At 33.0% G+C, this 260,691-nt stretch overlaps 9 protein-coding genes and 1 non-coding gene across 14 annotated transcripts; 4 read left to right on the plus strand and 6 right to left on the minus strand.

Annotated features, from left to right (window-relative positions):
* The first annotated feature begins 12,784 nt into the window (after window positions 1-12,784).
* On the plus strand, window positions 12,785-18,322 carry LOC124537297 (putative phosphatidate phosphatase). Its single transcript, XM_047114092.1, has 6 exons — window positions 12,785-13,174; window positions 14,919-15,073; window positions 15,697-15,887; window positions 16,417-16,531; window positions 17,140-17,307; window positions 18,035-18,322. Exons 1-6 carry the CDS (start codon window positions 13,123-13,125, stop codon window positions 18,143-18,145), a joined length of 792 nt encoding a protein of 263 aa, XP_046970048.1. The 5' UTR covers window positions 12,785-13,122; the 3' UTR covers window positions 18,146-18,322.
* Window positions 18,323-21,620: 3,298 nt separating this feature from the next.
* Window positions 21,621-34,036, minus strand: LOC124537271 (threonine--tRNA ligase 1, cytoplasmic). Of its 2 annotated transcripts, none has more exons than XM_047114051.1 (14): window positions 33,947-34,036; window positions 33,075-33,319; window positions 31,560-31,731; window positions 31,053-31,130; window positions 30,415-30,672; window positions 29,094-29,240; window positions 28,680-28,789; window positions 27,944-28,099; window positions 26,429-26,606; window positions 25,372-25,494; window positions 24,501-24,679; window positions 23,674-23,848; window positions 23,038-23,152; window positions 21,621-22,223 (listed from the first exon to the last, which is right to left on the minus strand). In XM_047114051.1, the coding sequence occupies exons 1-14, from the start codon at window positions 33,995-33,997 to the stop codon at window positions 22,069-22,071; spliced, it is 2,142 nt and encodes a 713-aa protein (XP_046970007.1). In that variant the 5' UTR covers window positions 33,998-34,036; the 3' UTR covers window positions 21,621-22,068. The 2 variants fall into 2 exon arrangements, with proteins under 2 accessions (XP_046970007.1, XP_046970005.1); XM_047114049.1 differs by having other exon boundaries at window positions 33,822-33,981.
* A 2,406-nt stretch (window positions 34,037-36,442) lies between these two features.
* Window positions 36,443-42,340, minus strand: LOC124537539 (probable glutamate receptor). Its single transcript, XM_047114414.1, has 12 exons — window positions 42,329-42,340; window positions 42,034-42,196; window positions 41,395-41,537; window positions 41,096-41,255; window positions 40,653-40,845; window positions 39,650-39,819; window positions 38,970-39,199; window positions 38,360-38,459; window positions 37,851-38,029; window positions 37,676-37,780; window positions 37,133-37,299; window positions 36,443-36,669 (listed from the first exon to the last, which is right to left on the minus strand). Exons 1-12 carry the CDS (start codon window positions 42,338-42,340, stop codon window positions 36,468-36,470), a joined length of 1,824 nt encoding a protein of 607 aa, XP_046970370.1. The 3' UTR covers window positions 36,443-36,467.
* Window positions 42,341-42,956: 616 nt separating this feature from the next.
* LOC124537416 (glutamate receptor U1-like) lies at window positions 42,957-55,467 on the minus strand. Its single transcript, XM_047114252.1, has 12 exons — window positions 55,324-55,467; window positions 52,600-52,762; window positions 51,091-51,263; window positions 49,591-49,733; window positions 46,955-47,127; window positions 46,209-46,435; window positions 45,676-45,775; window positions 44,635-44,813; window positions 44,459-44,566; window positions 44,162-44,328; window positions 43,344-43,541; window positions 42,957-43,084 (listed from the first exon to the last, which is right to left on the minus strand). Exons 1-12 carry the CDS (start codon window positions 55,465-55,467, stop codon window positions 43,036-43,038), a joined length of 1,824 nt encoding a protein of 607 aa, XP_046970208.1. The 3' UTR covers window positions 42,957-43,035.
* A 29,111-nt stretch (window positions 55,468-84,578) lies between these two features.
* On the plus strand, window positions 84,579-103,664 carry LOC124537223 (hemocyte protein-glutamine gamma-glutamyltransferase-like). The gene is made up of 15 exons (XM_047113987.1): window positions 84,579-84,737; window positions 90,633-90,717; window positions 91,120-91,250; window positions 92,178-92,296; window positions 96,089-96,221; window positions 96,581-96,764; window positions 97,305-97,522; window positions 99,115-99,321; window positions 99,671-99,890; window positions 100,438-100,596; window positions 101,093-101,213; window positions 101,333-101,441; window positions 101,807-101,967; window positions 102,577-102,768; window positions 103,211-103,664. Exons 2-15 carry the CDS (start codon window positions 90,647-90,649, stop codon window positions 103,301-103,303), a joined length of 2,118 nt encoding a protein of 705 aa, XP_046969943.1. The 5' UTR covers window positions 84,579-84,737; window positions 90,633-90,646; the 3' UTR covers window positions 103,304-103,664.
* Window positions 103,665-105,314: 1,650 nt separating this feature from the next.
* LOC124537444 (nicalin-1) lies at window positions 105,315-113,806 on the minus strand. The gene is made up of 10 exons (XM_047114283.1): window positions 113,513-113,806; window positions 112,735-112,922; window positions 111,300-111,486; window positions 110,852-110,982; window positions 110,225-110,437; window positions 109,730-109,951; window positions 108,606-108,773; window positions 107,859-107,949; window positions 106,613-106,742; window positions 105,315-105,968 (listed from the first exon to the last, which is right to left on the minus strand). The coding sequence occupies exons 1-10, from the start codon at window positions 113,685-113,687 to the stop codon at window positions 105,827-105,829; spliced, it is 1,647 nt and encodes a 548-aa protein (XP_046970239.1). The 5' UTR covers window positions 113,688-113,806; the 3' UTR covers window positions 105,315-105,826.
* A 5,081-nt stretch (window positions 113,807-118,887) lies between these two features.
* LOC124537451 (sodium/potassium/calcium exchanger Nckx30C) lies at window positions 118,888-227,770 on the plus strand. 4 transcript variants are annotated; one of them, XM_047114299.1, is made up of 7 exons: window positions 118,888-119,619; window positions 144,328-144,351; window positions 186,168-186,333; window positions 202,926-203,122; window positions 205,559-205,697; window positions 206,223-206,475; window positions 222,957-227,770. In XM_047114299.1, the coding sequence occupies exons 1-7, from the start codon at window positions 118,912-118,914 to the stop codon at window positions 223,198-223,200; spliced, it is 1,731 nt and encodes a 576-aa protein (XP_046970255.1). In that variant the 5' UTR covers window positions 118,888-118,911; the 3' UTR covers window positions 223,201-227,770. The 4 variants fall into 4 exon arrangements, with proteins under 4 accessions (XP_046970255.1, XP_046970256.1, XP_046970257.1 ...); XM_047114300.1 differs by having other exon boundaries at window positions 186,168-186,324; XM_047114301.1 differs by lacking the exon at window positions 144,328-144,351.
* Window positions 170,037-170,143, minus strand: LOC124537693. The gene has a single exon (XR_006966935.1). It is a non-coding gene; the product is annotated as a U6 spliceosomal RNA (small nuclear RNA).
* A 3,920-nt stretch (window positions 227,771-231,690) lies between the features above and the next one.
* Window positions 231,691-234,354, minus strand: LOC124537405. Its single transcript, XM_047114240.1, has 5 exons — window positions 234,251-234,354; window positions 233,652-233,889; window positions 233,105-233,267; window positions 232,511-232,672; window positions 231,691-231,984 (listed from the first exon to the last, which is right to left on the minus strand). Exons 1-5 carry the CDS (start codon window positions 234,279-234,281, stop codon window positions 231,859-231,861), a joined length of 720 nt encoding a protein of 239 aa, XP_046970196.1. The 5' UTR covers window positions 234,282-234,354; the 3' UTR covers window positions 231,691-231,858.
* Window positions 234,355-235,742: 1,388 nt separating this feature from the next.
* On the plus strand, window positions 235,743-250,095 carry LOC124537635. Its single transcript, XM_047114531.1, has 17 exons — window positions 235,743-236,209; window positions 236,554-236,730; window positions 240,225-240,402; window positions 240,627-240,806; window positions 240,920-241,096; window positions 242,252-242,370; window positions 243,032-243,173; window positions 243,565-243,635; window positions 244,548-244,767; window positions 244,978-245,166; window positions 245,655-245,752; window positions 245,892-246,011; window positions 246,982-247,140; window positions 247,533-247,610; window positions 248,024-248,095; window positions 248,545-248,721; window positions 249,954-250,095. The coding sequence occupies exons 1-17, from the start codon at window positions 235,937-235,939 to the stop codon at window positions 250,023-250,025; spliced, it is 2,502 nt and encodes an 833-aa protein (XP_046970487.1). The 5' UTR covers window positions 235,743-235,936; the 3' UTR covers window positions 250,026-250,095.
* The last annotated feature ends 10,596 nt before the right edge of the window (window positions 250,096-260,691 follow it).

Genomic DNA, 260,691 nt, shown 5'->3' on the forward strand with positions numbered 1-260,691 from the left:
AAAAAAGTAGCCTATGCTCTTTCATGGAGTTCAAGTTTGCTTCATACCAATTTTTGTTTAAATTTGTTTCAGCGGTTTGGTCGTGAAAGAGCGACAAACGAACAGACAGAGTTACTTACTCAATTAATATAGATTCACTTTTTACACAGAAGTCATCAGCCAAAAAAAAATGTTTTTACGTCAGGCAACACTAAGAGAGCCTTCTTTCTATTATTGCTAAAAATTTCGTCAAGTATTTTCATTGATTAACTATATAGTTAATCAATAAAAATACATGTATATATAAAAATATAAAGTTAATCTATAGTTTTAAATGTTTTTAATAAGCGTTCGTTTTAATGTATCCGGTGTTTTAAAAATACTTACAATTAATTGCCAGTTCGTATTCAAGTTTGTTTTAGATGGGACACGTAAATTAAAAATGAGACTGTCTCATTCAAAGCATGACGTGTGGCCACATTAGTCATATGCCATATTTTGCATCGCCAATCAGGACCAGTCTTGGAATCACGTGCATGCTTACTCATCTTTTAAAATTGACACAGTAGTTCTGTGATAGTACAACGTACGAGCAGAATTCTATATCGTAAAGGAAAAATAAAAAAAGTAACATTATCGTATGATATGCACTACAAATAGTTCCTGATTAAAATATATTAATTTGTATTATTATTTTTTCTGTGTAAAAGGCTATTTGACTGGTTTTAAAATACATTTTATATTATTTAGTAGAAGTTAAGGAACCCACTAAAAGTTGATTTTTTTATTTCTAGTACATATTTGCCTTAAAAATTTCATATTAAAAATTCCATATTTAAATAACGCGCGAAAACGCTACTTGGACAATATGGCGCTGCAATGGGGTCGGTACGTCACTTTCCTTTTTTTTAATCTGTGGTACATATAGTACAAAAGCAAGGTTTACAAGAAAGTGACTTCATCATAAGCCCGGCCAATCAGGAGCGTTTTTTGGTCACGTGACAAACGTTCGAAAAAATGCATTTTTATTTATGGATTTTTGAATAAATTAAGTATTATTTTCAACTTTCGTTAGTAAATAACCATTTTTAAACTCATAATATACACTGATTACAATAATTCACAATTTATTTTTCGCATTGTCAAATAGCCTATTACAGGAGATTTAAGTATCTCCTATATTAAGTGAAACGGAATACAGCGAAGAATTGTTCTTTGGTTATAAACAGTATTTATTAAGAAAATAGTGTAACAACTCAACTCAAGTTCTACCATTAATAGGTATAATTGTTCAGTGAAAATACACAGCTATTTTTACTAGCGGCCCGTCCCGACTTTACACGCATGCACTTAACTTTTTTAAATTTATTATTATATTATATACCTTCATTATAAATCCCTATGTCTATTAGTGAAAACCGCATGAAAATCCGTTCAGTAGTTTTGGAGTTTATAGCGAACACACAGACAGACAGATGCGGATGCTGATTGTTTTATAATATTGTAGTGATTTAAATAGTATTTAAGTAAGTACCTTCTTGGTTGGAGGTAGATGTAAAAATTATATCACGAAATTAAATAACATTGTAACTAAATTTTTTGCGATTCAACGGGGATATGCTGCTAGCATTCTTGCCACCATTCCACGTGGTCAAGATTTATACAGTAACTAGTTTTAGTTTATATTTGTATATATTTAAGCATTTAATGTTGTTAAATCTTATGTTAATAAAGTTACACTTTAGAAATGCAAAAAAATTTTAATCAACTTAAATATTAGGTTCTGAATTACATATGAGTTTGTCGAAGCGATGAGTCTAACATATCCTTTAATCGTATAGTACGACACAAATTAGATGCAGCATCGGAAAATGCAATGGAATGAAAAAAAATCCGATTACTGCCGATTTACACAACCAATAGAAATAGCTCCCTAACGCGCCATTCGACGCTATTTGTCGCTATAGATTCACGCGTCAGAGAAAGCAAGTGCATGTAAATCGACGCGTCAAATTGACGAATATATTAGGTCATATGATATTACAAGTAATTACCTTTGTGTAAGATCTTTACATATTCGCATCAGAAATAAATTTTGATAACGTACTCAATTCGGATGTGATCGGTTTTACGAATTTTGCCGATGCGACATCTAAGTTGTGTCGTACTATACTTTCAAACTTCCAACAAAAACTACACCGACACATAAGCCCTATTATTTTCAAAAATTCATAATGAGTCCTATGCTTTACATTCAAGATTTCGACCAATGGCGACACGTCAAATAATTGTCAAAGTTTTTTTAACCAATGAAATTCAATTCCGTAATCCAATGATATGTTGCTTTACCAATTATAAATTACTAATATTTAAAATCAATGATAGCATATTAAAGATGTCAGCTTTTGACTTTTATTGTAATATATTTGACGGTTAAGAAAATGACACGGATAATGTCGGCGATATAATTTAAGTATCGGAGATTCTGTCGCAATCATAATATGCTAATAAGTGTATTGGACTATTTGAGTGGAAATTGAGAAATTGAATATAAAGTACAGTTAAGAACAGAAATCGTTTGAATAAAAAACAAATCTAATAGATGACTCATTCGTTTGACATTTTTTTTCAAATTAATTTAAACTAGTCCAATAGACAGTAGAGTATATAAATCTTTACTGATTATCGCTTACCTTAGTGGTAGGGCTTTGTGCAAGCCCGTCTGGATAGGTACCACCCACTCATCAGTTATTCTTCCGCCAAATAACAGTATTGTTGTGTTCCGATTTGAAGGGTGAGAGAGCCTGTGTAACTACAGGCACAAGGGACATAGCATCTTAGTTCCCAAGGTTGGTAGCACATTGACGATGTAAGGAATAGTTAATATTTCTTAAAGCGTTATTGTCTATGGGTGATGGTGACCACTTTCCATCAGGTGGCCTATATGCTCGTCCCTATACCATAAAAATAAATATTTACTTATGTGTTAAATATTTAGTTGTACGTCCCAGTAATAATAATATAGATATCTCAGTGGGATAAGCTATCGGTTTATCTTTAGGACAAGTCAATTGTACTGCAGTCAAATTGTACTGCATTAGTGATATAAGCGCACGCGATCGGGATGACCGAAGGAATATCAGGTACACAATCAACAGTAATACATACTTTTTATAGCATGGCAGTACAACAATAGCTGCCTGTAAGTTTCCCACTGTTGGGCTAAGGCCTCCTCTCCCTTTGAGAAGTTGCAAATGTCCAAGGGCGGTGGTGATCGCTTTCCATCAGGTGAGCCTCTTGTTCGTTTGCCCCCTATAACATAAAAAATGCATAAATTAGTTAACTAACGTATAAATTATTTATTTACTAATTTATACTATTTAACATTAAAAATATATATAAGCGTTTCATCATTTGGCGCCAACTGTATACGAGTGACTTGCAGTTTACAATGATTAATTAAATAACTTTTGAAATTTCTTAAACATCTTTGGAATAAACGCCAAGTTTAGTAAACTATTAGACAATAATTACTACAAATAAGAATCCCTTAAAACCAATACTAAATATATTTTTAAACTAATTTTGTTGTCAACAGTACATATCTCAATGGAAGCGTCTTGTAAAAACGGTCGGTAGAGATATATTCTATAGTTGTAATAATGATAACGCGCCTAATAGAATATACACAAACGAGTATCAGCTTAAATTACGACCAGATTCTTAACCGTTGCGATAACACAACTATCGTAATACATCATATTATCATATATGCCTTTATTTTGTACGGAACCATCGAAATGGCAGAACTATGTACAGATAAATCGGTCGTTTTCCTTCCATAGTATTCACGCTTGATCTGTGTCAAATTTCATCAAAATCGATTCGATTTATATCAACAAATTCTAATTCAACAATGTGTCAAATTAAACACAAAGTTGTAATAGCATTTGGTGCATTAAGACTCACTTAGCAACGATTTGTTGACACAATATGCCTGTTCTCCTAAGTGGGATTTTGAACAAGTAATGACAGTCATTATATGATTGTAATATGATAGTATGTCTGTTCATCTTTCTGTTGCATTACGGCCAAATCACTCAATTTAATTTATAAAATTTGTTATGATTGATTAGAGAGTCCAGATGGCCCAGTGGTTAGAACGCGTGCATCTTAACCGATGATTGCGGGTTCAAATCCAGGCAAGCACCGCTGATTCATGTGCTTAATTCTTTATAATTCATCTCGTGCTCGGCGGTGAAGGAAAACATCGTGAGGAAACCTGCATGTGACAAATTTCATAGAAATTCTGCCACATGTGTATTCCACCAACCCGCATTGGAACAGCGTGGTGGAATATGTTCCAAACCTTCTTCTCAAAGGGAGAGGAGGCCTTTAGCCCAGCAGTGGGAATTTACAGGCTGTTGTTGTCGTTATGATTGATTGAAACTCAAGTACAGACATAGGCTGTTTTATCCCTAACACATAACAACCTTATAAAAGGCGTTTACAATTACATATGTAGGTAACATATCCTGCCTAGAAGTCAACAATAACATAAGACAACATCAATATATGTTCAATTGTTTTCTTATTCTTAAAACGTATTCATCATTTTTCCATTCATAGTTATTATGTACTATTAATAAAATGAATGGTCAGTTGAAAAAATAGGACAAATAACAAACAAACTTTCTCATTTATAATAGGAATAGGGCAAAGGGAGACACGTTATTGCTTTGAATGAATGTGTTGCCAACACACCGGTTTCTTATTCAACTTCTGTAAAGTTCACTTGTTTTGTAGAACAAAGGTAAAGAAAGTTATGGTCAAATATTTGATAGGTGTTTTAACAAGTGCCAAGGCATGTGCGCATGCGCATACATGGACGGACAAACAGAGCATTTTCACCGCTAATCTCGACCTTTGTTTGAATAGTTTACTATTTACTACTTCGTGTTACGGTGATTATGTTGAATGGAGTCAGGTCTATAAAGGTCTGGGTCAGTCATTATTAATATACATTGATAAATAAATCGTAGAAATGCTTTGACAATATACTGATATAATGTTTTTTTGTTGTAAAGTGTAATAAAATAAAGAAAACACCAGCTAATTATGTTTGTGCTTAAAAATTAGAAACGATTGGATATATATTAATTTATCCATAGATACATATACCTACCTATTTGTCTATAATTAAAAAAATATTTGAAGGTCATTTTATTTATGATTATTTTTGAAGAATATAATATATATTTAGATGAAATATCGTAATTTTTGCTATTTTTGACAGACAAACAGGAGACGCACCTGGTGGAAAGATTACCAGCTCCCATTAACATCTATATAAAATCATAATATACAAAATTACATAATTGTATCAGCTAAGTTTCTGGGAATGGATGTAATATGTCCGTAACCATATCTAGATCCAAAATTACATATTAATAACCACCCTGGTTTCTATGCTTCCAATAAAATATAAACAATCTAATTTGAATCAAAAAATTTCCTTAATATTTGAACTGCAACGCACACATAATATTTGGGTATACATTCGGATACGAATACGTAATTGTAAACAACTGTGTTTTAATCGTTTAGCTTCGAAAACAGTTACACAAACATATCAATGATATGTTTACTGTTTATCTACTGAAAATGTTTCGAAAACATACAATTCAAATGCCTTTATGCGAAATGGTAACATTTAACTTACTTATTAAAAAAGATAAAAACAAATATCCATGTTCTTTATTTCAATTTCACTAACCGATTTTAATTGTCACTATTTATTGGATTACATGGACCACGATTCTAGGACCTAGAATAAATATTATTTTATTTATTTTGTGTGTAAGCGAACAGACCGATAACTTTTTTTTACCTTATTTTTATATATTTATACCAATATTATAAATCTCTGTGTGTTTGTCTGTTGTATGAAGCATGTTTGAACTCAAAGGTAGACCATAGACTATTTTTTTATTCCTAATATCTGACGGTCAAGTCCCATAACGCGAGTGAAGCCATAGGCGACATATATTATCTTTATATAATTATCATCAACTTAAAATTTGTAAAATTGCAAGAATCTGCTATTTTTTTTATATTCTAATTACTTAATATATTATTGTATGTAAATGCATCTACATAAAGTTGCAAGAATCCACAATTTTTCTTTATATTCTTATTACACATAAAAACTTTTTAGTGATATGCATTCGAATGCATCTACAATAAAAATAAATTAATCGCAGCGCAAAACTAACAGTAAAGTTTATCATAAAACTATAGTTAAAAATAATCCTTTAAAGCTGGTGCGCGCCAACACTCGGCGTTATAAATTAACGGCGATAGTAAACTGTTAGGACTCGGTTCACGTGACCACACATGATGAAAAAATGTGTGGTCTGTGGTCGCATGAGGTGGCTTTGTTTTATAAGTTCGTGGGTAAATCTATGACATTAAAAAAATTAAAAATCGTGATGCGGGCTGTTTGTATTTTTTTTCTGGACCCACGGCAGTGTTGCCATGTTAGCTAAGTTCGACATGGCCATTTAGTTTGACAACAACCTTTTCTGATAATTATGTATAGTACGACACAAATTAGATGTAGCATCGGAAAATGCAATGGAATGAAATTAAAACCGATTACTGCCGATTTATACAACCAATAGAAATAACTCCCTATCGCGCTATTCGTCGCTATAGATTCACGCGTCAGAGAAAGCAAGTGCATGTAAATCGACGCGTCAAATTGACGAATATATTAGGTCATATGATATTACAAGTTATTACGTTTGGGTAAAGATCATATTCGCATGAGAAATAAATTTTGATTATTTGGGATAGCGTACTCAATTCGGATGTATCGGTTTTACGAATTTTGCCGATGATACATCTAAGTTGTGTCGTACTATACGTATATGTACTTACTTTAGGGCCCGACTTTGGGAATAAAACAATTAATTAAGAACAGTTGAAATAGATCCCGATATATAGATTGACATCCACGAGCAAACTCGATGCGTTTGATTAGATATTTTTTATTATTTGACAGCACGGCTGAAGGCTGTGTATATAGCGACGTCCCCGGGGAACAAAATGATAACTTCCATTATCATCGTTTTAGTGTTTTGTCATTTTTGAGATCTTTGGATACTAATACATCTGCTCAATTTTTTTCATAAATATTGTAGTGATACTTACGAAGTTACAAAATATTACACTACTATTCTATGATTATACTCATGCCTGATATTTCAAGAACAAAAATATATTGAACTATTATCTAAATGTCTTTATATCTTACTGTAGGACAAACAGCCAAACAATTATTTTCTTGTGAAAAATTCTCGACTAGCTTGTGATAAAAGCAGTTATCATTTTATTCTTGTGCAAAACAGTCTTTGCGTTTCGTATAAGGTGTGTTTGTAATACTACTTTTGATGAAGTAGTTATAACTCATACCATGTTATATGTTAAAAGAGCCCAAAAGAAGGAATTTATTACGAGGAAAATGATATAGCTGAAGATTTCTCGGCAGACGAATCAGACTATTAGTCGAGTCTACATAGAACATCTAAAATATTGCAACTCAATTGTCTGTCAAGTACTGCAACAGCAACTAAAAAATTGTAAAAAATATCCAAAAAATTTTTTTTTTTCTTAACCCAAGAAATATCATAGCATCGCTATGAGTTATATACGAAGCTCGTGGAATTTCAGATAATCCTAAAACAAAGACAGAATGTGTTCTTGACTTCACACCAACTAAGATTTATAAAAAAAATAATTATCAAGGAATTAAAAAAAAATTATCAACGAGGTGCCAATGAATGGTTTCAAAATCAAAATGAACCATCAAAAGGAAAGATTGGAATTAATGAACATGGCATACGAGAGCAACGAGATTTTGAATGTATTCATCATCAACAGCCCATGTTCGTCCACTGCCGGACATAGGCCAATTGCACGCATTGTAATCGTTCTTCGGCTACTCGCATCCAGCTCGTCACTTCACCGCGCCCGAGAACATTCTACACTACGATTGCCGAAACGCGGTCTGTACTCTAGAACACTTTTTCCCCAACGGTTATCGGTTCTGTGATGACGTTTGTTCTAATGTGATTCCGCAGAGAAACTCTGAGCTGGTTTAAAGTCTTAAACTGGTGAACCAGCTTTGTCGTGACTGACTACGTTTTGGCTCTGTATGTCATGACGGGTAGGAGGCACTGGTTGAAGACTTTCGTCTTAAGGCACAGTGGGATCGACGATGTAAAGATTCGACGTAACTTCCCAAACGCTGCCCAACCCAGCTGAATTCTTCTATTCACCTCGTCCTCAAAGTTGTTCTACCAAACCAGTCCGAAACCCGGCCTGTCCAGGGGTCTTGGAATTTGTCGAGTCTTCGCGCAAGATTGCCTTCAATTGATAGATGTCTTCAATTTTCGAAACGGTTTTGAGCATCTCATAGTCTGAAGTTGGTACCTTTTACTATAAAAGAAAGTATCCTATTCACAACTTCACTGTATATGATGATATTAATTGTAAAGGCTTGTTAGGTATTGCTATGTTTGGCATGCTCAGATTGCGAAAAGAGATGCTAATGAAATAGGTACTTGCTTGAGGCAATTGCTACGCCATGAGAAGAATAGAGGCGTCAATAACATGTTATTTTATTCCGATGTGTGTTACGGTCAAAATAAAGACAGAACAGATTTATTTTAGTTTGATATATGTATATTTGCCTCACAAAAGCTTGGATTTAATACAACGGACAGATGTTTTGACATCCGCCACGACCAAAGTGTGGAAGATTCGATGCATTTCAATATTGAAGGATAACTAAAACGTAGAATAGAATACACTCCCGATTAAATTTACTCAATTGTTATGAACACATGTATTAATGGTGACAGATATAACGTCAAGGAAATGGTGAAATCAGTCTTACAACCTAAGGAGCAGCCTAAAAAACTGGTAAGATGGTAAGAGAATATTGTGGACTCAAATTATGGAAGAGAGTGTTACCCATTCACAGCAATCAGTATTAAAATACAGACATGATTTAAACATAGAACTTGTGAAGAATCAGTATGAAACGAGATACCCGACAGATAGTGAGTCCAAACCCCAGCGATGTGGCGGAGTTGCCAGTGCTATACATATGTATACTGAACTTTTTCCAGTAAGCAAGTAAGTAGTAAGTAAGTAAGCAAGTAAGTAAGCAAGTATGGTTTTATGTGCGTTTCCAAGTCATGACGAGGAAGATATTGATTAATATTTCAGTTGTTGATTAAAACTGATTTATTTGATTAGGTAGTTGAGTATTGCAGTTGAGTATTTTGTTTTTTAATTAATAATATGGAACTATGGACTATTTATTTACTCGATTTAAAGAAGGATTAAAATAAAACAGATGAACAGATGATAAATATCGGACGTTTTGTTGTATTTCCTTGGTTTGATTTTGTTTTAATAAAAAGGTATCATGAGAAAAGCAAACTAAAGGTGATAACCATATCAAAATTTTACAAGAAAAATCGATTAAACATAAAATGGTAAATGAATATTTACGAGAACAACATGATATTATTGTAGTATCATTTGCATTGGGACTCTTGAAACCCTAAGAATAAAATGATATAGCTGTTGTACAATATTTGACTTTGGATAGGAAATACTGTGAATAAAATGATAACGGGCGTTAGGCAACACAGGTGATGATTGATTTTGGTTAACTTCTTATTTTTTAAATATCTTCGTTTCAACATAAGTTACAGGTTCTACTCGTTATTAACTTAAAACTTTTAAAAATCTATTTTTCTAAAAACTTTAAATCACGCTTCTATGTCCAGTATTTAAGAAGTTATTGACGAAAACATGTTTTTTAATTCTCCTGAAAATTTACGTTTTGTTAGTTATCTTTTTATTCCCCGGGGACGGCGATAGGTTTTATGCCTAACAGTGATAAATACATAAAAACTAAATACTGATTGTAATTAAAGTACATATATTTGTTTGATGCTTTATTGATTACATCTAACATTATCAAATATAATTTCGTTTATAAATCTAATTTCAGAAAATAGATAAATATATATAAGTGCCTATATCATAGATTTTATTTTTTAATATTTAATTTATATAAAATAGCGAGGATAGTGTGCACTACTTAATTATTAAAACATGTTACACGGTATAGACAGCAACTTAGGCTTGATTTGCAATTACGCATATCATGTTCGATTAAAATTACGAACATAGTCGATTATCCTAATTTTGTATAATTATACATACACCAAGATCTCAACTATAGAGCCAATGTGATCTCCAGCAATTTTGACTGAGCGTTCTAAATTTAAAAATATGTTTTTCAAATATATTCCACAGCGTAAAAATTATCCGTTCGATTTTTTTATTCATTTATATTGTTATGGGCAATGTTATTTGATATTTTCCTTCCAATTAAATAATTATACGTTATTCACTGCACTTTCATGTAATAGGTCCATACAATTACTAGTGTTACATTATAATAGGTGCAAGGAACAATTGCTCATTGTTTCAAAATACGATTTGATTCGAGGCTTTTATTATGTAAACTGGTCGTAATTTAATGTAAGCGTGCGAAATAGGGATTTTAAATATTGTTACGATATTCTACACTTAACGATTATATTACAGAAACGATGTTTTGTTTCAAATTTCAAGTTTGTATTGATCAGGAACAACGCCAAGCAATAATATGAATATTTCCTTTAGTGTATTAACCGGCTAAATGGGGAGGTGGTATTTTTAATATTTGAGATATGACGGACGATCTATTGTGTGAAATTCTGCCACATGTGTATTCCACTAACCCGCATTGGGACAGCATGGCGGAATATTTTTCAAACCTTCTCCTCAAAGAGAGAAGAGGCCTTAGCCCAGCTCTGGGAAATTTACAGTCTTACCTATTATAAGTGATTATCTTCACTACAACAATTTATATTCTAAATATCAGATAAGAACAATATTTGGCATAGATGTTTGGCGGGGAAAAAAAATGAGTACCTAAGTAGTATCGTCACGAAAATGTGGGCACGTAATACCTCAAGGAAAGATTTGATTTATAAGTCCTATATCTGTATATAATCTTATGTTCTAACAATTATTCAACTATTAAATTAAAATTAATTCCATTCGCACATTAACAGAAAAATAAGACCACGTGACAAATATCATTTTAATAAAAACCGTTAAGCATTTGAAACAACAATCCATTAAAAATGCGATAGCAACCTATTACCTCTTTACGCTTAAACCACTGAACCGATTCAGATGAAATCGGGTATGGAGATAGTTTAAGACACATTCGGGGCTTTTGTAAATTTCGCTCGACTAAAGGACAAAAAAAAATTACGGAAAACAAATTTAAGAGAGAAAGGCAATTTTGTATCTTACATCAAAGACAGCCTACACATAAAGTTACAAGCATTAAATACTTAAAACCACAGACCATAAATATTAATATATTTATCTGATCTTACGCAAAATTAAGTAAACGTATAATGAGTTGTCTGACATTTTCTAAGTGGGTTGTTTTGTAATGTTTTAACAGTCCCGTTACTTCTATTGTGTTGTATTTTACCTAACTGCAATATATTCGCTGACATTCAAAAACACATTTTATGATTATAGCTCAGGATCTAGACTAATAATATCGTGTAAAGTTAATATCCACCATTGTCGGAACTAGTTCTGAACCAATTCATCGTTTAACACGCACTGCGCTTTTTTAAAGTGTTCCCAGAATGCAAAGTGTAATAAAATTTATACAATAATAATAATTGTTTCATATCAATAATATCCTAATAAACAGATATGTTATATCCATACTAAACAACAGAAAAAAGAGTGCCGCGCCAGGGACCGTTTATTTTAGTTTATTTTTACATTTCGTTAAAAGTAAAAAGGATAGCTTGATAAAAACAATAAATAAAAGGGATAACTAGATGTTTTAATTACGCAAAACGTATTACTACGTAATTATGATGTATTATAACGTATTACTACGTAAAACAACTAAAGGCAAACGTCTCAATTAGGACGTTTTCTCGACGACGACGTATCTGTTTACTACAACATCATTGTTTTATATATAAAAGATGATATAATATACTTTCTTTACTCATTTTTGATACCTATAGTCATACATAATTACATATTATACTTAATATATGTTTCATATATGTAAAGTTTTCAAGCGTGTTTTTAAAATACCTGGACCGACAAATAATCTTATAAATATACTTAATAAATATAACATTTAGTTCTTTCTGATTCTATAAAAATAAAATAATACCGAAGTTAATATAAAATTAAAGGATTTTAATATTTTTTTTTATATTGTAAATTACGTATTTCATGCTGTTGTCGCGTGAATAATGAAACGTCCCTATGGGACGCCTATTGTTCTTTACATCTCTTAGATCGACCTAGCTTCTTATCTTGTTGAGTTAATAATAAAAAAAAACGTCTAGTAAAAATATATTATTAGGTTTTTATTCTCAAACAGATTGAAGACCATATTTCCGATGAATTTCATTGGTTTTGGGTTTATATAATATTTATAAAAATAATAGATATGTATCTACGAAGCTATATGTTGGCTAAATAAAAGATACGAATGTATAGTAACTGTTTGAATAAATGATCGTTGAAGAATGTAGCATACATCAAAAATTTATTTTGAGTAAAATATTTTTAAGATGTGGCAACAAGCATGTAAATGATAAATATAAGATGACTTTTGACAGCTAGTGAATTACAAATTTCCAGCTGTAGTTTATCACTTTATCCCTTTAATCGGCAGCTGGCTAGTAGCTAGACATTAGATAAGTTTCTGATATAATAGATTTTTATAGACATCTTGACATATGTAATAGATTGTAAAAATAAATCAAAGTATGTACACAAGCTTTATCATGCTGTGACAATAATTATTACGCTCTTATGACATCAGTAAAGCCGTAGTTAAAACAATAATTGTCGTAATACGCAGAATGAAATTCGTCTGAATCACAGTGACAAGTGTTTTCCCAAATAATAATTTAATTTAAGTTGAAAATTGTGTGAAAGTTTCTCGTGAAAATGACGAACAAACTTAAATTATTATGGTCGAAAACAAACCGGTGGCATCGAGGTTAGTTTTTTTTTATAAATATAAAACTTAATATGTGTTACTATAATATAATAGTAATAATAACTTAAAACTATGAAAGAACTTTACAGAGAAACTGTAAAATTATGCAAAGTTTCTTTATACAAGAATAGTTGAAACTTGCTAACTAACATTTTTTATGCCATTAAAATATATTTTAAACAAATTTTATAATTGAAATAAATGGTTAATTTGATAAAATGATATGCTTATAACTACTTTAGTTATGTACAATAGATGTATTCAGAAAACTTATTTTTAGTCATAGATTATAATACCGATGACTTTATGGCGTGTATACCAGGTTTTTTTTGTGTATATTAATAAGTAAAAGACGTATCACTATGGATTGATATAGTGCATTATATAGACTTATTATAGTGTATTAATATTTGGGTTGAGGTGACCATAAAGTGGAACATTGACTCTCTCACAATAGCTATCACAAGACACATCACATCAGCCCAAAGAGGTCCTCTGCTGGACATAGGCCTCCCCCAAATCTCCACAATGACCAGTCTAGTGCAGCCCGCAACCAGCATACAATAGTTATATATTTAAAAAAAAATGACATCTGCATAATCATGCACTTGAGAAAAGTTTTTGGGATAATTCTGCATTACTAGTTTTAATATCGCATATTTAATACTTTTCATTGGATTGTTGCAAAAAACCAGAATTTTTGTTTTAACAATGAGCAATTCAACATTTATATGTGTCATAATTGTTCGACATTTATTTTCCTAGTAACATTCAAACAAATATATTTATTTGTATTAAAAATATAAATACATTTTTACTACGAATAAATATTGCAATAAACAGTTAGAAACTGTGTTATGTTTAAATGATAGTGTATATATTTTATTTGAATAATATTACTGCAATATTTATATAACTAATGGAAGAATACATTGAAACAAAAATAAATATTGTCTATTCCAATAGGAGGATGAGTTAAATAAACTTGTTTGACCTTTATTTGACATAATATAAGATTAACTATTATAGAGAAAAGTACTGAATAAATACTTTGATGAATATTTATTAAATAAGAGTAATTTGATTCATAGGTTTATGTACAAAAAAAAATCTATTTAATTTCAAAATGTGATAACTCCATTTAATATAGATGTTAAATGACGATTCAAAAGTGCTTGTAAAAGTCTACTTGAATAAAGTATGTTTTGATTTAAATCTTAGTTCAGTTAAAGAAAATTGATGGTTCCAAAAAGCTTCATTCTAAAGTTTACTTAAAAGAAATACATTTTATTTAAACAAATATTTTTTCCTTTTAGTTTATTTCATTAATCAAACTTTTAAGTCCATTTGAACTAAAATAAGAAATTGTAAAAACATATGCTTTAACATTTCTAATAACTAAAAGAGCTTTTACTTTGTGGTAGAGCTTTGTGCAAGCCCCCTGAGTAGGTACAACCCTCTCATCAGATATTCTACCGCTAAACAACATTACGCAGTATTGTTGTGTTCCGATTTGAAGGGTGAGTGAGCCAGTGTAACTACAGGCACAAGGGACATAGCATCTTAGTACCCAAGGTTGGTGGCACATTGACGATGTTAGGAATAGTTGATATTTCTTACAGCGTCATTGTCTATGGGTGATGGTGACTAAATACCATCAGGGCCCATATGCCCATATTCCATAAAAAATGAGCTTATAGATTAGCGAATGTATATAATAATTAAGTCATTGGTTTTGTTACAGTTATTTTCATATTTCTCTTATTGGAGTCGAAGCTCTTTCCGGGTGGTAAGGTTGGTTTCCAATGCAAAGATCCAGCGCTGTCACATCCATACACCGGCGACACTGTTAATTGGAAGTGGTTGATTGGGATCACGGTGTTCCTACCCCTAGTTGTGGTAATTATTATTCATACATTAATTTATTAATAATAAATTCATACATTACTTTAATCAATAAAATAAAATCAACGAAGTCCGCTGTTTGTCCCTATGTATCCTTAGGTTTTTCAAATTAGGCAACGGATTATGATGCGGTTTTTTTTAATAGATAGAGTGATTCGAGAAGATGGTTTTTGTATATAATACATTGACAATATAGTTAAGTAACACTGATAATTTTAGAAGTTTCTAATGCGATGTCGTAAATAAATAAATTCTGTAGTATATTTAGTATCAGCATTGCACCCGTGCGAAGCTGGGTCGGGTCGCTAGTTCGTAATAAATTGCATGTTCCGGTTTAGAATTTGATGTTGTTGTATTTTTGTAAACCATTAAATCATGTTACTTTACAACGTTATTTTACGTTAGCATAAAACTCTGATTATATTTCCGATAGCCGATAAACTAGCAACTCGATCGGCCCATGTCATTGAAATAACCTCGCAAATCTTTATATATGGCAACACCAATGTAGAAGGATGCGTTCAAATGTAACAGTTACATCATTATCATTAAAGTTTAAACCAATCTAAATATAGATTACATGGGTATGTATCAGAAGTATTTTTTTTCTATTACAGATGCTTATAGTAGAGAAACAGAAGGATAAGACAGACATAGCTAAGCAAAAAGCGTTGTTATGGTACAAGGAGTATCTATATGGTTTCCTGATAAATTTAACATTTGTTCAGTGTCTTAAATTTATAGTCGGCTCCCCGAGACCGCACTTCTTTGATACTTGCAGCCCCAAAGAGGAAATCACTTGTGAGGCGTAAGTATGAGTTTTGAGCTAAGTATTATTATTAGTATACATTAAGTCGGATGTTTGAATTTAGATGTAAACAATAATATATATTAATATTATAAATGTGAAAGTAACTCTGTCTGTGTGTCGCTCTTTCAATCAAACCGTTGAAACGATTTTGATGAAATTTGGTATATAAAAGCAAACTTGAACGAGAATTGACGAATATATCAGGTCATATGATATTATAAGTACGTTTGTGTAAAGATCATATTCACATAAGAAATAAATATTGATATTTTGGGGTAGTGTAGTCAATTCGAATGTGTTCGGTTTTACGAATTTTGCCGATGCTACATCTAAGTTGTGTCGTACTATAACCTTTTCTGTGTATCTATCAGTCGCTCTTTGACATGAAACAAACTTGAACTCTGAGAAAGGTTACTTATATATATAATTATATAGGCTACTTTTTTTGCCTTATTAATGAACACGATAGCCCTAAAACGCAAGCAAAGTCGTGGGTGACTACTAGCTTTTAATAAATTAATTACAGATCTGAGTATGTGTCGAGCTACACGTGCACAAAAGCGCATTGGCTGAATCAGTCGGACAAGAGTTTTCCGTCCGGACACACGTCTCTTGCTTTTCATGCTGGTATTTTTATAATCGTAAGTTAAAATTCATATTTTAATAGAAAAAGTCGCAGTTAGCAATACATTTTTGGTAGCTTATATGAATAACACGACTGGACTATTTGATTCAATATTTGCACTCAAGTATATAAACTTTATTAATATAGCCTTTTTATAAACACTTGAATCATTATTTTATCTATATTAAGTGAAATCGAGATTCTGTGAAAAAGAACCGGCAATAAACTCAGTATTTTTTCAAATTTTTTGGAAATACGTCACATATATCCTCCTTGAAAGTCAACAAGTATTGGCTCCACGCTTTTATCATCAACTCAATAATCTTGTTGAATAATATGATTTTAATTTATTTATTATTTAATAATTAATTAATGTAATATTATTAAACAAACTATTTTGAATTTATGAATAAAAAAATATAAATAGTGTCTACATATAAATTTTAAAATGTTCGGTAATTGAAAAATTTTACAAAGTGAAATTAATGTGATATTTTTAAACTATAGGTTTTTATTTATGAATAAAAAAAGATAAATAGTGTCTACATATAAATTTAAAAATGTCCGATAGTTGAAAAATTTTACAAAGTGAAAAAAACATGGCTGTAATTGTTGTGCGGACAGTACTACTTGCAACAGCGAGCGGGCAGTACGCGTGCGGCGCGCGCGACGCAGCTGTCGTGCGCGGCGGCGGCGCTGTTCTGCGCCGCGTCGCGCGTGAGCGACCGCCGCCACCACTGGTGGGACGTGCTCGCCGGCGTCGTCATCTCCATACCGATACTCCTCTACACTGTGAGTTACACACTCCTATGATAGTCACTAACAGCGCTTTAATTCAGTAAATTTTATATCTTATAGGTTAGGTCATTTAATTATTTTTAAGAGTTTTTTAGTTTAGTGAATAATTTTATATTTTTTAGGTTAGATTTTTGACATCGTCATAGCCTTGTCAAGTACACAAATGTGCGACCTTTAATATTATAAATTTTAGGGTAACTATAAAAAGAAAACAGTTAATTTTAGTTTTTAATTTAGTATATGTTTTTTTTTTGTTGTTTTTGTCACTTTTCTCTTTTTGTATGATTTTGCCTGTCTACCTTTTAACTTTTCTGTCTGTTTTTTTTCTCGGGTATACTGGAAGAAATCTCTTCTAGGGATAAGTATACCTTTTAAACTTATTTTTCCTGTGTACACATTTTCCTTTTCAATGTATCTGGCAAGTTTAATAAATGGTTAAATAAATAAAGAAAACTGTTGTTCTGTATTTAATATTTTATTTATTAGTAATATATTATGAGTTCGTTAATAGCGACATGATGTAAAAATTCGTAGGATCCGATCCTAACCCCCTGGGCTATTATCACCTCCGCTCCTAACACATGTGATGATTAAAAGAAGTAAATAGAAACATAATTCCTTAATTAATTTTGGGAATTGCTACTATTCTTTAATGGATATTTATAAAAGAAAATAATAATCGAATTAGTAAAAGTAAATTAAATGATGGTGTTTGTTTCAGATATTTCGTCTTTGTAAGAATTTCGAATGTTTGATACCAAAGGATAACGTTGAAAATGAGAATCTACAAGATTCTGTTGAAAAAAGTGAGATTATGGAAAATGTATCGTAAATTTAGGAAAAATATAAGTTTAAGTATTTATTTATTTATTCTGAGTGTATTGTGATTGTAGATTCATAGATATTAGAAAAAAAATCCATTCCAAGGTTAGCTTATGTTTTAAATATTGTAATGAAATTACAATGAAAGATATTTTTATAATCTGTACACGGAGTTAACTGTAAGACGTTCGATTTTTAAAAATGTTGATTTCAAGTGTGTTTGAATGTTTTGTTTTTAACTTTATGACGTAAACATTTTTGATAACCAGTGTCATTTTCAATGAATAGTAAATACATATATGTAAACGTCGTAGGGTAAGGTTTAAATGGTAGTACCGCAAATATTATGCCGCTTGGTTTCTATTAAGATATACTTTTTTCGAACAAACCTGAAAAGAGTTAAGTCGACATCATTTACAATATTATATCCACTGTGAAAATACAATATTGAAATGACATCAATTAAACGTCTGTTTAAAATATTCTACAACTCGACTAAAACCTCTTTTGACCTTCATTGGTCAACACGCAGTTGAGATTTAGATGTACGCTAATAACTGGTTTGAACCGGTAATATTCGGTTTAAATTCAATAATCGAAATATTATTTCGACCACTGACATTTTTGAACGGTCACGTGATGAAAGATTTACGAAAGAAGAGCGATATTATCGATTCGATTCGAGATGTATTTATTTAAGACTAGTTAATAAATAATAATGTACTCTGAAACGAGATTGATAGAACAAAATATTCAATTAAAGATGATTATTTTCTTCAGGTGGGCAGTGATATTATGTCTGCCTGTATGATGAGACGTTTACAGTAGATTGCAATTTATCATTATCTCATATATTAATAGTGTAAGCCTATTTTGTCCCAGTGATCGTGGGAATAAGTAGCACAGAAAATTGGTTATGGTCTAATTTTGAAGACCATATGTGCAAGAAAATAAAGAGGATTCTTGATTGCAATTTACTAAATTGTTACGATTTAACAAGTGAAATATTTTAGAGAGAGAACAAAGCTACTAGCCAGTTAAAGAAAAAAGATATAAAAAAATAATAAATTAAGTAAATTGTTGTCAACAATTTTAACTGAACTAATACTATTTGATATTAAAATTTTAATTTGAAAAAAAGGGTTTCCTAATTTTGGCGCCAAATATGAAATGAAAACTAAACCTGTCATAGTTTTCTTAATTCCTAAAAAATATTTTGCAAATATAGGCGAAGATTCGTGTACTCACTAGTATTATTAATTGGTCGAAACTGGTTTAGATATTGTTATATTATACTCGTTATTTATATTTCTTAGTCGCATGGGAGGTTTTGAGACCATGGCCGTCTATTGGGAAATTTGACGTTTTCTCACTATGGAATTTTCGTCGCGAAAAACAGTATCAATCCTAACTCCCGTTTATGTTATTGGCTTTATCCTAGTCAGTCTGTGATTTTCTTTTGTATTTATTTATACCTAATATTGTTATATAAGTTCTTTATTATACATCATTGTAATTTTTAAACATGTCGGAATTTTCACTGACTTTATAAATAGGTGATCATCAATGAGGTTTTATTAATTTTATTCTTATTTTCACAAAACTCGTCAATTATGAAAGGAATTGAATTTTTTTTTGTTTGGACGAATACGGTTTCCTGTATTTAAATACCACCTACCGTTTTAAATTGAAGTCTGTTATTTTATTGTTAAAATTTTATATTATTCGCTACTAGTGACGAAATTCTAGCTTTATTAATAGTTTTGTTTTTTTACATTATTGTTTCTATTTTTTTCTGTAATTGTGACCTATAAAATAGAGGGTATTTTGTCTATGGATCACAAGAACTAGGTTTGTATTGTATATCAAAATGAATATTTTCCGTATATAGTATTATATTATTATACGATTTAATAAAGTAAAATTAAACACGCAAAGAATTTGATACTTGAAATTTTTGTACAAAATTATTGATATTATAAAACGATTTAATTACGAAACGATATTTTATACATTGGTAAATAATGAAATTAAAATAAATAACTCAGTGTGTTTAATTAATGTTAATCTGGGAGACCCCATTATATACTCGATTAAGCACTTAGAATCTAAATAATTTATAATAATAGAATATTTTTCTATTAATTTATTTATCGTTTTAATTTACAATAACTGTGCATGAAATTAAATTCAATCAATGTTCATAAAACTTTTATATGATGACATAGGCAACTTATATAGCATATTTTTTTTAAAGTGTTGCTGCTATTAAAATTAAGGATACCTTTTTATATTTTTTTATTCAATTTTTGCTTTTGTCTGTCACCACATATAAAAATCTCTTTTAATATATTAAACGTAGCATAATAATTATACAACTGCACTTTAAGTGTATACTTGCAATAAAGATATACTCTGTAACACCATATAAAAAAATAGGAGAAAATGTATTGCTTTCACTCTTTGTAATAAATGAAAGTTCTTTTTATTCAAATAAAAATGACAAATGTATTTTTTATAGTTTTATTTATCCACCATTACTTAAGAGAAATAAATTAAAATACAAACCTAAATGCATGAGCAAAATTATTAAGTTGAAAAATTACATCCGGCTAAGTCTACGGTACAAAATTGTAATGATAAAAACAACACTGGTAGATTATTAATAAGCTATGATTCTATAATAAGAGAGAAATGAAACTGAAAACATTCTTAAGTCGCAGTCACACATTCGCGTGAGTGAGCGCGGATATGTAAACGCAGTGTTAGTCATTCGAATCATGTGTGACGTCATCGCTACCGTTAACATTTGGTCTCGAGAAAAATTTAAAAGAGAGAAGAGGCGAGCTTCATCTGTTTTTAAAACACTCATGTCAGTCTAAAGAGACATATCTTTTTAAACAATTCATTCAGTAGCGAAGTTAATCACAACCACGAATGTGTAATCCTGGCATTATAGATACATGAAATGAAAACGCAAATAATTGTAAGTGATACATTACTTTAAAAACGTTTCAATTATGTATAGTACGATATAACTTAGATGTAGTATCGGCAAATTCAATAAAACCGATTACTGCCGAACAGAACCAATAGAAATAGCTCCCTATCGCGCCGTTTGACGCTATTCGTCGCTATAGATTCCCGCGTCAGAGAAAGCAAGTGCATGTACATCGACGTGTCAAATTGACGAATATATTAGGTCATATGATATTACAAGTTATGTTTGTGTAGATTATATTCACATAAGAAATAAATATTGATAATTTGGGATAGCGTACTTAATTCGGATGTGATCGGTTTTACGAATTTTGCCGATGCCACATCTAAGTTGTGTCGTACTATACCTTATTCTATACTTTGTTCTCAAAAACCTTTTAATTTTCTCTGCAGTTCATGAAAATCTAATCCTTTAGACTAAAACATATGTAATACACTAAAGTTTTTAAAACTTTACATCGATCCAATGTTTTCAAAGTCTTTGTTTATATTTTAAAATGTTAACATTTAATATTCTAGCCATCAAAAATAGTAAGTATTGGTAGAACGGAATATTATGAACTTCATTACTGGTGTTTCAAAGCAGTCTTACATTTGAAAATATTTTTTATTAATACATCACAATTTAAGCAATTTTTGGTAACAAAATTTTGGATTTAATCTGTATTAATATTATGAGTGTGAAAGTAAATCTTTTTATCTGTTGCTGAACCGAATTTGATGAAGTTTGAAACGAAGCAAGCTTAAACTTTAAGAAAGGGCATAGGTTTTTAAATGCCTTGTCTTTAATATAACATTCAAGACCATAAAATTCATTCAAATAGTACACTTACTCATTTATCAATATAGATAAACAAAAAGAATTAATATTCCAAATTCAAATTATTTATTCAACTGAATGAAACACCAGTTAGAGTTAAATGTAAGTTAAACTTATTTTAGTAATTCACTGTCTTCTGCGAGTGTCTTCTCATTGACGAGCTTGGTGAAGTGCTCGATGAGGCCTTCGATGGACATCTCTCCGTGGACCTTGTTGTCTCGAGTACGGACGTTGACTGTTCCCGAGTTCTTCTCTCGTTCACCGACCACTGTGAATGATATTGAACGAATGTATTAATGAAAGGTTTTTGTTTTTTATGGTATAGGTTGGCGGACGAGCATATGGGCCACCTGATGTTAAGTGGTCACCAAAACCCATAGACAATGACGCTGTAAGAAAAATTAACTATTCTTTATCGTCGATATGCCACAAACCTTGGGAACTAAGATGTTATGTCCCTTGTGGCTGTAGTTACACTGGCTCACTCACCCTTCAAACCGGAACACAATAATACTGAGTACTATCATTTGGCGGTAGAATAACTGATGAATGATTGATATGAATTATAAACACTAATTAAGCACTTGAAAAATCAGCGGTGCTTGGTTTGAACCCGCAATCATGTGTTAAGATGCACGTGTACCACTTAGCCATCTAGGCTCTTAGCTCGGCTGTTAATAATTAATAAATACTGCTTCTAAACTGAGAAAGTTTAAATATTATATATAGTTTAATATTCAGTGCATAATATAGTTTAATATTTGGTGGTAGGGCTTTGTGCAAGCCCGTCTGGGTAGGTACCACCCACTTACCTGTTATTCCACCCCCAAATAACAGTACTCAGTATTGTTTTGTTCCGGTTTGAAGGGTGAGTGAGTCAGTGTAACTACAGGCACGAGGGGCATAGCATCTTAGTTCTCAAGGTTGGTGGCGCATTGACGATGTAAGGAATAGTTAATATTTCTTACAGCGTCATTGTCTATGGGTGATAGTGACCACTTACCATCAGGTGGCCTATATGCTCGTCCGCCAACCTATACCATAAAAAAAAAGATACAATGCTGGAAATAATGTCTAATTACCTAATATGTAGTTGAACTGCGCCAACTGAGCATTCCGGACCTTCTTGTTGAGCGTGTCGCCGGCGTCCGTGTCCACTTCCGACATGAAGCCGCTCGCGAAAAGCTTTTCATTCACCTTCATATACAAAAAAATAGAAATTACTGTTTGTGTGTATACTTATAAAATCCTGACTGACTATCAATGCAAGTACAGTCAAGGCCACTATGTCTAAAAAGCAGATATAGAAGGGAGGGTTGATAGTAATGAGGGGAATTTAAACTAAGAGAGTCTGAATTTAAATGCACTTATTTCATTTATTAGGAGGCCAATCAAAATATTGTATAGGCTATAATAATGTTAAACGATATGGATTATTATATGGAAGGCCTGTTAATGCATTTTATATGGTTTAATTTTGCGCAATAATTCAGATGTTTGAAGGCAAGCAACTAAGGAATGTAAAAACCTACTTCAATTTTAAAATATTACAATTATGAATAATATTATCAAGAATCTTTCTATCTTAGAAAGCCCGTCCCTTCCCCTCTTAAAGATAGAAGCCCAAGGGCAGTTTGCCTGGATACCCGAACTAAAATCGTGTCTTGATTGAATTAGTTAAAAAAAAAAACATTAACAATAATAGTATTTTAAGTTACCTGTATAGCATAGTCATCGAACGCTGGTCCAACGGGCACAACTCGCGCCTGCCGAGGACTGAGCCAGAAGGGCCACTTGCCGGCGTATGACTCACTCAGGATCGCAATCATTCGCTCCACTGAACCCAGAATGGCTCGGTGAATGATTACAGGTCGCTTCTTATCACCGGATTCACTGAAAAATAATTGAAATCCAATTTAATTAATTAAGAATTTTTACTTACTTCAGTATGCCTATATAAATAACAAAGAAAGATTGTGTTATACCATATTGTACTGATTATAAAAATTATGAGAGTAAAAAACCTAGCATTGAAAAAAACTTCATCAAAATCGGTTCAGTAGTTTAACCATAATATAAGAGCAAGCATCAGAGTTAGTTTCGCATACAGGCAGTTACATATATAGAACAAGACACATTCTGATAGTCAAAATCAAAATAAACTTTATTCAAGTGGCCTTTTACAAGCACTTTTGGATCGTCATTTAACAATTAAGTGAAGCTACCACCGGTTCGGAAAGTAGTTTCAACCGAGAAGAACCGGCGAGAAACTCAGTAGTTACTCTTTTTCAACATTTAAAATATACCATCATATTAGTTATATACAATTATATACGTATGTAATGTACTCTGCCTGAAAGTCAACAGGTAATAATTCCAAGCTTTTTTATCATTTAGAAAATCTTATATTGAAGTAAAGCAACTACCAGAATTAATGATTAAAGTTTAAAGAATTTAAAGCTAGAATATGGCAATACAAGATATTATAGTTTGATTGTAGAAAATATGCATAGTAATTCTCATAGGTAAAATTAATAATCCCTACCTGACATAGGTCAGGTTGAATCTCTCCGGCAGCTGGAAGTCCAGCTGTATGGTGGCGCACTGGTGCGAGCGTCGCAGCGCATCCTGGATTGTGATGTCTATCTTGGGCCCGTAGAACGCTCCGTCCCCTGGATTCAGCTGCCACGGTCTACCGAACTTGTTGAGGGAATCCGCCAAAGCCTGGAATTATTAATTAAGCATTTATGCTCATATTTTACGACCTCCGTAGTCGAGTAGTGTGTACACTGGTACGCCACTCTGAAGTCCCGGATCCGGACCGGCCGATACGATGTAGATTACCATTAGTGTTCCATGTTGTCTTGGGTCTGGGTGTTTGTGGTACCGTCTTTACTTCTGATTTTCCATAAGTCCTTTAACTACTTACATTAGGATCCGAGTAATGTATGTATTGTTGTCCAATATTTATTATTTATTATATTTTATACCACAATAGATATTGTTTGACCTTGAACCTTGGAAGCTAAGATGTTATGTTCGTTGTTCTTGAAGTTACACTGGCTCACTCACCGTTCAAATCTGAACACAACAATACTAAGTATACTGTGTGGCGGTAGAACATCTGATGAGTGGTATCTACCCAGACGGGCTTGCACAAAGCTCTACCACCAATAAATTATACTTTCTCGATTTTTTTGGTTTTTTGTTCTAAGATTACTCAATCAGAATGGTCTGAAAATGACAGTTCATACAAATGTGTCGCCGCCTATCAGAAATTGTAAAGCTTTAATATTAATTTGGAGAAGTATCTCTAAAACCGGATATAGATTGAAGTAACAACGTTGGGCTATTGTATCTAATCAGATGGGCTCGTACCAACAGGTATAGATGTAAAAAAAAAAAGTGATGCTGACCTTCTCAGCTTGCTCCCATGTGGCGATGTCCCCGAGGTACTTCTCAGGTCTCGTGGACAGCTTCAGTTGGAACGTAAACCCGAAGGTGGAGTACACGCAGTCCAGGAATTCGAGGCAGCCGATCTACAATCCAATGATGAGCATGTCACATCAATAATAAGTAATAATGACAAGCAAGTAGTGGTAGCAGATTTTTTTTTAAGTTATTTTTTTATGACCTGATGGTAAGTGGCCACCATCACCCATAGACAATGACGCTGTAAGAAATATTAAGAATTGCTTACATCGCCAATGTTCCACCAACCTTGGGAACTAAGATGTTATGTCCCTTGTGCCTGTAGTTACACTGGCTCACTCACCCTTCAAACGGGAACACAACAATACTGAGTACTGTTATTTGGGGGTAGAATAACTGATGAGTGGGACCTACCGAGACGAGCTTGCACAAAGCCCTACCACCAAGAAATTATACTTTTCTTTTCGTTTCCTTTACTCTACTTTCATTAAAATTTTAGCATGAGTTTGTGTTCTAATATTACTCAATCAGAATGTTCTTAAAATGACAGTTCATACAATATGTCGCTGCCTTTTGGAAATTTTAAAGCTTTAATATTAATTTCGAGAAGAATTTAAAAAAATTATTAAGGAACGCTTGTGTGTAAAAGGTTATAATACAATTAATGAGTTTATGATCGATAGCCCACCTTGGGAATGATACGATCGCCTCCTGGCTATTTCATCTCATATTAAATTGTTTATTTATATACTACATAAGACAAACAAAAAAAAAAAAAACCCGCTGAGTTTCTTTCGCCGGTTCTTCTCAGATCAGGGTATTTTCTTTCCGAACCGGTGGTAGTGTTTCAATTGACCATCAATAAGAAAGTGTAATGCTTCTATATTGAATAAAGTTATTTGAGTTTGAGTTTGAAATGTCAGTTGATACAATATGTCGCGGCCTATCAGAAATTGTATAGTTTTAATATTAATTTGGAGAAGTATCTCTGAAACCGGATATAGATTGAAGTAACAGTCCATAGGCCTACGGAGTGCTCACCATTTCGTGCTCGATGTGCGCGGGCGCGCAGAAGATGTGCGCGTCGTCCTGCTGGAAGCGGCGCACGCGCGTGAGGCCCGTGAGCGCGCCGCTCAGCTCGTTGCGGTGCAGCACGCCGAAGTCCGCCAGCCGCAGCGGCAGCTCGCGCCACGACCGCGTGCGGTTGTCGAACATCAGGCTGAGGGGGGGGGGCATTACCCACATCATATATATAACTCTAGAAGTCGGCCAGCCGCAGCGGCAGGTCATGGGGGGGGGGGGGGCATTACCCATATCATATATATGTATAGCTCCATAGCACACGGGAAAATATCAGTAACAGCGGGGAGGGGGGGGGGCGCATCATATATACAGCTCTATAGCACACACGAAAATATATGTAGCAGGGGATCACTGTATCTGAAGCCTGTTCCCTACATACAAACAATGCGGCTGTCGAACATCAGGCTAGGGGGGGGGGCATAGCCATATCATATATATGTATAGCTCCATAGCACACGGGAAAATATCAGTAACAGCGGGGAGGGGGGGGGGCGTCACATATACAGCTCTATAGCACACACGAAAATATATGTAGAAGGGGATCACTGTATCTGAAGCCTGTTCCCTACATACAAACAATGCGGTTGTCGAACATAAGGCTAAGGGGGGCGGGGGGGGGGCATCGATATCATATATATAGCTCCATACACACACACGTAAATATACCCCACCGATTTCGTTCTGAGCCGAGGTGCGATCTCATAGGAGACACCCTCAGGACGAACTTTAGTTTTAATTTAGTTTTAATTTAGAGCCCCGCGCTCAACCTCAGGGCAGGGGACATTAGTTCTCGCCCGAAAGTCAGGTGACGCTGTGAAGGCCAGTAGGGCCAACAGCAATACACAACACACAAAAAAAAAAAAAACACGAAAATATCAGTAACAGTGGATCACTGTATCTGAAGCCTGTTCCCTACATACAAACAATGCGTTGTCGAACATCAGGCTAAGGGGGGGGGGGGGGCAATCATATATATAACTCTATAGCACACACGAAAATATATGTAGAAGGGGATCACTGTATCTGGAGCCTATGTATGTAGGGGACATGCAAACAAATTTCAATTCTTAAAAATAATGTCCACAATTTCAAAATATAACAACATGCAAAATTTCAAAATTATTTCTACATATATACAATAATCTGATCCCAATGTAAGTAGCTAAAGCACTTGTGTTATGGAGAATCAGAAGTAAATACGGTATCACAAAACACATAAACTCAAGACTACATAGCAAAACTAATGGAATTTTTCTACATCGACTCATCCGGGAATCGAACCCGGAACCTCGGAATGGCATACTCATGAAACCGGCAACACACTACTCGACAACAGAGGTTCTAAGTGATATTCTAGTCTCAATCATAAGTTACAGAACACTTACCTAACCTAACCATTACCTAACCCCACCTCCCCTCTTCACTTACGGGCAAAGCCACGGGCCTAACCTACATTAAATCAATGTTCCTTACCAATGTCCCGGACAGTTCATAGGTTTCAACGCGAATGTTTCCTTCTCTACGTCGAATGAGAACATGTTTTCTGCGTAGTGAGCCCAGTGACCCGACGTCTGCCACAGCTTTGCGTTGTACATGTTTGGAGTGACCACTTCTTGGAAACCTCTCTTCCTGCGTTACAATAAATAAATAGTTTATTATGTATCATCATATAATCAATCTATACATTAATATTATAAATGTGAAAGTCAGTCTGTATTTTATTCTGCCTATATGTTGCTCTATCACAAACTGAACAGAGCTTGATGAAATTTGATATAGTAAACTTTTTTGCCTACTACATGACAACCAATGCCTCAAAACGCAATGTTAATTATCTCAATAAACAACTATTCATCATTTTTAGTTACCCTTGGAACTTTATGGATTATTTAAATTAGTAGTATCTAAATTTATTAGTATGTTCAAATATTTTAAAAATGGGGACATTAAGATTTAAATTAGACTTTTTTTGAGTTCATAAAATATAATATTATATTAAAGATGAAATTACAGCGAGTACTATGAAAACTGATGAAATAAAAGTAAAGGCGATTATTTAACTATTTATTTTATGTGTAAGTAATGACAGTGCACAATATATATATACGTCAGACGAGAGAACATTTTTGACAAGTATTCAAAACTTAAAAAGGTTTATTATTTAATTTGTGTATGCATCCTCCATACTCCTTACAAAAACGATTATTACCTGTATTGTTCCCGGATGAAGCTAACAAGGTTGTTGTATATATGGGCTCCGCGGGGCTGGAAGAAGCAAGAACCGGGTGACAGCTCGTGGAAGAAATATAGCTCTTGTTCCTGAAACAATAAGGTGCAAATTAAGTTTTCATGATACATACATTAAAATGGATGCAAGACACGAAAAAAACTACTAAAAAGTCCTTTGAAATCCTGACCAGATTAATAATAGAGATGATATTTATCTATGTAGAAATAATTTGTCTCAATAGCAGCCTAAAATTAGTAGTAAATAGAGAGTGACAGCTCTGTTTGCGCTTATATCTGTAACATAATACCGAAAATGGTCAGAAGGATCATTATCACATTTCACCTTCTTGTGAATCAAAGAATATCAAAACTAAGGGCACAACAATCTACTTACCCTGCCGATCTTCCTGTGGTCCCTCTTCGCAGCTTCTTCTTGTATAATCTCCCATTCCTTCAGCTGTTTCGGTTCTGGGAACGATACACCATAGACACGCTGTAAGCTTTCCGCATCGGCTTTACCTTCCCAGTATGTGGCGGAGTTCTGTGAAAATTTACCCTTTGATTACTGATAATCTTCATGAGGTAAATTTCAACCAACGCCCGGCCTGAGTCTCCATATCCGGGTCTTCTAGATTTTGCAATAGCATAAGCATAGGTTACTCAAATTAGTGCTTTCTTTGCTGTCACACAGAGTTGATAATTTATAGAGGATTCAATTTAAATATTTTATGTATAACTAAAATCTATATAACAAACAAAATATGGTTTTGGTTATGGTGTGAGTTATTTTTCCGTGAGGTTATTCGTGTTGTATGAACAATGCTTCATATACGTCACCGTAAGATTAAAATTTATCTCGTTAGATTGTAAACTGTCGTAATATTATGAACTATTACATATGATTTCAATTTAGATAGTAATCTAACGAAGATTGTAGTTTTATGGATACATATACATTACAATTTATTGTTCAGCAATGGAAATAAATAAAATATGAAGAAATAAAATCTACAGCCTTGCTAATACTACACTAATCTCTTCAGGATGATGAAAAGGACACAGTCTAACGGGAATATATGTACATGTAATATATAAAGTATACATTTACTATATAAATGTATATATTAACTATATAAATGTATATAGTTAATATATTATATACATTTTTTTGCAGTATTAAATAAATATGGACATGAGTGTTCTTAGTCCTATAAATGAGTTAAATGAGATTATACAAAATATAATTCCACTAAATATATTCATAATAGGGATGATGCGATATTTTTCTTTTTGAGTTTATTTTAAAGAACTAAATATAGGATAGACCACAAGTATATTAAAAATCCAAAACACTCTAATTTACTGTAAAAAAATGCGGTTTTAAAATGACTATTTAAATTTTCGCGCGAAAACGAGTCTACATATATTTCGTATGACGTCACTCCTGTCTGTCACTGGCCCATTGATCGTACTTGTCCTCACTGGCTTTCATACTGATGCATTTTTTCTCGACTTCTGAGATATTTTTTTGTAAACATTTAAAACGGACTACTTGATGCTCCGAAATAAACCATATTGACGTATGATTTCTGTCTACGTGTTCGGCTATTTCAACAAAATTTTCAAATAAATGGTTTTTAAGTGGATCTTCAGACACAAAACTAAGAAAAAAGTGGTTTCAAGAAGAAAAGAGAAATCTGACAATTAGAACTTACCTTAGTAACTTTTAAAGCTTTAACCTTCCCCGTATGCCGTACATGCGGTCCTCTGCAGAGATCAATGAGCGGACCACATCTGTATACCGTAGTCGTGGCTGTGTCCACCTTCTCTTTGAGGATGCGTATCTTGAAGGGATTGTAGTCAAACATTTCCATCAGCTGTTCCTTTGTTAGTTCCAGACGTTCAAAAGGCTGCTTTTCCTTGGCTATCTTCTTAATAAGACCTTCAAGTACGTGGAAATCTGATGATGATATCTGAAAAGAGAGTTACAGTGTGTGATCACTACCTCTTAAATCGTATGCACGGGGATTCAGTAAAATTTCAAAATAATGTATGTATCAAAATACATTATTTTAATTGTGTTGGATAATGTGAGGAAAAATGGATGGATGGATTACCTTAAATACAATGTTTTGGATAACTTTTGTAAACATTATGCGCTAAATATAAATTTTCTTTAATCAAATATCGAAGAGAATTATAAATAAGTAACATTTAGAGGGTTCAAAATAAGTAACACTTTCAACTTTTTAAGGTCGTATCGTTAAAAATACGCCCAAATATTACACTAGAAAGCATAATCTGATAAATCAAGAATAAGTAAGACTTAATATAATATCGATCATCAACTTACGCCTTTCTCTGGGTAATGCATGTCATAGTAAAATCCTTCTTCAATTGGTGGACCGTAGCACAAGTGACCACCATATACCTAAAACGAATAAAAGAACATTTAAAACGGAAAATTAAAATAACAAAATAAACGGAAAATATCTTGTGGCGTCCGTACACGGTACACACCATTTACAACTTTATTTTAAACAACGTAAAATTTGTACATATTTTTTTAAGGGTTTTATCTCTATATTCCAATTGAGATGAGAGATGAGAGAGACCAGTGAAATTGTTACTGCATGAACTTAGGGCAGGTGTAGCTGTGCATGCAGCAGTGGTACTTGAACTTTATCAAAGTATCTTCTACCTAAAAGTTATGTTAAAAATAACTCGAGTCTATATATGGTATTGGTAAAGTGGTAATACCTAAACTTTTAAATAAGTTCAAATCACTCTACTCTCTAGGGTTTTACGTAGAACCAAATATGACACTATAATTAACTATTCCATTCTATGAAACACTTACCCTTTCCATCGCCTCTCCGAGCATGTGTGCTGAGGAGTGCCAGAATACTGCCTGTGCGTCTGTATTATCCCATCGTAGGAGTTCCAGTTTACAGTCCCCTTCCAACGGTCTGTCTAGATCCCAAAGCACGTTGTTGACACGAGCAATAATCGTGGAGTCCGCTAAGCCTTGGCTGTAAGTCCAATTACAGTTGTTAACCTCATAAGTCAACCAATCAAATTTACAGAAACACCACTTACAACAACCATTGTATAAAACAAAATGTACAGTCAGAGTAAGAAAACCTTCGTCAGTTTTCAAATTAATTCCTTTATCAAATCTTAAACTCTTAGTACCTTTTGTATCTAAACATCAAATTATTGCAACGCAATATGTCATTCTCGATCGGTAAAGCAGATTATCGCTCACACGAAAATAGATCTTAATGTAACAAACCTTTTCTTACCCCAATGGTACTTAATTACATAACAAAATTTTTATAATGAGAATTTGTCAATATGTAATTTACAATGGATTATATTCTGTTTATTGGTAACAATGTAACAGTCAAATAAATAAATATCTTTCTTCAGTATGGAAGTGTTATATTTGCTTATTCATAGTCAAAAATCTACCACTGGTTCTGAAATTAACACCTCCTTGACTTGAGAACCGGTGAAAGAAACTCAGTAGGATTTTTTTAAACAGTACGACATGTCAATATTTTTAAAATTAGTAAAATTGACCACTGAATAAATACTTACTATTCACTCCAAAACTCGCTTGTGAGCAAATAAATAAGGTTTTAAATTATTCGAAATTGCCAATAAACAAACAGTGGATTAGCTATTGTGGCAGCGTAACATTAATAAATAATAAAAGCATAGCATTACTCAATGTGGATCTATGTTAAAATAAAGCAGACATATAGATAGATATATTCAGACCAAACTTGCGGTAAATTAGTAAGTATTAATATTTATCTATTACATACATAAATTACTAATATAATATAAAAAGCATGTGTAGGTATGTGTGAAATTAAATTATTAACTCTAGAACTGTCATAAGATCCAAATTAATTTTCATTCGTTAAAATTATAATTATTTTTTACTTGAATCATTATGAAACTAATAAAGTTGTAAGCAGAACACTCACAGTTCTAAAAATCACATCTAAGTCCTTTTTTTATTTTATCCGGGTAGGCATATGACTCCACTCCACCGGACGCTAAGTGGAAATGGAATCCAAATGGAAGACAACTAGTACGCACAGCAAGAATGAGCTGTCGCCCTTTATTTTATTAGCTTGTTTATAGCAGACTTTATAATTGTGATGAAGGTTGCAGATGTACTATTATATGTTCAAATAGCTATATGGTTTAATGAGTGTAAGTGGTATATTATATGCCTATTTAAATTAACTAAATAAATTAAAAAAAATATTGACACAAACATGCATCTATGAAAATAATTGTTAAAAAATCTAGCTTGAGCTATGTAGCAAGTACAAAAACAATATCATTATGATCTTACCTGATACCCTTAGCAACATCATACGGTGTAGTCCTCCACGCTTTTGCCTCAACTGTCTTTCCATCAGGTAACGTCACCACTATACTGAGATCCGGTTTGGATGCTAACTCCTCCTCATATTGAGCTTTGAACTTATCCCACAAATCTATACGCTTTTGAATGAATTCCGGCCATGGTTTTAATTCCGCGACACTTCCCGGTGAATCTTCTTTCTTTTTCTTTTCCTTCATCGCTTTTTTTTGAGACTGTAAGAAAATTTTTGTATGTTTTACATTTTGATTGTTGAAAAAATAATTGTATTGTATGTATATTATTAGTATGCATCTCGTAATAAACTTGAATTTAAGTAAGATTGTAACTATAATGATTATATTTAATAGTTAATTGTATGAAGGGGTCCTATAATGTTTATGTATCATTTTTTGTTAAAATGATTTGATAAGTTAGAAGTATAGAATAGTGATTTTTAGTAAATAGATTTTTTTTAACATACTTCAGCAATGGAGTATATTTAGAAATAATACGTTGATAATCTGTGATAAAATAATAACAGGTTATATACAAACAAAAAAATAGATATAAATTCAATAATTATTTAATACTCATATAAAATATAAAATTGAAAAACTTTACGATCATAGGATCTAAATTTCAAAAGAGAAGGAAATGGTATTAAAATAAATATATTATGATTTCTAGGACGTGTGATATCATTCCAGTTGGCATTTCTGATGAAATCCTACAAACCCATGTGGCATAGCCCTCTTTGATGCGAACCACGGAGAATCTATGCAATTTGAACAATTTTAACATCGCTTACTCAACGAACGTATTGACGGTTAAAAAATAAAATATTGTGCTCAAAATCCTGCCTTTTCGTTTATGTTTAGATTCTGAATTTCTGCTGCAGCCGTGTCGCCCATGGTGTCGTCGGCTCACTTGACAGATGACATATGACAACTGAAAACAGATGCTCAATTCTTGACATTGACGTAGGCAATTGCTATTGTTTTTGCAGCATAAAAAAAAAAAATTTTACTCAAATTAATATGTTTAAATTAATCTCACTTTATTATTATTCTGATCTGAGAACTATAAATGACTTACCATATTTTAATTGTTTGTTATAAAAACTGGAAATAAACGCAAACGTCATAAATGTTGTGTCATAATGATTTTTCTTTATTATTTGTCTTGTTACTAAATTGATACGTTAAAAAAAGAAATTTATAAAAATATTAAAATTAATAGTTTATTAAAATGTCTATGTATATCCAAAGATCGCGTCCAGATACATTACAAAGTATAGTATCATCGTTTAAACAATTTGAAAAGAAATTAGATAAACTTCAAGATGATGTAAATTACCACGGGCAAACGCTCTCCGAACTTCATATAATGTTGGCTAATATATCGACTGGGAATGTTTTAAGTGGTATCCATAACGAAAAAATTGAAGATGTCAAGAAACTTGTAAATAAAACTACAGCTATGCGCCATGATAGTAATTTTTATCATGAAAAACCAATTAAAACAAAACGTAGAAATACAATACAACCTTTACCTTCTAAGTTGACTTCAAAAAGTTTTCAAGGCCCAAGGAATGCAATAAAGGCAAATGAACTACAGTCATATAATGTAACGAAAATGTCAAGTAGTCCAAGTAATGCTTTAAGTGGAAAGCGTGGTAGGCAAAGAAAATGTGAAAATCCGAGAAAGATTTCGAAAATGAGAAAAGAAGATAAAAAGCAAACTTGCAGCCCACAATTAATTTTTTAAAGAATATTTTTCCATGTTCTACGTATGTAATTATATACAGACAGTCTATTTGATAAATAACATGCTTTACTTATCATTATTGTGAATAATAAGTGTACCTAAATTAAAATGTTTATAGTTTTAAAGAACGTATGAAATTAAAAAAACTTTAAAAACAAAAATAATTATTTTATCTATTCCGTCCTACAAGTTACTGGTGTATAATGGTAATAAACAGCATAGGTGGAAGGGTTCTGTACCCTCTCATTTGGGTAGGTATTGCCCACTCATCATGTATTCTATCGCCAATCACGAATACATAGTATTGTAATGTTCCAGTTTGTAGGGTGACAACGCCAATGTAACAGGCGCATACGAATTTATAAGGTTGTTGGTGCATTGGTGATGATAAAAATGATTAAAATTTTGCGCCAATTTTTTCCCAACCAGCGCTCACATATCTGTGAGCAGTGGTGACCACTTATAAAAAAAGTAGGAACCAAATGAGTAAAGAAAGGATTTTGGAGATGAAAAAAGAAGGGCTTTATTTTTGATAAGAAAAAAAATTAAGCGATTTTTAAATGGTCTTCTCCATCAACGAACACAAATTAATTACCTATGTACCTACTATTGCTAACAATCACAAGGCACTTTTTTGTCGTCTGTCTCAGCAATGGATTATTGAAACAGCAATATATGCGCGGTAAATAATAATAGGTTTAGACGTAATTGTTATCCTATAACCTTCACGCTTAAATTGTAATAATTCGTTGTTTTGTTAATTTACATTCACTCGTACTACCTGCGTACCAGCTATTTGAACTTCCTTATATATTTAAATATATTTATTAAAATTAGATATATTTTCGTATCAAAACAACATTCCTCTATTTAATTAGTATTTTAGTTGCTTAAAGTAGGTACATAATGTCAATCCTAATGTTACCAAGATAAGCAGTGTACTTTAAATTTAATAAGCTTCCTCGTTCGATGCATTTATAATTAGTAATTTATTAATTTGATATTTCAAATGAAACGAAAACACATTGATTTTTATAGATACGTGAAATACGCTTTATACCTATAAATTTTATACTTATTTTTATTTCTGGTAATTTATTATACAGACTTTTACCAAACCGTGAATGGTCGTTGTACTCACTCATACAATTGATTTAAATAAAAAAAATAATAAACCTTTTTGAAGCATAAGTAAAATAAAAAAAAAAACATTTAAAAATACGAACACTTGAATGACCAAATTTAAGAGATAAGATCCTTATATATGTGCTGGAAAGAATATCGAAAAAGCGCTACACAAACAAAAACTATTTCATTATGAGAATCATTACTTCTTCTTCTTCGTATGGTCTATTTTAGTACTTTTTTTTCCTATAGTGCATCAATTATTTTAGGTATAAGCACTTAGATTTAAACAATTAATCTAATATATACACATACAATTCAAAAACAAAACAAAATTAACATTAAGGTCCTGGTACCAAATAAATAGAACGCATCTTTCTTTAATTCTTTATTTTCATAGAATTTTAATACCTCAAATTAGCAATAGGTAAAAGCAATATTGTGTAGAGCTCTAAATTATTTTTCTACTAAATGTAATAAGATTATATGTTAGATTTTATGTATTAAGATTTCGATCGCTAGTATTAGAACTGAAGCAGTTATCCCATACAGCATGAAAATCAGTACCGGTCGTAAGTTGGGTAGACCGACGCTGCTGAATGCCGACATTTTCTCCGTGCAACGCGGCTTAGGGACATCAATGCGTTTTTGGAGCGCCATTTGAATACCAGACTCGTGTATGCGTTTGAAACTGAAGACGAACATAAATACTATTTATCGATTTGCTAGAACGCTTATGAAAAACTGATTTAATACTTGTAAATTTACATTATCTGGACGGTACATAGTTGGGGTCTATCGATGGTATTATAGGCGACTAACGATCGTACACTCAACAGTTTATTAATAAAAAATCAATTATTATTATTAATGTAAACTAGGTAATTTTAAAGTTATCTGCACTATTTTGCACGGTATTTAAAGAACAGATGACATAATAGGAACAGAAAAAATTTAGAAACTAAAAAGTCCTTCAAAGACAATCTTCTGTGAAAGAAGTAAGAGAACATTTAAAATGAAGAGAGAGAAAATTAGTATTGAATAAACTCATTTCTTCGGACAAATATTTTTAAAACAATACATAAGCTAGTGGCTAACAAGTGATTCTTTTCTAAACGTAAGATATATCTGATTATAATTATTATTTTCCTTACGCAACTCTCAGCAACTCTATGTACGGTGAGTGTTTGTATATCGGTACAAATGGATCCAAAGCGTTCATGAAATCCACTTCCATCAAGTCACATTTCTCTGTCTCCAAGAAGGTTTCCTCAATGCGTCGGTATACGGATTCCATAAGCGAATGAAAGGCAAATAAACCCTGAAAATTAACGCAATTTTAAAGCTCACTGAGTCATAAAACGATCAATACCTTTCTCTTCAAAAGATTCCTTTACCTTTGGTTAACCGTGGATAACATAAAAGGGAAATTATCAAACAAGTACTGCCTACTCATTCCTCTTAAGCCTTTAAAACGTATTTAAAAAATATTCCTTTTAAAACTTAACATTTTATTTTCAAATATAATTGTTTTCCGGATATAATAATACAATACACTCGACAAGATATGGATCATAACAATATAAATTCAACACAGTGTAATTTATATTGTTTGAAAATAAAAAATAACATTTCATATAAATACGCAATAATTTCATTAAAACGTTGGTAAAAAAGTAAAAATATGTCTTTATTACCTGCCTCACACGTTCGACACCTTCATTTAAATTATAAAAATGACCTTTCCCTTTTTCTGATTTTATTCTTTTATAAATAAGACGCCTCAGATCGTCTTTTTGTGCCTAATAAAAAAAAAGCATTAAACGAACTGTATATAAAAAAAAAACTTGTCAAATTCAAAAATGGAATTACCTTAAGTACAAAATGATTGTAATCAACGTCTAAAGCGGCAATTGTCATTTTAGAATGGGCGAGTTGTTCCAACGTCTTTATTGAATTGGAAGGTGCTTGTAATAACACAACAATATTAGCCGAATACGCTGCATAAAGAGCCATTAGAGCGGTGAATATTACGAATAACATTATTCGACCTGCGATTGTAAATTACAATTAAATGTAAGCCTTAGGTTTATTTTACTCTCTCCAAAAACATGTATGAAAGAAAGACTTTGAAATAATTGTAATATTATTATATAAGACTGATCATAAAGTTAGTATCCAAGCTGATTGTGTTTCCATTGGGTATGAAAAAAATAATAAGAAGAATACTGATAATTATCAGTTTTTTGTAAAAAGTTTCAGAATCATTTACTGGATTACGAACGTATACATGTATTCCTTTCAAAGAAGTTTTCCCTCAATAATTTAATTTAGTTACCATTACCCATGTACCGTTATTACAAATTTAGAGTGAATCTTGCCTGAAAGCTTTTTCGGTTCCTTAGAACAACCCTGCTGGCTCAAAGCACACATTGTCAAAAGCATTGCGTCTCCAATACTTCCATCGAGCTGTGTTTGTGTCTAGAAATGTATAATTTATTTAAATACTAATTTCACGATACCAAAAGCAATACAGAAAAATGAGGGTTCAAAGACTTATAAAACCTAATAATAATTAGCTCGACATTTATTACAGAGACTCCGTGGTGTTGAAAAATGTCTTGAGTAAATAAACTCTTTTCTTTGGATGAATATTTTCCTCTCATACTTCCGTAAACAAGAATGTCTTCGGTGATTTTGAAAAATATCTTGATTAAGCTCTTTGTTTCGAATGGAAATTGACCTCTTATATTTCGATCAATAAGCATAGAAGTAGCGTGATAGAATAAAATGGGTTACGCTCGGCATGCCATAGCATATTAGCCATTGGGACTTTTCCCGAAAATGTTGCTTTACTATATATTTTTTTAGATATCAGATAATTAGGAATAAGACCTTTTTAGTATTAGTGCAACTTTTGCTCACATTAATAGTAAAGACTTTCCACAAGTTACTACTTGTGTGAAACTACTAACTATGAAAATACCATACCTTGCCCATGCTCAGGGTTTCCAATTTAGTAGCAAAAAAAATAGTTACACATGATATGATAAAAGTGAGAATAGTCGCGATCCACACATTAAAAGAGAAAGGTAGCGTAAATATGTTTGAGACGTAGGAGAGGGGTGGTTGTCTGAAGATAAATTTAACTTTAAACTTAGATATTGAATCTGTAAAGACGACAACACTTAGTCGATCAGAACTAGCGACACAATTTGTACCTAAAACACAAGAAAGAAATAATAAATTAACTTATGCTGCTGATGTAGCTTTGCTGATATGATGATATTTCAAGTCTTGAGTTAACGCCATTAACTAATCGATAATGATTTTATTGGTAGAAAATCTGTATTTATCATAAATGCTATTCTACAATATGTTTTTCTAAGCCATATTGCTTCATTGTCCAATAAACTAGGGACTTCCGTTCATTATCTTCAATTTCTTCTATAACAGTAGAACTATTAAGTCACTATCCAGTAGTAGGATGAGAGACATCAGTTTACTCAATACTCTCCCCAGTTACAAACACGGTAAGAAATAGTGCTCCGTCGTCTTGACGACAATCTTTGAAATCGGTTTGATGACCTTGAAATAAGCGAGTGCTAACGAACTGTAGAGATTGATATATAGATAAAATTATTTTCAAATAATTAATTTAAAATGTGTACCTAAATCAGCTCTACCAGTGTTAAGATCATTGATCATGCCAGACCACTGTCCATTGCGCTTGTAACCCCATCTGTGACTGAAAATGTATCTCGGAGTTGCGTTCAGCATTTGGAATGCGATATGTACGTTCATCCAGGATCTCTTAGCTATGGGATCGTGATAAAGTTCCCTGGCAAATACATTTAGATTTTTAATAATGGCAATACTTGTATTATATCTGAATATGTATAATCTTAGTAGTTACAATACCACAATAATGCATTATGTATATAAATTATGCCTAGTCTTAGTTTTTTCGGATTATTAAAATGGTTTTGACATTTTTTGTCACTAAATTCAATTTAAACGCCTGAGGTTATAACCCATCGAAATATGAGAGGCGTTTATATCTGTGTTTATTATAGATATTAGTCTTAGTAAGACTTCAGGAGAGTATTTATATGAATGGTTGGAAGAAAGGTGTGTTTTGTAAATCCACAGGCGCCGAATACCACATCGTGGAAGCCATAGTTTGTACATGGACGGAGAGAAATAAGAATGTGACCACTCAATATCAGGTTGAATATTTGCCTTATTGTCAAAATGAATAACAGAACGAGAGTCGAGATGGCCCAGTGGTTAGAACGTGTGCATCTTAACCGATGATTGCGGGTTCAAACCCAGGCAAGCACCGTTGTTTCATGTGCTTAATTTGACTTTATAATTCATCTCGTGCTCAGCGGTGAAGGAAAACATCGTGAGGAAACCTGCATGTGCCAAATTTCATAGAAATTCTGCCACATGTGTATTCCACCAACCCGCATTGGAACAGCGTGGTGGAATATGTTCCAAACCTTCTCCTCAGAGGGAGAGGAGGCCTTTAGCCCAGCAGTGGGAATTTACAGGCTGTTGTTGTTGTTGTTGTTGAATAACAGAACTACCAGTCCACTTTTGACTTTCAAAGCTTTGGATTACAAGTTATGCGATGTAATTGAAATCGAAGATATTAATACTGTGCCGTACAGTCTATTTTCCCTTGGCAAGTGATATATAGATGAGTTGCTGTCTTGTATAACATTAGCCATAGTTAAAGTATGACCCATAATGTCTTTCCTTCTTCTGAACATCTCTCGATTGGTTCTAGTGTCAACTAATACATGATTGTAGTATCCACGAGGACTTGAATGCGTAGGACCATTTGAAGATGGCTTGTGTACTGTAACATATTTTTTTTACAATATTATCATCAAAATTTTATTGATGCTTTTGGATTGGAACTTTAGCTTCTATTAATCACAACGTATTGTTAGATGAAGAATTTTTTTAAAGATCGATTAGATCAAATCTATAAATTTTATTAATTTTTTGAATGTTTTTTTAATGACTAAATAAAACAACATCGCTAAAATATATCCAATAAAAGAGAGATGTTGAATGGATTATTATAGATTAAGACATTTTCTTACATTCTGATAGCGTTATTTTGTCTCCGTTTCGTATAGCTAAGACGAATTCGCTGTCAGCCAACAACGGTAGATTCCAAAGATTTTTAACATCATAATTGTTATGATTAATTTTGTGGTGTAAGACCAGCCAACGGTAAGGAGATCGAAGATGTCCTGAAATCTTAAGAAATAAAATTTACAAGATATGACTATATTTACTATTTTCTCCTGCCATTAAGCGACAAGCTTATTCTTATAGTGGGGATGAAAATCCCATCTAAGTGGTCTATGAATGGTGCAAATTTAAAAATAAAACTAACATTCAAAGCAACATCTGCAAGAGGACAACTTAAATCGACAAAAAATAGTAAGGCATGATCTTGAAGAGAAGAACGTTCTGTGAAAACAGATGAAGATCGTATTCCCGCATCAGATAATTCTTTAAAGAATGCAATTTTTTCATCTGAAACAATTAATTACATTTAAAACAAAACATCAATAACTTAGAATGTACTTTTCTTAAATTTTCCAAATCTTAACAATTCTTCAATTTATAAGAATTTCTCAGATCATTAAATACAACCTCATGAATGGTTGGAAAGTTTGAATAGCTAGAATTTAAGTAAAAGTTGAAATAATATTCTATAACTTGTATAACTTTGTCATCATAAGTTTTTATTTAGCGATATGATTCTTTAAATATAAAACTACACTTAATATTATAATATAACCGTATAGAAGACAATATCTATTAAAACGTGGAAGTTAAGAAATACATATTATCAAATAATTATCGAACGCCCGAATCGCAGGACTGGCAACAAACTTAAGATTTTTTTTTTTACTTTTATTTATTCTTAAAAGTATTAAAATTTAATTGACGCCATACTTAGGACATAGCTAGTCCACATATTCATAATTGAATTTAAAATGCAATTGTGTTTTATAAAGATACTAACTTTTTCTCCAGCATAAATTGTTGCAGATAAGAAAAGTTGGTTTATTCTCATTTGCAATATAACTCTTAATGAAATTGACAGTGACTTCATCTTTAGCAAGAACTAAATAATATAAAGAAAATGAAAGCAAAATTACTTTAAACATTTTCAAAATATTAAAGACCTATTTAATTTTGTGTGTTGTCACGTCCAAGACTTTTCAACGACTTTGTATTGTACTAAAAAGTGTTTCATCGAAAAATTATTGGTTATTCGTGAACTATTCATGTTATGAAGGTTTTTCTCTATAGAGAACTTGTCTACCCATCCATATATTAATTTTATATTAAGAATTCAGTGGTACGTATGTTAAAGGCTTTGTTACAACATGTTTCTGTCTTTCTATTCAGTGGTAAGTAGTAAGAGTAGTTGACTAATAACCAAATGAAGATGGTGATTTTAATGTTACTGGACATAGGATACCATTCCTTCTTCTTAATTTGACATCATATATATGTAATATAAACAAGCGAAGAGGATATAGAATTAGCAGTATGTTGACATTCAAAGAACTTACAAAATTCCTAATCTATTTTGCTCTGTGATTACCGTACACCTTTACGTCCGGAGTATAAGATCAAATATTGCAGAAAATATATCAATACTCATAATCAGGAGTCAAATGGATGGCTTAGTTATAAGGACCGTAATTGGTCGTACAAGAGCTTTATAAATTCTTCTATATCGTTTTACATATACGCTCTTACATTTTATTTTCTTTATATTGTATTAAGTAAATATCGATTTCAAATAGACAATTTCAGGGTAAAGAACATAGTCAAATTTAAGTAGACGTTTTCGTGCCAAATTACCGTTAATTACAGAGTCGGTAAGCTTCGTAAATGTTAGTTTAGGAAATTAAACACAATTATAGGGCTTGGGGTGAATTTATTTTCTAATTCGGTGTTCTAAAGCTACATTACAGTTGAATAAATGTGATTATAAGTTTTCATTGTTCTTTATTCAAATTGTCAATTTTCTTAGTAACCTCCTCTTTTCTCTTAAGTGTAATCTGAAAAAAAAGAAATTAAAATTTCTCAGATACTGATACTGCCTCTAGTTTGAGATTGATTCTAAATTTGTGCTGTAGCAACATATTACTTAAGACTATGTATTTACATATATTTTTATATCGGCCATTTTTTCAAGAGATTTCGATGGAAATTTTATTGTAATATTTGTAATGACCAAATTTTATTCGACTGTTATGAACTCTTCCTGAGCAATTTGTACACTTCTCACACTACGTATTTTGATGACTATATACTTACAGCCTCTTATAAGTGATCTCCAGTAAAAGTACGACGAGAGAAATCAGCATGCCATACAAGGTAGCGATAAGAGCTGGATACATGTCAGTAATCCCTACGCTGCTGAAGGTGGAAATACTTCCTGAACATTTCGGTTTGCCGACGTGGAGACGACGATGGATGTTTGATTGGATTCCCGTTTCGCGAATCTTGATGAAGCTGATGAAGATATTGTGGATATCATTACATTATTTTTGATTGCCTTTTCTGGAAAGCTTAACTCTTCAATTTATTTTGATTGGGAATAAGAAGCCAGTGTAATCATTTCCTAAGTCTTAAATTTGAATATTTACATACATATATATGTATTACAGAGATATAGACATATACAACAGTGGAGTACTATTTTCTTCTCTGTATTATACTTGTTTTTTTTACTCCAAGTAAAGTAAAAAAAGTTGTGGGCCAAGGAAGCCAGTAAAACGTTTATGTCATTTATAAATAAAAAACCGTTTGAAACCTCTCATATATCAATAGCGTAAGTTGATTTTTGACCCAGTGATTATGGGACGATGGCTGCATATAAAAAATGGGCTATAATCTCATTTTAAAGAGCACCAGTTAATGTGTTCGGGCCATATTAAAAAAAAAAAACATATAAAAGAGGTTTCATAATTTTGACGCTAAATGTAATATAATAAAAAAAATTGTCGTAAGCTTCGATATTCCTAAAAAATCTTAATAATATCAGCGAAGTTTTGCAGGTGACCCAAATTTTCTATAAAGAGCACGATCAGATGTCGAGGACTGGTCGAAAACCATTGAAACTTGAAACCGACCTGATTTTAAATAAATCTTTATAAGGCGAACGCTTCTGTCCCGGTAGCCAAGGATCGATTTCGTTGATGTAATCAATTTCCACAAGGTCGCATTTCTCCTCTTCCTGGTATGTTTCTTGTATCAACCTGTACCCTGGATTTAATTCCATGTGGAAAGCGAATAGACCCTAAAAATAACATTGTAAAAATCACGTTTGTCAAATTAACATATCTCCAAGTTCAGATAATTCGACATTCATCCTTAAACCCAGAAAATTAAGACTTATAATTCCTTAAATTTTTAATGGTGCTTCATACCTTTCTTATTTTTTCGACGCCCTCTTTCATCGTGTAAAAATTAGGCTTCTTGCCTTTAGGTGCGATTTTCTTATTATAGATTGCTTTCCTGATAGGCTCATTTAGTTTCTGAAATAAAACGCAAATTATAATACAAATGTAATATATGGCTTGCTTATGATATTTGCAATTTGTACCTTAAAGAAATAGCGATTGTATTCAAAGTCGCTTGCACCGAGTTTCAAAGGTGAATTCAAAAGGTCTGGCAATGATCTTACTGATGAGCTCGGAGCTCGGAGTAGGACCACGATGTTTGCAGAATATGCCGCGTATAAAATCGTCAGCGCCACGAACAGCAGCAGGGTAACACATCTACCTGTGGAATTAATTAAGTCAGTGAGTCAGTCAGTCATTACTTGGTGGTAGGGCTTTGTGCAAGCCCGTCTGGGTAGGTACCACCCACTCATCAGTTATTCTACCGCCAAAGAACAGTACTCAGTATTGTTGTGTTCCGGTCTGAAGGGTGAGTGAGCCAGTGTAACTACAGGCACAAGGGACATAACATCTTAGTTCCCAAGGTTGGTGGCACATTGACGATGTAAGGAATAGTTAATAATTCTTACAGCGTTAATGTCTATGGGCGATGGTGACCACTTACCATCAGGTGGCCCATATGCTCGTCCGCCAACCTATACCATAAAAAAAAAAAAAAAAAAGTGATGAATCTTATTTAACTGACGTAATGTAAAAAGGCTGACTCGCTATTTAAGTATGTACCACTTACTGCCCTTTTAGAATTAAATAACAATGATTATGCACTTTTAAAATGAATGCTGATTGAATCGTATATTACAAATACCTTTGACGATATTATATTACAATGCATACATACTATTTCATCAGCTACCCATATAATAAGATTGGAGTGACTGTTTGTAATATTCAAATAGAGAAGTTTTATTCAATGCATACGTATGTAAGTACTCAGTACATATACTGAAATAATATTTTGTCTATCTGTTTGTTCCGGCTAATTTCTGGAACGGCTGGACCGATTTTGACGGGACTTTCAATGGCAGGTAACTGATATAATAAGGAGTAACTTAGGCTACAATATTTATTTATTTTGTTAAATTCAAACGCGTACAACGTCGTGGGCATAGTATATTTTTACAATAAGATGAATAAAGTGACTTTAATAAAACGATTAATTTTATTCGTTGATAAAACTTAATAACCTGCTGCGTATCTGGGTTCGAGCGTACACCCCTGCTGCAAAACGGCACCGATGATCAAAATCAGCACATCTGCCCATGATCCATTTAGTTGCAACGGGTGCTGAAAGCAGATCAGATTACCCATGTTCTAAGAAACCCTTGTGACAATTATGATACTTTATTCCATCCATTTAATGTAAAGTAAAAAAAGTAATGTAAATTTCTAAAAATTTCCCACTGCTGGGCTAAGGCCTCCCATTAAGGAGAGGGTTTGGAACACATTCCACCACGCTGTTCCAATGGGGGTTGGTGGAATGTACATGTAGCAGAATTTCGATGAAATTAGACACATGCAGGTTTCCTCACGAGGTTTTTCTTCAACGCCGAGCACGAGATGAATTATAAACACAAATTAAGCACACATATATATAGTGGTGCTTGCCTGAGTTTGAACTTGTAATCATCGGTTATGATGCACGCGTTCTAACCACTGGGCCATCTCAGCCTCATTTTAATGAGTTTGACAAAAACATAAATATTGAATTAGGACTCACCATACCAACAGAAGCCTCCCATTTCGAGGTAATGTATAAAAACAAGGCGCATCCCATGACACAGATGAATATGGCGACCCATACAGCTGTGGTGAAGGGCAAAGCGAAGATGTTCTCCAGCAAAGCCAAGGGTGGTTCCCTAAACACGAACCGCACAGCTGTCGACCCAACCATGGCTATGTAATCTATGACCTTCATTCGCTCCTGTGTGAATATTGTAAGCGTACCTGAAAATCGTGAAATTCTAAGTCATCTATCACCTTTGAAAATTATTTTATTAAATTTAGGATAATCCACAATTTTATTCGCTGAATTTGAATGAATTCAAATGAATAATGCCTTTGACTTTTCCAACTTTTTCTAAAGCGATATTGATTACTTTCGATAATAGATTGCAATTGAATTGCTTGAATCGATCAAGATAAAGTGTTAAATCTGGTTATTCAAATAAGTAATTGATTATTAATTAAGAGATGATGACCTCTGTGGTCGAGTAGTGTGTACACCGGTTTTCATGTACGCCACTCCGAGGTCCGGGGTTCGATTATCAGCCGAATCGATGTAGAACAAAAAATCATTAGTTTTCTATGATGTCTTGGGTGTTTGTGATACCATCGTTAGTTCTGATTTTCCATGACACAAGTGCTTTAGCAAATGTAAGTAACATTGGAATCAGAGTAATGTATGTAATGTCCAATATTTATATTTATATTATTCCAAAAATGAACTTAAGTACAATTAATTACCCAGATCAGCCTCCTTCTTCAGTAGATGATCAATTATTCCCTGCCAATTGCCGTTCTTGTCCTTATAACCCCAAGTGTGAGTAAAAATACGTTTCTCTGTCGCATTCAACATTTCGAAGCATATCTTGACGACCATATAAGACATTTTAGTTATGGAATCTTGGTGGAGATTTCTGTAACAAAGTTATTTATAACCAATTCCAGACACAGTAGCGTAAAGACAAATTAAACAATTTTGATTAGTATTGTCGTAATATAATTGGTCGATATCTTAAATAATAATCAACAGAGTTTCTTGTGGAGTCAAAGAAAAGGCCATTGAATGTGGGAGAAATTTGGATGTAGAATGAAATAAGAGATTAAGTGGAAAAGTGTTGTATTATAAATAATCATTGTTTGTAGTGCATAACGAAAGAGCATTGAAAGCCAATGTGAATAGCGATGGCCTAATGATGATTATTAAAAGGTTACATATTTGTTTATTAACATATAAGCCCCCTCGCACGACAGAAAAATCTATGAATAGGCGTATTTTAGACCTCGCTTAGCATTGAACGTGTTAAGACATAATATACCTATCTTACCTTATATTAATTCCTATCTTATTTATATTGAGAATCAGAACACTTTCGTTATTAAAAGACGAGTCTAGTCTAGTCCAAGTTTATTTTAACACAAAATAATATAATTGATTATTCTAAACCAGCGGTGGGCAAGACGTGGCCCGTGGAACATCTTCCTTGCGGCCCGTGAATATTTTGAAAAAAAAAGTTGTAATATATGACACGTCACATGCAAGTAGCGTCTCAAATGTAACCTGAGACATAACTTTTTTTTTTGTGGCTTTTATTTGTGAACTGAGACATAACACTAAAATTTGTGTAAAATCAATTTCCTGTTTGGGTCATTTGTAGTTTTCATTTCATTATTTTTCTAGGCATAAAACCAAAACATATAAACATATTGAAAGTATTATGCGTACGATTAAAAATCTGTATATTTAACAATTTAAATCAATTTTTTATAACAATTTTATTTTTTCTATGAAATATGACGACGAATTAACACTAATAATGGGTAGGTATATTGGGCTTTTAAAGTTAATATAATGACTGCGGCCCACCTATAGTTTATTTTGCTACCTTGTACCTAGCCCTTGCCAATGCCTACCAAGAGGTTGCCGACAGCTGTTATAAACCGACACCGATTCGAATAGAATCTAAATACATACTATTAATACTACTAAGATCAATAATAAGATAATCAATTAAATTTTATTTTATCCTGAATCACGCTTTCGATGTTTTGTATAACAATTGCTATAAATCAATTGCAACATTCGCAATGTAGTTGTTCTCCTGACTTCAAAATTGATATAATCTTCACGACATCATTATAATTAGCTATTATAGTAGCTAATTATAATGATGTCGTACATACATATGTTAATGGTAAGTTATATGTATCGTTATATCGTTTATAAGTCATTGTTATAATAATTGGAGATTATTTAATTAAATTATTATATATAAAAACTAGTTGTGCCCCTTACTTTGTTCGCTATTGAATTTAACAGAAAAGTCATTGTTGTAGCCTAAGTTACTCCTTATGAGATTTTTGTCAGTGAAATTTCCGTGAAAATTGGTCCAGCCGTTCAAGAGATTAGCCGGAATAAACAGACGAAAATTAATAACAAAAAATTGTAAGAAATGTTATTTTGGTATATGTACCGTGTATACATATAAATTTAGCAAAAATCGGTTATTTTAAAGTTAAAAAAAGACAATCCCAATTTTATTATATGTATAGTATTCTAAAGTATTTGTTTTAGGCGAGAGTTTAACGCCACCATCGTAGACATAAGTAATAAGAAATACCCCTTAATAAAAGAAAAGTGTCGTTTAATTTCTTTCTCCGGTTCTTCTAGCGTCTGAAGTGTTTCTTGTCGAACTGGTGAAAGATTGTTTGATCAATAAGTAAGTGTAGCTATTAAATATGTATATATTTTTAACTTTCACTTTGATATACATTGGCAATGCAATACGGAGCTACAATAAGATGTAATGACGATACGATATGTCTAATATTGTGTTAATTTGTATTTAATTAGCCGAGAATGAGCCGAGATGGCGCAGTGGTTAGAACACGTGCATCTTAACCGATGATTGCGGGTTCAATCCCAGGCAAGCACCATTGAATATTCATGTGCTTAATTTGTGTTTCAAACTCAAATAACATTATTCAATATAGAAGCATTACACTTTCTTATTGATGGTCAATTGAAACACTACCACCGGTTTGGAAAAGAAAATACTCTGACCTGAGAAGAACCGGCGAAAGTAACTCAGCGGGTTTTTTTTTTGTTTGTCTCATATATTATATAAACACTTTTATAATTCATCTCGTGCTCGGTGGTTAAGGAAAACATCGTGAGGAAACCTACGTGTGTCTAATTTCGTTGAAATTCTGCCACATGTGCATTCCACTAACCCGCATTGGAAAAGCGTGTTGGAATATGTTCCAAACTTCTCATCAAAGGGAGAGCACGCCTTAGCCCAGCTGTGGGAAATTTGCAGGATGTTGTTGTTGTTGATGTATTTAATTTTAAATATGATTTCAAATTATTCAATACATACAGCCTGTCATCCAAGTGTTTCCTCGTCTCGTTGCTATCGGTGATCACATTCGCCATAGTCAGAACGTGCCTTCGTAAGTTCCTCCTTCTAATTGAAATCACTTTTGTGTATCTGTAATCTTCCAAAGCACCGTATTTTGATATCTGTGGATTTTAAAGTATACATTGTTGCGTTTATAATTATTTTTCATGTATAGGTAATGAAAGCCAAGAGTCAAGATGGCTCAGTGGTTAGAACGCGTGCATCTTAACTGACGATTATAGGTTCAAACCCAGGCGAGCACCACTGAATATTCGTGTGCTTAATTTATGTTTACAATTCATTTCGTGCTAGGTGGTAAAAACATCTTGAGGAAACCTGCATCTGACTAATTTCATAAAAATTTGCCACATGTGTATTCTACCAACCTACATGGGAGCGGCGTGGTGAAATATATATAAACCTTCTCCTTAAAGGGAGAGGAGGCCTTATTTCAGCAGTGGAAAATTTACAGGCTGTTTTTGTTGTTGTATAGGTAATATAAGATCTGAGCTCCAAACTAAAGCATTTAGAGATTCCCTCACTATAAACAAAATAATCATCAAAATCGGTTCTTCCGTAAAATAGTAGATCAGAACACACTACCACAAGGATTACATATAGAGTACGTAATGCTAGAAAATAATCAACTTATAAAAAAAAAATAAAGAAATGAGACGATAATTGTTGCTAGTGTGAATGAGACTTTAAATCAAAACGATTTACATTCGACCCAAAAACGAACGTAAAATAATATTTAAAAAAAATATATAATACTTCTTAATTCTGTCAAGTGGCTTGCTATCCAATTTAATAAAACATTTATAAATTGAAATCAGAATTTGTTGATAAAAATATCGTGGCCACTCCTTTAATTAAGCTTGATTGATCAGACACTTCAAGGTAATGGTAAAAGGTAACTTACATATTATCATTAGGTAATATATATAAAAGTATATTGCTTTTGATTTAAAAAGGGAAAAGAAAAAAATAAATAAAATGAATTAAAAGTAGGGTGAACGCGCGGCTTCGTCCACATTGTGGGTTAGTAGGTTGTGGGCTGGCTATCGGCCCACCTGATGGTATATGATAACCACTACAAATGATCTTAGATAACCAATGTGCTTCCAGCTTTAGGAACTGAGATGTTTTGTCTCACTCACACTTCAAATCGGAACACAAAAATAATAATTAATACTTCTTGACAGTATATGATCTAACTAACCTATCCTGATAGGTTTGTACAGCCCTATCACCAAGAATCACCAAACATGATGATCACGTGTAGTTAAGACAAGAAAGCTTAACAAACGTGCAAATATATGATGATACTATTGTGGTATGTAGGTATGGTCCGATTCATCACTCAGAACTCCAAACTAAAGAATCCTTCAAAAGTCAAAAGCATAAACGAGAAGTTTTATACATATAAAAACTTTTTACTACTCATTTTTTATTTGGCTCTAAATAAAATTCCTTTACCTTCATTCGATTTAGCTCTCCGCTGACATATAATGTCACATTACTCGTGTCATTTCCTGCTGTTTCAATTGGTAAATAGTTTGATTTCTGTTTGTGTTTGATTTCAACGCTGGAGGATCGCCAAGAGCCTCTCGTCGTGTAAATGACTTCAGAGCTAACCCCCACTTTATAAGCTGTAAAATAATGCTATAATTAAAAACAAAGAAAACACAAGCAATTAATATAAATGTTACCAATTATATAAAAAAATATATTATAGCTGCATTCACTTTAAAAAAAATCATACTTTATTCATGTAGGCAATGTAAGTGTTTTACAAGTGTAAAAACTTCGTGAGAAAACCTGCATGTGTCTAATGTCAACTTTTGCCACCTTTTTATTTCAATTAATATATCTTTTATTTATAACGTATAGTAAATACGCCCCCTCAGGGCAAAGAGATCCGTACATTTGAAGCTTACTCACAAAAATCTTTAAGTATAATCGATATACATATTTAGCGTGATACCGCTTTGCACGAGTATCCTCAAATACTTATTTGATACAGTACTTTTTAATATGCTTACCTTTATAAACAGTGGTCAATAATTGCTTGACAAGTTACATAAATGACATAAAATTAGAGTAAATACGAGTGATATACCTGTATATAATTAACATCGATATGCAAATAATATTATTACTATCTGTGTCAAATTTCCTTAGATAAGCTAACTTATTTATGTCACATGACATAAATAGTCAGACGAATAGTCCTTCAGAGTGCTATAGTAGGTACCTACTTCATATATTATTAAAACAAAATAAAGCTCATGTCAAAAGTCTCTGATAAATAATACGTCTTGTATATCTTTTAGAGTAAGAACTAACGCGCACTGGTAACTTTTGTCACGGTGACTGTTTCGTCACTCTTGTCAAGTCCGTGAATATGTACAGATGATGACACAAATGTCACCCAATTGTCACGTCGTAACGAGCGCGCACCTCCATACATATTCATGGACTCGACAAGAGTGACGAAACAGTCACCGTGACAAAAGTTACTAGTGCGAGCTAGTTCTTACTCTACAATATTCGAAATACGAACGCGTGGAAAAAATATTTATTAACAAGTAGTCCCGCGGTTGCGCTCGCGTTTTAGTGTATTGGTGAAAATGTATCAGGCAAAAAAGATACATAAATACATTAACCGGCAATAAATTCGGTAGTTATTCTTCTCCAATTTTTTTTACAGAGCATATCCGTAAAGTACAATGAAAATATGACATCTAGAAATTTATATCATGTGAAAGTATCTCTGTATCGAAATATATATATTATTATGTATCTTCACGACCAATCCGCTAAACATAATTTGATGTAATTTGGCATGAAGCAAACTTAAACTCCAAAAAAGGACATAGGCTAATTTTTTTGCGTAACACAAAACCTAGAACGCTAGCGAAGCCGCAGGAAACTACTAATTCAAAATAATTAGTTTAAGTATTAGTAGCGAACTAAAATACATACCTTCTACAAGTTGATACTCTTCATCGTTAATTTTTTTCGCGATAACGACATCGCTATTGAGAGGAATGTCGAGATTATTAAATAAATCGAATTTGTAAGATCCGACGTCGGAATCCAGTAACAACCATCTGTATGGGGACTTGAAGTAACCTTCGTTACTAACCTGCTTAGAAATAAGTTAAATTATTATATATAAAAGTTAGTTTGATTGTATTAATCATCATTATCACTACATAGTATAAACTAAAGTCGTTTTCTCTGTCCCTATATCCCTATGCATGCTTAACTCTTTAGAACTACCCAACGGATTTGGATACGGTTTTTTTTTTGACAACCTCCATGGTCTCGACCATGGAGGTCGTATAGTAGTGTTCTGAGGTCCCGGGTTCGATTCTCGGCCGAGTCGATGTAGAAAATTCATTAGTTTTCTATGTTGTCTTGGGTCTGGGTGTATGTGGTACCTTCGTTACTTCTGATTTTCCATAACACAAGTGCTTTCGCTACTTACATTGGGATCAGAGTAATGTATGTGCTGTTGTCCAATATTTATATTACTCCAAAAATGAACGGTAAATTACAATTAATTACCAACATCAGCTTATTTATATTATTTAATAGATAGAGTGATTCGGAGGAAGTTTCTTGTATATAATACATGGACAATTTAGTAAGGAAACAGTGATAATTTTAGAAGTTTCTACTGTGATGTCATAGCGTTGCACCCGTGCGAAGCCGGGGCTGAGTGGTAACTAATAATTGGGGATCCAAGTCCGGGAATAAAGATAAACAAATTTTTGATTTATGTATTCCATGCGATTTGCTATAATACATACGATATTATAATACAACATTGTTATAATTACTACTAATATTCACTTAAAATATTTTAGTTCCGATACCAATTTCATCGACGTTTAAAATGCCATTTATTCCCAAATATATAAATATGTTTTGAATATCACGTTAATTCGCTGTTCTTTTGTGTTTGGAATAGACCATAGTTAATTATCTTTTTATTATCTAGTGTTAGGCGGTGAAGGAAAACATCATAAGGCGTTTTTTTTATGGTATAGGTTTGCGGACGAGCATATGGGCCACCTGATGGTAACTGGTCACCATCACCCATAGACAATGACGCTGTAAGAAATATTAACTATTCCTTACATCGTCAATGTGCCACCAACCTTGGAAACTAAGAAGTTATGTCCCTTCTGCCTGTAGTTACACTCGCTCATTCACCCTTCAAACCGGAACACAACAATAGTGTTGTTAGCAGTAGAATATCAGACGGGCTTGCATAAAGCCCTACCACTAAGAAACGTTGCACGATAAATTGACGTTTAATTATTACAAATATAATCTTTGTATATGTATGTACATGTGTATTATGTAAATATAGAATTGTTTTACGCAAACAGAGATATCTTATAACATCCACTTATACTAATGTATCACACAGTAATAATTTAAAGTGGAAGGGCGCCTGCGTGGATTAACAGATCTCACCCAACTCACAACGAAATGCTTAACTTACAACTATCATAAATTCTTACTTACTTGTTAGAAAACCGTAACATTAAGGACGAGATCTTAAATAGTAGATATATCGGCAAAATACCTAAATATATCACTGGAGATCTTATGCATTATAACTAAAGTTTGTCTTTAATTTTTAATAAACTTAACCAGCTGAGCTGAGATGGTCCAGTGGTTAGAACGCGAGCATCTTATCCGATGATTGCGAGTTCGAACCCAGGCAAGCACCACTGAATTTTCATGTACTTAATTTGAGCTCGTAATTCACCTCGTGTTCAGTGCTGAAAGAAAACATCGCGAGGAAACCTGCATATGACTTGCTTCAACGAAATTCTGCCACATGTGTATCCACCAACCCGCATTGGAGCAGCGTGGCGGAATACGCTCTAACCTTTTCTCAAACGTAGGTCTTAGTCCAATAGTGACAAATTTACATTATATTGAATATAATTATGACGAAACTTAACAAAATATTATTTTTAATTAAAATTATATTAATAGATTCTAAAAAATAACGATATCTAATCCGTATATATCATAAATTAAAATTGATATCCATTTTTATATTTACGGTTGATTTATTTCGATGGAATAATTAGTACGAGTTCTCAGTCTAGTCGCAATACCAATTATAAATCACTACATAGTATAAAACAGAGTCGCTTTCTCTGTCCCTATATCCATGTATGCTAGAATCTTTAAAACTATGCAACGGATTTTGATCCGTTTTTTTAAATATAAAGAGGAAGGTTTATACATATGTATAACATATACACATTATACTACAAAACACTGATAATTTTAGAAGTTTTAAAGTCTGTCTTAAATATTTTTCAGGCAAGCACCACTATAAATATGTGCTTAATTTGTGTTTATTTATTTATTATATAATTCATCTCGCGCTCGGCGGTGTAAACCTACATGTGTGTAATTTCATCGAAATTCTGCCACATGTGCATTCCACCAACCCGCATTGGAACAGCGTGGTGGAATATGTTCTTAAAACCCTCTCCTTAATGGGAGAGGAGGCCTTAGCCCATAAGTGGGTAATGAACAGGCTTTACTGACTTTACTTTACTTACTTTAAGCTAAGTTGTTAATGGCTTAAATAAATGAATACAATATAATAAAATTTCACACGAATCTGGGGCGTGTAGTTAGTATATATTAAACTGTATCGAATCAGACCTGTGCTAAGAACACTTCGATTCCCGGACACGATAAATCAGCTAATATTACGATTTGATGTAGAAAATATTCGCTTCGGTTGCTTTGAAGAGAAGGTGCCAAGAAAATGTTTTCTTTAAATAATTTCCTGCCCAGCGACAGCATTTGAACTGCAAAAAATAACATTGCATTTAGACAAGTACCTATTTTTGATTAATGGCCATTAAATGATCTATGTGAACTGGATTGTGGGAAGTGTATAACTGTAACTAACACTAAAAGTGTTTTTATTTTTTTCTGAACGAACATTGCACGCGATTTCGTTCACTAATGCTAAGCAACTCTCATGTATTTATAAAAATAATACTTTGTAGTTTTTTATCCTTGCTTCACTTATTATAGTTTGTTACATTACGTTTCAAAAGTGCTTGCAAACCTTAATACTTAATAAAGTAAATTTTGAAATCTTTGAAAATAATAATAATAATAGGAATGCTGATAATTCCGGTAAGTAAATAAAGATTGTCAATTATTTTCTGGTTTTGAGGTTCAAGATCGAACAAGCAACTTCCACATCACGGGGCGACCCTTTAAACAATTATAATATTTTTATGAATACCAATATTATAAATAGGAAATAAAATCTGTCTGTGTGCCTGTTGCTCTTTCACGACCAAACAACTGAAGTAAATAATCGTGGAAAAACATACATATTTATAGGTCAAACACAGAACCTCCTTTTTAGTCGGTTAAAGCACTAAAACCTTCTCCTGAATGTAAAAAATACTTTTCTAAAAACCGCATCCAAATAGCTTTAGTCAAACGCGAGATAATCGCGGACAAACATACATACATACGTACATACAAACAATCGAACTGAGAACCTCCTTTTTTTTAAGTCGGTTAATTATATAACATCCTGCTTGGAAATCAACAAGTATTACAAATTTAATCCCGGTGTCAAAAATAATGTTTCACTATTTAAATTGTGACATACAAACAAACATACATATCGTTTAACTTTTATTATGCTCACATGTAACAAGTCTCTCTTGTGCCAATTATTTTGATTTAAACTTAAAACTAAGCAAAATATAACCAAGACTCGATTTAAAATATACTAAAAATGTTCTCGATTGAATGATGTATTATTGCAAAATTATGAGAATAAAGAAAAAAAATGTATCTTAAGTCGTTTTACCAATTGGCACTACGACACACGTTCAAAAGATCCACTAATTTAAAAAAAAAATTCTATATTTTGATTAGTTCGTTATTAAACGCTATACAAAACGTAACAAGAATCTTTTTTTGTTTTTACGCCACTAAATTTTCCAAGCGATTTTCATCACTAAACAGATTTATTCAAGAGTAAGTTTTATGTATACATGCATATTAAAGTATAGAGTAAAAAAATCTTCAACCTAGTATAAGTTGTATATTTATGTATCACCGTAAGATTACAAAATTGTAAACTGTCAATGGATTGTAAACGTTTATTCAATTTGCAATAAAATATAAACAATTCCGATAGTTCGTAATATTTCAGTTAGGTTAGGTTATAGTTTTCATAACTCAACTGAAAACTTTTATAGCATGTAGATTACCGAATAGTAACGGTGACATATGATTGGTCGCTCTTACAATAAAATTGGCCAATCAGGAGCTTTCGACAATCAGACGTGGGATAGATTGTAATCTAACAGTTTAACTTCGATAGATTACTATAAAGCGATAAATTGCACTCATATGTCACAGTTCAAAATATTTCGACAGATTACAATCTGTCTCGTGAGATTGTAATATAACGAATTTTGTAACATACATAACATATACAAGTGAAGCCGGGAAGGATGTCCTATATCATCATCCTCCTGCCCTTATCCCAATATTATTTGGAGTCGGCGCAGTATGTCTTCTCCTTCCATACTTCTCTGTCAGACGTGATCTCACAAGAAACATTATTTCTAACCATATCAACACACAAACCATCCATCGTTTCCTTGGTCCTCTACCTCTATATCCGTCCACATCCATACTTAAGGCTTTTCTTACAATATGTTCCTCATTACTCCGCATTATATTCCCATACCATGATAGCCGCCTTCCACATACCTTCTCGGCTATCGTTGTCACTTTCAAACTCCCTCCTATGTACTCGTTCCTTACTCTATCCATTCGCGTAGCACCACACATTCCTCTTAGCATTCTCATATCCGCAAAATGCAATTGTCTTTCAGTCATCCCTTTTGTAGCCCAACACTCTGATCCATATGAAGGATGTCCCATATATGAATATTAATATATGATTATAAACTTACACGGAGTCCAACACAAGTTCGGGGTCAACAAAGCCGTCGGCGTATCTTCAGAAATAACAAATGAAGTAACGAGATCATCAAGATTTGCACACAAACAACACACAAATGAAAAACACATAAATACGAGACGGTATATTTTTTTAAATTGCATTTTCAAGCCTTGTTACAGACCATGGGACTCACGAAGGTCTTTACGAAGACATGGAATATATTATGGTTCTGTTACAATTTGCATTAAATAATAATGCGACTTGAAAGAAAGAATGGGGAATATTCTTATAACACTGTACAGTCGTACACGTAAAGAGTTGTATCGTAATAAATTAATTATTTCTTATATATCAGTATCTATGTATCTTGTAAATGAGAGGTGAAATTCATTAAGGTTAACTAAACCAGCCTATTCAGAGAGACATTATAATTACATTCTAAGTAACAATACAAAAATATTTTTGAATCGCCAATTAACATAATTATAAATTGCATGAAGTAGTGAGAAGAACTTGGTGAACCTGGTGGTAGAACTTGATGGGAGGTTTGTGCAAGCCCGTCTGGGTAAGCCACCATCCACTCGTCAGGTAAATTTCAATTAGATTAAAAAAAAAATCGTTTCATTTTCTTATTTTGTTTAATTGTACTGCCCACAGCCCACAGTTATATAATATAATAATCTTAGCCTGTATAGTATAGAAGTAGAAACAGCCAGTAAATTTGCCACTGCTGGGCTATGCCTTCTTGTCCGTCAGGGCGTCACGGTAGCATGCGTAAGCGATCCCGTGGCGCCCGCCGACAGACGGAGAGGGTACCGCTGGTTTTTTAGTGGGTAAACCCGGTGGACCTGGGCGCACTCGGCGTTCAGGGAACGGGTGAGTACCACCCCCCCCCCCCCACATTGTCCATCACGTGGGGGAAGAGCGTAACGCGCAAGAAAAAAAAACGCCTTCCTGTCCCTTTGAGGAGATGGTTAGGCGCATATTCCACCACGCTGCTCCAATACGGGTTATTGATTTACATGTGGCAGAATTTCCTTGTTATTAAACACATGCAGGTTTCCTTACGATGTTTTGCTTCACCGGTAAGCTTTATATATATTATAAACACATATTAAGCACACATGTAATGCTTGCCTAGGCTTGAACTTGCAATCATCTTAAGATGTACGTGTTCTAACCACTAAATAAATAAATAAAATTCACAAGCAATTAGTTCTATAAACATCTGTGTGAGACATATTTTAACTTAAAATTATTGATGCAAATTACACTTTTATCCTTCACAGTACCATAAAGGCGTATAAAATATTCTGTTAGAGTTAACGACACGCCCATAAGACATTATGCTCCTTATTACAGTAACATGTCATTATAGTTCAGACATAATTTAAAGATTTACGGGAAAATATTATCGATATGTTTAGAGATCCGTATAAATATACGAAAAGATTTTCATTGTTAAAAGTATTGATAAGTAAGTATTTATTTACAATCGTAATTAGACTCGCTTATTAAAGTATTACAATATTATTGTGTTTTAATGTTTAGTGATGATAAATTAAAAAACCGGTTATAAAAACGTCTGAATATAATTAAAAAGAAAAAGGTTGAAATAAAAGAGATCGTGTATAAAAGAAAGTTTCACAGAGAAAGAGAAAAAAAGAGGCAATGGTTGCTTCAAGGAGGCGTAATGCTTTTAGGTTATGTGATGATTTCGCGTATCAAAATTCCATTAAATGTCAGAAAAAAATTACTACTATTTTTTTTTAATTCGAACCGTTTTATTTTTATAAATACGCCATAGGTTATTTAGAATTTATTTTTAATTATAACAATATAAAATGTTCCACGATATTCGATCTAGTAATTATAAAAACAATTATATCGAAAATATTTACCATTCCAAAGGAAATAGATCAATCTTATTAATCATAATTTTTATGTTAATTACGTATTTATAGCCAATAACCTCACATTTTTGCGCTATAAATATTTAATTGTTTTGTTGTGAATATGTACTAGAAGAAATCATCTTGATACACTGTTGCATTATTTCTTTGTGTATGAAAATGTTGTAATTTAATTCTGGTGGATTATTCTGGCACAAATTGTTGTAATTGCCTTCTATTCTATTTATCTCCTACCGACAGTTTAGTTTGCATTCTCTATGAGCCTTAAAAATTAAAACAATTGTATGTAGGGGACAGGTGCCCAATCTAAAGGTTCTGTGGTATGAATCTGTAGCTCGTAGAAGAACTTTTATTTATTTTTTTCACTGTAAAAACGCTTTACTCACTTCCCCCACGTGATGGAATGTGGTGGGGGGAGACTCCCCGGTTTCCTGGACACCGAGTGTGCCCAGGTCCAGTGGGTTTACCCACGTGGGTTTACGCATGCGACCGTGAAACTCGTAGGAGAACCTAAGCTACCTCTAAGAGTGTAAACTATTTATTTATTTTATTTCACAGTAAATAGGAGAAAGATCAATCTTAAGCATTCAGATCATTATAAAGTAATAAATACTTATTGAAAAAATAAAAAAAGAAGCTAAATTTCGTCGTCAACATGTACATAAGTATAGTGTACATACGTCAATGTATATTGGCGTATGTGTGGTGGTGGCATGTGGGTAGTTTGTTTCTTATTGTATTCAGTTAATTCTTTTTTTCGGTCTCTTCATATTCCATTTTTAAAACGCAATACGTTAAATTTTTCGTATATGAAAAAAAAAAACAATTACTTTAAACTTCTCATGAAATTGCACATGAATTGGACATTATAAAAAAAACCTAAAAATACTATATCTTAAACTGTAACATGCATTAATCTCATACGATTGGCTTAGTTTTATAATTACTATCAATCAAGGCTCGATAACGCGAATTGCCAATACATAATGCGACTCTGAGTCACGTACGTCGAGTTTCCCGTTACAAAGTATATTGAGACAAGTATTTTAAGCTTCATTAATATATAATAGCATTAAATGCTTCAACACGTTTAATATTACTGTAAAATTAATTCTTTAAATTACAGTTTTTTTGTGGTATGTGTTCAATCTCACGCACACATGTTTAAAACATGAGTTAAGCCTTTTGGTATTGCAGATTGTTTATATTATATATAATAAATTATTGTATGATCCAACTTAGATGTAGCATCGCCATAATTCGTAAAACCGATCATATCCGAATTGAGTACGCTATCCAAAATTATCAATATTTATTTTTTATGTGAAAATAATTTTTCAAACTATCATTTCACTCGCTATCTCGGGTTGAACTGATGCGAGAATTTATAGCGACGAATAGCGTCGATTGGCGCGATAGGGAGCTATTTCTGTTGGTTGTATATATCGGCAGTGATCGATTTTATTGAATTTGCCGATGCAACATCTAATTTCTATCGTACTTCACATACATACTAACATATATAATTGTAATTAACTAACATACAAAGAGTAACTACTGAGTTTGTTGCCGGTTCTTCTCGTTACAATCTACTTCCCGAACCGGTGGTAGTTTCACTTAATTATTAAATGACGATTCAAAAGTCCTGTAAAAGCCTACTTGAATAAAGTATATTTTGATTTTGTGTTTTTTAATGCATTGTAATTTTTTATAGTCTATGGTTTTGACTGAAACGAGATGCCTGACTGTAAGTGGTTATCAATTTATATACCTATGGAGCCTATAAAAAAAATTAAACATAAATTATGTATAGAGTATTCCAACCATAAGAGGCGAAAAGCCAAATAAAGATCATTTGACAGCAAACTGACGCGAGATCATTGGCAGAGAGCTTGATTAATCTATGATGATATTCACTATGGATTTGCGAAAAAATGGCGCTTCGAACGTCGACGAAATTTATCGGAATTTTGGAAGCAAATTAAAAGTGGAAATAAGTAGGTAAGTTTAATAGTTTCGGATTATGAACAAAGATTTATTAATCAATTGAAAGTAGTGCACAATATAGCTGTTTTAGTAGCAAAGCGCAAGTAATACGTAAATTTAAGGTTTGTTTTTCTTTTTTACTCTACTCTAATACCTTTACTTGAACTTTTTAATAAGATTCCTTGCATCGGTGATATACCAAACTTGGGAACCAAGGTGTCATAACACTCATAACCCTGTAGTCACACTGAGTCATTCACCCTTCAAACCAAAACACAATAGTAATAAGTATTGTTATTATGTTATTTTCTTCTCAGCCAGTTCTTCTCAGGGTATTTCTTTTTCCGAAACGGTGGTAGTGTTTAATTTGACATCAATAAGAAAGAGTAATGCTTCTACATTAAATCAAGTTATTTGAGTTGAGTTTGAGTTTGAATTTTTTCCCACAAGAAAAACAGCGGTGTCCAATTTTACGAACACATCTTGCCGTGGGTACACTACATCTATATCATAAATTATTCAATAAAAATAATTCCTCTAAAAATAAAGATTACTTACATGTAATAATTATTAATTTATCATTACCAAGTGTAACATATACTATGACTATTTTAGGCCTTGACACACTAAAAATGGAGAAACCAAAGCGCGCTACAAAAATGAGTCAGCCATCTTGTTTCTTGGAATCCCGAGCTGCGAAATGCGCAAAAATATGACGATTGCATTGCACTGACATAAGGGAATGAACGAATGACTCTACATTCCTATGCAAAGATTGTACTTCATTCTTTTTAAGGCCCACGTAACTATTTATAGTTTTATCACTATTGAATACGATGTTATAATTCAGTTCCATTATAATGTCATATCAGGTCTGAATTGAGAAGTCTAAAATTCAGCGAAATTATGTTGTGAAATAAAATACTTAACTATATTAATAAACATATTTATATAATAAAATACAAGGATAAAACTAATTTACTTTTTATTTACTTAAAAAAAAAATTAAACCGCCATTATTTTTTTCTTTTTGGGCGCGGACTGTAAGGTCGATATTGGCTCAACCTCTCAACCTATAATTTGTTAAGTTTTATTTGTGATTTATTTGGATTTGTACGCTCAACTGAGTAAGTTACTTCAATGTGTTTGATTTGGTGTTTTATTTATGTTTAGATAAATCCCAAGTTAGAAATATTTTTGGTATATTAGGAAATTGTTTAAAGTTATTTATTATTCTTGTCTTGTTTTAATCTATTTCATTTCTGTAAATATACTATACTATATTAAATGAATAAATTATAATAATTATAGTGGTTTTGGAGCTGAGATGACTTCGGCTTATATATATATATATAAGCATCATCCATCAGTCATTATAAGCCGATATTCACGCATTCCACCAACCCGCATTGGAACAGCCAGCGTGGTGGAATATGTTCCAAACCCTCTCCTCAATGGGAGAGGAGGCCTTAGTCCAGCAGTGGGAAACTTACAGACTGTTACTTATTGTGGTTTTGAATTAGGAATCTTAAATGGACCTCCATCTCTCATCCATCCTCGAATGTTAAGTTTGTCAGTGTTGCCCTGGATGCAGTCACCTAAACCGTGTTCCTGCATGATACTGGACTATTTGCACTTCTGTATTTAGTTTTTGAGTTTGAATTCTTCGTTCATTTACAAATATGTATAGTTTATTTAATCAAGCTTATATAAATTGAAATACATAACGCACATTAATACCAAAAAGTTTCGCACAAAAAGTTTCAATATATGTAGTTGTTTAAGAAGGAACTGGTTCGTAAATATCTTCTTTATTTTGCAAAAAGGATGTTCTGGTTCTGGTTCTGGGAGTACTTTCTTTCATTACCCTCATCTACTTACATTACGTGTAGGACGTAATGGATTATAATTATCTTTATTTTGCTTTGTTTGTTGTAATTTTTTCTTTATTAAAAATAAATAAATATTTTGGTAGTAGCGTTGTTAAAGCAGCCGCTTCGTTGCTCTTAATTAAATGATATATACACGTTAGTTAATATGTAAATGAGTTTTTAACTGATACGTAATTAAAATAAAAACCGTAACTTGTCAGATTAATATAAATCAATAAGACCCTGGCACAAATCTGAGCAAATGTTAAGAAAAACAAGAAAGTAAGCTCAGTAATTATCTATATAAGCCGATATGGCCCAATGACGAGACTCATAAGAGAAGATTGCAAGTACAAACCCGGGCAAATATCATGTACCCAATTTTTTTTATTGTTTCTTTTTTGCATGAGCAAACCGGTACGTGTCGGATGATGTTCTTCCATATTTGTCTCCAGCAGAGAGCCGAATGCCGAAATGGCCGAAATGGCCCAGTAGTTATAACGTGCATCTTACCGATGATTGCGAGTTTGAAACCAGATAAGAACTATTGAACTTCCATGAATTGATTTTAAGTTTAGTTAAAGAAAAACATCGTGAGTAAATCCGTGTCAATAATTTCAATGATATTCTGCCATCTATGAATCTACCTACCATTGAAACAGTATGGAAAAGGCTCCATACTACCTCAAAGTGTGAGGATACCATAGCCCAGCAGTAGTTAATAAGCTGTTACAATATAAGTATGCACCAAATCGCATACGAGCAGCGTGAAAGCAGCTCTAACCTCAAAATTGTTATTTGCCCAGCAGTGTGATATTAACTGGCTGCTTACTTTTATATAACTTATTTTTTTAATAACTAAATAAGATACTTGTAACAGGAGGGCTGGTTTGTTTAGCTCAGAGCATCGGAATTGCGAATGAAAGGGGAAATGCTAGCTTTCTTGCCACCATTCCACGCGGTCAAGATTTATACAGTTACTATTTTCAATTCATATTTGTATATATTTAAGGACTTGATGTCAATAAGTAATATGTAAATTTTTTTTATTTTATACTAAATAGGCATTTATCTTTCCAGATAACAAGATATAAAAGGAAACTTACTAAGACCAAGTTATACACTCGTAAAACGACTTAACAACTTGACAACTGCGATCTGTATTACTTTACATATCTCTGTGACAAATAACTCTATGACTTGCACATAACTATGTATAAATTTATTATTTAGGCGATATAATCAGTCTTTCTTTAATAAAATTCCGCAGATTACGTTCATGCTGACTCTCCGAGTCATAAATTTAAAAAAAATGTTAAAAAACATATATATAAATAAAACTCTAACATTGTATTTTAAATGTTGGAAAAGATTTAATACTAAATTTCCAGAATGGGAGAAGCTTAACTATATATTGTTTTTTAAAATTACCGTTCAAAGTTATTTGTACTCGTAAAAACCGTAAATTCAAGTAGAATAGATTACATTTTGATTATCCTACATATAAAAAATGTACCAAAATGAAAAACCAACTTCAAACAAAACACTATTTTAAAACAAATAAATATGCACTAAAAAGTAATAAAAATAATTGCGTATTTCAAATATTTTCTAGAGTCCTCCTAAGTAAAATGAAATGAAATATATTAGACTACTTAAACGTCGATTTACGCTTATATAACGTGTTTATAGTAATTGATATATTTGGAGCCGGTGTCAGCCAAGAAAACCCTACAGTAGGTATATCTATCAAAAAAAACCTCCTTTTTGAAGTCGGTTTTTTCCTCCTCCTCCTTTCGGAAGTTATAAATAACTTAATAAAATAAAAGTAAGTTGACATAAATAATGTAATAACAAAATTGGATGTTACCTCAACACTGTTTTGCAATGTGTCATAAACCGTAATTGACAGTGACATTATTTATTATGCAGCCATGCCCGAACCAAATATGATGGTCGACTGTATCGTCCATCTCGTGGCTGATATGGCTATATGGCTGCAGATTCAATTGCCCATAGCATCTTGAGATATTTTCTGCCTCGCACAAGCTTTCGACCTGGGAACCTTCAAGAAAATGGCGTACTCATTTAAAGACCGGCAACGCAGCGGTGGTACAGATGTCCATACAGTGGTAAAATTAAAAAACCCCAAGTCAGGCCGGAAATTTGAATTTTTCAAAAAAAAAAATCTTTATAATTCCGGAGTCTGAAAATTGGAAGTGTATACTTTCCTGTCTCGAATACTACTTAGATTCGTTGGCCCTGCGTCTGACTCCTTCTGGTCGTAAACGGTTTGCATTCCAACGGCTTAAGAGAGTGCAGTTAAGTTACATCTTATGCTCATAAGCAGCATAGTACAAATGATGCTCTATAATACATCCTTCAATCATATTTGGCTGGTCTCCCCTGAGCCAGCGTTGCCGAAGTCGGTCAGGAGTAATCTTAGTGTATCATACAACACATAAATTAAAAGATAACCTTTCTGATAAGATATAACACATTACTTTAAGGTTTTCGATTTTTGAAATCGTACTGCTCTTTTACGGTAGTATTATTCATTTTTATGTCATCGATTTGTGAGTCATGACTTTAGCGCCGCGGCTTGCCTTGTTCTTACGCCCCAAGCAATCAGCTAGTACTGAGGGTCATTCTACTAACAAATAATGCATTTCATTTTCAATCATTTTGTCGCAACGAATCTATTACAGCTGTCTAATATAAAAAATGTCATAAGGCATTGTTTATATTAGACAGGTCTTACAAAATGACTTATCAATAATTAGGTCTTTAATAATGTTTACTGGCTAAATAGATTTTTGTTATTTTTCGTTTGACACAGTTTACTTGTATTCTAGAATGGTCTCGAATAAGTTAGTACGATAATAAAATCCACATTTGTTTATTTTTCAACATTAACCTATCAGAATCTAAGCGTAACTCTTGGTTTTTGGCCGTTTTCCTATTCAGCACGATTCAATAACACGATCCACTTGCAGTACAGAATCCGAAACAATCTTTATCGATATAAATTTGTAGAATTGGTCCTCACTAACGATTCAATTGATGATGATATTTTTTTGTTTGACAACACTCGAAGTTGGATCAGATTTGAAATTGGAACGTATCACAAAAATAGTAGAATTGCCCATTGTATGCTATTATCAGCAAACAGTCTGGTTCATAAGCTTAATGGATTCGCGGTAAACAGTTTGTGAACCTTATTCGAAATTTGAATTACCGACGTCCAGATTTGGTTGTCCATTGTTTAAATTATTTTTTCCAACCTAACAGGAAAATGAATATAGGTCAGTTACATACAATTAGTTAATTCAATGAATTTCTTTGTAGCCATTGCTGATTAACATTGATGATTTCTCGGAATTATCGTTTCAAATATATGAATCGCAAATTAAAAACATTAACATACAATGCGTTATAAGACGTGGGAACATTTGTATCTGTTTCTAATTGTTTCTTTTGCGTAGAACTTAACCATAACATTGGTCGTTTTTGAAATGCAATAAAACCTTAAATAGACGTTATCCTAATATTATAAATGTGAAAGTAACTCTGTCTATCTGTCTGTCTGTTGTTCTTTCACGACCAAACCAATGAACCGAATTTGATGAAATTTGGTGCAAAGCAAACTTGAACTCCAGGGAAAGATATAGGTTACGTTTTTGCCTGACACATATCAATCAACGCTTAAAACGCAAGCAAAGCCGCGGGGTACAACTATTCTGCCCTATGTTGTGTATTATATCTTTTCCGAAACGGATTACTTCTCCCAGTAAAAGTTTTATGTATATTGATGTAGTCATTCTTGTATTTAGATTATACAAACCAACGAATTCTTTTCATAATATATTTAATTATTTTGTTACTGTTAGAAATATCCTCCATGCTAATATATTTATATTATAATTATATATTTAATAAACTCATATTTTCTTGTATGTGTATCCGTTTTCGTAAAAGTGTAATCGATTTAAGAACGTCATTGGTATGGCTGTATAAAATAATACATGATGTTTTCCCGCGCAAACGGATTATTAAAAAAACAAGAGAGAGTCGCGCATGGAACGACATTTAAAAATTATAAAAATCGATTTGTTGAACTTCAGAGCAATAATATAAAAATAAAACCAACAATAAATAAACATTAAGTTACTATAATAAAACAATTGAAACAAACGAACTTTTTCTTTTTAAATCAAAATAAATATAAATACTTTTTCCTCCCAACCTCTTTTAACAATGACAATTTTACACTGACGTTTAATAAGGATACGCATTGAGTTCTTGTAATCGAAATGTTTCGGAGTACGTGCTTGACACCATTTCGTAAGAACCCGTGGTTTTCCTCATACTATTATCCCATTTATCATATTTATGAATTATCTGCAATGCTCCGGGCGATACAGTAACAAGTAATGGTCTATAATTGAGGGCATTAGTGTTAAATATTAAAGCTTGAACGTAGATAAGAATCGATGGTCCAATGGCTACACGTGATGAATTGAAACCCTGACTGACTGACTGAATTAAACAAGTACAGTAACAGCGCGTAAATTTCCCACTGCTGGGCTTAGTCCTCCTCCTGAGGAGAAGGTTAGGATGATATTCCAAGACGCTGCTATAATGCGGGTTGTCGGATTTACATGTGGCACAATTTCGTTGAAATTGGACACATGTAGGTTTCCTCACGATGTTTTTCTTTATAGAGTCCTAGAAAGGAGGCATTAAATTTACCGTTAAAAACTGTCCATACATTTTTTTCTTTCCCTTTCATTCTTATGTAATGTTTGTCATTGTTTATTATTATTATCTTAAAATTTATTTTGATTATTACTACCAGTTTCAGTCAGTATTTCTCCTTTATTCAAAACATCCAGAGAGACAAAAATCAAGGCAACTAATTATGTATTAAGATTTGGTAAAAGTAAAAATTTTTAAACATTTTTGACTTCTAGACGAGCTTTACATTATTTCTTGTATATTAACAATTTTGATGATGTTACTTAAAAAGGAAATTTAAGTGTAATGTTTTGTCTTATAAATCTTATTAACTTGATATAAAAATTTTCCTTAGAGCCTTTAAAATAATTTTAAAACGTACATATATAACTATAAATTTTAACAGAAATTGCTAAAGCAATCGACGATTCATTGATTCAGTTAACGAAATCACCATGGCAACAAAAAATATCCAAAAAAAGAGGCATCTTTGATTGATTCGTAATCGGATATTTTGACTTTGACGTATAAAATGAGTCAGGCGCATTTTACTCGTGACATCCGCGTACAGTGCAGTCATCATACCACAGGATTAATCATTTTTCATCACGCATGTACCTCTTACGTAACGGTATAGTATAATACGATACAACTTAGATGTCGCATCGGCAAAATTCGTAAAACCGATCACATCCGAATTAAGTACGCTATCCCAAATTATCAATAATAATTTCTCATGCGAATATGATCTTTACTGAAACGTAATAACTTGTAGTATTATATGACCTAATATATTCGTCAATTTGACGCGTCGATTTACATGCACTTGCTTTCTCTGACGCGTGAATCTATAGCGACGAATAGCGTCGAATGGCGCGATATGGAGCTATTTCTATTGGATGTGTAAATCGGCAGTAATCGGTTTTATTTTCATTCCATTGCATTTTCCGATGCTACATCTAATTTGTATCGTACTATACGATACAACTTAGATGTAGCATCGGTAATACTCGTAAAACCGAAGTACGCTATCCCAAATTATCAATATTTACTTCTCATGTCAATATGATCTATACACAAACGTAATAGCTTGTAATATCATATGAACTAATATATTCGTCAATTTGAAACCTTGATTTACATGCACTTGCTTTCTCGGGTTGAACAGACGCGAGAATATATAGCGACGAATAGCGTCGAATGGCGCGATAGGGAGCCATTTCTATTGGTTGTATACATCGAAAGTAATAGGTTTTATTGAATTTGCCGATGCTACATCTAAGTTGTGTCGTACTATACTCAGGTGCAGATTACGATTCACGGTACACGTAACATGCAGCAAGTTGGGTTCAACCCACTTCACTTGAGTGAGTCAAGAATTTATCGTAGAATAACTATTCAACAATGTTTTGTTTCTATAATTAGATAAATGATTTGTTTACTCGATTGTACAATCGAGTTGAATATTATCAATGTTTAATAAATAATATATTTTAATCTATACATTAAATAAAATTGGAGTGTCTGTTTGTAATATTAGAATAGCCTTTTTTACTCAAAACACATGTATTTATACTCGGTACATATACTAAAATAACATTTTTTACAATTTTTGTTGGTCTGTCTGTCTGTTTGTTCAGGCGAATCTCTGGAACGGCTCGACCGATTTTGACGGGACTTTCACTGGCAGATCACTGATATTATAGGGAGTAACTTAGGCTATAATAATTTATTTTTTAATACTAAACGCTTACATGGTCGCAGGCACATACATTATCTACTATACATCAATATCGCCCAGTATTTAATTTAAATGAATGTTTTCGAAGATATTACAGATTTAAAATGCAGTGACATCGCGGTTTGTCTTGACAACAATGTGAACGTTATAAGACATTATGAAGTATATTTAGTGGTTATGGTTCAGTGAGTGTCTTACATTTAATGAAGTATCTAATATAGTAATGACACATACCATATAACTTAATTAAATACTTAGCTAATAACTTATGTGGACGAATGTATTTAACGGATTAACGCCATCCTCTGCAAACCTGTATAGCTAGATAACCTTATCTATCCAGCCTAACATTGAACATGCATAAATTTGCTGTTTCTAATTTTTGACTTAAGATTAAATTTTAATCATTAATTAATTGCCCACTCAAAAGCTTTAAATCTGAGATGGCCCAGTGGTTAGAAAGCGTGCACCTTAACCAATGATTGCGGGTTCAAACCCATGTAAGGACTACACATTAAGCACATAATATATATATATATATATATATATATATATATATATATATATATATATATATATATACATATATATATATATATATATATATATATATATTGTTTATAATTCATCTCGTGCTCGGCGGTGAAGGCAAACATCGTAACTTACTTTTATCGTACATTTAACTACTATTACTATTTAAAAATTAAATAAAACTTAGATAATAAACTGAGTCTGAAAGATGTACATCTTCTTATAATTATTAAGTACATACAGTTATTATTCGAGTGAGCGTATTTTAGTAAGTAGTTTACCTGTTGGTTAGGCTTCATGCTAGCTGTTCTGGGTAGGTAGCACTTGCTCATCAGGTATCTAACATAAAAAACAAATAATGCCCCCAAATTTACCACTACTGGGTTTAGAATTTCTCGACCTTTGAAAAGGTTAGGTATATATTTCACGCTACTTCTATTTCGGTTGGTGGATTTACATAGGGGAGATCAAGGAATTTCGGCGCCAATGGCTATGGGCGGTTGTGACAGATAATAATATAATGTATGTAGTGTGCTATTTACATTGGTCGTGTAAATCGGCAGTAGTCGGTTTTATTTTCATTTCATTGCATTTTCCGATGCTACATCTGATTTGTGTCGTACTATACTCTTAAACGACAAATATGAAATACTATTATATATACTATTAATTGATTAAAAAAATTACATGTCATAAATCATTATTCGATGTAGACTGTAGTAAGACTGTTACATTGTTTTTTATAGTCATCGGCGAAAGAAACACAACGAGTTTTTTTTAACTGTATTTTTTTACAACTATTGATATCCTTCAATAACAATACAATACAGGTCACACAACTTCCTTTAAAAAAAAGGCGGGAGATTCGTGGCTGACACATTGAGATCGCGATTATACCTAATTATTACGGTGTAATGTGATTATTGATGGTTATTTGTGTTGAAGACTAAATGTTTTTCTTTCGTGGTAGATTGATTGTTATTGTAAATTATAGATAATTGTTTTAGAGGTTAGCCTACTTCTTTTCGATTTTTGGAAACGGCCTGGAGGCAATCATCTCATTACCAAATGTGGAATGATCTAAGAAATAAAGAGTGTTGTACCATCCTTTAACGTTCCTTAACGATTCTTTTTAATTTTACAGTTGAGATGTTAGTAAAAATATATTTATATATTTAGACAAGGATTTTTCTCTCCAAATGTATATACATACATATAGAGCTATAATGTTATTACCACTCGATAGCAATGGCCGAATTTGCTCAGCCATCGCATAAAACTTGTCGTTCGGAAACCAGTTTTTCAAGATTGCAGTTGTTTAAGTATTCGAGTACCGTACGAAATCGGATTTAACGTTTAATTATTACAATGTAAATTAAATAAAAGATTAACAAAGTTCGTTATTTAGCATAGAACCATAAGAAACTATGAGACTATTATTTATCTATGTAATATGTACATAATGAATCTAAATTATTTTTATTTTTGACTGGTATAATATGTTTGAAGTATTTCGAAAATGTTGCTATCAATAAAAAAATAATGACAATTTTTTTTTTAATTTTTACGTATTCGTAATATTAAAAAAAAATAATAATATTCTACAGACCCAATCTGGTTTAAGCAGTTTGCACATGTCTGGATTTTTATCGCTGTGTATTGAACATGTTAATGCATACGTAATTGACCTGGCGTCTGTGTCGCCTTCAGGTAAGAATTAATTAAAAAAAAGCAAAAGTAATATAGTTATATAATTGAATCATGCATACATTTTTTTAATCATGAAATCTATATTTTATAATTGGCGCGAAAAAAAAAACATTTTTTATCTTTCGTTCGTTAAAATTAAACGTCATTTATTTATGATTTTTGGTAGTGGATTATCAATTTGTTAATAGGATGATTTTAATAAAATTATTTATGAGGCAATTAAATTCCTATTTTGTCTAAAGGTGTTATTTTTCTTGTTACGAATTAATGAGATTATTGACATGATTGGTAAACGGAAATATATAAGCTTTCAAAATCTCTTTTCGATATTCAAACATTTAGTTCTAATCATTCGTATTAGGCAGAATAGTATGTTACCATTGACATAAAAATATTATCCCATTCTATAAAATAAGTAATTTTTCTATCTTTGTTAGTAGGCCATAATTAAAAAAATAAAACGTTAATTTTCTAGATCAGAGTTCTTTTCAAATTACGTAAGAACATAGTTTTTATCTATGCTTCTCAAATAAAAAAAATGCGGCGCCATTAGAACAACATTTAAAATTCGAATGCGTTCGAAATAGAGCAGAGTTTATTTTTTCATTTGAATGTAAAATTGCTATCGTTAAAAGAAGTGTTTTTCTATCTTAGTCCGTTTCTTATACCTATGTACTTAAAACCTTAATATAGTGTTAGTCATCTAGACAAGGTCTTAGTCTAAGTAATCTAGACTAAAATTCACTAATCTATTAGGTGCATGTTTATCTCGGACACATTCCAGAGATGGTTACGTAGTCTCAATTTTAGTATTACGACTTGCAGCTTTGTTTTGTTGCATGAATATTGAATATTATTTAAAGTGATATTCAAAATAGACAAATGCCATAAATAATAAATAAGTACTTATCTTATTTGCGAATATAGATTTAGTAATAAAATGACTTTGTAATCGAAAACAAATTCGGCTTTTTGAGTAGCGGTGGACTTTGTGAATTGTATGCCTTTAGGTAATTAAAATCTCCAAATCAATAAAAAAATATTTAATTCTATTAAATCTTAATCGCATAACATTTTTCATATCAAACTTGGGAAAGTGGTTACTAATTATTTTACTGGGAGACCGTCCATGAATATACCTTAATAAAAGTCAAAATGTTCAATACATGAACTTTCAATTTAATTTACCAATAAAAATTGTGATTGTAAGTGAAAGCGTAAGAACCGGTGATTAGTGAAATATTTCTGGTTTTTTAATTAGTATTCATATAAATGAAATTGCTAACTATTCAGCTTTTATTATTAATCAACTAAGAAGGAGAAATAAAATATAAATCCGGTACTAAAATTGATCCCATGGAGACTGTTATACAACTCTCTCAAGCTATTTCAATATTGAAATGCTTTATTTAAATATGGATTTAATAAAGAAAGAATAATGCGTAGGAAGATCATCATAGGAATCAAGGAAGAGACGCAGAATGAAATTAGAATAATCTTTGATTTATCAAAGGCATTTGATTGTGTTGACCCCAATATCCTACTTACCTACTAATATTATAAATGCAAAAGTTGCGTCTGTTAACCATTAACGGTAAAACCACAATCAAATTTGATGAAACTGGTTAACAAACAAGCTGGAAAAAATGGAAGGATATAGACAATTTTTTCATGTCGTAGGTAAACCTAAAAAAATCGAACCATCAAGCGGGCGAAAACTTGTGATAAATAAATAAAAGTAACCCATAGTTTAAGAATATAAGTGAGAAGCAATATTAAATCGTATTTAAACGTCTTGTCTATTTATTCGTGTAGCATATAATATTGAGTTTATATATTATAATTTGTTATATATTATAGTTTGTTAATTATAATGAGTATTTACTACGTTTGTTGCTGATTATTGCGGTTTTATGTGTACCCGTTTTAATATTTTATTTTATAAAATATCAATGTAGACATCAAGACAAGTCTATTTCAATTATTATTTATATCTTATAAAATATTTTATGACGCATTCACACTGCGCAGTTCTTAAATTCGGTCTATTAAAAACATATAAAGTCGATTTTAATTATACACTCGTACAATTGTTCAAGTTCATTCGAAGAATCGATTTGCTATTTTGAGAATTCGATTCCTTGTGCATTTATTTTATTGTTATATGCATTATGTGGTTAGTGCAATTACACATGTATTATAATAAAAACGAAAACGGAAAAACGAAAAAGGGAAAATCGCCACTAGAGTGGAGACCTCATCTCGGCAAACGTAGTGTAGGACGTCCTCAGGCACGGTGGAGTGACGATATACGCAAGCCGGCAGGCAGGAGCTGGATGCGAGTAGCCGGAGAAAGACCACAGTGGCGTGCACTGGGAGAGGCCTATGTCCAGCAGTGTACGGGAACGCGCTGATGATGATGATAATGATTTATATATATATATATATATATATAGTTGCATTTATAGACGTGGGGTAGTACTACCTATCCTACCTACCACGTCTATAGTACAACTAGTTTGTACAAACCAGTCTCTTAATAGGTATCACTCAACATCGGTAATATGCGCCTTGAATAAAAGGATTTTTAAGTGGTTATTTTTATAGAGGTATCCAGTCCACTTACTGGGTTATGGAGAATCGTTACCCACTAAAACTACTACGATTGCCGTCTTCGTCACGGATTCATCTTGGAAATAAGATGATCGCCCACAGGCTAATAAAATAAATAATTTTCACTTCAAATTTCAAATAAATAATTTATTTTTTATAGATAATATATATACTTCTGAGTTTCTTTCGCCGGCTCTTCAGCTCTGAAGTGTTTGTTTACGAACAGGTGGTCGATTGTTGTTAATCAATAAACAATTTAACGCATATTGTTTAAATATATTTGACTTTTTATTTTCATTCGCGTGGCTGTGTGCGTGTAGTGAAAAAATACTGAACCAGTGTAACTAAAGGTTTCTTAGTTTCCAAGTTTGGTGGCGCATATAGGGAATATAATTTACAGCGCTGATATTTATGGGCGGTGGTGACCAGTTACTACACTTACAGTTAAAGGCACTAGTTGGTCCATTTGCCTGACCACCTTCCTTTATCATAAAATATGAAAAAGAAATTTTATGACTAATATCCATTTCTAAATATATCTATGAAAGATTTACGATAATTTCGCCGATTGTTTTTCTGATATATTTCCACATGTAACCAAAAGTATGTCTGAGGAACAAAAAAACAAATATGCAGTCTTAAAATAACAGATTAAAATGATTCAAGGAGACTATTTCGTATGCTATTGGCAGTTTTTGAATTAAAGCCAAGAAATTTAGATTATCAAACATTTTATTTCGAACGCTTGAATACACTGACTACCTGTGCTGGAAATTATGCCGACAATATATTTAGACATCAAAATTTCTAAGCTATTGATGAGGATATTGATTGTTCGGAATTGATATTATTTTAAGAATTATAAGAGACTTGCAAAATTTTATAAAATAATATTATAATTATCGTTTAAATGAATATAATATACAGTCGTTATACATAGTCAAATTTAAAATAGTCTCTCCTGGTTCGTACCCGACGCAAAGCTGCCCATAATGCAGGCTGCATTTCCACACTGTACGGCAATGGACAAGCTCTGCGCCAGGTAGGACCCGGAGTGACTGTCAAATATCCTCTCTCTAAGGCGATAGCCAATCTCCCTGATTAAAGCAAGGGCATCCGACCCCCAACATCCTGACGTCTCAAACGCTAGTGGTACAAATAAATATCTTTTACACTTGCAAAATGCAATACCTATATTTATAAAATCGTTTATTCTAAATGGTAAGTCAATGCATATAAATATACTACCTTTGAGTAGAAATCTGGACCTTTTACCTTAGATTTATTTTATAACGTAAGCATACGGCAAAAATAATCTACTTTAGGCATGGAACGGTATGTCATTTTAGCAGTATGTAGAGATAGAAGGGCAGCTAATCTATATAAAAAAAAAAAATTGGTACTGGTCACTTATAATCTTGATTTAAACAAAAGCCAATTTTTTTATTGTTTATCAATAACTAGCGACCCACAAAGACTTCGACTTTCGAAGGACAATGATAAGAATTATCAGTGTTTTTTGTACCATATTGTCTATATATTTTATATAAAAAAAGCCTCTTGAATCAATGTATTTATTAAAAAAAAAGTGCATCAAAATCAATTGCATAGTGTTAAACATAGGGGCATAGGGATCGAGAACGCTTTCTCTATCCCTATTTCTTATACTATGTAAGGATGAAACACAATTACCAACCTAAGACATCATAAAATGCCTAAAAGAAAATCGTGATTATAATAATTACCACACATGAGATTACTCATAAACATATACATAGCATTACGTCATACATAGAAAGCGGGAATTGATATAATGCATAAAATTCTTAGAGATTGCATCCTATGACGAATCTAAGGAAAACCTATTAGGATATTGTGCAAATTGTGATAGTATTATTAAATAAATATAAGACAACATCACATACATTACTCTGATCCCAATGTAAGTACTCCAGCTACTTACTTTACACTTGTGTTATGGAAATCAGAAGTAACGACGGTACCACAAACACCCAGACCCAAGACAACATAGAAAACTAATGGTAATCTACATCGACTCGGCCGGGAATCGAACCCGGTATCGACCTCAGAGTGGCGTACCCATAAAAACCAGTGTACACACCACTCGACCACGACTCATATAAAATAAACTTTATACAAATGTATTATATACTAAATAGTCGCCCGTACTATAATTTATTTAATAATTTACGACCCTGTTAATAGCAAAATACATATATAATACAAATACAAATAATTTGTGTATAATTTGTCTCCTGAGTTATACAGATAATATAGTTTATTGACCTACGATAAAGATTATACTCGAAATAATATTATTGTTTCGTTTCTACTTCCTTATTTGTTACACTAAATTTATCAAACCATAGTTTATCCTTGAACCGGTTCAAACTGGTTATAATCATTGTCCATAAATTAATATTTGTATATTTTGGCTTCTATGTGTTTAAAAAACATTTATATGATGGTTGCGAAATATTGATGTTCTGAGCAAGTTACTGATTTTTTTCTTTTCTACGTGTTTCCTAGAATATGAACGTGTTACAAAGACCCAAACTATTTTATTAAAATGTTAATATTATATTTTGTTACAATTATTATAATAATATTATTAAGACAAACGTAAATTGTGGTGCTGTCTAGTAATAAAAAATGACAAATAAATCATCACAGAAACCAAAATGGTATTTCTGTGTAAATGAAAATATAAAAATTAAAAAAATGTTAAGAATGTCTCGTTAGTCTGGTAGCCTGTCAACTATGGAGAAATCCTCATAGCAACGGATGGAGCAGAGCAGTCTTTTCAACCAACCTTTCTTCCCAATGGTACACGTTGGCCCAACCATGGAACATTTGGTGACCAACATTTGTCTTTATTACAAAACAAAATTACGTTTGTACCAAAGTCATAAATTCCTGGTAGAAGTGACGAATTGGATAACTGAAGCATCACTACTATGACGACAAATTGTAATGTCACGTAGGACGTGCATAGGACGATTACATAGCCTGACTCAATATCAATTAGACGATTTCGTAGTGACGTTTCATTACATGGAACAATGTATGTATATACAGTCTATTTGAAGGGGAAATAGATATATTGTTTTCCTTGTCTTCCCAATGTTATTTGATACTAGTTGTGTTAGGCAAAAAACGTAGCATATTGTTTGCATGCTTCACACCAAATTTAATCAAAATCGGTACAGTGCTTTGGTCGTGAAAAAGTGAGAGAGACAGAGTTACTTTCTCATTTATAAATATTATAAATATAGAATATATATTGATGAAACAATATCTGCTGGGTGTAATGTTTATACATGTTGGTACCATAAAAATTATTTGGTAAAAATATCATTTTCGTAAGATTTCAGAAAATGTTTACGTGATTTAATGAAAATAAACTAACTTATATACTTATATATTGCGATTCAACGGGGAAATGCTGCTAGCATTCTTGCCACCATTCCACGCGGTCAAGATTTATACAGTAACTAGTTTTAGTTCATATTTGTATATATATATTTAAGCATTTAATGTTGTTAATTCTTATGTTAATAAATTATTTGCTATTTTAACTTATATACACAAAAAATAAATCACTTGTCAGTCAAATTATATTTAACAAATATATCATTTATAGATCTCAACTAAAAATATATAATATTGACAATATTGCTCACAGTTTTGCTAAAATTGTGAGACGTAATAAATAATCGTATATTACTTCATATATATTTGAGAAATACATTATAAAAAACGTGTTTTTGTGTTGTCAAATAACAAACTACTATATAATCAACATGTTTTAAGATATCGGAAAAAAAAAGAAAAAATATTTATTTATATATAGACATAGCTTCGTTAAATTATAATGAATCTATATAAGGAAACATATTGTATATATTATTTAATGATATAGACATAAAAAAGCATGTACACGGTACAATTTTTTTTTCGTCATAAATGTTTTTAAACAGAACAAACATGGCTCATAAAGTTGACCTTGAAATATTATCCTCATTGCGTCCAAACGCTAGATATCGAAAACAGTTGTACATATTTCGAATTTTAATAGTCATCTCTATAGAAAGAATTTGAATAATACTCTTCTTTAATACTACTTAATATATCGTCTATAAAAACCTTATTATCATATCACTGGTTACATAGTAACAAAAAGAAAATACATTTTAATAAAATGCAATAAAAATTGAATGAATACAGCAATAAGGTGATTCTTGGATTCTTCTTCCATCGGATTTCTGGAGGATTCTTGATTGAAATTTACTAAATTGTTGCGTTTTTTACCAAAGATTTAATATCAAAAAGCGAAAAAAGTTACTAGCCGGTTAAAGTGCTGTAAAGGAAAAAAAATGAAAACTTTTAAAGCATTTCATTTTGAATAAATGCGAAATGCGAAATCTCCCATGAAAATTTTTGAATAAAATAGTTTCGTGGGAGACACACTAGTAACGTTACTAATAATAATAATAAATTCCCACTTCTAGTCAAAGGCCTTCTCTCCCTTTGAGAAGAAGGTTTGTTAATTCCACCACCCGGCTTCAATGCCAGTTGGTGGATTCAGAAGTGGCAGAATTTCGTTGAAATTAGACATATGCGTGAAGGAAAACATCGCCAAGAAACCTTTCCTTGCGATGTTTTCCTTCTCCGCCAACCTCGAGATGAATAAAATTGAGCATATGAAAATTCAATGCCCTGGATTTGAACCGGCACTCATCGGTTAAGACGTATGCGTTCTAACCACTGGACCATATCGGTTCATGTAATGTATTAATTGTAGTAATTAATTATCTTTTTCAAAGAATCTTCGGTCTTAATACAACGAATAACTTCAAGTACATACATTAATAATATAATAAAATTAGCATCGTTTTATCAATGAATGAGTCCAATGCGTGTTGTCCTCCAGACAGAAACACGTCACATCTTATATGACGTTTACACGTCTCGTCACGTACTCATTGGAAAATATTTAGAGGTTTCCCCGTCGTTGGTTTAACGGCTAAGAATTTCTCAAAGTATAGTACGACACAACTTAGATGTAGCATTGGCAAAATTCGTAAAACCGATCACATCCGCGTGAATCTATAGCGACGAATAGCGTCGAATGGCGCGAAAGGGAGCTATTTCTATTGGTTGTGTAAATCGGCAGTAATCGGTTTTATTTTCATTCCATTGCATTTTTCGATGCTACATCTAATTTGTGTCTTACTATACTAGAGACCAAAGTTCGAAGTACGAATAGGCCAAAAAAAGTTATATCATCGAAAAATTTACATTAGTAGCCCAGGGTTCGAATATCGACTGTTTTTATACGCCCATACTTCCCTTGAAAAGTTTCATCATGATCATCATTAACATAAGCCTGTAAATTTCCCACTGCTGGGCTAAGGCATTCTCTCCCTTTGAGGAGAGGTTTGGAGCATATTCTACCACGCTGCTCCAAAGCCGGCTGGTAGATACACAAGTGGTAGAATATCGCTGAAATTAGTCACATGCAGGAGATGAATTACAAACACAAACAAGCACATGAAAATTTAGTGGTGCTTGCCTGGGTTTGAACTCGTAATCATCGGTTAAGATGCTAACCACTGAACCATCTCGGCTGGAAAGTTTCACAAATGCTTAGACTGTTAGTCCTAGTAAAAGCTTTTATAACTCTTGTACTATGATTTCTTTTTCTTCATACTGCACAGCATTTTCCCATACAGTGACTAATTTAGAAGTTTCGTATGTATGTAACATTAGGTATAAGTTTTAATATAATTTTCAGTGTCCTGGCTTATATTTTTAGTAGAAATATTTAAACTTTTAAAACCACTCGAGTTGCTTCCATAGAAGTTCTTTAACAGAGCAATTGACTTTTATATAATGCGTTTAATTGACCCGTCCGGCTTTTCAAGGGTGCAATACTGATACTAAATATACAACAGAATTTGTTTATTTACGACACCGCATTAGAAATTTCTAAAATTATCAGTGTTTCTTTATATTGTTCATATTTTGTTAGAGAGAGAAATTGGTTTTCCGGCCGAAACCGAAACCGAAAACGAATATTCGGCGAAAATCAGGTGGTCAAATATAAAAATTTCTTTAAATGCTGAAATTTGGTGCATTTTATCGATTATTAGGACAGGAAATAGAAACAGTATATTAAGTTTGTTGTACTTAATCATTTATGTATATATATGATAAAATTGGAGTGTCTGCTTGTAATATTAAAATAGCCCTTTTTTAATCAATACATATATGTATGTTTACACGGTATATATACCAAAATAACATTTTTTTAAAAAGAAATCGAACCTTCGATCGGATACTATATTTTGTAAAAAAACCTTCCTCTCGAATCACTCTATCTATTAAAAAAATGCGCATCAAAATCCGTTGCGTAGTTTTAAACATTTAAGCTTACATAGGGTTATAGGGAGTAAGCGACTTTGTTTTATATTATGTAGTGAAGTAACGTTTTTAAACATGACATTAAGAATGCTCTTATACTTTCTTTGCAAAGCAACATTGTTAAACACTATTAAATATATTTTGTAAACAACGTAATCAACGCATTGGAAAATATGAAAGTAATGTTTATACTTCTCTTTTTAATAATAATTAATGTTTAATATTATAATTAAAAAAAAAATCTTTTTTCTTTCTTAACATAACTTATGAATAGTTATAATAAGTAGAACTGCCTTGCGACATGCGAGGCATTCCTTCTTGTTATAACTAATTATTCATTGCCTCCACAGGTGACAGGGCTGGTTCGTTTTTCGCCCAGAGGATCGTTATTGCGATTCAACGGGTAAATGTTGCTAGTATTCTTGCCACCATTCCACGCGGTCAAGATTTATACATGAACTAGTTTTAGTTCATATTTGTATATATTTAAGTATTTTATGTTATTAATTCTGAAGTTAACAAATTATTCTTATTAAAAGTCAGAATTCAAAATCAAGGATTTAATCTGGCTCTCGAAAAAATATTTTTGGTTTCAATAAAATAAATTCTTCATAATATATAGTTTGGATGTTGGTAATGTTGAATATTATGTATATTAATATTATAAATGTGACAGTAACTCTATCTGTATGTCAGTCCTTCACAACCAAATCAATGAACCGAATTTGTCGAAATTTAGTATGAAGCAAACTTGAACTCCAAGAGGACATAGGCTACTTTTTTCCTAACACATAACAAGCCCCCTAATACGTGAGCGAAGCCGCGGTAGGTGGTAGGGCTTTGTGCAAGCCCGTCTGGGTAGGTACCACCCACTCGTCAGATATTCTACCGCCAAACAATAGTACTCAGTATTGTTGTGTTCCGCTTTGAAGGGTGAGTGAGCCAGTGTAACTACAGGCACAAGGGTCATAACATCTTAGTTCCCAAGGTTGGTGGCACATGGACGATGTAAAGAATAATTGATATTTCTTACAGCGTCATTGTCTATGGGTGATCGTGACCACTTACCATCAGGTGGTCCATATGCGCGTCCGTCAACCTATTCCATGAAAAATAAATAAAGGTAAGTATAATATAATGTACTAAAGATTCGCGTTCATACACAATGATGTAACTTGTCAACAAATTTTAACTATTTGTGAAGCAATATAATTTTTATAACTGTGCAAAGTATGCCAGTAAAAACATAATATTGCAGCTTCTCCGGTTTGACGAGTGTAAACATTCGAAGTCGACGCAGATATCTTTAGATACATGGTTAGCATTGCCAATTTAAGGAATGTTCTTTAAAGTCTAATCACGTTGGTGCTAGAGCTAATTGGAGTTTTGACTGGGAGAGGGAGGGGAGAGAAATTGGTCAATATTATACTTCCAAACCTGATTTGCAAATGAGTCAGTGTCATATAGGCACAAGGGACTTCTTATATTCTGTGATTAGCAGGGTACTGATGATTTTTTTTTTAATGACATAAAAATGCGGACGAGCATATAGGCGATCTGATGAGAAGTGGTAAACACCAGCTGCATATTGGAGCTGTAAGAAATGTTAATCATACTTTACATCGTCAATGCGCCACCAACTTTGGCAACTAAGATTTTATACCCCTTGTGCCTGTAGTTTTACATTAGCTCACCTGCCCTTCAAACCAGAACACAATATTAAATATTACCTAATGGAATTTCTACCTTAATATTCTACCTGACCAGAGTGACTTACCAATAAGAATTATTACAAGTACACATTAATGGGCTAAACTAGTTCGCATTCGAAGATCAATTTAAAAAAAAGTAATAATGATAATATATAAGACAAAATCAGTCTGCTGTACATTCGTAAGCAACAGTAGCTTCTCATAAACCGATGAGACAGCTATGTTCCGACACAACGAGAATTTTTACACGTGTATTCTGTTTTACGTGAGTATCAACACTACTGAAATCCAGACTCCGGGAAGTATAAACCCAGACTACAAAAGTACCAAAATTTCTCAGCAGCAAAAACCGAATAATTGTTCGAGTACGGGATTCAATCGGGGACTTCCAGTTCTGCAGCCTTACTAAATATATACGAGGCCGTAAAAGGCAGCCCTTCCAATAATAATTATGATTCATAAATAAAGTACCCTACGAAGCGTTAAAGTCTTAAAATAATTATGATTTAAGAATAAAAACGCCCGTTAAATAATTCATCGTATTCTTCAATTAGAGAGCCGAGATGGCCCAGTGGTTAGAATGTACATCTTAACTGATGATTACAGGTTCAAACCCAGGCACGTCCCACTGAAGTTTCAAGTGCTTAATTTGTGATTATAATTCATGTCATACTCGGCGGTAGAAAAGCATCGTGAGGAAACTTGCATTTGACTAATTTCAACGAAATTCTGCCACATGTGGTGGAATATGCTTCAAGTGTTCTCCTTAAAGGTAGAAGAGGCCTTAGCCCATGTACATATACAGGCTGTTAATGTAATGTATAAAAATATTCTATTATTATCCAATGAATGACGTCATTAACTAGTCAAGATCGTGACCTTAGGGAAACACTGTCGCCGTAGTATATATTATTTGCGCTATCGGTCATTATCATAATAGGCCCATCATGTATATATATGTACGGCTATTGTTGGGAATTCGGCACTATGACAACACGCACATCAGTAGGTTGACAAGGAATTTAGATGTACTTATATGAGTTCCAAATGATATAATATTACATTGAAATTATTATTAATTTATAATAATTATAATACCAAATTCAAATGTCACTTTTAAATGTTATTTTAAATGGATAATTACAAATCGCTAAAAATCTGTGTATGTTAATTATGAATTTTACAAATAATTCAAATCGAATTAAAATAAACTTTATTTAAGTAGGCTTGTACAAGCATTTTTGAATCGTAATTTTACAATTAAGTGAAGCTACCACCGGTTGCTTTATTATTATGTCAAAATAACTGCAACGGGTCATGAAATGATAAATTACTGGACTTAAATGAACTTTTATGTTTAAAATAAGTAAATTATTTAAAAAAAGAACATGTTATTGCGGAGTTTTAAAATATCTATGATTATTCATATTTATAGATCAAAATAATTACAACAGAGAGTGAGAACGCGTTGAAAAAAAATAGCGCCAAACGAAGAACATGACATAGAAAAAATTATTTAGTCTTACGACTGATTGAATTGATTCATTTTAAGTCATGATGAAGGAGAAATTACAAAACATCTTTATCAGAATATAATTATGTCTATGATGAATGTAGGTAATTTCAATGACAGCTTATGAAATAAGAATTATATCCTACGAGAATTTAGCAGTTTAGTCATCGTACACGGATCGTCGGCGCTTACGCATCTGAAGATATACCCCGAGCAGCGCGTATTCGGCGTCAGTTGAACGTGTGATTCGAAACGTTCCACATTTGAATTTTAATTTATTTTTAATTCGTGTTTTTGTGACTTTAACCGCCAGTTCTGACATAATTTTTTAGTGTTATAGTGTCACAGAGGTTAGTGTTGATTTTTTTTATAAATAATTTATTCAGTTCATATATATATATATATATTCTACATTATCTTTGTTATAAAAAGGAATGGACATTTATTAAATATTTTTACATTCATTTATTCGCTAAAATTTTTGTATATTAAAAAATAAACTTTTTTAAATTCGAAATTAAAAAAATCAATTGATTGGACTGGATATTCTTATATTTACTGGATATCATAAATATTATTTTTATTTTTAATAATACTTGTAGTATGTTAACACTATATTAAAATGAATAATTCATAAACTGATTGTTTAATTTAAAACTGAGTGATTTAATTTATATTTTTGAATTAGATTTTTTGTTACGTTTCGTTTGAATTATGGAGTGGACAAAATATAAGGTTTTATCTTAAAAATTTAAAAGCATTTAAATATAGAATAAAATTAGGTCATTCGTCTTCGTCAACTTAAACACTGACACGAAAATATATTAGGCTTAATTAGTCATGTCTTGTCATAATAAAAAAAAAATGTTTCTTAAAAATATCTTGAAAGAGTTTTTTAAATTTCGAATTCAAAGCTTTGATGTCGAACCAAACTCGTCATCGTATGTCTTAATTAGAATCAGAATGAAAGAGAGCAAGGCACTTTATTATCCCAACCCAGATCGTACGAAAAGTTTAATAAAAAAAGTAACCGACACTTAATCGATTTTGAAATATAACACAAAATGAAATAATTTATTATCTTCATTGAACAATTGAGTCAAGATGGCCCAGTGGTTAGAACGCGTGCATCTTAACCGATGATTGCGGGTTCAAACCCAGGCAAGCACCGCTGATTCATGTGCTTAATTTGTCTTTATAATTCATCTCGTGCTCAGCGGTGAAGGAAAACATCGTGAGGAAACTACATGTGACAAATTTCATGGAAATTCTGCCACATGTGTATTCCACCAACCCGCATTGGAACATCGTGGTGGAATATGTTCCAAACCTTCTCAAAGGGAGAGGAGGCCTTTAGCCCATCAGTGGGAATTTACAGGCTGTTGTTGTTGTTGTTGTTGTTGTTGTATTGAACAATTTAATTTGACAGCATTATTTGACGATAAGTTTTAAAAATCGAACGATTTTAAGAATTCTCATTTTTATTTGACAAACACGGACATAATAAAAAAAACCTCATAAATCAAATTTGGAACATTCGTTTCATTAGAAGATTGTCTTATGTCATAAGGTTTATTTATGAACATTATACCTTTAGAAACGGTGAAGTGTAAATAAATTATGTTTATAGTTTTATCAATGTCATTGACACAATACTTAGAAACAGGCAGTGATACTCCGTATTGTGGTATTTTGGATTAAAGCATGAGTGGGCCAAGACAAGACACTTGTTAACGGTGGCAGTGACCTTACCATCAGGTGGTCCCTATGCCAGTCAGCCTCACAATTCAAAAACAAAACAAAAACCTTTTCCGTAATGCGTTCGTTTTCATATAGTTTTCAATGAATATATAGGTGAGTTATAGTATATTTACAAACAATGTATTCCTATGGTTCATTGAGTTTATTTTAGTCAGCTGACGCGTTAGAAACAACGGCAATATCAATGTAACAAGGTCGGGATATAACTAGATGCCACCCGGCTTTGCATGATCACAATATATATTAAAGCTTACCTGTATTTGTTTTATTAAAGAGAGTTTTCATTTAGATCATTTTTATACAATTAAAGTATTTATTATTTAATATTAAAATAACCACATTTTTAATTTTTGTCTGTCTGTCTGTTTTGGTCAGGCTAATTTCTGGAATGGCTAAACCGATTTTTAAGAGACTTTTAGTGGCAGATAACTTATGTAATAAAAAGTATCTTAGGTAACAATAATAACTTTTTTGTTGACGTCAAACCTACGAAGTCACGGACACAGCTAGTATCCAAATAAAAAATAATTATAGGTAAACTTATTATAAGATACATTTTTTTTTTCCATCTTACGTCTAGAACTGTCCAAAAAGTCATTATCTTACAATAATATGTATAAAAAATACACGCAAAAATCAAATTAATAAAATGACAACGATTTGTTTTTAAGAGTTAATTAAAATGAAGTCCATACTCCGAACACGTGTGGCTTTCGAAGTAATTTCACGATAATATTTCGAAGTTCCGATAAATACGTCGGAATTCGTCACGAACCATTTAAATCGTAAATTAAGTCAGTTCCAGAATATTTAAAAATATAACACGAATCAACAAACATCACACATCTGTTTGTGTTTCGTTGATATAAAATAAGCTCTCTGTCGAACTATTCTGTAAACATAATCGAAACTCACCGCGGGAAACGATCGTAAAATTGTAGAGTTACGCGACATCGGCTATGACAATAATGACGTTTATATACAAGTATCAAAATCGTTTTACATCATAAGTTTTTGTACACCACAGTTCATAGTTAAGTCTGGAAATTATTATTTTTTTATAACTAATTTTCACCAAAGAGAGTCGAGATGGCCCAGTGGTTAGAACGCGTGCATCTTAACCGATGATTGCGGGTTCAAACCCACGCAAGCACCGCTGATTCATGTGCTTAATTTGTCTTTATAATTCATCTCGTGCTCAGCGGTGAAGGAAAACATCGTGAGAAAACCTGCATGTGACCAATTTCATAGAAATTCTGCCACATGTGTATTCCACCAACCCGCATTGGAACAGCGTGGTGGAATATGTTCCAAACCTTCTCCTCAAAGGGAATTTACAGGCTGTTGTTTTTGTTTCACCAAAATTATTGTCAATATAGGTTTCGTATGCGGATTCACTCGCGTTTTAGGGATGGTTTTTGGGTATTGTTTACACATTATCTTTATAAATTGTAGCCTATTTCTCGTTCAGTAGTTGTTTGTTTGGGTGAAAGCGTTAATCTCGGGAAATACAGGTCCGAATTTGTAAATTGAAAATGATGTAATTTAATTAGTTGAAAGAACACATTATAATTCGAAATCGAAATCTTTATTCAATATAACTTTTCACCTATGTCTTAAAAACTACTGGTTTGTAGAAAGTATCTTAAACTGAAAGATACCCAAGAACCATTGTCTTTTCAACCGACTTCAAAAAGGAGGAGGTTATCAATTCGTCTGAATTTTTTTTTATATTTGTTACCTCATAACTTTTCACTGGGTGGATCAATTTTGATAATTTTTATCCAAATATACCAATAACTATAACTACGTTATATAATCGTAAATCGACTTTTAAGTAGTGTAATATTTTTCATTTAATTTTACTTCGGAGGACTCTACAAAATATGTTAAATACGCAATTATTTTTATTACTTTTTAGTGCATATTCATTTGTTTTAAAATAGTGTTTTGTTTGATGTCAGTTTTTCATTTTGTTAAAATTTTTATTTATGTTTTCAACAATTGTTGTCTACAATGCAAGTATTTAATTATACTTGTAACTGAAAAATTAGTCTCTTACGGAGTATTCTGGGTGTACTGACATTTCACATGACAGTTCAAAAAAACTAAACTGAACTAAAAAGGCCACATGAAAAACATTTTTCTGTATATTGGTTATTCTCTGGTAGGATTAACTAGTTAATGACATGAAATATTTATATGACTGATTTCTTTATAACGCTATACAATTGTGTATGTAACAAAGATTTGCCTTGTCGTGGTCACGTTTGAATACGTAATATCGATTGAAATGAGTTAATTTTTAAACTTACTCTGATTGCAAGGGCCACCTGTTGCTATGTATATAGTCTTAGATTTATCAGTACACTGACAGCGTTGGTGTATATCCATTATGAACTTTCAGTTCTATATAACATAGATGGCCGGATTTGTGCAGAAATATTCCAACCTACACAGCGTTATTTAAAGGAAATAATGTATATACAGTTACAGTATTTAAGCCTGTCTTGTACCTGTAATGTAATATATTATTTTATCATTTGACATTTTATAAGTTTTTTTTAAAATTCACTAGTGACCTGCCCCGGGCTTCGCACGGGTGTAATGCTGATACTAAATGTACTACAGATTTTTTCTGTGTTTATTTAATATTTTGTCCATGTATTATGTACAGAAACCTTCCCCACGAATCACTCTATCTGTTAAAAAAAACTGCATCAAAATCCGTTGCGTAATTTTAAAGATCTAAGCATACATAGGCACAGACAGCGGTAAGCGACTTTGTTTTATACTATGTAATGATAATGATTTAAACTTTCATATAAAAACTTTCACAAGCGTTTCCGTGCAGTTAAATCAATCGAAAAACATACTAAACAAAAGTATAACTGACCTAGAAGTTATAAGACATCTTTATTTTCACAATAATGATTTTAATTGAAGATTTAAATAACTATATATCACAATTTATAAAAAAAAAAAACGTTCCCGCGCTTTATCCATTAGGTCAGAGAGTTATCACTTTTTTTACAATATAATTGCAAAGATACAAGATTTAGTTCATCATATTTTTAGAAATTTCGCAACGATAGGTTAAAAGCTAGTGCAAACATTGTAATTAACTTCAAATAAACTCTTTTATTAATTCAGCCTTGATACTGTTGTAGTCATTTGAGAATATGAATTCTAAACACTGTATTTTCTTTACCGGTCTTAAAACGAAAGAATGAAAGAATTTTGATTTTGACCAATCTCACATCGATATAATGTAGTGTGTTTTACGTCGATGACTTTTCTCATCTCGTGCTCGGCGGTAACATTTTGAGGAAATCTGTATGTCTGTAATTTCATAGAAATTCTGCCATGTGTGTATTTCAACAACCTGCATTGGAACAGCGCGGTGGAATGTGTTCCAAAGACCTCTTCAAAGGGAGGCCTAGCCCAGCAGTGGCAAATTTACAGGCTGTTGATGTTAATGACACGGTACCTACTTAGAGGGGTATTATAGTGCGACACAACTTAGATGTAGCATCGGCAAATTAAAGAAAATCGATTACTGCCGATATCTACGACCAATAGAAATAGCTCCCTATCGCGCCATTCGACGCTATTCTCGCGTCAGTTCAACCCGAGAAAGCAAGTGCAACTATATCGACGTGTCAATTTGACGAATATTATTGCGTTGCGTAATAGTATTGCGTTTGTGTAATGATCATATACACATAAGAAATAAATATTGATGATTTGGAATAGCGTATTTAATTTGGATGTGATCGGTTTTACGAATTTTGTCGATGCTACATCTAACTTGTGTCGTACTATACGCACAAAGCCCTACCATTAATTGAATTACCTTCATAGACATCTTTGTATCGATATACGCACAAATTGTATATTGTAATTTTTCTAAGAACAGTAATATATACAGACGATTATGTAATTAATTATTTGCACACGTGTTTATCCATCACTATGTAACGAACAATTATTTATATTATTAAGAAATATATACTTATTTTTAATGATGTACAGGGATATAATACCACAGACTTATAATAATTATTTGTAATTAATCAGACCTTGGTGCTATTAAAATTATAAAAAAGAATACATAAATGTATTTTTAGTACGAATTATTATTATTAATTACTAAGTTATAACTCATGGGATTAGTAAATTAGTTTGATACTGCTATATATGCTGTGAACGTTAGAACAGCATCAGAAAAGTAGGTTGCTGTAAAGAGTTTTATCTTATTTATTATGTATACTAAAAATCGCTTACATTTAAATATTACGGAATAATTAAAAACAAATTTATTTTTAATATTAGATATTGCTTAAAAGTAATTACAGCGTGCGAATAAAAAATAAAAGTAACCGGGCAAAAACATAAAACAAAAAAGATACCCTTAATTTTTTTGCTCCAGTAAAAAAGAATCTCAATGTATATGTTATTGTTATGTTATTATTTTGTTCCAGATCATCTGAACAGAATGGATCCGCTTGTAGTCGACGTCGTGCACTTCTATCCGAGGGAGAACGCGCAACCACACAATACTGTTAAGTAAGTTATTTACAAAGGTGAATTACCCCTTCATATTAAACAGTCTTATAGCTATACCATACACTGTTGTGTATAAAACCTTAAATCATCTCAAACAGCTGATGCCTCGTCGTTGGATAACGCAATTCTTAAACGCTGACTGGGGGTTAGTCTAAAAATCCGAGCAAGCAATAAGTATTGATATTTTTTGTACTTAATTTATATTTCTGATTTTAAAATTTAAAAAAAATGCACATTTAATGTCATAGTATTTATAACCCAGATAATGTCTTATTAATTTCATTTAAATCCCAAATTCTATTATATAATTAACCGAAATTATTGATTAAATATGCTGTCATATATCAGTTATTTTATGTTATTCTATCTTATACATATACTTAAATAATATAATATTCTAAGGTTCGAAGTGATAAACGACGAAAATCCCACCACTACCATCGTGCGACGTGGTCAACCCTTCAATGGTGTAGCGAGGTTCACCAGACCCTTCGATGAGAATGAAGACGTTGTTCAATTGGTATTCAACCTTGGTAAGTAAAGAAATGTCATACTTGGCTTGGCCACATTTCGGACTTTTTCAACGGAAACCAGGCAGTTAACCGACATTATTAATAGTAACTCAGTCTGTGTGTTGCTCTTTTACGACCAACCAATGAACAGAATTTCATCACATTTGTTGTGAAGCAAACACCAACTTCAAGGAAGGACATAGACTCCTTTCTTTGGCCCAGAACATGACAACTAATCCCCTAAAACGCGAACGAATCCACTAATCTTGCAGAATCCTCCTTAATCCATCACTTTCATCAACTTATCGGACATTAATTTAACATGTCAGGAGACAGGGAAGAGGCTTCAAGATGGCTGTCCAAAGCGATTGGTACCACCAACCTCATAACTATATTTGCTCACAATATAACACAATAGCTTTTTATATTTCGCCTGGAGATTGGCATTCTTACCTGCTTTGGAATGGCTATTTGAAAAATAAATTGTGAGTTATTGTAATCAGTGTATAGGTATTATGAGTTTAAAAATAGTTGTTTGTCACGTGACACAAAACGCTCTTGATTGGCCGGGCTTATGATGAAGTCACATTCTTGTAAACTTTGCTTTTCTTTTATATGTACCACAGATTAAAATGCGCCATATTGTCCAAGTAGCGTTTTTGCGCCCTATTTAAATATGGAATTTTTAATAAGATATTTTTGGCAAATATGTACTAGAAATAATAACACGACTTTTACTGGGTTCCGTAACTTCTACTTAATTATATTAAATTAATTTTACAAACCAGTCAAATAGCCTATCTGCTTAAGCGAAGCATTCGATACATAATGTTTATCTATTTCAATAATTTAATTTCTCTTAGGTGTGGGTAAAATTTAAACCGCAACTGATTAAACTGGCGGTACATTTTGGCATACTAAATAATGTCTTATGTTTTGCGAATCTAGGAGATAAGCCGCTAATGGACACCCAAGGTTCGATGATCTTGAAACGAGACGTGATTCCCGACAAGCACAGCTGGTGCGCCAAAATCTTGGACATACAAGGAGACACCGTGTCGTTTGAGGTTAGTTTATAAAATATTATTTTACAAATTGTTCCCATTTACATTTTTCATAACATTTTAAATACGAAAAGTATCCTATCTAGTATTTTTGAAACCTTGGATGATATTTTCAGTTCGTTAGACGGTAAGGGTTATATTGATCAAGTGTCTCTACAAAGTCATATATCTGGTAAAAATATCCTTTTAAGGAAAATGATTGCATATAAATCCACCACGATACTTGGATGTATTATTTGCATCTGCAGCAGAATTTTATCAAATAGATACATACTTATGTTTGTATAGTACGTCTCACGATGTTTTCCTTCACCTTCGAGCACGGTAAACTATAAACATAGTACACTTGCCAACTATGAGTTGTTTGTCAGGGTTAGAAGATGACCACCAGTTAAGATCCCTGTGTTCTATACAATATCTTTATATGCTATCTCGATATGGGTAGAAATTTTGCTATTTGCATCTGAAGGGGGGGGGGGTCGTCCAGGTTATCTGGAGTCCTTTTCTGGTCTCCCATTGAACATGTATGCTAAATTTCATGATGATCCGTTGAGAGATAAACACGTGAGAGACTACAATAACCAAAAACAGCCTGTAAATTTCTCTTTGCTGGGCTAAAGCCTCCAATCCCTTTGAGGAAAAGGTTTGGAATAATATTCCCCCACGCTGTTCCAATGCGGGATGAAATACACATGTGGCAAAATTTCTATGAAATAAGACAGATGCAGGTATCACGATGTTTTTCTTCAACGCCGAGCACGAGATAATTATAAACTCAAAGTAAACACATGTCAAGTGTGCTTGATTGGGTTTGAACCCGCAATCATCGGTTAAGATGCACGCGTTCTAACTACTGGGCCATCTCGGCCCTCGGCATCATGAAAGCATAACAAATTTACTTTTCCTTATAAAATAAATATTATGGTGACAAATTACGATAAACATCTATTTCTAGAGCTGATGAATTTTTAATTGGAATTTCTAAATTAGAACTAGTTCATATAAAGATGACTTAACTACTAATACATCGGTTCAATAGTTGCCAATTCTATTTGTATCCACTTGTACTCATTTCGATCGAGAAAGTGTTTTATTGTACATATTTTAGCAAAATACTATATTAAAATGTTCTCATTATTTTATAATACAAGTATTTAGTTTGATAACGCTTTATAACAAACTGAAAGACATTTTTGTTGCTACACAAAACAACAACAACAACAGCCTGTAATTTCCCACTGCTGGGCTAAGGCTCTCCCTTTGAGGAGAAGGATTGGAACATATTTCACCACGAAAATACAAAATATGCTTCATTCAATTACGTTTTTCAAGAACCGTTTTAAACGACAAATTTAAAAACCGGTAAGGAATGTAGACTAGACCGAGAAGAAATGTCAAGAAACTCAGTAATTACTCTTTTCCAACTTTTCAAATATAAAATTGTGTCAGCTAAATATATATACTTTTTTTAATAATAGTTTTCTGTCTGAAACTCAACAAGTATTCGCGCTTCGCTATTTAATCTATACATAAAATAAATATGGAGTGTCTATTTGTAATCATAAAATAACTTTTTAATACATGTATATGTATATATAGGTATACAAAGGCCAGTACCAATGTTGTTTTTTCAATTTTTGTCTCTATCTTTTTCGGCTATCTGGAAAGGCTTGACCAATTTCGACAAAACGATTTTGGCCGATAGTTGATGTAATAAGGAGTAACTTAGGCTATTTTTATTTTAGAATAATATATAAATTAATAATAAATTCAACTGAGAACCGAGCAGCCCTTGCGCTAACAATATGTCTTAGTGTGTTACAAATTTGATTATATTTGTAATAATTTAACGCGAAGACTCTTAAAGAGGGATTAGATATTTAACAATTATTAAAATTAAATTGTTTATGGCTAAATCTATCAGACAAATAGCTTATAGAATCTCTCTCAAGCTATCCCAAGAGAAGAAACAAACCCAGCAGATGGACCTTTACTTGGGTATTTTAAGACATGATGCACACATACAGCATCTTATTTTATTTGAAATAAAATATCAAGACTCATCAGCAATGTGTCTACAAAACTATAGATAAATATGTTAATTCAGTAACATGAGTATTTGATTCTTTATTTTAAGAAAGAATCAAATGTTTAACACTTAAATAAATATGTATACTAGCGGTCACTTCAAGGTTGTGTTTGGTCTCGTACAACAAGTTCACGTAGCCGGAATACTGATTATACCTAAATAGTTAAATTGATTGTTATTAACGATGTTTATGTAAAATTAATTCGGAATACTTCAATATTAAATGTACCTACCTATTGAATTATTGTATGCTAGTGGATCGTTAGAAAACTTCGCATTTTTTAGGAATTTCGATATTTAAAAGTTTTTTTTTTAATGTCAGAAACGGAGTTTGTTGTTCAAAATTTACTTTAATTTCTTTTTTCTTTTCTTGTAACTGGCCAGTAACATTTATCCCCTCTTGAAAATTACTTCTTTTTTCAATTGCAATAATTTTGTAAATTGTAATCAGAGCAGATAGAGCTTTTCAAAATGAGATCAAAACCGATTTTATATGTGGCAGCTATTGTCCCATAGTCACTGGGGCAAAAATCAGCTTATGCTATTCAAATATTTAAATATATGTATTTTGGAACTAATTAATTGTATCATTTTATGTACATGATTGGGTTGTTTATTAATTGTCTTGTCTATTCTGTGTCTAAACGTACATACGTTCGTATTCATCTCAAATATAAAGTAAGAAATGTCTAAAAGAGATTACAGTAAACCAAAATATTATATTTTCATATTTACTATATAATGCTGTATATTATATCGAAGAGCATCAAAAGTTCTGGGGAGAGAAATGCCTCTTCTGTTTCTACAGCTCTTACTGACAAACAACCTTCCTTTGCATAAATAAAAATAATGACAAATGAATATTAATTGCATTTAATACGACGAGCAACAGGTATTAATTTCACATAATATAGTACAAGTTTGCGATTTACATAATAACGAAATTTAGTTGACAATTGAACAAAATTATAATCGATTAAGTTTAGTTTATTAACATTAAACGAATATTATTTCTATGATACAGGTAAATGAGAAAACGTTACTTGTATAATAATAACATTAAATACTAAACATGTTTTAATAAAATTATGCGAAAAGGATTTAGCCACGACTGGGGGAAAAACATTCTCATATAATATAATGATGTTAAAAATCACGTGAAAATTCTGCAAAGCTATCGTAGATTGCTTTTTGGTAAGGCTTTGCAAGTCCTGGATAGAAAGCTCCTTCTCATCATATATTCTTCCACCAATCTACAATACTTACAATTACTGTGTTCCGGTTTGAATGATGAGTTAATCAGTACACTACAGGGTCAAGAAATAGGATAATAAGAGTTTTGTTCCAAACGTTGCTGGCGAATCTCATACGGCACTAATTACTATGGCCGTATAAATTTCACATTTCCAATCGATGCCAAAAAAAAAGATTAATCGCTTCGTAACTTGAATAGGATTTTGTTGATAAAGTCGAAATTTACATTCATTTTCCATTGTGAAGGACCCTAATATACCTAAGAAGAATTAACAAAGAAACTCTACGTTCCTTTTGTTAATTTACTTTAAGTATCATCCTGATTAACTCAATTTCTGTCGTTAATAAATATTAACGACAGAAATTTCTAAATTTGATATGTGAGCACTTATATTGATAATATTCTACCCTTGTTTTTGTTCCCAATATTAAGCCAATTTATTTGGTCTTAGGTGTCAACGCCAGTAACATTGCCTGTGGGGTGCTGGGCTCTACGTTTGGTCACAAGTTTGAGGAGCAGCCGCGCGAGAGAAGTCTATGACTACGACCAGGACTTGTACATTCTCTTTAACCCATGGAATCCAGGTGAGAATACTTTCATGATTAATGGTGATAAGTAAGATTACAAAGTTAAGGTTTGATTATACCAGTAAAACTGGCAAGTTATAAATGCATAGTTTAATAGTTGAGTGAAAAATACAGCTTCTTCCTCATATGGGTTGTGGTGAACAGATATGTGACAGGTTTTTCATCTGATGAAAGTTCCTTTCGACGTTGTTCCTTCACTGAAAAGCACGATAACTATAAATATATATTATTGTTGTGATATTGTATGTTATCATAATTTCTATGTATTTTTCATATCGTACAACTGACGGCATTTCATTAATATCTATCAGAGATTATTCTGCCATTAATTTATTTTTTTCTTCTGGACATTTTAGATGACCAAACCTTTATGGAAGACCTGGGTCTCTTGCAAGAGTACGTGCTGAATGATGTTGGCAAAGTGTGGGTGGGTCCCATCAAAACTACAAGAGGGAAACCCTGGTTCTATGGGCAGTTCGACAGCGCTGTGTTACCAGCTGTCATGTTTATGCTGGACAGAGCTGACATACCTTTCCACCAGTGAGTATTTAACGATTTTATTTAAAAATTAAAACATTTTTTAATTCAATTATAGCAGCATATATTAATGATACATCATTATCTAGTGTTCTGAAATAATCAATAGATAATAATTATATGTTCTTAATTATAATATATGTAAGTTATATGAGTTTTAATTCAAGCTATTAAAATAATTGTTGTAATAATTGAATGGTTTGGCTTTGCAAAAGTCCAACTAGACCACAAATATCTACCGCCAAACAATAATACTCAGTATTGTTATGTTCTAGTTTAAACGATATTTTATCATCATATCTAAATACGCATACATTTTAGTTGCCAAGATTAATGACGCATACATGATGTACCACATAAAATCAGGTACTTAATTTTCTAGCCTAAAAAAATTATAAATATTCTTTAACATAGAATACAGGCAGGAAGATTTGCAAAGGGTTATCTTATTGCTAACACCCTAATAAGTTCCAAGAGCCCTGTTCTTAACACTTACGTACATTATTTACCTTTATCGCTAATTAAGATTAAACATTCTTATAGCCGCGGAGATCCTGTGAAGGTATCAAGGGTTATTTCCCGCATTGTCAACTCTAATGATGATGCGGGCGTGCTTGTGGGTCGCTGGGATGGCGAATACGATGATGGAACTGCTCCGTCTGAATGGACTGGCTCCGTGGAAATTCTAGCCCAGTATCTGGAGACGCAACAGGAGGTGCCATATGGTCAATGCTGGGTGTTTGCTGGTGTTGTTACTACAGGTATGACTAAAATCCTAATTATTAAGTAAACAACTAAAATATTCGACTCAATCGATTGAGCGAATGAATCCCGAAGAGATAACTGAGTTGCTTTCGCATTCCTATTATTAATTCACGACATTCCTTATAATTCTAATTAATGTAAACATCATATTGACTACGAAAGTAAACTAAATATAATAATCATTATTTGACGTCTAACATTTTTTCCTGAAAATGAACATTGAAATAAACACCACAGAACATTTAAATTTCGAAGAATTTTATTTATAACAACTTGCAATTACCACATAAACAATCACATTTTAATATTATAATATTTCAGTATATTGTGTGTTTAATAATTGTTCTGTTATTTATTAAGACATAGTTTTGTCATATTGTCTTTGCAAGCAACTAACTTATAATTAAAACGTTCTGACTCACCTAGGAATTAATTGACGTGTTAATGATATCATATTAAATTATAATCTGTACCAAACTTACTTATTAATAAACCTGCATCGCCTGTATCCGTGTGACTCCAGACCTTATTACGATGCACTACACATATAAAACCTCTGTCCTTGATGTAATCATTTGAGGATGCATATTAATATTCTGCAGAATGTTTGTTTTTAACAAGTAGATTACGTGAGATACTTCTAAAATGCACTAGCATAGTTTGTATAATGACATTACGTGCTGTAACTTTAGCGTAATAAATCTATTTATTACATTACATCATCTTATCTAGTTAAAAGCGTGCACGTGAATTATCAATATAGCGATCTTTACCAGACAATGTTTTTAAAGGAAACTTATTTATAAGAATTAAAAATATAGTTGAGCAACTTTTTACTTGGTGGTAGGGCTTTGTGCAAGCCCGTCTGGGTAGGTACCACCCACTCATCAGTTATTCTACAGTCAAATAACAGTACTCAGTATTGTTGTGTTCCGGTTCAAAGGCTGAGTGAGCCAGTGTAACTACAGGCACAAGGGACATAAAATCTTAGTTTCCAAGGTTATGTTGACCAATTACCATCAGGTGGCCCATATGCTCGTCCGCCAACCTAAAACATAAAAAAATAAAGTTGAGCAACTTAAGACAGTACCAAAAAAAATTCAAGGTGTAGATTATATTTTGAATGAATTGTTTGTAAACTTCGTGATAATATTCATGGAGATTACAGTTGCCAAGAATAGATAAACTACTGTTATTATACATATGTATATAATATATCTATTATTCGATCAATGACCCGAGACGAGTTCTATAGCGTCGTGTCTAACACATCATAATTAATAGACTAAGAGTTTTTGGATATGTTTTTTTTTTTCAACACTATCATGTTAATGTTCCACGGCTCTCCTCCTCTAATGAAGAATTTGTTTGAATTTATTTTTCCACTTGCCCCAATTTGAGTTAGGCGTATATGTGAGGGAAGAGAGACTTAAGCGCCAAAACGGTACTTTTGGAAATTATATGCACTGATGATGTTCAAGAAATGTGGCTCCATTTTAAAAAAAAAAAACTTATGAATGAAATTTGTGTTACTAACCAACTCAGCTCGCATATTTAATAACATAGCTCATAATATTATGTTTTGCAGTATGCCGTGCTCTGGGTATTCCATCACGAGTGGTGTCAAACTTGGTATCAGCTCATGATGCAAACTCATCCCTCACCGTTGATAAATACTACACCGAGAACATGGAGGAACTGGACTTCGACCCCAACAACCCGCAGGGAGCTGATTCGATCTGGAACTACCACGTGTGGAATGACGTGTGGATGGCGAGACCAGACCTACCACCAGGTACGTGTTTTTTATTATTTTTGGTACAATAAGGGCATCTAGCTAGACTAATAATAAATATACGACATTGTGATTGAAGGACAAACATGAAAAAAAAAATGTTATTTTATTCCGACTACGAATGTTCAACTTCTTTGCTTTTTCCGGCTATAAGTCCAAAATATAAACGTTCCCCTCCAATCGCTTCTATTTATTGGCAAAAACTGCATTAAAATCCGTTTCGTATTTTGAAGGATCTAAGCCTATATACGTCAGGAAGCGGTTCGAATAATCTCGTAAACAAAATTTATATTGTTGCTTTAAATAACTCACTAGTATTTGATTAGAGTTTGCAATTTATTTTAAACAGGTTATGGTGGCTGGCAAGCCGTAGACGCTACGCCTCAAGAAACATCATCAGGAATGTACCAATGTGGTCCAGCGCCATTAGAAGCTATAAAGCAGGGTGTTATCGGTTTCAACTACGACGTTGAGTTCATGTTGGCATCTGTTAACGCCGATCTCATGAGGTGGAGGAAAGACCCCGAATCGGAGACAGGATATTCGATGGTCGACACCAATAATTACCAGTAAGTAGAGTACCAACCCATTCCTTAGTTAAGGACGTTTTAGCCCATAGCCTATCAATTGTAATGTCTGTACTTCATTTTAATTTTAGAGTAATAATAATTGTGATTTGCGATTATGCAGATGGATTTCCAGAAAGTCCCTTTTTTCTCTGAAATCAAAAGATATAAAGACATTGCAAAATCTCTGTAATTATTTTTGAAGAGTTTTGTTGATTAAGAGTCGAGATGGCTCAGTGGTTAGAACGCGTGCATCTTAACCGATGGTTGCGGGTTCAAACCCAGGCAAGCACCGCTGATTCGTGTGCTTAATTTGTCTTTAGAATTCATCTCGTGCCCAAGCGGTGAAGGAAAACATCGTGAGGAAACCTGCATGTGACAAATTTCATAGAAATTCTGCCACATGTGTATTCCACCAACCCGCATTGGAACAGCGTGGTGGAATATGTTCCTAACCTTCTTCTCAAAGGGAGAGGAGGCCTTTAGCCCAGCAGTGGGAATTTACAGGCTGTTGTTGTTGTTGTTGATTAAAGAGAATGTATTTTTTTAGTATCGGCCGTATGGTCCTCACGAAGAAACCCTTCGTGTTCGATCCTCTTGGAGACGAAGACAGACAAGACATCACCTCAGAATACAAACACAGGGAGGGAACTGCCTCAGAAAGATTGGCTCTAATGAACGGTGTACGGTACTCCGAAAGGGCGAAGAGGTAACATATTACTTATAAGATAGTAATTATACTTATTTGAATAAGATTCGTTTACAAACAACATGTGCCCAAATTTCAATTCAAACACAGAAAACACATATGAGATTTTTTATTTATTTAGCAGACAAAGATTTTTGGTTATGATTTATAATTAAAGGAAACATGAATGTATCTGATGAAATACTGTACAATCTACATGTTAAGTTAACACCAAGTTTTGATTCAGACCTTTAGCCAAAGAGTTTTTGTATCATATATTTTTTATAGAAATTCGGGTAAATTTCCACCTTACATCTAAGGCTTCCATGCTTATCATAATTTTTAAAGTCGAAATCATAATTTGTAATCATATTATATTTTTTTTTTTATAGAAAATGGGGAAAACTTCCACCTTCCAGGCTTTTATCATAATATTTAATGGCGAAGTCATAATTTGTACGATAAAAGCTTTAAATAAAATTACGTTTTGTGTAATGCAAGTTTAAATTTCTACCAGGTACTACGCCGTCGCTGCTAATTCCTCAAGTGACGTGACGTTCAAACTCCGAGATATTGACACGGTGCCCATCGGCAAGGAGTTCAGAGTGATCGTTGACATCGATAATATGTCAGATGAGGTAAGACCATCAAAATCATCAAAAAACCTTTAATAAAAAGCAGAAGAGTTTTTATGAATGTGCAATTAGTATTGGACCTTTTTTTGGAAAAAGTAGAGATATTATTATTGATATTATAGGGTCGTAACATCAAGGCCGCTCTTACGGCGACCAGTGTCTTCTACAACGGCGTGAAAGCAGAGGTCGTGAAGAAGATCGAAGGGAAAGTCTTCGTTGGTCCTCAGAAACGTAAGCTCATCGCCATTTTATACACTTAAATACAATGTATATCTACCATTTTTTTTTTTATAAAATATGAGACAACATCATATACATTAGTCTGATCCCAATGTAAGTAGCTGAAGCTCTTGTGTTATGGAAATCAGAAGTAACGACGGTACCAAAAACACCCAGACCCAAGACAACATAGAAAACTAAGCTGGGAATCGAACCCGGGACCTTAGAGTGGCGTACCCATAAAAACCGGTGTACACACCACTCATTCGTCGAGGTCGTCATTGGCAAGAAATTTATTTCCAAATGAGAAGAACCCACAAGTGACTGCAGTTACTTACCGAATTAGAATTCATTAACATATTATATAATTTTTTTAGATGAACAAGTCAGCATACTCGTCCAACCAGACGACTACTTACCCAAGTTGGTGGAGTATTGCAATATGAAGATCTCAGCTATGGCCATCGTCGACGAGACCAAGCAATCTTGGGCAGACGATGATGATTTCCAAGTGTTAAAACCCGACATTAGTATTAAGGTAGGATAAATAAAAATACGTATTTAAGTTGAAATTTTTAAAATTGATGATTTTTGACGATCAGCCAAAATGTATTCTTAAAATATGCTATAGTAAATATATATCAGCTTCCTTGTGATCTGCGCAAATCGTAGTAAAATCTTAACGGCTCCATTTACCATATTTAATTCGGTAGGGCTTCATGCAAGCCTTTTTGGGTAGGTATCATATGGTCAGCCGCCAGTGGTGACCACTAGCATCATTTAGACCATTTGCCTGCTTGCTTGCCTAAAGTAACAGCCTGTAAATTTCCCACTGCTGAGATAAGGCCTCCTCTTCCATTAACGAGAGAGATTGGAACATATTCCACCACGCTGTTCCAATGCGGGTTGGTGGAATGCACATGTGACAGAATTTCGATGAAATTAGACACATGCAGGTTTCCTCACGATGTTTACCTTCACCGCCGAGCACGAGATGAATTATAAACACAATTAAGCACATATATATAGTGGTGCTTGCCTGGGTTTGAACCCGCAATCATCGGTTAAGATGCACGCGTTCTAACCACTGGGCCATCTCAGCTCTCGCTTGCTTGCCTATGCCATAAAAAATCATTCCGCCCCGCAGTTCAACGAGGACCTGATCCTGGGTCAGCCGGCGACGGCGGTGCTGTCGTTCGTGAACCCGCTGGAGCGCGCGCTGACGGGCTGCGAGTTCCGCGTGACGTCAGCGGGCGTGGCGGGCCGCACACTGCGCCTCGCCGCCGAGCCCGCCGCGCCGCGCGCGCTTCTCAGCGTCGACCTGCCCGTGCTGCCCACCGTGAGTGTTACCATCTCATGATTGAGGGTAAAGGACTTTGTGGGAACTTTGTGGGAACATCTTGTGTCATTCGTCTCCACATTATCTCATGATAAAGAATGGAGGAAAGCTTCGTAGATATACGTATGTACATCGGTGATCCATTTCACTCACTCGCAGTGAATCAACCATCTCATGAGGGTGAAGGAATACTTTGTGGGGACATCTTGTGTCATTCGTCTCCACAGTATCTCATGATAAAGAATGGAGGAAAGCTTCGTAGATATACGTATGTACATCGGTGATGAATTTCACACACTCGCAGTGAAGCAATTTTGTGAAGTGATGAAGCTAGCTTAAATTATTTAAAAGGAGCCCAAAAGGAGAACATTACGGGCTATTATGTTACTCGTTACTTATAGTTTTCAACTTTTCTATATTGTAAAAAACTATTTCTTTTCAGAAATTGGGAATGATCAACTTCATAGCCACATTCAAGTCTGTTGAGCTGAAAGACATAAACGGCGCCGCTACTGTCGAAGTATTTGAAGGATAAGCGACTCTATTACATAATCTATAAGGATTAATTTGTAAGAACAGATGTATTTACTCGTAGACTTAAGAAAGTGTATTTTTATAAAACCAATACGTATATGAGATTATTCGATGTGCCATACATGGTACATAAGTAAATAATGGTAGCTGTTATTAATTAATGAGATTCTTTATTTAAATTTAAGTGTATATTTATTTCGAAGTGAAACTTCTTTGAAGCATTTTTGAAGCAAAAAAAAGATTTACTTCCGCCACGCGTACCAGAGCTACAAACGCTTTGATTTTTGTATGATATTTACATGTATGAGAAAATTCAAAATTTTCATAAAAATTAAAAATCGAAATAAAAAATGTTATTAAAACCAAAATGTTTTATTCAATTCCATGCAATGTACAACATTTTCGCTTACACCGTAACACGAGACATTTTGTTCTGCGCCCACTACCTTAAAAAACTATAGGTGAAAAAGAGACAACTATATGTAAGATATGTCTCTCCTTTAGAATTATTATTTTAACGACAAACGTACACATTGAAATTGGAAAATCGCATACAAAGAAATAGCATAATCTTACATTATAATTTTCAAACGATAATAAAGTCATAGCCTATTCCAATGGCAGATTTACTTATTCCATTCGATACGCTGAAAATTTTGCAATATTATGCATAAAAAATAGTTACTTCTAACTTATATCGACTCTTAACACTCAAAAGTATTTACTATACCAATAAATAATAAATACCATAAAGTATTATAGAGCTCAGCCAATGACGTCATAATGACATACATTCAATTTCATACTTGTTTATTCGTCTTTACTCCAGCCGTTGGAATAGGTTAGTTACAACCACAGAAAGGCGAGCACACATAAATAGATTTCGATACATTATCAAGGCATTTTGTTAACTAATGTGTATCAACCTTTAAACATACAATTGCGAAAATAGGAATATAATATAAACAATGTATTTCCTTCACGTATTCGTGACTAGTTAATCGTTGAAACATTTATTCTTATAATATTGGCAGTTAAAGTGAGAAAGACTATAGAAAAAAAAAATTGTCTATGCTACTCTATACTACATACAACATTATTTGGATATAAATCATTTGAATTTTATTATAGATCGAACTGTTTGTAACGTTTATTGATTTTTTTATTGTTTTCAAAATCATTTAAGAATTATAAGATATTATAATCTGACAATTAAACAGCCATATAGGTAACTAAAAACTATTCTCGCCTATATTAGACTTATCTTAGTCCATATTTCTCACAATTAAATAAAGAAATAAAAAATGACACATGTCAATTTGCATGACATTTAACTTTTTAAATATTTATGTTAACTTTAAGGAAAAGGTATCAAAACGTACAGCCGTAATATTTGTTTTTATTTGATATTTTATCAGCTGTATTTTATGTATAGCGCGACTTACAAACTATGATCATTGGTGATAGAATGAACAATTAAATATTAAGAGTTATCTTCGTGATTTTTTTATATAATTAAATTGTATGAGCATTGTTTTAAACTATGTAAATTTAATGTAATCAAGGAACTTACGGACGGCAAATAATCAACTTCATTATGCAATGATATATTAATAATAAATATTGAAGATATTCAAGTTATAACTTGTTTCATTATGGGTTTTGTTTAAAAGAACTGCTTAAAAACAAACACTTGTTAAAATTATCAATATTCATGAGTGTTTAATGTTACTGGGCGATATTAAAAAAAGTGACATTTTATAATGTTGCTATACAAAAAATTAAAATGATAAAATAATCTTTCAAACAGGAATTAACTGAAAAATCGAGTCTTTTTAAACGACAAATATTTCATTAGGTAACTAATACCTAATAATATATTAAAAATTATTATGTTTTTTGTAAAACAAATAAAATTTGTATTTTCTTTACTCATTAGTGCTGCCAAATATAAAAAAAACCTAAATATGCATTTCAACAAAAAAATGCTGCAAAATTGCAAATGCAAATTACTGATAATAATACTTACGATAAATTGTTTTAACGTCTTTTAATAAATAAAATTCACAGTTGTCTTAAAATTAGAAAACAGATTATATAACTCAAACATTAATTTGAGTAAATTTCTCTTATAATCTACATTTATTACTTGTGTCTACTATCTATGTAATCAACAGAAAACATTTTTGGAATAATTATTGAACATATATTTATTACTAAATAAATTGAATCATGGTTATTGAGGAATTTTGCCGATTATTACTACAAAGGATCAAAATTTTATTAATTTATAAGAAAACCTACTTGTTTTTAAGTATAATGCGATACATTTATATCATAAACTAAAAGATTATATTGAATTTTTGCATTATTTCAAATGTACTTTATTTCCGTCTTCACATTAAGATCAAATCAATCTTCATTTTAATTTTATCAAATCATTGAAAATCTGATTTGCCAAACTGTACATTGTTATTCTATTATCGACTCTACAGCTTTTTGATAAAGTTGATAATCGTCTAACTTAATTAATTTTTACTTTACCGGTTATAACCTTGGCGTACTCCTCGTAGAACTTCGGGAAGAATTGTATCACGAAGTATACGAGGGTGAGGTACGCGATGATTGCGAGCGTCAGAATCAAGTCGAAAACTGCCGGTTTCACACTGGAATCGAAGAGTCAAAGAATTAATACACACAAGTATGCAAATAACATGATGATGTTATTTGGTGGTAGAGCTTTGTGCAAGCCCGTCTGGGTAGGTACCACCCACTCATCAGTTATTCTAACGCCAAACAACAGTACTCAGTATTGTTGTGTTCCGGTTTGAAGGGTGAGTCAGTGTAACTACAGGCACAAGGGACGTAACATCTTAGTTCCCAAGGTTAGTGACGCATTGACGATTTAAGGTATGGTTAATATTTTTTACAGCGTCATTGTCTATGGGTAATGGTGACCAATTACCACCAGATGCTCGTCCGCCAATCTATACCATAAAAAATGTACTCTGATAGAACATTTTTTATTTGAAACCCCACTGAGACAATATTTTATCAGTACAACTATACGTTCTTTCGAATGCGCCATATTTAATTTATTGTGACGTCACACATCCTGTCAACCATGGACGGTCAAACGACTTGGAACGCTTTGTAAATTGTTTGTCAAATCATCATATGTATAATGGGATCCGACAATTATAAATTATATTGTCTCATATTTACAAAAAACCAAAAAAAGATTTGAAGTCATATTCCCCCCCCCCCCCTTCCGCGTGTGCGGTCAAAGACAGTTCAGGGGCAGAGTTACCTGTAGACGTAGAGCAGTGCGCGCGTGGGCGCGTAGAGTGCGTATTCGGGCTCGCGCCGGTCCACGCCCGCCGCGCCCAGCGACGCCTCCATGTAGCGCGACAGCGCTCGCTCCAGCGCGCCCGACACGCCTGCGCACACGTTACACTTACACCCGTAACAAGGGCATACCATTCGATACAAGATATCGTAGATGATAAAAAAGCGTTGAGTTAATACTATTCGATACAAGATTTTGTAGATGATAAAAAAGCGTCGAGTTAATACCTGTTGACTTCCAGGCAGAATATTATTAATACTCTTTATTGCACTCAGAAATTTTAAATAGAAGTTTTAAACATGAAATTTTTGTTTGCAATACATTATAGTATGACACAAATTAGATGTAGCATCGGAAAATGCAATGGAAATGGAAAAAATGGAAAATAAAACCAATTACTGTCGATTTACACAACAAATAGAAATAGCTCCCTATCGCGCCATTCGACGCTATTTGTCGCTATAGATTCTCGCGTCAGAGAAAGCGAGTGCATGTAAATCGATGCGTCAAATTGACGAATATATTAAGTTATATGATATTACAAGTTATTACGTTTGTGCAAAGATCATATTCGCATGAGAAATAAATTTTGATAATTTGGGATAGCGTACTCAATTCGGATCGGTATTACGAATTTTATCGATGCGACATCGAAGTTGTATCGTACTATACATACATATATAATTGTATTTAACTAACACGACTGTATTTTTTAAATGTTGAAAAAGTAAACTACTGAGTTTCTCGCCGGTTCTTCTCGATCTACTTTCCGAACCGGTGGTAGCTTCACTTATTTGTAAAATGACGATTCAAAAGTAAAAACCTACTTGAATAAAATTTATTTTGATTTTGATCGCATAATACACGTAAATACTGCCGTGGTATAACTAAACCACCTGACATCGAATGCATTGCCAACTTTCAACATTTGATCGCATATTAATAAGAAAAAAAAGCTATCGTCATATATTTGCCATTTTTTGGTATCATGATTAGTTTTGCAAATAATTTTATGGTCGAATTGTAGTATCGATAAGTGACATACATTTTACATTCTTACCTCGTTTTTTGCTCATAATTGAGTTTAGTTAGATAACAGCATCATAGATATACCACGGCAGCATAATACTCTTACTCAATTCGATATAACTAAGTTATTCTTAAATTTATCTGAATTAAAAATAAATTAAACATATTCTATACAAACCTCCATTAGTCGTCGTCGTTATAATCTGTGGCGCTCGAGGTTGTGATGACAGGTATTTGTACCAATGTCTGATGGACGATTCATCTACGGTCTGCAAAACAATTAAAAAATACATTATTAACCACTTCATTAAACTTATTTTTACACCCATAAGGGATATAACATCTTAGTTCCCAGGGCTATTAGTGCATATATTTTGTAAGAAATGAAAAACAAATTATAGCACCAATGTCTACAAGCGATGGTAACCCTATCAAAAAATAAATTGCAGTGAATATTTTATAACATCCACTCATTGTAACTCGCCGCTAGATGGCGCACTGACATTTTCCTTACAAATGCATAGAGCTAATACTTGTTGACTAACCAGGCAGGATATATTACATACATATAAAATTGTATTTAACTAACATGACCTTGCATTTTTAAACGATGAAAAAGAATTTTTTGCCAGTCCTTCTCGGTGAAATCTGTATTCTGAACAGATGGTAGCTTCACTTGATAAAAGATGACGATTCCAATGTGCTTGTAACAGACTACTCAAATAAATTATATTTAAATTTAGATTTTGACAGATTACCATTACAAATTACTATTACATTTTTTATAATAAACTGAAATACTTGACTAACTAACTAACTAACTGCTTATTAACTACTATAAAACTAGACACAGCAAAAGTACTTCATCGTCTTTGGAACTGCCCTTGCCGGAGCCTCTATCCCATTAGTAGATTTGATGTCTTACCAATGCATCATCAAACAGCTCTGAATCCTCAGTGTTTTCCTCGTCGGTGAGGTTGTAGATGTGCGAGGCGAGCGCGCGAGCCGTCAGCTGCACGTTACTGATGAGAGTCTTCAGTGAGCTCTCCGACGGGGTGTCCAACACTGTACTCCGGGATGGATCCTTGTGACTCTGTGAAAAAAATAAAAAATTAATTTAAAAACTATCATATACTAATACTTCATTCAAGTGTTAGCATATTTATTTTAATATGATCATATTTTATTGTTTTAATGTATTAAAGTATTATCAGCATAAATAATTCGATTTAAATAGTTGTTACAATTTGCGTTGATTGTCAACATCCGGTTTTGACTAAATTGTTTTTTAAAATGGATCGAAACCGGATGTTGCTACAGTCGAAGGAGGGGCGTGTAAACATTAAATACTAGGAGTAAGCCTAAAAATGGTCATTCTAACTTATATTAAAATATTATATTAAAATTATATATAAGTAATTTGCAATAACATTGAAAATTGTAATGATCTGCTACGAGTGTTATATGAAAATAACTTTGTATGTGGTTCTGACTCATATGAATCTCATTTTCAATAAATAATGTCCTTTAAGGGACACTTGATGTGCAAACTTATTACCCCCTAGGTAGGTACCTAAAGAGTCGAGATGGCCCAGTGGTTAGAACGCGTGCATCTTAACCGATGATTGCGGGTTCAAACACAGGCAAGCACCGCTGATTCATGTGCTTAATTTGTCTTTATAATTCATCTCGTGCTCAGCGGTGAAGGAAAACATAATGAGGAAACCTGCATGTGACAAATTTCATAGAAATTCTGCGACATGTGTATTCCACCAACCCGCATTGGACAGCCTGGTGGAATATATTCCAAACCTTCTCCTCAAAGGGAGAGGAGGCCTTTAGCCCAGCAGTGGGAATTTACAGGCTGTTGTTGTTGTAGGTACCTCCCATTTATCACATATTCTACCAATAAGCAGCAATACTTTATACTGTACTTTGGTTTCAAGAGTGAATTATCCAGCATAACCTTAGTAAGATTACCCAGTTGCTGTACACATACCAACATTGTAAAAACTAAAATAAATAAATTAAGTATAAACATATTCGAACCTGCAAAGAACTGAGCGTAAAGGCAGTCATCCTCCTTATACTGAACCGTTCATGGTGCCATGCGAGTAGCTCATCGGCCAGGTTGATCTTCTTGTGGACAAGCGGTACACCCAGTCTTGCTTTCATGGATTGGGCCGGGGTTCCCGCTTTAGGTGGCTTTGATACGTGCATTGTGAGCGGTCCAGATGATATAGAGTCTAAGCACATTGCAAATGATATATCCTGTTGACAGAAAAGTGCATATTTATTAGGGCAATAAACAAAACTATAAAGATTTTTTATATTCAAGGCATTTCTTTTATAAATCTGTCCATACAAATTCTTTATTACATTTTGGAATAGAATAAAAATACATGTTATTTTTATGATCAAACTATATTTTAAGGACATTTATTTTTATTATTATAAACTTTAACCAGATAAATTTCTAGATTCATATAAATAAATGAAAGCAATTTAAATTGAATTACATCAGTAAAGCTACTAATAGCTTACCTGTAGCAAAGATGCATCCGATGAATCCAGTTGTTCCTCCAACCACTTTTTAGTTGCAAAGTAGTTCAATGAATGACCCGTTGACATAAGAACGAAGACAAGAGACGGGCCACCGCGAACGGCCACAGAGGAATACAGGCGAGAGAAGATACGCGCCAATTCCAATACTGCAACTGCACCAGAAGCGTTTGAGTCGGCACCGTTGGAGAGTTCCTGTAAAAGAAGTTTATAATTATCAACGCAGGTAGATTTAGAGACGGCAATTGTTTCAAAATCCAGTTGTATTGTATTGTACCAACAACAGCCTGTAAATTTCCCACTGAAATAAAACTAGCTATAACGGATTTGAATCGCGTATATTAATTATTTTTAACATCCTTGTCGAGACGTTTCGAACACTTTACAGTGTTCGTGGTCACGGGTAGACTAGTCACGGGTAGAAAAACGTCGGGATGTTAAAAATAATTAATATGCGCGATTCAAATCCGTTATAGCTAGTTTTATTTCAATGTGTAATCGCGAAAATTTAAGACAACATTAAATTTCCCACTGCTGGACAAAGCTTCCCATCCCCTTTAACAAGTTTTGGAATTGTATTGTACCAAGTGAAATAAATTTAAGACTGACCGGTATGATACTTGAAGAGTCATAATGTGCAGCGATCACAATGGTCTGTGGTGTGCTAGATCTGCCAACCAGTTTGCCGTGAATTGTCACAGGCTTCGAGTCAATTTTCTGAGGATTCGGTGCTGACACAACTAGAATAAAAATTATTAAAAGGTAATATATAAATTTTGCTTATTTTCTATGCATCAACAAATCATGCAATAGTAATCTGGTGTACATTATACAATAAATCTTTCGATTTAATAATAAAAATTTAATTTATTTAAAATTTAAGTTTCTCTAGTTACTTCATAAATTAAAATTCAGATAAAAGAGAAAGAATTGTAAACTGGTAATTATTTATTATGATATACATTTATGTATTTTTTATGATTGGATAATTAGTATTATAACAGTGAGTATAGTAGGAGGAAATGAATCATCACAAATAAAGCTTTCCAATTCTTACCTATCTGATAGCCATTAGACGAAACAGTGTTAAACATGGCTTCAAGAGCTGTTCCCGACTTATCATCAGTGATGAAGCTGTGCTGAAGATCTTTGATGATATCCTCAAACTCCGGAGTCCACTCGGCAAAATATACAGGAGCACTTATTTCTTGCTGCATCATCGCCATTTCCAAAAGTTTAATATGCTGAAAGAGATATGTGTATTTATTTAAAAATATTAATATTTATAGTTAGCTTACCTGTCAATAAATAGTTAAGATTAATATTAAAATTATTTTAATATGGAAATACTAGAGATTTTTTTAATAAGTCCTGTTATACTGATAGATATATATTTATAGAGCAGGAATTATGTAAAAAATACCATTTTATATACAAAACAAGTGAAGTTACTGTAATTTCAAATGACACAAAATAAAATCAAGGTCTAAAATAACTATATATAGTTAAATACCTATTATCTTATTCATTTAATAATAATCTACACCCAAGGTTTTACACTGTACATAATTTCACTGATACATCATTTTCAAAGTCAAAGATCATCATATTTACTGTGTACAGAAGGTTAAAATAAGGTAATAACTATATACTTAGTTTTTCAGATCACTGATGACCTACCTTAGCAGATCATATATCACTTATAGTTTAATAACTAGTAATAATATTGCATACATAAATCACACAACTATCAAAAACTATTAAAGAAACTACATTTAAGTTCAAGTACAAGATCCAGGAACTCTTTGACATAAAGAAAAGTAAGTAATTTATCAACCAGTAAATCTTGAACTATTCATTCGAAACAATCTCTAGTGAATATTTGAACATACCATGGTTATTGTAGTACACCACCGTTTATTATAAATTTAACTTCAAAGACAAAAAAAAAACAAAGTTTTTAACAAACAACAGAGCTGTCATTGTAGTATTTGTGATTTGATAAGATTAAATGTGAACTGAATTTTCATTTTAAGTATCTGATTTTTTTTTTTAACTGGGTCACTATTTGATATACTAAAATGCTTGGACTTTTTTTCAATTTTCACCACATATTTACATTAAATTAATTAGTTTTTTATTTATTTATTTATTTATGTACCAACAGAGTATACATAGAATTATATAAATGAAAAATGTGTAACTACAAAGGGATAACTTATCTCTAACAAGAGATCTCTTCCAGAAACCCTGAATCTAGTGGAGATTATTTGTAATACATATTTATGGTGTAGGTACAATATCAATTAGTTTTATATTATAAAATTCAAGTAGACTTAACGATAAATTAATATATTACACACTAAATACATTATATGTATATATTATTTTATAGATTTTATAAGTGTATGGGATGAATTTAGCATTGAATAAATATTTTACAATACAAGATAGTACTTAATAATGCTATTCAAATTAAAATATACACAAACCTCCTTTTGTTCATTTGTAAGCATTGTATCATTCTTTGGCAACACTAGTAGCAGAGCTCCAGCCTTGTTTCGGATTTCGACAAACTGGTCAATGGTGATATCCTGGATACGGGCAACAACGCAGTGACGGGACATGCTCCAGGAGGTCAAGGAACGGCCTTCGAGATTGAAGCTTGCACTGCGACATCCTATGTTCGGGACATAAATGTATGAATTTATTTTCCTATGTTTACTTTGACAATACAAAATTTACAACTAACCAAATAACCAAAGATCTATCTATCTAAACACTAGGAAATTCATAATACCTATATGACATTGAAGTCTAAATAATAAAATACATTGTACCATCATATTTATGTTACTTTGTACCACTTGACTGTTTGAATTGTATGCTAATTAGATGCAATTGAATGTTTTAATTTTTAGGAAATTTTAAATTAAACAAAACAGAATGTCAGTTACAATAACTTTAATGGGAAAAAGGATACGTAGTTTCGATACTTATTTTAATTTTATTTCAGTAATTCATAATAAATACAATGATGTTAAGATTATTGTACTGTCCTTTTTATGTAGTTAAACATTTATGATCAACGATATGTAATTAGGCTATCACTAAGCAAACATCTCAATATAAGAATCGTTTTATTAAACTAGAACTCAAAGATAAGATATTTTGTTTTTTTTTTTTTATTCCAACTCGAAATGCTATAACCTCAAAATACATCGATTTCCGATATTATAAATGGGACAAGCAATTATCAATTACACTTACCATGGGGTACGGTGTGTAGATCATATTGTTGCATTCTATACACAGAAAATTCATGTGAAGCGGCAACAGGGTTCGCGGGCGACATTATTATAAAAATAGGAAAAACGACTAGCAAATAATACGGTAGATATCCTTTAAATATTTCCGCAAAACCGTCCGCTTGGTCGAGCCACATTGTTGCAACTGTTTTGTACTCACTTTTTAAATAGAATTAACTCAAAATCAATTTTTATCAATAGAATCCCATTAACGAAACCTTACGTGTGATATTTCGGTCAATGACATTTACGTGACTTGACAGAGAGAAAATGATAAAAGTCTATTGTCTATACCAGCAACATTCCATTTTAAGCATCATGTATAGCAATAAAGTATCATGATATATTTATGATTTATTTAATTAAAACTATAAATTATTTTTTGATATCTATATATTATAACGTTGGGATCTTATATTTGATATTTCTAGTGAAAATTTTTAATAAGTAGTAGCAGGCATAATTTAGGCATCTGTAGGTATATTTTATTTTATTTTTCTCTTTATTTCGTATTTGTGGTTTCGGAACAAAGTTGCTACAATAATTTGAATAACATAAGTGGTAATATGCTTAATTACCTAAATTTTACAATTTCTCTATATCTCTATAACTCTATCTTACAAATTCTCATTAAAATTATTTTGATAATAGTTTCATTATATGCTTTGACGGACTCATTATTTTAAAATTTTAAACATGTATTCAACTTTTTATATACAGATAAAAAGATGAATAAATGGTTAAAATTGAAATCTATAATTTGGTTTTTTAACTTCATAACAGCGTAGCATAATATTCTGAATATCTTTAATTTCCAATGTAATTTTTTTTTCTAAAAAAGAATTGTTGTTTTTGTGAAGTGAAGTGCCGCTACTTGCCTACTTGCAGATTACAGATTCTAATCGGTTTCGCATAAATCTAATTATGGTTATTTAATTTTCTTGCGGATTATTCTTGCATTCTTGAGAAATCGTTGTACAGCCACTGTTATTGTGAGTAGATTTATCGAGTAGACTAGCGAACTTCTTTAAACTCTCCCAAATAAGGTCAATGGAATTATGATTCACCCTACACGAACTACCTTCAAAAGGACCACACTCCTGGGTACAATTTTGAGTCTATCCCTTCACATGTCGACGATAGAGTCTTCTGCAACCATCTGGTCATTTAAACATGCCCTAAGCTCATCGATGAATAATATAAAGAGCTTTGGATTTACTGTCTAAACAGGATGATGACAACTTTCATATTATTCCTGCACTCATGTTAATTCCCATGTTTACGTAAGGAAATTATTTCGTATGGGAGTTGAAATGATCAATCGGTCGCCGCGACTGGTGGTTACCTCGAGTTCTATCGGTTCCGAGCCTGCTTTTATAAGAACCGGTCTGTCCAAGCTTTCAGTATACTCTAGAAACCGTTGACTGGTATATATTTAAATTTCTAACAATCGTTCGTTTATCCATGCCTTCCTGAACGGAAATGAAGTATCCATATTTATGATTACGGAACTACTTTAAAAGAATCATAATAATCAATGTTATTGAGAACAATACTTTTGAGAGAAAATTACAATCACAATTGAGCAAAAAAAATTGTTTTTTGTTCAATTTTTTGGCTAAGCTTAATCTAAAAAGGGTGCACACATATCAAAAATATTACTTAGAATGTAATCCTGAAATTAAAGTCCAGTGGCAGTTTATGAGTCCGTCTGGGTATATTAATAACGTAATGCACTAACCAGTCGTATAAATTATATTAAAAATGAAAAACTATCATTTATATAGATACTATAAATGAATTCCGATTGATCGTAATTAATGTGTACGCGAATGACACAGCATTTTATGTTCGTAAGGAAGTCATAGCTATGGCGACATTACACCGATACGACAACTGCTAGATAGAAGATACCTTTATCTTCCTTCCAAAAAAAAACCATCTATGTAGTCTTAGTCATCTATGACGACGTCCGTGGTCGCCACTCCAAGGTCCTGGGTTCATTTCCCGGTCGATGTAGATAGATAATAATTAATTTTCATTGTCGTCTTGGGTCTGGATGTTTGTGGTACCGTCGTTACTTCTGATTTTTCATAACACAAGTGCTTTAGTTACTTACATTGGGATCAGAGTGATGTATGTGATTTTGTCTCATATTTATATATTGTTATCCGCGATACGGGGATCTTGAACCATTTTAATGGCCTTTAATTAAAGGCCATTAAAATTGAAGCATCTGCCTTCATCCACCGATACCTGTAGAGGCAATAATAGTCTCAATTGTGTTGGGAAGGACTAAACGGAGGAAACATCTCAATCGAGTGGGTCCTACCCCGACCAATAATTATCTGACATTACTCCATGTCCTCCCCTCATAATCCTCGAAGGGAGTCGCTCGCAAAAACCACTGTGCTAAATAGACAAATCTCCGTATACACCGTTGCCAAGATAGCCACTATACTAATATAACAAAGTGTAAAATTTGTTTGTTTATGTAAAGTAAAGTAAAAGCCTGTAAATTCCCCTACTGCTGGGATAAGGCCTCCTCTTCCATTAAGGAGAGGTTTTGGAACATATTCATACTACAGACCACGCTGTTTCAATGCGGGTTGGTGGAATTTCGATGAAACTAGACACATACATGTTTCCTCACGATGTTTTCCCTCACCGCCGAACACGAGACGAATTATAAACACAAATTAAGCACATATATATAGTAGTGCTTGCCTGGATTTAAACCCAATCATCGGTTAAGATGCAAGCGTTGTAACCACTGCGCCATCTCAGCAGTTTTGTTTATGTGTAAGGTAATACCCGAAAATAGAGACCTAATACGTACAAAAATGCTGTTAGAATGCGACATTATTGTATTTATATCTGATATGTTTCGCTGTTAATACCATAATTTTAGTCAGTGGCGGATTTGCAAATCTGCCGCTTACTAGTAGGCTAGTAGGTTATTCAATTTTTTTCGCCCCTACTTATTTGCAACATTTATGATTTGTGTTTGTTATATATGTTAAGGAGTAGGGATGCGTCAATCAAACGACCAGGCTAGTTACACACTGCTTTAATAGAACCGTTGCACCGGCGGGGACGCAGCCACACGCACACACGTAAACGCTTACTACATATATAACAGTGTTCTATCTTCCTCATTAGATCTGTTTTTTCCCGTTATTAGTATAATTATTAACTACGACATATTTCTGTCAGTTACTAGATTTATTTTTCCGATCCACTATGTAGAGACGAGTATACGCATTACGGACGTAATGTGTATACATATAGTTATAAATTCAGTTTTTTTTTATTTCTGTAAGATAATAACAAATTTGACTAAATCTGCCGCCCTAGGCTCCAGCGTACTTAGCCTATTGGTAAATCCGCCACTGACTTTGGATGCGTTCACGTATTGTAAAGAATTAGATATTAAATATATCAAATTATTTGACATCATATTTTATTAACCTTCAACTATTTGATTTGCTTTTTATATTTTCTTTTTTTTAATTCATCGTCATTTATGTGTATTTTTTAGTTAAGTGGAATTTTAATTGATTTATGTTTTCTTATATTTGTTTTTTTCTTTTAATTATAATTGTTTGTTTCCAAATAAATATATTTCGAAGTAAATTTCATTCGTTCTCTAGACATATTTATTTTTATTTGCACGGAGGACGTACAAAAGAACAGCAATAGTAACTTTGTCCTATCTTGCTCCGGAAACTAAGTTAATGTTCGCCCGTCACGAATCATACAGATTTTATCGACACAACACAACACTAATGTCGATACATACACAAGCCACTTTTCTTCGACGTAACATTTTAAAAAAAGAATACTTTTTAAATTTGGAAATTAGTGTTAATGAAGTGATTTGAAAGCGTACGTTCGAGTAAATGAAAAAGCCTTAAGTTAAGTCCACTTCAAACAAGCAAGGAAGCGTTGGGCGTGTAAAACAATGTTCAATGCAATCTATACTTTATTAATATGTAAATACGGTATACATTTGTACTAAGTGAAATTTGTTCTGAACGCGCATGATTCCTTGAACAAACGGCAGTTTTGTACGTCTTCATCATGCTATTTTAAGCCTTAATACCTTAATCGTAAAGTTTTATTTTATTAAACTTAACTTACTGTCGCACTACAGATGCGCTTCCGCGTTTTAAGGATTTTTGAAGTAGCTATTACAATGGTATACATAGTCTCCAGCGTAGTCCTTTAATAAAGGGTGATATTATGTTATATATGTTTAATTAAAACTCTATGTATAAAATCTTATATATTTACAATACTTGTATGTTTCTACAAGATACTACTATTAGTACTTGTGTAAAAATTAATGGCTTTAATTACTGTTTTATTTAATTGTAAGCTACATTTTTTTAAATTTATATGTACCTATTGTTTACTAACATAAGGTACTAGTAATAGTAGTAGTAGTAGTAATAGTAAGAATAAATAATAATTTAATAAAATAAATATATTATCATATTGTACGACGTGTAAGATACTACGGAGAAAATTAAGTACTTGGGATAATTAAACACAATATAAATAAAAAAGCACGTGAAATCTCACGTTTTTTAATCTGTAATTTCACAATGTGTAATGAATTATTTTACGTTTAGGATTAACTATTCTGTTTAGAAATTACATTAATTTTGTATTAAATCTTTTGTCATATTTGTTTTAATTATTATTCTCGTCACAAATCATAGATAATAAATATTATTGCGAGTACGTAGTGTAATTTTGTAGTATACGAATGCACGCATTGGAAGTGTTCCGTAGACTGTTTTTAGGGCAGGTCCATCCTCGTAGCGCGGAGCGGCGGCGCGGCGCAGTGCGGCGCTATCGAGCGGCGGCGCGCGGGGCGCGGGATAGAGCGGTGACTATCGATAATTTGACGATGTATCGATTATACTCGATTCTTGTTATTGCTTAATTACTAAGATTTTTGTTAGAAAGTCTATAAAAATCAGTCTATTCCATTTTTTTTATTATTATAACTCTTTTGTTAATTGTAATTTTATAATGTAATCTTGAATTTAATACGTTGTATTTTAATATTATTATATACACTATAAATAATAAATTAATGTTATTTGGAATACATTTAACTGCTTAAGTATAAGTGATAGAGCTTTCAATTTGCTACCTTTTTATGAGTAAAGGTGTACTTTAAATATTACTCTTATTAAAATGACCACAAAAACTCGATTATCGATTCTAAATTTTAAATTGTGCCATCCCGAATGTAGTCGAAATTCGGAAAAGAATAGTAATGTCGATAGCGATCGGGCCGCGTCGTATCTCGGCCGTCAGTGTGCTCGCAGCCCCCGGGAGCGCGGGATGGGTGGCGCGCTGCTGCTCGCGCTGCTGGCGGCGGCGCGGGCCGGCGAGCCCAACGCGACCGACCTCACCGCAACCGACTTCACCGACCTCGCCGCCCCCGACCCCGACCTCGAGGAGAGGACCCCGCTCTTCCCCGAGGACCTCTTCACCGAGGAGGAACGCCGTTCCGGCGCCATCGTCTTCCACGTGATAGGCATGGGCTACATGTTCGTGGCTCTCGCGATCGTTTGCGACGAGTTCTTCGTGCCCGCGCTGGACGTGATCATCGAGCGGCTGGCGATCAGGGACGACGTGGCCGGCGCCACCTTCATGGCAGCCGGCGGCTCGGCCCCCGAGCTGTTCACGTCCATTATTGGCGTGTTCGTGTCGTTCGACGACGTCGGCATAGGGACGATCGTCGGCTCAGCCGTGTTCAACATATTGTTCGTGATCGGTGCTTGCGCGCTGTTCTCGCGCACGACGCTGTCCCTCACCTGGTGGCCTCTCTTCCGCGACTGCACCTTTTACTCCATCAGCCTCCTTGTGTTGATATACTGTTTCCGTGATAATGTTATATACTGGCAGGAGGCGTTGGTACTGTTCTCTTTGTACGGAGCGTACGTGTTGTTCATGAGATGGAACCAGCAAGTGGAGAGGGCGGTGAAGAAGCTGATATACAAAAACAAGGTGACGAGAGTCAGGAGTACTGATCAGCTGATGCCTACGGTGAGCTCGCCCGCACAGACCTTGCATGCACTCGGACATGGATTTGGTTAACATATAAACGCACACTTTGATACAAATCTATCAGACAAAATTGGCACACTTATACCTGATACATCAAATCCATGTCGTTATAGGAAATAACTAGATAGAGCTTGTTACTTATTAGAAACATTAACCTATTCCATATACATATATATAATATTTATCGTATCGATGTCGTAAAACTCACATGAAACTAAAAAAATAATCATAAAATTACATCCATTAGGTTCTATTATTCAAACGCGTAACATTAACTTTAATCTAAGGATAATTTACCAACGTTCGTGATTTCTGAACGCAAACATGAAACGTTTAAAATATCGAAAACAAAGTAGCGTAAGCTTTAATTTGTAGATCAAGATATCTCGATTTTACTACATCGTTATTGAATTAATCATTTCGAGTATCAAAACAATCGACGTTTACGTGAGCTTCATTTGGTAATATGACGTCGGAATAGGTATTTTGTGAGTGATGTATAATACAATAAACTGGTTGATAAACACTGCGAAGTTATATATTTTGTTTATTAGAAAGAGCTGTTTGAGGTGCGTTGTTATGGCGACTACTGACTCGCCCCGTACACTGATTGCTTATGTAACGTTGGCGTGACCTCGTGTATATTTTGACTCGATTAGACTCATGTATTTTTATTGCGTCGATTAGCAACAAAGTTCTTACGGGAGCCAAGAATTGGGTTAAATTTTATTACAAAGGTCGCGTGTGGATCTATTATCTCATATGGATCTTGAATGTCATAGCGTGATGATGTGATTTTTGTTATACATAGCTTGTAAACACACTAATTAAAAATTGTTTTTGTTAATTGGTGCGGTAATGTATGCGGTTTTATTTCAGATATCGAAAGCCGAAATAGAACCTCTTTGGATTAAAAATATTTTTATGTAGATGAAAAAATATTATATTGGTTCAATGATGTTACAACAATTTATATAAAGAGTTATATTTTCTTCAAGAAATGGAAATCGAATCGTGAATTCACGAGAATTTCATTGCAGCATATATTATATAGAACTCTGAAAGTAGCTATATGTCTATAGTTATTTCTAATGAAATTTATTTTTGAAAATGCAATTATAACAGTGAAAACAAGTTAAGCGTTAAATTTAATTACTAATTTTTTTTATCTTTATTAATCCAAATATACAACTTAAATATATAACCTCTATCATATTTAAAGATTTATATTCATCATGCCGGAGATTTTTTCAAATTAAAATTACACTAGCATTACGTTAATTTAAAACCATCATTACAACTTTTTTTTCTCAGCATTGCATTATACAGAAATTAAAATACCTTACAAAACAGGAATGATTTATTTTACATTTAAAATGCGGTTTTATTCTGAACAATAATGATAAAATGCAAAATACTTTTCAAACGAACCGTATTCTCGCTACGTAGGTTGCTACGATGGGCTACGAGGGAGCTACGCGCATGTACATAGTATAAAAATATACCTGACTGTTCGAATGCATTGTTTAGTAGAACGAGTCTTATATCAATAAAAGCATGAAAAACGTCCTGTTGATGGCTCAGGTAATTATCAATGAATTAATTATTGTATTTATTTATAATTTATATTGATGAGTTTCAGTTTAAATAGTGAATGATCGAGTGTAATTACAGGCGCAATTGTCATGTTATATTCTGTGATTGATAATGTAATCAATTTACTTTTTAAATAAATTAAATTGTCTATTGTTTAAACAAAAGAAAGAAGGGATGGGACGTATGACGTAAGACAAAAGTCCCAAAAATAAATAAGAAAAAAAAATTGTCTATGAACGAAGACGAGTTCTTACCTCCAGGCTACCACGTGGCTAATTATTTTCGTAATTAAAAATATAACTAAGATCTCAGGTAGGCAGTACATTGGGACTGTAAAGAATGTTTTATATTATATTTTTATAATTTGGGCCGATGCCTATGGTCAGAGGTGACCTACTACCAAGTGACCCATTTGCTTTTTAGCCTTTCTTCTATCTAAAAATGGATATATTTTTAACGCTTTTTGTTGAAGACAACAAACTGTTCTGTTAAAAATATAATTAAAAATATAAATTTGAAATCTCGATACAAAATAATATTCAAAATTATTTAAGTTTTAAAGTAAAAACACGCAATTTCGTAATTGACTTGTAATTGTTTGCATTTAATTAAATAGAGTTCAGTGTGTGAACCGTTTTTAAAGAATTTTTTTTTTTTTTTTATTTCCTGTAATATTTTTAAACATGTTCTAGAATAACAAATATAAAATATAGATCAACTATGCGAATAGCCGTTTCTTCTCGTTTTTTTGTAGAGTTGGAATATTGATGATTTAAAAATGCTTTATTATAAAGTTTACTAGAGAAAAATACATTTGTTTAAATACAATAATGCACGCACAAATCTTATATATAATTATTAAAACTTACCTTAACATTGTAATTAGTTAACAAAGTACAATACGAAAATTATTCAATAAAAAAAAGTAATAAAATTTCAATAAAGTAAGTGATAGATAACCAATAACTCATGTCTCCGTAGACGTTTTTATGTGAAATAGTTGCGGTAAATGTTTGTATTTTCACAACGGAAACACTGCAATGCATCTTGGCTCAGATACCTTCATCTACAGGCATCACATATAATATATACCAACATATATATAACATACCAAGTTCTCAAGATCTGTGCCAACTTCTCTTGCACATTATTCCCAGTCAACTTTGATCATTATAAGTTAAGATCAGATACGTTTAAAAGGATTCTGCGATCTCTGCTATAATCTTTTGATATATTTTCAAAGTGTTGCTTTGTTGTAAAAATATTGTTCGGCGTTGTTAAGTTTATTTAAATATAGTCATAAATCTCTAAGATTAAAAAGGGATTTCTCGTTCTTTTTTTGTTTTTCATAAAAAGTTAATTATCTGATTGGAAATTAACTGTTTAAGACATATTATATATATTTCATTTAATACAAGTAGATGACTAAATAACTAATATTAAGGATTATCTATTCAATAAACAAAACTATTACAGATATTCAAAATTGTTGTATCATCACACAGTATAAAACAAAGTCGCTTACGCTTTGTCTGTCCCTATGTATGCAATCTTTTAAATTACTTAACAGATTTTGATGCAGTTTTTTTAATCAATAGAGTGATTCGAGATGAATGTTTTTGTATATAATATATGGATAATAAAGTAGAAAAATACAGATAATTTTATAAGTTTCTAATGTAATGTATTACTTAGATAATTTCTGTAGTATATTTAGTATCAGCATTGCATCCGTGTGTAGCCGGGGCGGGATCGCTATTATCATATATCTGTCTGTCTGTCTATTTAAATAAGGTACGCGATAAAATTAACGATATATATCGTCATCTAATTTATTTGTAACAATTATTTTGAAAATGGATACCCCGGCGATCTTAAGTATTTTCGAAAATAATAAACAATATTCGTCTTAGAAACTTCGTAAATTGGAACAGCTTACACGAATAACACTTGTCTCGGCTGACTGGAGACGAGGAGATAGAAAGGTATTTCGAAGGAAATGATTTCAAATATCTAGGAGTATTTATTTTATCTCTACGTAACGTTGGTATAGTACGACACAACTTAGATGTAGCATCGACAATATTCTTAAAACCGATCACATCCGAATTAAGTACGCTATCCCAAATGATCAGTATTTATTTCTTATGTGAATATGATCTTTACTAAAAAGTAATAACTTGTAATATCATATGACCTAATATATTCGTCAATTTGACACGTCGATTTACATGCACTGGCTTTCTCGAGTAGAACTAATGCGAGAATCTATAGTGACGAATAGCGTCGAATGGCGCGATAGGGAGCTATTTCTATTGGTTGTATAAAACGGCAGTAATCGGAATTATTGAGCTTGCCAGTGCTACATCAAAGATGTGTCGTACTATAACTTGTGAAATCCTGTAATATTCGCGTAATTGTCTGCTTACATTGATAGATGATAGAATTGTCAGCAACCTAATCGAATTTTTCTATTTCTATTTGGACGGTTGCATGTTTGTTTAATAAGACAGAACAGCTGAACGGTTTTATAGTCTGGAATAAAACATATAGTAATTTTTATCCCTGATACCTCTCACCCTGCCACACTCGAGAGCAAAATTACAGACGTAAACTAGAATTACATATATTTTTTAGTACCTAAACGTAATAATTATTCCGAGGGTCCATTTTCATCAGAAAACAAATGTGTTTAATGTTTGAATGTTTTCTAATTGAAATGAATTTTACAATGTGGCGATATGGGTATCAAAGTATGTATTGTTAATTATTAATAAAAGAATAAATGCTTTATTTATTAAATAGTAAAAACTCTCAAAATACGTAATAAATTGGGCTAAACCAAAGATTGCCAACCAAGGATTGCTAACTTACTTGCAAGATAGAGTTATCATATTTATAATTTATATCACACTTTATTCTCTTTCTTTAATCAATATAAAAAAGTAATTTTGAGATAAGAAACATCAGATGCAATTCTGCTGACTGCATGTCTGAGCAGCGAGGTAGAATAGACTCAAACCATTTTCATTAACACTGCTATTAAAGAAAAGGTATGTATCCCATAAGACATTTAATCTTGAATAGCTTTTTGTATTAATTTATTACATTATATAGAGAGAATATTATTTTGATTTTAAATTTCGATTCGTTACACAAAATCAATTCATCCAGATTACTACATATATATCTTGTCTGAATTTAAAATAAAACATTCTCTATTCTATGAATGGAGTGCTTATAACAGCCATTAACCAAAAATACAACGCGAGCTATTAATAACTGTCAAGAGAATGAGGCTAAACCTTTAAAGACGAACAAGAGAGATTGAAGCAACAATAGTTTTGATATCTGTATTTAAAATGGCACTATATTAATCAAATCCCTCCTTGCTTTATATCTTCGGCTATATATATATTAAATGTATATAAAAACACATCCACAGATATGATAAATCATTTAATACAAGATTTATATTTAATATGTTATAAAATTTGTAGAGTTTATAGTGTTGAATTTTGGGCAGTATACATAAATTCCATTGCCTTATTAAAATACCTGTGATTTTTTATTTGATAGAAAAGAAAAACTACTGATATTCTTGCTCGCTATTCTCGTCTATATTCTTAACTGGTGTTAGCTGCATATAGCGAAATCTTGTTAAATGAAAATCAAAATGGCTTTTAAGATAAATAAAATATAGATACATATTACAAAGGATAAATGATTTTGTTAAACGTAATTTACTAAAAATTTAAAAATACGAAAATAGTTTGTTAGATGCAAATTATTTTCGTAATTAATATAATAAGTTATTTGTAATTAATTATTGTAAATTTTTAATTTTAGAATTCGTTGAATAATTTCTAAATACGATAAACATGTTATGTCTTCCAATTAAATGTAACTGTTGATGAGGCCTTTTTACAGGCTTAGCACTTTCAACCAAAAAATCGTATTGGTCTATGATATATGTTTCGATGTTGAACTAGTCTGTGTAATTACTCGCACGAGCGGCACGACACGGTTGGCGTAGCCTGGGAATATGTAAGAACTGATTTATACATGCATAACCAATGTCTTTGGGCCAAGCTGGTGCCACATATAGCCAACCTTCTTGTCTGTTGTTGTGTTGTGCTTTTAAAATAAATTAATTGAATTATAATCTGAAAGAATTTTTAGTAATTGACGACCTATATGATCGAGTAGTGTGTACGCCGGATTTCATGCCTACGCCAGTCCGTCCCGGGTTCGATTCCCGGCCGAGTCGATGTAGAAAATGTTCATAAATTTTCTATGTCATATTGGGTCTGAGTGTTTGTGGTAACCTCGTTACTTCTGATTTCACATAGCACTAGTGCTACTTACGTTGGGATCAGAATATTAATTTTTAATAATTGTAGCTACTCGGGGCAGATTATCAGGGGCAGATGTGACTGTAGCGTATCGTGTAAAAACAAATTCATACCGTAGGGATTTTATTTTTTTAATCCATTCGCTAACTTTAACGTAACAGACACATTTTTAGCGCAACACGCAAGTAATTTAAATTTTTTATTCTGGGTCGTACCAGTAACCTGACTCAGAGTGGTTGACTGAATTTAGGTAAAAGTTATTAATGACTTTTATTAAAAAAATGATGGGCAATAATAAAATGACATCTCGATTAATTTGAAAAACAGTATTACCCTTGTTTTAATGTAATTTTCATAATATGCTGAATTTACTTTTATAACCTGTGGAATACCTCAGGGATCTATTTTAGGGCCTCTGTTATTTTTAATATATATAAATGATATCAGTCATCTGGATTTATCCGGTGAAGTATCGCTCTATGCAGATGACACGTGTTTATTTTACTTTGAAGATTCTATTGAAATTTTATTAGCAAAAGCACAGAATGATTTAGATAAATTACATGAATGGTTTCAATATAATTTACTAACTATAAATATTGAAAAGACTTCTTTCATGCTTTTTCATGCAAAAAATAAAAAAATTCCAAAATTTAACCCAATAATGATAAATAATCAGACTATTAAACAATCAAATGAAGAAAAGTATCTTGGCCTAATCCTAGACCCTAAGCTAACATGGCAGGCACATTTAGACTACTTGCAAGGAAAAATAAATTCACTCACTGGGGCAATACGTAGATCGTCGCGATGTATACCACACAAAATCCGTATTATAATATATAATTCACTTGTAAAGTCATTATTAGAATATCTTGTTGAGATTTGGGGTAGTGCATATAAAACTAATATAAAGGATCTACAGATCTCGCAAAATAAATTACTAAAGTCATTATTCCATCTTGATTACCACATGTCAACCAAAGAATTATATAAACGTACTAATGTATTATCAATTAACCAGTTATACAAATTTAAAACATGCATATTAATTAGAAAAATACTAACAAAAACAATACACACACAAATAACGTTTAGAACTAAAACCTACAAACATTACACTAGAAATAAACACAAACTTGAATTACCCAAGACCAGGACGAAATATGGAATTAAATCTCTACAGTTTGAGGGAGCAAAACTATACAATAGCTTACCTAATGAAATTTTCAATGAAAAATCCTTTACGATCTTTAAGAAAAAATTATTATCTTATTGTAAAAAATACTTAGATTAATTACTCTTGAATTGTATAAGTCGTTACTACTGTACTAAATTGTCAGTTAAATTATTATGTAAAATATCTCATTTAAGTGAACATTGTATGTTCTTTATGAGAAAATAAATTCTTAAACCACATAACAAACTAGCGCCCCGGCTTCGCATGGGTACAATACTAATACTAAATATACTACAGAATTTATTTATTTACGACATCACATTAGAAACTTCTAACATTATAAGTGTTTCTTTACTATATTGTCAATGTATTATATATAAAACCTTCCTCTCGAATCACTTTATCTATTGAAAGAAAAAAACCGCATCAAAATCCGCTGCGTAAATTAAAGATATAAGCAAACATAGAGACAGACAGCGGTAAGTGACTTTGTTTTATACTATGTAATGATTTTCTGTATGTCATTTTCAGAGAAGCGTAGTTAAATCTTAATATTAAAATTCTAAACTTCATGTAATAAAATTTCCTTATGTTCTTGTATTGTAAAATAAAATATAAATGTATTATAATAATAAACAAATTACATATTAAGCAATACTTACGAGTAATATTATGAAATACAAACAATATTTAGGGCTCACACTCAGTAATAAGCTGTAAAAAGCTTTAGCCTGAGTTTAAGTTAAGCCTTAAATTAATGAATTCACGGACGAGGCTCGGCGCCGTAAAAATATTAATAAAAAATAATGTTTACAAGTATTCAGTAACAAAACAAAGTTAGAATATAAGTACAACCTACTTATTATGCTAACATTCCTTTTTAGTGCCTTACATTTTGAAAGCTGGATGGTATAATTGCAAAGACCTCTTACAAACTATTGACAGCCTCACCTTTATATTTGCAATACCAGTTTGACATAACAACATAATATTCAACACGTTCAATGAGGAACGAGGTCTAATGTGCCTCGTATGTCTTGCGGTGTGGCTAAGAAAAACATAGATTTATCTGTCTTGCTCAGTTCATAACATCTATTTGATATATTGTAGGAAAGTGAAATTTATATGACGCCTATTGAAAACGGAATGCTATAGTGTATCTACTTTAATACGGGGTCGCTTTGATCACGAACCGCACTGAAGAAATAAAAATCGATCACATCAAATCATCATATCGAATTTTAGTGTCTTACACGTTACGGGGTCTAATAAGCCCCGTACCGGTATTATGATAGTGTTTCATACGAAATCTCAAATGCCCCGTACATTATTAAAAAAAATGACGCCGCTGCCAACGTGTTAATTCGTGGAAAATAATATAGACGATATGCTATATCTTCTTCTTGTAGGTTTATTTTAAGTGTGTCTATAAAATCGGTTCACGATGATAGCTTTAAATAAAATTTTAAATGACAATTCAAAAGTGCTTGCAAGAGCCTCCGTGAATAATATGATTACCTACATTAGGAGACTTACTGGCGATATTTCCAAAATGAAGACTTGAAAATATATATTCTTTATTTTTAGTAATTACGGATATATCAAATCATCATATCAAAATTTCTCATATTACCAACGCGCCACCAACCTTGGGAATTAAGCTGTTATATCCCTTGGGCCATGGTCAGCATAGTAAATATTCTGGCTGACTCACCCTTCAACCTGGAACAAAAATGGTAAAATATATGATTATATAGTATTCACACGAAATTGATAAGTCTGGCTTACCGTATCTTTCGAACAATGCCTCTACTGGATATTTACCCTTAAGCTATTTGTAGTGAAAAGCGTTTTGTTCTCCTCTGTCGAAATTTAGGTTAGCTTTGACATATAAAAGACGAGTTTTTTTTCGCGTTACGGTAAAAATAGTTCAGTTTTCATAGAAAAATATAGAAATGTGAAAAGTTTAGAACAAAAACGGTACATTCGTCGATGAATAAAAATATTTGCATTGAATAAAAACTTATTTGGGCGTGTTAAGAGTGCATCCCGTTACGTTTCTGACGCCATTTTATTTTATTACACGAGATTTCTTTTTAACCGACATGAAAAAGGTTGTAAGATAACCAAAAAAAATCAATTTTGTAATATATAATAATAATTTTAACATCATATATACATACATCACTATGATCCCAATGTTAGTAGATAAAGTACTTGTGTTATGGAAAATCAAAAGTAACGACGGTAATACAAACACCTAGACCCAAGACAACATAGAAAACTACTGAATTTTCTTCATGGACTCGGCCGGGAATCGAACCCGGGACCTCGGAGTGGCGTACCCATGAAAACCGGTATACACAGTACTCGACCAAGGTGGTCGTCAAAGTTTTTATTCATCAAATCGTCAAGATTTTAATATTGATATCTCTCTACCAATATTCTTCTCTCTTATTCGATTGTTGTTTTTGATGAATTATTGCTGCGATGGATTGTCCGCTTCATTAGTCAACCGAATTGCAATTAGAAGATCATAAGCACTCACAAATATTTCTTTCAAGATATTTCAATTAATAACTTGCGGTAGGGCTTTGTGCAAGCCCGTCTGGGTAGGTACCACCCACTCATCAGTTATTCTACCGCCAAACAACAGTACTCAGTATTTTTGTGTTCCGGTTTGAAGGGTGAGTGAGCCAGTGTAACTACAGGCAGGAGGGACATAACATCTTAGTTCCCAAGGTTGGTGGCACATTGGCGATGTAAGGAGTAGTTAATATTTCCTACAGCGTCATTGTCTATGGGTGATGGTGACCACTTACCATCAGGTGGCCCATATGCTCGTCCGCCAACCTGTACCATTTAAAAAAGTAATAAACAATGATCTTTGTTGCCCATATAGGGTAGAAATTTGAGACGGGGCAGTTGAAAATAAATATTTACAGAATAATTTCCCAAGTGAACATTTTTAGATGGGGCAGTAAATATTTGTCACAATTTAAAACTTATAATTAAAATAATTGTCTTATCACCTCTTCTGTTCTCGAACAGCACTTTGCTTTACATTAATTTTGATCTAGTTAAAGCACATAACTAAATTAAACTTCCTAGAATTGGTAACAAGATACAGTTTTAAAGATGTACTTACGTCGTACTTTTGCTTATAGGAATTTTTAGTCCCTAACTCCTAGATTTAAGTCATCGACCACAATCTGAATTAGCCAAAATATTGCATTTCCTTTTATTCTGGCTGATTGGTTTACTAGACAGTTTTTTTAACCCTTTTTAATTCTTAGGTTCGTCTAGGGAAAAGTTAAAGAGTTTTTTGTAAAATAATTCACTTGAGTGACCAGCAAATAGTTGACAGTGTTGTACTCTCGTGTCTCGGAAAGCACTCTCGTGAAACTGTAAGTTGCAACCTTTATTTGATATTTCTTTGGTTGTGAGTATGTCGGAAATATATTGCATCTGTATTTCCAAAACTTGTGCTAGCAAGTCTCAAAGAAAACTTAAATGTGGAAATAAATTTTAAATTTGACATTATTCTATCATGCTTATGATATCAGTCGGTGAAAATTAGCTCTGAAAGAAATGTTAAACATTCTTTACATCGAAAATTCAACCTTGGGAACTAATACGTTACGTCCCTTGTGCCTGTAGTTACATTAGCTCACTCACCCCTAAAGCCGGATACCATCAATATAAAGTATTGCTGATTGGCGGAAATATGTGTATATATAGTGAACATTAACCAGTTATTTTTCCGCCAGTAAATTTGGTACCTACCCAAAATGTATTTTGACGTCTGCCTAGCAATATAATAAAAAAAAACTGTAACACTTTAATGAAACTTCGCCATGACAAATTGCCATAAAAAAAAAACAAAAAGGCTTGAACCTCCTAAGTACAGTACGACGCAACTTAGATGTAACATCGGCAAATTCAAAATAACCGATGACTGCCGATTTATACAGTCAATAGAAATAGCTCCATAATGCGCCATTCGACGCTATTCGTCACTGTAGATTCTCGCGTCAGTTCAAACCGAGAAAGCAAGCGCATGTGAAATGGACCAATGTTTTCGGTCATATGTATTATTACAAGTTATTACATTTGCGTAAAGATCATATTCAGAAGAAATAAATATATTGATAATTTGGGGTAGCGTGCTTAATTCGGATGTGATCGGTTTACGAATTTTGCCGATGCTACTTCTAAGTTATATCGTACTATAATTCTTTATTGAAAACGTAAACAGTTTCAAATGAAGGCAATAATGATATAGCTCTGTATTGCAGATTATTAGACGAATGGCTTTAACAAGCGTGTGCATCGCGTAATCAGCTGTGAACCGAAGCGATTTGAATGCATTATGATGCTTAGCAATCTCCGAAATGGTTTACACAAGCAGGAATTACATTAGATGCGTCATATAGTTATATGCGTTATACATTACTATTAATATTGACTTCATATACTTTGTAGAGGAATATTAAGGTAATTGTAATAAAAGTAGACTTATCAGTCACCACGCTGGTTTGACTTGGTGGTAGGTCTTTGTGCAAGTCTGGGTAGGTACCACTCATTAGGTATTCTACCACAGTAGCAGTTATACTTGTATTTCGGTTTTGATGTAAGGAATGTCAATTATTTCTCACTTTGCCAATGTCTATGGGTGACTTACCATCAGGTGGTTCATTGTCCCGTCCGTATACGTTAAATACGTACTTTAAAAGAACGCTGTATCATTGCTTTTTGGGACATTTTGTGACAGATTATCATTCGATACATTCATAATGTGTTTCTTCGTCTGATGAATTGTAAATTTTAATTACAGAAGTGTATGAAAATTATGTAGATTTTTTGATTTTGATTCCGTAATCATCGAGTTTTGACGAGTTTTATCTATGAGCCATGTCGGCCTTTTGACGGATTCCTTAATTAAATTTCAAGTTTTCTGGATTTTTCAAAATACATGGATAAAAAAATCCATTTTTTATGAAAAACTTTTCTCAACAAGATAGACTTCAAAATATATGCACTATAAAGTATCCAAACTTAATTTTTAATAACATATATTTATTAATATAACACATTCCATTTTTAAATTTAAATATATCTTTTATAAAGATAGATAACGAATGCGAGTTGAGCAACAGCTGCATACAATTTCATACAACATCTCAACTTTAGCATGTTTATATTTTTTGCGCTGTATCACACAATTAGCATTTGAAAATGTTTTCAACAGACTGCCTACACTTCGTCAAGTAGTCATTATATCTAGCCCACGCTTTATGTGGAACATGGCCGGTTTTTCAGAAATAGGCCACATTATATTGCACAGTGAAACAGTGCCCTTAGCCGCATCGTTAGTGAGCCTTCAGAAGTGTTTTTCGTTACGTATTTAAAAAATGTTAAATGTTTTCACGCAGATAGATACGTTACTACATTCCTGGAACATATATCTAAAGTATCTACAAATGTCCCACTGTTGAACAAATATCTACTATTTTTTTGAAGTTTAGAGCATATTCCACCACGATGCTTCAATGTTTTTGATTCTTTATCCAACAAATACAAGTTTCTTCACGATTTTTCCTTTACCATTGAACTCGAGATGATTTGTAAACACAGATTATGTAACTAGATTATTTGAAAATGGAACTTAAAATTGTAGTTCTTGAATAAACGCATTTTACGTAGAATCCCGATCCGCATGGGATGGCGCGGTAACCGCAGATAAGCGGATTTTGCGGATAATTCGAAATCGGCGTATGACGACGAAAATTCATACAAAATACTTTTAAACTTGTTTTATTTACCTCTATTAGAATAACAATACGTTTCCTCAAATATAAAATAGAGATGGAACTCTTTACCAATCGGACAAATAGGTCATCTATTGTTAAGGCTAACCATAAAGATTAATTTAACGTCTAACTATAAATATTGTCACCATTGGTAAAAGACAGGCACTATACGAATTAATAGAAAACATCAAACATACCTGATTTCATCAATGCACCAGCAGCCTTGAGAATTTAGATGTTATGTCTCTTATACCTACTGGTCCTTTCGCAGATACCGGAACACAATAATATTCTACGATAAAACAAAAATAATATAGTATTGCTGTTTGACGGTAAAATTGTCCTTAGTGTCTCAAATATAAAATAGGGATGGAACTCTTTACCAATCGGACAAATAGGTCATCTATTGTTAAGGCTAACTATAAAGATTAATTTAACATCTAACTATAAATATTGTCACCATTAGTAAAAGACAGGCACTATAAGAATTAATAGAAAACATCAAACATACCTGATTTCATCAATGCACCAGCAGCCTTGAGAATTAAGATGTTATGTCTCTTATACCTACTGGTCCTTTCGCAGAAACCGGAACACAATAATATTCTACGATAAAACAAAAATAATATAGTATTGCTGTTTGACGGTAAAATTGTCCTTAGTGATCGGTACCTAACCTACTAACAATAATATGCTCGTTAAGTACCTATCTATCTTGATTATTTTCATAATGCTTGGCTTATGGTATATTTATCTTTAGCAATATTAATAATATCTAAATTGTATTTTTTTACAAAAGCTTCATGTTAGGTCTATTTATTATCTTGGAGATAATCTCTAGTAAACCTTCAGAATGTTATCTTATGGTTTTAAAATATATTATATTAAATTTGGAGGAATATATTTTGTAATGCTCATTAGAAAAAAATTACTAAGCTAATATACATAATATTTATAATAGAAGATGTAGCGCAGTTTGGAGTATATAATATGTATATAAGATTATTATATAAGTAGCCATACCTCACGTGTGTCCCTTGCTTTGGATTTAGACTATTGAAGTTACAAAAACGATTTCAAAATTCGAATCTTTTAATTAAAAAAAAAAAAAAAAACATTTCGAGAATCAGTCGCAAAAACGATTACAACTATAACAGTATCAATGATCACGCTTATCTCACCGCCGGCTCGGTTTGCCTACGAATTATCGGTAAAATTTTCATCCGGCCAAGCACGTCCGACCTCCATTAAAATGTGTTCGAGTCGAACAAATGGGCATAAATTCGACATTTGGTACGCGTTATTGAAACTACAGTATTTGGCACGACGCCAATTACATAGACATTAGTGTGATAAATATATTCACGTTAAATAAAACAATTGAAATAAAAAATATGTTAATAAAGTACGAACTATTAGCGGAAACTAAGGAACTTTTCAACAACATACAAAAACTTTAACAGCCTGTGAAGTTCTCACTGCTAGGCTAATGTTGCCTGTGGTCTTGCCCTTTGGGGAGGTTTGGAGCATTTTTCACTACGGTGTTCCATTGCTAGGTGGTGGATTCATATATCGTAGAATGTCGTTGAAATTAGACACACGCAGGTTTCCTTACGAAATTTTCCTTCACCACCAACCACAAGATGAATTATAAACACAAATTCAGTGGTGCTTGCCTGGGTATAAACCCGCAATCATTGGTTAAGATGTACGTGTTCAAACCGTTGGGGCATCTCGGGTCTTGTGTTTTGTAAATATTATTAATTTTATTATTCCAGACTATAGGTATCTACTAGCCAATGACGAATCTCTACAGTTCAGAAACGTGAAATATTAGGTTGGGGAAAAAGTCTTTTCGCATATAGTATGTATGAACTTGTAATAAAATCTCTTTGGCTATACCATTTGTATCTGGCTGGTTTTGGTATCATTAAAAAGTTTTAATTTCAAAGAAGGCACTTCCAAATTCAAATTAGGAATTTGTGTGATTTTCATTTGTTTTTGTTGTTGTTAAAATGAGTGAATCTAAAGAAGAAATTCGATACATTTTAAAATTTTACTATAAAAAAGGTAAAAATGCAACTCAAGCCGCGAAAAAAATTTGTGATGTTTATGGACCTAATGCAGTATCTGTGAGAGTAGCGCAAGTTTGGTTTAAGCGTTTTCAAGCCGGAAATTTTGATACCAAAGATGCATCTCGCTCTGGTCGCCCTGTTACGGACAAAATTGATGCCATTTTTGAAAAAGTGGAGCAAGATCGGCATATTAGTAGTTACGATGTAGCTGAAGAACTGGCAATTGACCACAAAACGGTTTTGACTCATTTGAATAAAGCTAGGTACACAAAAAAGCTCGATATATGGGTGCCTCATGAACTCACTGAAAGAAACCTAATGAACCGTGTACTCATTTGTGATTCTTTATTACGACGTAATGAAACCGAACCATTTTTGAAGAAGCTGATAACTGGTGATGAAAAGTGGATCACATACGACAAGAACGTGCGAAAAAGATCGTGGGCAAAGGCCGGTCAAGCTTCACAGACTGTGGCAAAACCCGGATTAACTCGCAACAAGGTAATGCTGTGTGTATGGTGGGATTGGAAGGGCATCATTCATTATGAGCTGTTACCGTCCGGCAGGACCATCGATTCAGAACTGTATTGCGAACAATTGATGAGATTGAAGCAAGAAATTGAGAGAAAGCGGCCAGAATTGATCAACAGAAGGGGTGTGGTTTCTCACCTCCTCAACCTCACACATCTTTAGCCACTCAACAAAAATTACGAGAGTTTGGCTGGGAGGTATTAATGCATCCGCCGTATAGTCCTGACCTTGCACCTTCAGATTTTCATCTGTTTCGGTCTCTGCAGAATTCCTTAGGTAGTGTCAGGTTAACATCACGAGAGGACTGCCCGAACCACTTGTCGCAGTTTTTCGATCAGAAGCCCCAAAATTTTTACAGCAATGGGATCATGTCACTACCAACAAGATGGCAATAAGTTATGGAACAAAATGGCACCTACATACTTTAGTCAAATGTAAATAAACTATAAAAAAAACTTTTTGAATTTTCATATAACATACGAAGAAACTTTTTCCCCAACCTATTATTAAATTAACGCTGTATAAACTTACTATTTCACTGATATTTAACAGGCGTTTTAGTTTTGTGTGAACTTGTATGAACCCGAGATACTTATTATATAATCTTTTGACAAACATCAATATTGTGAATTGATAACTTCAAATTACATTAAAACCCTTCAAGAAAATCATATATAAGTTTCGATATACATTATGTATTTAAGTCCCGTGTATGTCAGACATAGAAAATAAGTTTAAATAATATTATATAAAACCATACATAAAGGAAGAGACGGGGAATATATGAAAAAGTCCTGGAAACGCTTCATCCTTATTCTACTGTAACACGTAAAATAACTTCTTTCCAAATTATATATAAAATCTATAATCTATAGATTAAAGAGAGACGGAGCGAGAGAAAGAGACCGCAACACAATGAAATGATTTGTAGGCGATCGTTTTGATATAAAAATAAACCTCTGGTTTTGGAAAAAACTACCTCTAACATATAAAGAAAAGAAATAATAGCGGGATATATCTATATATTTATTAGACAGTCAGTAAGCAAGTGAAATGCCTGTATATTGAGTAAAGCTTTTAAATTTGAGTGAGCCATAGCATTTTATATCCCATGGGCGCTAACCCCGAGTCCCATTTGCCTTATGCACATATTAAACCGTTTACCCACGGATTTCTACCATACAAATACGATGAGTATTTAACAAAATAAGGGTGTAGAAACACTAAGTTAAATATTAGAATAAACTATCAACCCGCCCGACATCATACTAAATATACCACAGAATTTGTTTATTTATGACATAACATTAGAAACTTCTAAAATTATCAGTGTTTCTTTACTATATTGACCATGTTCTATGTGTATATGTGTTAAAAAAACCGCAGCAAAATCCGTTGCGTAATTTAAAAGATCTAAGCATACATAGGGACAGACAGCGGTAAGCGATTTTGTTGTATACCATGTAACGATAATGATGAAACACTTTGAAAGTATTTAGTACTGATTGTATTAGGCATATTATCTACGAAATCCATTAATCTGCGATTACGGCGTCACCCAGTGGACCAAGTGTGTTAAAAAAATGTTTATTCCTAAATTAAAATTTCGAGTTTCATTTGGAAGTAACCTTTTCTTCCGCTAGCACGCATTCACGCATATCCCTCACATGAAGGGACTGGAAGACCCTGTAAAAAACCAACGGTACATCCTCCCTTATTTCAGAGGACGTCAGTATCAGACTTGCTTATAATCTTTGTATAATGGGTATGTAGTCAGCGACGTGACAGTGAACCCACACATCAACGTTTAAAAGAAAAAGGAACATATCATCTCTGAAACAAACTAATTCAGGTGATAAAAATCATTCGACTATTACCTGATTATTAATGAATAGTCGGAGGCTAATGTTTCATAGGCTAAGAATAGTCAAGTCTTTTATCTCTTTCTATCATCAGTATATTTGATATTCGAAAAAGGAAGACAGAACATATGACACTTGGAAAACCTTATTTTGGTCAGAATACTAAGATTTTTTTTAATCTGTTGTATCGTCATCGTTCATTAATATGCATAAACAAGATAAAATTTTAACAAAAAGAAAAACCGACTTCAAACAAAACACTATTTTAAAACAAATAAAAATGTACTAAAAAGTAATAACACCGACTCCAAATATAGCAATAATTATAACTACATTATATAATCGTAAATCGACTTTTAAGTAGTCTAATATTTTTCATTTCATTTTACCTAGGAGGACACTCAAAAATATGTTCAATATGCAATTATTTTTATTACTTTTTAGTACATTTTTATTTGTTTTAAAATAGTGTTTTGTTTGAAGTCGGTTTTTCTTTTTGTTAAAATTTTATTTATTTTTTGATTTTAAGTGAAGCTGATGTAGACTAACATTTTTTTTAATATGGATAGATTAACCGTGCCGTTTATAAGAATCAGAAACTACTTCGGGGACAATTTCAAAAGAAACTTTCGAATAAAGCAAAAATAGATTTTCGAAAATGCGGCTTTAATACGTCATGCGGCATAAACTACAAGGTACCACCCTCGAATGAGCTGTAATCGACCTCAGTAAAAAAACTTTGCAAAAGAGCTATTCGTATGCTAAGTCGTACATCATATGACATCACATCATATATACAAAATTTGATTAAAGACAGTAAGAAATTCTGCCCCAAATCGCACCCTAACTGTAAGCCGTTTAGGAGTTCCGTCAATACATAGTATACAAAGTTGCTTTCTCTGTCCCTATATCTTTAAAACTACGCAACGGATTTTGATGCGGTTTTTTTTTAATAGATAGTGTGATTCAAGGGGAACGTTTGTGTATAATAAATGAACAATATAGTAAAGAAACACTGACAATTTTAGAAGTTTGCAATGTGATGTCGTAAATAAACAAATTCTTTAGTATATTTAGTATCAGTTTTGCACCCGTGAGAAGTCGGGGCGGGTCGCTAGTTAATTATAATATTCGATTATGACAATTACATGAACATAACCACGTTCCGGAAGATGATTTAAATATCCAAGTAACCCATAAATAAAAGATTCGACCGAGTATTGCTAACGTGCTCCTCAGAATTGTTCCGTTCCCTCCCGTTCCCTTAATTTGTCATGGATCCTATACTCAGAACCTTACCAAACTTTCACCAAACTACCCTTAAAGTATGTCCTTTATAATTTTAAAAGAATCATGAAAATTGTGCCAACCAATTTTGAGTTATTCACCTATATATCGCGCACATACATAATGCAAATTTAAGACTTATGTCGTTTTCATACAGATACCATCATCGGAAAAAAATTAAAAAAAAATGGGACCCCACGGGAAGCACTACCTTTCAAACAAAAAAAATTATCAAAATCGGTCCACCCAGTAAAAAGTTATGAGGTAACAAACATAAAAAAAAAAAAAAAAATACATACGAATTGATAACCTCCTCCTTTTTGAAGTCGGTTGAAAATATTCAAATCAATCAATGAGAATCACCGAAAAAGTTCCGTTACATAGATACATACAGATTACGTCACGATAGCATGCATGGAGGGTACCGCTGCTTTTTAGTGGGTTATCCCGGTGGATCTTGGCGCACCTGGCGTCCAAGGAACCGGGGATCCCCACACCCACTTTCCATCACGTGAGGGAAGCGCGTAACGTGTTTTTCCAGCGAGAAAAAAACGATCCATACAGATCGAACGATTAAATCGCGTTAGAACTAACTACATTTAGAACTAAAGATCTATTTATTCAAGTCGCGCACCTCATCTTTAAATTACTAATACCGGCGTACATAAGTATGTGTGACCCTTATACTCATAAGATATCATAGTGTGCGTGAGGCGACTAAACATAAAAACAATAAAATATACAGCTCAGATAACATTATGAATAAAAAAATACAAGGCTATGCGCGCTTTAATGAGCAAATCGATCTACAGACGCTAATACGATACACAGTCCACAATAACATAACTTCCTCTGGTTAATTATTTAATAATTAAATATAATATAACAATAAATTACTTGCAAACATAGCCTGATCGATGTTTATTCGAACAATTTTATTATATTAACAGACTACCGAACAGCCCCGGCTTCGCATGGGTGCAATACTAATACTAAATATACTACAGAATTTGTTTATTTACGACATCACATTAGAAACATAACAAAATAATCAGTGCTTCTTTACTATATTGTCCATGTATTATATACATAAACCTTCCCGTCGAAAAACGCTATCTATTAAAAAAAAACATCAAAATCCGTTGCGTAATTTTAAAGATTAAGCATACATAGGGAAAAGCATACATCTGTGTGTATAACTTATCTCGTGCTCGGCGGTGAAGGAATACATCGTGAGGAAACATGGAAATGAATCTAATTTCATAGAATTAGGAATATGTTCCAGAACATCTTCCCAAAGGGGAGGAGGCCTTAGCCCAACAGTGGGTAATTTACAGGTTGTTGTTGTTGTTGTGACATAGGGTTATAGGGACAGAGAAAGTGACTTTGTTTTATACTATGTAGGAATACAAACAAATAAAAGAAAATTTCCCGTCTAGACGATGTGTATACAAACAATAAAGGAATCTCATTAATTTCAACCATTCTCGAAGTCAATTGTCTTAAATAATGATCGTTAGCTTCAAAATATTATTTAAGAATATGAGACATGAATCAAAGAAGAAAATGAGAAGCTATTACTTAAGATAATTGAAAAATAATATCGTTAATATAGTCATAACCACCATATCCAACTTTGTTTTTGTTTTCCTTCACATTAAAAAAATATCACTTAAGACATAGCATGTTACAATGTACTAGTTGTTAGTTATGTTAATTACGGTTTTACTCGCATTTAGGGTTCTTCTGATATATTTTATTTAAGGCCTAACATATAACTAATGTACTATGTATTTAGTTTAATTAATTTGAGAAATATAATAAAAATAAAACTAATTACTAGTGTGTTTCTTGCACTGAATCGTTGGTAACTTTCCAATTTAATTCTATCATATAACGATTCAATAGCGCTTATATGAGCCTTCTTAAATTAAATGTATTTTGAGTCCGGGAAATGTCCCTCGAGGGCTCGAGACAATGACACTATAAACAAATATTAACCACTAGTTGACGCCGAGATGGCCCATTGGTTAGAACATGTGCATGTTAGCCGATGATTTCGGGTTCAAGCCCAGGTAAGCACTAGATATATGTGCTTAATTTGTGTTTATAATTCATCTCGTGCTCGGCGGTGAAGGAAAACATCGTGAGGAAACCTGCATGTGTCTAATTTCTTTGAAATTCTGCCACATGTGCATTCCACCAATCGCATCGGAACAGCGTGGTGTAATATGTTCCAAGCCTCACCCTAATGGGAGAGGAGGCCATTAGCCCAGCAGTTATCGCCGTTTGCTACGTTCACGTTTTACGGGATTAGTAGTCACGCGTCATGTCCTACCTTGGTATGCAAGTATGCTGCGTAGCAAATTTCGACAAATTCGCTTCGTCGGTTTGGCAGTTCAAGACAGATAGACAGACAAAATCACATTTATAATATAAACAGATTCCTGACATTGCTAATGCGATACCAAACATGGGAATGAGCCTTGTGCCAGTAGTAACACTGGCTCACTAGTAACAATACTGAGTACTGTTACTTGGCGGTAGAGAATCTAATGAGAGGGTGGTACCAACCCAGTTGGGCTTGCACAAAGCCCTACCACTAAATACTGCTTTAATAATAAAAAGCTTTACTTTTTATTGAGTATTAAGGATTGTGTACTCAAATAAAATGGCGTTGAAATAATGGTAACAATAGTTTCCGAACGCGTTTTAATCACAAGAGTTCAATTTAAATGCTTTTGAGTTCAACTTAAATCGACTCGTATAGTTTTTTAAAGTACGCTTATATTTATGTTTCTCGTGGGGAGAATTTATTTTACTAATTGATATAGTGTTTTAATTATGCGACTTCCTTAACTATGAAGAAGGACTATGTCTGCTTCATTAAATATTTAGTATTTGGGAACAATATATTTATCATTCAAGTCATTAACCTAACTAATATGACTTTGTATTCTTAAATTTTGAAAAAGAGTAACTACTGAGTTTCTTATCGGTATTTCTCGGTAGAATATGAATTTCGAACCGGTGCTAGCTTCACTTAAAATAGTTTGTGTAACGATTCAAAAGTGCTTGTAAAAGTCTACTTGAATAAAGTATATTTTAATTTCGGTTGAAATTTATGCCTCATTTGTATCCGTAAGCCACTTTGGAATATCATGATGGAATGGCCTTTCCGTATCCTTTGAGGAGAGGAATCTTTAACCGTCTTAATAGCAGTCCGTAGTTTGAATTACAAAATCTTTCAAAATCGAAATGAGGTCAACTTAAGTAAGTTCGTGTAATAGTTTCACTATATTTTATTTACCAAGGTTATGATTCATCACCAAATCTAGTAACACAAATCGCTACAAAGGGACCAATAACTGATTTTATCTACAATAATTGTGTCGAGTGTGGGTGTATTTCGTTATACATTTATCAGAAGTTTCCTGGAACGAAACATAATATAGTTTATAATAGCTAGCGTATTTATCTATTGTATAATATGTACTCATTGACGATAGACGGAGGATAGATGTCGTGTTTATCGAAGATATTTGAATCAATTTCAAGCAAAGTTACGGCAATTTTGACGGGAAATACTAGGGTTTTAAATCAAGAACCATAGGATGTTAAAATTTATGAGCTTATCCCGATTATGTAATATGCATCTTTGCACGGATCAGAGTAGTTATGGCTTCTTTTCGATACAACCCACCCACTGTTCCTCCCGAACTGTTCTTGAGGGCGAGGAGATAATCGTTTCATACTCGAACGTATCCTCCTTCCTATCATCCTTACCCAAATGAAGAGTTTTACTCGAGTTGCTTCCGACCATATGGATTACATGAGCTGGTTCAATGCCCCTAGATTATCTTTATACATGGTGGCGAGAGACAATCCCTTAATACTCTCATTTTGGTATCAAGAGTCTTTTGCACGTTCCACTCTGCTGATCAGAGGACAACCAGTACCTATATAGTAGGCACCACCACTTCAGTTTACCTACACCAACAAAGCAGTTAAATACTAACAATTTAAGTACAAAGAAATATTGCGTGTAGAACCTTAAAAAACAATACCGAAATCCCAATAAATAGTGGTTTAAATGGATCACTGGGTGATATAATGTATGTCGAAAACAAGCGCGCCGCTGAACGCGCCCTCATTAATCTCCAGCTCAGGAAACTGAATGGATATATGTATTATCCGACCGAGTCTAAGCGATAGTAATGGTTTGGTCACTTTGTTGGTTCAGTATATTCTGTATACGTTTTGTTTAGGTTACAAAAAGACTTACCATTACAGTTCTTAGCTGAAGTTAGTTTTTATACTAATACTATTAATCGCACGCGGCTTTGCTCGCGTTTTAGGGTGTTAGTTGTCATGTGTCAGGCAAGAAAGTAGCCTTGTGTTCTTAAAATGTCCTTTATTGGAGTACAAATTTGCTTCATACTAAATTCATCAAATTCAGTTCAGTGGTTTTGTCGTGTAAGAGCGACAGATAGAGCCACTTTCACATTTATAATAATAATAAAGATTACAATAATTTTTATAACTTATCTTATAGGGGTATAAAAGTATCTTCTTGGATTTTTTTAGGTATCTTATTATATTTATATTCTACTTCAACCACACACCAGACAGACAAAAACCAGTAATTAACATCGAATTGACGTGATATGGTTGATCAAGAGAATAAGAGAATAAGATTGCACAAAAAACCTATTTTTAACTATTAACGAAATATCGGGAATCGGATATTTTTTTTTAAATAAAGTTAAAGTGAATATTATAAGTGGTAGAATTAAAGTGAATTCGTGTGGTGTTATAAATAAATATACATACATCAAGAAATTAGTAGTTCAGAATATAGCTGAACTATTAGTAAATCTAAGATTTTTTTTTTCTTTTCCAATTGGAATACGCTATACGTATAGTCGTCACGGTAGCATGCGAAAGTGATCCCGTGGCGCACACTGAAAAGTTTGTAGTTTTTATTGGTTATTCCAGTGTACCTGGGCACACTAGGCGTCCAGGCCATCGGGGAGCCCCACATACCCCCCCCCCCACTTCTATCAGATTGGGGAAACACGTAACGTTGAATACTGAAGAATTAAATGACGTTTAAAGCAATATTTTCAAAGGCACATGTTAGCCACAAATAAACGTTTAAAATTAATGCTTTATCAAAATTATCATTTAATCTGGTCAATTTGTCAAACGCTTATGTAGAGTGTTTGTTCACGATATATCGTTACGGTTTCGTGGTTTAGTTATTATTGACGACACTCTATTATATTTTTGATATACCAGTAATTTATTTATAAATAATAATCTTTTGTAAAATTTAATAATTTGACTTAACATGTATATTAAAAAAACAATGTAAGAATTTGAATTTTAGACGATATTTTAAGAATCTAAACGAGGCAGATACGGACTATGCATATACGCTAGAGAAATAAGTCATTAGTGATTTAATCGTGAGATGGCATTTTTATCCCATATTGCTTATTTGGTATAATTGAATTCTATTAAAAAAATACAAAATTGAAAATGTGTGCAATTTTACGTATAAGCAGATATTTCTAGTAGGACAGTATTATTGTTTAATTATCTGTAAATATATTTTAAGAAAATAAACATATATACGTACAATACTTTCATATATCACAAACCTTTGGTGTATATTTGATCTTTAAATTTTGGCAAACAATAATAGTTTATTAATTGGGTTGACACTTAAACGTTCTATTATTAATAATTCTTTGTTTATGGATATGTATTATTTACTGCTATTAATATAAGAAATATGTTAAAGTACAAACAGAACGCATCGATCATGCTATGACACTGAACAGTTATCGCAGACATGTCAACACAAGTACATAAAAAAAAAACATTTTCTATTATTTTTCAAAAAGAGAACTTCTTCTTCTTCTCCTGTATAAACTTCCTGACTTCTCTACTGGCTATACTGACTAAAGCCTGTTTTTACAGCACCAGACAGCCGCTCAGACGTTGGTGAGTGATTGCCTTGTTCTTAGTATTTTTCACATATATATTTTTTTCTTAATATTTATCTTTCAATCTCTCGCTTTTTCTATATTACAAAGCTTCACTATGACAATGAGCCAGTAACATTCAGCCGATCACACCGTAGCTTATATATTACAGTATATATAATATACATTACATTAGATATATTATATAAATTTTTAATATTTTGACGGTAACGTATCTTGGTTTTAATAAAAATAATAAATTAAATCGTAAATAACCTGTATCCTGAACTTAAATCATAAATAACGGTATACGTTCGCCAGTTTGGGTTGCCGCCAACTTTTTCGGTGGATCCTGTGATTTTGCCAACATAAAAATAATAGAAAGTCAAATAAAAAAAAAACATGCCATATAAAATGTAAATTAGTTTCTGTTTTTTGAGATTACGTCCAAGTTTGTATAGTTTTAAGTATATTTCGCGTTGTTTAGTAAAATGATTCGTATGACAAAGTTCGTAAAATTCATTTTATTAAAACACATTAGTAAGGCATTTAAATCAACAGTTGTTTTTTATGTCCGGAGTTAAATGGGCTAACATGATAAAAAACTTTCATTAGAACTATTTTAAGCTGTATCGGTTTCCGAACAAATAAACTTGGAATAGATAGATAGGAAAAACTATCTTTTATCGATTAAAAAATCTATACACAATGGCAAAAATAGTGTTATGTTGAAATCATTTGATACGGTAATTTACCCAATTGAGGTATGATTTATATACTCGTAGTGCGATGTAAATATAAATATATATGTACATGATTTTTCTTTATTATAACGTTATTATTATGATTATAGGTTGATGGTAAGTAGTCACCACCTTTTACTGTAAGAAATATTAGCCTATCCTGACATAACCAATCCACCAACATCGGGAACTAAGATATTATGTTTCCTATGCCTGTAGTTACACTGGATCACTCACCCTTCAAACCGGAACACAACAATACCGAGTGTTCAGTACAGACAATATTTATATATGTAAATATGTAAACTAAATAATGGGAGATGCGTTAATTTATTTTTTATGACAATAATATAAATATAATATAATATAACAGACAAGGGTCTCTATAGTTGTTCTTTCCCGACTATTAAATATAATCTATAATTAATGTGAAAGTAACTCCGTTTGTCTGTCTGTTTGTCGCTCTTTCACTACGAAACCGCTGAACCGAATTTGATGAAATTTGGTATGAAGCAAACTTCAACTTCAGGAAAGAACATAGGCTTTTTTTTGACCTAACATGACCAGCAACACTAGGAAAACGACCAAAGCATCCGACTACTATTAGATTATAAAATACAATAGCATTATTATTCTAATTTCATCCATCATACATCTTATTAATAAAACGTTATTATTGGCCTGTAAGCCCCTCAGCGTTGCAAATGTTTAGGAGGGGGGGGGGGGTGATAATCACTTTCCATCAGGTGACCATTACCCCCTATAAAATAAAAATATTTTTTATTTTATACGTAATAAAATTAATCTAAAAACTATTTTGCCAGTGAAAATGTATGTAGTTATACAAAACACTAAGCTTACCCATTATTATGAATTCTGCTGTACCAAATAAGTTATGTAACATTATATTAATGAGTTAAACTAACATTAATGATAGTTTTCCGGTAGTCGTTATTGTTGTGGATTACTATTGATGTACTGAAATAATTCTAGTAGGTACAAAGATATATATTTCGATTTTACTTCGAAAGGTTAAGGCTCTACCTTAATTATAGTTGCGTAATATTCTAATCTTTCAATAAAACATGATGGTATCATTGAAATGGGAGATTTTGAATTGGATTCGTTAAAATTTAAAATTAAACTTGATCAAGTAGTTCATCGAAACAGTGTTGTGTTATAAATAATTCAAGAACTGCTTTCAGTGCATAATAGTAATAGCCTTTAAATTTACCACTGCTCGGATAAGGCCTCCTCTTCGATTAGGGAGAGGGCTTGGAACATATTCCCACACGCTGTTCCAATGCGGGTTGGTGAAATGCACATGTGGCAGAAATTTGATGAAATAAGACACATGCAGGTTTCCACACGATGTTTTCCTTCACCGCCGACCACGAGATGAATTATAAACATAAATTAAGTACATATATATAGTGGTGCTTGCCTGCGTTTGAACACGAAATCATCGGTTAAGATGAACGCTTTCTAACCACTGGGCCATCTCAGCTCGCTATATAAGAGTAAATACAATTTAATTCTAATATCAAATGAATAAAGAAAAAATATTTAAATTGAGACATAAATGAATTTTACGAATGTAAGGTTTTCTCATTTAATATAAAGTATTTTTATTGTTAAAGTGATTTTTTAAATAACAACTTTTAGATCGCTACGGTGTCAAGTGTGGATATTAATAATGATGCTTTCAATCTTAACGTAATTTAAATCTTCATCGCTTACAGATTGAACAAGGCTCAACATTTAAAAAAAAACAACACAACAATAAGGTTTTATATCTAGCATGATCGCTTTCATTTTTGACAAATTACAAAATGTCATACATCCTACTACAGACTGTCAAGTATAAGTTGGCGTTCCTGTGGCAGCACCTGCTACACCCTTTGTTTTGCCACTTTTTTGTTTATTTTACCAATATCTCCCTAGAAAATAATTCTCTACGTCTCATTTTTAATACATTTTGGGTAAGTTTTCTTAATAAGGGTAAATAAAACAAATAAGATATAAATGAACAAAAAAAATTAGTACATGTTTTTGCCACACGCCAACTTACACTTGACGCGCTATATGATTATGATTGACACATTTCTGATTATGATTTATGACACATTGCACAGATAAGCATATAATTTAACGACACGTTCACAAAGGGCTTCTCTTATAAATTTTGCTTATGAGGTGAACAATTAAACGATGTTTTGTCTCTTTCTTTCAGAAAGAGAGAAATTATTGTATAATTGATCCCCTATAATTAATGTTTATAAGTTCAGCCGCCATTGAATAATATTGTTATTTTTATATTTAAATTTTTAAGATCCGTACAGATCCGCTGAGTGCTTAATCTTGCAAGTATAAAAACTTATTTGCGTATTTTAATATATGACATATTAGTTATTATCTACTATTTATATATACCAAAAAATATTTGCAATATATTGTTCAATTTTAGATTTTTCGTTTTTGAATTTGGAAACGTATCTTATGAAAATGATAAAGTATTTACATACTATATAGTAATAAAGATTCATCTCATATTTATCCAAATTACATTATTTTATGACCATATGTGTGATTAAATTCACGAAAGAATCATATTAGTTTGTTTTGAACACAAGAAGCTTCCGGGCGCGAGCAATTTTCGGGCCAATTCCCCTCCTCCCGAAAAACGATTTCAATGGTGCATTCCCGATATTCCAAAACATAGCTATCATCGTCGGTACGGTCCCCAAAGTACCATAAGGGTTTGATTGAGTCCCTGTTTGTTTGTTGCACCATAAATTAAGGCGAGCCAAAACAAAATGAGCCGAGATGACCAGTGGCCCAGTGAAACCATGCACTTTAAACGATGATTGCGGGTTGCCTGGGGCAAGCATCACTGAATATACATGTGCTTAATTTGTGTCTAGAATTCAGCGGTTAAGGAAAACATGAAAATATATTCACATATGTATTCCACTAACCCACATTGGAACGGCGTGGTGGAATATGTTCCAAACCTTCTCCTCAAAGGGAGAGGAGGCCTTAGCCAGCAGTGGGAATTTACAGGCTGTTGATAATGATGATGAAAATAAAACAAAGTGTGACGAATTACTGTCACACAATTCATTGCTTGTTTGTGATAATTAAAGTAAATAACAATTGATTCGATAAAACAAAGTTTTCACAAGAGAAATCTGTGAAATCAGATTACAAATATCAATCATAGTAGCCTTCTGAAGGTCGACGTGTATTAAATTAATCTTCGAATAGAATTACCGAAGCTAAATTAATCATTTTCGAACAGAAACGGGATGACTTTCAATTTCGAGCATTGAAGCAAGGCTTAAGTAATCAATGATTCACTTAAGCCTCTAAAGTACTAAATATAGACGTAGTTACCACAAGTTCAATAGTGTAACAGTTCCTTAATCCATAACTTCATTAGCACGCAGCAACAAAAAGTGATTTTAGATTATCTGGAGGCAGTTATAACGCTGAATTGTCACAGAAAACATTACTGGTTACAATATCTTGGTATTTCATCATCATCATCATTTCAAGCGTAGGAAATCCACTGCTGGATAGATCTCCCACAAAGATCTCCATATTAACCGGTCTTGTGCAACCCGCAACTTAGTATTTATTAATATAAGTATTCTGAAATTATAAACTCGAAACAGCACAGTAGTACGATTATTTAAGAAATCACTTCGTATCTGACACTGAAGTCCACTTACAGTAATACGCCAATTGATACTCCTTGCCATCATAGTCATTTCCGTACATTTCATTCTACAATTTTAAGCTCGTATTTTGTAGCGAGCTGGAGAATAGACTATACTAATACGACCAATGACCATGAATGTGATATGCGATACTGACCTTTAATCATTATAAAATTTGTAGGAAACACGTATCAAAATAGCCTATAACTGCTTATTGGTTATGACTTAAAATACATAAACATACAAACTGCAAGAATATTTTTTTATATGATACTTGCGAAATTTTGAAAGCCGATTTATGATGGTATTACTGCAACATCGCTTTTCACTTTCTGAAATTTCACAAAAGAGTTTATATTTATTCTAACAGAGTTACTTTCTCTCGTTTTTGATGATTATCACATGATCACATGTTCATGAAAATAATTCTTGAAGATCAAAGGAATCTTAAAAATTCGTCGAAGTAATATAAATTTTCCATGCTTGGATCGATCAAAACAATACTCCATAACAATACAATGAGGCGAGATAGAACAGAAGATTACCACAATGTAACTATTACACTGGTGGTCACCATTAACTATCTATTAATTTACTAAATTACAAAGGTCAGAAAGCTCCTGCAATATTCTTCAATTGCTAAATGCTTACTCCTGCCTCTCCTAATTACTATTGTAAGAGGTCTGAGCCATATCTTACAATATTCTACGAACTGTACTTTCGGAAGGTTGGAGTTAATCTCTAGAGCTTGTATCAATACTAGCCTATACAGTGGCTTATATAAATTACCATTTTTATCTCACTGCTGCTCAGGGGCAGACTATTTAGCGGGTAAAATGAGTTTCATATATTTCTAGGTCGAATTGGTAGGCTGTCAAGTAAATTATTCTCTTGAAGTGGCATATTTTGAATGAAATGCATTGTAGTAAAAATACTTGATGTATGTTGTGTTGACTAATATTACAAACAATTTACCTGGTGCAATGGTGATACAAAATATACTACAGAATGTCAACTGAATTTTTTGAACACCTAAAATTTCAAAAATACTGTTATTTTGATCTCGTAGGATCTAAATTTATAGGTCGTACGTGTGGCATACTTGCAAATACATAATTATAATATTGTAGGTATGGACAATTATACTTCAATTTCAGACGCGTGCCGAGTTATGAGCCCGATGTTTAGCAATACAAGAGAAGCATTTGTCGAGGAAAAAATCCTACCTTTATCCACGCAAACAATACTTATATCTACATTTGTATCGTTATCTACCAGCTTCTATTAGTTACTCTGATCCATATTTCCGCAAGCTCGTCTGAAGTTCGATTTAATATCGTATCTGAGCACTATGAATTGAACATATGAATTATTACGGGCAGGAATCGCATGTGAAATACGAAAGCATAATATTTCAGAATAAATCAGTGCTACGCTTTCCTTTGAAATTTCTTCTCACTTTGATTCTAGTTATCAATCCTTATATTATAAATACGAAAGTAACTTTGTCTGTCTGTTACCTGATCTTGATGACATAATAATAAAGTAACATTGAAAGCCAATTCAATAGGCTTCTTTTTAGTCCTTCAAGGACCTAAAAATGAGAAGCAAGTTATTTAAGTATGTTTACAAGTTTTCACCACTTTTAGAATGGATTTAATGAAAGCAATACATTGGTCTACGTAGTCACCACACAGACAGTAAGATATTAAAATCATTGAAAAAAATAGCTAGCTAAATAATTATAAATACGAAAGTAACTTTGTCTGTCTGTTACCTGATCTTGATGACATAATAATAAACTAACATTGAACTCCAATTCCATAGACTTCTTTTTATCCTTCAAGGACCTAAAAATGAGAAGCAAGCTATTTAAGTATGTTTACAAGTTTTCACCACTTTTAGAATGGATTTAATGAAAGCAATACATTGGTCTACGTAGTCAACACACAGACAGTAAGATATTAAAATTATTGAAAGAATTGCTTCAAAATTATGAAAAGGAAATTCTATAGCTCAATACAGCTCTAGAACTCAAATAAGCAAATTGACTAGTCTGTGCTACATCAATATTGATAACAACTTTTGGTACAACGGTTTCAGTTCACAAAAAATTCGGAATTGTTAAATATAATAAATGAAATAATAAAGACACGATAAAGAAAGATATCTTATATTAATATGATATTAAATTTATTCGGATAACAGTCACCTTATTCAAACGATTTACATTCATAGTGCTAATGTCAAAAATCACCTTAAAAATGTCAACTTAATTCCAAATCTTGTAGAATTTTAAGGAAATATTTGTATAGAACGAACCAACTTCGATGTAGCATCGGCGAATTCGTAGAAACTGATTACTGCTGATATACACAACCAATAGAAATAGTTCCCCATCGCGTCATTCGACGCTATTCGTCGCTATAGATTCTCGCGTCAGTTCAACCCAAGAAAGCAAGTGCATGCAAATCAACGTTTTAAATTGACGAATATATTAGGTCATATGATATTACAAGTTATTACGTTTGTGTAAAGATCATATTCACATAAGAAATAAATATTGATAATTTGCGTACTTAATTCGGATGTGATCGATTTACAAATTTTGCCGATACTACATCAAAGTTGTGTCATACTATACTGTATTTATTATTTCATCTGTGAAACAAACAGAGTCAATACCAATCAGAGCAGATACCAGCCATTTGTCTTCCATTAATACAATATTAGTAATCGAATCGAAGCGGTCCGAATCGATACATATCTCGAATGCCTCTGATTCGAGACTAGAATAACAATATTGAGGGATGACAAATGGGAACACGGCACGCGATGATAAATTCTAATATTTACCTTTATATTTGTTTCAAGTACATAATTTAGCGTTGAATATTATAACATTTACGATAAAAATATAACAATATATTTTTAATATACTAATATAATATAACTATGCATATATACAAATATGATATAAAACTAGTTACTGTATAAATCTTGACCGCGTAGAATGGTGACAAGAATGCTAACTGCATTTCCCCGTTGAATCGTAATTTCGATCCTCTGGGCAAAAAACGAACCAGCCCTTCTGTTACCAGTGGAGGCAATGAGGCAAGGTGTTATACTTTTGGTTGTTTGGTTTCTAATAATTTATTCATCCTAAACATAACTTGTTAAATGGAAGAACATTTTTTGATTAAAACATCCATCTATTATAGTTATATTTTTAATAAATATTAATTATATTCATTGTAATGATAATGGATCCAACAACTAAAATGCTTCTAAAACTTAACTGATTATTAATCTTTAATTTTTCTTATTTGTATCTGTCCAACAGAATCTCGCAGGTATTCTATTCGGACGTTCGGGTTTGATGATCGTTGGTGACGTAGATGCCTTATAATATTCTGGGATATTCTCGCCTTTTGAAAAATCATCCTCCGTACCAGTTTTATCTCTTGTAGCCATGCTTGTGACAGATGATGTTTTGGTTGTTTTTTTCGTTAAAAATTCAACCTGCGCTAACTCTTCTTCAGAACTGATATTATCTTTTACGGTCAAAATGTCTTTTCCAATTTCTTCTAATTTTGATGTTTTCAAAGTTTTGAAATTGTCATCTCTTCCCGTTCTTTGATTGTTGGTGATATTATCTATTTTATTTTCAATGCGAGTTAATTTCTCCAGAACGCTATCGAGTTTGTTTGATTGTGTTTCGATTAGTTTATGTACATATAATATGTCATGTCTCATGTCAGATTGGACGTTTAAATCTAGAAACAATTCTTTCATAGTTTTCGCTACCGGGGCGCTAATGCTATCACACAGCAATTGTTTTTCTTTTTCATTCATAAGATGAATTTTAATATTTGATTCATTTGTATTAATGTATTCAGTTGCAACAGCTTCGAAGGTGTCTGAAGGTATTATTTTTCGAACATCTTTTCTTTTAGATTTTCTTTCATGGGATTCTTTTAAATGTTTTTGATCTGATATTTCTGATAAAGAACATAACGAATGATCGTTAGTATCATCTATTGTATTATTTTGAGAAGATCGGCTTGAAGAATCGGTTTTTAATTTGGTGCGTTTGCTATCTTGTTGGACTCCGATTTCATGTTTTGATTTAACCTCATTAAGCTTCACATCCGTGTGCTTTGGATTATGGTCACCAGAATCATGTTTTCTTTTAGTTTTTTTGCTTGATTTAACTGTATAGTAAACAGGATTGGTTGTAACATTTGTGGTCGGTGGTATTGTCAATGGAATGATATCTTTGGCAAATTTTATGGTTTGTTCGATCAAAGGATCTTTTTCTTCAATTTTAGTATTATTTTCGTCGTATATTTTGTAGGTATGTTGACACTTTTGTGTTTCCGTCATTGTTTCCTTTTGATTTTCTCCATTATGTACTTTAGGTAAATATCTTTTGTGTATATATACGATTGGATTACACGAGTTTTTATCGATGAAGTAATCAGATAAATTAATCCCATTGATATTTGATATTTTTGCTTGAAAGTCTGAAAGAAAAACAAATAAGTAAATAAAAAATCATCTCTACGTCTTAAATGTTCATATCTTTAAGAGATTTTTCTGGACATTATTTAAGATAAATGTGGACGATGGCAATGAAATTAATAATCTTAAAAAAGGTAATTAGTAGTTGTAATTTGAGCTATATACGAGAATATCTCTACTACTTATATAACTACTTATATGCTATAATATAATAAACAGGACGTTGTGTTATGTAACATAATCTGCGTTTCTGAGACTTTTCTTGAAAATATTGATTTTTCTTTTATTAATACTGTAGTAAATAATATCTCAACTCTCCCTTCCAAGGAATTGTAATCGAAAACACATTTTTTTACCTGAATCCATTTGAACTTTAGAAACAATTTTTAATTATCTGTTTAATACGAGTTTATTTATAATTTGTCATTGACAAAATATAACGTTTCACATTTTGACATGTGAATACATCGATTCCATAGTAATCAAAAAGTTTTTACCTCAAAAATAAAAATTGTTAGTAAATTTTAAAAGACAAAGTTTAACTAAAAACTTACTTTAATGAAGATAAAATATCTGTATGAAAAGATTATTTTATTAACCGCCTGCAATTTTCTGATACTTTGCCAAAATGGCGGTCATCCTCCGATATGATTGTCTGTGACGTCATAATATAGACAATTTTGGTTGTAATTATTTATTGATAATGCAATCTGTAATATTATATACATAATATGTGTATTATAGTCAGTATAAAACGAGCTGTTGGGTGTGATTTCCACGTAAAATTCTTTTCCATCACTATCAAAGTCCGGAGTCCGCAACAGATCCGATCTTAAATATACATGGTATTTAAACAGTATAAGGTCATTACCCTCGTTACCTGCACTTCAATGGATTAAAACACATTGCCTTGTCCTAGGACTGTTGTAAGTACTCGTTAAGTATTCTAGAACAAATCCATTGCCAAATTGGCGCCCACAGATAAGTTAACACTACACTTCAACCGTCTACGCCTGTGTACGATGCAATTAATTATTATGCACTGTTAAGTCACATTAAGCACTTCCAATTGAATTTCGACCACATTGCAAGAGAATAAAGTCGTTTATTCAAAGATAGAATATCGTTTAATGGATTTAAAGCATTATAAGCCTTAATAAAATATAATAGAGTAGAGTTTTGTGTATGTATTTCATACGGGAAAGGAGGTTTCATAAGTGACAAACGACAGGAAATCCCTGGCACGGCTCGAGCGACTCATCGCCCTCTTAAGTCGCAGTATTAACATCGGTACTACGTATTCTCGATACGTGATATATATTTTTAATATATTTAAAAATACACTTTAGGAGACGAGATGACCCAGTTGTTAGAACGCGTAAATCTTCACCGATGAATGCGGGTTCAAACCTAGGCTAAACAATTAGTGTATTTTCATGTACTTAATTTATGCTTATAATGCATCTCGAGCTCGGCGGTGAAGGAAAACATCGTGAGGAAACCTACATGTGTCTAATTTCAACGAAATACTGCCACAAATGCATCCACCAATCCGCATTGGAGTAGCGTAGCCAAATATGCTTCTAAGCTTCTCCTCGAAAGGAGAGGAAGCCTCTACCCACCAGGGTGAAATTTACAGGCCGTTATTTTTATTATATTATTATTATTTTTTAGTAAAGATTTAAAGTAGGAGAGGAAATATTTACAGTCATAAAGTACAAGAATGACGCAAGTTAAATAAAAATTAAAATCAAAATTTTACAAAAAAAATGTCAAGTGTAGTTGCTGCCACGGAATGTAGATTAGAATTGCGAGAAACTCAGTAGTTACTTTTTTCCAACGTTTAAAAAAGTAGCTCGTATGATGGAAAGAAACTCATAATTTACTTAAATAACTTTACTAAATGTACGCTTATAGTATTTATATATATATTAATTATCCTCTAATACAATTTAACAGTGAAATATGACGTTTCCTAATTATAATACTTAGTTATTATAAAAATTTGGATATAGCCGGCGACCAATACGTGTATTAACATGATCAGGACGAATTTTTTCTCCACAAAAGAAAAACTAAATAATAAAACATTCAGTATAATTTTTACAGCTAGGGGAAATTTATAAAGGTAGATGAAAAATCTGGCAACACTTCTCCTTTCCGTGGCCAACTTCAGACTTTGGGCGGGGCACCAACACTTGAGTCTGTCGTTTTCTGAAAAAAAAAACCTTCAAAATTTGGCTACATTCTGAACCATAAAATAATATTTTTATTACGTCAGTGTTATAGGAGTTTATATTAATATTTACAGTACCGTTAGTTACTTTTCGAGTTGATGCCCAGATGTATCAGCGGGATGTATCCATCGTTCATTAATTTTAGGGCTTCGTGCAACCCCAGCTGGATAGATAATAACCATTTATCAGATATTCTACCGCCAAATAACTCAGTATTATGGAGTTTCGGTTTAAAGGGCGAGTGAGCGATTATACGCGAAAGGTACATGAAATCTTAGTTTGTGATGGTAGGACGATGGTAAACTTTTACAATCAGGTGCCGTATTCTTCTGACGGTCTACTTACTAAAGATATTTTTTCTCAGTGCGTTTCTAAGTCATTCATTGGAATTATTATGAACCTGTCTACGTACACATGAGAAGGTAGTCAAAAGAAAATATACACGTTTTATATAAATCCATATTCCACTCTTCACCCTCTGATGAAAATCATAGTGTAAGGTATCGCGTAATATAATATATACACAAAAGTACATATCCAAAATACAATTTCGAGATTAAGCTATTTTTAAATTTGCCTTAAAAAAACCTAGTTTTTCCATCGCTCTGTGACACCGAAGAGCTTGAGAGAAAATCTAATTTAAAACGAAGCTCATGGAACGAAATGAAGATATTATCGTATATACTCATAAGAGAATTTTAAAGGGTACGATTTTCGACAAAAATGGCTTTATGAAATTGATACAGTTAATAAATAAAATTTTAACAAAAAGAAAAACCGACTTCAAACAAAACACTATTTTAAAACAAATGAATATGCACGAAAAAGTAATAAAAATAATTGCGTATTCAACATATTTTTTAGAGTCTTCCTAAGTTAAATGAAATGAAAAATATTAGACTACTTAAAAGTCGATTAACGATTATATCATGTAGTTATAATTATTGGTATATTTGGAGCCGGTGTCAGCCACGGTGCCCTTGCCCCAACAATCAAAAGAAAGAAGCGATACGAGCCCCTTGATTGATCCAGTATATTATTGTGTAAAAGGTAATTTGTAAAAAACATATTTGTTAAAGTATTCTCGTATCATTATTATTGTTTTTTGATAGATATACTGTAGGGTTTTATTGGCTGACACCGACTCCAAATATAACAATAATTATAACTACATGATATAATCGTTAATCGACTTTTAAGTAGTCTAATATTTTTCATTTCATTTAACTTAGGAAGACTCTAAAAAATATGTTGAATACGCAATTATTTTTATTACTTTTTCGTGCATATTCATTTGTTTTAAAATAGTGTTTTGTTTGAAGTCGGTTTTTCTTTTTGTTAAAATTTTATTTATTTTTTGATTTTAAGTGAAGCTGATGTTGACTAACTAATTTTTTTTAATAAGGATAGATTAAGCGTTCAGTTTATATGAGTCAGAAACTCCTTCGAGGACAATTTCAAAGGAAACTTGCGAATAAAGCAAAAATAGACGTTCGAAAATGCGGATTTAATACGTCACGCGGCGTAAACTACAAGGATCCCTCGAAAGAGCTGTAATCGAACTCAGCAAAAAAACTTTGAAAAAGACCAACTATATTTCGTACATCATATGACATCACATCACATACACAAAATTTGATTAAATATAGTAAGAAATTCTGCCCCATATCGCACCCTAGCTGCGAGCCGTATAGGAGTTCCATCACTACATAGTATAAAACAAAGTCGCTTTCTCTGTCCCTATATCTTTAAATCTACGCAACGGATTTTGATGCGGTTTTTTTTAAAAGATAGTGTGATTCAAGGGGAAGGTTTGTGTATATAATACATGAACAATATAGTAAAGAAACACTGATAATTTTAGAAGTTTGCGATGTGATGTCGTAAATAAACAAATTCTGTAGTATATTTAGTATCAGTATTGCACCCGTGCGAAGCCGGGGTGGGTAGCTAGTTGATTATAATATTCGACTATGATAATTACATAAACATAACCACATTACGGAAGGTGACTCAAATATCCAAATAACCTATAAATAAAAGATTCGACCGAGTATCGCTAACGTGCTCCTCAGAATTGTTCCGTTCCCTTCCGTTCCGTTACTTTGTCATGGATCCTGTGCTCAGAACCTTACCAAACTTTCACCAAATTACCCTTGAAGTATATATTTTATAATAAAAAAGAATTATCAAAATTGGTTAACGTGATTTTCAGTTATTCACCTATTTGTCGCGCATATACATAATGCAAATTTAAGACTTATGTCGTTTTCACATGGATACCATCATCGGAAAAAAAAATAAAAAAAATGGGACCCCACGGGAAGCACTACCTTTCAAACAAAAAAAAAATTATCAAAATCGGTCCACCCAGTGAAAAGTTATGAGGTAACAAACATAAAAAAAAAAAAAAAAAAAAAAAAAAAAAAAAAAAAATACAGACGAATTGATAACCTCCTCCTTTTGGAAGTCGGTTGAAAATATATTCTACAGCGCACGTGTTATCGTTGAAAATGGCTAGCAGATTTGTATCCCTAAAGGATTATAAGCGTTGTATATAGATTATAGGAAAAAATCATGTTATCTAATTTATTAGTGGATGTAGATATCCATGCTGATACTTTTATATCAAAGTAATTTTATCTGTCGATCTATCTAATACGCTTTCAGACCACTGAATGTTGCAACAAGAAAACACATGACAAAAATTATGTTCTACTAAACCTGGATTCTTAATTTGAAAATAAATTCAAATTAAAAAAAAAAAAAACAACTATAATCTGCCTGTAATATAAAATTATTTTAATAGTACCACAATCATTAACAAATTTCTAACATTCTTTGGCAATAAACGAATTCATACAGCAATTTCAATTCTGAACAGATTCAGGCAAAAGTTAAAATTATGATATTATAAAATATTTTCTTATCGATCAGTCAAATCGCAAAAGTTTCCGAGCCATTCGTTATAAAACGTAAAAAACTAAACTTGGCAATGCAGTACCTGGGCTATCAATCAAAATCTATTTTAAATCGTTCAGACCTTAAAATTTTGTTTTAACATTAGCAAGATAGATTATTGGAACAGAAATTAAAAGCACAGATAGAAACCGGCTAATATACTACTATTCTAGTTTACAAAGGATTTATGTTTAGGCTCTTTGTGTGCAATATATTAAAACTATAAATAGACAAAGAAAAAAAACTTCAGTTAATTTTTCTTCTCTATTTGAAATCTGATTTTCTTTTTTCTTTGTTTGGTATCCTTGTATCAACAACCTGGTTTCTGAATATGTTTCTCTTTTTAAATATCCCCGTGCTTGATAGAGGACGTTAAGGGTAAAGAACTTTTAAGACATCGCATGTCCAATTTCCCTAAAAGAGTTTGTCTGGGGATAACGTACTCGAAGTCAAACGAAGGTCTTTTTATTTATACTTTAACAAAACGCGATGAACAATAAACGTGTTATAGATCTGACGTAACCAAGTGATTCGAAATTCGAATTTTGCAGAATTATCCCTGAATCAGTTGCATAATTATGTAGTAATCACCACGAGAACAGAAACCTTGGTCTATTGATAGAATATTTTCAAGCTAATTTAATGTTATCATGAAAAGTTCGAAAGGTTGCAAAAATTACATGATCTGAAAAATACCCCTGCGAATAGTTGTAAATTCCCACGTGATGCAATTATATCTTATAACAATGTGAATGTGTTTCTTGTAAATTTAATTATGTTAAGTTCAATGACACGTTATGAAGACGGTTAACGATGGTATTTAAATATTTCATTCGATAACTTCATTTCTATTTACTTGGTGGTAGGGCTTTGTGCAACCCCGTCTGGGTAGGTACCACCCACTCATCAGTTATTCTACCGCCAAACAACAGTACTCAGTATTGTTGTATTCCAGTTTGAAGGGTGAGTGAACCAGTGTAACTACAGGCAGAAGGGAAATAACATCGTTCCCAAGGTTGGTGGCACATTGACGATGTAAGGAATAGTTAAATATTTCTTACAGCGTCATTGTCTATGGGTGATGGTGACCACTTACCATCAGGTGGCCCATATGCTCGTCCGCCAACCTGTACCATAAAAAAGGTGGAATTCGTATACTTAAATAACTGCGATCGCCGTCTTCGACAAAGAGAAGCTACAGGATCGTATTGATATAATGCGACCACGAGGAGCACAAAACGGGCTCCTCCTCAGGGGGAATATTTACCCCTGCGCCATCAAATCTAACAATAATAACATTTAGCGCAATTGGGGTCATATATTTATATTATCCATATCCTCAAAATACATGAATATAAATATTTATGATATACGATAAAATACAAGTTTATCCATTAGACAATTTTGTCTTTAATTAAATTATTCCAATAAAATTACAATAAACTACAAGAGCATGCAACTCTAGACTCGGATTTCTACAGGGAGACAGAGCTTCCATTATCAGTACAAGTTTGATGATGCTATCCATCTAATTAATGCAATTTTGAAAAACAATACGTCTCTGGGACATGGGCTGAGAGCCGTTGAGTATAAAATGAAATTCATTTTCATATCTTCATTGTTAAGGCTAGTAGACTTTAATATTACAGAATCCATTGATTAAACATGATATTGTAATCGAAAATTGTGGGTTAATATCTGAGAAACCACGACTAAATCTTGGGTGATTAATTAGTGCATATAACTCATCTCGTGTTAAAGATAACATGCACGTGTATAACATCATGCTCCATTTGCATTCTTCAGAGGATCGTGGTGGAATAAACTCAAAACTTCCTCAAACCCAATATTGAGACATTTATGGGCTGTTAGTCCAATTTTTTTCACATTGTATTGTGTTTCTTAACTACTCACAAAAGCCCCTTACTTACTTGAGAATCTTATTCTCTAAAAATTATAAGTAAGTAGCTCCAAGGATATTATACAAATTTATCTAAAAGACAGATATTGCCAAAGTTGGCTCGTGTCTCCTCCAGAATTCGGAAATGAGTTGAAATTTTCAAACGAACTTCATGCACTTCATTTGGCAGCGATGACTTTATTCAATCTCTGCTGACACTTGAAAATTTGGCATATTATTCGTGCAATTTAAAAAGATTTGTGCATAACGCAACGCAATGCACAATTACTAGTAAGTTGTGTACAAATTTTATTCCATACTTGGTAATTTATATGGTTGTAATTATAGTATTATAGAACGAAATCACAGTGACGTGGCAAGGAAGTGACGTCACCTTTCGGACGTAGTAAAAGGGGCATCTATCCTTGGTTGTCATGGTGGTAACAAGTTTGGTGACTGTCAGTTACATCGTTGATAAATTAGATAATATTATGTGGATAATAACTGAAACTTGGATAATCAGTATCCAGTACATTTATATTAGGTATATTTATTTTAAAATTTTTCAATGAATGGTCGATTAATAGCAACATTAGCTTCACATAATAAAATAATTATGTATTTATCTCGATCCTAATTATTTTATTTACTCGATCTATTGGCGGTGTTTAGCTGTCGTGGTTACGATATCTGTTGTAATTACCTAGAAAAAAATGCTTTTGTCTACGAATATGCGTTATCATTTCTTAAACCGTATCGAAATATACACATACGACGTATTTATTGCGCAAGTGTCAGATCGAAGTGTAGCCGTTAAGTGAAGCTCATTGTAATAAAACACTTTGATGTTAAAAAAATTACCGACCGCATTATTTTCGATTTTGCCCAAGTTACAAAGCCTTCGCGAAGACTTACCTTTATTCATCGCTATAAACTGAAAATTCGCAACGTATGCCGTAGTGTTGGGTGCATGCATCGCGATTGTTTAAAATATGCACTATTAATTACATGCATAAGGGAATTTACCTTCGATCCAGTCAAGAAAGCTTAAAAATAAGTAGGGAACCACCCACCATTAAGCAGCAATGTTGTGGTCCAGTTTGAAGGGTGTGTGGACCAGTGTGACTAGCACCAGTCACATACAAACACTAATGTAATTTAAAGAATAGATAGTGTACAATGTGAGAGTCGAGATGGCCCAGTGGTTAGAACACGTGCATCTTAACCGATGATTGCGGGTTCAAACCCAGGCAAGCACCGCTGATTCATGTGCTTAATTTGTCTTTATAATTCATCTTGTGCTCAGCGGTGAAGGAGAATATCGTGAGGAAACATGCATATAACAAATTTCATAGAAATTCTGCCACATATGTATTCGACCAACCCGCATTGGAACAGCGTGGTGGAATATGTCCCAAACCCTCTCCTAAATGGAAGAGGAGGCTTTAGCCCAGCAGTGGGAAATTTACAGGCTGTTACTTTACTTTACTTTAGTGTACAATAGTGATCAGCAGTGTTGCACTTACCATTAATTCAAACCAGATATAACGCCTATCACTGGGCAGTGAAGGGAAACCTCGTGAAAAAGCTTAAATTTATGAATTTCTATAAGTAACATGTATCCAACTGACATTGGAACAGGGAATTATATAAGCTCCAAACCTTCTACGAGCTACGAGAGATATTTCATATTTACTCGCTGCTACTGTACTTCTCCTTAGGTGCCAGCCTATTGATATTTGCTAAATGGGTCAGAGCTGGTATTGTTTCCCATGTCAAGGCTTGCCAGCATTACCTTAAAAAGAGTTCGCATAGCTTCATAACAATTACGGATCTCACATCATCAACACCACAGCCGCCCAGAAAAAACGGTGTCGTTTTAAAATCCTAAGCTCTTGTTTTGTTAATCAACAAAACTGAGCTGAAATAAAAATACTAAGCTCTTTTTCCAATTTAAATCCACCGTGTGGTGAACTAAGCCACTTTCCGACCAGGGAACCCTAAGAATAACATTGTGACCTATTTCAGCAACTTTTGAGGTGCTCCTCATTTCAATTGTAGGCCACGGAAAATACGTTACAATGCAAATATAACCTTAATACCAGTGTTCACGATTCAATTTCTATCGGAGTTAAATTTTGTAGTATGAAGAGTACGGTTCGCTCAGAAATTCAGTGTTTCGTATTTTAAGAGACATTCACAAGTTGTTACGTGAATAAGAATCAGATGACATTGTTGATGTTTCGGTATTGTTCAATACTGAACTGTACATGTCAAACTCGTGACCTTTCATCAACTTGTATTTAAGACTGGCTAATTCTTACTAAACATTTTTTTTAAATCGAATAACGTCTTCATCTGACGTGACTTAGTAAATTTTGTTGGGGATTTTACCATTTGCTTTCCAATGATTTTCTATAATGTTTGTAAAGCTCGATAACGCCCCACTCTTCGAGTCCGTTAACGGAAAAGTATTAAAAGCTTAATCCGACGGGGGACTCAACTTAGAACTACCGTCTGCTACGTCTCTAAAGCTATTAATGTGTCCAAAATAAGTTCTTTCCAACAAAAAATACTTCATTTAAGCTGCTTAAGAACATTATTTTCTATAAATTGCCCATGAATAATCATGACAAATGGTAATTATTCAGAATATATACACAATAACAATAACAACAACAGCCTGTAAATTTATTAAGGCTTCCTCTCCCCTTGAAGAGAAGGTTTGGCACATATTCCACCACACTATTCAAATACAGGTTGCTGGAATAAACATGTGGCAGATTTTTTTTGAAATTAGACATATGAAGGTTTCCTCAGTATGTTTTCCTTCACCGCTAAGCACGACATGAATTATAAACACTAATTGAGCAAATGGGTATTCAGTGGTGCTTACCTAAGTTTGAACCCGAACCACTGGGCCACCTCAGCTCTATCGAATACGAAAACATCCATACCACATTACAATAAGACAGTACAATTACACTAAGTTCGTATTACAATACCTTGGCTGGCTTCCACTGGCAATATCAGTACATTACACGAGACAGAATTATATATGGTGCACTAAATGTTCATTTACATCGTTGTAATCTTAATTTACGGACTTTGCCTATTATCAGAACCGAATTTTTCAAAGCAATTACATGTTTAAAATATCTGGATTTTGATTTGGTCCATAAAAACAGTTTTTGGCCTTTGGATCTTTCGATTGCCAACTTCCAGACTCTTGGTTTTTACTGCTTTTTTTTCCAAAAACCAAAGATATTTTTATCGGCCTGACCTGAGGTTTAAATACAGGAGCTCGAGATCTGTGACTTTATATCTAACTACTAGACCATCGAGTCAGTCAACAATATAATATAAAAAAGATTCCAGTAAAATACCAGTTATAACTAGTTTCATCTAACCTCTGTTACAGTAGTCAAATATTGGTATTATGAGAGTCAGGAATGAGAAACTGTAATGGGATTCTGTGTTAATTCACTTCTCACTCGTGAAATGTAGACGACTATATATGCTACTTTGATGTGTGCATCCTATATATATTATAATTTTATTTATTTAAGTCAATGTCGTATATGATATTTAGACATTTCACGGTCGTGTTGTGAGATACGGATGTCCAATAGCAGCACTGTAATAAAAGCTGACAATGACACCTTTTCTAAAACGGGAAATTTAAAACACGAGTTAAGCAAACAAGTTACCTGTTTTTATTTTTAAAATCACATGGATTCACGAATTTCCGAAGTTACGTTTTACTTACGAATAGTTTAAGTGATAAATTTATATATTTATGTCGTTGCAAACTTCGTCATAAGATATTTTACGCAGGGAAAATCGCTTTTCTTGAACTATTCCTGCATTCGCTTAAGTAATACGTATTACTTACTTGGAATATATGAATATTTTCGAATGGATTTGTCTAGTAATGGATTCAAACATGATGTCGTGCGTTAAAATCGAATAATTAGTTGTAAGCTAAATATATTGCTATTATCAAAAGACCAGGATTTTATAAATCGTGGCGCATTGGAACAATGTGGTGGAATATGTTCCAAACTTTCCTCAAAGAGAGAGGAGGTCTCAGCCCAGCAGTAGGAAATTTACAGGCTGTTGTTGTTGTATGAATCTTTTTTTTATAGTGCTTGTTCTCACATATATTCGGGGAAGAACGAAATAGAATATTTTTATACATAAACTTATAAAACGTAAGCAAACCCACAAAAGATATCTAGTCTGATATAAAAACCCTATAGCCGACTGAAATTCGACATTTTAGTATTATTACATAACAGTATAGCCGAATCTGAGGAAGTATGTGATATCGTAAAATCCGTAATCAACATTCTTACACTTGAAGTTTTCGCTTTTTCAATTTTATTACAAACATTGAAAGGGTGTCGTCTGTCGAAGCTTTTATTAGTTACATCACGAGACGTGGAAGAGGCACATAATATCGACCGAAATGTATCTTGAATTCCTTTCATTATTTTTTACATTGCTCTGCGGAAGTTTGGGAACATTTGATAAGAAGTCTTTGTGCTAGATGTCTCGGAAGAATCGATGTTATTTTAAAAACAATTGCTTATTCGATTATTCGACTATCTCATCTTAGAATATTTTCAAATTCTCATTTTTTCTTTCTTTCTAAGGAATAACGGTATGTAGAAATTATTGATTGTCATATATGCTTATATTTAAAATAATGAACCTTCTGATAAAGTATATGTCTTCTATATACTAATAATATAGTATACAGCTAAAATGTATTATTAATAGTTCATTGTAATAATAAAGAAAATGCTTTATGCTATAACACTCAGAAATAAAGTAGCTTGATAACAGTATTTATATTGGTCTGATTTGAACCTAGGCCCTCAGGGTCAGTCTAGCCACTAAACCAACGAGGCAGTCAATATTAGTTCAGATTAGCCAAATGGCAAACGGCGACGAAATCTTAATCTCAAACGGAAATACGAAATAATAGTAAGAATTTCTCAAAATAAAATTCCAGCTAGGCGAATAAAATATTATAACCCAGTTATTTTATAATCCGGTTAGAATCTAACAGGTCGGTTAACCAGAAACGTTTTATTCCGTTCGTAAAGTTCATCCGCGAGTTCGGTTTGGTTTCACGGAGTTTGACTTCGACGTTGCTCCAACCTTTTACGTTATTAGAGTCTGCATTTTATTTACGTTTTGTTCGGATTTTACTTCGCTTGGTGGTAAGGTTTTTGCAAGCCTGTCTGGGTAGGTACCACCCACTTAACATATACTAGCTGTTGCCCGTGGCTTTGCCCGCAAATAATATTAATATATTTCCAAATTAACTTAAAATATAATGTTGATGTAAAGTAAAGTAACAGCCTGCACATTTCCCATTGCTGAGATAAAGCCTCCTCTTTAATTAAGGCTTTGAAAAATATTCCACCACGCAGTTTCAATGCGGGTTGGTGGAATGCACATGTGGCAGAATTTCGATGAAATTAGATACATGCAGATTTCCTCACGACGTTTTCATTCACTACCGAGCACGAAATCTCGGGCTCTGGACTATTTGTGTACCAAATTTCATTTAAATCGGTCCAGTAGTTTTGGTTTGAAAGCGAGACAGACAGACAGACAAAGTTACTTCCACATTTATAATATTATAGCATGGATCTGTACTGCTTAGCAGTATATAACATGATAGTTTGTACTGTTGTATTCGGTTTTGACAGCTGATTAAAAGTCAAAGTCTTATTCAAAAATCATTAATTAATATGGAAGAAAATCTACCCAGTGAGAATAACCGGCGAAAGAAACTCGGGATTTAAGGCTTTTAAAGCCCGAATATAGTATAAATATTAATAATGCCTGTGCATAAAGGACAAAATAACTTGGTTCACATGGTTGGGGATATAAGATAGGATGAAAATATCTTACAGTCCTTATGTCTAAAGACGAAGATGACCACTTACCATTTATTCAAATTTTGTATGAAAACATTAAAAAATGTATTTAGAATATTATTCCGTTAACAAATACCTAAACTTGCTGCGACTGGTCGAGACTTTAAGTGATCCAAAAGGCACTCACCCAGTTTAAAGATTAAGGTATTAGCGTCAGCGTCATGGATTCAATATAACTGAAATACTTTTTACATTTTGAACATTTTACGATTAAATGAAACGGACAATTTCATTATATTTTATTTAGGGATATTCCGATGTACCTTACTAACGATTTCGCGTGGTTTCTCCTGTGATCATAAGTAGTTTTTAAGTATGTCGAACTTTTCTCGATAAATGACGTACATAAGAGCCGAGATGGCCCAGTGGTTAGAACACGTGCATCTTAACCGATGAGTTCGGGTTCAAACCCAGGCAAGCACCACTATATATATGTGCTTAATTTGTGTTTATAATTCATCTCGTGCTCGGTGGTGAAGGAAAACATGTTAAGAAAACCTAATGTGCCTAATTTCATTGAAATTCTGCCACATGTGCATTCCACCAACCCGCATTGGAACAGCGTGGTGGAATATTAGTCCAGCAGTGGCAAATTTACAAGCTGTTACTTTACTTTACTTTCTAACATATATATACATTACTGTTCATCGACTTTATCCCAATAATTGCCGAGCGAAAATCGCGACCATACTAACTCTATATTCGAAGACAATTAACACTGCTTCAAATTTATAATGCTATGCTGCTGGTATTAAAATATATAGGCAAAAACATTGAGATACTTGGTGGTAGGGATTTGTGCAAGCCCGCCTGTGTAGGTACCACCTACTCATCAGATATTCTACCGCTAAACAACAGTACGTAGTATTGTTGTGTTCCGGTTTAAAGGGTGAGTGAGCCAGTGTAACTACAGGCACAAGGGACATAGCATCTTAGTTCCCAAGGTTGGTGGCGCATTGACAATGTAAGGAATAGTTAATATTTCTTACAGCGTCATTGTCTATGGGTGATGGTGACACCTTACCATCAGGTGGCCCATATGCTCGTCCGCCAACCTATTCCATAAAAAAAAAAATAGATACAATTTTAGCAATAGTGAACAGATATTAAGTCCACGCTTTTTTATCATCTATAAAATCTTTTATCGAATATTATGCTGTTTTTACCAATGTATTTTTACAAACGATTTGAATTTACGAAACGGCAAAGTTAAAAAGTCTATGTCTATGTCTGATATGTCTTTGTCGGATATTTTCGATAGCTTTCGACGGTATATAAATAAACTAGCGACCCGCCCCGGTTCTCACTGGTACAATACTGATACTAAATATACTACAGAATTTGTTTATTTACGACATCACATTACATAATTCTAAAATTATCAGTGTTTCTTCACTAAATTGTCCATGTAATATAAACAAAAATCGCATCAAAATCTGTTGTGTAGTTTTATAGATTTAAGCGTACATAGGGACAGAGAAAACGACTCCGTTTTATACTGTGTAGTGATGTGTTTTTGTTTCGAAACGTCAAAACATGAAATGTATCCATAGCTAAGGGCTAGCGCGCACTGGTAACTTTTGTCACGGTGACTGTTTCGTCACTCTTGTCGAGTCCATGAATATGTATGGAGGTGTGCGCACGTTACGACATGATAATTGGGTGACATTTGTGTCCGCAATCGACAAATTTGTCACTCTCGTCGTCAGTCTTGCGCTATCTGCACTTTGACTGCCGCGCGCAAATGGCGTTACCATCTATTCAAAACGTAAACATTCGTGAAGACGATACTGATAATAATGTTCTAATAGAAGAAGTGGAAAAGATACCAGCTCTTTATGATAAAAAATTGAAAGAGTATTCAGATATTCACGTGAAAAATAAAGTCTTTTTCTGCCGAGTCCCACGGGTTCACAGAGAACCACCGTCTCTTCGAAATCCATAGTGGTAAATGACACTTCGATTTCGAAAATATTTTGTCACTGTCTCTATTAATGAGCGCACTCCACTTTGTAAACGTGACGTGACAGTGACAAACACTTTAAAGTCACCGTGACAAAAGTTACCAGTGCGCGCTAGCTCTAAGTTAAGGCTCAATTTGAAAATTAATGACGTTAAATCAGTACTTCCTCAATTAAAATCCACCCAAGCGACCGCTGCAGTGGTCACAGATGGAATATGATGAATCTATTCGGTTACGACATCTTTAAAATATTTTTAAATAGTCAAAAGCTCATTAAACGTTTACGTGTGACGTTTTATTTAGATATCCGTTTAATTAAGGTTCTGGAGCTTACTAATTGATATTCAAATACTAATAAGAAAATTCGTCTGACCTGAGAAAACTCGTGTAAGAGTTTTTTTGAAGACGTACCATTTCTACTGTAATAGAAATGAATACAATCATTACATAGCCCAAAGTAAAATAAAATAAATATTGTTTATTCTACAAAATCCTAATAATCATTATAATCATCGTTTATTCGTGCTGATACTGATAAGTCCGATCACAAGTAATCCAAACCCAAAACATTTTTCGTATATCTTCACTTGTCAGAATCTGAGGACGTCGCTCACTTCGGAACACCCGGTTGGAACGAGGATGACAGCGCTTTTATTGATTACGCCACATTGCATATTAGTGTTCTAAGTTCAGATAGATTTCATAAGACAATTATCACAATGATATATCAATTAACATCTTTGGAACCACTTATAATTCATTTTAATATGGTTGAGTTAACGATCTTGTAAGCCAACTAATGGTAAGTGGTCAGCACTGCCCATAGACAACCATTCGATTCAACCATTCCAAATATTATATTTGTAGTTTTTCTGACTCAACTATCTTTCAAACCATAACATTCCTAATTACTGCGTGGCGATGGTACCTAACTATACAGGTTGCACTAATCCCTATCAAGTAAATATACAATGTAACATAACATACAATGTGTGTGTAAGCCCGATTCCTTATCGTGACGTCTGCAGTGCGCTCTAAATACCAAATCTGCATACACTAAGCTCTACAACTTAATATTGATTAGGACGCATAGACTTAACTAGTACTTTTAGGGGTCAAAAGAGAACAACGATATTCACTAGTTTAACTACTAATTATTTGAGTTTGACTTAATTTTTAAAGCTTATCAGGAAATATACAGCAAGCCAACTATATTTCGCACGGGTGCAATACTGTTATTAAATATTCTACAGAATTAATCTGTTTTAGACATCACATTAGAAACTTATAAAATTATCAGTGTTTCTTTACTATATTGTCCACATATTAGATACAAAAACCTTCCTTCTGAATCTCTCTATCTTTTAAAAAATCTGCATTAAAATCCGTTGCGTGATTTTAAATATCTAAGCATACATAGGGACAGACTGCGGTTAGCGACTTAGTTTTATACTATATAATTAATGATCATCACATAGTATAAGCTTACATATCATCATTATCATTAAAAATGATAATATATGTGATCGGGTTTCATTCTTGATGACAAACGAGCTATTAAGCTAGTGTTATATATAGACAGACAGGCAGTGTAAGAAAAGAATATATATATTTATATACATACATGTATAGTAAGCTTTTTTTCTCGATGGAAAAACGCCTCACGCATTTCCCTCACATTAAGTCGGGTGTGTGAAAAAAATGTGTAACGCTTCACGATCTTGCGTGTCACCCTTGGCAAGCCTTCGTGTTAATCTTCTCTGTAACGTTCCAATTTTATTATATACAGTGTCGCTATACATATAAACGTTGCCTTAACTATTTTAAAAGAAGCAATATTGTCACATATATAATACTAATACCTAGTCGCAAGACGAAGTAGCTATGTCCTTTCTTGGAGTTATAGCTTGCTTCATACCAAATTTTATCAAATGCGGTTCTTTGGTTTGGTCGCATAAGAGCGACAGATAGAGTTACTTTGACATTTATAATAATAATGAAGATTACAATATTTCTTATAACTTATTCTATAGAATGGGGTACAATTATTTCTTCTTGGGTTTTTACTCATCTGTATTTATATTCGAATTCAAATTTTATCAAATTCGGTTCAGCGGTTTGGACAAAATAAACGACGGTCAGACTGAGTTACTTTCACATTTATAATATTAATGTAGATAGTATTTGTGGTACGAGTGTCACCGGTTTTTGGAAGAAAGATAACGGAGGCACAACTGATAAAAGTCTTATATCTACTTCCACTGATATAACGTCATCATTTCCAAACGATAGCGCGATTCAGCGCATCTGTTCAGCGCCTTGATTGAACAATGATCCAATATGTAACTCAGAGAGCCGAAATTACCCAGTGGTTAGAACGCGTGGATTATATGCAGATTCAAACCCAGGCAAGCACCACTGATTGTTCATGTGCTTAATTTGTATTTATAATTCGTCTCGTGTTCGGCGGTCAAGGAAAACATCGTGAGGAAACCTGCATGTAAGAATCAACAAAGTTCTGCCTCATGTGTATCCATTGATCTGCATTGGAGCAGTGTTGTGGAGTAACCTTCAAACTCAAAGGAAGAGGCTTTAGCGCAGCAGTGAGAAAATCAAAGGCTGTTATTGTACGATATACAAATATACGACATACATTTATAAAATGTGTTATTTAATTGTAGAATATAGTATTTTAAGTAAATATCCATTAACGTAGCAATGAAATGTTCATCTTCTTTAACGTCAGATCATTCTAAGTGAATTTCATTAAGAGATATTAGATCACCTAGCCTAGAGCATGATCTGTATCTAGTTTACCTAGATTAGAATATCCTTAGTAAAGCGGGCGAGCTACATTTTATTTGTTATTTAAGTATGATTATTTAGAACATGTTTTTATTATAATGATTGAGTATTGATGTTTGATATATCAAGTATGAGATATATTTCTTGTAATAGAATATTTATTAGGGAATTATTTACTCGTATTAAATGTGTATAAGTTTGAATGCTATATAATATTACATATATAATAATCTCGCAGTATTCTTTATCTCGTGTTGTGTATTTCTAGACACGTGTATAATTAATAACAATAAGTATATCTAACTTCACAGAACATAACTTTATATGCATTGAAATATTAATTAATCATTATGTAAATTGAGGTAAATAAACAAATGGTCCTATTATATATATATATATATATATATATATATATATATATATATATATATATATATAAGGCTTGAAACATGGGTCACAGTTGGGGGTTATTTATGGTTTGAGATTGTTTTACCTTAATAATATACTGGTATACTATGATGTCGATGTATCTGCTATTATTAGCTTTTAGCTTATTTTGTGCCTATTGAGCTACTGCCATATTTTACCTGATAGTAAATGGTCACCACCACCTATAGATATTGACGCTGTAAGAAATAATCCTTACATAGCACTAATGCGTCACCAACCTTAGGAACGAATATGCTATGTCCCTTGGGCCTGTTATTACACTGTCAGTCACCCTTCAAAATGAAACACAATACTGACTATCCATGTTTGGGGATAAAATATCTGGTGAATCGACGGTAACCTACCAATTGGTAATCTTGTCCACTTTACGACACGTATATGAAAACTTGTGATTTCAGTCATTGCGTGAATTATTATTTTGAAATTATTACAATATTAAACTATATATGTCACCGTAAGATTACAAAAATTCGTTAGATTACAATCTACCTCAACACATCTTACAATCTAACTTACCAATCAGCGTTCAACTTACGTTAGTTCACAATTTGACCGCTTACCATCAATAGATTACAATATAGAGAAAAATAATGCGTTAAATAGCAATTATATCTCACGGTTCACAATATTTCAACAGTTTACAATCTCACGAGACAGATTGTAATCTAACGAATTTTGTATTCTTACGGTGACATATATGTTTATGTAAAAATAAATATGTGCTAGCTTAAATATAACTGCCGTATTTTATAGTCAGTCCCAGTTAGCTCATGCAGGGCCTGCGTCGCCCGGGGTCTTCGCGGCTATTGAAAGAAATAGGTCAAAGTCGTTTAAATTTTTGTCTTACAAAAGTTTTAAATTTATTATTTAGAGGGCAGAAAAAAAATCACAGAAATAATTTCACATCAGTTACTTCATAACGGTGTAAGATTTAAAGGTCTTGGTTTAAACATGGATTTAGAGTAAGGGCACTTGTTTGGTATTTGCGTACATTCTGAAGAAGAAAGCACATAGCTTTCGGAGTTTTGAGAATGGTCATCAAAAAATGGTTTGTTAGAAATATCACAGTGATACTGATTTTGTTTTGCGTTTTGATTACGTTTTGTTACATAGCTTAAGATTAATTTCACGACCTACGGTTATGATCGAAGTATATATACTATACACTGCGTTAAAATATTCTTAATACAATATTTCCGTTTTTCAGCCATTCAGCCTGTTTGCTTAATGAAAAGTATTCATCAAATACTAGTTGTGGTTCGTGGCTTCGCTTGCATCTTTGGGGTTGCTCGTCAGATTTTAGGCGCAAAAGTCTAGGTCTATGATTAAACTAGGTTCATACAAAGTTTTATCAAATACAGTTCAGTTTGTTACAGAGTAACGCTAGTATTTGTAATATTAGTATAGATTATATATAAAGAAATAAAGTGCGATTGAACTAACAATTAAAATACATTCATGGCTATTTGTAACAAAAAAAAAACTTTAATTAAAATATACGTTCGCTCTTTTGTTTAGCAAACGAATTTATATAAACCAAAGTTACTCAGCATATGGCACACGCTAACATTATATACAATTTTTTTTATTCTCTATTAATCAAACAGATAAACCAGCTATAATACTTATTTTCTTATCTTGGAATCTTATACTATAAGATACTTTTCATTATTTAAAAGAAAGCATCGATAGATAAATAGCCAACTCCTAGACTTTGCGACAGAGGTTTCAAACCTCAGACCTCGAAATTTACAGCTGTGAAAACTAACTACTATATCAACAAGAAATATAATACACATAACAGACATGCAATATAAAAAAAAAGTTTCTGTCAAATAACATGATATGGATATTGAAAATTTAAAATTAGAACATTAAAAAAAATATGTCAACTACAAATTTTTCGAGCCAACCAAACCACAAAAGTTGAAAGCATCCAATTAGATATTAGACGTCGCAATCTGTTGCTACGTTGAGAACTGCACGACAAATAAAAGAAGGTTACTTGGGTTATTTTTCTTAAAACATTTCACGAGTTGGACCGAGTTCGTGAACAGGTTTGCTTGTGACATTTCAGCATGGGCTAGATAAGACTCTATTCGATATCCAATCAGAACTGGCCGTGAAGGTTCCCAAATTGAATTTTCGGAACATTCTAATACTTGTGCCGGTTACTTTATTCAATACACGAACCGTTTTCCTCACAAATTGTATAATTGTCTACGTGTTGTATTTTAGAAATTAACTTTGGCTTTGGATAAAAGATGTAAGAAATATATGAAAATTACAGACAAATATTTTTTTGATGAAGAAGATTTACTTTTTTTGATTAGTTTAAAAAAAAACAGAGCTTAGATAAACAGTGAATCATTTCGCAGTATATACGTAAAAAGTATCATTCGATAATGATTTTATAAGCAAAGGTACACAAATGAATTATTTCTCATTTTACAATTCTAAAACTACGTATCCTGGGACAGAACAGACCTTTCGGCACTACACGTTATCGAAACAGTGTTTCGAATATTTAAGTGCAAAATTTCCCTATTTTTACATCTCTATTATTATTTTTTAAAAAAGGAAATTAATGTGCCTTTATTTCGCGGGAAAAACGCCTTTTATATTAACAAATTCTGCAATATATTTATTAGTATTACACCCGTGCGAAACCAGTATGGACCGGAATGTAGCGTGTAGCAGTCAATGTGTGTGTAGTCTGTTGCTCGTATGTGGCGTTTCTAACTGTACACTTCAGTGTTGCTTCTTCCAGGCCTGAACCTGGGCCTGGCCCAAATGTTGCCTAAAAGAGCCTGCCTTGTGGTGTACAATAAAGAGTATCTATATAATACTAACATCACAGTTCCATCTCGACAATTCTGACGTAATTATAACTACATACAAAGTATATTTCCTTTTATGTAAAATTTAGAGCACAGTAGTCACTTCAATCTAATTAACCTAATATCCAGATGACTCAGAACTGGGACCCTGACCCGAGTCTTTCTAATTCAGAGCGCCCGAAACCTTCAGATAAAAATCTCACCATCGTTCTTTGTATGTTTACGTTTTTGCCGCGCAGACCCTTCTGCCATCCCTTCTGTCCGTATTATTATTTATTCCACACATACGCGTGACGCAATTTCATTTCACATATACGTTTATGTTATTCGTATAAAAGAATGTGATTTGTGTGCTTGAGATATATATTTCTATATGATTTGGTAGACTACCATAAAATTGGATAATTTTTTTTATGTTATAGGTTGGCGGACGAGCATATGGGCCACCTGATGGTAAGTGGTCACCATCACCCATAGACAATGACGCTGTAAGAAATATTGACTATTCCTTACTTCGTCAATGTGCCACCAACTTTGGGAACTAAGATGTTATGTCCCTTGTGCCTGTAGTTACACTGGCTCATTCAACCTTCAAACCGGAACATAACAGTACTGAGTACTGTTATTTGGCGGTAGAATAATTGTTGAGTGGGTGGTACCTATCCAAACGGGCTTGCACGAAGCCCTACCACCAAGTATATACGTATATGTAGTTTCACAATGAGAAGTTTTCCGTAACATCCAATTAATTGGAACCACTGATTGGCATCGTAGCCCGTCTACTTTCTTGTTGAGAAAAAATAACGAGGTGTGAAAACCTACTTAGCTGACCATCGATTCAGGTATCACTATAAATAACGAAAGGCTAGGTTAGGCTCGTCACCGTCGCCATAATTAAAGCAAAAACCATTGCATTTGAAAATTATGTCTGAGATGAGTGAGTCATAATAATGATGCTCTAAATTCGAAATCAATCGTAAAACAAACAGATAAAGTCTCAAATCAAAAGGAATCCATGAAACCGACAGTCTAGAACCAAACGGAAAAACTTATCTTACTTATCCGGCATTCAGCGATCAGTCCAAAAATAATTAAGTCTCTCCATTAATATTACTTAGACACTTTTTCATTCATGGATACCAGCACATCTTAGGAATGGAACGATTGTCTCCTGGCAATTTCTTTGTAATATTGTATGTGGAAACAATCGCAAATTACAATTGACAAAAAAATACCCGCAAACCGCTAAATTGCTTTCGACGTTTTTCAGGTCAGGGTATATTCATTTTCAAACTGGTAGCAGTTCTTGACTTCATAAGTTGTGATCCTGTAATATAAGAATTTGATTTTGATTAGATATTCTCTTATTTATAAGAACCGCAGATCCCAAAGTTCTGTTATGAATATGGTTCAATGAATCCTCTTGTTTTCCACTTCTGTTTCATACTGGTCGTACATTGGAATATGTCCACAGAGGTATGCAACGAATGTTACATTAAGAACAGAAACAAAAAATTAACACTAATTTAAAGCGGATGAATTGCGCCGTTTCTTATAATAATATTACATACCGAAACCTTATTCAAATCGCGCTTCATCTTTCAGTATAAGTAGTTGTCTGTTAGTATAGAATTGGTCTCATTTGTGTGCTACAGAATACGTCTTCTGATTTATCACAATACATTCAAAATACTATTAAAAGTAATGTCTTAAAAGAACACCAACCAAATCATATACGCTTGTAGAATTAAGTCGAATTTCTATAATATTTTAAATCTTTTCAAATAATTCCTCTCGTATTCCATGAAGAAAATCGTGAGGAAAACTAAATGGGTTAGGTCCTTTTTTATGAACTATTATTCCTATGATATTCTTCTTAAAAGCGAGCACTTAGCACGAAAAATAAAAAAAAAAAATTGAAACCAAATTTATAAATTGAAATATAAGCTATATTCAAGAACCATTCACCAATATCACTCGTACCATACCAGGCTTACAATATATTAAATGTTACGAATAAAACGGATGTGATTGCTTTTTCATTCTGACATATCGAATAATTGCCTCTGGAATACATTTAAAATGTTGCAGTAATTTTGCGAACATCACGAAATCCCATCAACGCATCCAACATTCGAGGGTACAGAACCAAGTAATATTCGTTTAGAATTATAATATTTTTCGAGAATCGCTTGTTCAGGACAGAGCAGTGGTTAGAACGCGTGCATCTTAACCAATAAGCAAGTCTTGGACTATCATTTTTCTATAGTTGTTGGTGATAGGGCTGTATGCAAGCCCGTCTCGGTAAGTACCAGCATATATTCAACCGTCAAGAAGCAATTTATTTATATATTTATTTATTTAAACACTTTATTGTACACCACAAATTAAACAGATAAGTAAGAACACATAAAAAAAAAAAAAAATAGATGGTACAACCGGCGGTCTTATCGCTTTAAAGCGATTTCTTCCAGACAACCAAGGTGATATGGAGTAGTAGCCAACAGAGAAATGGTAGGTGGTGTAAAATAGACTACATGCATAGATACAAATAATATAATACATAAATAAACTACTACATACATATAGCTAGGTACATAAATACATTTATACATACATATATACATAGAGTCATACATAAAAACATATAAATATACAGATATATACGAATAACAAATGGTATCTAGTCGCCATTCAGTGTGAGAGTGTGAGGTAATAATTAATAACTTTAGTTTTAAATAATGTTAAAGAGGTTGCAGATTTGATATTAAGCGGGAGGGCATTCCACAATCGAGTAGCCTCAGCCGTAAAAGATTTTTTGGAAAAAATTGTTTTCTGCACAGGTGGATTTAAAAGTAAATTTTCAGATGAACGTAAGTTCATGTTGTGTCCGTCAATAACATTGCGAAGCAATACTCAGTATTGTTGTGTTCCGTTATGTAGGGTACTTAAGCCAATATAATTCACAATGAACGTGAAACCTCAGTTCCCAAGGTTGCTTTCGTATTTGCAATGTACGAACGTTTATCTACCTTTGCCATAAAAAAAGTTCTTTCAATTTTTTTGAAAGTAGAATACTTTTTATCTACCTATGCCATAAAAAGGTTATTTGAAAAATTTTGAAAATAGAATACATTTCATTTACCTTTACCATAAAAAAGGGTAATTTGAATTTTTTGAATATAGAACACAAAATATTTACTGATTAAGTCCGATAAAATATTTCTGACTTTCCATCCTGGGATCTACGTAAATATCTTATAATATATTTCATGTCAATGCTTGCAACAACAATACAACAATTCCCGTTGCTAGGTTAAGGTTGTTCCATTCCAAACGCTGTACCAATACGGGTTGGTGTAATACACGTGAGGCAAAATTTCTTTGAAATTAGAGACATGAAAATTTCCTTACAATATTTTCCTTCACCGTTGTACAAGAAATGAATTATAAATACAAATTAAGCACATCAATATTCAGTGGTGCTGGCCTGGGTTTGGACCCGCAATAATCAGTTAAGATGCACGTGTTCTAAGAGCACTGGACCATCTCGGATATTTCAATGCTTGCAGTTATATTATAAACCACCATACTAATATACTATTTTCAATGATCATTATCACATACTGTAATGTGGTATCATCACACACTTAATAACTATTTGCGGCTTAACATGAAAGCTTTGAACCAAAATACAAAGCAAAGTTCTTCTAAAAGTGAAAATAATTTTAATGATATCATAAGAGCTACTTGTATATGTTTATATGTTTTAACGAATGAATGATACGTATAAATTCAATATACACACGTGTATATAATGACTCGCGAGCAACGGTACTTTCAAATATATATTATTTTAAGAGCGCGTAAAATAGCTACAAACATTAACCTTACCTTACCTTATGGCGCGTATAATATATATTTTATTGTGATATATTTCTAACATAATAAGAATAATATATTTATTACATTAACGAATATCTATATTTTATTTTAAGATTTTTTTATAATATAGTTTGGCGGAACAACAACACACACAACACCCTTCAAACCGGAACACAACAATACTGAGTACTGTTATTTGGCGGTAGAATAACTGATGAGTGGGTGGTACCTACCGAGACGAGCTTGCACAAAGCCCTACCACCAAGTGATATGCTTTATTATAAACTAGCAGGTGCAATTCTTTTTTTTTTTTTAATCCATTTTTAATCCATAATAACTTCTAAAATATTCATTTAAATTACATACTATAAAGTACTATATTGATCTATGTTAAATGCACAATGTATTTAAGGTACTTTATTGGATAAATATGAATACTGTATTGCATAAAATCGTTTCCAAAATAAACATAATTCTCGTAAAAAGTAAAGGATAGAAAATTATTATTGTGTGTTACCTCTTAGAGAAACGTATAATATATACCTAGATTTTTCAAAGACTTTTTAAGATATACAGTACTGAAGTACATTATTTGATCACCAGTTGGTCTTCTATAGCAGAGACTTAATTAAAACCCATCGCCTTAAAACCTTAAAAACAATATTAATTAACGTTCTTTCTTAAACGCAGGCCCAACTCTCACTTGAACACGACTTTAACTAATACAATGGGATTATAATAGATCCTTTATATATATCACAGCGATTTGTAAGCCCTAGATTTACCAAGGCGACCTTAGAACGCTATAAATAACAAACATTGCGGAGAAATGAAACATTTCATCGTCAAATGTTCTTAAGTGATCGTGTATTGTGTGAACAACAACAGCCTGTAAATTTCCCACTGCTGGGCTAAGGCCTCCCTTTGAAGGAACGTCTGGAACATATTCCACCACGCTGTTTCAATACGGGTTTGTGGAAAACTCATGCGGCTGAATTTCTATCAAATTAGACACATGCAGGTCTCCTCACGATGTTTTCCTTCGCCGCGAAGATGAAATATTAACACCAATTAAGCACATGTATATTCAGTGGTTCTCACCTGGGTTTGAACCCCTAATCATCTTTTAAGATGCACGCGTTCTAACCACTGGACCATCTCGGCTCATATTTTTATATTGTGTGACTCAATGATACTTGATTCTTACCCATACCTCAGCTTGAATATTATTGCCCCAAACAATTTGTGATTTTCGTACAAAATATGACGTTGAAAAAAACATACGATCATATGTTTCTAAGAACCTGTGTGGTCGAGCAGTGTGTTTGCCGATTTTCATTGGTGCGCAACTCCGAGGTGCCAGGTTCGATTCCCGGGCGAGTCGATATAGAAAAGGTTTATTAGTTTCTATGCTGTCTTGGGTTGAGTGTTTGTTGTACAGTCGTTACTTCTGATTTGCCATAACACAAGTGCTTTAGCTACTTACAATAGGATCGGAGTAATGTATGTGATGTTGTTCAATATTTATTTATTGTAATGAGCGCGATGGTTTACGGACCGCCTCGCAATGTAATAAAGTCGTAAGTTCGATTCTGACCCATTGGCCTAATTTTCCCCTCGAAAATAGGAATATTAGTAATTCCTTTAAATAGGGCTAATTGCTACTATTTGCAAAAAAAAAATTAAACATGTTAAAATTTTGAAAATAGAATGTTTTCAGCCTCCGTAATAATTTCAATACGAATAGTTTCAACCGCATTTAATTTCCTAAACCAGACTGAGTATATATTTAATTAAATCCAACAAATTTAATTATTATCGTGTGGTAGACGCTGACTCTAAATTACATTGTGTAGTAACAGTCTGTAAATATTCTGGAATAAGGACTTCTCTTGTCTAAAGTTGAATATGTTCTATATTCCACAACAATTCTCCAAAGTGTTGGTTATATACCAACACTGTGGTATAAGTTCATCTGTAAAAGGAGGTTTCATTACCGATCCAAAAAGGTTATAAAAAATGTTGAAAGAGATGATTTTTTAAGTGACGTGAAATCTATTAAGTGTCAAATCACTCAAAATAGACTTCATACCTTATCTTAGAATGTTAATTTTATCACAATAAAGATATCATTGTAATTGATCAAGAACAACAGCCTGTAAATATCCCACTGCTGAGTTAAGGCCTCCTCTCCCTCGAGGAGTTGGTTTTTTAACGTATTCCACCACGCTGTTCCATTACAGGTTGGTGGAATACATATAAGACAGAATTTCTTTAAAATTAGACACATGCAGGTTTCCTTACGATGTTTCACCGCCGAGTACGTGACGAATTATAAACACAAATTAGTACATGAATATTCAGTGACGCTTGCCTGGGTTTGAACCCACGATCATCCGTCAATTGATCATTTTTGTGCAATTAAAAACTATTTTATTCACGCCAAAGAATAACTTCTCACCCATATAAATTTTTTAGATTAATTGCTACGTCTTTTTGGCGAAAAGTAATCACAGTTGCAATGGCTCACTTGAGCAGCTAGTTTCCCAGAAAAGTCAGTCAGGAGAACAATTATTATTTTACAAAACTATAATTCAATATTTTTTTTATATATTAATATTACACTGTATTTATTTATTATGTTTATATCTGCTCAGTACACCCCTACCTCTTTCTATATCTGTTTTCCTCTACCTTAAGGTTGCCTGGAAGAGATCGCTGTGTTAGCGATAAGGCCTCTTGTACATCTTTCATCTAACCGTGTATATGTGATTTATTTACTGGTGTACAATAAAGTGTATTTTGATTTGATTTGATTTAATTCAACTTAAAGGCGAATTAAATGACATGTAAAATATATCCCTTTTATCACGTGAAATACAAATTGTGATATTCGAACAAGCGTGTATTTATGAGGCACGCTTCATACCGCTTCAGATACGTTGAAAGCCGAGTCTCCCGGGAATGGTACCACGTGTAAACTTGGCCAAGGTAAAACTCTATAAAGATTAACCTTCCGATTTCTATTTGTCGTTGAAATGCCCAAGATTTATGTAACAATTTTTCAAACCGTATTCTATAAAATTTTACAATATATGTAATTTTTTTTTTGTATGATACCTAATCATTATATTTCTCTAACCGGCGCAACAGCTTCTAAACAAATTAAAAGTAATATACTATCGCGTATACATCACGTTACGTTGTAATAATTCCAAAAATATATACAATTATTGGATAAAAGCACATTACTCTGATCCCTATGTAAGTAGCTAACGCACTTGTGTTATGGAAAAACGTAACGACGGTACCACAAATACCTAGTTCAAGACAACATAGAAAACTAATGAACTTTTTCTATAATGACTCGAATTGGCACCCGGCGATCGCACCCGGGACCTAAGAGTGACGTACCCATGAAAACCGATATAGATATCACTCGACCACGGAGGTCACCCAAAAATATACCACCGATGGACAAAAATTACCTCTCTCATAACAAGCGATCTTTCTGTCAATACATAGTTTACTTTTTACACTGAAAAAACAACGTGTTTCCCCCACGTGAAGTGTATTTGGGACTCAACGGTGCCCAGGACGTCGAGTGCGCGCGGCATATCGGAATACCCAATAAAAACCAGCGGTACCCTCTCCGGGTTTTCAGCGGGTGCCACAGGATCGCTTAAAGCATTCTACTGTGACTGCCAATATATACAATACTTTATGTTACGTTTTACGCTATGTATATTGTACTAACACTTTTTGGGGAGAATATTTTTGAGTTGATTCTCAACTCTTCCATAGTGTAGATTAGTGGATTACAAGTGCGGCAGAATTCGGTAAGAAAGACGTTATATGCGACACAAGATTTCCGTCCGAATTATTATAAAGACGAATTAAGCAAACTATTGAAGAATTGAAGAACTAACCTTCAATTATAATAATTCATGTGTTCCAACATTTCTGTTTAAATAATCAATTTGCATTGATAAATTTACGTTATAGAGTAAGGGAATGTCAAGAGTATAGCTACGAAGCGATAGAATTAAATACATAATTATACGTAAAATATAAACTTCGCGAATACCTTTCTCGGTCCACAAAACGAGAGTCCCTTTCATGTTTCAAGTCTCTATTATTTTCGGTGTGCCTTAATATGCAATCACTCAGGTTATTGAACTTTGTACACGTTACGGTCAATGTGATAAGTCCGGGCAATTTGAATAATGGCCGGTCTGTATTCATAATGACCGAATCAATTGTACATCTCGAGCTAAGTATTAAAACAGGTGAATTATAGATTTTTCGTTTCTAAATCAAAATAAACTTACAAAATTTAAAATGAGTTTAGTTGAGTTTGAGTAAATTTGAATTGAGTTGAGTTGAATGGCCATACTAATCCGCCCAGTCTACAATCTTTTCTTAATAAATAGGATTAATATTATTTGGTCGTGTGAGGGCGTTCTAACAAACAAACTTTTCATCAACAACAAACAAACAACAACAGCCTGTAAATTCCCACTGCTGGGCTAAAGGCCTCCTCTCCCTTTGAGGAGAAGGTTTTGGAACATATTCCACCACGCTGTTCCAATGCGGGTTGGTGGAATACACATGTGGCAGAATTTCTATGAAATTTGTCACATGCAGGTTTCCTCACGATGTTTTCCTTCACCGCTGAGCACGAGATGAATTATAAAGACAAATTAAGCACATGAATCAGCGGTGCTTGCCTGGGTTTGAACCCGCAATCATCGGTTAAGATGCGCGCGTTCTTACCACTGGGCCATCTCGACTCTTTTTAACTTTTCATAGCTATACCAATATTATAAATGTGAAAGTTTCTCTTTCACGACGAAACCGCTGAACCGATTTTGGTGAAATTTAGTGTGAAGCAAACTTGAACTCCAAAGAAGGACATAGGCTACGTTTTTTGCGACAACCAATCCCCTAAAACAAGCGAAACCGCGGGCGACATCTGGTATGTTATATATAAATATAAATAGGCTTGTAACCGCGATTATACCTTTTTCATTTCATCCTACATTTCAGAGTTGCATCTGCCGTGGTCACAAACATGACAATGCTGCGGTTAAACTCTGGCTATAAATACAATTATTTATATGTACCTATTCGAATTGTATAAAACGATTTGTTATCAATTAAACTATTAAAAACAGGCTACTCGTGTGGGATATTGGGTCCAAGTTGCAGAATTAAATGCGAAGAATATTAATAATGATTGGCTCGCGACGCATGCGCAAACCGCTAAGATTTGGTACTATAAAAAAATTGGAAAAAAATCTAACCAAAAGTGACTCGTATTATTTTATTATATTGCAAAATGTAATATCCTTAAAAAGGTTATCAATTCAATCATGATAAGTAATAGAGTATATCCTCAGAATGAACGGATATGTTTTCAAAACGATAAATTAATTACGTATATTATTCTAAAACATGCAGATCAATAAATGCCCAGAATTATAGTTATGGGAATGAATAACTTATACACTTCTGTTATATACAAAAAAAAACAGCTGACGTTATAATTTTAATATGTTGTTTTCGATACATTCTCATTTTGCTACCTATTAAATTAATATAATAACGATTTTAAACAAATAGTCACATAGCGTTATATTGAGATTTGAACACTCCCGTGACATACACACACATGTACATTTTGTTATAAAACTACTACTCTCTAAAATTATCAGTATTTTCCATATTATAAACAAAAAAACTCGAATCATTCAATCTATTAAAAAAACGCATCTAAATCCGTTGCGTAATGTTAAAGATCTAAGCATACATAGAGACAAACAGCGGCAGGCGACTTTGTTTTATACTATCTAGTGATGATTAAAGTATTTACAAACACATATAAATAAAGAATTAAGACGCGCTTTAACATACTCCATGTACATTTATGTTCTATTTAAGTGCATAAAGTTTCAACTCTACCATTTAGAGTTATGTCGAGTAAGCAATTCGAAAAGACTGCATTGTTTATTACGACGCCATTGTTGTCTCAGCGATAGAACAAAGGCTCGGAGTCTTTAAGATAATTAAAACAGTTATACAATAATAATGTACCACTTTTTATATAATAGGGCTCCAGTAATCAGTAGTCTTTATGGTTGATTATATAACATGTTTATAGTGATTAATTTACTGAAGGAAGAAAATTATTATTTGGTTTGTATAATATTTTAAAAAGGTCAATGACCGATGTTTAGAACTACCATAGAGCACTCGGTTATCTTAATGATGATTTTCTTTAACGCTAGCTTTTCCTATTCAAAATTTCTTTTCTATTTAAAATTGAAATTTCAAAAAAATGATTTCCCAAGCTCATCTGATGCTTGGGCTATGAATAAAACTATGTTCCAAATTTGAGTTTTCTAAGCTCAGTTTGTCTAGGCCTTAATATTCTTATGGAACAAACTTTTTTTTAATGTAGATGTCATCTTATATATTAATAGCGTGAGCCGGTTTTTGTTCCAGTGACTATGGGGCGATAGCTGCACGTAAAAAATCGGCTGTGGTCTCATTTTGAAGATATTCTTGGTTCCAATTTAGTAAATTGTTACAACTTAAAAATAATTAATTTTAAAGAGCGGAGAAAAGTTACTGGCTGCATAGAACGGCGCAATGGCTTCATATAAAAAAAAAACAATTGCAATACGTACGATCAGACATTGTCAATTTAGAATGAAATGAAATCAAAATAAAACCTGTCACAGGTTCCGAAATTTGTTATAATCTGTGGAATAAATGCGAAGTTTCGCGGGCCCACTAGTATTAATAATTATCATACGGATTAATATAATTATCCGTTAATATGACAGCGATGTATTAATTATTGCCTGACAACTGTACGCTCTCCATCATATTGAACTGTCATCAAATCTTATAATCCGCATTCGTTGCTAAATATTATTAATTAATAAAAACAGACTACTCACTTTTATAAAATAACCTAAAATGTTTTATAAATTATACTTATGTATTGTACTGCATATGTATGTACTAGTAATGTCAGAGCAGAGATGGCCCAGTAGTTAGAACGCCTTCTTAACGGATGCCTGCGGGTTCAATTTGTAATAATTCATCTCGAATGCGAAGAACAAAACCGTGAGGAAGCCTGCATGTGACTAATTTCAACGAAACTCTTCTCCTCAAATTGAGAGAAGACCTTATCCCATCAGTGAGCCATTAATACAATTATGTATGTATGTGTATATATTATATATATCCTGCCATGTTGACTTCCAGTCAACAAGTCATAACTCCATGCTTCTTTTTTCATTTGTATAATCTCATGTTGCATAATATTACCCCTTTTTACCAATGTATTTTTTACAAATGATTTAAATTTATGAAAGGGTAAAGTTAAAAATGTCTGCGGAATTTTATTATAGAAACGTATACCTTGCCTTGCCTTGCATTGTGTGGATTACATGCATCATATCGACACCAACAATTTATACTTACTCGAATTTTAGTGAAAATCGTTTTCTTATGCGAAGTCGCTTAAAATATGTTATTTTATATGTATTAAAAAAATCGCGGAATACAAAATTAAGGAAATTACAAATTTTGTACAACGCTAACCAAAGGCAAATTTTGAAATCACTCGATTTAAAGTACGCTAACAATTATCACCGGAGTGTGAGCACACTCTCGAGTTAGCTTAGTGTAAATAATTGGAGTCGATAACATAGAATTAGCTTGCATTATGTAGATTAAATAATAAGCATTCTTGTAGTAAATTGAATTATAAAAATTGTAACTCAATTCAAATTGGAGCAGGTTCATTCGATACTAAAAATCGTTTAATTTCAGCATGGAAACGCGACAACGTCGAGCGAAACCTCCGTAGGCACGAACACGGCGACGGTCACCGCCACCCCGGGACCGAGTAAAGCGCCACCACCCGCCGCAAAGTTCCGCCACGGTCTGCTGCAACTCATGATACACACCATCGATCCCATGCACGACGGTGAGTTAGGTATGCACCGCGCTTTGCTTTCACTAACACTTACTAATTCACACGATTCGATTTTGAAAACAGATAATAAATAATAATTCAAATCGAGTCATGGTTAAATTATATTTAATCGATTTATTTTGCTTTAATTCGTTTTAAAGTTCGAATCGATTTTTCAGTTGATCAATTAAATTCGATTCGTGTGAACTCCGACTTATTGATAAATTTAAGTCAATCAATTACTCAATGAATTAATCGATAACTAAATGAAAAATATTGAATAATAATTAAATCTAAATCCTATTTTCAAACGAAAGAAAATAGTTCTTACGTTGTTATTCTCAAATTATTCCAATGCAATTCATCACAACTCACAGAGTGAATGAATTTGAACGAATCTAATATTGTCGTTATATGGGATATTAAAAAAAAAATACATTTGAAACTTGAAGACTAGTCTGATGATAACTGTTCTCATCCAATCAAGATATATAGACAAAAATATTATAAAGGGTTAAGTTTGTTTGTACATTATCCTATTACCGTTCAATAGCATTTTTAAGTGATGGTTACGCCATGGTAAATGTTACATCCACCACAGTCAGTTAATACTAATATAAGTTAATAAGTAGATATGCAAACGTATTACAATCTATATACCTACATAAAAAAGAAATACCTCTAATTGACGAGTCACGCTATCTCAGAAAATATATCACCTACAAAATTGAAATCAGCCAAGTTCCTTAGAGAGTGTTCTTTTTATGGTATAGGTTGGCAAGCATATGGGCCACCTGATGCTAAGTGGTCACCATCACCCATAGACAATGACATGAAATATTAACTATTCCTTACATCGTCAATGTGCCACCAACCTTGGGAACTAAGATGTTATGTCCCTTGTGCCTGTAGTAACACTGGCTCACTCATCCTTCAAACCGGAACACAATAATACTGAGTAGTTATTTGGCGGTAGAATAGGGTGGTACCTACCCAGACGGGCTTGCAAAATCTCTACCACCAAGAAATAGTAGAGGTCTATGAACGAATTTTACTTAACTCACCCCACCCCTGAAAGGGTAAACCGGGATTTGAAATAATGAAGCTAATAAAATATAATTACAATGAAATTTTAATTAATTCGCGTTATTTCGAACTATAAATCTCTGAACATTTAACTAATGTCAATTGTTTCAAGCAATTGAGTACTTGATTGACGTAAATGAACCGTAGAACGTAGTATAAATAAAGCTGTAAAATATCAAGCTAAATTAATTTTACTAATTGTTTAATTATTATTAATAAAGCTTGACATAATCATTTTATAAATATATGAACATCGACGTGTACATTATATCTCGTGACTGATAATTACGGATACCATTACAAAATATAAAAATTAGATGAAATTATAAAAAGTCGTATACCCACCAAACCACATTATAATAGGATGGTGGGTTAGGGTGTACACTAGGGTCTTAAATAGGGGGAATGTTTGATGTTTATCACTCGTTGTGTGAGTTTGAGTTATATAGGTTATTTGTAATGTACTATATTTTTGTACAGATTGTTTACGCTCAATATATATGCACATATACACATAGTATTAAAACATATATACGAATATTTTAAATCGCAGCAGCTTGACACGGCAATTTATCGTCGCCTGCATATTTAAATGTTTCGTCGCCTTTATACGTACACCAAAGCTTGAACTTCATACAAAATTTATGTTAAAACGCACCACACATGACCGCTTAAACCACTCTTTACTGCCATTTCACGCAAACGAAATAAAAAAAACACTCCTCTTTGTGTATAAAATTTGGTTTCTTTATACAGAGATTAATATCAACAATTAGCTTTTTGTACATTCTGTAAATATTGTTTATTTGGACGTTTATAAGACATGAGTAGTTGTTCTGTAAATACAAAGTCGTAGAAGATTATCAGTTACAGTTACAGTAACAGCCTGTAGATTTCCCACTACTAGGCTAAGGCCTCCTCCCCCACTAAGGAGAAAGTTTGGAACATATTCCACCACGCTGTTCCAATGCGGTTTGGTGGAGGCACATGGGGCAGAATTTTGATGAAATTAGTCTAATAGTAATGCCTGGGTTTAAACTGCAACCATCGGTTAAGATACTCGCGATCTAACCTCTGGGCCATCTCAGCTCTAGAAGATGATCCTTAAGTACAAAATCAAATCAAAATATACTTTATTCAAGTAGGCTTACAAGCACTTTTGTATCATGTAATAACTGTATTAAGGGAAGCTACCACCGGTTTGGTATGTAAATTCTACCGAGGAAAATAAACCGAGAATAAACTCAGTAATTACTGTTTTTCACAATGTAAAAATATAGTCATGTTAGTTAAATACAATTAAATCCTGCCCGGAAGTCAACAAGTACTAATACCACGACTTTTTATAGTCTGTATAATCTTGTATTGAATAATATGCCTTCCTTACCAAAGTTTTTCTTACAAATTATTTGAATGAATTAAATGAATGAATTATTCTTTATTGCACACCACAAACAAAAAAAAAGAAAGTAACACAAAATTAATAAAATACAAAAAAAAAAATAAAAAAACAAAAATCAAAAGAAGTACATTAAAGGTGTTGTACAACGGGCGACTTATGGCTTATTAGTCATCTCTTCCAGACAACCCAATCAAGGGGAGATTTCAATATTTGAATGTATGAAACGGCAAAGTTAAAAATGTCCGTGGAGTTTTAATACAGAAACCGATACCAAAAGGTAACATGCGACATTGACTATTATAACGTTTGAATAATTAATGCATCACCAGAAATCGGTTAACAATATTAGACAAATCAGATAAGAAGTGAGTTGATGCAAAAATTAATGTATTATAAAAGTATTCTATAAGAAGGATCTCGAATCTCACCTAGAATTACGAGCAGAAAAAAAGAAAATTTATAGGATCCACGTATCAACGTAAGTCAATTGACATAATTTCATAAGTGAGCTACGAGATTTCTTACAGAATCGTACCCTTCTTGATAATGAATAACAATTTGGAAACAATAACAATAAAATATATAAATTCCATAAACTTAAAATCACTGTCCGCAAACGAATCATACAAATACTTGGGTATGTCGGAAGCGTTAGGCATCAATGTTTAGGAGCGTTTCTTTGGTCGCCTGAAAAAAGTACTCAAATTAAATTTTAGATATATAAAAAGATATAATAACATAAAATCTTTTTTATATATGTTGCTTAGGAGGCTTTCAATTAAAGACTGATATCTCTCTCTTTCCTTCATCGCGATTTTAATATTGAAAAGAAAAAAAAAAACATTATTTCAGGAATCACAACTTATGTCAGCTAATAATGTTTAAAGGAACTATACATTATACATTAAATGATACATTGGAACAAAAAATCAAACTAATATTCGGTAAATTTACTGACAAGTATAAAAATTTCTAATCATTAGCTTTTTTCTGCTGACTCTACTTTAATTGAGATTTTTTTATCGTGACTGCGCAAACGACTGATACGAAAATACGTTACACTATTTTGAAAGTAAATCGTTTGACAGAAAAGCTGAAAGTAAACGGATTATCTCGGGACATGAAGAGTTCGGTACAGTATCCACGAACGTACTTAACAAAGATAACAGAAGCATGAGAAGGATAACATGGGCCAGAAGTATCTGAGATTCTGACAAATGATAGTCTGAGACCGAAAGAAGGGTCTTTGAAAAATATTTTTGAAAGTACTAGATCGCCAATTAAAGATGTTTTATGATCAATTCACTTTTTTTTACCGGCTAAAATACATACTTTTAGCAAACCATGGTGCATATGTACCGTAAAATATGTATATTCAATATGATATTATATTAATACTAAATAGAAATCAAAATGTTTGTACGAATGAAACAAAATTTAAGATAAATGTTTTTTTTGTGATTAAAATAATAATATCCACTAAATTTATTTTAACTATGACACCTTTGTTCGTTAGTTATACATTAACAATAATACATTAGTAATACATAAAATGAAATTTAAACAAATACCAGTTACTCATAAGTAGATACCAGTAACAACAAGCTACCTAACAAACCTCATCCTTCTTCCAAAGCGCAATGACCCGATTTTAATTCTTGCAAAAGTTTGCTTGAATCTGATTTACGTCGTAAATAAACTGTTTAAGCGTGTGTTAAAATATGAACGTGAAAACCTCAGCCGAGACAAACTTGACCGGTTTTTGTTAAAACAATATTTACCGCGTGAATGTCTTATATAAGTTGGACGTGGAGTTCAGCGTTGTGTATTTGGGTCACGCCAGCGTCACGGCTAAGGGATCTTCGCCGACGATTACTCACGGCGTTCGTATAACTTTGGTTTCTTTTTGTGTCGCACGGGTGTTGGCTCTTATTCATAACGCTAAACGTGTTCAATTAAAGTATACCTCACTCCGAGGTTCTAGGTTATTCACGTTAAGTTGATTAAAAGTTTAGTTTAGATGTTATTGAATTTCGTGATATGATTTTTACATCCATCGTCAACGCCAACATGAAATACTATATGAATTTTGTATATGTAGCGATGTATATACAATTTTCCATTATAATCATTGCTGATCTGGACCAGATTACTCTGCCTGCTTTATAAATATTGTTTATAACTATAGAATACTGTTTGACGACCTCCATGGTCGAGTGGTAAGTACACCGGTTTTTATGGGTACGCCACTCCGAGGTCTCGTGTTCGATTCCCGGTCGATTTGATGTAGAAAAAGTTCATTAGTTGTCTTAGGTCTGGGTGTTTGTAGTACCTTCGTTACTTCTGATTTTCCAAAACACAAGTGCTACAGCAATTTAAACCGGGATCAGAGTAATCATCATCACATACATTGTTGTCTCATATTTGATAAGACAGTGTTTGGATTATAATTTCGAGATTCATTTTATTTATACATTAAATAAAATTGGAATTTCTGTTAATATTAAAATGTTAATTTAGTATATGTTTACGGCAAATTTACCTAATTATTTAATTGCTAATCTGGAATGGCTAGACCGATTTTGACGGGACTTCTATCTGGCAAATAGCTGATGTGATAAGGAGTAGCTTACAACAATAACTTTTTTGTTAAATTCAGACGCGCATGAAATCGCCGACACAGCTAGTCTTAATATAACGTTACCTTTGAAAACATTCCAGCGCAAGAAAATTAAAGTTATAAATTTATTTTTGTTAATATATTATCTATTTTATTGTTTATACGGTTTTTTTTTTTCATTAGGTATTTTATTATCGTAGTATTTTTATAGACGAATGTCAATATAGTCACCTAACTAGCTTAAAGCTAATAGCTAATTTATGTTCAAAAATATATCAAATAATAGTTTTTATATAAGACTACATACCACCCGTAACTTCGTATATTTTCAAGTAAGCTTTAACAAGCAATTTTGAATCGTCATTTTACAAAACTGTCATGTACATGATAAGAGTACCCTATGTCCTTCCGTTAATTAGATTAAAACTTGCTTTATTTTTTAATAAAATTTTGTTCAGTGGTTTGATCGTTACGAAATAGACAGTCAGACATATTTAGATTCGAATCACCTATTTAACAAATTTTATATTTGTTTTTATATATAATTAAGCGAGTCATAAAACAATATGACTACTTTTATATGTAAACAGATAAAGCCTCATGACGCAATACTCCTCTAATTGTTCTTTTTAACTTCTGACTCATACTAAAATATTCTCCATGAACCTTTCCAAACTGGTATGACGGTCCGGTCAGTTGAAAGGTTTAGTGTAGAAAACGCGCTACAGTGCAATCTAGCGGTAACTTTCAACAATTTATATCATAAAAAACCTTTTTACATATATGTATGTAAGTATAATTTAAGTACCTATTTGTTTTTAATAAACATTCACAACGAAAATTAAACAAAGCAAGAATATTTTCAAAATGTAATATCAACAACAGCCTGTAAATATCCCACTTCTGGGCTAAGGCCTCCTCTCCGATTGAGGAGACGGTTTGGTATATATTCCACCACGCTGTTCCAGTACGGGTTGGTGTAATACACATGTGGCAGAATTTCTATGAAATTAGACACATGCAGGTTTCTTCACGATGTTTTTTTCACCGCCGAGCTCGAGATGAATTATTATATACAAAGTGTTTAATATAGGATGTATAAATTCCATTTCACGCTTTTTAAACGTAAACATTTGTAACAAAACTCGTTCCGTTTCACGAAAAATATGTTAATTGTGGTGTCGGAATTTCGAAACACACGAGCCAAGTTCATTTAACATTATGCCAGGTTTTAAGCTAGCATCAGAATTGCAAGCTGCACCAAGTTTACGACTGCAAACCGGTATTAGCAAGCAGTTAAACTACAAAGTTGAGCTTATATGAATTATTACTTTGCATACAAACATTCATCAGATGATGAAGAAGAGCATGTGTGTGCATCTTAGCCGATGATTACGGGTTCAAACCCAGGTAAGCACCGCAGAATATTCATGTGCTTAATTTGTGTTGATGAAAACATCGTGAGGAAAACTACATGTGAGAGAGGAAGAAAAGCCTTAACGAAGCAGTGGGAAATTTACAGTCTGTTGTTGTTGGTGTTCAGAACTAATAAAAATTCACGGAACAATCATATCTATATCTATATAGCCTTAAAACCTATTCTCCCGTAAAGTTCTGGAGATGTGATCAACACAAACGTGCCGGATTCTCATTCGATACACACACTCTCTCATACCGTTGACCTTAGGATGATGGGATGAAACATAATACAAATTGACACCATAAACTTATGACTAACCCGATTTGAAGCCGTAATCATTAGAGCTATATTTCCTAACACATGAACAGTTTCAGAATACTGTGTTATAAATATTGATTCTCTACACGTAATACACAATAAGTAATTTATAGAAAATTAAACCGACTTTATAAATTAGACACAGCTAGTGAACTGAAAATAAAAAATACTATGAAACTACTGGACCGACTTTAATCACACTCACACTGTTCCCTGAGTTGAAGAGTACCTAACTTAAATAATATATTATCATTTCAATACTACTTTAAATTTTCGAAAAATTCGTGAATAAACATACAAACATGCACTTACGAAATTAAGCACATGTGCTTGGAAGCCTAAATCGATTATAATACTCAAATATAATTAAATTCTAACAATGTTACATACATGCATGTCAAACTGATAATCACCTTTTTTAGAAGTTAGTTAAAACCTAACGGCTCGTAATAATCTAGATACAACAATCAAAGATAATCTATATATCTTGGACCTTAAATTACTTTTTAAACTAATATACAATTTGAATTTAATAATAATTTTAAAATATGTTTTATCTATCTTTATTTTAATATTGTAGTGTATCTTTATTAATATTGTAATTATACCCGTGAAATACCGGGGTAAGTCGCTAGTATGTGATAATTTTTGACTATTTCCTTTTTTAAACTATTTTCCTCTATAATTTTGTTTTTAAATACATTAAAGCAAAGTTGTTTTATTATCTGTAGGAATATGAGGTAAATAGTATGAAAAATCATTATCTAGACTTTAAAAGGAAGAAGAAATTAAAAGAAAAGAAAAGAAGTAAAGAGAATATGTGCCAAGCTCGGAACGAAGATCGAAAAGTACGGTACATTCAGACATTAGTAATTGAAAGTACTAAATTTTCATTTTGTTTGTGTACTTTCTTTTACTAAAGTCTGCGTGGACCACGTCACCTGAAACCTGTACCTGGGAGTCTAAGTAAGTTACAAAGACCACAGAAGGATTAGAATGGACAGCAGGAAAAATGGCGTAAGTTACCTTCTATGCTATAACTTGAATTAATATTTAAATAACTTTAGTTTTAGCGTGTTCAAATATATTATTATTATGATATCCAAATTCCTTTTTTCTATTAATTTGTTCTAATATAAAATTGTGTAATTATATTATATTTTTTAAGTATGGATTGTTTTATATATTCGTGAATTTAATTGAACATAACAATGCATGCCATAATTACTTGTAACTAAAAGTGCAACACACTTAAGGCTTATAAATACAGTGTTATTGTCAATTTTATTAGTAAATTAAAAAATGTGACTTATATGATTTACATCAAATGTATGTATCGAACAGTGTCAGTATTTATTGATGGTGATATCATCGTGAGATATTTTTTTTTATCATTCTTAAATAAATAAAAGTCGTAGCCATTTCGATTTTATCTTACTGTGAACATGAAAACCAAGATGGCTAATTAGTTAGAACGTGCGTAACCTATGATTGCGGATTCAAATTTCAGTTTCTGGGAATGAAACGATCGCCTCCTGGTTATTTCATCTCATATTAAATTGTTTATATAATATATGAGACAAATAAAAAAAAAATAAACAAAAAGCGGCTGAGTTTCTTTCTCAGGTCAGGGTATTTTCTTTTCCGAACCGGTGGTAGTGGTTCAATTGACCATCAATAAGAAAGTGTAATGCTTCTATATTGAATAACTACCCCGGATTTGCATTTGATTGATTTGTGTTTATACCTAACATTGTGTTTGGTGCAAAATAACATCGTTAGGTAAACTTCTCCCCAAAGGAAGAGCCCAGTAGTGGAATATTAACATGTGAATTAACGCCGTTAAAGTTATTTGACAAATAGTAACACTGTAAATTTCCCACAGCTGGGCTAAGGCCTCCTTCTCCCTTTTTAAGAAGATGGTTAGAAGCATAATCCACGCTTCTCCAATGCGGGTTAGCTTCACATGTGGTAGAATTACCATGAATTCAGACACATGTAGGTTACCTTAAGATATATTTCTTCACCACATTTCTTCAACTGTCGGTTAAGATGTAAAATTTCTAACCACTCGGCTATCACTTCTCAAATTATCTCACATTTCAGACAAATTTTGTAAGGGCGGTTCTTGTAAAACAAAATCTTATATACAAATATTACTCATTTTACAGTGTGGCTATATAGAGTCGGGTTTGCCATTTTGTATTTAAAACTTGCTTTTATATAAAGTGTGCTGAAATAATGTAGGTCGTACTCGTGACCTTAAAGCAACTGACCCTTCAGTCTTTGTGGCTAGAGTACACTTTGGTGTATAATTTTTATCCAAATGTAGAATATAATCTAGAAATACAGTAAATTATCTATTTTTAAATATTTCAAAAACTACTACAACGATTTGAAAACGGATTTTTGTAGCATATACATGGGTGGACTGGCAAAAATCCAATGGTATGCGTCACAAGCCAAAGGCAACAGAGGCATAATGTTCGTTGTGCCTATAGTTACTAACTCACTCACTATCACACCGAAATACAACAATTCTAGTCATTACACCGTGATGGTAGAATATAACATAAGCGGGCTCGAACTATCCAGCCGAGCTTACACAAAGCCCTAACACTATGAAACTAAGCCCTTTACGTAGTATCTACATTTCGAACTGATTGTAGCTTCACTTAATACAGTTTTGTAAAATGACGATTCAAAAATACTTATTATAAAGCCTACTTGAGTGATTTGAATTTTATAAAAAACAAATTTGTGTTAGAATATAATTTAAGTCAACAAAACAATTTACATTCGACTATTTGTGCAAAACTGGTACCAATAAAGGCCTGCATAGATCACCAGTCGGCTATCCTGCCAACTTTGCGACTTTAAATAAAAAGGTCGAAGCTTTAAATAAAAAAGGTCGAGAATGAAATATTTTAAGAGCTGTTCCGTTCTGTTGAATAAGCACTAATGTGACCCTTGAGTGTAAACGAGCTGATATTTCTCCCACATGTTTAAAACTATATTATGATATACAAACATAGAAGCAAAAACCTTTTTTTTTTTTAATTTTCACAATAAATAATTTAGTTCATAATTATGAACTTGTGTACCAAGCCCTTTACATGAAAGAGTTCAATAATTCCACGATTTCGCGATAGCGTTTAAAAATTGAGTGGAAATTTCAAATCCGATGGAATATTCTCTCGTTATATACCAATTACGAAAAAGGTGCGAGTTTAAGTACGTGCGTGAAAGGTCTGCTTTAAATATTTTTCATTACATTTGCATATAATAAATTACAATTTATTTAATTAAGTTAAATAAGATAAGGCGTGAAGTTGTCTATTTCGAGCGACGTAACACTTAACTGTCAGCTTAGAGGGTAACTTCATCACGTAGCCTTCAAGTAACCCTGTGTTCGCGCGTCAAAAAAGATACTTATAATTTTTAACACAACGCGCTAAAAGAAATATATAACTTCAAAAACATAAGAGTTAAAAACATTAAATGCTTATATACATACAAATATTAGCAGTGCCCGTGACCTTGTACGCGTTTGAATTTAACAAAAAATATATTATTTTAACCTAAGTTTATCCTTATCATATCAGTTAATCCTTGTCATATCAGTTATCTTCCAGTGAAAATCCCGTCAAAATCAGTCCAGGCGTTACAGAGATTAGCCGGACCAAACAGACAGACAGACAAAAATTGTAAAAAATGTTATTTTAGTATATCTATTATGTATACATATATATGCTTTGAGTAAAACAGGGCTATTTTAATATTACAAACAGACACTCAAATATGTACTACAGATGAATTAAAAATAGTAACTGTATAAATATTGACCGATCACAATTCTAAGAACCGGTGCCGCTGCGGAAAAAGTTGAAACAAAAAAAAGATCTAAATATTCCTGTCTTATGTTAAATTACCTATTTGTCCCATTTCTTTCGAAACACTTGTAGTAATGCTGCAAAAGCTTCATCAAAAGTATGACACCTCGCCTTATTGCCTCCACTGGTAACAGGAGGGCTGGTTCGTATTTTGCCCAGAGGATCGAAATTGCGATTCAACGGGGAAACACTGCTAGCATTATGGCCACCATTCCACGCGGTCAAGATTTATACAGTTACTTTTATTTTAAAAACAGGAATTAGTATTTTGAATTTGGAAATGATACATAAATTTTATTAACATACTACTACTCATATAATACTTTATAACACATACAGTTATGAAAAATATTATAAACATGACTTAAATAAGCATTGTTAATTATATTTTAGCAAGTGCACTCAACAGTATAAATTCAATTTTTTTTATATAAAGCATTTCATGACATTGATAAAAATAAGTAATCTATAAGTCCTAATAAAATCTCTTGTCCTGACTGACTATCATTGTATATCTTACCACTGAATCTAGAAAGCTGAAGGCCTCCTCTCCCTTTAAAGAGAAGGGTTGGATCATATTCCACCACACTGTTCTAATGTGTGTTGTTGAAATACACATGTGGTAGAATTTCTATGAAATTAGACACATACAGGTTTCCTTACGATGTTTTCCTTCACCACCGAGCACGAGATGAATTATAAACAAAAATTAAGCACATAAATATTCAACAGTGCTTGCCTGGATTTGAACCCGCAATCATAACCGGGCCATCTCGGCTCAACTTAAGTAACTTAACAAATTTAAAAATAATAATTATTCTACCTATCTTATTTGAGATGGTTCAGTGAATATGAAAATATAATATCAACATTCTTTACCTTCTGTCAAAAAGTTCATTAAAAAAACGTTATAAAGACATTTTTAATGACGCTCTTCGAAATGACCTGTTTCCGATGTATTTAGCATTGATTTATAAAATATCCGTGTAAAATAGAAGTCGGAGTGCTCGTCGCTAAGCCCCCGGCCCTCGATCCGTTATCACTCTCGAACATTCTACTTCTATTGAACTAGCCACTTGACACAAAAAAAGATGAAAGCGAGGCAAAGGCGACGTTTTTAGTGATTTTGTAATTTTTCTATAAATATATTTTAGCATAATTATATCCGGCGCGTATATCATTCTTGTATATATATGTAGATTTAAATTGAACTAGCTTAGACATTTTCTGCCTCGCACAACCACCACCAACCACAACCGATACGACATGGGAACCTTCAAGAAAAGAGCGTACTCCTTTCTTAAAGGCCGGCAATGCACCTGCCCCTGGTGTTGCAGATGTCCATGGGCGGTGGTAGTCACTTTCCATCAGGTGAGCCTCCTGCTCGTTTGCCAGCTATCATATAAAAAAAATAACTAAAATACATATATAACTAACATTTAGTGTAATTACAGGCAAGGGACATAACGTCTTAGTTACCAAGTCTGGTGGCGCATTGGCGATGTAAGGAATAGTTAATATTTCGCATAGCTCTAATTTCTATGGACGGTGGTGAATATATTAAAAGATTAAAATGTCCTAAACGATTGGTCTTAAAGGCAAATCTACCAAGTATGACTAAATTATCAAAATGTAAAAGATAATTTTCTAAAAACTCACCGCGGTGAAGGAAAACGTCCTTAGCAAAAGTGCACATATAACATGCATGTCATATATTTATATATCTTGACACAAAATTCATAAACGTGCACAAAAAAATCTGCTTAGTCGGGTGTGTGGAACTTCATTAAAATTTAGTTTAATAATTTGACCCACACAGTTTCAGGTGTAATTATATTTTAGAGGCTTTTTAAAAATAGCCCAATATCTCAAAAATTGAAATCAAAATCAAAATAAACTTTATTCAAGTGGGCTTTTACAAGCACTTTTGAATCGTCATTTAACAATTGAGTGAAGCTACCATCGGTTTGGAAAGTAGATTCTACCGAGAAGAACCGGCAAGAAACTCAAGAGTTACTCTTTTTCAATATTTAAAAAATACAATCATGTAAGTTAAATACAATTATATATGTATGTTATGTATCCTGCCTGGAAGTCAGCAGGTATTAATTCCAAGCTTTTTATCATCTACAAAATCTTGTATCGAATAATATGCCTTTTTTACCAATGTATTTTTATAAGCGATTTGAATTTACGAAACGGCAAAGTTAAAAATGTCTGTAATCTGTAAATATAATTTAAAATATAGCATATCTGCCAGTGATTTATTGCCCATATCCCTAGTCCAGTGGATCGTGAGGCTTAAGCTCAATCCAGACAGATTAACGTGTCAAGCAGATTCCAATCTGGGATTGATATGTCGAATCTCCGTTTTAAATTTATTTTACATTTATTAATAACCGATCGAATTGAATAAAAATATTTATATTATATTCGAAGATTCGATTTTACATTTTCATTAATTACTTTGTTTAATAGACAGGTTAACTGACAAATCGGTCCATGTTTGAACACCAAGTCAGGCCTCTATAAAGCTGTTGGAATTTTTTGGTCAATAATTTTCTAGAACAGGTCTATAGTTATAATAGAGCATACGAACCACTATTTTTGTACGCTTTTGTGCAGAAGGCTAGTCTGTCTATCAGACAGACTATCGTAGGTCTAAACCTAGAGTGACAACATTAAGAAAAACGTCCATAAATTACTCACCTAAACTCACTCAACGTTAAAAAACTGGAATCATCAATAGCTCGCTGCAAAAATAATTACTTAATTAAATATTCCCGTATCCGAAATCAATCAAATTACTGATGACGGTAGCACGCCATTACATACGAGTATATGAATACCGCAAGATGTGACCGTTTCCTCATTGATCGGGATAAAAATTCCAAATGCGTACCTCAAATAGAAAATCTGCTGAGTTCAATTTCTCATTGAAGAATATAAGTAGGATTATCATACACCCCGACTCTTACATATTACATTAATGTTAATTTCACGTTGAATTCTATCTGCATACCGTACTGAAAACGGTTATATGTGTACTAGCGACCTGTCCCGACTTTGTACGGTTGCAAGACCGATACTAAATATGCTACATAATTTGTTTATTTACGACATCACATTAGAAACTTCTGAAATTATCAGTGTTTCTTTACTATATTGTCCATGTATTATATACAAAAACCTTAATCTCGAATCACTCTATCTATTAAATAAAAAAACCTCATTAAAATCCGTTACGTAGTTTAAGCATACATAGGGATATAGGGACAGAGACAGCGACTTTGTTTTATACTATGTAGTGATACGTATTGAAAGCCGAGATGGCCCAGGGGTTAGAATACATAGTTACATACATTTCAACCGATGAACTTCAGGTGATGCGGGTCACTGAAAGTACCACTGAAGTTTCATGTGTTTAATATGTGTTTATAATTTATCTCCCGCTGGTGAAGGAAAACATCGGAGGAAACTTCCATGTGTCTAATTTCAACGAGTATTGGAGCAGCGTGTTGGAATATACTCCAAACCTCTTCAAAAATTAAATATTGTTGTAATTTTACATTTATATTATTATTTGAAAAATTTGAATTTTTAATACCTCCACAAGTAATAAGATTCAAAGCCGTCTTGTAGAATGTACCAATAAGTCTCATGAATTAGAAATAACATTTAAAAAAAAATTGCGGTAACGAACTTAAATAATGCAAAACAAGATTTAATATTGAATGAAAAGAATATAGTAATTTCGTTGTCAAGTAAAGATGTGATGAGATTCGTCAATATGAAAATAATTGAATTTGTGACACATACGCCATATTATACGATAATGATACAATTTACGATAAAAAAACACTAGTTAAAATTTGTTATTTTTGTAGTAAACAAGGGACGAACGGACAAAACGAATGAAAAAAAAAACAAAATTTAAATTTAGAACAACTCCAAGACATGATTTATTGTGAAATTTATTATCAATTATAACCTCTAAGAAGGTATTTATTCATTCATCATATCATTCACTCCTCCAAATCATACTATTTCAAATACCACCCTGTATATATTTATTACAAAGTATATAACAGCGAGAAATGCTGAATCAATTTGAAACTTTCAAGAGAGGCCAATTATATTGTTCAAAGTTCAATCTCTGGCGATAAAGCTATCTCACATTCTCGAATACGTCTTATCTTAAACTTAAATACGTTTTAAACTTAACCGAACCATAGATATAATAATCTAATTCCGCCATCTGCTTTTCAAACAGACAGACGTATGTCCGAACTTGGTAACTTTGCCGTTTCTAACAATTGTTATAGCTAGTTCGATATCGCATCTGACCTATTTTTAGTTCTCAGTTAAATTGTTAACAGAACCAGCAACGCGATCGGATTCTATACGACGCTAGATGTAATGCACACTATTTTTAATTACAAAATATGTTCAGGTGAAAAGCGTTAATATTTTCAATGTATATTAATATCTTAGCCTGATTAGTATTTGCTAGCATTCATATTTGTATGAAGTCCATTAAATATAGAAAGTCATAAAATTATATAAGTTTCGGTATAAAATTTTCGATGTATGTTTTTCCTAGTTGTTTCAAAGTACAATATGTATTTCAAAGCGTAAGTAATATTAAGTTTAATCTTTAATTTTGGTTACTTTAATTGATGTACATCAAAATTAGTTTTTTATATATGATTTTAAGTTCTTTTAAAGTAACATTAGGAGTGTATTTGACTATTTTGGAAATAGAATTTATTCATTCAATGTAAATAAAGATCAACAAATTTACAGTATGATAATAGAACGAATGATGAAGAAAGACTTTGTCAAATGTCTCTGTATGTTTTTAATATACAATAGCGTTAATAATTTCGTCTACGCCTTGTACATGGTTATACTAGTTAATCAATTATTGGAAACTTTTATTTATCATGATTTGTTAACATTTGTTATTTATAAAATATTATTATAAACTGTTTGCTTTGACACAAATAAATAGATACTCACTCACTAAATTATGATTACATTAATTGATTGATTAATTTAAAAAAATATTACTTAGATAACCGAGAGAATATTTCCAATTATTTTCATCGTCTAAGACCAAATATCATCACAACGAATTCCTACTAAACTTAGTCATTCTGAGTTTCAATATAATACTAATTGAGTCGAGATAATCCATTAATCTGAACATGAGATTTGAAGGGTCACGCGTTCGAATCTGGACAACTACTAAACTTTTCACTTGATACCGGAAATTTTATGTACTCGTAGGGACTTAATTTACACACTATCTAATTGAAAACGTCCTAAGTAATTTTGAAGATTTGAATCTATAAATATATAAATATCTACGCACATACTGATCACCGTAACACAAGAAGAAGCGTTTACCTCAACTTTTACTAATACTATGCAAAGGACTATAACTTCGCCGAAAGCAACCGTTCCAATTGCTTTTTTTGCAATGTGGTACAACTTAGTAGTTTAAGTTACCTTAAGTACTAAAGTAAATGGAGCTGAGATGGCCCAGTGGTTAGAACGCGTGCATCTTAACCGATGATTGCGGGTTCAAACCCAGGCAAGCACCACTATATATATGTGCTTAATTTGTGTTTATAATTCATCTCGTGCTCGGCGGTGAAGGAAAACATCGTGAGGAAACCTGCATGTGTCTAATTTGCCCCGCATTGGAACAGCGTGGTGGAATATGTTCCAAACCCTCTCCTTAATGGCAGAGGAGGCCTTATCCCAGCAGTGGGAAATTTACAGGCTGTTACTTTACTTTTTTACTTTAAGTACTAAAGTATCATATCAAGTAATAAAATAATATTATAACTGTAAACTTCTTCCCAGGTAAAGTAGACGAGAAGGCGACACAGCTGCATGCGATAGCCTCGCTCAAGGTGCTCCTGGAGGCGACGAGGCCGACAGCAGGCGGTGCTGGCGCCGCCGCTGCGAGGCACTCCGCCGCCGCCGCACAAGCCAAGGAGACGCCTCTTGACCTCCCCAATGGAGGTCTAGCGGACGTCCAGTTAGATGCTATAGAAGAGGTAGGAAATAAAATTGCTATTATATATCCATATATATAATAATTATATATAACATTGCGCATGATATGTTATAGTGTAAGTGTGTACGCAAACACACATATGCACTGTAATATATATGTTACCGATCATAATCTTACAATTGCGCGAGATAGACAATAAACAAATTGTTTAATTAAAGTTTCTTCTCCTTGTCCCAATTGCGGGACTGTAAAGGATATATACCACATTTTAATGTAGTGTGTTTGTAGCGAACCCCTCCTAGCACAACTGACAGATAAATCGATGGGAATATGTAAAAATTATTTTGCTAATCCTACTTCTGAACTACCCAGAATTATGTATAATATAGGTAAACATAATATAAATAAGCGTCACTAGATGACATGATACGTGTAATTATTGTAAGGACATCATTTTTTTTTTAAATCTACCAGAGCAACATAGTCACCTAAGTGACTCAGCTCTTAAAATGAGAATAAAAAAAAAATCTTTAATTTCGAGTAACCGTTCCTATCTTATTAATTAGTATGGATTAGTAGAGAAAAGGGGATTTGACATAAAAAAGTGTGATATTAAAAACAAAAAAAAAACAAATAATTTCTAAATAAATGACAAAAGACCTAATCATAAAATCTTTAAAGCTTAGAATAATCAAAAAAAACACAATGATATGGTATTGTATGAATCAAACGAAATGGAAATCAAAATGTTACATAACAGTCCTTTACAAGCGCTTTTAAATCGTCATTTTTCAGAAATGTATCAAACGTAAAGTACCAACATTCGGAATGTAGATTAAACATTATTATACATTATATATATTGTATATTATAATTGATATAATAATATTATAAATGTAAAAGTAACTCTGCCTGTCGCTCTTGCACGACCAAACCAATGAATCGAATTTAATTTAATTTGGTGTGAAGCAAACTTGAGATTCAAAGAAGGACATACAAGGTTTTTTGCCTAACACGCGACAACCAACCCCCTAAAAGCGACTGAAGCCGCGGGCGGAAACTAGTATAAATATAAACAACAACGAGTATTAAGATTATATGTATAAGTTTCAAGTCAGAGCACTCCAGTGACTGCGTCGTTTTTAAAAGTTCATATGACTTCTTGAACTCGCAACTATTTCAATATTTATAAGAATATTAACAAAGTTTTTTGGCCGAACTCCCGATGAGACTTTGAAACTTAATTTCGCTATAGTACTTCCGAACTGTTTTATACATAAAGTGACACATCAAGTTTGTTACTGATATGTGAATTAGGTCGTTTTAAATCTTTCGACAATAGCAATATTTTAGAGGAAGTTTTTTTTTTTTTTTTATGGCATAGGTGGCAAACGAGCTGGAGGCTCACCTGATGGAAAGTGACTACCACCGCCCATGGACACCTGCAACACCAGGGGACTTGCAGGTGCGTTGCCGGCCTTTCAAAAAGGAGTACGCTCTTTTCTTGAAGGTTCCCATGTCGTATCGGTTCGGAAAAACCGCCGGCGAATTTGGAATACATTCCACCACGCTGCTCCAATCCGCGTTGATGGATACCCATGTAGCATAATTTCCTTGAAATTAGTTATATACAGTTGTCCGTCAACGAGCACGAGATAAATTATCTATAAGATAATTAATTATCACAGGGTTCGGCTGATAGCAACATGAACTTTTGATTTTCCATTAGAAAATTTATTTATAAAAAATACATTGATAAGTTTTAAGAAAAGAATCCGATACGATACTGATGTGTCCTCGTTCCTCACGTTTATCAGGCGCGTCACAGCACATCCTGTGACGGAGCCACGATCGTGACTTTCGGAATCCGATCGAATAAGGCGTCAAATGACTTCCGATTCGCTACATGATGATGCATTGATTCTTTTCTTCTCCGAATCTTTTTATTTGGAACGAGGTTACTGATACTAACTTTATACCTATATATATAAGGTAATTTTTGTTCATATTCGTCTTTATACAGTGTTATTGGTAATTCGACGTATTCCCATTAGGAGGTGCTGGAGGTGACTATTTGCAATAATTTTATCCCCCACATGCATAGTGCAAAAGCGAACCACTTTTGAGTTATCACGTTTTTTAATTATTTTCAAAATAAGCAAAAAATGCAACTTCAAAAATGTATATTAAAAAAATTATCAATTAACATCTATTTTTTTCTTCCGATTTATAAAAAATATTAAACACCGGGTATTTTTCAATATTTAAAACATTATTTACCGGTCCAAATTTAAAAACGCGAGACGGAAAACGATATCATTTCCTTGTTATATGAGTAATGAATATGTTCCAAACCTTCTCCACACAGAGAGAAGAGGCCTTAGCTCAGCAGTGGAAAATTGACAGCCTGTTGTTATTGAAACCGGGCTGGGTCACTTGTTAGTATTATGTACTGATATTGTTCCTGGTTTTGCAGATTGGAGACCTGGAGGATGACACGATGCCGCTGGATATGTCGTGGCCCTCCGGTTTCCGCAAGCGGATCACATATTTGTTGGTCGCACCCATTGTCTTCCCATTATGGATGACCCTCCCGGACACGAGGACTCCGAGAGGTACCAAACAGATTACATAAGACTTGTGTTTTTAATAATTTATTGGGAATCCACCAGAAAAAAAATCTTCTACTCTTATCATCCTCCCACCTTTTGATCTCTTCGTCGTGGAATTAAAGAAAGTACATGTACATGTACCAGAGAGTATATGAAATTATGTAGTTTTCCCTATTCCCTAATGACCAGAATATTCTTCAAAAGCGATTTAAAAAGACAAATTATGCCCCAGAAAAACGCATACTGCCTAATTGTATTGGTTATATAATTAAATAAAATTAAAACATACCGCCGGAATAAGTAATAAAAGATAATCCAAATTTAATATTATTAATACGTCAATAATATTAATGTTATTCAATATTATTAATATGACTTCATAAGACTATTATTATTTAAAAAGACTCCTTTCTCACTACCGGAAGAGGGTACATGTTGATAATAATCTTGTATTCGATTTGGTTGCTTAACTTAACGTAATCTGAGGCAATGTTAACAAAATAATAATAATTTATTTTCTTTTTCCAGGGAAGAAACTGTTCCCTGTAACATTTATAGGGTCGATAGTTTGGATAGCGTTTTTCTCCTACCTCATGGTGTGGTGGGCGAACCTGGTGGGGGCGGCAGCCTACGTGCCTCCCGAGGTGATGGGGCTGACGCTCCTCGCCGCGGGTACTTCGGTGCCGGACCTGATCACCTCAGTCATTGTCGCGAGGAAAGGTTTTGGTGACATGGCTGTTTCAAGCTCCGTGGGCAGTAATATATTCGACGTCACTGTTGGGTGAGTTGACTTCTCATAACTTACACGATAATTAGAATCAATCCTTTAAGTGTGAAAACACTTATATTAAAAGTAGAACCTCTTCCACCCCTGAAGCATAAAGTATTGAAACAATAAGTGGAAAAGTGAAGCTAAGAATAAAAAAAATATATGAATAGAGATATATTTAAGCATAAATTAGTAAAATATAAATGCATTTTATATGGGTATGGTAGTGTATGGAAGTGTACGTATGTCTACTAATCTTGGAGTAAAAGTATGTATAATTTAAAAGCTGGACCGACTTTGACGGAACTTTAACTGGTAGATAGGTGATGTAATCAGGAGTAATTTAGACTATTACAGTAGCCTTTTTTAAGTTGAAACGCACACAAAGTTGCGGTCACTGGTCGTATTTCATATATTTTTTATACCTAACCGTTACATATATTTGACATATTCGTGTGTGTACTTATTTGTACGTGTGTGCATATAGTTTCAGGGTGTCCAAAGGCAATACATTGTATTTGAATATTACAGTTTAAAAAATCTGAAAACCGTCAGATTAAACTATTAGCAGATACACGATGACCAATTTATGGCAAATACACCAGAATTTTTTTGCCAATCATAATAACCGAAAAATACCCAAAACTATATATATCACGTAGATATGTTACGATATACACTTTTCGAGCAACCCGAACACACGATTTTTATTCGGATTTTATGTTTCATGAATCATTCAGTCGGTTGATTTGAAACAAAAAATATTTTTGGGGTTATTTGGAACTTTCGGAAAGGTTTCTAGTACCGTGACGTTAATGAGACATACAAGTCAAACTTACCAGGCAATCTTCTCCTTAATAAACTAATGCATTGTAACGGTTTAGGATAGCATAGAAACAGGATAACATGACCTTAACGATTCACCAAATTGTGAAGAAAAACCTTGTCCAAAAAAGAAATATTTCCGTATACGTTTTTCTTCAATAAAACCTTTTTTGTAGGTTCTTGACCTACTAGTGTCAAACCAGTGCCTAGTTGTAAATAAAATGATTAAATAGCATTTAAAAATACACCAGTCATCTTACTTATATCTTAAATATTCTCCTCTAGAAAAAGGGCCGATCCCTATTGTGGGACGCGACATGCGTTGACACATTGGTCCCGCCTCATAATAGGGAACAATGATAAAACGAGGCGCCCGGAAAATGAAGCGATCAAACAGAGTAAATGTTCGCCTCTAATTCCAGATTATATCTGGAAACGGAAACATGAAATATTTTTAAATTAAATAGATGATATATTTGTTTGAACATTATATATAACAACTACTGGAGCTGCAACTTAAATTGCAATATTTATTTTTATGTACGTACTGGTAGTCTGTAATACCTGACTTCGTATGAGCAAAATAAGAATAAAGCTACAACCCCATTCCTTCTCATAATTGACATTTCCAAAAATCCATTCTTTAAGTATGTAGTCATAATGGATCATATCTGTGAAACTAATTTTAGAAGGATTATTATGTAAATGCTGCAAAGTTTATATAGGCCACATTGTTCCGAGATAAGAAGAAGCCTGTTATTCAAAACTATAATCTATCTCTGTGCCAAATTTCATTCAGATCCGTTCAGCCATTTTATCATGATGAAGTAACGGACACTAATCACACGGACACAATCTTAGGAAAATATAAACAAAATTATATTTCTTTAATATTAGTTGCAATACTATGTGTAAATGAATTATTATAATATAAAATACATTCCTCAAATATGTATTATATGTAGCTTGATGTTCTAACTTTACATTTTCATCTCAACAATACATAATTCTTCTTAATTTTTATAAAAACGCCCCTGAAACTCAAGTCGCAGTTACGTCACGAGCTCGAACACATTTGGACCGGAGCCAAAAGCGAGGCGAGAGATATAGTTGAAAATAATTTTATTTTCCTTTCTAAATTAACTTGCAGCTTACTCTTGCGAACTTAAAATTTAATTGGAAAAAAATTGTTCGCTGCTTACAGACCATTTGGGTTTAAAGGGCTGTTATCAACGCTTTCATTGTTATTAGTTTGAATTATTTAATACTACTGGCATAGCTAAGTGTATATCAGATGTTTATGTGTAAGCGTGTAAACGCTATTGGTATTACAGATAGTATTGCGTATATACCCTCGCTTTAGCAGCCCGTAACAGATCTGATACGATCAAGAATATCAGTTGCGGGATCACTTTACATGCTTTCAGAGGCATAGAACTATAACACTGCCAAGTTACTAACTCTCTAATCTGAGAGTATCACAATAGAAAAATCTAATTATTGAACCGATAGTCAAGTTCAAGACTTGGATATTGTAAAAAGCAAAGTTTTGTGTGAGTCTTCCTGCCTCTTTTTAAAACATATTGATGGACCTATCATATGAAGTGTGCAAGCTGTAATTGTCAGTGTCGGATTTACCAATAGGCTAAGTAGACTAGAGCCTAGGGCGGCAGATTTAGAGGGGCAACAAATTTAGCCCAAGTTTGTTATCATCTTACAGAAATAAAAAAATACTTATAATTATATGGATACACATTACGTCCGTAATAATAAGCACGATAATTTCAAAATAAATGTAATAAGGTAATTAATTTGAATTTCAAAAGTCAATAGGGGCGGCAAAAATTGTATAACCTACTAGTCTACTAGCGGCAAATTTGTAAATCCGCCACTGGTTGTGTATTGTCAATAATTAAGAGACTACTTTACAATCTACCAATAGATGACTCTGGTTTAAGGCACGTTTCTGCAATGAGAAAACTAAACTTCTGTCTATATTATATCATATAGAATAGAATCTTCTAATTTAATTTCAATCCGGAATAAGTAACAGCAACAATTATACTTGGTACAAATAATTCCAGTATCAGTTCAGTCCAATACTGGAATGTCAAGGAATCATATTAACTAACACTGAAATGTACCAATTCATTGGAATTAGTACATTCCAGTGTTAGTTAGCGATCCATTCCAGGGACTTGATTGTTACTGTCACTGTTAATTACTGTAATAATGTGAGCCCCGTATTACAGTCAAAATAATCGAAGGTCTGTCATCATATGAAGGTTATGTGGTACATGGAGAATATAGCCAAGATGGCCAAATAGAACACATACAGAATAATCATGTGCTTAATTTGTGTTTATAATTCATTTCGTGGTCGGCGCTGAAGGAAAACATCGCGATGAAACCTACACGTGTCTAATTTCATAGAAATTCTGCCACATGTATATTCCAGTAACCCGCATTGGAACAGTGTTTTGGAATATGTTCCAAACCTTCTCCTCAAAGGGAGAGGAGCCTTTAGCCCAGCAGAGGAAATTTACAGGCTGCTGTTGTTGGAGAACACAATCGTTTCATTCATCATTTCGTTCCAACGATTTCTTCAGGCGTAAACCCTAATCACGACGCGTTTTAATAACACATAAAAGGCACTCTAATTTAACCTTTAACGTTTGAAGAACGCTTTATTTTTTAAAAACCCACATGACGTTTAGCTTTTATTTCGTATTTTCCGCATTTCTAAATGTTTCAACAACTGCTTTCTAACTGTAGATTAAAAATGTTTCGTTACAGTTTTGTCCTTTTTATATGCGACTATGTTTAAGCAACGGTTTATGTTGTCGGGTGTAGTTTCACCCGCTTCATAAAACAAACCTCGTGTGTCGTAGGACTAATATTACTAAAGTGTAAGTTAGTTTTTTGGCTTTTTAGTGTATAACAGAAAGATAATGATTCATTGTAAATACATCGATATTTATACAAAATACAAGTAGTATTTAAGTTAGTTTGTACGGTAGATGTAAAAATCATATCACGAAATTAAATAGCATTGAAACTAAATTTATAATCAAATGAAATAAATATAAAGTTCTGAATATATATTCTAAATTATATACGGGTAGGTCGTAGCGATGAGTTTATGAGTTAATGAAAAAACGCTTAAAATTTTAGTCATCTTTTTTTTTCACTGAAAGAACGCATTTACGCAATTTGTCCACGTGAAATGGTAGTTACGTGGAGACTCTTTTCGAGAACGTCACGGAGTCGCTTGTGCAATGAGTGTCTAGTAGTCTATACCCAGATTTTACACCGACTACCTTACACCCACCTCGACTATCTCAGATTAATAAAGCCTTTGGCAGAACTAAATGTATTTTTATGGTACATAATTTATTAACATTAGAATTAACAACATTAAATGCTTAAATATATACAAATATGAACTAAAACTAGTTACTGTATAAATCTTGACCGCGTGGAATGGTGGCAAGAATGCTAGCAGCATTTCCCCGTTGAATCGCAATTCCGATCCTCTGGGCAAAAAACGAACCAGCCCTCCTGTCACCAATGTTGGCAATGAGGCGAGGTGTTATACTTTTGATGAAGCTTTTTCCACCACTACTCCAAGGGCCAAGCGTTTCGACAGCAAATGGAACAAAAAAAGTAATTAGATATAATACACGAATATTTAGTTCTTTTTTTGGCTTCAGCTTTTTCCGCAGCGGCACCAGCTCTTAACATTGTTTCTCGGATATGAGATGGGGCCAACGTGTCAACACATGTAGCATCCCACACAAGGGCCCGACCTCGCTCCCAGGGAACCAATATTAATCCATCAGGTTTCTTACCATTATCACGACTAATTCCACGAGGCTCAGTAAGAGCAGGAACGTCGATGGTGGCAAGAGCCCTTTAAAATTTATGTCATTAAGAGAACCGTGGCGGGAAGCCTACCTGAACTCCTTGGGCAAGAGAGACCATGTAAACCGAAAGAGTCCACCTCCTTTCCACACGGGCATCTGTGCTCAGAACACAGAGGTGTTCCCAGTCGGAGACCAATCGATATGCGAAAACATTCATTATCTAAAAGTGTCCCAAGATTTTTAGAGGGTAATTAATTCAACCAGTGACTAGACTCTTTAGATGATAACGCTAGAAGCCTGGCACGGTCTTGAGCACTTGTTAAATTTTGTGTCAAACTGTGTAGTGTAGCGTGAACCAATGAAGAATCCCAAAGTTTTTGTTTTGTAACTTCCTTAGGGATATCATCATTAGGGCACTTTACCTTCCAGGTCTCTATCGCCTCAGTAACATTCATGATTTTTACTGATTTTGATTTTAAAATTTCTGAACAAAGGTCTGAAATGCTATCAGAAGAGAGAAAGTCCGGGAGGGCAACACTTGATATTTTTCTCACGCCGATGCAACCAAAAGGAATGGAAAGTGTAGCTTGAGTCCAAGAATATTTATCAAGAGATAAATTTAGAATTTTTTCTAAAGCTTTTTTAAGGGTGGCATCGATTTGATTGGTAAGACTAGGATATTTCCAGATTGGGCTCGCACGTAGAATGTACATTAATTTTGGAACAAAAAGGCACTGTTTTAAGATTGTATAAGCTATTTGAAAAATAAAATGTTGTATGTTACCTTTCTTAATGAATAGGCTATCAATCACTATTCTGTTTAGTCAGACTTGTAGTTTTTATTTTTATATCATATAGACAGACAGACTGGCAAATTGTAAGTCTGAGATCTTTAGTACTGCTAGAAATATTAAGATTTTGTCGATTTATCCATGCGCCAGCTTACTCACCCTTCAAACTGGAAGAAAGTAGTACTCACCAGTTTGGCGGTAGAATTTATGATAGTATATGCTACCAAAACAAGCCTCACCCCCTAGTTACAATCTCAGAATTATCTGAGGTTAAGGTATTTCAAAGAAAGAATTTCGTCAGCTAGATATAATGGTACAAATAACCCGAGAAAAAATTAATTAATTTATACATTAATGTTTTAATATAATTGATACAGAATACTCACTGATTGAAAACTAATAAGCATATTAGCCGCTAATATTCAAAGGCACATACAAAGGGTAAAACATTGCTTTGTCTACCAAAGATAGCTGATATGGAAAAAGTAACAATGTAAGACCATGAAATGGTAAAACATGGCGTCCAGTGAAATAGCGACATCGAGAGCTAGTCCATGCTATTAAAAATAACGACACTGGAGTCTATAGACTAGACTATTTGATGACATTAAAATTTACTCTTTTATTAACAGCTTGAGTTAAATATTTATATTTATATTATTTACTGGATAGTCGGGCTTTATGACGTCTGTGTATTTCCTCTATTATTTGTTATCGATCAAATCCATCACTCTCATGCTGTCCACACTCCATCCATGTTTTCTTAGGTCCTCTTCCCCTCTACCTTCATAACTCTTCCAGTAACATAATTAGAAATTAGAAATTGAGACAACATCACATACATTACTCTGATCCCAATGTAAGTAGCTGAAGCACTTGTGTTATGGAAATCAGAAGTAACGACGGTACCGCAAACACCCAGACCCAAGCCAACATAGAAAACTACATCGACTCGGCCAGGAATCGAACCCGGGACCTCGGAGTAGCGTACCCATGAAAACCGATGTACACACCACTCGACCATGGAGTTCGTCAAAACATAAATATTTTCTCTGCACCCATGTACATACCAACTCAACCGGCGGTCACTATTTCTGTTATTGACGCTACTTTCAGGCTTCCTCTTATACACCTTCCTTTATCTATTCTAAGTTACTCTATACATCTATCTCAACATCTTCATCTCGTTTACCAGTTGTTCTGAGCGAATACATAGTAAATAATTAATAGCCTGTAAATTTCATCTCGTGCTCAGCGGTGAAGGAATACATCGTGAGGAAACCTGCATGTGACAAATTTCATAGAAATTCTGCCACATGTGTATTCCAGCAACCCGCATTGGAACAGCGTGGTGGAATATATTTCAAACCTTCTCCTCAAAGAGAGAAGAGGTTTTTAGCCCAGCAGTGGGAATTTACAGGCTGTTGTTATTGTTGTTGTAGCCTGTAAACATGACCATAGCTGAGCGAGAAGCTCCACTCGTTTTCCAGATAATGTTTTGCGTTCACTTAATCACCCTACGCTTGTGTAGGACTTTGTTTCAATGTAGGTCGGTGGGTACACGTGTAACATTTGTCTAGTTCAAGCTGACTCTTGACATAAAGAAATCACATATAACTTTGCGGTGCTTGACCGGATTTTATCTGGAGTTCAGTTAAATTTTTAAATTCGCTCTTAAATTCCGTATTTTGATATCACAAATGGACATTTAAGAAACGAACATCGTAAGATTTCTCAATATTTTATGGTACGGCGTCCAATTTCCAACATTAAAAATAACTTTACATAAATGTAAGAGTAACTGAAGATCAAATAATTATCATGACATTACAATTAAAAATATGTTATAATTTACGTCAATAATGAAGTATTTTAATTGAGGTATGAAATACGTAGTATGTAGTAGTAGTAGTGGTAGTTTCGACTATTGAATAACGATATTATTTTTTTAAATAGGTATATATTTTTATGTCAATTTTGACTTAATCTTTTGCGTATTGATGTACAATAAATAAATTACAATTAAAAAAATCTTGTATAAAATAGTATAGCTACATGTAATCAGTGGATGGTAAGCCCTAATTTCCTTGAACTTTGCGCCCTTCATTCGCATCAAAACTCTTTGACACTGATATCTGAGGTTGAATGCTTCTACGTTTATTAAAGACCGTTTGTGTGTGCAACTGTGTGACTAACACTGGCCTATTTTTGAGCTAGCGACATAAGATTGATGGTAGGTTGACTGCCAGTCTAGTTCTCACTCTCATAATCCAAATGGACGGCAGATCCAACATGGCTGGTCATAATTCAAGCACAATACCAGGTGCTCTACACCCTATCCGAGGCACGAGAGGATAAGGATTGCCAATTCCTAGACATCAAGTTGAGAATTTTCCTATTATAATCACAATATATTTTTAATGTCCCAACTTGGAATTTCAGTCCAGGATCTCAGGATATACATCCAAATAAGCTAGGACAAAATAATAATAATATATTCACAGAATAACTATGTCCATTAGGAATGGTTGCTAGAAAGTAGAATTTCAGATCTAAAATACAAAATAATAAGGAATAAAAATGACACCCTTTTGACATCGTAAGTACTTCAAGAACAGCGCCATGTTTGCGACGAATAAAATATTATAAATATATTTCACATAAAATGTAACCACGCGCATACTCTATTCCATACAGTTCTACAACTGTGCGGAGAATTTCAAATTACTTCCGTTTTATTATAAGTCTTATGACTCGAAACAAATGGCTCATTTTCCCACAACGATGCTCGCATTTCACGAGCACTGTATCGTATAAAACAAAAAGAGTATTTTATGAACCTTCTAATATTTGTATTAGAACCATAACAATAATACGAGCAGGCTCAGTTGGAACACGTGGACTATATCTGAAGGTCGCGGGTACAAATCCGGTCAAGCACTTACCTAATTAGTCCTTATAATTAATCCCAAAAATATCGACGAAAATTTTTCATGAGTTGAATGAAAGTCTGTTTCATGTACATATATCGGCCAAATATACGAGGTAGATTTTCACCCAGCATAGACCAAATCTGTACATATAATAAAATTGTAGTGTCAGTTTGTAATATTAATATAGCCCTTTTTACTCAATGCTTATATATTTATACAAGGTACATATTCCAAAATAACATTTTTTACAATTTTTGTCGGTCTCACTGTCTGTCTGTTTGTTCCGACTAATCTCTGGAACGGCTGGACCGATTTTGACGGGATTTTCAGTGGCAGATAATTGATACAATAGGGAGTAACTTAGGCTACGATAACACTTCTTTGTTTCTAAGTTTGTGATAAAATTAACATTATAAGATAAGGTATGAATTCTATTTTGAGTGATATGACACTTAATAGTTTTTCACTCATTATCAACATCATTACTTCAATGCATATGTATGTATACAAGTAACTGATTAGTTACAAAATAGTCACTAGATTAGTGACAAACTAGTCACTAGGTCGCTGGCACAACTAGTAGTAAATAGAAATAAGCCATAATACAATCCATCCAGCCAAGTTCATCTTCTGAAAGGAAGAGGACACCCAAGCTCAATGGTTAGGAATTTTCAGGTTATTTCACAAAAAGCTCTGCATATATCCTGTCCGAGGTTTTCAGTGCAGAGCGTCGTTATGCAAATTAAGGACATATCTCTATGACTGTACGTGTGATTGTTCTATGAAGCCGTATTACGTAATTTGTAAAATCATAAAAACATTCGTATATTTTGAGTTAAAATATACGAATTTTATATTCGAATCGAGATGGCCCAGTGGTTCGAACGCGTGCATCTTAACCGATGATTGCGGGTTCAAACCCAGACAAGCACCGCTGATTCATGTGCTTAATTTGTCTTTATAATTCATCTCGTGCTCAGCGGTGAAGGAAAACATCTTGAGGAAACCTGCATGTGACAAATTTCATAGAAATTCTGCCACATGTGTATTCCACCAACCCGCATTGGAACAGCGTGATGGAATATGTTCCAACCCTTCTCCTCAAAGGGAGAGGAGGAATTTACAGGCTGTTGTTGTTGTTATATAGGTTTTCAGAATCCACGATATTATTATTTTGAAACTTAATATGGCTGTTATACAGCCTGTAAAACATAGCACGTGCTGCATACTAGCGAGAAGACCAATAAACTTGTTGATAAATCGATTATAGTACGACACAACTTAGATGTAGCATCGGCAAATTCAATAAAGCCGATTACTGCCCATTTATACAACCAATAGAAATAGTTCCCTATCGCGCCATTTGACGCTATTCGTCGCTATAGATTCTCGCGTCAGTTCAACCCGAGAAAGCCAGTGCATGTAAATCAACGTGTCAAACTGACGAATATATTACGTCATATGATATTACAAGTTATTATGTTTGTGTAAAGATCATATTCACATAACAAATAAATATTGATGATTTTGGATAGCGTACTTAATTCGGATTTGACAGATTTTACGAATTTTGCTTATGCTACATCTAAGTTATGTCATACCATACCAATTTAACTATAATTGGTCATAATTCGTAATATCTCTTACTTTTTCTAAGAACTCTGTTCACGACACCACCTACCACGACCTCGGTATGCCAGTATTTGCATTTACCGAATTTTCTGTACTTTGCCAGTGTTTGGAAGCAATAAAAATCGCTTTAGTTAAGTTTGAGGTCAATTTGCCAATCGTATTTAAGACGACTATTATCGTGTGACATTTTGGTTCTACATAATGCCAGTAGGCTTACATTAACCTTAGGTATGAGCGCAAAATGTAATGTTATAACCTCTTATTGTTAACTAGTGATCCATATTAAATATACCACATTCATTATCAGTGTTTGTTAACCATATTGTTCATGTATTATAAACAAAAACCTTCCTCTCGAATTACTCTATGTATTAAAAAAACCGAATCAGAATTCGTTGCGCAGTTTTCGAGATCTAAGCATACATATACTATGTAATGATAATGATGATTATTGGTTTATTTCATAAATTAACATTTTACTGCCCGTCCCGAATTCGTTTGGGAAAAGTTCGTAAAAGTAACCCATCCCATTTACGTCATCCCATTAAATTGAAATTTCCAAAATCCTTAATGCCTTAATTTCAGCTTTCAAGAGTATTTTTGGTTGTGCGTTGATAAAATTAAATCCATACATACATATTAATATATAGTAACGTCCGACAAAGACAGATAGATACACCCCTCCTGCTCTATAACGATATCCGTTCATCGATATCACCATTAGTGAATATAAATATGTCAGCGTCTCTTTCAAAACATAAATATGTATTCAGTGTTTCAACGTTTCGACAGAGTTGCATCTGTCGCAGTTACGAGTTGTCTGGACCAGATGACGGCAGCTGAATTTAATGCAAAATTAGGGCACTTATATTCTAAAAAATTTCCAAAATAATATAGCAATGGATTTTAAGTATTTGTTATATTATATATCCCTGTATTAAACAATGTATGCAACAAACAATAGCCTATAAATTTCCTACTGCTGGGTGAAGGCCTCTTCTCCCTTTGAGGAGAAGGTCTAGAACGTATTCCAACACGCTGTTCCAATTCAGGTTGGTGGAATACACATGTGGTAGTTCTATGAAATTAGACACATGCAGGTTTTTTCGGGATGTTTTCCTTCACAGCCGAGCACAAGGTGTATTATAAACACAAATTCATTATGATTCATCATTTTTTAAGACCTCGGTGGTCGAGTAGTGTGTACACCTGTTTTCATGGAAACGCCACTTCGAGGTCCCGGTTTCGATTCTTTCATTGTTTATTTTGATTAAGCACATGAACTTGCTTGCTTGGGTTTGAACGCGCAATCATCGATTAAGGTGCGCGCTTTCTAACCACTGTAAACAATAAATAACATCATAATTATATTATAAAAAGGAAAATATATAATGAAATCACGGATAGTCGACTAAAAGAATTCAGACTACCTTGGATATGCATACATCAGCGAACGGCGAACATCAGCTAGGTGTCTAAAATATGTTTTTTATGACAAAGAGGGAGACCGCAAGAACATGGCTTGCCAGGTGAAGCTGTCGCTTATTGTGTTTTTTTTTTATGGTATTGGTAGGCGGACGAGCATATGGACCACCTGATGGTAAGTGGTCACCATCACCCATAGACACTGACGCTGTAAGAAATATTAAATATTCCTTACATTGTCAATGTGCCACCAGCCTTGGGAACTAAGATGTTATGTCCCTTGTGCCTGTAGTTACACTGGCTCACTCTGCCTTCAAACTGGAACACAACAATACTGAGTACTGTTATTTGGAGGTAGAATAACTGGAGAGTGGGTGGTACCTACCCAGACGGGCTTGCACAAAGCCCTACCACCAAAAAAAGCCCTACCATCAAGTGAAGAACGGTGTCGGAACTATATTGAATGCAAGGAAAAAGTTATACCCAATTATATTTACAAAAAATATAAGTATATTTAAATATAACCATAACAAATTTAACAATACAAAACCAGAACTTCATTATTCTAACGTTTTCGCTAAGATTCCTTAAGAACAGAATTGCTGACAATTCCAGCGAGATAGCCATTCCAGAATCGCGTAATCGTTTGAGCAATTTCATTCCTTATTGCTCTGATAATAAAATCGAAATTTCTTAATCTGATATCCAGTTACGATTTCTATAGGACTAGACGTTGCAAAATCGATGATGAAATATGTACGACGGAACTTTACGGAAATAAGAGTTCATTTCTATCTTTTATTGGCTCGAACGAATGAATTGAACGGATTCAATCATTTAAAATTAAATAAATTTTCCTTTACAATAAGAGAAACAAAAATTATTATACAACATGAATCATTTTGAAGTTATTAAGTACCCATTTCAATAATGAAATATTAGAGTTCATTTCGCCATGCTATTTCAATACATTCATTAGATTAAAGATTTTTAGGTTAACATATTTTAACTGATTTTAAGATAAACTACCAATAATTTTGTCGAAACGCATGGCCCTTGGAGTAGTGGTGCAAAAAGCTTATATATAAAAGGTTTGCCTCGCCTCATTGCCTCCACTGTTTTAGTTCATATATGTATATATTTAGGCATTTAATATTATTAATTCTTATGTTCATACATGTTTTAAAAAAAGATGATATATATGCTATGTACATTTTAATTGTTTAAAGAATAACTATACCTACTAGTATAAACCAAATGGATATTATATAGGATACTAGTTGGGTGGATTCTAGTTAGTCGCTCGTGTTTTAGGGCTGGTTGTCATGTGTTAGGCAAAAAAGTAGCCTATGTCCTTTTTTGGAGTTAAAGTTTGCCGCATACCATATTTCATCAAATTCAGTTCGTTGGTTTAGGAGTGAAAGAGCGACAGACAAACAGTTACTTTCACATTTATAATATTAGTAAAGATAGTACAGATTGGATAATTCCAGATATTGATTTATTATGTTGGTATTATAATGTATATTTTTTAACATATTCATCCTATAACGTATCTTTTAAGCATATTTGTCTTTTTTTTCGCTCTTTTTTATATACAATATATAAGTATAAAACTTAAATAGAAACTATATGTTACTACTACTAATTGTGTTAATATATTACTATATTATTTCTACAACAGGCAATATTAACAATCAATCAATTAACAAAGTATTTCTTAACTTTAAAGTAGAAATTGCTAAACAAACTTCTGTGGCGTTTCTTAATAGTTTCACTGGTGTTGCCATATAAAAAAAACCTCAAAGCGTTGTAATTCGAAGCTTAAATACTTAAAATATTTGTAATACCATAACTTTAACAAAAATCCACTTTATATAAGACAGCGGATTGTTTTGAGCTAACAACTTTATTTTTATCTGCGATGTCTAGGCTTACAATACTACACTGCATTGGCTTAGTGTGCATCATCCGATCGATAACATAAAACTCCTCTTGATAAACAATATCGACTCTATTATCAATGTAATAGAGTCCAAATTCCTTCAGATAATTCATACCTAAAAGGCTCTAACAATGCATGGAGTACTCAACTCTATATCGTTTGCACAGAGTACGTTTTCCAACGATCACTTCAGAATAAGTCGGTAAATGGATGAGCCTGGTAAGTGCTAGATGTACACAATGGAAGAAAACATTGTTATTTTTGAAGAAATTTTTCTCGAATTTATACTTAAAATATGCTCTTCCTGTTTGTTACATGTTTTAACTTCTGGCTACTCATGGTAGTTCTCCCATTTGGAATTACATTGACGCTACATTAAACCAAATAGCCTAATGGTTTATAGTCCAAATTAACCGAAATTCTGATTTCAAACTTGGCTAAAAACCATTCAATTTTTACATCCTATGTTCTTTTTTTTTAAATAAAGGAGTAGTAGATATTCCTCATTTTATAAGTAAGCCTAAAGCTAGGACACGGTCTTGTAATTGTGTGCTAATGCTGTGGAACGACAATAGCCTTACTTGGTGGTAGGGCTTTGTGCAAGCCCGTCTGGGTAGGTACCACCCACTCATCAGTTATTCTACCGCCAAATAACAGTACTCAGTATTGTTGTGTTCCGGTCTGAAGGGTGAGTGAGCCGGTGTAACTACAGGCACAAGGGACATAACATCTTAGTTTCCAAGGTTGGTGGCACATTGACGATGTAAGGAATAGTTAATATTTCTTACAGCGTCATTGTCTATGGGTGATGGTGACCACTTACCATCAGGTGGCTCGTATGCTCGTCCGCCAACCTATACCATAATAAAAAAAATAGCCCTTTTGACATAACTAGGCGTCCCGTAAACCTCAGGGCTAGTGGTGTTCATATTTGGTAATTAAAAAATTAATCGTGAGAACCAAATGAGTCAGATGAAATTCTGTCACGTGTGTATCTGACCGTTTTGAGCAGTGTGCTGGCAACACCAAACTTGTTGCAAGTAACAACATACTTGAAACAATTGACAATATTCTAATTTTTAAATTACAATAGGATGAATAAGAATTTGTAAAAGAAGCAACAATAGGAGTTTTTAACTAAAGGCGAATATGAAGTAGATAGAAAAATAGGTAGAGGTGTCCACTACCGTGTCAAATAATCAAAAAAAAAATCTAAGAAAAAAATTACATATTTGTCTCAATGTAAATATTAAATATCATAAAAAATTAACTTAATTTGAAAAAGTACTAATAAACTAAATAATGTATGTTCTGTTATTAATAGAAATAACTTGGTCATAATTCATTTAAGTTACCTTCAACGAGGAGTTCACTCAAACGGAAATTTAAATTAAAAAGATATTAATTAAAAATAAAAAATTTTTTTTGGACTTACCTTATGTTAGAAATACTTCTTTATGCTAATACATTTATATTATAATTACATATATATTTAATTAACTCATATTTTGTTAGTGTATCCGTTTTCGTAAAAGTGTTGTCGATTTTAGAACGTCATTGGTATGGCTGTAAAAAATAATACAAGATGTTTTCCCGCGCAAACGGATTTAAAAAAAAAACAAGAGATAGTCGCGATAGAACAACATTTAAAAATTATTGTAAAATTCGATTTGTAAACTTCAGGGCAATAATATAAAAAATAAAACCAACAATAAATAAATACTATACTTTCTGGCGTATTTAATGCTTATCATACCAGCTAATAAATAGTTCTGGCTTACAACTAATAAGTCAATAATAGAAGGTATTTATTAAGACGTTGTAAGTTGAAACTCACCGACGAACGCAAGCGTGAAAATCAAGCAAGTCAAAATTTGATACTTGAATTTGCTTTTAATAATTATTAAAATAATATGACACATGTATCAAATGGACGTCTCATCCGGTTCGCATCGCACTACTGATATCAGAAATAGATCATACTATTATATAATAAAAAAGGATAGTTGTGAATAAAAACTCTTTGAAAGCAATGTAAGACATATTTCAAAATTCGAATTAGTTTGCTGACATCAAACAAACATTTTTATTTAACGTTGGCCCAAAACGACCAAGAAAAATTGCACGTGTTTTTATGATATTTTTTAGTATAGACAAAAAATATTTGCAATCTTTGCATTATATAAAATTGCGCCACTCTGTATCAAACTATGGCCTAATTTTGGCCAGCTCTACAACAATGACCTATAATACTAACCGAGTCAGCCGTAAATGATCCATAACTGGCGTGAAAATTTACATTCTGATACTATCTACCAATAAGCCTTGGCCCAAATGTTGGGTCAAACGAAATGCCAACTCCCCCAGGATACAGCCTTGCGTGATTTTTCGACTTCTCATGAAAAAAGGCCGATACGATCTTTATTTGAACATGTTTCTTATCGAGAACATTAAACGTTTCAAAAAATTAATGACTAATACCTAATATTATATAAAGGTAATTTAGGAGTATATATGTATTGTATATTAAATTTGACCAATTTCATAGGAAATATTTGATATGACTTGACGTGATAAGTTTAAATTAGAATTCACTAATGGAATTAATTTACAATTGTGTATCAGGATTGATTTGAGCTGAGATGGCCCATTAGTTAGAATTTGTACATCTTAATCTATAATTCCGGGTTCAAGCCCAGGCAAGCACCACTAAAGTCTCATGTGCTTAATATGTGTTATGAACACTTCATCTCGAGCTCGGCGGTAAAGAAAAACATCGTGAGGAAACCTGCGTGCGTCTTCTATCGTTGTTCCTATTATTATTGTATTGAGTAAGGAAATCGGTCGGTCTGTCTGTGCCCTTTGCGGCCAAACCACTAGAAAACGCAAACGAAACCACGGTCAGTAACTAGTTGTGTATAAATTCCCATTTTTTTTGTTGTGTTCCTGTTCGAAGCCATATGCCAGATATATATGTATAATAGGTGATGACCATCAAGAGACCCATTTGCTAGTGGCTATTTTTATTAAATAATTATGGGTCATATTGTTTTAAAGTATTTTTTTCCATTTTCAGGTTGCCTCTGCCCTGGCTCCTCTATGGCTTGATATACGGCGAACCAGTTCAGGTCAATTCGAAGGGCATGGTGTGCAGCATCGTTCTACTGTTCGCCATGCTGATCTTCGTCATCATCAGCATAGCCTGCTTCAGGTGGAAAATGAACAGGGGCCTCGGTTTCACCATGTTCCTCCTTTATTTCGTCTTCGTAGCCGTCAGTCTCGGCCTCGAATATGGCTACCTCCATTGCCCTAGCGAATAGTCTTATGTTTGATTAGCGAAACGAAAGTCGCATACAATAAACAATTACAATCGATTAAATTATTATGTTTTAAATGATAGTTATACTTTTTTGATATTTTTATGAAAGATTAAATCCTTTTTGGTTGTTCAAGAACAATTATTTGAAAAAATATATTGAAACGTCACAACTTTCTTCCATTCGATATTAAAAGCTGTCTCTATGTAAAGACAGAATATCTTCATAATCTCATATAAATTTTGGGACTAATAATAAAACAGCGATGTAATTTTAAATTCAAGAACAATTAAGACACGTACAAATAATTTTTTTTTTATTGTAACACTGCGCACCGTAGAACAAGAATTGAAATTATACAAATTATTATATTGACTTTATGACCGATATAGCTCATTTTATTAGCATTCCTTTAGATTTATTTGACGCTCAAATATTTGTTAGTTTTAACATGTGATGAATATTTAGCACAAAATAGCGACAAATATTACTCTATACCACGAATGAATCTATAAACAATATTCGTACTATGCGTTATATACGAAGTTACTTTATCGATGATAAATATTATAGATGACTCCGAAAAAGTTTAAGATAATAAATTTGACGGCCCTATAAATAAAATTAATCAATTTTCATTGTAAGAATTTGTTAAGATGTCAGAGAAGCAATACAATAAAATTTGTACTTAAAAATTATTTCATATTAAATTAAACGAGATACTGTAATCGTAGCAAAACGATATAGTGTAGATATTTATATAAATGTTAGTAATTATTCAAGGCTTTTACAGAAATGTATTGTAGCTGATATTACCGTGTTATATTTTAACGATAGATTATCTGTAATTTAGTTTAATTACGATTTATTTTGTAAATACTTTGATTGTAATAACTTTGTAGATATTGATTTTGTTATATGTGTCCTAGGTCGAATTGTAATTCGTCCACCGTGAGAGGACGGATAGTGAGCATAGTATTTTATAAGATTTTTTACACAAATCACATACAGCCGCAAATCATTTACTCCAACGATACGAAATATCGATCAAGATTCAATAATGCATCAATTAAAATTCGTTAAAATAATCGATTAAAATTATCCGAAATTATAAACTCAAATTGACTGTTTGGGTGTTTGAAGGACAATTTAAAACGTGTATCAAAATGAAGTTCTCGCGAAGATCAGTGTTTTTTACATTGTAACAATGTGTCGTCTATATTATATTTTTCGTATAATATTAGTGACGTTGAACGTAGATTATACAACGGTGATGCCGAAGTCGCTGCACAAATGTTAATTAAAAATCGTACTGTAAATAAAAATGTAGATGATTCGCAAAGTGGGGCAGATGTGGCTGAAATGGATGATGGAACATTAGAAACACAATGTGCCTCTGAGTTCAGTGATCTATAGCTAGGTTTTATTAACGTTACTGATGTTATTTTTGTATTTGATGGGTGATTTTTCTTTCAACTTATTAGCAATATTTAAGTGTCTAGAGCTGTCATGATATTTCCTAGTCACATTTGTCCCGCTCGAGAATATATTATATTTAAAAATTTTACACATTCTCTATAGCTCATATGCGTAAATGTACTTTTTCTTCCTTATAATTTTGACCTTCAATGTTTCTCTCTATCTTTCTCTTTCTACTTTTAGATTCCTACTATAAAACTACGCTGCTAATATAAAATACTAATCATGTTTTTTTTTCAAAGCTAAACTTAAATCACGGTTTAAATTTCGAACGGCCATCTTTGGCTAAATTGATAAAATTTTAACATCTTGATAAACCGTCCGTAGATTCCTTTCAATGCTGTAAATCAAGAGATTGTTTCGAATAAACAAGTTATTGATTGAGAAATTTAAAAAAAAATGATAATTTTGTAAAAACAATTGTTAAGATCCCACAAAATATATTGATAACCCGCCTATTTGACATAGCAATAAATAGACTAGAATAGATAGATAATATTATTGTTAAGCTTTGACAATTTCAAATCAACTATCGCCTCGTTGGTGAAATATTACTCAACAGATTTTTCTAACATCTTCGTAAACCCTGTCAATCTTCAAATAGTCATTCGCTATGAACAGCATTCAAATTTCGAACAAAGCTTAACGGAAAGGATTTTGAAAGTGGAACTGAGCAAGCATTAGGCAATTCGATTTTTATTACGCATTTATTTTGGACGAATAACATATCGGTAGGTTACTGTTGGTTACAGTCGTATAGATCATATTCTGTGATAAGGACATTAATAATAATTTAAATATACCATATTTAAATGAATGTTCAACAATTGAAAAAAAAATTCTTCAAATTACGCGGAAACTGTAAACACTCTTTGTATATATTAAGATTGGATTTGATAGCCTTCTGTAGTTCGCTTAGTAGTGTCACTTCTGATCAAACAGTTTCACATACAGACATAATTAATCCAAATACAGCTTCAAACTCTTTATCATTCTTATAGACATAGGTTCCCGATTCAGAATCTTCATCAGAATTTACGTGTCCCGGTGGATATGAAACTGTATGATTTCGAAGTGACCAATCTATACAATTAATGTAAGTTACAAACGAATTTTTCTCTCCAATTAAAGTTTCTTAAAGGGTCGGTGATATATTTAACATCAATTAGAAGTAGATCGCAGTAAATACAAAAAGTTTATCTAATATTTATAATTAGTATACTGGAAAGCACCAAGACATGCGTGGACGTTCGTGTACGTTAAATGTATCATCTATACGCCACTTGTATACCTATGCTGTATCTTACGTATTATATACACTAGACATTTCTATCTATCTCTTGTAATGATTAAACTATTATTAAGTAGAATCTGTAAATTAATCATCCTTCCATTGTTTCTAGTCGACATTGCGATTAGGTTACTTAAAAATACGGAGGGTTCAAGTATTTAATAATATTATAACGATCATATCATGAAGCGCTCGTACGATGTCCATTCGTAGTTGCATCAAGATATTGCATTTGTTCAGTACCAAATAGCACATGCCGAGCTAGTTTCCATTCTATTTCAAGTTTGTTACAATTACTAGAACCTATATGACTTGAACGAATACTCTTGGTATCTCGATTTGATACATTTTACGAAATAAACTAATCTTTACTTCTTCGTAGTATAAGTTTAGGCTTAAAGCTACAATTAAAAATTTAAAAATGTTAATTATCTTATAATTGAGTATGATATCCAGGTAGAATTGTTACTAGAATGGTTTTTTATATAAAAAAATAATAAATTTAATGGATAAAAGAAATAAAAATATTAAGCGTCGCGTTTTCTTCGGTGCGGTACGTTTGACGAACACCATAATTGTAATTTCAGTGCTAAGACTTCAAACTCTTCGATACTATTGATATTCAGCTTTAAGTGGTTCGTAGCGGAGAAAACGGGACGACATTTAGTCAACGACTTTTTTTCGTAGCTGAAACATTTCGATTACGAGAAACCAGATTTATTTGAGCACGTACCAAATGTCTTTATACACTTTTCAATATCACATAAGATCTACATTTGAAACTGTGTAAAAGATGTTTTAGTTTTTAATTTTGAATTAATCTACTTTCATATTTCTTTTCAATCATTTAACATACAATTTCAAATAGAAGATATTATTTTACTTCAAGACGAATATTTTGATGGAAGATCTTGTGAAAAGGTAGTTATTCTCGTATTCGAAATGACAGCGTAGATTGTTAATAGTGATATTATTAATTAAGGAAAAGTAAAAAATGTTATTACTTTTAACGATGTAGCAAAGTTATAGAGACTTTCAAAACGTTGGAACGATACTATTGGAGCGGCTCTTGATGGTTATACTAATTTAAGTCTTGCATTTGGACATTATTATATATTGCTTAAGTTCGTTATAATTTCCAATATATGAAACAAATATTCATGTTAATTAATATCAGTGACCTGGTGTTAAGACTAAAGTTTTTGCTATTTGCCAAGTCATTTAAAAAAGAAGTATTCGTGCTATAATGAAATAAGCTTAACATTACTAACTAATATGCAAAAAGGCTTATGTTATATGGATAATCAACATCTGTTTGATGTTTCTATTCTGATATAGTAAAGGCCCTTTTAGCACCAGATCACAGATATTATTAATAGTATTCGAATGTTCTTTTTATGAATTCTGTGTCACTTTATTTACAATATTATTATTTTCAACATTGAATTGTAGAAATTTCAGCTGTGTTGTATAGATGTACAGCAGTATTATTGTTATAAAAAGCAATAAAAGTGATTTAAAATATGAAACGAACGAAAATGAAGTACAATTGTAGAATTCTTTCGCCTTTTGTTGAGTTTCAAAAGTTTTGTATTTTAATAATGGACAACGTTGTTCTAATCAAATCGTTTATTGATTGTTAAATTGTGATGATAGTTTTTTATTATATCGCATTCAGATGTTTACATTTACTGTTTTTTTAATGTTCGAATTGGTAATATTTGGCGTATGACAAGAGCATCGGCGTGTCAACCGATCGTATTATGAAAAATTACAATAAAATAATAAAATAGTGAGTTACAATGTGTATTTATTTTCATAAGCCTCTTGACGATCATTTTGTTTTGTTGTTGTTGTATAACTATAATAGGAAATTACCTTATATTCAAAATACATATATGGGTAGTTCTACAAATTACGGATAATTCGAGTCTGATTTCAGCCTGACATTTTTTATATATTATGGTGGCGAAATTCAGTCTAATAATTAAAGTACAGTATCTTTTAGCTTTTTAAAAAGAGAACAGTCAAAAAATTATATATTTTTTTTATTTATGGCCATTTAAAAAAACGAGCCACAAGAAAAACATATTTCATATCTTCAATTTCACTTTTAGTAACGATATAAAGTGTCACACCAGGGCAGCGATTTTGAATAACTCCGCAGAACTCACTTAGATCAGTAACATCACCTCCACATGCTACGACATCATCGACATTTTGAATAGATGACATTTTTTGTCTCCTTTATAGGTACTATCAACTCAGCGGAACGGTAAAGACACACAGATAATAGTCTAGTGAATATTTCTTAATTCAACAGCGAACAGGATACTGATATAAAATCGTAGGAACAAAATGTAAACAAGATTTATTTATTAATCCTATACTAATTGTTCTACCTGTCCAGGAATAATAGTAAGCTTATTAATATGCGATTCTTTTAACACCCAAATGTAGAAGTAAATGTATCACGATGCACTTTGAACTAAAATTTGTACGAGTGACACTGCAGGAACCTGAGAATTCGACACTTTGAACAGTGATTTTGTTCAGAAAAGTAATTGTAATCTTAATTATTTTTAGTGACCATACTTTTTTTAGTGACTAGAAACAATTGTAATTAATAATATTCCATGTAAAAAAAATTGTTAGTAACATTGTTTTTTACATATTTTGGCTGAGCTGCCCAAAATTCCTTAGTTTGTAGAACTACCCATAAATTATTGAATAAGTCTTGAATGAAATCGACACCAAATTAATAATTTTTGAAGAAATAAATCGTAAAGAAAGTTCGTAAACCAGAAATATTTGAAATTGTAAGGAAATGAAAAAAGACACAAATAAATTAAATCTATTTTTATAGAACAATACACCAATATATAAATTATAAAAGAGAAAACATGATTACAGCTTGTTCTTCTCTCTCTCAATCCTCATATACGAATGCCAAATACAAGAAACATATAAAAAAATAGATAAATCTACAAAACAAGAACATTAATGAGAAAGATTCCAGAATTAAAAATGCCATTGAATGGCAACAAAATATGTCAATAGCGCTTGTAATACCAACATGCCATTAAACGGTACTGTGATGAGAATTTTTCCACTGTCTGCGGCGCATTTGTGTGGAACTTTCTTCCCAAAATCAATCCAAATTTATTATGAACAAACCTACATAACCAATTAAAAAAAAAAACAAATTCTAGTGATGGCAATCGTAAAACAGTTTCCATGTTATAAACAAAAATAATTTATAAAATTGAACACAAAAAAAATTAGCGTTCGAAAAATGAAAATCTTCGATGATATGCTACAATATACTTAATGTATACATGTACAAACCGCTGTGAATTATTTTCTATAATCAGAATTTAGTGAAACTAGCATAATTAACTCTAGAAAAGTCTAAAAACAAAAATTTATTTATATCTCAAGTGATAGCAAGAAAGGAGCTGAAAGGCCAGAGAAGAGCTTATGGGAAATGAGGTTTAAAATAAATAAACCTCCTTCACCAGCTTTTTAACCTTCCAGCATTTGTTTCTTTCTACGTTATTTATAATATGACAATATGTACTTTGAATTGAATATGACAGGTCTCTTGATGACCGATTAAGAGCACCATAGCCATCCTGAAATAATGATAACCAAGTGCACAGGACAAATTATTATAAAGCACTAGAATGTGAAAAATCAAATAAGTTGGCATTTTTTGGTTATGATACAATAAAATAGACAATACAATCAAAATATTTATTCAAATTACATAGTTCATCATGTGAAAATACGTTATACAATCTGTAAAGTAAATAACAATATCTGCTAATAAATATAACATGGATCATGAAAAAACTAAACATTATTTTAATATTCTCTTTTTGGTGTCAGATCTAGTATTCACCTAAGTCTAAATTTTTTATATCTTATTTAATTATTTATCATGACTCCTCATCACCCTCCACTTTGATGGATACTTGGTTTTAATTATCAGTCTGTGTACACTTTGATTTATTTATATGATAGACAGTCGAAGTTAACAACGCATTGAAAAATATTATGGCCAGTGTTAGCGAGTTTGTATTGCGATACTGTAGATATATAAATGATTTAAGTTTAGAGGTTCTTAGTTAGATTCGACGCAGCTAAACAGTATTAATGTTATTTTTTTTATATTTCTAACAGGCACACCTTTACAAACTTTTCCTTAGATATTATAATTATAGTAATATTATTGTATTATACCAATGTCTATGGAGACATACCGTGGTACAATCCTTGGTAAATATAAAGACGAAATTTTACATCTAGTTGAGTATTTAATCTTATAAATATATTAATAGGTCCTCTTCCTGGTTTGTTAAATCATACTATTAAATTTAGAGTTTTTATTAATGGTGTTGCTTAGCAACTGAATGTTCAAGACAAGCTATTCTTCAATATATTCAAAAGCAACTGTCGTCTGCTTCGCTCGTGAGGCGTAATTCGTCATTTGATTGGCAGTTAAAATAGTAGCCAATGATTTCGCCGTTAAACAATAACAAAAGGCAGAGTTATGTAAACATTTATAAAATTCTATAGATTACTGTGAAAGTAAATAAATCGAGTAATATAATTATGCAATGTTCACAGATAATTGTGGTGATTGGTAATGATACTATTAATGGTATGCTTTCAGTGACATAATCTTAGAAAGCTAGAGGTCAAATGTCCAACTATATGTTTTGGTAAGTGGTCATTTCCATAGACGGGCACTGTAGAAATAAACATTCTGTACGAGTAAACACAAATTTTCTTCTTTCTTAACCAACATTGCGAGGCTATTGCTTATTAGCTATCCATCCCAACTCCGCACTGGAGAATACAATACCCCTCTTAACTATTAAAATACTTCTTTAAATATAAATTCAAATATTTTTAATTTCTAATTACATTCAATCCAAAATACACTAAAATTTAATAGATTTAAGTTATAATAATAAGTTCAGAAGCAAGATTTTTTTTGTAATACTTTTTTATTTATTATTAAATGTCTGCTATATTTGGAAATAGTTTGGCATACCGTTAAAAAAAATACAACACTATGAGTATAAACATGATGTATGTTTTGACATTGGAAAAAACATTGGATTATCATTTTAATGAAATGAATAATGCAATACATAATAATTTTAGATGAAACGATTTCCCTCATCATCGATCATACCTTTGGTCCACCTAAAATGCTGCTGTTACCACTCAATTACCATAAACCCTTTAGTTAAGGCATCAGAAATTGAAGCACAAGAAAGACTCCAAAATTTTGTTCAAATAACATGACACTAAGCTATAAGGCTTATTTGATCAACATCATATCATAATAAGTCATAAGAGCTTAATTTATAAAAAGAAGAAAGCTACCTAAATAATTATGTCATAATAAAAAATTTTGATTAACATCTGTCTGACAGATATTCTTAATTGGTTAAAGTATAGGAGCATCTGTTGACTTTAAATACGAATAAATACTGTCGGACGGTTAGGTATACTCAGGACTTTATTGTGTAATCTGTAAAATGAGGATCAAACCAGAAACATTCATAAAAACAATTGAATAACTAAGCCCTATCTATGAATCTTATGTATAGCAATCTCTTCAGAACCCTGAGCTATTATCCTTCATCATTTCACATCTTAATCTTTACATATATGAATTTTAAACCTTGCTTAACAACAATATCCTCTTGGATAATTCTTGAATCCATCTTGAAGATTTGTAAAGATGTTTTACTGGAGATTATTTTTGGAAAATCATTTTCCAATACACGTTTATAAAATGCAACTGGATAAACAATTTATCCAGGAATCTTTTCAAGCTATGCCCACGCATGTTGCGGAAGTAATGAGATTGTTTAAAGCAGAGCGTGGCGGAGTCGCGTGCGGCAAAACAGAAGAAAAGCGAGCAGTGCCGCAAGAGCCGCGCCTGCTAGAAGAGTCTCTTCTCTGCGCGTGCCACCTGCTCGTTCCACAACTGCACTCTGAAATATCAATAACACAGGTTAATCAAGAGCCGGTGCCGCTGCGGAAAAAGATGAAGCAAAAAAATATATCTAAATATTCGTGTCTTATGTCAAATTACTTTTTGTTCTATTTGCTGTCGAAACACTTGGCCCTTGGAATAGTGGTGCAAAAAGCTTCATCAAAAGTATAACACCTCGCCTTATGGCTTCCACTAGTGACAGGAGGGTTGTCTATACCAGATGATCGGAATTGCGATTCAACAGGGAAATGGGAGATTTATGCATTAACTATTTTCAATTCATATTTGTATATATTTAAGCATTTAATGTTATTAATTCTTATGTTAAATATATAACTGCCGCCTTAATCAAATGTATGAATTACATTAGTAATATCAAGAATATAATTAGTAAATTGTTAACAAACATATATTTTGTACTGTTTCATATACAACAATATTTTACTTGCAATATTATTAATTTGAATACGAAGAATTATCAGGAGACACAATTCAATGTTTAGAATAAGTTTGATTGAACTTACCCAGCCACCATGTCGAATAGCCCAGGGAGTCGCACATTGAGCTACATGCCTCGCAGCCCAATCAGCTGCTCTACACCAGCCCCCAACCCTAACAGCGCGCGCGACCACCTCGCACAGAAACGCCAGGACAACTAACGCTCTCTGTTCAATGTGAACACAGGCCTAAAACAATACAAAATCATTAATAAATCAAACCAGCTAGTTGATAACAGTAATGTGTAGAATAATAATAATATGACGTACAAATTGCTCATCAGGTGGCAAGTGGTTACCGCCGACTATAGAAATGGATGCTATAAGATTCAACAGTTAAGCAATTGTTACAGCACCAAGTCTTGGGTAGTAAGAGGTTATGTCCGCCCTTCAAAACGAAACACAGCAATAAGAAGTGGAGGCGTTTCGGGATAGAATATCTGATGAGTCAGGGGTACCTACCCAAATGCACCAATTAGATGATTAATTTCTGTATTTAATCGACCAAATATAAGCAATATCCTGAATAAAAGACATTGTTTCCATAGATAAAACAGACAAAAACAGTCACTTAAAAATATATGATAAATTCTTTTAAGTTAATTGTTGCATAGATTTTACCTGACATATTTCTTGCATAATATCTTCAAATTGCACCTCGTCCAGGCATAATAAGGGTATGTGTTCAGCCCGCGCCGCCAGCCGAGCTCTCGCCTTTGTATCTCTAAATCTACGGGCAGCGCGTTCCAATGCTCTCCAGTCTCTCCAGTACATCCACCAACCTCTAAAAAATATTTTACAAGATCATCACCCAATTATTCTGCAACATTTTAGAGGTTCAATGTATTTACAATATATTTTACATTATCTACAACAAAGACTATTTTCGTTATTCTTTGCTGTTATGATTCCTCTCTTACGCTTTTATTCGGCCAGAATATTCTTAAGATTAATAGTAACTTACATAAAAAACTGGTAGTATATTTATACGTGTGTTTTTTCTCTAGATTCCTTGAAACATAAGGATCTTAGAGTAAGTGAATTAATCCATGTAATTAACTGGATATACGTTGTTCTGGCTTACTTTCCGATTAATGCTACTGTACACAATATAATATCTCGTTATACACTTCTTAGTGTAAGTATATTTACGTATAGTATAAGTTACCTTTGATCAGGATTTGCTGGGACTATCATACATGGCGGCGGCCGAAGTTCTTCAAGTCTCAAGTGCTGGAGGAGCATTGCTCTAAAGAGTCGTACTCCCTTCTCCTCCTCCTCTCCTTCCAGATACGGCCCTCTCCAGTGCCCTTGACAATCATCACGCCTCTCTTCATCTAAGGATACCTGACGACGAAGGGGAGCTCGTGGGGTGTTGTATTCTTCTAATGACTGAACACTACGAGCTGAAATATAAATTGGAGTAAGGAGATTAACTTGCAGAATATTTGATCTTCATATGTTTTATTCATTTCAGCAGCAGTAACTTCATATTTTTCATTTCAAATCTATAAATATATTGAATCTAAATAGTTTCTCTTACATAAACACACAATCAACAAATGTCACACTTTAATCTAATTACGCGAAAGATACCACGTAAGTATCACAAATTTGAAAAGATATCAACATCTTCATCTTCAACTAATTATCTAATTATATATTTACATGTCTGTCGCACTTCACAATTTACAACAAGTTCGTGACACAAATAACATATTACATAAATGTGAATTTCTGAATATTCCAGTAATGTTTATGAAATACCTGGCACAGCACGCGGTGGCACAAAAGCCATAACGGCACAATTCTCTCACTAAAAGACTTTTTCCCTTCGACTCAATAATAGAAGTGACAGTGTAAACGCTAAACATAAGTGACCTTGCGTATTTTGTGTCATGTCACGGCCCTGACATAGATTTCTGAGCATGCGCACTAATTACATCTCTCGTGAGGGAAGTTCAAAGCTTTAGGTACGGAAGTTTAGTACAAGTTTAGTTTGCCATGCCGCATTTACAAAAATATTAAAATAATATAATTTGTACCACTATTACAGAATAATTAGCCCGTCCCGGCTCGGCATAGGTGAACATAAGATTTTTGAAATTTCACCTTTTGTTTATATTTGTTGCTTTTTTCCGACACAATAATCTTAATAAATTATACACTTAAACCTTCCTTATGAATTTCTCCATCTATTAGTGAAAACCGCATGAAAATCCGTTCAGTAGTTTTGGAGTTTATCGTGAACATATAGAATTTTATAATATGTAGTGATGATTATTTTATTTTATGAATACCTGTTGTTATGAAATTGATATCATACAATTTTTGAAACAATAATACGAGTATACTCCACACGCGTGCTGTTCGTGGATTAGTTATGTCATCTTAATATGCCTGCGTATCATTAACAGGCTGCAAATTGATATCATTCACCATGCTGGCTTGTATAACACTAGTTTTCTATAATAGCCAAAGACAAAACTGTTCAGTACCATTTTCTCCTCCTTTTTTAACCAATTTTTCTATATATATTTTTTTCTTCTATCTACTTACGAGTTTAAGTCCATGGATGAAATAAAAATAAAAATGGGAGTAAAAAAAAAAGAAAAGAAGCTTTTTGGACAATGGGGCAGTGTAATAATGATTAAATGAATTATTTATATATTGCAATTGAAAGCAAATAACTTTCTGTGGGTAAAATGTATATTTACAATTTTGCAAGAATAACTTAAAGAGGTCGCTATCATGGCAATTAGGCCGGCTCTTGTACATACTTTGATTTTATTCTTTGTATAAGTTTAATTGGAGCACAATGAAGAGAATCTGTATTGTATTGTACTTTATTTTTTTAGTAACCATTCAAACTAAATCGTCAAGCTAATCTATTTGATGTTTATACTAGCGACCCGCCCCGTCTTCGCAGGGGTTCAATGATATGACATCACAGTAGAAACTTCTAAAATTATCTCTATTTCTTGACTAAATTTTTCATGAATTATATACATAAAAACCTTCTCGAATCACTCTATCTATTAAATAAAACCGCATCAAAATCCGTTGCGCAGTTTTAAAGATTTAAGCGTACATATGGAAAAGGGGCAGAGAAATCGACTTTGTTATACTATGTAGTGATTAAATACTCACACTTGCTTTAAATATAATCCATAGTATTTAAAGACAATTGAATCCCCGCAGATCGAGGAGCGTCTGATCGTTAATAACACAAGGCTCAATTGGTTATCGGAACGGGTCATTGTGCAACTACGCTACTCCTATCTCACAGGAAGGACCACATTTGTCCGGATTATATTCAGATAACTCAGTTACTCTTTATATAGATCGACAGCTACTACGCTTTACTCCACTCGTAATCATTCTGACGTTGAAGCTGATTAAAGTGAGATCGGACGAGATTCAGACGCGTTTGTAGTTGAAGATGATCTGACAATGAAGATTGAAAATAAAAGTGATAAAAACAAAATAAAGGACGTTGATCAACATGTACGATGCTGCAAAAAACTTTCTGTATTCGCGAGTGTGTGCGGTGTCCTATCATTACTTCTACATACATACAATTATACGTCTGGTTTTTTAGATGATTTTAAAAGGAATCAACACACAATACAAGAGACTGATTATCTGACTTTAAACGATATAGAGGTAGATAGAATTAATCCGTTTGCTACAAACCCAGTCAGATTAAAAAGAGATGCTATGCTCGTGAGTATATTTAATTTCATAACTGTACTTAATTGCAAAGATTCAGTGGAATATTTTATTAAGTTTTAAATAGATTTGCTGAAAACATAAACAGATTTAACAGGGAAGTTATTGAGGTTAAGAACAATAATCAAAATTACTTTGGCCATAATATTGTAATGGCAAACCAGGGACCTCATATATTCCGTTCCTTCTGAATACATTGAAGTTTTAAAGCCATAAAGAATTCTGACATTTTACAAGATGAATGCTTGAAAATAGTCCTGCAATCTTTACTTTAGTTAATACTAGTTTGCACGCGATATCATGATCATAGATGTCTCATTTGTCACACTATATTATAGAAACAATCACCTGGCCAAGAAGACAACACAGTGGCACCACATGTGGAGTTCTTTAACCCAAAAATGCGGCCGGAGCTGGAGGAGAAGGACGCAATTGAGATGAAGAAGACAGGAGCAAAGGGTCCAGCGCCTGGAGGCGACACGTGGGTCTGGCTCACCAGTTATTCACGAGTGCCTGTAAGTGCTACAATTACATGATAGCTTTTAAAATAACTGGAGCATAAACAGCTTTAATATATGATGACAGTGATAGATTTTTTAAGGTTAGATTGTTTTTTTTTTATTGATCTAATAACCTATAACTGTAAAATATGAAATATTTTTCATATCTTTTTTATAATTTGTACAATGTTCAATTAAAATCGAAATTAAAAATTCAGACACAGTTAAAATAAGTACAAGTTTTTGTGATTTTATAAATCTATACGTATAATAAAATTGAAGTGTGTGTTTGTAACATTAAAATGGCCCTTTTTTACTAAATGCATATTTATCTACACTAGGTACATATACCCAAATAACATTTTTTACATTTTTTGTTTGTCTGTCTTTTTTTTCCGGTTAATCTTTAGAACGGCTGGGCCGATTTTGACGGGACTTTCACTGGCAGATAACTGATATAATAAGGAGTAACTTAGGCTACATTTATTTTGGCTAATTTCAAACTCGTATACGACCACGGGCACAGCTAGTTTGGAAATAAAAAGCTTTAAGAGTACCAATAATTAAGACTGGAAGACTGTTATATATCACATAACAACATCTTAAGGCTTCGTGAGCATGAAGCCGTACCCGTACGTAATAAGAATAAAATTGTAATTGCTGCATACTATCACACATTGCATGCAAAAATTGTATTAACATTACTAGCTGTGAACGAGACCTTATACGCGTATGAATTTAACAAAAAAAATATTATTGTAGCCTAATGCGTATGCCTGCGCAAACGCAAATATTTGCCCTCTTTCTAACTCTAATACCCAGCACCAACCTTTAATTTTATTAATATTTATTATAATATAATGTATTCGCCGACCCTTGCTTATAAATATAAAACAAGAATTAATTAAGTATATAATGCAATTGTTTTATAAATGAAATTATGGATTCTATCTTTTTATTTTTGTACTGATATGATACCAATAATTAAACTGCTGAACAATACAACCTTTTTAACGAGAATCTTTGTAAAATGGTCGGAACGTACCTTAGAAAAAAGTTGTTGTATGAAAGCTTAATTTTAAAAATAACTTATCCGACAATATTGACGACGTTATTAAATTATAGTCGTTTAAACATATTTTTAATTATTGTAATAAATTATACATGGGCATAATTATGGCATCCGTAGAATTATGCTGCAATAACAAGGATTTCACATCAATACAACAAAATATATTGCATATGTTAGCTAATAATATACCAGCAATCTGCCGGAATTTATTGTAGAGTTCTGTCTGTCTCCGAAACACATCATCAGATCTTCCTGAAATATAAATGGGATCATTTCCTATACAATCGTTTCAGACACGAAATAATTTCGCAAATCTGCGTATATACGAAGCAATTGTGTTAGAACATACATATAAAAAAGGTACGTCACAACTCAGATATAGCATCGGCAAAAAACGGAGTAAAACCAATCACGTCCAAATTAAGTACGCTATCCCAAATTATCAATATTGATTTCCTATGTGAATATAATTTTTACGCTAACGTAATAACTTGTAATATGATATGACCTGATGTATTCGTCAATTTTACACGTCACTGACGCGAGAATCTATAGCGACGAATAGCGTCGAATGGCGCGATAAGGAGCTATTTCTATTGGTCGTGTAAATCGGTAGTAATAGGTTTTATTTAATTTGACTGTGCTACATCTAAGTTGTGTCGTACTTTACTTATCAACGCCATATGTAGAAAAAACCTAACCTAACTTATATTTAATGTTATATTTATTGGCGCATAATATTCTTCATTTCGTTTTATACGTTGGCATTAATACAAGTAAGAAAAATGTGCAAATTAAGATCCTCTCCTTTTTGAATTTTACTATAAAACCTTATTCGTTTAAAAATAAATTCAAAACTCACGACAGAACACGTACTGCATTGTCATAGTGTTATAACTGACACTGTTTATTATATATTTAATGTAATTTTAAAGAACACAATAGTAAAAACAGCGTATCAACACAAATCAATGGTAATATATTGAGATACGACAATTGTTACTGAACAGCACAGCTGAACGCATTTAAAGCCTAATGAATAGGTCTCACATTGAATGTAATCTGTCGCAATTAATAAAAGTTCAGTGATCGGAACCTTATAATCACGTATTTTCTGTCTATCAGTTGGACAAATCCACAGTTTGTACTGCTGTAGAAATTCAGTATAAATTCTTCAATCGTATTTATAAAAATTAAATTTTCTTAATGTATGTTTCAACTCTCTTACTTACCAAATACATTTATCACAAAAAAACTCACATTTATTTTAAAAATAGTATTAACGATTTCCATTGTAAAAGAATAAAATTCTTATTTACCAAATTAAGCTTAAGGATTGTAGTCAGAGTGGGTATGACAGTCGCCTAGCCCGGGGGGAATCCCCCCTAAGTGTTGGAGGCCGGGCCGACCGTCGGGGCGTCACAGTAGCATGCGATCCCGTGGCGTCCGCTGAAAGACGGAGAGGGTACCGCTGGTTTTTTAGTGGGTAAACCCGATTGCTGCAGACGCACTCGGCATCCAGGGAACTCGGAGTCCCAAAAACGCCCCCACTTTCTATCACGTGGGGGAGGCGCGTAATGCGTTTTTCCAGCGAGAAAAAAAAAGGGTATGCCAGTCGCTCAAGCTATCAGGATCGAGCCTGCGACTTCTTACATCGCATCCTACAAACCATTACGATTTAAATACACACTTAAAATAAAACCTTATACAAAAATAAATAATTAACTTCATACAAGCATCTAAATACCAAAACATCAAGGTAAATTTTAACTGAAAAACTTGAACATGTAATGAAATAAAAGACAAAAGTAACGTTGTAAAAAATCTTTTATTGTTGGCACGAAAAATCTCATATCAGAACCTTTTCAGACCAGGACTGTTACAGTTTTAGATTCAAAACATAAATCCCTGGGAAAAACGTTTTTATAATCGTTAACTTTTATGGCAAATTGCCAAAAGAGTATTGCATAGTGCGGATGCGGTCTTCAAATATTCTTGAAAGCTAAAATAAGTGAAGGCATAAATATGAGCCATAGGAAATATGTTGAAGATTTGTAGTGATCGATAAATATAAAACGAAAGGTTTTGTGATTAAAACATGAGGATTGTATCTTAAATGTTGAAGTAAAAACTAAAACTATCCTGACCGTAAAAAAAATCGCTCAATTCTTAATTATTGTCTATAAATCAATCAGGAATAGTGATACTAAGGGATCTACAGATATAGATATAAATAAAAGTTTACAGAAATCAAATTATAGAATTCCGATTTGATTTAAAACCTTGCAGTATTCTCATTGGCTTAAACTTTGGCAATATTTAGACACCCGTGAATCAGAAAACAAGAAAATCTGTGTCCAGCCCGACATCTCAGCTGAAAATGTACTTTAGCGGAATTTAAATAATAAAATATATTAATTTATTTGCACAATTCCAGTACAAAGTTGTACAAGGATTCTGCAAAGCAACACAGGATTATTGCCCACCGGGTGTACAAGGGCCTGAAGGGCCAGTAGGAGCTCAAGGTCCAAAGGGCGAGAGGGGTGATGCGGGAGCACCAGGCACGCCAGGAAGTCCAGGGATGAGAGGTCCAGTTGGACCTCCTGGCCCAAAAGGTACAATTAATCAAAATCTTATTGATATTAAACACTTTTTTTGCAATATTTTATCTTATTACTAAAATGCCAACTAATTTTATTCTTGCGTTTCTTTTTTTATCAACCGACTTCAAAAAGGAAGTCTGTATTTTTTTTAATGTATCAACGACATCTTTTATATATTTATAATGAATTAAATAAACTTTATAAACACAATTCTTAACCTCTAAAAAAAATTGCAGGAGAACGTGGATTCCCTGGTAATCCCGGCTTAGATGGAAGAGACGGAGTACCCGGAGAGCCTGGCCTTGATGGGCTGTCAGGTAGAAATGGTGCTGATGGAGCACCAGGAAAGGATGGTCGTGACGGTATTCCAGGAAGAGATGGTAGCCCAGGGAAAAATGGAAGAGATGGCAAAGATGGTGAGAAAAATAACAATGTATTTTCATTTGTTTCGCTTGTTACTAAATCTTTCTTTTCATTATTTGCATAAGTATTAAAAATGTTATATGGAATCTTTATTTTTAAATTTCAGGCAAAGCAGGATCCCAGGGCCCACCAGGCATAAGAGGACCGAAGGGAGACCGTGGTCCAATGGGTCCGAAAGGCTTACGAGGCAATGATGGTCATGATGGGGCTCCAGGGAGACCTGGCCTTTCCATCTATAACTATACTAAAGAAAATCAGATGTTTATACCGCCATCATTCGCCTGTGAGTTTTGAAATAATTTGCTCAATTTTTATAATATCGAACTGAGATGGCCCAGTGGTTAGAATGCGTTCATCTTAACCGATGATTTCGGGTTCAAACCCAGGCAAGCACCACTATATATATGTGCTTAATTTGCGTTTATAATTCATCTCGTGCTGGTGAAGGAAAACATCGTGAAGAAACCTGAATTTGTCTAATTTCGTCAAAATTCTGCCACACGTGCATTTCACGAACCCGCATTGGCACAGCGTGGTGGAATATGTTCTAAGCCCTCTCCTTAATGGGAGAGGAGGCCTTAGCCCATCAGTGAGAAATTTACAGGCTGTTACTTTACTTTCTTTTTTTTAAATCTACGCATTATTTAATCAGTATATGCATAAGGTATCAATATGTACTTGGAGGGCTTCGTGAAAGCCCGTATGGTTAGGTACCACCTACTAATCATTCATGATCAAATTCTACCGCCAAACAAACTATAGTACAGTTGTGTTCCGAACCGAAGTGTAACTTCAAGTACAAGGAACATAACATCACAACTCCCTAGATTGGTAACGCATTAGCTATGTAAGGAATGGCTTATATTTCTTAGAATGCCAAGATCTATGAGCGGTCTATGTACTAGATAAGCTCAAAAACTACCAAACGATTTTTCATATGGTTTTCACTAATTAACCAATTGATTCGTAAGGGTATGCTGTATAATTTATTAGGTTTTTGTATAAAATTAATGAAATACGATGATGATTTTTGAAATTGTTGTATATTATCATTGATATAAACGTTTTATGTTGAATCTAGCCGTGCAATGCCGGCTCTGGGAGCTAGTTTATTATAAATTATTTCTATAACTTTAAATTTGGATGGGTCATATCCAGTGACGTGAAAACATTTTTTTTTTTATTTTAAACTAGTTCTTATCAGCGGCTTCGCTTGCTTTTTAAGGGTTGATTTCCCGTGTCCTTTCTTGGGGATCAAGTTTGCTACATACCAGTGTTCATCAAATTATATTCATTGGTCTTGTAGTTAAAGAGCGACAGAAAACAGACAGAGTTACTTACACATTTATAATATTATATAGTATATATAATGTAATAAGGGATTCAATATGAGATGGCCGGTTTAAAATTCTAATTTTTATTTAAATGTTTATTTCAGTGGAAAATCCAAGATTGATAGTACGCGAAGGGGACACTATGCGCTTGGACTGCAATCCCAAAGGCTTTCCAGAACCCACGATAGAGTGGCGACGAGCTGATGGAACTCCTATTATTCAGGTATAGTAAGAATATATATCAATTTTTTGGAAAGTACCAATTTCCTGATCAATTTATAACTTTAACAATTATGTTTTAAATTAATTTTGCTTTTGGAATAACTCATTTATTTATATGAGAAAAAAATATTAAGGATTTAACTTAAAAGCGTATAGAAAACATAAATCAAAATAAAAAATAATTAATTGATTTTTTTTGGGATATATGTATATTTATAGTTAAGGGTGGAATAAGGAAGTTCCTCCTTTTTTTTCTTGGTCAAAAAACCATATACTTATAGTGTCGTACTATACAACTAAGATGTAGCATCGGAAAATTCAATAAAACCGATTGCCGATGTATACAATCAATAGAAATAGCTCCCTATCGCTCAATTCGACGCTAAATATTCTCGCGTCAGTTCAATAGATATGGGTAATTTGGGATAGCGTACTTAATTCGGATATGATCGGTTATACGAATTTTGCCGATGCTACATTAAGTTGTGTCGTACTATATGTATATGTTGCAGGCTATACTTTAATTTGTTTCATATTTAAAAATAGAATTAGCGGCATAAATTAATGATTCACGCAATTCATGTTCCAATCATAGAATAGACTAATTTGTTTTAGACTATAGTATCAGCAAGTTTGCTTAAAGTTTTTCCAATTTTTTCAAGGGTTCCTGGCGTGATGCATCCGTAAGCGGACACGTGCTCAATATACCGAACGTGTCCCGTTGGCACACTGGCAAGTACGTCTGTCTCGCCAACAATGGCATGCAGCCGCCAGCTAACCAGACCACTGACGTTGAAGTACATTGTTAGTAATTTATCATATAAGCCAGTGGATAAGACAAAGCGATAATTGCCAAAATTATACTTTTGAGAATTGAGATTTACAGTATAAACTTTAAAAGTTATTTTCGAATTGTACCAAATTGGCACTTAAGCTTTTCTTTCCACTAACAATATAATTTATCCCTTACTTGGTTATTAGAGAGAGCAGATCCTATTCTATATAAATATAAATATAAGACCTAATAGTTGGATATCTTGATTTTGAATGAAGATTCGGGAATTAAACGAGCAAGCTCAGTTATCATGTGCTCAATTTGTGTTAATAATTCATGTCATCAAATAAAAGATCAGAAAGTTTGAGATGATATTACGATTAGATTGATAAATAAATTTACCATCGGTTTTTTTTCCAGTTAGTCCATACATACGGGTGCCCAACAACATAGTGTATGTTTTTAACAAAACAGTCAAGATCGAATGTGAGGTGAGAAAGTATTTCATTTACTACAAAATTTTAGAAAGTGTAATAAAATTATAATAATATAATTCATTATATTTAATAGACAAAGTTACAGGTTCTATCCCGACCCCTTGGGCCTCCCTAATAGCCATTAGGAACGACAGTGGCTCACTTGGGGAGCTTCCCATATACACTCCGGTATAGCTTCCTTTACTTCATTCTTTTCATAATGAAATTTTGGGTAAATAGGATTTTTTTATGGGATTTTTTGGCGAACGAGTATATGGGCCACCTGAATGTAAGTGGTCATCATCACCCATAGACAATGACGCTGTAAGAAATATGAACTATTCCTTACATCGTCAATGCGCCACCAACCTTAGGAACTAAGAAGCTATGTCCCTTGTGCCTTTAATTACATTGGCTCACTCACCCTTCAAACTGGAACTCAACAATATTGCGTACTGTTTTTTAACGGTAGAATATCTGATGAGGGGGTGGTAACTACCCAGGCAGGCTTGCACAAAGCCCTACCACCAAATGAATATTAATATGTTTTATTAATAAGTCTTAAATTCTCACATATTTCTTAATACATATTAATTATTGTCACTTGGAGTTTTTACCAAGTTCGATCCGCAGTTCAACCTTCCACGAGTTTCCCTGTATCACCTATGGCCCAATGTATCCAAAGCCCTTGTTTTCTTACAATACATCCTTATCGTATATTTAATTGAAGCGTCATATGTTAATAGCATCAATTATTATCTTAAAAACAAAGTTCATTAAGTCCATTGATGTCAAAGTTTTGGAGATGAGTAACTATGGCTTTTGAAGGGCTATTTTACTTTACCAAGGATAACAAACAGGCAGCTTTATATAGAGTGTAATCAACATTTACCGATATTTATTATTCATTAAATCTCCTTTCTTCAGATTCAGGCCTGGCCAGAACCAGTTCTAGCTTGGGAAAGCGATGGAGTTACTTTAGAAGGATCTCGATATAGGATGGAAGTTTCCACAACTGGGGACCCTTGGAGGTGGATCATGAGACTCGAGATACCCAACCTCAGAGAACATGACTTGAAACAATACAGCTGCGTCGCGAAAAATGAGCTCAATAACCAAACAGTTAAAGGGCATATTCGTTTGATGTGTATGTTCTCCATTAAATATTTTTCCAGCTCATTTATGAATCAAATTTAATTTACAAATTTTTTTCCATCAAAATATCTAAAAATCTCACAACAAATGATTAAAAAATAATTTAAATAAATATCTTTACAGTCAGAGACATGGTCTTAAATTCTGATAAGAACTTGAAAAATGCACCAATAATAAAAATATCTTTTACTTTTGCTCACAGATCCGGGTCCGAACCAGCACACCCAAATCCAACAGCCCATGGAGTTCGGCTTCCGTCCCCCAACACTCACGTCATACGAGGAGTTGTGTCAAGTTCAGCGGTGTCCTTCCTGTCCGCGGTGTGACCGCGCATTGCTCTTAATATCCACGATGAATACCACAGCCGGGTACAAGCCCAGGAGAAACATAAGTACGTTCAAATCCTAGCCTTATCTACTTTCATCGATACACACCCATACACACACCTGATCCATTCTGGCCATGACGTTCATTCTGCATGTGTGCGTAAGCGCTCTTTATTCTTTACCGTTAGAATTCGATGGGATTCACGTCAAGGATTACATATGACTTTCAAGACACTAACTTCCCAAGTACTTCTTGTCTGTAAAAACGAAGTAAATAAGTAAAACATTACATTTCCTTCTCCTTAACAAGCTTATTTCTGGTTAGCGTACTTATGACTGGACTTTATTAGCTTGCCTTCTAGACTTCATACGGTAACAATAAAAGTCTATTTATACCTTTTAGATTGAAGAACAAACAAAAAATCTTATTTTTATCCGGCTGGAAAGTTGGACCGTGTAAATCTTGAATCGCTTTGTTTACGGATGAAAACAGCAAAAATCCGTAGCGTAGTTTAAAAAGTAAATGGTAAAGATTATTTATTATTTCTTTCAGATTGTCAATTATATGCAATCGGTAAGCCCGTGTATCACCGATACATTGATGAACTGTTTGGGGCATGGCTGCGGGACTCTAACGCTTCCGAAAGTCAGGTACGTATTTCGTTTGCCACTAATTCCTATTTATACATAAAAATTAACCGCTCATTCTTGAAGATGTGACTCAGATAAAGAAAATTGAATTTGTGGTATTTCCCCCAAAATATATATAAAAAAGAAATAATATTTTCAGAAAGAAAAACTTTGGGCTACACAAGAGAATGACATTGAAAGACTGCGGGAGTACAGAAGCAAAGCCAGCTTTAAGTCGGATCATGTTGACGAGTTCCATAAGTTACAAAAGCCTTTCTTTGTGAGTTAAAAAAATACCTACTATCATTGATTAAAATAAAAAATATCTTTATTTAGTTGGATTTTTATTAGCACTTTCAAATTGGTACTAGATGATGATGATGATGATGAGATGTTTAGTATCAAATGTAAAGCCATGGATATAAAACCTAGTACCTAGTTACTCTTTTCTTTAATAAAATTACTTGGTGATAGGGCTTTGTGCTAGCCCGTCTGGGTAGGTACCACCCACGCATCAGTTATTCTTCCGCCAAACAGTACTCAGTATTGTTGTGTTCCGGTTTGAAGGGTGAGTGAGCCAGTGTAACTACAGGCACAAGGGACATAACATTTTAGTTCCCAAGGTTGGTGGCATTTTACGATGTAAAGAATAGTTAATATTTCTTACAGCATCATTGTCTATGGGTGATGTTGACCACTTACCATCACGTGCTCGTTCGCCAACCTATAAGCATAAAAAAATATGAAATACATACCTGATGTAAGTTCGCATAGACATGCCCACTATCAACTCGTGACTGTTCTTTTGTCAATACATAAGATGTATTGTATTTCCACATAAAGTTTTTATATATTTATTAACTAAATATTTTTTGGCGGGTTTTTGTTTTTAAACCGACATTAATGATCCTTTTTGTGTTGGGTCCAGTATAGCTCCAAGACACTCTCTTTTTCTCACTGGAATAATGTATGACGCGTTTCCCCAGCGATGTGTATGTGGGACTAACCGGTGCCCAGGATTGCGCCCTAGTACACCGGAATACCCACTAAAAACCATCAGTACCCTCTCCGGTTTTTCAGCGGACGCCACACGATCGCTTTCGCAAGCTACTGTGACGATGGCTCCAAGCCCCTTTTTTAATATCATTAGTGTTAGATATTGCATAATACAGAATCATTTTCAAGTAAACTTTTTTAAATAACGTTTGTAGTACCAACTTACCAACTTGCAATATTTCCTGTGATTTCAGGGTAACGGCCACATCGTCTACAGCGGGTCTTTCTTCTACCAGGCGAATGAGTCAGGGCATCCCGGTGACATCATACGTTACGATTTAACGCAAAGTCGAATAAAATCGGTACACTTACCCCACGCCGACGGTAGATTGTACAGCTCACAGCATAATCAGGTCAATGATAAAAAAAGTTATTTTCTAAATACCAATTATTCATATCATTATCAGTAATTATTTCTTAATCTTGTTACAATTGTACTGATTATTACTACAGAGTACTTCAGAGTGGACTCTGCTCTAACATATCCTTCTAGTGTCAAAATAAAGACACAACAACAAGATGAGATTAGGGCATAGACAATGTTACTACTTTATAAACTTATTATATTGCTAACAAATATGTAATAAGTTTTTTGTTATGTGTCATTAATTATGCAAAGCAACAACATAATTACTTTTGTTGATGTTTGTATTGACTTATGATCTGTAAACCAATTTCGGCCAAATTCCATTTGACAAATCTTCGGTTTTGTGGGGTATGTTCAAGATGTTTTTTAATTTACCAGGTCGACTTCAGTGCTGACGACAACGGTCTGTGGGCTATCTACTCTATTGAAGGTTCGAACAACACTGCAGTTGCTAAGGTATGAGAAATAATACGGACTATTTTTTGGGAATCACAATATAATGTCTCTGAAATGTCGACATTCTGTTGAGAATAATATTGTCAGCGCCAAATTTTAACGGTGCGGAGGTTATAGATAACGAAATAATTATGGGTTCGAATTAATTATTTTGCTAATTTAAATTACGACATTAAAACTCATATTAAGAAGCACCCTATGTTTTGCCTTTTTCTAAATCTGGTCCCATTCTCAGTGCCCACTTTATTCCATTACCCTTAATGTACTCTACCAAATTGTAAAAATTCTTAGCTGTTAAATACTTGAATATATTAAAGTGCTCGATGTTTATTTGATATATGTATCCATGTAAATTATATAACACCTCTTAAGTATCTTTCTTATACTTCTTTTAATTAAAATTTTCATTGCAGCTCAGTTTTGATCCAAACAAGGACGACTTAAATATAGATTACATTTGGAATATATCACTGAATCACAAACAAGTAAGTATGCATTACTCATAATAAGATAATTTTCTCTAAATAACGGAGATAATAATCCGAAGGTATTTGAAAATAAATTCGAGCACCAAACATTGATCTTCGATCAGCAAGACAATATTTAACCAATTATTAGATGTTAATGGGTTAAATTGGTCGCGACTCGGTGTTTAAGTTTTTTTATGCGATTGTTTTATACTCAAAATGCAACATTTTTATAAATTTATGTTTATTTATTATTAAAAATTTTATTCATCAATTTTATTCACTTTTTATATCCTACTTTTGAGAAGAAATTATTTCTAACAATAATAATAATAATGGCGTTCATTCTACTATTAAAATGTCTTGTTTTCAAAATATATCATATCTATTCGGTAAGCATAATTTGAATTCGCCAAACACAGGGTGTATTTAAATGAAACTATACTTAGTTGTAAATAACTTTTCAGGTGGGAGAAATGTTTATAGTATGCGGTGTGCTGTACGCGTTGGACTCAGCGACTGAGCGCGAAAGCAAAGTCACTGTGGCCATTGATTTATACTTGAGCAAGCCGGTGGAGGTGACGCTGCAGTTCACTAACCCCTTCAGAAAGACCACGCAACTTGGATACGACCACACGCACAAGGTTCATACACAACCATACACAGACAGCGTACAAGCAAAACTTAAATGTAACGTTACATACAAATTCAAAATTGATTAATTCTCAGACTCAATCAAATTTGAGGGTAGGCTCTCTATTTGGTCTAGGTCGAGCTGGGTTGGGAGATTTTTCCTGCGTGAAAAAAAAAAGAAAAAGAAAAGGTCGAGCTGGGTACGGGCCTCGAGGCGTACCTCCTTGATTTATGTCCTCGATGATAGCAAACAGCTACCATGTTATTGTGTTTTGACCCAATCTGTCAGAGTTGATTTGACCCGGTGTGGGTGTGACCCAAACAAATTGTACCTTAAAAAAACTTAGTTCTAATTTTAAATCCAAAATCGGTGCAAAGAATGTTTTAATGTAAGAAATAGAAATTTGGTATTTACGGTATGGTATGTCAACAACAACAAAAGCCTGTAAATTCCCACTGCAGGGCTAAAGGCCTCCTTTCCCTGAGGAGAAGCTTTTGAACATATTCATGTGGTATGTGTGGCTACAATATATACCAAGGGAACTAAAATCCCATCAAAAACAGTTTCATGTAAAATGTTGCCAAAACGAGACCTGCACATGCGCTGTCAAAAAATTATTATTTCATATAGAGCTAAGCTAGTACAAATACAAGGCTTACTCAAAATATGCGGCCGAAAAAAGTGCATAAAATATTCACCTTACCATGTGTAGGGAAACGGCGAAGCTTCATATTTTGTCTACGCTGAATAGAAGCAACGTTTTGTTTTTGCTGGTTTTGTATTTTTTTTAATATCGATTCTTTTTTTTTATTGGAGTAGGATATAGGTAAACATCGTTTCATGATTACATAAATAAATGTTAAAGATTTTGTTGCCAGTCGCGTCCATAATAATTAAATTCTATGGATATCTCAGAAACTTGGGCATGGGAAAAAAGTATAAAAAAAAAAACAAATATTTTCGTTAGTGTTTTTCTTTTTATTTGTGTAATAAGAACCATCTACACATAATAACAAGAACTTAATAGTTTTGTAGATTTCTAAGTTGCGTTATTACTGTCATAGATGGCAGTACTTGTATCAAAATTGAAACTAATTTAAATTATATTAAATAAACTAACCTCTAAGCGCCATCTATGTTTTTGTGTTCGAAGCTTAAAATCTATTTTTTCGCATTTAAATAGAGTTACTATATAGTTATATTTAATTAGTAAGACTTGTACATTTTTTGTGTTATTTTCAGGAGCTGTATTCATGGGATCGAGGAAATCAACTAACATATCCTGTGAGATACAACGAACTGCCTGGCCCTTGATATAATGATGATTACTTAATACAAAATATATATTATATTGTATAACACATTTTACATTAAATTATAGATATCTAAGTTTTTTCATTGCTTTAATAAAACGTTCCTATAAATGCACACATACTTATTTAATTAATAAAACAGGGACAGAAACTATTCCGTCAATTTGGTGTGTACATTTTGTGCTATAATTGACAAATTATAGCGCCTGACCATGACTTTCATATCATATTCATATCAATATCATCACCAATATCATATCAACTAACAGAAGTCTTCTCCCGTATCTGTATTAAAAAAGATCCCAAACCCATTCGTCATTGGAATCTTCTGAATGAATTCCATATAATACATTGCTAGCTTTAGTCGTTTTTTTGATAAATAATGCACCTCTATGCTAACATAGCATTCAGCATTAGCAGTAGCATTTCAAGCTACAATATACAACGAAACTGATTTTTAAAAATGGGCCATTGTCAAACAATAATTTATGTATAGCCTATTCCAATAATAACAAATAGGTAACAGTTTCGTCGATATCCAAAACGCAATTTTTTCGAAAATCAATACTAAATATCATAGATTATTCAAGCTCTCGACCAATGGTATCGCGTCAATTCGCTGTCAAATCTTGTTTATTTATTTGGGCTCTGCCCTCTTGAGATTGGAACAGACTACAGAATAGAATTGGAGTGTAATTCAAATGGCATATATTTGGCCCAAATACATGAGAATCATCCTCCCTATAATTCATTCATAAACTACCATAATGAATATCAACGTAAAACGTCACTTTAATTAATAGTTATTAACGTTCATAATAACTAAACGACATAATAAAATCGTTGTTTCGCGTGGACGGAAATTTTGATTCGCTTTTCATTTTGTATTCGATTATGTTGCTTCACTTTCATCTTCCGTGCGCTCCATCTGCTTTTTAATATAGAATAAAATGCGGTACAGGGGATTATCGTTGTCATCTGAAACACTTGATAGGAAATAGAGAGTAGAGACTATGCCAAAACAAACCTGCAATGAGTAAAAAAATGACGTTATTTCAAAAAACAACTAATAAAATTAAGACATATTTATTTCACTATCACATATTTAGTCAAAACCAACACAGCTATATATTTTGAGGAACTCTACCTTCTTGTATTTACATAAGCAATATACTTCTGAAGACATTTTTTAAATAAATTAACTATAACCAACTCACTACCGCAACCATTAAATGATGCGAAATAAATTTGGTTTATAAGGTCATCACTAGATGGCGTTACTAGTCCAGTCTATTAAAATGACTAATTACTCAATTATAGTACTCTTATTATTCATGAAGATCAATTTACTAAATATAAAACAAATATTACTTGTTCAATAATCTACTAACTATTAATTCGAACATAGTTTATTTTTAATATCTAAAATATATTTGTGTCTTACTTTCGTTTATATAACTTTTTGTAGCACTAAAGATTTCATAAATAACGTTAGTCAAGACCGTTATGGTAACTGTTCACTTACAACGTACCTAGAAGTGACACTAAAAGCATCAATCAATCATTAATTCACATGTGACATGCACATATCGATCGCTCGTTTAATCATACGATACTATCGCACAGCTTAAATAAAAAATTAATACAACCTACAGTAATCGTCGATGCAGCACTAAAAGTTGGCGAATGGGAGTCCAACTCAAAAGCCGGGCCCGCAGCCCACTTCGACCCCCGTCATTTTTTGCCACAATAGCAGGCAATACGTTCCGTGACTTGGCAGAACTTGAGAAGTTGGCCCCCGCTCGCCGATCAATACGTGCGCACAACGCCATCTAGGAGCCGTCGCGCAGGCAAATTGCAGTTTAATAGTTCATTAGATCCGACAAAAATGGCGGGGACATACAGTTTAAATTCGGAACACGATATCGATTCGCGGTTTGCGATTGGAAAAATGGAGCCTAGAGATTTAATAGGACTATAATATTCTCTTACAGTGAGATTTACTTTAGATTTTCGTTTGATAATCCTGATTATGTCATACAATAATAACAAATACATATTAAGAACTTGACAATTCAATCTTCTGACGTTAAAAATGAAAGAGGTTTTATACGATATAATTATGATTGGAATTAATATTTTTAAAAATACGACATTTAAAATCCGCCATCTTGATTTGAAGTAAAAACTATAAATATTGTTTTGATATAAGTTTTCTAAGTTTACTGTTAATTTGGTATAACTTACTGTTATTTAAATATTTAGAATACTGATCAGCTACTTTTGGAGTCGGTATTCGGTATATATACAGTTCCTTGCCTTGGTTTAGGAAATTGGCATGCAGCATGCATCTTTTAAACATGCAGAGCATTATTGAAGTAGCATCTTAATACAATTATTTTTAAATGTTCGTGGTATATTTAATTAATTGATGTCTATTATAGTAGGTAGACTTTTGCGGGTAAAATTTCAGTTATTGAGCTAGAGGTACATTTAAGAAATAAATATTATTCATTAAAATGAATTTATAACCGTTGCAATTTTCAAATAATAGCCACATGGAGCGGCCCTCTAGGTATATAATATACACAAATACAAAAAGTATTATATATAAAACCTTTTTGATTGGTTCGTAATCATTTATAAAAAAAATATGCTGCTAATTTAAAAAAAAAAACACTAAAATACGAGTATATGTACAAATTTAATACTTTTTACTAGTAACCTAATATTATGTTAAGCCGTATCGATAAAAAGTCACTAAATTTGAACAGAGAAACAGAAATAGGTAAGCCGTGCTGAAACCAGTCTTAAATTACGTCGTCTGGGTCAACATTATTCCAGACTCAGGCGGATGAATAACTGAAGGACACCTGGTCTCTGAAATTAGATCTGCTTATTTAGCTTACTACGTGATTCTTCGTGACTGCTGTTTATTATCGATATGACAAATTTTATACGTATAATTTGAATCTAACGACCTTAAAATGTTATACCTTAACCTTAGTATAAAGAGAAATAAAAAAAAAAGCTCAGACACTTTCATATTTTTTTAATGTCAAACAATATTTAAAAAAAGAACAACTATTTGAATGACTTACTCGTTAATTCTGATTATTTTTAAGTTATTAAAAATTAAACCCTAGTCTAGACTCGATAGCTACATTCAGTTTCAAAAACTGCCCCCCTTCCCCACCCCTTACACGCTGTGAATGAATCATGGCGCAATCACAGAAACGCATTAATTCCACGAACTGAGCGATTAGAATCGTATTCGTAGGATTCGAAAAATCGAGGAAATATATATCGATAGTAAATATTTGTTTTGAACGAACTTCGATGTTTAATCGAATTTGTGTTTAATTCGTGATCGAATTATAAAATATCTATACAAGTATCGTAATATTATTATTATTTTTCGTTATTATGTATTTTATTTAAGTTGTTCCGCTGGCAACCACTAGCTGATGGTAAGTTGTCAATGCACCACCAACCTCGCTAAGTTAGATGCTTCCTTCATTGTGCCTCTAGTTAATCAGTCTTACTTACCCTAGAGCAACTACAACAACAGCCTGTAAATTTCCTACTGCTGGGCTAAGGCCTCATCTCCCTTTGAGGAGAAGTTTCGGACCATATTCAACCACGCTGTTCTAATGCCTCCCGCCGAGTACGAGATCAATTATAAACACAAATTAAGCCCATGAATATTCAGTGGTACTTGTCTGGGTTTGAACCCGCAATCATCGGTTAGGATGCACTCGTTCTAACCACTGGGACATCTCGGCTCACCCTACAAATCGAATACGATAAAAGTAACTTATGTTGTTTGGTGTAGAATAAATAAGGTGTAGGTGGTACCCACCTAAACTCGCACAATGCACCACCAAGTGCATTCGTAATGCACATTATCACTTAATAATTTCTTGACGAATTTTTCACGTACTTACCTATAAAATTATTTGAACAAAACAGATTTCCTGCAAACGCTAAGTGTTGGTTTTGACCACATTCCTATGTAAATGTACTACAAGTTTACTTCTAGAAATTGCTATGCTAATGGGTGAGGCGCGGTCATACGAAATATACTTGATAACGTTTTGCGAAAAATACTAAATTCCATTCAATGCTAATTTTGTTTCGAGTATTTTTATGATTAACATACAACAGACAAGAAAATGGAGTACTGTGTTTATTAATTACCATAGAAAAGACTTTGTTTGACGCATTAGACATTGGACAAACATGTGCTATTACTATCTATTACATTCTGAGACGTCCATTATAATTTTTGTGTCAGTTTTTTCACTGTTATTATGATGATGAACGCATAAAAGCCTCACAATATTAACACAGTTTAAAATAATTCGATTAATAAGTTATCCCACTAATAATTATTAATCGAAAATTAATTCACAATTAAAATCATGTCATCAACCTTCTGCCTTTATTCCAACTTTACTATCCCAAGTATATGCGTAGCATATTCTTGTTCCATATTTCACTTTCTGACGCCATTTCGCAAGTAACATTATTACCAGCCATATCATTCACACAATCCATCCATCGTTTCTTTGGTCGTCCCCTTCCTCTATATCCATCCACGTCCATACCCTAAATCTTGCTCACAACATGGTCCTCATTACTCCCAATTAAAATTCACAATCATAGTCAAATCATTTTTTTTTAACACAGAACCTACGTTCCTTTGAATAGTCGTTTTATAGGATTGTTGAATGTAAGGTCACATCATCATCATCAGCCTTTTGCTGTCCACTGTTGAAGATAGGCCTCCCCCAGAGCGCGCCACGCTGCTCGGTCCTCTGCCTCCCTCATCCAGCCTCCACCAGCGATCCTGCGTATGTCGTCGGACCAGGAAGTCACAATAGCCGCTTTAAATTCTAGACAAGGACATCTCCGTAAAAGTGTAATAAACGCCTTTATTAATAGCAAAAACAATAATATAGTTATCTCTTCAAAGTTTTAACCCTTTAATGAGAGGAGTTTCTTCATCGATCAAGTATTGGACTACGAAATCCCATCACCCCTAACAACAATAACGCAATTTTTAGCGAATACATACATACATATTGACAATCATAAGTTATTTAAAATCAAACTCAAATTTCTTTATTCAATATAAAAGTATTTTATGTACTTACTTATTGGTAAAACTAGGCTTTATTCAAGTAGGCTTTTTTAAGCACTTTTGAATCGACATTTAACAACTATTATAAGTGAAGCTACCACCGGCTCGGAAAGGAGGTTCTATCGAGAAGAACCGGCAAGAAAATCAGTAGTTCTTTTTCACCATTTAAAAATAAAGTCATCTTAGTTAATTACATCAAACACTACCACCGATTCGGAAAAGGAAATATCCTAACCTGAGAAGAGCCGCCTAAAGAAACTCAACGAGTCTATTTTTTGTCAATTATGTTATTTACATTCGAAATGAAATGACGTCATTAAAATATTAAAGTTGTTTATATTGTTTTGTTCTTGTAGTTGGAATAGACGATAGTTACATTGGTTATCTAATTGGAAACATGTTAGATCACCCTTCACGAATTGCGAAGGTCAAAAAAGTAAAATTTACGTGCAGAACTAGTTTGAAATGTCAAAACGAATTAACTACAGAATGAAAGTTGTAAGTAGTCGATCTACATCAATGGCTGACTAAATATTTTCATTGAAAGACTAATGTAATATCAGGAATATATTATGTATGTCTATAAAGCGCTAAATATAAAAGTAAACTTATTTTTTGTATTTTATAATAGTCTAGTAACCTATTAAAATTGAAAGGTTATTAAAAAAATCCGTCGAATTTACGTGGCGAAGGTGACTAGTGCAGCTCATTCTTGCTGTGCGTACTAGTCTTCTTCTCGTTTGGATTCCATTTCCACTTACCATCAGGTGGAGTGGAGTCATGTGACTAACCGGATATCATAAAAAAAAACTCCAAAAAAGGACATACAAACTCCTTTTTTTGAGTATTACCATGTGTTAGTACTAAAAAAAATTAAGCCTGTATATTTTACTATGTCATGTGACTACTAACACTTACTAACGACTACCCTGAAACGCGAACGATGCTTCAGGTGAACACTCTGTACCAGTCTTGGCTATGATTAAGGAATACACATTAATTAATTGGCGCCATCTTTTAATCCTAGGTTGCAAAATATGCGCCCAACAATAATTAAGTAGCTAGAAGTAAGTGGTTGTTTTAAAATAGTTTAAAATTTTAGAAACTAAGATACTTTAAGTACGTGTCTCATACATTTTTATATAAAAGTTTCATCCAAAGAGTTAATTTTCATAAATTTCTGAACTTCCATACAAACTTTCACCCCCCATTAATTTCTTTGAAAGAATAATTTTGAAAAATCCATTCTTTGTAATCACCTTGATTTAAATTATCTTTTTTTTCGATTTTGTTACCAGTGTTATGTTATCTATAATGATGTACTCCTGACAGATTTTGGCGACCTCAGCCAATTTTTAAGCGGCTAAGCGAACTGCGTTGGCCACATTTTGGTAACAGTGTGTGCGCAGATTGAAGCAATGTTTCAATAGTCCGATGGGACAAATCCGACTCGACTATTTCCTGAACTCTATCTGGTCGAGTCCTGTTTTAACTGATTTTGGAGGCACGGGAACGCATAGAACTTCACTTACAAATTTCAATACTACAACTTTCTTGATAGTAAAAACGTAGTATCCTTATGTTTTGTAATCAGTACCTCGCAATCTCAATACTTATAAGCTAGGTAATTTCACTTCTACAGTTTTAGCTTTTCTGCTTGTTGCCAAATTGACCCTTGATACATGTCATTAGCTGATATCACTGCAAATGGCTCATTTTTAGACTTAAGCCCTTTTGGGAAAACTTGGTATTTATAAGATTGCGCTTCTCCAATACGGGCTATTGGACACATGCAGCAGATTTTCCTCCAACTCTCCCAGGTTCGTTCAGAATATTTTCCTTCAATATCGAGTATGAGTTGAATTGTTAGCACACGGGTTTGTACTACATAAGTATTTCCAACAGTATTAAACAAAAACAAAATACAGTCAATATAACTCTTACAATATCAAGATACATCATGAGTTCTTATGTCTACCACCAAGTAAAACTGACTTTCATTGTGCTCTACAGACTCTTTCAAGTTCGAACTAAGTTCGTTGATCACAGAACACAAATTTAGTAAATTAACATATAATAAAAAAAGAAATACTTAGTCAATAAGTATCGACTGCAGATCAGATTCTATTGTTGAATACATTTTTTATGCAAATTGGATCACTGAAAAAGATTACTGTGCTAATATTTTTAATTAAGTCTTAATTATTTCATAGAATTATGTATGTATTCTACCTAAGAAAAATCTAGTTGGTTGGGTAACAGTTAAAATTTACTAGCGACCCGCCCTGGCTTCGCACAGGTGCAATACTGATACTATAAAATACTACAGAATTTGTTTATTTACATCACATTAGAAACTTCTAAAATTATCAGTGTTTATTAACTATACTGTCTATGTATTATATACAAAAACCTTCTACTCAAGTCTCAATCTATTAATAAAAAAACACATCAAATCCGTTGCGTAATTTTGAAAATCTAAGCATACATAGGGGCAAACAGCGGTGAGCGACTTTGCTTTGTACCATTTAATAATGAATAATAATAAGAAAAATACAAAATATAGAACCTACGTCACTCTATACTTTGATAAAATTCAATACGAATTTCGATTTTCGAACATTTACCGGTTCTGTTGTTGCCAACAGACTTACTTCGTATCGTTACGTTGTGGTTGAAGGTGAACCAGTTGCCAGTGTAATACAAACAATGGGTTAACAATTCTTGGATTGCCATTCATTATCTATGACACATTTATATCTGCTTATAATATATACAAGCTCGCATAAACCACAAGCAAGAATATAATATATTGCAATTAATGTTTTTAAAAAATAAATTGGAATATCTGTAATCAGTTTCTGACCGTGTTATCGTGTGGAAGTGTCAGGTGTATATTTTATTTTTCCGGGATTAAAAGTTACCCATATTATGCTATCAGGGTGTACAACGCATCTGTAAGAAGTAACAAACATTCATCCATCCAAACTTTCATTATTATAAATTAACAAAATAATGATTTTTAAAGAAACAAACTTCGACTGAGCTTTGAGAAAAAAAAAACAAATTTATTTAGGAAAAGGTTTCATCACTTTGGCGCTAAGATGAGTGACTTAAAGTTTACAATGAAATTAAACCTGTCTTAGCTTACAAAAATGCTCAAAATCTTACAGCCCAATAGTGTCACTTTAAATATACTATGGTAAACTTAACATAATATTATTATTACGAACTACCGGTCCGTCCGGGCATCGCACAGGTCGATAAGGTTTTTCTTTATATATATTTACCTTTCATTTATATATTTTTGTTACTTTTATCCGATATTCAACTTATTTACACAAAAACCTCAATAAATTATATACCTAAACCTTCCTCATGAACCAATCTATCTGATAGTGAAAACCGCATGAAAATCCGTTCAGTAGTTTTCGAGATTATCGCGAACATACCGACAGACACACGCGGATGAGGGAATTTATTTTATAATATTTAGTGAGTAGTATAGTGATAATCTCTAACTCCTATCTTATCGTTCTCTCTCTGTCTCTCTTCGTAGATTGTGGGGTACAAGTGCGCAAACGCAGGTGCATTCTCTCTCATAATCCGATCGGACCGCAATCCAACACGACCGAGATCAGGCGTAGCGCCAACGGCTTTACTTGGTATTCGAAACGACAAATCTTTCTCTTGACTCGGTATTTGCATATACAACAACAGCCTGTAAATTCCCACTGCTGGGCTAAAGGCCTCCTCTCCCCTTGAGGAGAAGGTTTGGAACATATTCAACCACGCTGTTCCAATGCGGGTTAGTGGGATACACATGTGGCAGAATTTCTATGAAATTTGTCACATGCAGGTTTCCTCACGATGTTTTCCTTCACCGCTGAGCACGAGATGAATTATAAAGACCTATTGCCTGGGTTTGAACCCGCAATCATCGGTTAAGATGCACGCGTTCTAACCACTCTCTCTCCCATGGCCATCTCGACTCCATTTGCATATAAACCCTCAAGATATAAGCAGCCACAAACTCACCACGATGATCGAGACAGTCGCAAATTATAAGCAATACATCATAGAATCAATAGCAAATGTATAAATCATTACATAGTATAAAACAAAGTTGCTTCCCGAATCACGCTTTCTGTCCTTATGTATGCTTAGATCTTTAAAATAACACAACGGATTTTGTAGCGGTTCTTTTAATTGATAGATCAATTCAAGAGAAAAGTTTATATGTATAATACATGCACAATATAATAGAGTATGACTGAAAAAACAACTGTGAACATTGTAAGACTCTCAGCAGTATATTTAGTATCAGCATTGCAAAGGAGCGAAGACGGGACGGGTCAAAACATTTTTTTTTTTAAAAGTAAGTCAAAGGAAATAAATATTCGGCTTGCTTAAATTATAAAAATTATAAAATTTAATATCAGTCAGATAATAATAAATAACTAGATATAGAAATATATTATGTAGGTATGTACGTGTTGTGTATGTCTAAACATTTTTTCTTAAGCCGTTTTTATAATTAGAACAAGGAACTCTAAACTCGGTTCACAACACCGATCAGCTGACTGACACGTAATTTGTATTATTATTATGTACAAACAGTTGTATAAATAGCTATATGTAGGTATAACTGACGGGATTTCGCCCGAGACATAGATACGAGAGGAATAAAGCGCTGCAGCGCTGAACGTTTGAAACACGTTTACTTTCATTATTTCTTTAATTTCCTTTTTATGACGTATGACAATGGGTTTACAAATTTTTTTTACTGATTGCCTTTTGAAGTTTATTAGTGATATTTAAATGCTTATATCGAACTATTTTCTGAATAATGCTTATAAAATATTAATATTTAAACTTCGACATTTATACTACTCGATATTATTGGAATACATAATAAAATGACATTATATGTGATCTTGATATGATTATATATTGATCTATATATTTAAATATTATATTAAATGTATCAGTTTTATATAATGCAAACAATATCTGTAATATAATATATCTAAAAAGTACAAAATACTGCATTAAAACTAGTACCTGCATATTTCAAAACGAACTAATACTTTTTAAATACCACACAATTGTATTGAATCACTTACCTGCGTCCAGCATACAAGTACACAATACCTGCTACACAAATAAACGGACGGCATTAATAGTATTCGCTCAAAAAAAATTATAAACAAATAAAGGTCATTGTACGTGCGACACAAGTCAGCGGCTGCAGCGCTGAATCAACGAATCTCAGCTGAGCGCAGTCGGACACCTGACGTCGCGACCCACCTCTCCCCTCGCCCCGCCTCTCACCGCCATCAGCTGTTAATGTAACCCCCACCCGCCTTTCCCCTTCGTTTGTGTAATGTGAGGAGGCGAGACCCGAATGGATAAGGATGCTGATTCTTGGGCCATTATTTTTTATGACAGTTTTGCATTGTTACTTGAAAGTTATTTTACATATTTTTATATGGAACGAGTAAAATTATAAATATGTATA

The sequence above is a fragment of the Vanessa cardui genome, chromosome 18, assembly GCF_905220365.1.
Source record: "Vanessa cardui chromosome 18, ilVanCard2.1, whole genome shotgun sequence".
In the NCBI taxonomy this organism is placed as follows: domain Eukaryota; kingdom Metazoa; phylum Arthropoda; class Insecta; order Lepidoptera; family Nymphalidae; genus Vanessa; species Vanessa cardui.

Bases quoted from the DNA above. Each gene is read 5' to 3' on its own strand.
- LOC124537444 (XM_047114283.1), bottom strand. From the start codon at position 113,687: ATGTGGCTCGACCAAGCGGACGGTTTTGCGGAAATATTTAAAGGATAT. The intron at 112,923-113,512 runs GTAAGTGTAATT...TCCCGAACATAG, and splicing joins TCTACACACCGTACCCCATG to GATGTCGCAGTGCAAGCTTC. The intron at 106,743-107,858 runs GTTTGTATAGAA...ACGTGTGCGCAG, and splicing joins AACGACGACGACTAATGGAG to GCGTGTCGGGCGCGCTGGAG.
- LOC124537405 (XM_047114240.1), bottom strand. From the start codon at position 234,281: ATGGCTTTTGTGCCACCGCGTGCTGTGCCAG. The intron at 233,890-234,250 runs GTATTTCATAAA...TTTATATTTCAG, and splicing joins GCCACCGCGTGCTGTGCCAG to CTCGTAGTGTTCAGTCATTA. The intron at 233,268-233,651 runs GTAACTTATACT...AATATTTTTTAG, and splicing joins CCAGCAAATCCTGATCAAAG to AGGTTGGTGGATGTACTGGA.
- LOC124537223 (XM_047113987.1), top strand. From the start codon at position 90,647: ATGGATCCGCTTGTAGTCGACGTCGTGCACTTCTATCCGAGGGAGAAC. The intron at 90,718-91,119 runs GTAAGTTATTTA...TAATATTCTAAG, and splicing joins CAACCACACAATACTGTTAA to GTTCGAAGTGATAAACGACG. The intron at 101,968-102,576 runs GTAGGATAAATA...TCCGCCCCGCAG, and splicing joins AACCCGACATTAGTATTAAG to TTCAACGAGGACCTGATCCT.
- LOC124537271 (XM_047114049.1), bottom strand. From the start codon at position 33,887: ATGTTAAAATTGTTCAAATTGCATAGATTCTCCGTGGTTCGCATCAAA. The intron at 29,241-30,414 runs GTAAGTTCTAAT...AAATTTTCACAG, and splicing joins AAGCTTTAAAAGTTACTAAG to AACTCCGCCACATACTGGGA. The intron at 24,680-25,371 runs GTCAGCATCACT...TAATAATTCCAG, and splicing joins CATGGGAGCAAGCTGAGAAG to GCTTTGGCGGATTCCCTCAA.
- LOC124537416 (XM_047114252.1), bottom strand. From the start codon at position 55,467: ATGCTGTCGCTGGGCAGGAAATTATTTAAAGAAAACATTTTCTTGGCA. The intron at 49,734-51,090 runs GTAAAGGAATTT...TAAAATCCACAG, and splicing joins GAGAGCTAAATCGAATGAAG to ATATCAAAATACGGTGCTTT. The intron at 44,567-44,634 runs GTACAAATTGCA...GTTTTATTTCAG, and splicing joins ACAATCGCTATTTCTTTAAG to AAACTAAATGAGCCTATCAG.
- LOC124537635 (XM_047114531.1), top strand. From the start codon at position 235,937: ATGAAGATTGAAAATAAAAGTGATAAAAACAAAATAAAGGACGTTGAT. The intron at 236,731-240,224 runs GTAAGTGCTACA...GCACAATTCCAG, and splicing joins CCAGTTATTCACGAGTGCCT to TACAAAGTTGTACAAGGATT. The intron at 240,807-240,919 runs GTGAGAAAAATA...TTTAAATTTCAG, and splicing joins TGGAAGAGATGGCAAAGATG to GCAAAGCAGGATCCCAGGGC.
- LOC124537297 (XM_047114092.1), top strand. From the start codon at position 13,123: ATGACGAACAAACTTAAATTATTATGGTCGAAAACAAACCGGTGGCAT. The intron at 13,175-14,918 runs GTTAGTTTTTTT...GTTTTGTTACAG, and splicing joins AACAAACCGGTGGCATCGAG to TTATTTTCATATTTCTCTTA. The intron at 16,532-17,139 runs GTAAGTTAAAAT...TTGTGCGGACAG, and splicing joins ATGCTGGTATTTTTATAATC to TACTACTTGCAACAGCGAGC.
- LOC124537539 (XM_047114414.1), bottom strand. The intron at 40,846-41,095 runs GTAAGAAAATGT...AATATGTTACAG, and splicing joins CAAAATAACGCTATCAGAAT to TACACAAGCCATCTTCAAAT. The intron at 38,460-38,969 runs GTATGGTATTTT...ATACATTTCTAG, and splicing joins AAACCCTGAGCATGGGCAAG to ACACAAACACAGCTCGATGG.
- LOC124537451 (XM_047114299.1), top strand. From the start codon at position 118,912: ATGGGTGGCGCGCTGCTGCTCGCGCTGCTGGCGGCGGCGCGGGCCGGC. The intron at 144,352-186,167 runs GTGAGTGATTGC...GTTTAATTTCAG, and splicing joins AGACAGCCGCTCAGACGTTG to CATGGAAACGCGACAACGTC. The intron at 206,476-222,956 runs GTGAGTTGACTT...TTCCATTTTCAG, and splicing joins ATATTCGACGTCACTGTTGG to GTTGCCTCTGCCCTGGCTCC.